Genomic DNA, 277,621 nt, shown 5'->3' on the forward strand with positions numbered 1-277,621 from the left:
GACAAGAAAAGGGTTCGAGGGGAAGGGGGCCCAAGGACCAGGGCAGCGGAGACGGGCTCGCGGGTGTGCCGGGGTCTGTGCCCTTGGGCCGGTCAGGGCTCAGCCTTGGCCTCCGGGACTGCAGAAGAAGATTCTGGGCTCAGGACAAGTGTGCCCACCCGCACCTTGGCCAGCGGGTGTCCAGCCGCCGGAGGTCCCTCCGCGGCCTCTGCCGGGGAGTCCCTGTGCGTGGACAGCGCCCCTGGTGGTGAGAGGCTGGAACTGCACCCCAGGCGCCCCTGGACGGCAAAGACCCTGAGCCCCGCTTGCAGAAACAGAAAAGCGTCGCAGCCCGGCTGAGTCGGTGGGACTCCGGCACACGGGCTTGCTTCCCAGACACCTGGATAAAGAGGCAAGGGGCAGTGAGACACACAGAGGGACATGAGGCCACTCAATGCCCCCTTCCTCTGCCTCATCCGGCCTCTGCGTCGCTCCCTCTCCGAAGCCGTGGAAACCGGCCCTTAGGGCTAGCTACTCTGTTGAGACCACCTGGAGCCCCTCTGGGCCTCCCAGCCCCCGCATCCTTCCCAGCCCCAGTTTCCAGAGCTGGGGAGTCAGAGCGTCCAGCCTACTGGCCATGCCTGTGGCTTGTGGACGTGAGTCTCGGGCTTGCAGACCGCGGCCTCGCAGGGCCAGCTTCTCCAGGACTCCTGCCCCACTGGCGCCCTGGGAGAGACCCCTTGGCCTCTGTGAGCTTCCATGCGGGTAAGAGGGCGGCAGTAGGGGCAAGGGGCCGGGCGCAGCGGGCCACCCAGCCCCACACAGGCCGGCCTCGCATCTCCAGCAAGGCTCAGGGCGTCCCCTGCCTGGACCCTTGGCCGGCCAGGCCTCAGGGGCTTTCTGATGAGCGCTGGCCCCCCCCGCAAGCCCAGCTCCACTTCCCTCTGCCGTTGACACGAACACCTGCCGGACGCAGACGGCCGTGCCACCTGCCCTCTGCCTCACACGCTCCGTGCCGACCACAGCAGTGTAAGTCACACAGTGCTCACCGCAGCCCCATGTCACGCATGAGGAGAGGGACACCCCAAAGCCCAGCCACCTGGCCCGGGACACTCAGCCCCTGGGAGGGATGCAGTCACACTCGCAGCACTGTGGTCAGTAATGGTGACATTTCCACGGATGGAGAGAGAGGAACGAGAATCCAGAGTTGGGGAGTTCAAGCGTCTGAGGTCCAGAGATCGTAACGGACCCGCTGGGTCTCCAACCACAGACTCCCAGGATGTGGCTGCCTCCCCAAGGTGACCCAGGGCCTTGGCTCCAGACAACACCAATGGAAAGAAACCACAGAAGAAAAGGCCAGATTTCCTGTAATGCTAGTCAGTGAGGCCTGGTCCAGTGTGGCCTCCCTGTGTCCCCAGAGTAGACGGCCAGGTGGTAGGCCTCCCCACTCACCCACCTGTCCCCAAGAGCCCCGGGGACAAGGGAGGCCCGGGAAGGTGGGGGAGGAGTCCCGCAGCCAGATGTGGGAATGAGACCCCCGTCCATACATTCTGTTACTACTGCCGTCCAGCAAGTAAGAGCACGTGTTCCTTGCTGAAAACTGACAGAGTGTAGGAACGCGTAGAAATGAGATTTCCAGCACCCAGTCATAGACAGGACTAACATTTTGATGTGTGTCCCTCCAGGCTTCTCCCCAGGCAAATCTGTTTGTGTTACTTCTCAGATTCGCCTCCAGCGGCTGAGTCCCGCCATGCCTGGTCAGACCCATCAGACCCGTCAGACCCGTCCGGCCCGAGGGCCTCACCTGCCCCGGCCACGGCTGGGACCCTAGTGCCTCCCACAGGCTCTGTGCGTACGTGCTGAGTGGTCGGGCAAACGAGTTCTGCTGCATAACTGGTTTCTTTCTTCTGTTATTAACAACAGCTCACGTGTTCTTCCGTGCCACAGACCGAATCTTTGTGCCTCCCTCCATGTGCTGAAACCCTAACCCCGACGCTCTGGAGGGAGGGGGTGGGCCTCTGGGAGGTGTTGGTGGGGGCTTATGAGCGGAATTCGCGCTCACAGAGTGCCCTTGCCCCTTCCACCCAAGGACGCGGCAAGAGGAGGCGGTGGAGTGTGCCGGCACCTTGACCCTGGGCTTCTGGCCTCCTGGACTGTGAGAGGTTAGCAGACCAGACAGACGGACACTGTCCCTCAGTACAAGCAGGCCCACGGCAGGGCCCCAGGGAGCTTCAGTCCCCCAGATCCCCCAGATCTGGCAGCCGCCTGCTTGGTAAATACAGTTTAATTGGAACACAGTCAGGCCTGTCGGTTCCCATATTTTCTGTGGTCGATGCTGCTCAGACGCTGTGACGAAGTCTGAAGTACTCACTCGCTGTTCCTTTAGGAAAAGGTTCACCAAGCCCTGGTCCAGCCACATCAGTGTGAGGTCACCCAGCTCCCAACTGCCTCTGCCGCTGGCTAACCCAGCCAGCCAGCCGTGGTCCCAGCTGATCGAAACAACCATTCCTAATGGGTTCGACTCACTCCCATTTGGCTCTTGTGATGCTTCCAAACTGTGAATTTTTAGAGCAACAAGGAAGCATCCTTGCTTTGGATGACCAACATTTCAAGCCCCAGTGGCCTCTTGCAGCTGATTCCCACAGCCCTCCCTGAGCTCCGGGCCCTCGCCCCCATAGCTCTGGCCTTGAGCACATTCCAGAACAGCTCAGCGCTTCTGTCCCCCAACCTGGGAAGTGGAGGCAAGAGCAGAGAGTCACCTCCCGGCGGTGTGTACGTGGGACCAGGAGGTGGGGAGAGGCGGCCTGCTGCACCCCTCCACCGTGGTCCAGCTCCTCGTGGGGCAAAGCCAGGAGGTTGTTTGGGAAGCCCTGTGGACTATGTGGAAACTGTAGGGGTGTGGTGGGGGAGCCAACAGGATTTTCAGAAAGGAAACGAGTTTCATGCCTGACTGGTGCTTCTTTCTATAAGCTGGTTGCAAACCTACCCTCTTCCTTTGTTTCTTTCCTCCCAAGAAATGCTATTTTATCTCAGAACATCTGCAACCTTCCCGACTGGATCGTTTTCCTACAGGATTTGCCATTTGCCTCACTTTAGAAGTCAGACCGTCACTCCCAGGGCCACCCTGGCTGGAAGGACCCATGCCTGTGGTCATGGCTGGGCCTCGGACCCGTGGCCACCTGTCATCACAGCGTCGGAGAGCTGGGACTGAGGCGGGGTGATGGGACTTTCCTCCCTCACTCCACAGACCTGCCTGCATCACACACAGGTCACACATGCACACACACACACACACGACATGGACGCACACACAGACCTCCCTGAACACAAACACGCTCAGACACGAGGGGTGCTGATAGGACCCCTTCTCACTCCAAGGGAACTGTGTCCCCTATCTTGGAGCCTTCTCACATTCGGTCTCTGGCTGCCATTCCCTCCAGCCCTTAGTTCCTACCAGGCAGGTGATGTCATCTGTTTTATCAATGATAAGACCATGGCTCAGAGAGAGGGATGCGTTGGCTGAGGTCACACAGCAGGGACAGAGCTAGAATTCAACTTGAACCCTTCGACTCTGCTCAGAACGCGGTACTCAAGCCTTCCTTGCCCATCCTGGCCCCCGAGTGTGTCTCAGTAGCTTTGCTGTTCCCCCATCCCTGAAAAGTCCCTGCCAGCTGTGAGGGCACGGAGCACTTGGCCACCTGAGCCCCTTTGCTATCAGCTGAGTCTGACAGAGCGGCCAGGACGTCTGCCTGAGGCCACCGTCCAGATGCCGTCCAGAACCAGCTGTCCCCCTCCTGGGCTTCCTAGACCCAGGAGACCTTCCGTGCTGCAGGCTGGCCCTGGGGACCCCAGCAGCCTGCTTCCTCAGGGCAGGTGATGGGGGGGCAGGAGGTTGGGAGGTTGGGAGAGAGAGAGAGCCCCCAAGGAGCTTCGTGTCTGTGTAACGTAACCTCAGCCTGGTGTTCACTTTTGTTCTCTTCAAGCAGAAGCCGCCGGGTCCGACGCACACCTGAGGGGCGGCATTAGACCAGGGCTTGGCCGTCAGCTGGCAGGGAACATGGGGCCGGAGCAGGAGCAGGAGCCCATGAAGACACAGCTGCCCACAGGGGCCCGGTGGGGATGACAGCCGTGTGCGTCAGGGCGGCAGGCAGGGTCCACAGGGCTGGCGTCTCCAGCAGATGGACGTCCTGGTTTTCTTCCCGCCTGACTCATTGGGGGCCTTTGATGATATTCTCGGAGCAAGGCGCCTGGATGGCGCTTTTACACTGTCGCCATATCCTGTCCCTTTCATCACTGACCCAGTTTTGCCTCCTTCTCCCCAGCAAGCATCCCCCTTTCTGGGGAGATTTTCAGAAGGGCAGGAGCTAACCAGGTGCATGGTTATGCTGCCTTCCATCTGGCCTCCCAGCATCTGGAATCGGGGGTCACTCTGCCACTGTGGAAACAGGTGTGAAAAGGAGGGGGCCCTGCAGCCGAGGGGCGGGAGCCAGGGCGAGCAACACACTTTCCCTGCCCCCCGCGCCCCCGCCCCCTCCCCCACCCAGCAACCGGGTGCCCCGGCCCTCGGCGTTCTGGGGAAGCAGCCCTGAGGAGTTGGACGCGCAAGTGGGGGACCCACTCGAGCCTTTCCCAGGAGCGGGGTCTGGAGAAGACTCTGGAAGGCCGGTCCTCTTCTCTTACGCCGATGGCCCTTCTCCAGACAGTCCTCCTGCAGCCCGGCCACAGCCGGCTGGTCCTCGCTGGCAGCCCCGGGGCCTGCTTCGGCTGCACTTCGGGTCAGCCCTTCCCCAAGCCCAGGCCTTCACCTCTGCCGTGTTCTGGCTTCTCGCTCAGCTGTGAGGAGGAGTCATTCGGCTCCACCCCGCGGGCAGCCCCAGGGCCTCGCATGCAGCGGGTGCTCAGTGTGTGGCCTGCACGCCGCCTACCCCGTCCCAGGACCGTGCGGAGAAGACACGAGGAGCTGCTGGCACCTGCCGGCAGGGGCTCTGAGCCTGCCCCTTTTCAGTTTAATTTGAGAGAGTGCAGAGGGACAGAGAGAAGCTGAGCGGGGAGCCCGATGTGGGCTCGATCCTGGGACCCTGGGAACAAACTGAGCCACCCAGGTGCCCCCTCATTTTCATTATTGTTGTCCCCTCCCAGCAATCCGTGAGGAGACATGTGCCCGGGACACTGCAGTGAGGGGAGTGGGGATCCGCCAGAGCCTGTGTCTGCAGACCCTCGAGACGGGAAACTCTGGGAAGGCAAGGGTGCGCACCATCGGTTCGGCTGTTTACAGCGGGCCCTGCAGCCTGGGACCGTGCCTGGCGCACAGCGCGTGCTGAAGAAATACTGAATTAATGTCCTCCCCTCATCTGTTGTCCTTACAGGACTCCTTCCACATCACTTTCTTCTTTTTTTTTTTTTTTAATGATTTTTATTTATTTATTTGACAGACAGAGATCACAAGTAGGCAGAGGCAGGCAGAGAGAGAGGGGGAAGCTGGCTAGAGAGCCTGATGCGGGGCTCGATCCCAGGACCCCGGGATCATGACCTGAACTGAAGGCAGAGGCTTAACCCACTGAACCACCCAGGGGCCCCAACACATCACTTTCTACTGTCCCTGGCCCACCCGCCCAGCACCTGCCCCGTCATCAGGCTCTGCTTGCTTTTTGTGGCCTGGGACCGTCCGCCTACTGTGGTTCCTAGTGCTTGCTTGGCACTCGGTGCTTGTTGAAGGGAAGTGCGCAGATGCCCAGCGCCCGGCAGGCCCAGAGCCAGACCGGGGTCAGTGAGGGCTGACTGTGGCCGAGGGAGCCACCAAGGACCAAACACTGGGAACTCCTACAATTGGGGGGGGTGACACCCCACACCCACGGTGAGGATGCTGAGGCTGCCTTACCAGGGATGGGACCCAGCTGGGGACAGGGGCCAGGCCCTGCGACGTGTGGAGCCTGGTCATGTGGCCAGGGTACTGCAGTGGGGCAGGCGGGGAGTAAGGCGCCCTCAGCTCCTACGAAAGACCAGAGTTCCACTTGCATAAGACTCAACAACGAAGTCCCAGGGGGCATTCTGATGCTGAAGGGCCAAACGAGAGTGAGCAGCATCCACTAGAGAGGCCAAGCTGTGGTCTTCCTACTACACCACACCGTCCCCTAAAAGACAGCACCCCAGGCCCTCAGGATATAAGCAAGACTCAGGGAGTCTCACTCGGTAGAGTATCTGACTCTTGATCGATCGCAAGGTCATGAGTTTGAGCCCCGGTGGGTGAACTGGATTAAAAAAAAAAAAAAAAGATACAAGCAAGACTCAAAAGTAAAAGAATAAACTGGAAAAAAATCTGTCCACATATGACAGAAGACAGATGACATATCTCCTTAATATGCAAAAAGCTGCTGCAATTCAAGAAAATGACAAATATTCACAATAGAGAAACGGAGGCGCCTGGGGGGCTCAGTCGGTTAAAGCTTCTGCCTTCGGCTCAGGTCATGATCCCGGGGTCCTAGGATCGAGCCCCGCATCGGGCTCTCTAGCCAGCTTCCCCCTCTCTCTCTGCCTGCCTCTCTGTCTGTCAAATAAATAAAAATCTTTAAAAAGAGGGACAAAAGATTTGACAGTTGAATCACAGAAAAAGATAATTTGCCAGCAAATGAGAAGAAAGGCTCAGCTTCACAAACAAACAAAAAATACAAGTTAATACAACAGCATTCCGGGGCACCTAAGTGGTTCATTCGGTGAAGCATCTGCCTTTGGCTCAGGACATGATCTCAGGATCCTGGACTGGAGCCCCGTGTCAGGCTCCCTGCTGGACGGCGGGCCTGCTTCTCCGTCTCTCTCTGCTCTCCCCATGCCACCCACCCTACCGCTCATGTGCTCTCTCAGATAAAACCCTTAAACACAAAAACAGCAGCATTCCAGGGTTCCCCAAATGTCACCCATCCCTTCCCGGGGTCCTCTGTAGACATGGTAGAGAAGTGAGAGAGGCTTGGGTGGACAGGCACAATGCGGTACAGCACAGAGCGGGATTCCGTGTGCTTTTGACTCACTATTTAAGTCATCTCTACACCCCATGTGGGGCTTGAACCCACGACACACGACGTACTCTTCTGAAGGAGCCATCCAGGTGCTCCCACATTTTTCATAAAAACAAAAGCCTCCTCCAAAAACAAAACAAAAGGCCCAGATGGTTTTCTTCTTTAAAGATTTATTTACTTATTTTAGAGAAGGAGCAAGAGCACAGGAGGGGCAGGACAGGGAGAGTCCCAAGCCTGACGTGGGACCTGATCTCATGACCCTGAGATCATGACGCGAGCTGAAAGGCCTCATCGACAGCACCACGCAGGCGTCCCAAGGCCCAGGTGCTCGCACGAGGACGTGACTTCACATAGACCACGCTGGGCAGGCGCGAGAGCCGTTCTAGGGGCTTGGAGGGCAGAGGTGGGAAAGGGATACTTTTCTGTGGACTCTTTTTTTCTTTTAAGCCAGGAGCACAACTTTTTTTTTGTAACTTAAAAAAAGACACCATCACAGAAAACATGGTGGGTACAACTACCTACAAGCGCAAACACAAGCATGTGGGACAGGAGACGAGACGAGCCCTCCGCGGGCGCCCCCTTCTACTCTCTGGGTCGCGGAGCTGAGTCAAGGCGGGGAAAGACTACAGAACCGAAAACAACGGAAGTTCTCCTCCTGAATTACAGCAGTTTCAAGCAAGTGGAAATTAGTGTTAATTTTAATCCTTCTTTTTAAAAATAGCACAACTGTAGATATTTAACAAAGCAACTATATGGTACAGATTCAAAAGCAACTCGTCCCGGGAAGGGGGCACCGTCCGTACACCTTCTGTCCAGAGTGAAGAGTGCATGGTAACTTTAAGATAATCAAAAAAGGAAAGACAGCTCGGGAAGATTACAGAAAAACCCTAATGTCACATGAAAAAGAAGAAAAATAAACAATAAACAAAAAATATCTGCAGTTGCTATCAGAGCAAGTCGGATCTGAAAACAAGCGAAAAGGTGAAGGGCCTTGTGGGCCACTTGTGGGAGGCTCCTGCCCGAGCACCCCTGCTGGCCACTGTGGGTATTGCTAGCAACCCCTCGGCACCCACTTTGGGAATCTGCCCCCCAAACACACCTGCAACCCCCAGACGACTGCCTGACCCCCGCCCACTTCTCCGAGGGGCAATGGCCACATACAGAGCCCAGCCTGCCGACAGGATTCCATCCAGGGGCAGAAAGGGATAAAGGAAATAGTGCCTGTCCCGGGGTTGGTTTTCCAATGAACCACACGCACAGGTGAAGGCCTGCCACAGCTGGGGTCCCCGCTCAGGGGCGTCTCAGCAGAGGCCTTGGTTGACGGACTCCAGTTCCTCACCTGGAGAGGACGGAGACCTCATTTTCTCGTTGCTCTGGGGCATCAGGGGCCGCTTCCTTGAGGCGGGGTCGGGAGCCCCGTCTCTTGGGAGTTCTGCCCACACTCGAGGAAAAAGTCCGAAAGCTGGGATTCCTGCTGCCCTGGGCCAGGGGATGGGCTGTGGATGAAGGTCCCCCTCACCCTGGCAGTGACAAGTGCTGCCTTGGAGCGGACAGACACACAGACACAGAGGGAGCAGTCCCCCAGCCCCTGTATAGCACCTGTGTGAGTTCACAGTCTCCCCAGTTCCAAGGTCTGGGTCACAACCCAGGGCTTCAGTGGGGCACCAGCGGGAATTCAGGGTCTGGACGGCGGTCAGCAGCACCTCACAGGGAGATTTCCTCACCTCAGGACAGGCTGGGCTGGCACTCTGCTTCCCAGGCTCAGAGGGGACGCCAGCTGAGCTCTCCATCCATGCTCCTGTCCCATAGCAGACTCACCTAAGGGACCTAGGCCAGCTCCGGTGGACACAGACACCTAGGAACTTGCCACTGAGAGTGCTGTGGACCACAGGCAGTCAGTCCTCAGAGCCTCAGGTCAGGGAGTAGGGTGAACCCAGCGGTTGGGCCCTGGCACCTTCCAAAGCCCCCTTGAACCTCCTGTCTGCTTATGGGCCCCATTTGCCCAAGGCTTACCTCCTGCCTGGCTTCACCAGATGGCATGTCTAGCTTACCAAACACGCACGACTCTGAGCGGAGTGATGGGGAGAAGGTACTCGGGGAAGCGGCTTTGTCAAGATGACCCACTGCCACACTGGACACACCCTCGTGTTGAGAACCCATCAACGGGGCCCTAGAGCACAGGCCCCCTCCCCACCCTCTCCCCGCACGCCCACCAGCAGGTGCCTGGCCTGCTCCAGGCCCTCCTTGCACCCAGAAAAGCCCTTCACGCTGGTGGCACAACGCTAGAAGGGGGACAGGGCATGTAGGTGACTGAAGGAAAAGTGGTATCTAAGGGTGCACGGATGCTTCTTCCCCTCACGCCCAAGGCTGGAGCACAGGGGCCCCCCAACCTGCGCTGATCTGGAGGCCTGGACTCCCTGACCCGTCAAGACCACACCCAGGGCCCGGCTACCCACCACTGCACGGTCTGAGTCCAGCTCCTCGGCACAAGCCACAGGGAACCGAGGCCAAGTCACCCAGAGGCAGCCCCACACCATTCCCTCTCTGTGGGACTGCCAGGGACGAAGCTCAGGCTCCTAGTCCCACCCTCCTAAACTGGATCTCATGCGTGCAAAGTGACTGGCCTTTCAGATCATCTGTTAGATGAAAACCCACTGGGATTTGGTTCCAGGTGCTGACACCAGTGGCACAGCTGTAGGCATTCATGGTTGTTGGAGACCCACACCCACGGAGCTGGAGGATCTGAACCCAACAGCTCCCAGAGCGGCTCTTCACAGCAGGCCCTGCTCGGGCCCCATCTCAGGACCTCACGTGGGCAGAAGCAAGCTGTGGTTTCAAAAGAACCTGGGTGCTGCGCCACCACAAGGGATCCAGGGGAAGTCCTGCTCGTCCAGCCCCCAGCCTTCCTCCGGTGTGGGCCTGGAAGCTACCCCAGCTCTGCCCAGCCGCCACGCAGGCACAGTAGCCTGAAGACGGGCTCGGGGCAGCCCAGCCCCAGGTGTGTGCACCGGGGCGTGGGTGCCGGGTGCAGACAGGCCCAGGAAGACCTGGCCCCCGATCCTGAAACGCTCCAGTAAGTGGGAACCGCTCTGTTTAAGTTACTGTCTGTGAGACGCGCACGAGAGAGGGGCGCGAGTTACCCAGGCGACAGTCCTAAAGCACAGAAAATACAATTCCGTCTTTCGGCTGCCCTGCAAAGGGGCTATCACCCCGGCCAGGTCCCAGCCGGGAAGGACACACATGACCCAGTTCTTGCCCCCAAGCCCTCACAGAAGACCGCCACCACACGCAGACTGCAGGTGCCACGAGTTGCGAATGACATTTTATTTCTTCTTTTCAACATCCTGTTCTGCAGCTTCCTTGGCCCTTTTCGCCCGGATGCCGAAGAGCCGGGCACTGGCACGGGCCATGCGAAGACTGGCGAACGCCTTGAAGTTCTTCTCCTCCTCCGTGACGACTCTGGCTTTCTCCTTCTTATAGACCTGGACGGGACACGGTGGGTGTCAGTGCGGCATCCGGCATCTCGTGTCAGCTGAAACCTTGGAGGGGCTGGGTCTGCCTGCCCACTGCTCAAAGGCCACACTGAAGCCACCAAGGAAGATTACAACGAGCCTCCCTGGGGTCACCCCAAACACACGGCAGAAGCGACCACCTCAGGTACGTGCAGTCCTGGGTCCATTTCTCCTGCCGGAGGAGCCTCAAGAGCCCCGTCATTGGCAGGATCACCATGTCCAGAGAGTGCCCTGTGGCCTGGCCTTTCCCAGCAGTGGGAAGGGGGTGTGTGTGTGTGTGTGTGTGTGTGTGTGTGCGCGCGCGCAGCAAGTCCCCCAAGGAGAGGGCAAGGCCCTCCCTCAAAGAGCCCACCTGCTAAGAATGCAGATGTGCCTCCCAGAGTTCAAGGGTCCTTTCCCAATATACCCACAGAACCACACGGGGCCCCTCTGGCCAGTCTACCGGCCCGGCCCGCAGACACCCCCCGCTTACATTCCGTATGGGCATGACCGGGCCTGTCAGCTGCGTTGCCAGTTTGAGTTCTTCAGCCTGTTTGTAAGGAAACGAGGGTCACGGGGGTTCAGCGAGGACGCCCAAGGGCCGCAAGCTCACAACCCCCTTCTTGCCCGGCCGCCCACGGCCGCGCCCCCGGGGTGGGCCCCCGGGTGACACCAGAACCAGCGCGGGAACCCAGGACGCAGGCAGAGCAGACGCGGCTGCGGGTGGGCTACGCAGCACCACCGCCCGGGAAGCCCGCGCGCGGGGCGCCTCGGCCTCGTGCGCGCACTTTCTAGGAACCCCGACTGCTCGCGAGGCACTTCCGAGAACAGCACTTTCGGGCCAAACCCTAAAAACGCAGCTTCTAGTCGGGCAGCCTTTGTCGTCTCCGCCCGACGGTCGGGGGGGGGGGGCTGCGGGGGCTTCTCCTCCCGCCCGCCGCCCGCGCGCCCGCCGCCCGCGCCCCCCGCGCCCGCACTCACCGAGCTGTCGCCCTTCCGCGGCGCCGCCGGCCGGCGCGGGAACAGCAGCAGCTTGGAGCGGTACTCCTTCAGCCGCTGCACGTTGGCCTGCAGCGACTCCGTCGACTTGTTCCGCCGCCGCGGGTCCACCGAGATGCCGATGGTGCGCGCCGCCCTCTTGTGGATGCCGGCGGCCTGCGGCGGGGACGCGCCTGAAGCCCCCGCGGCCGCCCGCGGCCCCCCGCCCCGCCGCCGCGCGCGCAGCCGTCAGACGAAAAGGGTTCGAGCGCGATTTCATCACGGAGCGCAGCGATTCCGGAGACGGTCATCACGGGCTGCGCGCCCCCGCCCCGCCCCGCCCCCGCCGCGCGCCCGCACTCACCCGCAGCTCCTCCAGGCTGAAGCCCCTGCCGGCGCGCACTCGGGTGTGGTACCGCACCGTGGGGCAGCGCACGATGGGCCGGATGGGCCCGGACGCGGGGCGCGGGGCGATGCGGCGGGCCTTGGCCTGGCGGGCCTTGCGTCTGCGCACACAGAGCGATCGGCTCGCCCCCCGCGGGAACGGGGAAGGCGCGGCCCCCACCCCCCGCCCCGGCCCCCGCCATCACCGCGCCCCCGCACCGGCCCCACCGCACCGGCCCCACCACCCCGCCCCGCGGCTCACCGGCGGATCTTCCGCGCCGGCTGGTTGAACCACGTGGCCACGCGCCGCTGCCAGTCCTTGTGGAAGTGGGGCTTCAGGATCATGCCATTCCGGCTGGGCGCCATGGCGGCTGCCTACGGGCCTGGGGGCGCGGGGAGCGAGTCAGGGCCCGCGCCACGGCCCTCTCCCGTCTGCCGCGCGGGCCCGGAGCCCCTCTGCGGCCGCGCCCGGAGCAGCCCCACACCGATGGCCGCGGATGGCCGCGGATGGGGCCCGATGCGGCCAACGGCGCCGCGAGCCCGCGCACTCACCTCCTCCGACGGAGAACAGCCGGCGGAAAAGAGCCGGCGCCGCAAAGCCCCCCGGGATGGTGCCGGGCTCAGCCAATCAGAAGCGCCGAGGCGTTCCGGCCAGTGAGAGCCGGGGATGGCGGAAGTGACGTGCGCCGAGCGCCGCGGGTCTGCGCGGCCCGGGAAGAGGAACGCCCGGCGGGGCGGGGCGCGGCGCTGCGGGGCCGAGTGCGGCCTGCGTGCGCACGTCGCGGGGCTCGGTTCGCGCCCTCACCCTCCAGCGCCGCCCCCGCGTCCCGGCCCCGGGGCCCGCCGCCCCGCCCGGACTCCCGAGGGGAGCGCGCGGGCCGGGCCGGGCGGAGCGAGGGGCCGGCTCCCCGCCGAGCAGGGGCCGACGCGGGGCGTCCCGAGGCCGTGGCCCGCGCGGAAGGCGGCCGCGCAGCCACGCCGGAGCCCCCCGGGCCGCGCCTCTCCTCGGGCCTGCGCTCCGGGGCGGGCGGCTGCGGCTGAGGGCGCCGGGCGGCCGCGCACCGCCGCCCGCGCGAGGGGAGGCCGGGGAGCCAGGCCGACCTCCGTGACCTGCGCCCGCGCGTCGGCTCCTGTCCGGGCGCGTGTGGGACCCGCGCGTCCCTCCCGGAGCCCTTCCTTCCCGCCCCGGCCCCCGGCCCCCCCCCGGTACGACCGTCCGCCGCAGACCCCCGGTGCGGAACGCGGCAGGTGCAGGCCTCCGCGCCGCGGAGACACGCCCGGGGGTCGGCGAGATCGGGCTGCGAGGCCCCGCGGGGCCGCAGGGCTGGGCGGGGACACGGCCTGTGTCCTGCGCGGGCCCTCGCGGTCAGTTCGGCGCCCCGGGCCTGCGTGGACCGGGGCGGGGCTGGCCCTGCCTCCGGAGGCCGCGCGCGCGGCGGGGACGGGGACGAGCTCAGCCCCGCTGTGGCGCAGGGGCCGGCGAATGCCGGGCCGGGGGGAGCCGCCCGCGGAGCGCAGGGGAGGTCGAAAGCCTGCGTCTGCCGCCGCCTCGGGCTCGGCTGGGCCAACGGGCGGCCAGTGACAAGTCAGGAAGAGGTGACAGGCCGGGGGAAGTGGCTGTGGAGGGGGCGTGGGTTCGAGGTCTGCACTGCTCTCCGAGGCGGGGCACCTTATTCGAACTTTCCTGCTCCGCGAGCTGGGAGGACTGACGGGCCCCAGGACCCGGCTCTGCTTCGGTGGGAGGCGCTAGGAACCCTGCCGGGGAGGAGGGGGACGGAGCGGGCGGTCGCTCAAACACCGTGAGAGGGCTTCTCCGCCGGCTCCCGTCACTTTCTTCGTGTGGCCCTGGACCTCGGACCCGCGCTCTGTGACGGCGTCGTAGCTGCGGCAGTGATGCTGGAGAAGACGCTCGTTGAAGGAACCCTTGCCTTGGCCCGTGCCGCGTTTCTTAGAATGTCATCTGCCCAGCGTCAGCCTGCACCTCCCATGTCTTTCTCAGACCCCTTGCAGCGGATCATTGCTCTTACTAATCTCGGACACATTCCTATCCCGACCCCCAGTTTCTCTTTCTGGACAGACCCCCACACTCATGCGGTTCCGTCTGCCTTGACCCACAGCTCCACCTGAGCACCGGCCACTCACAGTGAAGATGTGGCCCTGGGTCGCTGGCTGGGGGACAGAGGTCTGAAAATAGAAACACTGCTCAGATCAAGGTGGCAGTGAGAAAGTGAAGTTGTAGTGGAGGAGTCTCGGTGTGCATGCACACCATGCCCAGTGCAGACTCCAGTGTCCCATTCTTGAATGCTCCACACGCTTACTGCCTTTTAAAAGGATGCAGAATACTGAGCTGAAACTGCTTCTGATGTGAAATCTGTTGGGGACAGGCTCGGCGTTCTGCTTGGGAGACAGGAGAATGAACATTGTCAACCACGGAGCAGGAGTCCTTCTGATACAAAGACTTAGCTGGCTCAAGTGTTTTAAAAATCAGGAGCCTTGGGGGCACGTGGGTGGCTCAGTGGGTTAGGCCTCTGCCTTCAGCTCAGGTCATGATCTCGGGGTCCTGGGATCGAGCCCCGCACCAGGCTCTCTGCTCAGCAGGGAGCCTGCTTCCCCCTCTCTCTGCCCGCCTCTCTGTCTACTTGTGATCTCTCTCTCTCTGTCAAATAGATAAATAAAATATTAAAAAAAAAAAAAACACAAACCAGTAGCTGTTGAGACAGGCCATGTCCTGGGCACAGAAATCCACAGCCACAGGTCTGCTCCAGGCTTTTGTCCCAGACTTGGGCCTCCAAGGGCCACTGAAAGAGGCCCTCTCTTCCCCCAGGGAACTGCACTTAAGGTGGCCGGCGATTCCTGGATGGACACCCGCAAGGTGTGGGAGGTTGCTGTGCACAGCCTCCCAGAATTTCCCTGCGAGACTGAGTCCGTTCCTCATAGCACAGCCTCCTCACTCAGTACTTGTCCCTGACCAGTCCGCCGGCTGGTGCCGTGGGTGTTCCTTCAAGGAAATCCCAGCTACAACAGTCAACAGCAGTGTTGGGAGCCCTCTCAGACATACCGCCTCGATTTTTTAAATTAGTCTCATAGGGGCAAAGTGATTTTTTCATGTTTGGGGGGGGGTGCTAAAAGTTATATCCCCAAACACTTCGCAAAAATTAGCAGGCTTTGTCCTATAAATACGGGGTAATTGTTGAATTGGGAAAAGCAATAGCCCAATAACAGCTAGGCTAGGCTAACTTTTGCTGCTTCATCACAGAACTCGTAAACTACCCAGCATCTCAGCTTTCCAGAACCTTGGTCTACACGAAGATCAGCTGTAGGCTAATTCAAAGGTTCCTGTAACCTGAAGGAACACCTGATGTCCGTGAAAGGCGGTAGAAAGAATATTAGTGTTGTGATCATAAATGTTCTATTTAAAATAACTGCATGACAGCAGACGTTAACTGGGCTCACTATGATCATTTTGCAATAGGGATGAACGTTGGCGATGGTACACCTGAAACTAAGTATCCTTTACACCAAAACAAAACAGAACACACGTGTTTGTTGGTGTGTATTACAGTAGAGAACAGTCTGTATTATTTCAGAGCACACGTTAACTTCTCTCTATACAGTCTCCTGGAGATGATTACTTGAAACATCCCTGTTCATGCCTGGGTGCTCAGTTAAGTGTCTGCCTTCGGCCCAGATCACGATTCCAGGGTCCTGGGATCGAGCCCTGCATTAGGCTCCCTGCTCTGCGGGAAGCCTGCTTCTCCCTCTCATACTCTCCCTGCCTCTGCTTGTGTTCCTCTCTCCTTGTCTCTGTCAAATAAATAAATAAAATCTTAAAAAAAAACAACAAGCCTGTGTCTTTCTCAGGGCGTCCAGCTGGCCCAGTCAGAACATGTGACTTTTGACGTCCAGGTCGTGTGTTCAAGCCCCACGTTGCGTGTAGAGATTTCTACGAAACAAAAACGTGTCTTTCTCGGTGCGTTCCAGAAGCTGTAGTCAGGCCGCGTTACATCTGCTGTGCCGTGGGGAGGGCAGAGGGTCAGGGCTGCCCTCCAGTGTTGGGTCTCACTGCTCCAGGGACGCACGTGCGGCTGGAGAAGGCTCCTTACCGGAGGGGAGCGGCAGCCTGAGTCCGTGAGGAGGGAGTGGGGGAGGCCCGACTCTGCGCTCTTGGGCACCTGTGTCTGAGGGCCTGGCGGCGGCGTCCCTGAGGACCAGCTGGAAGTCGGCCAACAGCTGGCTTCTGGCTGTCAGCACAGGCAGGCTCCCTCACACCCGTGAGTGCTGGGGGTGCAGGCTGTGCCCGTCTCCACCAGGGTGCGGGGGCCGCTTTTCACGCTGTTCCGATTCCTAAGTGCCTTCCGGGGCACAGCTAATGGTTTGCCAAAGGCCACTTTAATGGTCAAGTGCAGGGGGACGTTAGGGTATGGAAGGTGCCACCTTGGGCCAAGGAGACCAGAGCCTTCCTAACCACATGCCCATCTGGAGAAGGAGTCTGGGCAGCTGGGGTCAAGGCCAGCGTGCCCGCTCAGAGCTGCCCTCCCTCAGGGATGACTCATACCTGCCCACATGCTGCTGGTGCCTCGGGGCCGGCGGCGGGGTGATTCTGACAGGAAGTGCCTACCACCCGCGGCTCCCAGCGCCACTTCGGGGAAGGCAGAAGCAATGATCGCAGCAGGTGCGAACATCTGAGTGCGCGCTCACTCTGCTGGGGACAAGGAACCAAGTGCACCCCACCTGCCGCACCCCCCACTTGTGAGGGGGTGTCCTAGGGCCTCTACCCTGGATTCCTACAAAAGGGGCTCAACAAGTTATCATGTGGCTGACATTATAAACTGAAACATACAACCCTTTGTCAGCTTATAGCTGGTCATGTGGTGCAAAGATGGTCTCTCCACCCACAGAACGTACTAGAAAGTACTGCAGCAGGTTGCAGGGCGTCCTTCCCCACACACCAGCACGCGCGGTGGCCAGACCAGCGAGGACAGCAGCAGGCGGCAGTGTTCTAAGGCAGCGGAGCCCAGTGCCCGACCCTGAAGCCGACCCTGTGTGTGCGTGAGCACAAGGATGGGGCCCGGTGAAGGAGGAGAGCAGCAGCCAGCTCCGAGGGGCTCTCACCGCAGACCCTGTTAGCATTCTGATGAAGTCAGAGCAGCTGAAGACACAGCCCCTGCACGAACCGCAGGCAGCAACGAGCTGCCAGGGGCCCGGATCTAACCAGCACCCAGAGAACGACAGCATCACAAACCTCGAGCTTGAGATCCACGTGCGCACCCGTCCCCAGCACCTCCCGTGGGGGAAATGACGGAGAAACAAAGCTGGGTCGTCTGCAGAGACGTTTACTAGTCACAGGGAGGGACGTCAATAAATAGATCGTGGAGACCGTTCCGTGAGCAGTGAGGGCCGTGTGCAGGCGTCATTCTCACTGGGTCCCAGGAAGGCGGGAAGGCCAGGTCCCCAGAGACACCGTCAAGGAGGTGGGGGCTGCTGAGGAGCCTCCTCCTCCCCTGGGTCTTGTTTCTCCGTCTCGGCCTCACTCCACCTCTGAGGCGCGATCATCTTCTTGGGCCCGTGAGGGGGTGGACCGATGAGGGCCTCGATATCCTCGTAGTTTATCACTTCCTTCTCCAGCAGGGCGTTCGCCAGCTAAGGGAACAAACAGGGCAGTGTGAGCCCCAGACGAGGACACACAAGGGCCTTTTGAGAGCAGAGCACCCCGGAGGGAGGGGGTGTCTGGGAGCAGGACACCCGGGCAGGCCACTTTCCCAGGGAAGCAGTGTAAGCAGGCAGCTCTGGCGAAGAATCCCTCCCTGTCTGCGCCCTGGAGATGGTGTCCCAGCTGCCAGCCTCATTAATTTTTCTGCTTCCCTTCCAAATTTGTTTTCTGGGGCAACTTCAACTTCCTTTACCAAACACGGTGTATCTGCACGTGGGGCAGCGAGTGGAGGCTGGACTGTGGGGGACGGTGCTGCTGTGGGCAGGCAGCCCCCACCTCTCCAGATGTGGTCGTGGAGAACACGCTGGAGGAGCCACTGTGCCCCGCACCCGCACCCTGTCGCTGACGGCTCCGTCGCGGCCGCGAGGAACGACGCCCAGGGCCCTCAGACAGGCACAGCCGCTTCCTCCGCCGGGCGGGTCTGGCGTGCTGCGCAGCCCTGGACTCCGCCCACGGGACAGAGGCAGGACATCCTGGGCCCCTGGGACCTTAGCAGCAGATTCGGGCTCAGTCCCTGCACTGCTCACCCCCCCGCCCGGAGGCAGGTGCTGCTGGCCTGGGAGCAGCCCTCCAAGGACAACAACATGCATGAGATCGTGACCTGAGCCGAAATCAAGAGTCAGATGCTTGACCGATGGAGCCACTGCCAGGAGAGCTCCGGATCTCAGGGCTGAGGGTTCGAGCCCCCCGTTTGGCAGAGATTACTTAGGAAATAAAAAAATTAAAAATTCCAGGAAGCACTTAAAAAGCTGGGAAAGAGTAAACGAGGCTAACCGATAACCTAACTAACTAACCTAACCGATAACCTAACTAACTAACCTAACTAACCGATAACCCTGAAACCTGACGTCTGCAGCACTGCGTCTTCTGCCTGCTGAGAAGGGACGGGCGTCACATGCTCACAGTGAGGGGCCAAGGAGGCGGCGCGAGAAATGGGGGAGTGCAGCTGGGCCGGGGCAGGTGCAGGGATCGGTCCTCTGCGGCCCTCTGTGCCGGGAGGGCTCCCGTGAGGAGCAGGGAGTGAGGACGCTGCCAGGACGAGCCCGGTGCCCCAAGTCTCACCGCCTGCAGCTTGTCCAGGTTTTCCCGCAGCACCTGCTCCGTGTGCCTGTAGGCTTTTGCCACCAGCAGCTTCGCTTCCTGCCAACGCAAGACGACAGCCCTGTAACGTGCAGGGTGGCCGACCTCAGTGCCGACGCCCCGTGCGGCCCATCCTGGCGCTGGAGTTCACGGAGGAGCCACAGGGACAGGAACACAGCTTTTCTCTCGCCGTGGCCAGGAGAGCGTGGCTGCCCCCCCATGCCCCCCCCCCGTGCCACCTCCCACGTGCACCGGGCCGCACGCTGCCCTGGCCCAGCCTCCCACAGAGCACGCAGTGTGTCCACTGGGGCGTCTTCGCTTTCCCAGTCTCGGATCACCGACAGTTTTCAGCAGAAGCCACCCAAGTCCTCACCCAAGAACACTCGGCGAGGGAGCGGTCCAGTACCTCTGGACCAGTACGCTCTGCCCGGTGTGGTGGAGGGCACAGCACCAGCCCCCGAGAGAGGCCCGCCCCCAACCCACTGCGGCGCGGCCCGACCGAAGCTGAGCTCGCCGTGCAGACTCACGTGGTCCATCATTTCCTGCAGGCCACGGCTGAATGGGCGCCGGCCGATGCCTGCGAGGCCCTCCTGCACCTCAGGGAAGGACACGGGCCCGATGCGCGGCGCCATCCCAAACTGCTTCACCATGGAGTAGGCGATGCGCGTGACCTTCCTCAGGTCGTCCTGAGCCCCTGCAGCAGAATGTCCAGACAGAGGTTCTCTCCGGGCACTGCCAAGTCAGGGCACACGGGGGCCCCGGCACAGGCTCAGGACCCAGGAGAAGCGCGTATCTCGTCTCGGCTCCTCGGAAGTCTTACACTTCTGAGTTCCTGGTGGGGTACCCATGTGGGTGCACCTCCCTGGCAGCTCTCCAGCCCACGTCCTGCTCTGCACTGGCCCGGCTGTCAACCCTGAGCCCGTGTCACGGCAACAAGCAAGGAACGGCTCTACCTCCTCTCTGGACGTCCCGGTGAAGCCCCAGCCTGCGAAGGCTGACTGAGCCTGTCCCACCATTCCAGTCCCTCCCCCAGATCCCCCCTCTCCCCGCCATGCGGAAGCGCAGCGGATGTGAAAGCACTTTGAGAACTCAGAACCCGCACGGGCCAGCTTCTCACCAGAAGTGACCTTGTTAAAGGAGATGTTCTCGGACGCGCGGCCGCCCAAGGCCATGCACATGCGCTCGAACAGCTGCTCCTTGGTGAAGAGGTGCTGGTCTCTCGGGAGCATCTGAGCGAAGCCCAGCGCTGCGTTAGTCCGTGGCGCGATGGAGACCTGCGGAACGTCACACAGCCCGAGTGAGCGGGCAGGATCCGGACTTTAAAGATGAAGGTGTGGAAACGTAGGACAGATCTTTAATGGGAGGGTTTCAAAGCAGTTGAAGCAAATCTGTACTGGCCCCATTTTTATAGCAAAGGAAGACGCTGTCCCTGAAGGAGGGCGGCTCGGCACGCGGCTGGGCTGTGTGTTGCGTGCACACCCGGACATGCACCCATCCTCGCAGGCACCTGCTTGGGAACGGACACCAGGGACGATGGAGACTCTCCCTGCCACTCTGACTCCCAGCAGCCCGACGGCAGGTGCACACACGGGGCGGGCTGGGGGATCTCCCAGGGCCCGGGGTGTCTGAGGAGGAAACTGAAACCGGACACTGAAGCAAATTACAGTGTGAACAGCTGTGAGGGACGGCCAGACCAGGAGCTGGACTTCATGACCTCCCCTGGCGGAGGAGCCAACCTCAGGAGGGGGTGTTTCTCACCGTGACAGACGTAGCTTTTAGACATCGCACAAAGTGAAAATTCTAACAAGGAATTTTAAATAATCTTACTTCATTCGGGATTTTTCTGCGTTAATTTTTATTTTTGTTTTTGAGATGCTGCACTCAGACACTTGCCCTGCACCCTACCTCCCTCACTTTCAGCCGGACCCAGGGCGCCTCAGCGATGGCAGCATCCCCCGTCTGTCACCAGACACGAGCTCCCACCCGCTGCTGAGTGTATAAGAGGAGCTGGGCTGGTCAACAGGGCGTCATCAGACACAACCAGACCATCCACGTGGCTGCCACAAACCCTTCCGAGAAGAAGCCCGGTAGCACTGATGTGCCGGGCTTGCGATGCCACGTCCCGCTGCCGTTGCTGGGGACCAGTGGTGCTGCGGCTGCCTCCTGGGACCAGAGTATGGGCCCAGCCCCCAACCGGGCTGCGTCCCACCTGTGTGGAGGGCGCCGCGCAGCCTGCACGCAGATTCTGGAGAAGCTGCTTCTGCCGGTAAATTTTCATCAAGTTCACAAAAGACCTCCAAGAGTGGTGTTTTTTTTAATGTGAACCAAACCCACTTATTTTTAAGGTGAGCAATCACTACGTCAACACTTCTGGTAAACGCGGCAATTCTTAATTCCAAGAGTAACTGTGTAGATGGCACAGCGAGACCCCAGCTGATCATGTGACTGCAACGGTCACTCCCCAGACCAGAGCCCACTTTGGATCTCTCGCCCTTTGCTTCTGGGGGTGAGGGTCCCACAACATCCATTCCTGCCCTGTGCCCACGTCCAGCTCACAGTGCACTTTCTCTTCAAGCCACAACACACAATGCTTCCAAAGTCAGCTTTGTTCAAGGGCCTGTTGGGCTCGCAGCCCCCAGCCCCGACGCAGACACCCTACCTTCATGACAGCCTCGGTGTGCTCGAGCAGCCAGCCGACCAGGGCGTGGCCCGACTCGTGGAATGCGACCACCTTCTGTTCTTCCTTTGACAGGATCTGGCTCTTTTTGGCAGTCCCTGAAAGAGTGCGGGATCCGAGTCTGGGCACAGGGTCCCGGGCAGGCGTGCCAGGCACCCCCGTTGCCCTCACAGAGCTCCACCCCCTGCCATCAAAGTAGCGTCGTCCCCGATGTTCACCTCCTGCACCTCCACCCCGGGCCAGCACCCAGACGTTGCTCATGGGATCGGGGGAGACGCCAGAGGTCCTGTTTTTTCTACTTCTGTGAATGCCGGGTTGACATGTGCCCACCCTCAGGGGCCCACAGGGCACTGGGCCGCTGTGATTAGCGGGGTCCCCACCGAGGTCCAGGCTTCGCAGCGGCTCTTCCCCTGGACCCGCTGGACGCTGCTGCCCCTTGCTAGCTGGCCGCCTCCCACCTGCCTTGTCTCTGTAGTCCAAGAACTCCACAGCCCGTCACCTGAAGCACCCCGGGTTCTTCACTCCCCGCATTCCCGATTTACACAGCCCGGATCAGCTCTGGGTCTGGCTGTGTGCTACTAGGGCCTTCCCCCTCCGTTTACAGCAAGGCTGGGTCTGAGCATCCGGACAGGAGGCACAGCCCCGAGGGTGGCCACTGGAACCCACGTGCTGCAGCTGGGGCAGGCCACACCTGTGTGGTCAGTGTGTCCTTCTGCCTCTCTTACTTTGACACTGTTAGTGTGAGATCCGTTTCCATGGAAAACTAAGTGTCTAATGTGAAGGTGAAGCCAGGTCTGTAATAAGCAGTGGCCACTTGCGTACCTCTGTCCACACAGGTTCCTTAGCTGCAGCCTGGACACCTGGTGGCATCTGTACCAGACTTCAGCTCAGCCAGAGTGACAGGGACAAGCCTGCTGTAGGGACGGCTCATGCCAGAGTGCTCCCCACCCATGTGCAAGGCCAGCGCTTCTCATACTTCTCAGAAATGGATCGTTTCCCTCTTTAAAAAACTTTCAGTGTCTTGAACTGAACCCTCTCAAGGACACGACACATGGGGCCGTGGATACTTCAGGAGACTCTCGGTTTCAGTCCCGCTCTCCTGACAGAAACCCGGGGACCCCACTTTGAGTCGCGACAGTTAAGGTCTCCCGGAAGGCCCCCCGCCCCACCCCGCTGCCAAGACCCCTCGTGTCGCTGCCCTGAGCAGAGACGGGCCAGGCAGCAGAGCACAGCTCTCGGGAGACCTGCAGCCCCGCAACACGGACGAGGCCCGTGAGGTCCACACCAAGGCACTGTCGACGGCAGAGGGGCTGAGTGCCACTCACACTTGGGTGTGTGAGACCCTGTGTCTCTGCTGGAAGAGCATTTCTGCTCTTTGGCGCACCCCTGGGTATTCCAAACGAGAGCACAACCCGACTTAGGAACACCCCATTGTCCTCTCGCCCAGCAGTTCTTCACTGACCCCTCCTGTCACGTGTCAGCCTGGCCTGTGCCGCACCCCTGCCCCCCCCGCCGTCCGGGTGCTTATCGGGACCCGGCCCCGCTGAGAACGTGCCTTCGTACCGGCAATGACCCGCTCCACAGCGCACTCGAAGTTAAGGGTGTGGACGGAGGCGTGCCCTTCCCGTGCGGCGTGCAACGCGGCCTCGTTACAGACGTTGGCGATGTCGGCACCTGTCCGCACAGCAGCGTGAGCAGAGGGCAGGGGAGGGGAGCATGGGCGGGAGGCGGACAGCAGGCAGGCGGTGCTTCCGTCCTATGCTGAAGCCACGCGCACCACTAGCAGACCAGGGCACCTCTGCCCTGTGCTGTCCCCTTTCTGCCACCTCCAGGCTCCTTCCTGCTCAAATCCCACCAGCGGCTTCGCACCACCTGCGGTTTCATTCTCCCTGGGAATTCACACCCCAGTACCCACGAGATTCTAGTTAAGGGCCTTAAAGGAAAATCCAAAAGGAAGAAATTATAATAAAAGGGATTTTGTTGCTATTCCCCTTTAAAACGAGAGCCATAGAGAAAATATCCTGATTTGTGATGCGTCTCTGCTCAGTGAGAACAGACGGTGAGGCGGGCCGTGGTGTGCTTGGGCAGCCACGAGGCCGTGAACGGCATCGCCTGGCGGGGAGCAGTGGGCACACACAGCCCGAGCGTGGAAAGGCCCCGAAGGGCCGGTGTGCAGAGGCCTGTGGGCGGAAGGGCCCAGAGCGGCCCACGTGTAGGCACCACCGGCACAGGAAAAGCCAAGTGCCGCGCGGCTCTCTTCTCAGCCGGCTCTCTGCGCACGACCTCACTCCCGCCCAGGCTGTGCTAACCGCAGGGCCCCGGGTAGGGGTGCGCACCCCCCGAACAGCAGGGAGCAGCGTCCATACCGCTGAAACCCGGCGTGAGCTCCGCCAGACGCTGCGAGTAGAAGCCGCTGGCCTGGGTCAGCTTCAGGCTCTTCAGGTGCTGCTCAAAAATCTCCCGCCTTTCCTGCAGAGAAAGGAGCCAGGCGTGGGCTCGCCCCTGCCCCGCAGACAGCAGCCACGGGCTGTCAGATCACCGCTCCGGCCTACAGGCCGGAGACCGGCCGACCGCAAGCAGCACTTCAAATGGAAGGGGGGGGGGGACAATGAAGCGCCTCACGCACGTGAGGGTCGTTCTGTAGAACATCTGGTTCCCACACACTCGGAACCTCCCAGGCCCCCAAGTCACAACAGTGGGGAGCTGTCCCCGGCACAGCATCAGGGGAGCCCTGCTCAGTCCGAGCGTCAGAGCCGGGACTGCCGGCTGCGGCACGGGAATGCGTACCGTTCCGCTCACACTCCGAACCCTCTCCCCACCCAGCACCGCTTGCTGGTTGCTGCTGCCCTGGGGCACCGAGGAGCTGGTGGGGCCCAGGACGAGGATTCGGAGGCTTCCCAAGGATTGTGCCGCAAAACTCAGCCGCAGCGTTGAGGGGTGAAGAGGAAAACCGGGGGTGAGCCGAACGAGCCGCAGAGCCACGGCAGAATTTAGGTAAGCTGAAGACAGTCGGACAGACAAGAGCCAGCCCCCGGCCGCACTGACCTGCAGTGTGGGAAGGTCAATGAAGATGTGTCGATCCAGCCGGCCAGGCCGCAGCAGAGCGTTGTCCAAAACATCAGCCCGGTTGGTAGATGCCAGGACAATGACATGGTCCGTGGTGCCCATTCCTGGAGGGACAGATAGCTGCTGGGGTAGAGCTCCCCTTCCGGGACACAGGGTGGGACAGACCTCCCACTGGGGCCCGTGAGAATGAGGAGATGTGGACCAACCCAGCATCAGGGTCCCCATGAGAGCAAGAATTTGCTTGTCTTCTCCAGGCTGCCAGCCCAGAGGCAGAGCCACAGATGGGGGCCTGCACAGCCGTCCAGATGGCATCCTGGGGGGTCGTGTTTCCCCTCGGTAACTGCCCAGCAGACCCGGGGAACAGAGGGCACCGTGTCCACGCTCCTCTGGTGCAAAGCCATGGGCCAAAGCAGACGTTTCTCAACACTGGTCTGTGGCCTGGGTTTGGAGGCTCCAGGTTTCTCAGAAGGTCTAAAAGCAAGGGCTGAGAGCACCACTGGTGGCCCAGGTCTTCGTGAGAACTGACATGGGCCCTTGTCTGAGCAAGGCCGCACCCGCAGAAACGCATCCAAGCCGAGGCTGGGTGATCTGGGCCTGAGCAGACATCCAAGGGTCCTACGTGTATGCTCAGCACACACGTTACAGTGCAACACTAGCCTCTCTGTTGTTGTAGATCATTATCTCCAAAGCACGTAAGACTGAGAGCATGTGAGATCCAGAACTTCGGACTGGCTTTAAAATCACCCACTGGGGAAGAGACTGCAGCAGGGGCGTGGATGGAAAGGGGCTGGCCTGTGGCGTGGAGGTTCCCTGCACAGCTCTCTCTGTGCTTCTGTATGTGTGACAAGGTCCACAATACAAAGTTTAAAAAATAAAGACTTCAGGGGCACCTGACTGGCACGGTTGATGGAATGTGAGACTCTTGATCTCAGGGTCTTGAGTTCAAAGCCCCACGTTGGGTGTAGAGCCCACTTAAACAAACAGACCTGCCATGATCTTTTGCTAATGAAAAAAGTCCATAATCATCAGACACACAAGTACAATCTGAAACTACCTGTGAAGCGCAGAGTGTAATTTAAAAGACGTTTTAGAGAACTAGCCCGGAGAGCATGAGGTACCACCACCTCCCGGCAGACGGCCGCTAACTCCACCCCAGGACCCCACGACGGCATGAGGGGCCTGGCTCAGCGCACAGGCCAGGGGCTGGCCACCTCACCAAGGATCTACACACGAGTCACCGAGAAGCACCGGGACACGCAAACCACAACCCACACGCTCGGAACGCTCCCGTGCGTGCGCATTCTTGCTAGAGTCCCCTAAGCTGGGACACCATGAGGGGTCCAGCCCGCTCTCGTGTTGCGCAGAGAGTAGAGTGGATAACCCCAACCTCCCACCACCCAGCAGCTCCACGGGCCTGCCCTGTGGTTCCAGGACGTCGCTGAGACGCAGGCAGCAGGAAGCTGACTGGACGGAGCGCCCCAGGACAGACATGGCTTCGTTTCTCGGACAAGGAGGGAAGCCAGAGCTCTCCTGTGGGGACTTGCTGGGACTCCCTGCTCCGACTTCCGAAATATTGTCCTTCCACAGGCCGAGACCGTGAACATGGAATTCTGAGTCACAGATGCGAAAACATGACTGGGAGAAGACCGCTGCGTGCTCGTCCCTGACGATCTCGCGTGAATGGCGCCATCCGGCAGGGAGCCGTGATCCCGAGGCCCATCCAGACAGTTGTGTATGGAGAGCTTCTGTCCTTCCCTTGCTTCACGGTAACGGTGACACCGAAACCCCGTGTTCCCAGACCGCTCGCACTGGCGGACGTGTGGGCCGCTCCAGTCTTCGGTGCCCGCAAGCGCGGCAAAGGTCTGCATGCGCGCTGCTCCGGGACCAGCACGCGGGAGCGCTCGTGCTGGGTCAGATGGGGGCCGCGGCCTCGTCTCCCAGAGAGGCTGCCACACGGGACACTCCCACGGGCAGTGTGTCTGCTCACGTCTCCCTGGCTGCTTTATTTAAATCAGGGTCACCAAATAAATAAATAAAATCTTTAAAAAATAAAAATAAAAAATAAATCAGGGTCACCGAGGTTCCTGCGGGGACCCGGGTCTGACCTCTCCCCGCCCTCCCCAGCATCTGGTGCTGCCGCCACGCTTCCCGAGTCTCCTGTGAGGCACATGTTCCTAGCAAAAACTCAGCAAGATCTTTCGGGAGATGGGGACAAGCTTGTTCTAGAAGTTCTAGGAGAGAGCAAAGCACAACCGCTCCCCCAGCTACAGCCGAGGGAACAGATGTCAGGAGCCGGCCCGCCTTCCTCCCAGACCGCTGCAGGGGGAGGCCGTGCGCCCACGGGAGGGGTGGACACATCGGCCAGCGCGGCAGACCCGCCCCACCACTGTCAGGTCCAGCCAAGCACTGGCAGAGGCACAAAGGCCATTCAGTGGAGGATGCAACAGCCTCTTCAACAAATGGAGAACCGGACCCCCCCGGGCAGAAAAAGGAGCCACAGCCAAACCCTCGCATCTACGCCAGCGTGACTTCAGACACATCGTGGATTAAGATGGAAAAGGCCAGGTGGATGGGAGCGAGGGCCTCCTGCTGACCCCGAGGGAGGCTGGAGCTCATGCCCCACAGGCTCTCGAGAACTCAGAGGCTCACGTGAGGGCACCCGTCGCAGAGCCCTCCTGCTGTTCAAGATGTAGCAAGGGGACTGTCCCCCTCTAAGGGACCTGGTGGGACCCCAGCACTCGGCACACGTGCCCTCGCCATGTGACCTGGCTGTCCCGTAGCGTAGCCTCGTCCTGACCCAGTGAGCTTTTCCCATGACGGGCACAGTGTCCACTCCGTGCCCCGCACGTCAATGAAGCGCTGCTGCCCTTCCCCGAGGACTAACAGAGACGCCTCAGACGCTGCTGAGGGGCTGAGAATGCCCGGCTGTGTCCGCACACAGAGGCACCTGTTCACTGCCAGTCTGGCCCGACAAGGGCCTTCAGTCAGTGGGTCGGGGTTCTGGGCGGAAGCGCCCCATTCATGGTGGCACAGAGAGCCTGGGCTCAGGGGAAGATGCCATTTAGTAAACGCTTCCTGCGGGGCTCAGTCTTCAAGTGCCAACAGCCCGAGTGAGCAGGAGATCTGCTCATCCAATGGGCTATGTGTTCAGGGCGGGGGCCTCCTTGAGTGCCTTCAGGTCGCCTGGACTGTAGTCACACACGCAGAGGTGCAGGCAAGGTCACGAGCCAGGATATCAAAGCTCCACAGCCTGGAGGAACAGGGGCCAGCGCGAACCCCACAGCACAACACCTCCCAGTCCGGAAGCGCGCCTGCATGCTCGTGCGGGGCTGCCGTCTGCAGGAGCCCAAGGGTACACGGGAGCTAGAGGAAGCGTGAAGACCCAACAGCCTGCTCTCGCCCGTCCCCTCGACAGTGCAGGCGCTAGCTGTGCTTTCAAAGAGACAATCAGATGCCATCGTTAAAATCTGGTACTTCTGGGGCGACTGGATGGCTCAGTCACTATGTGTCTGCCTTCAGGTCAGGTCATGATGCCAGGGTCCTGGGATCGAGCCCTGCATCGGGCTCTCTGCTCCTCGGAGGGCCTGCGTCCCCCCTCTCTCTCTGCCTGCCTCTGCCTACTTGTGATTTCTCTGTCAAATAAATAAATAAAATCTTAAAAAAAAAATCCGGTACTTCTGAGAGCACAGGCTCATCAAACCCACGGTCCTGGGTCTCAGCAGACAAGACAGACCTCAGGCTCGGGCGCCCGCAGGCCCAGGTGTGAGACCTTGGGACCAGAACCCGAGGGGATCTTCCAGATCCCGGCAGGACTCCAGGACCATGTCCAGAACCACACTGAGTGGAGGTGGCTCAGCATGAAGGGGTCGTGAAAACCCGCTCAAACGAAAAGCACCAAGTGTGGTCTCAGCTGTGGGAGACTCCAAGACCACGAGCAGCACACAGCCTGCCCCCGGAAGGCACTCTGGGAGGCCCCTCTGTGCTGGCATCCCGACAGCTGCATTCAGAGCCGGGACTTCACTCTGCTCACAGTCCCGAGGACCGGACTCCGTGGAAGCGTCCTTCCCCAGAAGCTGCTCTTGTGCACGGTCCCTGAGCAAACGGCGCCTGGCAGCTGGGTCTGAGGGGGGCTCCGATGCACCCCATCTCCGTCAGCCTCTCTGGCACACTGGCTACACAGGGCGCTTGGCTTTTCTGCCCGTGGAGCTTGCCGAGTTCCCAACACGCGTGAGAGTGTCGGCCAGCCCCTGAGCGTGTATGGAGAGGCCTCGCCCTGCCCCGGCCGGCCCGGCACAGCAGCACCAGGGACGGCGCCCGCAGCGCGGTCTGGGGCAGCTCTGCTGGGCCTTTCCTAAGTCCGTAAGTATTTCAGAGTGAGAGGCTCAAACAGAGTTTGTCTCGAGTTGCACACAGTCCAATGTCACGTCCGCACGCTGGCCAGCACACGTGCCGCCCCCCGGGTGGGAGCACTTCAAGAATGAAAACAAACACACCCATACTCGGTTCTCTTGGAGCCGGTGGTATGAGCACAGAGCGTCTCCCTCACCCGCAGTGCTGCAAACAGCGAGGGAATCCTGATGCTCTGGGACCTGAGGGGACACCCATGGGCCCACGGTCACAGCCGCGTTATTCCAAGAGCCGGAGCCGTCCATCAGCAAGGGACTGGCCACGTGGGGGACTATTACTCAGCCTTAAATGGAAGTCCCACCACATGCACCGCGTGGAAGACGTGACCCTGGGGGCTCACAGAGCTGCTGTGCCCGTGAGGGTCCTAGAAGACTCAGATCTGTGGAGACAGAGAGCAGGGCTGTGGCTGCCGGGGGCTGGGGAGTTAGTGTTTAATGGGGACAGAGTTCCAGTCGGTGAAGAGAAGGTTCGAGAGCCAGGCAGTGGTGGTAGATGCACAGTGAGAACGTACTTAACATCCCTGAAGGAAACCCTCATAAATGGTTAAAATGGTAAATGTTATTATATATGTCACCACAGCAAAAATAAAGTGGGGCACATGGCCAGTCCTGTCAGTGAAGCGTCTCACCCTTGCTCTCGGTTTTAAGTCTGAGCCCCATGTTGGGTGTAGACATTACTTAAAGATAAAATCTTTAAAAACAGATAGATAGGGGCACCTGGGTGGCTCAGTGGTTAAGTGTCCGCCTTCAGCTCAGGTCACAGTTCGGGGGTCCTGGGATCAAGCCCCGCACCAGGCTCTCTGCTCAGTGGGAAGCCTGCTTCCTCCTCTCCCTCTGCCTGCTGTTCTGCCTACTTGTGCTCTCTGTCAAATAAATATTTTAAAAAATAATAATAAAACAAATAAAATCTTAACAAGAACCCATTCCATGTCACTCGCAGCCCTGGGATCAGACGTTGCAGGCTCCCCGACTGCAGCAGCCAGGTGCCCCGTGTCCCCTTCACCACACTGAGCGGCACAGACACATGGCACAACCCCTGGGTTCATCCAAGAGTGGGAACAGGGTCAGGACCTGCCCTGCCCTTTGTGCTCCCAGGGTTTTCCCTTTCTTTTCTACTATCACCGTCAAAGCTGAGTTTCTGGAGTGGAGCCAGGTGACAAACACTCTGACCCCAGCCTCCTCTCATTACTACCTGCCCGAGAGTGCTAGGCGCGCTCACACCTGGGGCAGGTGTGTGGTGGGGAAACAGACCAGTCACTGCAGGCAAGTGAAATGCCCGTGAGCATGAGCGCAAGGTTCTGGAACAAGACACCAGCTGTGTGGTCCATCTAGAGAGGAGGTCTCAGGAAGAAACCCTTCCATGCCCAGGAGCAGGCTGGGTGAGGGCACCCACCGTCCATCTCCACCAGAAGCTGGTTGAGTGTCTGCTCTTCCTCCGTGTTGGAGAAACCGGACATGCTGGTAGAGCGTTTCTTGCCCACGGCGTCGATCTCATCAATGTAGACGATGCAGGGCGCTCGAGCCCGGGCTTCCTTGAAGAGGCTCCGTACGCGGGCAGCACCAAGGCCTGAGACGACACAGGGACCCAGAGTCAGACAGGTAATGGGAGATGAGCCCAACGCTCGTGCCAGTGGCCCGAGCTGCCCCCTGAGGATGACGGGGTCTCCCAGAGTCCCCCTGCTGGATGCTCACCCTCCTGGACTCCCCAGGCCACACACAGAAGCAGCTTCAAAGAACATCACTGCCAGTTCCCTCCATAAACGTGTCCAGTAACCCAGGTTTCAGTGTCCTTCCCTGTCCCCCGGGTCCCCATCTACCCGGCCGCCTGAGGAAGGGCGTGTGATAGCAGAGAGCTCGCTGCACAGATGGTCGGGCAAACCTGTCCACAGCCCTCCAGGCAACACGGACCTCCAATGACTTCCACGAACTCTGGGCCGGCCATCGCCAAAAAGGGCACCTGGGCCTCCGTCGCCACCGCCTTGGCCAGAAGGGTCTTCCCACAGCCAGGGGGCCCGAGCAACAGCGCACCTTTTGGGACTTTGGCGCCCAGCTGAAGGAAGCGCTCTGGGCTCTGGAAAAGCAGACCACAGCATGCCGGTCATAGGTGTTTGAGAATTTCCAAAACAGGACTCCCATGGAGCTCAGCTCCTGTATTGTCTGGAATCAGCCATGGTTCACGTCGGGGGCGGGGGGAGCAGAGTGCTCTGGGTGCGGCCAGGCATCCCAGGGGGCCTGGGGTGCGGTCAGCCAGGGGTTCCTGGTCACCCACAGGACCCTGGCCCTCCGATGGGCTCCCAGCTGTGCACCCGGCCTGTCTGGCTGGCTGAGCCCATGTGCCCGCACCCGCCCCTGCTCGGCGTGTGCCCCACCTTCAGGTAATCCACAAACTCTCTGACTTCTAGCTTGGCTTCGTGCATCCCAGCCACATCTTTGAAGCTGACGCCTTTCCCCATCTTGCCGTCCACAATCGTGAAACGAGCCATTTTAAGCTGATTCTGGGCAGAAAGAACAAAGGGCAGCATTCTGTGAAATGACAGGAGAGATGAGCCCCTCGGGCTGGGGCTGCCGGCACGAGGGGGCTGTGTGTCCCTGGGGCCCCAACTCCCCCAAGCCTGGCTCTCCTCACACCTTCTCCACTCAGACAGAAGGGAGGTAAAGCCGTCTTCTGGGCATCCAAGGGAAAATGTTTACTATGCGTTGTTAACAGTAAGAAAATTCTCTAGCATCTAGCAATTTGCCTTAAAAAAAATAAATAAATAAACCACCCCTGTTCCAAAGAAGGTAATTCAGTATCTGCTGCAGATCGCCTGTAGTTTTCTATGTGGTTTTCCCCACTATGGTGGAGCGCTCTGATTATAAGAGAATGTGGTAACACACAGCTCTGGGAAGGTTGGGTAGAAACGTTAGCAGGTTAATTTCTGGAGTGCAGTCCGGCAAGACAAGGTCTCAGCGAGGGATGCAAACCTGAGCTAGTAAGCCTCCCAGGTACGCCAGGTGGACCAGCAGGCCCTCCAAAGACACGTGTGCCCCAGCTCCATCACGGTACTAGCTAGACACAGCAAAGGCGATGAACAGCCCTAGGACGCCTGGGGGCTCAGTCCACAAAGCATCTGCCTTCAGCGCAGGTCTCGATCCCGCAGTCCTGGCGCCGAGCCTCTCATCGGGTTCCCCTCTCAGAGGGGAACCTGCTTCTCCCTCTGCCTCTGCCTGCCACCACTCCCCCTACCTGTGTTCGCTGTCAAACAATAAAATCTTTAAAAAGATTTTTTTTTATAAATAAATAAACAGCCCTGAGTATGTAAGCCTGGTGAACCTGGCTGAGTGAAACCCAACAGCCCCACAGCGAGACACCATTAACTACAGACAGGAACACGCGCCTGGTCCCAGTGGAAACCTGCCTCAGTTCCCAGGTCGGTGACTAGAGGGTACCCTCTGCAGACCTGCTCCAAGCAGGCCTCGGGTGCCTCCCAGCGCCTCTGCTGACGGGACTACCTGGCCAGATGAGACCTGCCAGGGAGGGACAGTGCATGTTACCACAAAGGCCACCACACAATAGGAGGGTTTTGTTGTTTTGTTTTTTTTTTAAGTAATCTTTGTATCCAACCTGGGGCCCGAACTCAACACCCTGAAATCAAGCTTCCCACGCTCTACCGACTGAGCCAGCCAGGTGCCCCAGGAGAATGCTTTTAAAGTGGACTGAGGTTTGGGGCACCTGGCTGGCTCAGTCGGTAGAGCGTGGGATGCTTGACCATGGGGTCTTGAGTTCGAGCCCCCCACTGGGTGTAGAGATTACTTAAAAAAAACAGAATCTTTAAAAAAAACAAAAGTAAAATAAGAACATAAAGATGACCTTTACCAATTTCTCAGTGTCTTAACTAGTAGGAAAAACCAAAAACGAAGTCATGCCCAGCCCCAGAAAAACTGCCAAACAAAGTGTCCAGCACACCCATGGGGCTCGGCTGCCCGGCAAGTCAGAGAGGGAGGGGCCTGGGCGGCTCCAGGTCGGCCCCTGTGGCTGTGAACATGCGCTCACGGGAGTGCGCCGGGACCCTGCCCCCCAGCCCAAGCACAGATCCTAGGCCACAGGCGCCATGAGATGGGATCTCCACCACTTACGAAAGCACTGAGTCCTCCTTCCCTTCCGGTCATTCCAGCCAGACGGAACACGTACCACAGGATGGCCAGGCCCACTGCAGTCATCCCCAGGGCGTAGAGGGCACTAGCGGGAGAGAGGGACGGTTACGGGCAGGCAGCGCTCAGACACGCTTCACATCGGGCCAGGGACACTTTGAAGAGGACGAGAGCAACCTATACTCGGAGACCAGTGTACGGAGCAAATGGCTGTGGAAACAGGTTTCCTTGTCCAATTCTCGTCCTTTGTGACCCGTCCCTCAGCTGTCCCAGGAACACATCACAGCCTGATACGGCGGCGCACCACGGCATGAAGCCGAAACATGGACACTGCGCTGACTCTGTCCGCCAGAGCCTCCTGATAATGCCTAAAAAAACAAACTTTTCACATGTGATGTACTTTTTTTTTTTTTTTTCACAGAGTGAGAGCGCAAGCAGGGAGAGGGAGAAGCAGGCTCTCCGTTGAACAGAGAGCCCGACAGAGGGCTTGGTCCCAGGACCCTGGGATCGTGACGTGAGGTGAAGGCAGACGCTTAACCGACTGAGCCACTCAGGTGCCCTGTATTTTGTTTTCAAAAGTGACCCATCCGGGCCACCTGGGTGGCTGAATCAGTCAAGCGTCCGCCTTCGGCTCAGGTCATGGTCCTGGGATTGAGCCCTGCATCAGGCTCCCTACTCAGCAGGGAGTCTACTTCTCCCTCTCCCACTCCCCCAGCTCACGTTCTCTCTCGAATAAATAAGTAAAATCTAAAACACAAAAGAAAATGTAGCCCACGAGTTTTGGCTGGTGAGGCAGAGTCCCAGAGCCGCGGAGGAAGGCCTGGGCGCCAGGCGTGCCCCGCCGCTCCCTACGGAACTGGCCGTGAAGGCCTGCGCCCTCAGCGGAGAACGGCCACGGCTCAGGGGTGTCCGACAGTCACTGGCACCCCACGTCTTCTCGGACTGTGGTCACGTGGCCACGAGCGACCCTCTCTGCAGATGAGGTCCAGCCACCGGTGGTCCCCGTGTGCCGTTAAATCCCCCGGGACTCTGGGAGCGAGTGTCCCCCCACCAAGGAGATGCAGGTTCTGCCGGCCCAACAGGGTCCCTGTTTCCACCTGCCGCCTGGACCCCCGCTTCTCCCCTTCCTGTTTCATCTTCCCGTTCGTACACAACGGCAACCCCGCCAGGCAGAAGCGACAACTAGAGCGGGTGCACGACGCTCCAACAGCCCCTGGGGCCCCTCCTCGGGCGGGCTCACGGCTCGCACGCCCACTGGCCCTCCCCCACGGTGGCTGGCCTGGGGCAGGCAGGGCCCGGGAGACGTGCTGGTCCGCCCTCGCGTTACAAAGCCAAGCCAGCTTTAGTTCAGGAGCCCAAATAATGGCCAACGTACTTTCCGAAGAATCCCGTCCGCTTGTAGGAAACCGGGATCCTGTCCTTGCCTTCGATATTCAGGGCGTCCTCAGCGGCCCGGAGCTTCTCCTCAAACCTGTCGATGTTTGCCACCTGCATGCGGTACATCAGGGCCAGCCGCTGCGGGCAGAGAGCAGAGGGGTGCGGTGACGCCCGGGCCGCGGCAAGCCGTGAGGCCCACACGCCGGAGGCTCCCGGAGCCGAGCTTCCATCTGCCGCCACAGACTCCGTCCACGTCACGGTCACAACGGGCTTTCGGTACGTGCGCTCGCTCTAATTTCACCAACGGGAACGTCTGAAGACAATGGAGGGTGTGCTCTGTGCTTTCCACTCACCACCCGGCCTCAGCTGTGCATGCAGAACACCGCGACACGCGGCAGCCACGAGCTGCCTGCCGGCACGCGGGCAACTTGCTCAGGCAAGAGACAGGGCTCTGGTGCTTGACCTCGGGCCGAACTGGACTCAGCTATGTGGCTCTCTCCCTTCTAAGGAAGCCCCTCCTGGGAGAGGAGCGGCTCAGGGAGACTGAGCAGGTGGCGTGCCCTCCGGGGTGGCGGCTTCCCTGAGAGAAGGCTCAGAGCAAGCCAGACGTCCACGCTGGGTCCCCAAATCCCTTCTCTGGGAGCTGACCTGAGCCACCCAGCAAGGGGCCATCACCATTCCCACATCATTCTTCTAAGGACCCAGTTCAGATACTTTCCAGAATGAACCTGTTCTAAGCGCAGCTTCTCCACACACCGTGGGATCTACACGGAGCAGCCCGTTCCTCCCCGGGCTCTGGAGAGCCTCCGAAGATTCCGTGTGGAATGAGCGGCTGCCCAGGGTGCGTGTCACGGGGTCAGCGCACCAGAGGGGAGAGGCAGACGGGGGCACCCACCAGCCACGACACGCTGATGCTCATCTGCGTTGGAATGCCCAGCGGCCTCAGGGCGGATACCTGCCCAGCCAGGTGAACAGAATAGAAACACCCGGCAATGACCTTCTTTCCGTGCCAGAAGCCAAGACCAAAATGGGATTCCAGAGGCCAATTCAACTCCCATGTCTCCGACTGCCTAGGCCTGGACCAACCACTCACATCTGCAAAGCCACCCAGGTCACGCAGCACGCGGGCCAGGGGGAGCCTGTCACCCCAACTAAATGACAAACTCTCATAAAATGACAAGCAGCTATAAACACCGTGGCAGGCCCTCAGCCCTCTCCAGACCCAACCAGGGGCTATGGATGCTGTCATAACGGGCACAGTACTGTGCCCAGGACTACCTGGCTCCCTGGCAGGTCCTTACCAGACACCTGTCCTCCAGCACCTTACCTGACCCACTGTCTCCACCACCCAAACTCCAACGACAAATGGAAAGGAGACTAAAGAAACAGGACAACTAAATACAATTCCTGGCTCCTGACAGGACCCAGGATTAAAAGTACTAATAAGGGGGAGCACCTGGGTGGCTCAGTGGGTTAAGCCCCTGCCTTCGGCTCAGGTCATGATCCCACGGTCCTGGGATCGAGCCCCGAATCGGGCTCTCTGCTCAGCAGGGAGCCTGCTCCCTCGTCTCTCTCTCTCTGCCTGCCTCTCTGCCTAGTTGTGATCTGTCAAATAAATAAATAAAATCTTAAAAAAAAAAAGTACTAATAAGGGGCACCTGGGGTTCCCACTCTTGGATCTCAGCTCAGGTCTTGATCTCAGGATTGTGAGTTCAGGCCCCGCGTTGGGCTCCGTGCTCATGGAGGCTACATAAAAACATCATAAGTAAACAGTAATAAAATAGCTCTTAATGTTGGTACGGAGACGATCAGAGAACAGGGTCAGGGAAAGTGCTCTGGAAAGTATTCTCGCCTCACCACGTCTCCTGTGCCTGCCGGTGGTATGGTTCTGGGGTGAGGGGACAGGGATTCCATCCACGACATGGAGCCAGCTCCTGGGGTGCCCTCCCCACCGATGACCAGGTCCCACCCTCCGCACCTGACGTGGGGAGGTGAGCAGGCCCTGGCCCGGCCCTGGCTCTCTGCCCCACTCACAGCACATGCCGATTCCTGCCACGGGCCCCCAGGGATCCCCCTCGACATCCGCAGCTGCCCCAGACCCATGGGGGGGACCCCAGGGCCGCAGCTGCAGCCCCTGCCCCCCGGTTCCAGCACGGCTCACTCACCGGCCGCCCGAACACCACGGCTCCGGGGTGCAGGTAGACCTCCACCACGTCGCTCTCGGGCACCACCTGCACACGCTGCACCTCGCCCTTGGCCAGCATCTCGTGCACAAAGTCATTCCAGGAGATGTTGCCGCCGCTGGTGCTGAGCGCGTTCAGCAGGCTCATGATCACAGCAATGACGAACAAGGTGCGCAGCCGCTCCCGGTACATCTGGTCCTCCCGCTCCTTGCGCCTCCTCTCCTCTGCAAGCAGGGTGACCAGGGACAGCGTCAGACACGGGACGGACACCAACCACACGCCATTCATGGCCAGCGACACAGCACTCACCGGGGTCCTGTCTACTCAGAGCACAAAGCCAGGTGTACAGTCAGAAGCTTCCTGGGCCCAGCACGGGCTGATCTCCGCACGGAGCCCTCTGCCGGGGGCACATTCGGCCCCCGACCTCTTATGATCACCCCGGATGCGTGCAGCACACGTGCAAGTTACTGCCACCTTCTACCACGTCTGCCCTCCCCTCCCCAACAGCCACCTATCCGGGACATGTAAGGCAACCACTTAATTCAACAAGACTTCCAGCGACCTACCCTTCATCCAAACCATCAGGTAAATAATCACATTAGGGTACATAGTGCATCGTGCCCAGTTCTTAGTGGAGGACAAAAAGACACAAAACTCAGCCCCTGGCCTTGGGGCACATGGACACCTGGGGAGGCTGATGCGGGAGGTGAGGAGCACACAGTGTAAGGAACCAGGAGAAGCAGCTCCCAGCACGGCCACCGCCGGCAGCTCTGGGAGGAAGAGTAAGCAGACTGGGAGAGCCGGGAGGACCGCAGAAGTCACCTCCCTCAGAGCACAGACAGAAGAGGGTCCTACGTACAGACACCCAAGGCAAGGCCACAGTCTTCCTCCCAGACCAGCCGGTCAGCTGAGCCCCTCCCCAGCTGGGGTGGAGGGCCGTCTCGGCACCTGGACGACGTTCTACATCTCCTCACGGGCCCACCTGCCAGTCCTCTGAAGTACCTGCACACCAAGGGCCCGAACTCTGGTGCGGCTCTCACCTCTGCCCCACGGCCCGTTCTCCCGACACCCCAACCAGACTCCACCGGGCCTGTCCCGGGTAGTCCTTGAGAAGTGCACGTGCTGTCCTGCAGCCGTCCTGCCCAGGACCGCCCTGACCTAGCTCAGCAACACCCTCACTTCTGCACGGACACAGCAGCCACTCGGCGTGGGGGGAGAGCAGCGAGGGCCCTGCACACACACGGGGCTCAGGCCATGCTGCCCGTGTGGTCATTTCTCCAGGGACAAGCCCACAGCTGGACCTCAGTGCCCACTCACTTCCCTCTGCCCTGCCTGCCGTGGCACTGTCCACAGACACACCACCCTCCTCCCGACCCGGCGGTTCAGAGGAAAGGAAAGGCATTTTAAATCAGCTGAGAAACAAAAAATGGGGGGCACCTGCGTGGCTCAGTGGGTTAAAGCCTCTGCTTTCAGCTCAGGTCATGATCCCGGGGTCCTGGGATCGAGCCCCACAACAGGCTCTCTGCTCAGCGTGGAGCCTGCTTCCCACTCCCCCGTGCCTGATGCTCTGCCTACTTGTGATCTCTGTCAATTAAGTAAATAAAATCTTTGAAAAAAAAATAAATAAAAGATTTTATTTATTTTATTTGACAGACAGAGATCACAAGTAGGCAGAGAGGCAGGCAGAGAGAGAGAGGAGGAAGCAGGCTCCCCGCTGAGCAGAGCGCCCGATGTGGGGTTCGATCCAGGACCCTGGGATCATGACCCGAGCCGAAGGCAGTGGCTTTAACCCACTGAGCCACCCAGTGGGTTATTAACTGTGCTCTTATTAACGCTGCTGACAGTCATCAAACTTGGCGAGCCGGGATACGCATCAGCAGAGGCTCTGTGACCGCCCTGGATCTTGATGCTGTGTGCACCCCGTGCTCCCGGCCGGTGGCTGTGGCATACAAGCTGCTGGCAGGACTTACAAACTTGGCCCAGGGCCTGTGGTGACACAGCCCTTCCTTACCGCTCTGCCTGCCACACGTCACACCCCTCCTGGAGAAGGGCTTGCAGCGACCGTACGGCTCACACACACCTGTTTGCAGAGTGTAGAACAGGTCTAGGATGCAAAAGGTAAGGCTTGGTTCCATTTATTTATTTATTTTTTAAAAGATTTCATTTCCTTTTTCACATCATCTCTACACACTCCGTGGGGCTCGAACCCACAACCCTGAGGGATCAAGAGTCACGTGTTCCAGCGACAGTCAGCCAGGCGCCCCAGATACGGCTTGGTTTTAAGTAACAGACAGCTTTGCACGTTTTCCCAAGAATTTCTAAACAATAAAAAGACAGCTTTGATTTAGGCTCCAATAAATACCTCTTCTTTCTTCACAAAAATCCAACCGTTTTCCAGTAAAAACCAGCCAGGTGTTCTGTCACACGTGGAACTGGCCCCGTCGGCCTGTTTCAGGGAGAAGGACGTCCTGGCCAGGCCTGGAGGCTGCAGACCCATTAGAGGACTCTGTAGGCTCAGGAGAGGGAGGTCCCAACCCAGAGTGGTCATTGCTCTGAAGGTCCAGAATGGTGCATGGAGGTCCGGCGAAAATCACCTGCCGTCTCAACAGAACTACCTGCTTCTGAGCCACAGTCACCCCGAGCCCTCCTCCCTGGGCAGGAGACAGGTGCGGCACGCCCCACCCAGACAGGACCCGTCCAGTGACAAGGGTCTGCAAACACGTGTTCTGTCCATTCACACCAACCCAGGCCCACGAGGTACAGTGAGCTGGCCAAACACACTGTCCAGGGGTACAAATGAGAAAGCCCTCATTTCTTGGCTAGGGGTCTCAAAAGACACAGAAAAACCGTTGTTTCTTAACTCACTAAATGTACTTCTGAAACGTAGCCCAAGGACACCCATGTAAAACACACATTGCCGGGACACCCCGCGGCTCAGGCCGTGGAGCACGCACCTCTGGATCCCACGCTTGCAGCGGCTACTAAAAATAAAATCTCTTGAAAACAAACAAGCAAAAAGTCCACGTATCTGCAGCACTGGTCAGGTAGGAAGTCCCGAGGGCGGTTGGAGAGGGGAAGGAGGAGAGCAGGGCAGGAAGATGTACGTGTGAGACAGAGCACTCGCTCCATGACAGTAAGTTGCGCGGGATCTGAGACATACTAACTGGACAATGGCCTTCATCACCGTGTCCCTCGAGGACCCCCTCGTCCGCTGCCCCCCACTGTGGCTGCATCCGACCGACTGCACCTGCGATGGCCGCACTCGGGCCCTGCGGCGCACACTGACTTCAGCTCCTGACACCAATGACAGGCTTGGAGAGAGCCGAGGGCCGAGCCCAGGAAACACTGCTGCCTCCTGGCCACCTGACGGTCCACCTGCTGGACAGAGCCCCTGGAGACTCTGGTGCCACGGTTCCTCTTCAGGGGGCCGTGTCCCTCACCGTCAGGGCGCCCTACGGCAGCCACCCGCCCCAGCCGCTGACTGCCACAGCTGAGTTTCAGGGCTGCCCCAGGCTTTCAGCCTGGAAACCCTTGTGGAAGAACTTACTCCCGCGTACCCTGCACGCGGGCACTGTGGTGAGGCGCTCGGGGGGGTCGCAGTGACAACCCGGTTCTTCCCAACACTCACCGGCGCCAGGCCCGCCCCAGACAGACACGGTGCCTCCAGAGAAGGCTCTCGGAGTCTCCGCACTTCTCAGGGACCAGCACCATTAACACCACAGCGGTCTGGAAATCCAGCAACTGCTTTTTTAGCTACACTTTGTATCACGTGACACCACAGGGTCATGGGTAATCACAGGTGGTTACACAAAAGCAAGCAAATCATGACCGTCTCGTGATAAACAACGGCACGAAGCAGGCAGAGGAGATGCGGTTGTGCTCCGGGCGCAGGCCGCTGCAGGGGGAGCGTGGGACACAGGTGGGAAGACGCCCACGCGACGCTGGCTTCTGTCTCTGGTGTCCCTCGTGCTGCAGCACTGGTTCCTGGCACTGTGACGTGGGCCACCTGTGGGGAGCTGCAGTCCCGCATCTACAGTCTGCCCAGCGGCCACAGCCATTCCTCGGGACATCACGGCTGTCCGCGGGACTGCACGTGTGCGGAGGACCTGGACCCCAGCGCTCCGCCCACGTCCTCCTCCTCCTCCTCGATCGTCACCGCTGCTTTTGTTCCAGGCCTTTCCCATTCTGAGACAGGAAATATTCCCCGTGCTTGTTCCTAACTCTCCTAGAACTTCGCTTTGTATATTTAATGACTTAATCCATGCCGAATTTATTTTGGTCCGTGTGATACAGTCTCTCTCTGAGGAACAGCAGCTGATCCAAATCACTTTGTACACGAGACTCCCTTCTGCTACTGCGTGAAATGCTACTGCAGTCACATACGAATTCTTAGATAGGCCAGACTCTGCCTCCGGATTCCCCCTCTGGTTCCCTCAAACTTCTATTACTATACCAACACATTCATTTTTGGGGAGAAAGAAATTCTAATATCTGCCACTATCAGCCCCACCCCGGTATTTGTTTTCCAAAACCCTGTAGATTTTCTGATGACCCAAACCCTCATCTTCCACCCCTAAAAACCTTTTAACTCAGAAGCTTCTGAGAAGAGCCAAGTACCCCAGGAGCTTGCAGCCAAAGAAAGGAGTGATTGCCAGAGGGGGCGCCCCACGAAGCCGGAAGCCAGGAATACCCACACTGAACCCAACCGACGGCCACAGGTTTCCGCGAGTTAAGGCTGTTCCTAAAGAGCTCAAAGTTGGGGGGCACCAGGACGGCTCAGCTGCTGGAGCGTGCAACTCGCAGGGTCATGAGTTCAAGCCCCACATCGGGCATACAGATTAGTTTAAAAATAATAATAAAAAATAGGGGCGCCTGGGTGGCTCAGTTAGTGAAGCATCTGCCTTGAGCTCAGGTCATGATCCCATGGTCCTGGGATGGAGCCCCACGTTGTCAGGCTGCCTGCTGGGTGGGGAGCCTGCTTCTCCCTCCAAACTCCCTGTCCCCTCACTCCGGCTCATGCTCTGTCTCTCTCTCTCTCAAATAAATAAATAAATAGTAAATAAATAAAAATGAAGTAGGCAGGGGCACCTGGGTGGCTCAGTCGGTTAAGCATCTGCCTTCAGCTCGGGTCATGTGAGATCGAGCACCACATCAGGCTCTCAGCTCAGTGGGGAGTCAGCGTCTCCCTCTCCCCCTGCTGAGCTCTCTCTCATTCACTCTCTCTGTCAAATAAATAAATAAAAATCTTAAAATAGAACAAGTACAGCAAACAAAAGTACGAAGTACGCACCTAAATACGAAGAAGTTCCTTGACAAGACAACCATTTCTCTCTCTGTGTGTCCTTTGGAGACTCCGCACAGAATAGGGGACAATAATGGGGTCATTATGAGGCGAGAAGTAATGGGGAAGACAAACGAGGCACTCAGTACAGTGCTGAGTGCACTCCAGCCGTCGCCACGGGCTAACCCTTTCCACTGTTGGGAGCGCCAAGCTGCCAGCTTTTACCTTAGAGCCCATTCAGTTTAAACTGATCTTTTATTCCCTCACCCCTTTGCCCAATCAGAGTCCTAATTCTACAGGGAAGGAGACTCAAGATTTGCAAGGTAGGCTGTTGTGAACTGGGGTACACAGTGGTCACTCACATGGTTCAGTGATGTGTCCCCCTACTTCCTCAAGGCCATGCACTGCACCAGCCTCTCTTCTGGGGGCTGCTTCTCAGGTCTTCCACGACATCTGGAATGTGTGTAGGGTCCAACCAAGGTGCCCCACTGCCTTCCTCCCCACCCCACAACACTTGAGTTCAAGGCAGATGGAGACCCACCCTTTCCGCACAGAGAACAGTAATTCTACCTGCCTTCTGACGTCTGGAAAGGACAGGGGACACAGGTGCTGAAACACCTCTAATGGACAAGCAGGAAAAGATCCAGTAACCACATTCAAGACCAGGGTTAGGTGTGCTCAGAGTCAGGGAGACACGGGGGCCTGGGTGCACCCTACATTTGTCATTAACTTTTCTTTTTTTTTAGACTTATTTTATTTGAGAGAGTGGGGACACAGAGGAAGAGAGCATCTCAAGCAGACTCCCCGCTGAGTGTGGGGTTTGATCTCACGACCCTAAGACCATGACCTGAGCTGCAACCAAGAGCTGGATGCTCAACCCACTTAGCCACCACCCACCCCTGGGCTCACCCTACTTTTAAGACAGGTTTCCTGTTGCTGAGACCAGAACACACATGGGATGACAGCCAAGGTAGCCATTATTTAAGAAAGTCAGACAGATGTACCTTCATCATCTTCAGGGGTCCTCCCCTTAGACCTATCCTTGTCCTTAGTCTTCTGCTGCGGCGTGGAGGTGTTAAAATAGCGAGTGGCACCTACAAGGGACAGGGGACATGTTTAACAAAGTCTCTGTCCCTACAGGGGGCACTCAGGAGAGCACCTTCATCAGGAACCAGAGCAGCGGCCACCTGAAGCCCATGGGCGTAAGACTCAGAAGCCAGGACCCTCCTTAGTACAGCAGCTGCTACTCGGAGAATAACAAATCACTCGAACTTACAGAGTGTCTCTGCAATTCAAATCAGCAATGCAAAGGGATAAAACTTCCTTATGAATGTATCCTCATGAATACATGAGGAATACAATGAAGCCTCATGAGTTTGTTGGAGACCAACCCTTCAATAATCACATTCACTCTAAACAAATTTAAATAAATGAGCAACACAGAGGCTCGACACAGGCGTCAACAGCAACCCAGTGGCCACCATCACCAAGACACAACACTCCTCCCACGAGAGGCTCGGTCTTACCCACTGTCTAACTGAACTAATGTTTAAAAGGAGAGGAAGGAGAGTCTCACCAACCGTGACAGCTGTACCTTTCCTCATGACGTTAAGAGAACCAGAAATGGGACTACTTTGATGGCCTCTTCTAGAGAGTGAGGTGTGTGCCTGGGCACATGCATACCCTTAAGTGGGGAAATACACATAGGAGGCAAGCATGTGGCTGACACATGTGGGTACCAAGCCATGGAACGTCCTTTAGGAGTTGGGGGATTTTTTCCCCATTCTAACTGGATATATGGGGGGAGGGGGTAAGATCAACCTCGTCAGCCCTGAAGGTCCTAAATCCTTGGAACTAAGATCTCTCGCGAAGATGTCATGGTGTCTCACTAAATGATAAAACTATTGTTAAAAATAAATTACTTGTGGGCTGTTTGTAGTTCCCTTCTGGGTATAAGACATACAGAGCCACTGTGAAGATCCTGCGGGGCGTTCTTGCAGCTGGAGAATATGGAAGACCTTGGAAGCCCAATTATTGCCATACAAGAGTGGGGGGACAACTCAGATAAGTACACACGGCCGTTCAGACCTTGGTCAGTCTGTCTGACTGTGAACTGCACTTCACAGCATCTCAGGGCTCCGGAGAAACGGAAGCCAAAGTCCCCTGTGTGATTTCCTTTCTCTGTCGGTGTCAAACCAGCTGCTCCACCGACTGATTTACAACTGTCACAGCATGTACCCGTCATCGGTGTTTCAGAAGGTACACACCTAAGAGTCTCCAGAGTCTGACTGGATTCTGGAGGAGATGCCGTTCCAACAAAAATTCACTGAACCCTCCGAAGGCTGGGGTTAGCCGGTGCAGCTGCAAAGTCTGAAAAGAAACAAAAAATCAGAGGATGGGCTGTAATCTACAGCAGAATTATAATTCAAACTGGTCCCCGAGTTATGGTAAAACAGAACAACAATGACAAATTATGACCTAAAATGTGAGTTGAGCTCCTAAGAGAGGACTGGAGGGAATCACCAGCCAAAATGGCAGCAGGACAGGGGGTCTTTGTTTTCTGCATGAACAGCTGACCTGAACAGAGCCCAGAGCGCACCGTCAGGAGAGTGCTCGGTTAACGCAGGTCTGTGACACCTGAAGCTGTGAGACGCAGGTCAGGTACACACACAGTGCTTTGCTCACACAAAACCGTCAGCCCCCTGGGACCAACAGCCAAGGACCACATGGAACTCCTCCTCATGAGGTCGGACCCACCTGAGCCACCTATGAAACAGTTCTCAGTGACACTCTCACTGAGCTCAGTTTTTAAAACTTTTTTGGGGGGAGCCCCTGGGTGGCTCAGCCAGTGAAGCATCTGCCTTGGGCTGGGGTCTTGATCCCGGGGTCCTGGGATGGAGCCCTGCCTCTGGCTCCCTGCTCGGCCACAGGTCGGCTTCTCCCTCTGCCTCTGCGATCTCGCTCGCTCTCAAGTATTATTAGAGAAGAGCACTAACGGGGAGCAGAGGGAGAGGGAGAAGCAGACTGCCCTCGGGTCGAGGGCCTCCGGGATCATGACCTGAGCCGAAGGCAGATGCTTCATGGACCGAGCCACCCAAGCGCCCCTTAAAATAAGTATTTTTTAAGATTTTATTTTCAAGTACTGTCTACAGCCCACGTGGGTGGGGCTCGAACTCACCACCCGAGGATCCAGTCGGAGTCTCCACCGACTGGGCCAGGCACCCCTGGATTCGATTTTCAGACGCCAGAACAACAAGCAACAGGCAGAAAATATCAATACACCAAAAGGGGCTGGGAAGATGCAGGCCGGGCCAGGGCGGAGTCTCTTCCGGGGCTGCGGGCGGCCTCCCCGCACCCGAAGGCGCCGCTCTCGTTCGGGGCCGGTCCCAGCTGGGGGCCGGGGGTCAGGGGAAGAATCGGGGCGGAATCGAGGGGGAATCGGGGCGGGGGGGCGGGGAGGAGGAGGAGGGGGGCCGGCCGGAGGTCAGGGGCTGGAATGCGGGAGCCCGGCCCGGCGTCGGCAGGTACCTGCTTGGCGTGGCCTCGGGCCCCCACGAGTCGGGTCGGAGGCCTGTGGACGAAGTGCCAGCACCTCCTTCCGGCCCCGGCGGCGAGGCCCAGGCTCCAGCGCGAGCAGCGGCCCCGCAGTGGCGCGGACCCCGCGGCCGGGCCCGGGCAGAGGGATCGCAGCAGCAGCAGCGCGGCCGCCATGTTGGCCCGGGAGCGGCGCCTGCGCGGTGGGCGAGCCCGGGAGCGGCGCCTGCGCGGTGGGCGGCCCGGGGGCGCCTGCGCGGTGGCGGCCGTTCGGGGAGGGTGCTCCGCGCCCAGCGGCGCCCCCGGCCGCCCCGGCGTTCCCTAGCGTGGCTTAGGTGCCGCCGGGTGCGGAGCGCCGCGAGTGCAGCCCGGGAGGGAGGGTGTCGGGACTCCGCGCCGGGCTCCGTGCCGCGGCCACGCCGTCCCCGGTCGCCGCTGCTGGGGGGGACCGCCGGGTCCCGGGGTTACGGGGCGAAGCGAGGGAGCCCGAGGGAACCGCGCCCAGAGAGCGGTCCTCGGACCCCGACCTCGGAGCCGGCCTCGAACCCCGACTCCCACCCGGGACCCGGACTCGGACCCCGACCCCGACCCCGACCCCCACCCGGGACCCGGACTCGGGCCGCGACCCCCACGCGGGACCCTGTCTCCGGGCTGTAGGGCCCTGCACTGGGTTCGCGGTTCGGCGGAGGGAGGCGGCCGGCGCCCTCGCGCACGCAGACCCTCGTCCTGCGGGTGTCTCCTTTCTGCCGGGGGCGCAGCGGCGTTGGGAGTCGTCCCAGCGCGGGTCATCGGATCAGGGCCCGGAGACGGCTCGTCCCTGCCCGCAGGCAGCCCCCTGCCCGGCCGCCTCTGCTCCCAGCGCCTGAGTGGTCAGCCTGGAGGCCGCTGACTGCTGGAGCTCTCCGTCTGGACACAAATGGAGGACTAGGTGGATGGCGTGTGGCTTATGGAAACGTCGCCTTCACGCCTTCCACACAGCCTACAGCGGATCTTTTTTTAAAGATTTTGTTCGTTTATTAGAGCACAAGCAGGTGAGGGCCAGAGGGGGAGGGAGAAGCGGGCTTCCTGCAGAGCAGGGAGGACGTCCTGGGACTGACCCCAGGACCCCAAGATCATGACCTGAGCCCCCCCAGGCACCCTTTCCCCCTCCCCCGCAAGAGGTGATGTTAACTGGTGCCTGGTCCATTCCAGACGCTCCCTTTGTGTTTCAAGATTTTATTTGGGGGGGGCGGGGAGGGAGAAGCAGACTCCGGTTGGGGCCGGGAGCCTAACAGGCTGGATCCCAGGACCCTGAGATCGGACCGGAGCCGAAGCCGAAGGAAGGCCCACCGTGAGCAGACTGAGCCCCCCCCCCCGTGCCCCCATACCAGACGCTCTTCCTTTTTTTTTTTTTTTTAAAGATTTTATTTATTTGACAGACAGAGATCACAAGTAGGCGGGGGGGGGGGGGGCGGAAGCAGGCTCCCCGCTGGGTAGAGAGCCCATGCAGAGCTCGATCCCAGGACCCAGGGATCATGACCTGAGCCAAAGGCAGAGGCTTAACCCACGGAGCCACCCAGGCGCCCCTAGACACTCTTCTATTCTCCACTCTGGTCCACTATTTTACAGATGAGGAAACAGAGTCAGAAATGAACCCGTCTGAGTTGGCTGCTGAGAAGTGACGCCACTGAGTCTCAGAGCTGGTCTGACTGGTTTCTGGGCCCGCACTCCCCACCATTACTCCTTAGGTGTGAGAACAGTAGTGTGGTTTGTGTAGGCTTCCCTCCCTCCCTGCTGCAACGAGGAGAGTGTGGGGACATCTGTCACCTTGAGTGTCCTGATGGTGGGTGCTCAGATCTCCAGCACCGGGTGCTTCTGCAGGGCTCTCTCTGAGAGCAGCCCCTGGGCCCAGGGCTGTGTGAGGGGCTGCCACGGTTCACACAGCTGAGCTCACCGCCCTTTGCCTCTCCCGTCCTCTCACCACCTTCTTTCACCACCAGGCCTTCCTCTCGGCGCCCCCCCCAGCTGCCCCACCCACTTACTGCCTCCGGGGTGCTGGCTCCGGCGCTCGCTCTGCCCGGACCAGTCCCGGACTGCAACTCCCCAGACAGCGCTTTCTCGTACCTTAACAAGGCTTGTGCAATGTGCCCTGATGGGAAGTGACTGAGCCCCACGCCCTCACCCCTGTTCCCTAATCACCCAGTCCAGAGGTTTTGTGACTCAAAGCCTCCAAGAAATTTGAAGGTGTTCGGGAGGAGAGTAAGGTACACTCCGACGGACACGGACGTGAAGTTGTTACTGTGGTCCCACTGCTTCGCCCGGCCACTCCGTGGGAAGCCATGCGGGGGGGACGGCAAGAGGCCAGCCTCCTGCAGAACAACAGTGGCTTCTGTTCTCAGCCTATGACCCTGAGCAAGTTGCTGCCTTCTCCAAGCCTCAATTTTCACATCATTAAAATGGGGATAATAATTATCTGCAAAGTGAAGCTAATAGCAGCCCTGGGTTTCCCACGGGGTTGTTGTAAGGATAAAATACAGTCGAAGTACAGGAAAGCAGCCCATGACCGGAAGTCCCTTACACCCAGGAGTGTGTTCCTGGGATGTGGAGGCGAAGGAGACTGGGGGAGAACGCAAACGTGTCGATTCAAACGCACGTCAACGGCTCCTCAGGCGGCTGGCTGTGTCCACGCCCCCGGGGGACTCTGCGCCCGCCGGGCTTCAGTCCTGCCCAGCACTGGGGCTCTCGTTTACGCCTTCAGGTGCCCATGCCCTGGACCCTGGAAAGATAAGGCCTCAGAAAGCTGGCTCCCTGGAGCTTCCTGGGCTCTCAGGCCCTCCCTCACAGGCCAGCTTGGTTCTGTCTGTACTTCCTAACGCCATCGACAAGTTTGTCCTGCCCCGGCTCTCTGAACGTGGCACGCACCCGGACGGCTCAGCGTGGCTCCCCTTAGACACCTGAGGCAACCCCCGTGTGAACTCCAGGTGTGAGTCTGGCACGTCCTAGGTCTGTCTGCATTCACACCCTGACAGCAGGTGTGTGTGGGCTGTGGGAAGGAGGGGAGCAGAGAGGACAGCTGCCCACTCCCACCGCGGGATCTCCTCCCTGTTCCTTGGCTCCTGGGGGTCCTGGGCGCTCGAGTTCCTGGTGTAGGCGCGCTGCTCCTGATAAGTTCTCCTTGTCTGTGGATTGGAGACAGGAGTTGACCTTTTGGGCCGCCTTTGGTTTCCATATTTAGGCTTCCTACTAACGTAATTAATCATTACTTGCTTCTTCCCAAGGGAGCAGGTTGGCAGCAACTGAACTTTCCAACTCTGTTTCTTTCTCGGAGCGCGGCTGCTTCCACACTTAGCCTGGCCTCGGAGGCCCTTGGGTGGTTGGTCACCGTAACTGCTGCTCAGCTCGTCCAGAGGCGAAGGCACAGAGCCTGGAATGGCTTGTTCCGCGACGTCGTATGGCTGATGTGAGGGTGTCTTCTGTAAGAGACTCCCCCTTGTAGAACGTCTGAATAAACTCATTTCTTTGAGTTTTGGTAAATTTTGTTTCTGAACTAGAGACCTCGCTCTAGCAATGGTTTCTTCTCCGCAATTAGCTGGGCTTTAGTCATATGTATGGGATTTGGTAGTCATAGATTTTGCTCTTGAAAGGATAAAAAGTCCATTTCTACTTGCAAATGACCTGTAGAAATGTGTGTGTGTGACTCTCTGGAACCTCCCTGTTTCTCAAGACGGCTGGGTGTGAGATTTTGGACCAACGTCCGGGGGGCACCCCACAAGTGCGGGGGTTGTTTCCTCTCCACCTTAACTCTCCTCCATTAACTCCCAGAGCTCCGGAGAGCACACACCAGGTTATTCATCTACTCTGTTCTGTTGACCGTATCCACTACCAGTTGATACGGCACAAAGACCCTAACACTCGGCAAGTTAAAACAACGTTCCTTGTGTCACGCAGTTTTCTGAGGATCGGGAAGCTGGCTGTGGCTGACCAGGTGGCTCAGGCTCCGTCCGCCACAAGGGTGCAATCCGGTCGACGGCCAGGGCGGCAGCCGTCTCAAGCTCCCCTGGTGCTAGAGCTGCTAGAGGCTGGGTTTCCAAGCTAATGCCTTGGCCTGGCTGCTGGCAGGAGGCCTCAGCTCCTCACCGCGGGGCATCTCCGGGGGGCTGCTCACATGACGTGGCCCCATTTGGCAGGGAGAGCCCGAGAGTGTGGGCGCACTCTCCCGGGGGCAGGGGGCATCCAGGGTCTCCTTGGGAGGCTGCCGACCACAGTTGGGCCAAGCTGGGGTTTGCCTGTCCAGGTTCAGTAGCTAGCGGGGAATCGTCACTGGCCAGAGCTCTGCGGTCCCTCCTTAACCCCTCAGTGTGGGTCCAGAAGCCTTGCCTGGGTTCAGTTACCAGAAAAGAGGGACCATGTCTGGATGTCACAGTTTATAGCCTATTCCTGGAAGTTACTAGCTTGCTATCTCCCTGGCCTCAGGGGTTACTCGTTAGGTGAATGATAAGATATGGGAAGGTAGAAGGCGTTCACTTTTTGTGTATGGTCCACCGGACAACTTTCAGCTGAACGGGCATTAGAGCCCACAGGATCCGCTGCTTGCTCACCTCTGGGATCTGGACAGTGATTAGACCCACCATCTCTGCTCTGTATCTCCGCTCTGTAACCCACAGGCGGCCATCGTCAGCAGAGCGGGTCCATTTCTTGGGGTTGGATGGGACACGCTGTCTCCATGAAGTCCTCTGTGCCCTTTGGTGAAGGCACTGAGTATTCTGGGCCTAGATCCTAGAGGTCTATGGCTATTACAGGCTTTCAGCGAATCAATGGTGGAGGCACCTCTGGAGAAACTGTGTGAACCACGTTGAATTTGGACAGCCGTAGCGGAATAGGAATGAGACACAGCGGCAAGCGACATTCCCAGTCATCTCTGCGTTTCCGTTTCCTGCCAGCCTGCTAAAGAAGTTCTTTCACTCAGAACTTCAGCTCCCCGTTCTGAGAGACTGCTAGCTCATTCCTGGGTGTTTTGTAATGCAGAACAAAGAGAGAAAGGACAAAGAGAGGTCAAAAGAAAGGAGGAGAGATTCAGAAGGGTGGGAAAGACCCCCAGAGCTGTTACTGGTCCCAAAGTAAAGATGATGCAAAGAGGGGAGGAGAGGTAAAAAGAGCAGTTTTTTGCCGGGGGCGGGGGGGGGGGAGGGCCTGGGTGGCTCAGAGGGTTAAAGCCTCTGCCTTCGGCTCAGGTCATGATCTCGGGGTCCTGGGATGGAGCCCCGCGTCAGGCTCTCTGCTCAGCAGGGAGTCTGCTTCCCCCTCTCTCTCTGCCTGCCTGTGATCTCTGTCTGTCAAAAAAATAAATAAAATCTTTAAAAAAAAAAAAAAGGAACAGGTGGGGATAGTTTCTGAGGGTGTTTTCGGGGGGATTGGTGAAAGGCCCTCAAACAGTTGCAGAAAATGAAAGAACTGGAGAAGAAGGTAGATTTTTATGGGATAAAACGGCACTTTCCTTAACAGACACTTACTCTGTGGCCGTGCCCTAGGTGCTGGGGACACAGCAGTGAGCAGACACCTGTCCTCAACGAGCTTCCATTCCAATGAGAAACAAGAGAACCAAAGCAGCAGAGCACATGGTGTGGTATGTGAGGGCCTCGAACTGGCTACGGAGGCAAGGGGAGCCCAGGCTGGGGTGGGGGGGGCAAGAGTGTGCGGGCTGGATCCCACCCCATGCCTTCATCCTCCAGGTGGAGGATCCTGCGGAGGATTTTGAGCTCAAGACTGATTGGTCTGTGTTCTAAGCATCCTTTCTGCTAGAGGCGGGGCTCGGGAGGGCGGGGGCAGGGCGGGGGCAGGGCGGGGGCAGGGCGGGGGAGGGCGGGCCCTGCAAGAGCCGGAGCAGGACGGTGAGCTTGGCTTGGTGGGACGGGCTGAGGGAGCTGGTTACCCAGAGGCACGGGGCAGCCAGGGGTGGCTTCAGGTTTACCTTGGTGGCCGGCTGATCCCAGGATGGGCAACACATGACTGCCCTCGGTCAGATGAGGGCTGAGACCGGGACAGGCCCTGCCAGGAGCAGGTGTGGGAGGAGCAGTTTCGGGAGCTGGTCCTTCTCACTGTAATTGACAGGTTGATTTGACAGAGGACAAGGTGACCGCTTCTACAAAGGGTTTGAACCAGAGCTCCCTTAAGCACCCCCTCCCCCGCGACAGTGCACTGGATACACAGACACTAACCAGCAGGTTGAGGCCAGGCGCCAGGACCTCCCTGGGGTGCACTTAGCCGTTTCCGGGAGGGTCCTGTGTTGCTGGAAGTCACGGCCAGTCCTGGCTGGAGGAGGCGTCTGAGCTGATCAGCCAAGTGGGAGATTACCTGGAGAGAGAAGGGGGCTTCGGCCTTATACTGGCCTGGAATCCAAGCATGCAGTTTGGGTTTGACCACATCTCTGCCCTGCTGTTTTATGTTTATTTTGTTTGACAGTTTATTTGTGACTTGGGCCCTAAGGCACTCCGACGTGAGGTTACAGTTTCATAAACAGAATAAACAAAATGAAACAGAGCCCATAGACGATGTTTACAATCCATCTCTGGGCAGAGGAGAGGGACTGAAGTGTTAGTCTGGGAGGTCTGGGGGACGTAGGCATGGGAAGCCAGCCTCTCTGGACCATGTGGGTGCTGCGCCCAAGGTCACTGGAAGGTGACTTGCAACATTCAGCATGAAACCCAGGAGCAGCCCCATAGCATTCCTTTATTTAACTCAGATGACATCTATCCTTTTGTTTTCTGAATACCTTTTAAAGTTGGAAAGCTAAGCAATTTACTAATTCCTATAAGACTGAACATCTCTGTTCTGTCCCCAGTACTCCGTAACCATGTTCTGAAAGGTTTGTGTGCCCATAAAACACGGTTTCTGCCCGGAGGTGGTGAGGCAGGGAGCCGGAGCACACATACATTCCCAGCCTGCCCACTCCAGGAAAGTGCTGAGTCACTGACATCGGGGATCCTGGGGTTCTTGCTGCCTGGACCTGGGCCAGGGCATCCCTCACAGCAAACCCATCTCCAGAGGTCTCTGCTTTGCCACCAGGCAGGTGCGTAAATGGCCTGCTCCGGCGGCCATCCGTGAGCTCCCACGCTGCTCAGGCCTAGTGCATGAGTGTCTCAGGCCACTGCTTCCACCATTTCCCCACACTCTGTGCAGTCCTACAAAAATGGGACCACTTCTCTCTCCCTTGTTAACTGGTTGAACACCTTCCAACCAGTCTAGGGACATCTAACTCAACCTTCCAGCCCCCAGGGCCCTATATCACTCTCTTGAGAACAGTTACTTTTTTTTTTTTTTAAAGATTTTATTTTATTTGACAGAGAGAGATCACAAGTAGGCAGAGAGAGAGGAGGAAGCAGGCTTCCTGCTGAGCAGAGAGCCCGATGCGGGGCTCGATCCCAGGACCCTGGGATCATGACCTGAGCCGAAGGCAGAGGCTTTAACCCACTGAGCCACCCAGGTGCCCCACATTCCCTCTCTTTTTGAAATAAATAAATCAATCTTAAAAAAGAAAAAAGCTATGTGAGTTCTATTAATTTAAAAAGGGAGCATAAGGGCACCTGGCTGGCTCATGTGGAAGAGTGTGTGATTCTTGATGTTGGGGTTGTAAGTTCGAGCCCCACCGTGGTGTAGAAATTACTTAAACAAACAAAACAACCACTACCAAAAAACCCCACACTTAAAAAAAATGGGAATTAAGGGGCGCCTGGGTGGCTTAGTGGGTTAAAAAGCCTCTGCCTTCGGCTCAGGTCATGATCTCAGGGTCCTGGGATCGAGCCCGGCATCCAGCTCTCTGCTCAGCGGGGAGCCTGCTTCCCCCTCTCTCTCTGCCTCCTTGTGATCTCTCTCTCTGTCAAATAAATAAATAAAATCTTAAAAAAAAAAAAAACGGGAATTCAGATTAGATTCGAGATTATTCCTTGTGAGCTTCTCTTTGGCTTGATGTCTTGCAGTCTGGGGGCGCCTGGGTGGCTCAGGCGTTAAGTGTCTGCTTCAGCTCAGGTCATGGTCTCAGGGTCCTGGGATTGAGCCCCGCATCAGGCTCCCTGCTCAGCGGGAAGCCTGCTTCCCCCTCTCCCACTTCCCCTGTTTGTGTTCCCTTTCTCCCACCCCCCCCCCCCCGCTTGTGTCTCTCTCTGTCAAATAAGTAAATAAATAAAATCTAAAAAAAAAAAAAAAAAAGACATCTTGAAGTCTCTGGGGACAATTTGGGGAACTCGTTATTCAGTCTTCACAGGATTCAGCATTCGATAGGTTCTGAATCGACCGTTCTGGGTAATAAGCACTTGTGGGTATTCCCAGGGCCAGCCCGGGCCAGAAGCCTGCTGTCCCAGGAGAGCTCGGCTGTATTCACAGTGGCTCCTTGACAGGGAATGCAAAGGGCAGAGCCTCTGTGGTGGTAAATCTGTGACTCCTTCCCAAACCCAGGGGAGGGACTGCAGATGGGTGTCTCACGGTCAGACCATGGCCACCCACCGAAGCTTCTAGAATGTCATGCGTGCTACACAACTGCCTGGTCTGGGCCAGGAGTATGTGCGAGAGTCGTGTTGTGCCCCTGCTGTGACGCCGTCCGGAACCCAGCAGGCACCCCAGCATCTGTTAAGAACACAGTCCTTCTCCCAGCTGAGTAAGCTCCTTGCTTTCCGCAAGCTGACATTCATTACATAAAACATATTATGCAATATTATGACACCCTCACTAGGGAAGAAGTCCTCGGAAGACTTATTTTTTTACTCTCAACCCTCCTAGCTGGATTTGTGAGAAATTGATTGAAGAAAAGTATAGTTCATATATTTAGATTTTAAAATTACACAGAACTGATAGGCTAGGGGTGCCTGGGTGGCTCAGCTGGGTGAGCGAGGGGCTCCTGGTTTCTGCTCAGGTCATGAACTCATGGGTGGTGGGATCTGCCCAGGTGGGCTCTGCACTCCGCGGGGAGTCCTCCTGGGGATTCTCTCCCCCTGCCCCTCCCCCCACCCGCATAATTTATTAAAAAAATAGATAAAATTTTTAGGAAACAAAATGAACCTGGTAGGCTACAGAAAAAGTACTGGGTACAGAGTTTAAAAATTATGGGGTGGTTTCGGTGGTCCTGGGGAGGGGTCCTAGGAACATCTGCGTCATCTGCTTTACACCAGTCCCGCCTCCCCTTGAGGGTTAGAAGGGCAAAGCCTCACAGAGCTCTGGTTACCGGACAGCCACGCGTGTAATAATCTATTGTGAAGCCAGCTTGGGTTCCAAATTCTAATGCGAAGGATGCTGGGGACCTGGGGTTGACCACAGGGCCGAGGGAGGGCTGGCTTGGCCCAAACCCGGATGGCGGTTCTTACCCCATGGTCATGGGGAAACAGACAGAAGGGAGGTGTCTGAATGTGGCCTGCTCTGGCCACCTGTAGAGAAAAGGAAGTAGAAGGCAAGTGAGGTGGCTGAGCCACCTCCCTTTCAGCAGTGACCTCCCACCCATGTCCCACCACTCTCTCATGCCACAACAGCGGGCGGGGGGGGGTGGTCCAGGGGAGCATGGAGAGTCCCTCTGAGGACCTTGGCTTAGGAGCAAAACAAAGTAGCACACATCGAGTGTCTGGGAGGGCACTCAGCAGCAGCTGGGACTGGAGTTTTCTGCAGCCACAAACAGCTTGTTTAATCAACAATTAGCTCCTTTTGGTTCTGGGGGAACAGACATACTGCAACATAACTGCTTTTGGCAGGAACTTGGTTTCCTGAATCAGAAACTCCCAGTGGGTCTAGGTAACTGCGTTAAGGAAAACAGGCTTCCCTGGAAAGCCCTGGAGAACTACCATGTGGGGATCAGGATGAGGCACTGGTAGACCTGAGCTGTTTTCTTCGGCCATGTGTTTGCCATATTGCTTCTCTTGGAACGTCCCATAAAAATTTCTAGTTTCCTGTAAGGTGTGGCACCGTGAGCTGTCTGGCACCCTCCTTCAGGCCCCCCAGGTTCCTAGATCTGTTTGCCGCCTGCCCCTGCTCTCCCATTCTGCCGTCTTCACCACCACCCCTGCCTTCTTCCTGTCTCTCTTTCCTCTGCAACTACTGCAGTCGCTCTCCGCCAGGCCTTTCATCATGGGCTCACCCTCATGCTGTTTCAAAACATAATTCTGGGGGCACCTGGGGGTCTCCATCGGTGGGGCATCTGCCTTTGGCTCAGGTCATGATCAGGGTCCTAGGATCAAGCCCCGTGTAGGACCCCCTGCTCAGCGGAGAACCTGCTCCACACCCCCCTCCTGTGCTCTCTCACTCACTCCGTCTCTCAAATAAACACATAAAGTCTTCTATTACTTTTATTTTTTAATTCTTTTTTTTTTTTTTAATTTTATTTATTTATTTGTCAGAGAGAGAGAGAGAGAGAGAGAGAGCGAGCACAGGCAGACACAGTGGCAGAGGGAGAAGCAGGCTCCCTGCGGAGCAAGGAGCCCGATGCGGGACTCGATCCCAGGACTCTGGGATCATGACCTGAGCCGAAGGCAGCCGCCCAACCAACTGAGCCACCCAGGCGTCCCTTATTTTTTAATTCTTTAAAGGATTTTATTCATTCATTTGACAGACAGACATCACAAGTGGGCAGAGACAGAGGAGGAAGCAGGCTCCCCACTGGGCAGAGAGCCCAATGCTGGGGCTCAATCCCAGGACCCCGGGATCATGACCAAAGCTGAAGGCAGAGGCTTTAACCCACTGAGCCACCCAGGCGCCCCTAAAATCTTCTATTAAAAGATAGAGAGAGGAAGCACAAGCAGGGGGCTCTACAGGCAGAGGGAGAAGCATTCAGGTGTCCCAGATACATACAATCTTAAAAACAAAACAAAACTCCGCTCCAGAGCCTGATTAAAGGCTTTTCCTGGCAGGTGCCGCTTGCAGGCTTAATTTATCACGTGCCTTCGGGGCCTCGCCTGCCCCTAGCTACCTCTTAGCTCTCTGTTGTTGTCCCGTCCCCCCCCCCCCCCCCCGTCTGCCTGTCATCCACATGGAGGCCCAAGGATCTAGCACTTAACTGTACAAAACTAAACTCCCAGCTTCTCAGCCCAAACCTCTACCTCTGCTAGAGTCCTCCAAGCCAGTGTTGACCTCATCCTGGACCTTTGTTTCTCTTACAGCCCACAGAATCTTGCCAATTCCATCTTCAAAACACAGCCCAGATCCAACGGTCTCACGAGTCTGCATGGCACTGCTACCCCACACCCCCTTCTCTGTGCTCTGGCCATCTCCAGAGAGATCCTAGAATGGTAGGTCAGGTCGTGCATGACTCGTGGCCCTGCAACCGTACAGAGGCTGACCTTTGCACTCAGGGTGAAATCCCGACTCCAATTCAGGACCCTTGGCCAGCCGCCTCCTTCATCTTCTTTGCTTGGACTTTGTTCTCTGCTTGTGGGGCACCTTCTGACCCCGTCTGGGGTACTCTTCCCCAAATCATGCCTTGCTTCTCTACTCTGTGGTTCTCCTCAAAGGTCATCATATCTGAGTTCTTCACCAACTAACTTGCATAAAACAGTACCCCTCTTCTGCCCCCATCACCCTGTACTTAGTACAGGTGTTCAGACGGTGCTGAAAACACAGTGGGCACTTAAGAGCCTTCAAGATGTACTGAATGCTGCTCTCTCTCCACCTTAAGCACATCAGTTAGGTCGCCCTTTGCCCGGGGCTGTCGAAGAGAACTGCAAAGCAGCCAGGGTGTCCTTTAAAATTTCCTAGTAGTGGGGGGTGCCTGGGTGGCTCAGGTCAGGATCTCAGGGTCCCGGGATCGAGCCCCGCACCGGGCTTCCCGCTCAGGGGGGAGCCTGCTTCTCCCTCCGCCTTCCCCACGTGTGCTCGCTCTTCCTCTCGGGTAGGTAAATAAATTCTGGAAAAAAAAAAATTCCTAGGAGCAATAGTTAGAAAACGAGATAAAACGAGTTCTCCCAGTGCATTTTACTCGACGCCGTTATCCCCAGCGCGGTCCCCGTGCGGTAAACGCGGACGCGGACGCGGGAGAGTCTACGCTTCCTTCCTCGCGCAGGCTCCGAACTCGGGTGCATCGCACGTTCACGGCACACGGGGCTCTGACTCGGGCCGTTTCCCGCACCACAGTCCTCCGTGGCTGGCGGCGACCGGGCGGCAGACCCAGCGTCCTGCCCGCACCCTCCGGCAGCGGCGCGCGGGGAACCCCCTGCGGAGAGCCGTCGCGAGCCGCTCGGCAGCCGGGCCCGGTCTTCACCGCGCGCGCCCGCCCCTGCGGCTCCCCGTGCGGCGGACGAACGCGCGCACCCGGCCCGGCGCCAGCTCCACGCCGCTCTGCCCGCTGAGCTCCCCGAGCTCGAGCCCAGGGTGCGGTCGCAGCGACGGCCGAACGCCCCCGCCTCCGCCCGCTCCCGGCCCGCGCCCCGCCCGCCGCGCGCCTCCGCCTGCACCGGGCCGGACGGCGTCCGAGGAACGTCCCCGCCCAGCTGCCGGCCCGGCCAGGGCCCGGGTCATCAAACGCCCGCGGGACGGCACCGTCAGGGACCCGGACCGGGAGCGCCGATTCCTCCCTCGCGCGCAGACACAGCGGGGCTCCCGGGTCCCTCGGGTCATCGCCGCGCGGGAGGGCTGCCCCGCCGCGTGCCCGGCCCACCTGGGGAGGGGCCCGGCCGAGGAGGGAAGAGCCGCGTCCGGCTGCCCGGGGGGGTGCGGGAGGCCGCCCGCTGCGGTCCAGGCCCCGCGCCCCGGGCAGCGCACGCCGCCCGCACTCCCCGCGTGCATCCGAGGGTGCGCGAGCGCGAAGACGCTCCGCCCGCCGAGGCCGCCTCCGGGCGGGACCGGGCTCCAGGCCCCCCGGCGCGGGGGACGCGGCCCTACCGCCGCCACCTCGCCCTCCAGCTCAGGGGACCCCAGACTCCGGCTCTCGATCGTCTCGCTCGTCGCTTCCGGGATCTGCAACGACCAATCGTCACGTCTGAGGGCGAAAGACCCGTCCCCTCCGCGACGCAAGCAGCCAATCCGGCTGCTCGTTACCCTCGCGTGCCGTGCGTCCGGACGCACGACCTTGGCCAATCCGTCCCGGGCCGTCCTTCTGGTCCCGCCCCAGGCCTGTAACCGCAGCTGTCCCTCTCGCCGCCGCCCCTTCGCCCCCGCCGGCGCACTTCCTCCCCGACGCCGTGACGTGCGCAGCCCTGTGCCCGGCCGCAGCGGGCCAATGGCGGAGGCGGATACAGCGGGCCAATGGGCGGCGGCGTCTCATGCGGCCGGCGCCCGCCGCAGCCGCCGCCGGGTCCCGGAGCCAGAGGCCGCCGAGCCGGAGCGCGATGGAGCGAGGGCCCCAGGCGGGGAGGCGCCGCCGCCGAGCGCGCGGCCCGACGTCCCCTCAGTGAGCGCCCGCGCCGCCGCGGCGCCGCCCGAGCCTGGCCGCGCCCGAGGGGCGGGCTCGCCTCCCGCCGGCCTTGCCGCTTCGCCGGCGCTCGGAGCCCGCCGCCACCGCCGCCTTCCCGCTCGGGCCGGGAGACGGGCCGGGGCTGCATGGCCTCGCCCGCGCGCCGCCGCTGAGCCCGCGGAGCCGTGCCGCCGGGAGCCGGTGAGAGCCGCCGCGGGCCGGGGCGGGGGGTCGGGCGGGCGCCGGGGCGTGGGGGCCGCCGTGCGGCCTGCAGGCCTCCCCTCCGGGCGGAGCGGCGCGACGGGCGCCGGTGGGCCCGGGCGCCTCAGGGGCCGACCGGGGGCTCCGGGGGGCCCAGGCAGCCGTGAGCGGCCGACGCGAGCTCCCGGGGGGCCGTGCGGGGGCTCCGGGGGGCCCGGGGGGGGCCCCGGGGCCGCCGCGAAGGGCTCTGGGGGGGCCTGGGGGGCCCGGGGCGGCCGCGCGGGGCTGCGGGTGGGGCTCCGGGTGGGTCTCGGGGCTCGGACAGCCGTGGAGGGACGGACTGGGGGCTCCGGGTGGGCGTCGGGGCCCGGACAGCCGTGAGGGGCTCGGGGGCTCCGGCTGGGCCTTCCTGCGCCCTCGGCATCGGCGAGGGGCCGGCGGGGGCTCCGGGAGGGCCTGGGGGGCCCGGGGCAGCCGCGAGGGGTTGAGGGTGGGCCCGGGGGAGTCGGGGGGCCCGGGGCAGCCGCGAGGGGTTGAGGGTGGGCCCGGGGGAGTCGGGGGGCCCGGGGCAGCCGCGAGGGCCGGGCGGGGGCCCCGGGCGGCTGGGGAGCGGGCGCGCCGACCTCTGACCCGAGGGAGGGGTGCCGCCGCGGTGTCGGTTGTAGTTGTTATTCCCGGCGTCCCTATTATTATCGCTGTTTGGAAACGGGGCAGGCGGCTGCCGGGCTGCGAGCCGGAGGGGGCGGGCGAAGCGGAGTCGTGGAGGCAGAGTGGGGGCGCCGGGGGCGCGCGTAGGCCCGCCGGGGGGCAGGAATGCGGGGCAGCGGCGCGGGGGTGTCGTCTCGCGGGGCGGGTAGGCGGGCCTGGGGGGCGGGTGGGAGGGGAGCGGCGGCGGCGGCGGCGGCGGCGGCAGTCCTTGGCCTCCAGGAACAATGTGAGACGTTGCCTGAAATGTTAATTTCCGTTCCTCATTTCATCATCCCCTGGCAGGGCGGTAGCTGCGAGTGAGTGTGTGAGCGCGTGTGTGCGTGTGTGTGTGCGCGCGCGTGTGGGGTTGGCCTTGCCGCATGGATTCAGTCCCCTCAAAGAGGGATTGTGCTGCTCGGGCTTGTGTCTTTGGGGCTTGGGGGTGGAGGCGGCTCGGTCCTTCTGGAGGTGGGCTCCTGTCCCGGGCCCCGGCGAGGTCCCCGCCTGCGGCTGCTCGGGAGAGCCCGGCTCGCGGCCCGGCGTCCAGGGATTTTCGGAAGAGGCTTTGGAAGGTTAAGCCGGCCCGAGGGGGCCTGTGTTTGAAAACCACTTTGTCTCCAGCAGTTAAGATGCAGCACGCGTCGGCCTCGCGATTTCTACAGGTTATGGGGAGTTCTGCGTGCCTTTGCGAGAACAGGATGGTTTTGCACATTTCCCAGTAGAAAATTCAAATTTCAGCCTTTTTTGTAAGGTGAGAGTTTCTAAAGTGATCTGAGCAGTATCCTTAACATTCCATTTCAACCGAGGAGTGAAAAGGGTGCACAGTTGTTGAATCGCAAAACTTAGAATATTTTGGTCGTGTGGGGGATTGATGAGAGGCATTCAGCAAAAACGATGTAACGTGATATTGCTGGTGGAAAAAGCGCCATTGACACGGTGGCTATTTTTGGTGTGTGCAGACCCAGTCAATGGCATAACTTGAATAGTTCTAAATCAGAGACCCTGAGACTGTTGATTTGATGCCTTTGGGACCTTGATTTCTCGTACTAAATGTTGCTGTCCTGGAAGGCTTGCTGTGTTTTGTGTCTTTTGAGACTGATTGCACAAGTACTGTGATATGACTTTGAAACTGGAGTTAAAAAAAGAAAAAGGAAAAACATCTTGCTCAACTCTGATTGTGATCCTTGAGCTGGATCCCTGTTTTGGTGCTTCCTCCCCCCACCCTCCAGTCAGCTGTTCTCTCTTGCTGTGGTTCTGTGCTGGGGAGCGGGATCTCATCCCATAGGCCCATAGGCCGGCCCTCCTGAATGGGGTGGGAGGAAACAAAGACCAAGTAACTATGACTTTTTTTTGTGTTTTGTGCCGGCCTCTTGAGTTAGTTAAAAAGCTGCCCCAAAGTATTGCTAAATTTGATCCAAATGTGAAACTTTCACAGGTTTTTAAATTCTAAGTATTTTTTTTTAACTGTGGGAAAAAAACGTAAAATTTACCAGAAGTTTGTGTTGAGAGGTGTCCCACAGCCTTGAGTTCCGCATTTGCAGTTCTCTGTGTCTGCTTGCTCACTTGCACGGCTCTGTGGGGTGTCCTCTGGCCCCGCTGTGGACCAGCCATGCTGATCACACTGCCCCGGCAGCGCCTTTCATCTCTCAAACCAGACGGGCTGCTTAGGACCAGTGACTGTCATGTTAGCTGTAATTACAGTGTTGATACGGTGACAAGTAGAGCTTTGCACAGAGTTAAACCACGCTATTTGTATTTGAGAAGATTTTTCAAGAAGCTTTGTGTGCCTTGGTTTTTAAGTACGCTTAATATAATATAGTAAGGTTATGTTTTATCTACTGTAACAAGAGAGTTATTTTGCATATGGGCAGTGAGCCCATTATCAATTAAATAACGTAATTAGACAGTGTCGGTAAATGCTGGTTCAGAGCATAATCTGCATTTGTTGCCAAAATAAGTGTTTTGATCTGTCCATTACCCTGTGCAAGTTCCTTCATCCCTCGCATGGTAAGCATAATGGATGCGCTTACTTTAATAGCAAGATACCTGCTTGTTAGTAGGTGAGAATGAGGATATGTTGCTAGCCCGACTGCACCCTGTGTCAGTCTGTTGCTGCCCTGTAGTCGATGCTCTGTGGGGGTTGAGCTTGGCCTGCTCCATAAACTTTTTTGTGCAGTTCGACTTCTCCAGTTCTACCTTAAAGCTGTATGAGAGAGGGTGTCAGCTCTCAGCTCCTGGAACTCCGGCAATTAGAGCTGATCAGCGTAGAAAGTCTAAAAGGCTTAGGAAATGACCCACTTTAACAACTACTCTGTTAATTCTGATGAAGACTTTTTTTTTTTTTTTTAAGATTTTATTTATTTATTTATTTGACAGAGAGAGAGAGAGAGATCGCAAGTAGGCAGAGAGGCAGGCGGAGAGAGAGGAGGAAGCAGGTTCCCTGCTGAGCAGAGAGCCCTATGCGGGACTTGATCCCAGGACCCCAGGATCATGACCTGAGCCGAAGGCAGAGGCTTAACCCACTGAGCCACCCAGGCGCCCCTGATGAAGACATTTTTATTAAGAAGTGGCTCTTCTTCTGTTTGATGGATCTTAGTCATGGTATCTCTTAAGCTAAGTCAGACTGATCTATGTGTTCCCATGTCTGTTTTTGTTATTCTGTGCTTAACTCTGCTCCTCCTACATGTTTAATATTGTGTTTAAGTAGTGTTTTATATATACAGTAGAACTACGATGTTATTTTTATGGTAAGGTCCCGAGGGATTATTAATAACTTAACCCTGATTGTATAACTCCCCCCCATCCCCGCCAAGTCCCCTCCGTGATCCCCTATCACTCTGGCCTTACCTCCTGATGCACGGGCTACGTTGGCCCTCCATTTCCTAGACTGGGACATGTGCCTTATTCTCTCATGGCCTCTACACATGCTGGTCCTCTGTCTGGGCCAGGGTCCTGCTGCTTGTCCATTATTGCCTCCCCTCCAGATCGACAAGGTAATTCCCTCTCAGCCTTTGGGTCTTAGTTAAATGCTTCCTCTTAGCCTTCTTAATCATCATTCCCAAGCAGTGAGCCACACAGAGCTTAACTGATCAAATGTGTAACAACTGGTTTTCATCTGTCCCTGTGAAAGAGGGCTGGATGCTTAATGACAGTAGGAATGGTCTCTTTGATCGCTCAGGGCCCGGTCTAGGGTATGGCATTAGTCATGGAATTGGTTCAAGAGATAGTTGTTGAATTGTTTAAAGACTTTATATGGAAGTGTTTGAGTAATTTTGGAGGGAGAAATTTGGGATCATGAACTTTCATTTATGTGACTGACTGGGAATGTTCTCATTGTAAGTTTTCCTTTACAGTTTAGGCAAAGGTGTGGGACATGGCTTTTCCATTTGGTGCAGGACAGGAGGTAAAGGAAAATCATTAATGGGAAAGTTGTCTTTGTGAAGGAAAAAGCCTCTGGAAGCCGTTTCAGTAGGACTGCTGCTTTTGGGGCCAAGGTGAAGGCTTCCTGAGTGTAGTTGCCGCTGCTGTATTTCATTTAGAACTTTGAGCACCTTCTGGCCCCTTGTAACATAAGCAGTGGTTTAGTATGATAGTGGATTACTGGGAAAGTTTGAGCATTTTATCTTTTTTCTTTTTAACCTTCCCAAGCTATTGTAATGAAAAAGTTCCTGAGCTTCGAGACCATAGCTTTAGTACAAATATAAATTCTCTGGAATAGGGGTGGCCCCTTACTATCCCTCTGACCCCAGTTTAAGCATTTTTATTTATTTTATTTTTTAGTTTTAGCATTTTTTAAAAAAGATTATTTATTTATTTGACAGACGGAGATCACAAGTAGGCAGAGAGGCAGGCAGAGAGAGAGGAAGGGAAGCAGGCTCCCTGCTGAGCAGAGAGCCCGATGCGGGGCTCGATCCCAGGACCCTGGGGTCATGACCTGAGCCGAAGGCAGAGGGTTTAACCCACTGAGCCACCCAGGCGCCCAGTTTTAGCATTTTTAAGAAGAGATTTTATTTGTTTTGAGAGAGAGAGACCCTGACCTCAAGCGTGGGGAGGGGCGGAGGGAAAGAATCTCAAGCGGACCTCTTGCTGGACAGGGAGCTGGAAGAGGGCTGGATCTCACCACCTGAGCAGGTATCAAGAGTTGACTGCTTAATCGGCTGAGCCACCCAGGTGCCCCTAGTTTTAGTATTTTAATGAAGAAAAAAGTAATCTCTTTGGAGGGAAATACACGCAAATGGAACTGTGTGTTACCCCCCCTTGTGTTCTGTAATGTTATGTAATTGACAAAAAGGTTGCCTTTGAAAAGAATAATTATGGGTATAATTTGGGTGATAGAGACTTGAGATTTTGGCTTGGATAACTGTGTTGGATGTATGGTTTTAACATTTTAAGGAGTAAGGGGTGAGGGCGGTTGGTTGTGGTTGAAAATATCTAGACACCATTCTAAAACTTAAGAAATCCCACAGTTTTGGGGTACCTGGGTGGCTCAGTGGGTTGAAGCCTCTGCCTTTGGCTCAGGTCACGATCCGAGGGTCCTGGGATCGAGCCCTGCATCAGGCTCTCTGCTCAGCGGGGAGCCTGCTTCCCCTTCTCTCTCTGCCTGCCTCTCTGCCTACTTGTAATCTCTTTCTGTCAAATAAATAAATAAAATCTTAAAAAAAAAAAAAAAAGAAATCCCACCATTTTGAAGCTGGTTCAGTGACTGAAGAGTTAAGTGCATTTTCTTTTTTAAAGATTTTATTTATTTATTTGACAGAGATCACAAGTAGGCAGAGAGGCAGGCAGAGAGAGAAGGGGAAGCAGGCTCCCCGCTGAGCAGAGAGCCTGATGCAGGGCTCGATCCCAGGACCCTCGGATCGTGACCTGAGCCGAAGGCAGAGGCTTAACCCACTGAGCCACCCAGGCACCCCGTTAAGTGCATTTTCAGTGTGAAAATAAAAGGAGTCTGTCCCATTACTCCAGCTGAGGTTTTCAGGGGCTGAAAGGACTGGAAATACTGTCAGCTGGGCCGAGGCTTGTGGAGCGCCCCACCCCCAGCCTGGGTTGAGGTGCTTGTGGGAGTTCCAGTGTCCTCACTGGCCGGCTGGGGGCAAGAGCCAGGTTGCCAGCTCTGCCCTCGGCATCTGGGCAGTGAATTATTGATTATCCTGAACATCTGTAGGCACTCTTTCCACTAGCAAAGAAACGAGTGTGCATTGGTTCACTTTATAAAAATGTTGGCCTCTTCTCACCATAAACATTTTTTGATCACTTAGATCAAAATTTTTTGTCAAGATTACATCAAATTCATGAAATCCCTTTGTCTTCCAATTAGTTGTTTAACGCTGTAAAATGGGACCTTTTAGACGGCTGGAATTGAAATTTAACTTGTAAATGCTTAATAACTTTGTGATATCAGAGGTTAGTTTTCATCTAAAATGTAGCAAATAGAGTTTTTTTTCTCAAGGCGTTAAGCGCCCCCACCTCCGGTTCTTCTGCCGGCTGGCGCCAGAGCGGGAGTGCTAATATCGGAGAAGAGTGACCATTTCTAAGTCATGAGAAGTTGCATAGGGTGCTTGATTCTTAAGGTTTTGGCCAGAGTTGTGATTGTTTTATTTTCCACTGCATTCGTAGGTAGCAGAATGAGAAGACTTTCACTTACCTCTGTGTGATGATGTCACCTTGAAATCATTATGGCTCTACTGTGTAAACTTAGCTAAAATAGAGAAGGTGAGAGAAGCCGTGAAGAACCCTAATACTCTTGAGAGGGGAAGCCTTGCTGGCATGTACCACGTTTCTAAATGTGGTTTTACATCCTGTAAAACAGGAAGTTAAAAATAAAAAACAACAACAACAAAAAAACCCCAAAGCAACACTCTTGATGGAATTTTCTTTTTTTATTACAAAAATGGCTGGCTAATTAGAACATGTGGAGAATGCCTTAAAAACAAACAAACAAACAAACAAACAAACTCACCTTTTGGGTGATAAAAAAGAAAGCCCAGCCTTACAAGGTCTGAAACTGCCAGGAGGCTGCAGTGTCCTGCGTGCTCTGCAGCCGCTCGGGTGGTTCTGGCTTCGAGGAGTGTGTAGACTTTGCATTTTTTCTTTGCTAGAGGGAGAGGATGTAGATTACCGTTGTAGGTATTTCCATTACTTTGAGAGTAGTTCATCTGAGATTTGAAGTTTTTGAGTGTAGAGATTAATATATTAAATATGCTAACACTCAGAAGTTTTTCTTGTAGGAAAAATTTTCTCAAACACATGAGAAAGGAAATCTTTGAATTGTGTCCTTTGTCTTCTAGTGGGGAAGCTTAGAGAAGTAATAGTCACTTTCACCGAGAGTTCGGTGGTCAGCAGATGCAACCTTAATGGGATTTCTGTGGAAACTTTGTTTCTCTTCAGTGAAGTGCTTCTGTCTGATTCTGCTACACTTGGCTTCTCACCTGATGGTTGACTTGTAAAAGATGACTGACTGTGCTGAAGCGGTTGGAATGTTTTGAAAAAGGACCTTGACGTAAAGACTAATGGCACAGTGAAGTGTTAGAAGGTTGGGGAGGACATCTTTGTCCTAGAATTTAACTTCTAGTCTCCCCTTTTCCTTTCCTTTTTTTTTTTTTAAAGATTTTATTTATTTATTTGACACAGATCACAAGTAGGAAGAGAGGCAGGCAGAGAGAGGAGGAAGCAGGCTCCCCGCTGAGCAGAGAGCCCGATGTGGGGCTCGATCCCAGGACCCTGAGATCATGACCCGAGCCGAAGGCAGAGGCTTTAACCCACTGAGCCACCCAGGTGCCCCTGCTTTTCCTTTTCTTGATAGTTTTCTTTGAAGCCCCCAACTGTGTTGTCTCCAGGGGGTGGGGGCCGAAGGCGCTGGAGGGTGTGCTGTGTTGGGGTGTGCCGTGTAGGAGAGGTGACAGGAGGCTGTGCAGGGTCTGATGACTCATGTGCTCAGAGTGGGGAGAAGCGCGTGTGTTCGTTGGTGCTGCCGCTCACTTTCTGTAGCTGTAACACATGACCACGGGCTTGGTGGTGTCAGACGTGCAGCGTGCTCATTTAACGGTTCTGTTGATGAGAAGACATGAACCTCCCTGGACGAAAGCCAGGGTGTCGGTAGGGTGGGTTCCTCCTGAGGGCTCCAGGGGGGAGACTCGGTTTCCTTGCCTCTTTTGTCTTTTAGGGGCTCTTCACATTCCTTGGCCTGTGTCCCCTTTCTCTATCCTGAAAGCCAGCGGTGTTGGATCCCTGGTCCTCCAGTGTGGCCTCCCCTTTCCGCCCTGTCTCCTGCCTCCCTCTTCCACTTCGGAGGAGCCTCGTGATTACTTGGGGCCCCCGGGTAACCCAGGCTCTGCTCCCTGTCTGCTGCTGAGACCTCAGCTCCGTCTGCAGCCTTAATTCCCCTCTGCCGTGTGACCTGAGATGCCCACAGGCCCAGGGATTAGACTAGGGAGCTGTGTTCGGCCGGCCACACTGGGTGTCCGTGGACGTGGTCACAGCGGGTGAGTGTGGGTCAGGTTGTTGTGCCGCTGGCTTTGGTGCTTTGCCTTGGTTCCCCAGAACCGACTTGTCCAGCCAGTGTAGTCTGGTGTCGATGGACAGTTAGTAAGTGTGGTAAGAATACACGTCCTGCACGAGGTTTTGCCTTTTTTTTTTTTTTTTTTTTTTTGAATAATGTTATCTCTACAGAAGTGGTAGAAGTAGCAGTGGGAGGTGTTGCCTTCTGTCCTTTCTCCAGGCTTCTGGATGGTGACGTCTCACATCCCACTGCGGAGGTGGTCAAAGCTAAGAAGTCCATGTTGGTACATTCCTGTGTTTGTTTCGAAGATTTTATTTACTTAATTTATTAGAGAGAATGGGGAGCGGCAGAGGGAGAAGCAGACTCCCCGCTGAGCAGGCAGCCCGATGACTCGAGGTCCAGTCCCAGGACCCTGAGACCGTGACCTGAGCTGAAGACAGACACCCAGCTGACGGAGCCACCCAGGCGCCCCTGGACGGTACTCTCAACCAAACCCCTGACTTCGTTTGGATTTCACCCGTTTTTGCTCTGAGGCCCAGGATCCCACATTATATAGTTAGGTCTGTTTAGTCGCTTCCTGTCTGTGATAGTTTCTCAGGTCTTTCTTTGTTTTTCACAACCTTGGCAGTTTTGAAAAGTGCAGTCTTTGTTTCTGTGTCTTTGTGACCATTTGCCCACTCGGCCCAGTTACACTGCAGCGCACAGCCGACGTCCGGTGGCTCAGACCGCTCGTCCGAGTGTGGACTCCTGGGTGGTAGAATAGTCTTGGCTCTTTGCGCAGCTGGAGCTAATTACCTGGTCTGTGGGGGGGTCCCCCAAGATTAGATGAACGTAGCTTTTCCCACAGTACTCCGGTTTAGTCACTGTTAGCCCTTGCCCGCCCTGCGCGGCTGTGGTGGGATGCACGAGGAGGCCCGAGACATGGCCTTGCCCGAGGTTGGGGAGGAAGAGAGGCACTCGGGACTGTGACACGAGATAGGAGTGCAGGGGGGTGAAGGCATGTCTGGGTCTGAGGGCCAGGAGATGTCCTGGAGGAAGTGTTTTTGAAGAATCGGTGAGATGCCAGTGTGCAGGAAGCAGGGTGAGGCCGTCACAGACTGTGGGAAGCAGTGGGAGAGAGGCTGTAATGTAGGAATGTCAGTAGACCTGTTGGAACACGTAGTCCTTGAAAAAGACCGTAGCAGATAAAGCTGGGAAAGCGGACAGGGCTCCAGTTGTGTAAGGCTGGGCTTGCTGAGAAGGAGGCGTCCCAGGACCTGTGGCAGGAGGTGGTGTGTCTGAGTGTGAAGGTGGTGGACGGCCCGATGGAGGTCACAGTGGCTCCGGGAGAGGGCTTTGTCATGCTCCTGGGGCTAAAGTCAGGCAGTCACGACACAAGGAAGGATGGTGTCCAGGAGTGGGCTGCAGCTCCCGGAGGCAGGTGAATGCCAGGTCACCCTGGTGTCTTCTCGTTTGTCCTTCACCCCACCGCCCTCTGCTTCTGGACATACAATCAGGTTTGAAAGAGTTCTCACCACAGCACTATTGTAGAGAGTAGGAACAGCATTTTCCAGGGAAGAATGTACAACAGCTAGTTAGAAGTGGATGGTGGGGTACACGATTTGTTGTAGGAGTAAAGCTTACATTGAAGCGAGTAGCAGAAATGCCCCTCCCAGAAAAGTCCCTGTGGAGTGGAGTGCAGGGAGCAGGGCCTGGGGGCAAGGCCTGTCAGTGGGGGGCAGCCTCCTAGGCAAGGCGGGGAGGCTCTGGCATCAGAGAGGGGTGGTGTGATCCAAGACACTCCTGCGAGGATCCAGAGAGCTCTGAAATGGGGTGGGGGCTCCTCCAGTGGGCTCTGCAAACCCCATGTGAAGACTTGGTGGTGGTGTTTGTACAGACAGGCTGGAAGATGAGAAGTGAGTTGATTCAGAGCGGGTGGCACGGGGGAGACAAATGACGGGCGGTCTTGTGACGGGATAGCAGAGGTGATGGAAGAGAGGCAGGAGCGGGGCTCAGACATGGTCTCAGGCCTGCGGCGTGCCGCCAGGGACGCCTGTGACAAACCCACAGCTCCTGTTCTCCTGGGACAGGCTGACGGGCAGAGGCCAGGAGCCTGCCCCTCTCATGTCCAAGACAGAGTCTGGTCAAGACTGTGTACACTGCAGGCCAAGGGTCGTAGTTGTGGGCTCACAGAGGAGGGGCTAGGGATTTAGGGGCTGGGAAGCAGCCTGCTGGTGCAGTGTGGAAGGGAGGTAGTTGCTGTCTTGTTACTTGCCCAGATACTTTGTTAGACTTTTCTTTTTAAGATTTTATTTTACTTTATTAAAAAAATTTTTTAAAGGTGGTTTTATTTGAGAGAAGAGAGCAGGAGCAGGGGGAGGAGGAGAAGGGGAAGCAGTTTCCATGCTGAGTGTGGAGCAGGGTGCGGGGCTCCGTGCCAGGACACTGAGATCACGACCTGAGCTGAAGTCAGGTGCTTAACCGACTGAGCCTCTCAGGCACCCCGATTTTCTTTTCTTTTTTCAGTGATCTCTGCACATGGTGTGCAGGGTTACAGCCCTGGACGTAACATGAATGGCGTTAGCGCCCCGAGATCAGGAGTCCCGTGCTCCCCCGGCGGAGCTGGCCAGGCGCCCCGCGCTCCGGTAGACTCGGGTTGGACTCGGGTCTGTTCGGGTCTTACCTGGACCAGCGCGTGTATCAGTAGGTGCCGGGTCAGTGTTTGGTGTTAGGGACTTAAAAAACAGGCTTATGGGGGCGCCTGGATGGCTCAGTGGGTTAAGCCTCTGCCTTTGGCTCAGGTCATGATCTCAGGGTCCTGGGATCGAGTCCCGCATCGGGCTCTCTGCTCAGCGGGGAGCCTGCTTCCCCCTCTCTCTCTGCCTTCTTGTGATCTGCCTGTCAAATAAATAAATAGAATCTTTAAAAAAAAAAAACAGGCTTATGGCCTGAGGAAAGCAGGACCACCTGTGAGGAAATCTGGTCGGTATGAGGAGCACGTGCTGTTTACACCTGTGCAAACGCAGTCCCCCGGGGGAAGTACCCCGAGTCCCTCCAGGCCGGCAGGATGCGGCTCCCGCGGCTCGAGCGCGGCGCCGTCCTCGTGTCTGCGGGCGGGGCAGGGCGGGCCTGTGCAGCCGGCTTCGGCGCACTTCCGTGGGCGGCTCTCTCTGCTGGCCTCCTCGGAGTGGTTCAGGGGTGGACGCAGGGAAAGAGGGAGGGCGGGAGTCAGTGTCCGGGACCGCACGGCCGGGGTGGGCGCTCTTAGGGGGAGTTGCCGCAGGGCCAAGGGTGGCCTGCCAGGGCGTGTGTGGTGGACTGACCCCGTTCTCTGCTCTCAAACTCTCCACAGTTCCGCTCAGTCCCCTGGTGACCGACGCCTCCTTAGCACGACTGCATCTTACCGCTTCGCTGGTGGACGGCTGCTGGTTCTCTGGTGGAGAGCAGTTATTTCTGTGTTCGTTAACACTGTCCCAGAGCTAACCCAGCCACTGGTTCTTTTTTCTCTTCCCTCTTCTCTTCGGTCTTTCTGTCAGTCTTTGCATTTAGAAGCTACAGAACACTGCGGTCTTGATTTATAAATTACTGGTGTCGCGACTCCAGTGTTTGATGACTGTGCCCCTCACAGCTGGGGTGGGGAAGGGAGGGAAGACTTCCGGAACGTCTGGGGGTCACGGCTGTGGCTCGCCCCAGCTGAAGCCGGCTTGTTCTCGTTCTTGTTTATTTGTCCAGGGATACTTTTGAGAGCTGTGATTTCAGGTGCATGGTGTAACTGAGTGATTTTAAGTTTTCATTCCTGTATGGGCCTACGTCTCAAATGTTACAGTCTAATTAAGCAATAAAAATTACTCCTTGCATTGTAAAGTGTAAGGGTCAAGTGCGTTCCAGATGTTAGTGAGTTATGTTAATGTGTTGTTGGCATCATGGTGTCACTTGTGTTCTCTCTTCTTGTCTCAGGGAGCTTTCTTTAATAAAGAAGTTCATGGGGGCGCCTGGGTGGCTCAGTCTCTTAATCGGCTGCCTTCGGCTCGGGTCATGATCCCGGGGTCCAGGGATCGAGCCCCGCATCGGACTCCCTGCTCAGTGGGGAGTCTGCTTCTCCCTCTGCCTACTGCTTTGCCTACTTGTACTCTCTATCTGTCAAATAAATAAATAAAATCTTAAAAAAAAATGAAGTTCATGCACTACAAAGGAAACCATCAACAAAACGAAAGGACAGCTTATGGAAAGGGAGAAAATATTCGCAAACTGTATATTTGATGAGGGGCTAATATCCAAAAAATATTAAGAACTCATACAACTGGATAACGAAAGAAAAAAAAGTCCCAAATAATGCAGTTTAGCAGTGGACGAAGAACCTGAGTAGACGTTTCCCCAGAGAAGGTCTGTGAAAGGCCACAGACGCGTGACAAGATGGTCAGCATCGCTAGACAGCACATCTGTTAAACTGGCCGTTAGGAAAAACACAGGCGATAACACATGTTGGCACGGATGGGGGAAAAGGGAACCCTTGTGCACTGCTGGTGGGAATGTTAACTGGTACAGCCATTATGGAAAACAGTATATGGAGGATCCTCAAAAAACAAAAATAGAATTACCATATGATCCAGCAAATTCCACTTCTAGGAATATATCCAAGGAACATGAAAATACTGACTTGAAAAGATATCTGCACACCACATGCACTGCAGCGTTACTTACCGTAGCTGAGATGGGCAGACCGTGTGAGTGTCCCATTGGCAGGCGAACGGATGAAGACGTGTGTATATTGTGTGTATATGGTGAAATACTACTCAGCCACAAAACAAGTGAAGAAATCTTCCATTTGTGGCAGCACGGATGGACCTTGAACACTGCTCTGTGAAGTCAGTCAGGCAGAGAAAGATAAATACTGTATGATCTCACTTAAATGTGGAGTCTAAAAACAACAAACTCAGAAAAAAGAGATCAGACTTGGGGTTACCAGAGGCAAAAAATAGAGGAGGGGAAGGTGGTCAAAAGGCACAAACCTGAAGTTAGAAGACAAAGAGCACTCGGGTTGTGATGTACAACACGGTGACCAGAGCCAGCACTGCTGTGTGATGGAGGCGACGGTCGTTCAGAGTAGGTCCTCAGAGTTCTCATCGCAAGGAGAAAAGTCTCTCTCTCTCCCCCCCAACTTTTTTTTTTTTTAAGATTTTTGTTTATTTGAGTGAGAGAAAGAAAGCAAGAGAGAAAGCACAGAGAGGGGGAGGGGCGGAGGGAGAAGCAGACTCCCCGCTGAGCAGGGAGCCTGATGGGGGGGCTCTGTCCCAGCACCCCAGGATTACGACCTGGGCTGAAGGCAGACGCTTAACTGACTGAGCCACCCCGGTACCCTGTGAGGTATTTTCTTCTTTCAGGTCACATTTGTGTATTCAGAAGGCAGACCCGCCTGGTAATACGGGTTCTTCTGTTGACACTACTCTGCCCTGAGGTCATTACCTGACACTTAGAAGTCAGAAGGACTCTGGGAGCCAGTCGATACATTGTCCATACAGTTGTTACAGGTGGGATGTTTTCCTGGTTTGGGCCATTTCACGTGAGGGCCCATGTATGTCTGTGCAGGACGGCTCAGTTCATGCATGTTTAGTTTTCTGTACTACCTCATTGCAGAAAAGTGGGAATGTTCAAGGTTTCCTTCTGTTGAGGTGTGGTTCTTTGATGTGAGGGTTATGGGAGTAAGGGTTTTCATTAGGCATGGAGGCTTGTTTATGAGAAGTCCTGCTGTGAAATTTCCTAGGAAGGAGCGGCCGGTTGTTGTTGATGGTGCCAGGTGTGTGCTGAGACCTGTTCTCTGCCAGCCGTGGGGTGTGAGGAGAGAGTGTAGGCCTGAGGGCGGAGCCTCCAGCAAGGGTAAGGGGGCAAGGGCAAGGATACGGGGACACCACTTGTGTGAGAAGGACCTCCAGGTTGCTCCTTGGAGATGGTCCATGAGGCCTGAGAGCTGGCCTCTTTGGGACACCGTGTGCTGACTTGGTGAGCCCAGGGAGAATGATCTCAGGTGGGGTGGGAACGTCAGGTTGGTTAATGGTATAGGGGTCTTTCTTCTCTTCCAACATGTTTGGAATAGGTCGTCTTATTTTGATATAGATTTGAGAGATTTCAGAAGAAAAATACACCCCAACACCTTGGCTTTACTCATGTTCGACTTTCTGTTTGCCCTGTTGGGGTGGTGGTTCGCAGGTGCACTCCTGTTTGTTGGACCCTGGCTCTCGACGCACAGCTTGAGTCATGGGGGTGTTTCTTGGCTGGTGCCTGTCAGCCCTGAGGGCCTGAGTGTGTGCTGTTCCCCACAGTCCAAGTCCAGGCTGGCTGAGCAGGTCACGGAGCTGCACCCACTGGTCCTTCGTGTCCTGGCAAAGACTAGTTAGGAACTGTTGCTGAGAAAGTAAAACTTGGAGTGCCTGGGTGGCTCGGTTAGTTGAGTGTCCGACTCCTGGTTTCGGCTCAGGTCATGATGTAATGGGTTGCGGGATCAAGCCCCCTGCCAGGCTCTGTGCTCAGCCAGGAGTCTGCTTGGAGAGTTTCTCCCTCTGCCCCTCCCCACTCTTTCAAGTAAATAAATCTTTTTTTTTTTTTTAATTTTTTTTTTTAAAGATTTTATTTATTTATTTGACAGAGATCACAAGTAGTCAGAGAGGCAGGCAGAGAGAGAGGAAGGGAAGCAGGCTCCCTGCTGAGCAGAGAGCCCGATGTGGGGCTTGATCCCAGGACCCTGGGATCATGACCTGAGCCGAAGGCAGAGGCTTTAACCCACTGAGCCACCCAGGCGCCCCTCAAGTAAATAAATCTTAAAAAAAAAAAAAAAAGTAAAACTCCAAATCAACTTACTAAAAACATTCCCCACATTAAATCTGTAAAAAAGTTTTGCTTTTCTTTTGAAGCTGTAATAAACTGGACACAGAAGAACACATACTAAGAAGCAAATGTGAGGTCTGATTTTTAACATTTAAAATGCATCCATCTTATTTAATAATTCTAAAACTATTTCACTATGCACTCTTTTCCATAAAGCACAGTTAGTCACATCCAGAGGTGTACAGTCGCCAGTGCGCTGAAAACTTGAAGAAAGAAAGAAAACATGCACACTCCTGGCTACGGTCTGTTAAGGAAGAAAGGTAACAGCCCTGACATAAGTGTTCTGGGTTCTTATTATCAAGATTTTGATATTTCTGGGGTGCCTGGGTGGCTCCGTGGGTTAAGCCTCTGCCTTCCGCTCGGGTCATGATCTCAGGGTCCTGGGATCGAGCCCCGCATCGGGCTCTCTGCTCAGTGGGGAGCCTGCTTCCCCCTCTCCCTCTGCCTGCCTCTCTGCCTGCTTGTGATCTCTGTCTGTTAAATAAATAAATAAAATCTTAAAAAAAAAAGATTTTGATATTTCTTCCTCATAGCTAAGCACTTGATAACAGGTGAGTCAGTTTAATGAAAGAGGTATCTTTATTTTTATTTTTTAAAAGATTTTATTTATTTATTTATTAGAGAGAGAGAGATCACAGGCAGGCAGAGAGGCAGACAGAGAGAGAGGGGGAAGCAGGCTCCCCACTGAGCAGAGAGCCCGACCCGGGGCTCTATCCCAGGACCCTGAGATCATGACCTGAGCCGAAGGCAGAGGCTTCAACCCACTGAGCCCCCCCAGGCGGCCAGGAAGAGGTATCTTTAGATGCGGTAGGAATAAACTAGTTAAGGGTGATCCTCATTTTTTTTTTTTTTTTAAAGACTATTTGAGAGCGAGCACAAGCAAGGGGAGGTGCAGAGAGAGCAGGATAAGCAGACTCTGTGCTGAGCAGGGAGCCAGACATGGGGCTGCATCCCAGGACCCCGGGATCATGACCTGAGCCGAAGGCAGACGCTTCACTGACTGAGCCATCCAGGTGCAGGGGTGGCCCTCATTTTAATACTGTAATTCTTAATCAGGTTTTTAGGGGATATTTTGGAACGTTCCCACATCATGGTGTTGATTTTTGCCTTCTGGAAGTCTCCCTCCTGTGCCACCGTAGAGCACTCCTGTGAAGCTTTTCCTGAGCTGCGCGGGTGTACCATGAGGCGGTAGTTACCATTCGTTTGTATGGAAAAAATTTTGAGCATTCCCAGACTCAGGAACCTCTGTGGGCTTTTCTGGTACCTCAGGACGCCTCTTGCTGTGCGGCTTGAGGCTGTGGAGACGTGCTGGGATTCCGAGTGTAGTTCCTGGGAAGGAGCCGGCCGGGGCCCGTCCTCTCTCGGGGTGCTGCCCCTGTCACGGCTGCAGAGCCAGTGCCGAATTCTCTTTTTGCTTTTTCTGCCCTCTTGTGAAATTGAAAATCCTCTTTGGATTTCTTTTGGTCGGTGAAAACTGGAACTGGTGGAAACGTCCGGTACCGGCCGGACGGCGGAGGCCGGCTGCGCCTGGCGCTTTCGGCTGGCGCTCTCTCCGGGTTCTGTTTGCTGCAGTGGGGGTTCTGACCTTGATCTGTGTGTTCATAAACTTTCCCCATCTTTTTTTGTATTTATTTACTGTGGTAAAATATAAATAACATAAAATTTACCGTTTTAACTGTTTTCCGGTGTCTAATTCTCTGGCATTAAGTACGTCCACGTTGTTGCGTGACCATCACCCCGTCTGTGTCCAGAACTATCTTCTCGCTTCACATGGAAGCCCTGTCCCCGTGGCCCCTTCCGCCGGCTCTCGGTAACCCCCGTCCTCCCGTGTGTGAACGTGAGGACTCAGGTACTTGATGTAAGTGGGATCCTTGGAGTGCATTTGTGTCTGGCCTACTTCACTCGGGATTCTGTTGTCAAGGTTCATCCGTGCTGCAGCAGAACTTCCTTCCTTTTTTAAGGCTGACGCGTATTCCGTTGTAGGTATGTACCAGTGTTGCGCAGTGGTCGGGGAGCCTGGGTTTCCGTGTCAGCCGTGGTGAAGAGTGCTGCTGTAGACTCGGGGTCTGATGCCTGTGCAGACCCCTGCTGCCGGTTCTCTCGGGGACAGACCCGGAAGTGGGATTGCTGCATCGTACGGTAATTCTGTGTTTAACGTTTTGAAGAACTGCAAAAGTGTTTCCCACAGCAGCTGTACCAGTAACACACTTTTTTTTTTTTTTTTTTTAAGATTTTTTATTTATTTATTTGACAGATCACAAGTAGGCAGAGAGGCAGGCTGAAAGGGAGGGGGAAGCAGGCTCCCTGTTGAGCAGAGAGCCCGATACGGGGCTCGATCCCAGGACCCTGAGATCATGACCCGAGCTGAAGGCAGAGGCTTAACCCACTGAGCCACCCAGGTGCCCCAGTAACACACTTTTTTAAAGGAGCATTCGTTTTTGACTTTTTATTTTATTATAAAATACACAAAAGTAGACAGATTGGTAAAATGAGCATTCTATTTGTATCATTTAGATTTAACAATTATCTTTTTGCTATATTTGCTTTGTTATTTTGTTGAAGTATTTTTTTAATTTTTAAAAGATTTTATTTATTTATTTGAGAGAGAGACAGTGAGAGCATGAGTGAGGAGAAGGTCAGAGGGAGAAGCAGACTCCCCGTGGAGCTGGGAGCCCGATGGAGGGCTCGATCCCAGGACTCCGGGATCATGACCTGAGCCGAAGGCAGTCGTCCAACCAACTGAGCCACCCAGGTGTTCCTTGTTGAAGTATTTTTTAAAAGATTTTAAAATTTATTAGAGAAAGAGAGACACACCACTGTGCGGGGAAGGGCAGAGGGAGAAGCAGGCTCCTTGCTGAGCAGGGAGCCCGACGCCCGACTCAGTCCCAAGATCCTGGGATCACCACCTGAGCCGAAGGCAGGGGCTTAATCAACTGAGGCACCCAGGTGTCCCTTTGAAATAGTTTTTAAAAGTGTATTTATTTATTTAATTTTTTTATATTTAAAGATTTTTATTTATTTATTTGACAGACAGAGATCACAAGTCGGCAGAGAGGCAGGCAGAGAGAGAGGGGGAAGCAGGCTCCCCGCTGAGCAGAGAGCCCGATGCGGGGCTCGATCCCAGGACCCTAGGATCATGACCGGAGCCGAAGGCAGAGGCTTTAACCCACTGAGCCTCCCAGGCGCCCCCTTTTGAAATATTTTAAAGCAAACTACAGATTTGCAAAAACTTCATGTAGGCCACTTTCTTATATAATCACGTGACCTTTGTCACACTTAAACAATAATTTTCTTTCATCTAATACCTAGTTTATGGAATACTTTTATTTATTTATTTATTTATTTATTTAAGATTTTATTTATTTGACAGAGACCCAGTGAGAGAGAGAGAGAGAGGGAACACACAAGCAGGGGGAGTGGGAGAGGGAGAAGCAGGCTTCCCGCCAAGCAAGGAGCCCGATGCTCAGGAGCCCGGGATCGTGACCTGAGCTGAAGGCAGATGCATAAGGACTGAGCCGCACAGGCGCTCCTGGATTACTTTTATTAATTGATTTTGTAAGTACTGTTAGTTCAGTAAACTTGAGCAACAAGTCAGTGTTTTCTCCGCTGCCCCCAGCCATTTAGCATGAGACATTTCAGAAATACGGAGAAGCAGTGAGAGTGCAGTGATAACCCGTGAACTACCATTTGCCATGTTTGCTTTGCCTACCCATGTGTCATGTTGTCTGACACTTGAAAGTAAGATGTCAGCCTCATGACACAGCACCCTCACAGACCTGTTGGTACAGGGACCGCCTCCCGCATACCGCAGCACCGCAGCACACCCAAGAAGTCATTTGATCCCGCACACTCCACTAGGTCCCTGATCCTAGTTAACCTGCGTGTGTGTGCTTGTCATTCACGTGCTCGTCTTTAGAGTCAGGTAACCCTCCTTGCTTGGCTTTTCTTCATGAGTCCAGACAAGTCATCTGTAGACAGGAGGGCATTCTTGAGTTCTCTGGGTTTTTCCTGCTTCTGTCGTTTTGTTTCTTGTCTTGTGTTCCTTGTAAACTAGAAGTTTGGTTGAAACATTTTACCTACATAGGTAAAATTTTTGGTTCAGAGTAGTCATATAGTGAGAAAGGGTCACCCTGTAGATTACTTCTTGGTTGCAGAGGGCCATGTGTTTCTTTGTAAGTGGGAAGACCTGGTGGTGCCTCATTGACCAGGCGATCCGACTCAGGATCACTGATGCTGATTGACGGCATCATATAGGAGATATTCTTACCAAATGTTTAACCTGAGTCTGTAGTAATGACCATATGCAATGAGAAAACCTTGCTTGGATCCTGGTTTGGAGGGAAGGAACAAAATGACTTTAAAAAAATGTTTTGGGTTATATGTCATTTATATCTCAGTGAAAAAATGGGGTACTTGTACATTTAAACATGAACTAGATATGAGATGATATTAGTAATTGTTAAGTTGCTTATGTATGATGATTCTGTGGTTTTGTGGGAGAGAACTTTGCTCCACTGGTAAGTAGATGGAAGAGGAGAGGGGGTGTGAGCCCCTGAGTCTGTGTGGGGGCTAGCATGCGCACACTGGGCTAGCTCCCCACCTTCCCTGTTGCACCCGTCCGTGTAAACACTGGGGGAGAAGCACTTGGCAGGTGATGCTTCTGTGCTTCGTGTCACGTCCACTTGCTCAGATGTGTCCGTGTGCTGCCCCAGCGTCCTTCTAGTGGTAGATGAGACCTAGCCAGACTAGAGAACTTTTTTCTCACTTTGTTTCTTAAGCTCCTTATTTTCGTTAATAGATGCTCATGAAGTGGATTTCCACCTGTTTTTCCTATTTTACCCTTAACGAGCTCCATGCATTACAAATTGCCAGCTGGATCTTGTCTGCTAGTCTGTGCACATACGGAAGATGGGTCTGCCAGGAGATCTGAAGTCAGGACCGTGTCTGGTCTGTACCCCAGATCTTCTCATGTCCCTGAGGGTGCCATATTCCTCAGAAAGTACCGAAAGGACATGTTGTGGAGAGGAGGGAGAGGAGACGGTGTACTCGGATGTCTGCTTTTCAGTGAGACAGCAAACACTGGATTGTGGTTCCAGATGAGGAATTCAGGACACTGACAGATGTGTATGTTAGGTGACTTAGACCTGGCCCCCTTTTATTATAGAGAATATGTAAGTAACTTGAGTTGTAAAAATCCTAAGTGGATAGAGGTTGGCTAGAATTTTCAGGACAAATAGAAAACAGAAGTCTCTGTACTTAGAGCTGTTAAGACTACATGGTGAGAAATGGATTGATTCTGTTGTGAGAACTAAAATTGTACATTTTCTTATCTTCGCACAGTTTAATTTTGTTTTGTTTTTGTCTTTATGTTTGCTTTTCCCCTTGAAAATAGTGATTTTCTTTGTGTTGGCCGGCATGGGGGAGTTTTGGCTCCAGGGCCTCAACCTTCCAGTGCTGCCCTGGCGGCAGCCGCTTCCGCACGCCTCGAGTGTCCTTGCAGGGCGGCCCTTGTGAGTGGGGATCGGGTGGTTTGTGCAGGTGGTGCAGGTGCGCTCTCGGGGGCCTAACTCTGGGGTCTGTTGTCTGAATGCACACGGAGCTGCTTCGTGTTGTCGGTCATGGGGATATGAATGTGCCACAGCTTCCTTCACGTGCCGGTGCTGATGGCGGGTCCTGTTTGCAGTCTCACCGGGACGGGATGATGTCCTTGTGGATGTGCGCAGGTACTGTCCTAGGTGCTGGGTCAGGGTCATTGGTCATTATAGTCATGAATTTGCCAGATCGCTTTCAGTTGAGGTTGTGCTGGCTCATGCTCACCAGTGATGTCTGAGTGCTTTCAGTTTGTTTTCAGAGACCATTTACTGCTCCGTGTTCTGTGTTTCAAAATGACCTTGGCTCACAAGCAGTAAAATTCTGACCTTTGAGAGAATTGTCACACTGGCCATCCTTTCTGTGTGGGTTGAAAGGGTTCGTTCATGAGGGACTCGTGTTTGATGGGTATTTACGGAGATTTCTCTATTTCTGTCTAGGAAAGGCTGAAAAAATTAATGTTTAAACAGTTAATGTTATTAAAATTTGTCATGAGGGGCGCCTGGGTGGCTCAGTAGTTGGGCGTCTGCCTTCGGCTCAGGTCATGATCCCAGGGTCCTGGGCTCGAGCCCCACATTGGGCTCTCTGCTCAGCAGGGAGCCTGCTTCTCCCTCTCCCACACCCCCCGCCTGTGTTCCCTCTCTCACCGTGTCTCTGTCAAATAAATAAAATCTTAAAAAAAATTTTTTTTTGTCATGATAGTAGTTTCTAAATGCACGGTAGTCTTTTTTTTTTTAATTTAAAAAAATTTTTTTTTAAAAATTTATTTATTTGTTAGAGAGAGAGCGAGCGAGCACAGGCAGACAGAGTGGCAGGCAGAGGCAGAGGGAGAAGCAGGCTCCCCGCCGAGCAAGGAGCCCGATGTGGGACTCGATCCCAGGACACTGGGATCATGACCTGAGCCGAAGGCAGCCGCCCGACCAACTGAGCCACCCAGGCGTCCCTACATGCACGGTAGTCTTTACATGTCCAAATAGGATGGTGGAAGCCCTTTTGCACCACAAGGAGCATGGAATGATGTGAGTGCTGGGAGGTCAGTCATCTGCAAAGCCCATGAGTAGTTGGATGGTTCTCAGAGGAGGGTCATTTGTGGATTGAAGGGGGTGGTATCTCTTGTACTGTCTTCTCTGAAGTTAGAGGAGTTTCTGGAAGCACAAGTGGATTTGGGAAGGAATCCCAAGTCAAGGAGGAGGGTGGTGGTGGGCCTTGTGTTTGGGGAACGGAGGGGCTGATGGTGACTCTGGTCCCCTCTTCTGCCAGTGCGTGGAGTGGCCAGGGTCATAGTGGCAAGGGCAGGAACAGGGTACTAGAGCCTCTTTCTGGAAGAACCAGTTACCCACCGTCGGGCGTGAGAACAGGGATAAGAGTCTCTGGGCAGCCCAGTCCTTGCAGCTGGAAGTCTCAGCGTCTGTGGCTGCTGTTCCGAGAGCCACGCCCTGCTGAGTCAGGATCGTCAGGATCGGCCTGCTTGCCTGGTCTGGTCAGAGACAGGTGTGGGCCCTCAAGGTCCAGACACCTCTCTGGGTTTGGCCAGGTTTGGTCTGTATTTCTTCCTCATGCTGACGTGTAAATAGTCATTTCATCATTACAAAGCAGGTCACTTTACTGTTCTGTAAACAAGCTAAGAAGTGAGAATAACATGAGATACTAAATTTGGATTCTACCTGGTGGGTGTTTGTGGCTGGGTTGTTAAAGGTTGAGACAAGCAAGAATTAGCTCTAGCGATGTTGAAGACAAAGTATTTTGAAAAAAAAAAAATTATTTTTAAAGATTTTATTTATTTATTTGACAGAGATCACAAGTAGGCAGAGAGGCAGGCAGAGAGAGAGGAGGAACCAGGCTCCCTGCTGAGCAGAGAGCCCGATGCGGGGCTCGATCCCAGGACCCTGGGACCATGACCTGAGCCAAAGGCAGAGGCTTTAACCCACTGAGCCACCCAGGCGCCCTTGAATTTTTTTTTTTAAGATTTTATTTTTTTAAAAAGAGTTTTTGAGGGGCGCCTGGGTGGCTCAGTGGGTTAAAGCCTCTGCTTTTGGCTCAGGTCATGATCCTGGGGTCCTGGGATCGAGTCCCGCATCGGGTTCTCTGCTTAGCAGGGAGCCTGCTTCCCTCTTCTCTCTCTCTGCCTCTCTGCCTACTTGTGATCCCTGTCTGTCACATAAATAAATAAATAAATAAAATCTTCAAAAAAAAAAAAAAAGAATTTTTGAGAGGGAGAGTGTGAGTACGCAGGGGTGGGGGGACAGAGACAGAATTTCTAGCAGACTCTGCGCTCAGTGTGGGGCCCAGTGTGGGCCTCGATCTCATGACCCCACATCATGACCTGAGCTGAAACCAAGAGTTGGATGCTTAACCCACTGAGCCACACAGGCACCCCTTGATTGGAATTTTTTTTTTTTTTAAGATTTTATTTATTTATCAGATAGAGAGGCAGGCAGAGAGTGGGGGGAAGCAGTCTCCCTGCTGAGCAGAGAGCCTGATGCGGGGCTCGATCCCAGGACACTGGGATCATGACCTGAGCCGAAGGCAGAGGCTTTAACCCACTGAGCCACCCAGGCACCCCTTGATTGGATTTTTTGACAGAGGATAGGTCGACAGGACCTGAGTTGGGTTTGTGTTTATGGTTTGCTGTGACAAGGTTTTGGCTAAAATTGTTTTTTTTTTTTTCCTCAGAATTTGTGTATTCTGCCATTTCTTCAATTCCCTCAGCTGTCAAACCCTAACCCTTACCTCTTTTCAGACTTCAGAGGGCATTTTTCTTGCTTGATGTAGCTACTAGACCAAAGATCAGAGCTTTGATTTGGTTGTAATTGCTTTTGTGATAGCTTTTGCCTGTTCCCTGATTTTAAAGTGGAGGACCTGATGCACGTTATTGGTAGTAATTTTAGTACTCATAAAATAGCTTTCAGACTTCTGGTGTGAACAATATAAAATTATTTTAGAATAGAAGGAAAAATGATTGTTTGTGGGGGTGGTGATTAATTAGCATTATTGTCAGTGTCCTGTCTAACTAGTTCTTTATCAAAATGTTTTTCCTGACTGTCACATTTCATTGTGATGGAGAATGATTTTATGTAAAGCTGCTTGCTTTATAGTTTCTCTCTGGTTGCTATGGAAACACTCCAGTGTGGTAGCCAGCGCTCATCAAGTGCTGGGTTTGCCTTTCTCCTCCCCAGCTACAGCCCTCTGAGGCTCCCCAGCCCTCCCCAGTGTTCCCAGCTCTTCGCAGGTGCCGCTGGGCTTGGAGGGGAGGGCTCACACTGTCGTCTTGGCTCATCCTGTCATGTCACAGGAGTGTCAGGATCTGGATGATTAGAGTAGTGTGATTTCCTTGAGGTTAATGCTGGGGGCTTTTGTTGTTTGGCCGAGTGGTCATGGGTTTTCTTCATACCCGTGCTGCTTGTCTGTACAGCCCCACCGGCTCTTGAAGACCCCTTGAACCTCTCTGCTTGTCCTGTAAGTCCTATTCCAGGGAGCAGTCGGGAGGCCTTGTGGAAAATCACGGCTTAAGTAAGACCTGCTTAAGTTTGTCGTGCGTTGTGACCGTCCCCACTGCCAGCCCCTTGTTGAGGTCCTCCTCTCCCTGCAGATGCCGGGCCAGAACCCAGGCCAGGGAGGCCCCGCACACTGCTGAGGGAGGAGGATGGCACGGGCCACAGAACAAACCCAGTCCCTTCCTGCTGGACCAGCAGCATCTTTGGATTTGAAGATTTAAGTTAGATTTTAAATTAGATTTTTTGGTGAACCATACATTCACAGGGCTTGTCACACCCCTGGTGGGATGCCTCATGAATCACGTCAGTAATTTTGGTCCGTTACCCGTTGTTGTTGGGTTAGGGTTGGTGGCAGACTTCGGCCTGGAGGGCAGCGCTCGGTGGAATTCTGGAGAAAACCTTGCTGTGTCGCGGTTGCTGGGAGCCCCAAGGTCTGTTAGCTTGGTTGGCGTAATCTCAGTCCTGGGTTGTAAAGAACACTTAAGGGTTCCGATGGTCTTCTCTTGAACTTTGTGTCTGGGGGGCCTGCGCTCTGTTACTGGCTGTGCGTGGAGGCCGGTGGTGTGGAGTCACGCGCCTGGGCTGTGTGTGTGCTGGTGCACAACACGTGGCCACAGATGGGGCGCCTCAAGCCCCGCTCGTCCGCTGCCTCACGGTCTGTGTGGGTGAGGAGTCCGGGGGTACCTTCGCTGGGTCCTCTGCTCCTGGGGTCACTTGGTCACGGTGCCTGTGTCACATGGAGGCTAGAGTGGGGAGTGCTCTGCCTCCATGCTCTCCCAGCTTGCTGGAAGAATTTATTTCCTGGGGAAGTCCCCGTTTCTGTGCTGTCACCTGGAGACCGCTCTCGGTCCCTGGAGGCCCCTAGAGCCCTCTCTGAAGCCTGCAGTGAGTCTCGTGCTCCTGTCTGCTAAGACAGAGTCCCACAAGGCAGGATATCGCCATGGGGGTGCCTGCACACTAGCTCTGCCGCACGTGCAGCCTAGTGACGATCCCACCCTGTGGGTTAGAAGCAAGCACAGGTCCCACCTAGTCCATTCCGGTGAAGCAGGCTACGGGGAGGAAGGGTGCTCAGAGGTGTGGTCACTGGGATCGCCTTACAGTCTGTCTGCCATGTGGGCTGTCACTGGAATGGGGGGCTTCTTAGAACTGTCAGTCCCTAGATGATGGCGTGCCGGTCCTGGGGTGGCATCCCTCTCGCCACCCTCTCACGGCACTGCCCGGGCCAGTCACCGTGCTGTCGGGCCCCCTGGTGTGAGTGAGAACGGAAGCGAGGCTGAGGACCCTGGCTCGGGTGGCGTGGAATGCTTGCCCTGCTGCCCGATGGTGTTTCCCTCGTGCCTCCTGGTCTCACCTGTCTGGCCGCGTTCAGGTGGGGAAGGTGAGACAGAGGGTGTGGTCAGCGGGCCGGGAGGCGGGGCTTGTGGGAGGCTATTCCCGAGCCGGGAGGACTAAACTGCTGCTTCGCCCTTCTCCACACGGAGTGCGTGCGGGGTTCTCAGTCTGCATTGGCCTCTCGGATGACCTGATCCTCCGGCCTGGGCTCTGCGGAGTGGGTGGGACCTTTGGTGGGGAGCATTGTCTGAGGCCTTTTGGACACCACTGGCCACTCCTCACTCTCACTCTTAAATGTTTTCCAGTGTGTGCACTTAGGTCTGTCCCCTTTGTCACTCCCCTCCTGCTGGCCCTGCTTCTTTCCTTTTTGTAACTGCAGCAGCCCTGACTTGTCCCTCAGCGGGGGGCCTGCTTCCCTTTCTCTCTGCCTGCTTCTCTGCCTACTTGTGGTCTCTGTCAAATAAATAAATAAAATCTTAAAAAAATAAAAATAAAAACAAAGATCTGCTTCTCTTACTGTTACTCTCTTCCTTGGAGAGAGAACGGCCGTCTTCCAGGTTTTAAAAGGTGTGGTTTCTGCCTGGAACTCCCTTCTGCCCCCTTCTCCCCGGCGATGCGCACTCGCCCTTCAGGCCTCGGCTTCCAAGTCAGCCTTCTCCACCTCCTGGCTTTGCTTCTTTGTTGTGACTTGTGCCCCCATTTGGTGACATTCTCTTTGTCCTGTGGTGCCTTCTGCTCCCCTGTCTGGTGACAGCGTGCGGTCCTGTGTTACAGCTGTCCTTGGGTGTCTTCCCACGGAACGCAGCTTGTATCTGCAAGCGGACGCGGGGCTTGCCACACGCCTCGTGGGATGCCGCATGAAAGAGTGTCACTGCCTAATGCCACGGGGTGGGGGAAGGAGTCTGTTTGTGACCCCTGGGTCTCTGGCTGTCTTGACTCACCTTGCTTTTCATTTACTTGGAGTGTTAGTAAGTCTGCCTGCTTCTGCCTGCCGGGTTTGCTGTGCGAGTCTGAGATTGTTTCCTGGAGTAACTGTCCAGATCTCCCAGATGTTGCACCTAACTTAAGAGATGCTGGTATCCTCTCCCGTTTTTGTGCAAAAATAAAAGTGTAGGTGGTGCCTGTGTCTGGACGAAGGGCCTGAAGCCCACGCCCTCGCTCGTCTCCTGGCTTCTTCCTGTGGCCGTTGCTTGCGCCTCGGGATGGTTTGCGTGGCAGGTCTGGCTGTCACGGCTGCAGCGGCTTCAGGCCCAGGGAGAGGTCAAGGTCCCCTCGGATTCAGAACCCTGAAGTGGTGCCATTTGATGTTTCTGTCCCTGATCTTGATGCACTCCTGCTCCATTGGGGGCACCTTTACAAGAGGTCACCTGGCTGTCGGAGCTGGAGGAGGCCTTCTGTGGGGCCCTGGGGCCTCTCCTTGACAGCGGTTTGCGTGGCGGCTGACTTAAGTGATGATCGGAGCCTGCTCATTACATGAATGTGATTACTCAGGTACCCTTTGGCAGAAAGTGAATACAGTTTTTAAAAAATCAGGATAGGGACTCCTGGGTGGCTTAGTCGGGGGAGTGACTTTAGCTTAGGCCATGACCTCGGGGTGCTGGGATGGAGCTCTGGGGCCTCCTCCGCGGCCTGAACCTCTTGACAGCACGGCTCACAGCTCCGATGGAGAACGCCCTGCTGTGGGGCGCCTCGGGGCTGCCCGGCTGCGGCAGGCGCTTGCTGCTGTCTTGCAGAGCCGAACTCACGGTTTTCTGTGACCTGCTTTAATCCCCTGCTGCACGTGTGTGTTCCTGGGGCACGAGGTCACGGTGCAGGGGTTCAGGTGCACGACCGTGTCAGGGTTGTGTTCAGCTGCTCTGAGGCTGTGAGGAAACTCTCAGAATTTCCAAATAGTACCTGTTGGGGGTTGAGTCGTGCTGCTTGAATACAGAAGGAAAGGAAGTGGTTCCTCTGCTTTCCTGAGATTTCTCGGACGGGGATATTCCCTTTTTCTTAGTTTTTCCGAGTACCCAGTCTGCCCACGGCATTTAGTCTGGGCGCACCACCTCCATGGCTGTGTGCCCTCGGGCTGGCCCCTCCGGCCCGCACCTCAGACTCGGCGCCACTGACCTTGGCTTTGATGGATGTTCCTCTTCTCACTTTGCTGTGTGGGCAGCATGGGCACATCCCATCTCAGCCCCTCTCCTGAGGGCGGGAGTCGCAGGGTCATAAGCTTTCACCCGTGACTGTGGGCGGATTCCTTACGGTCTTCTTGTCTTTTTTTTTTTTTTAAAGACTTCATTTATTTATTTGACAGACAGAGATCACAAGTAGGCAGAGAGGCAGGCGGTGGGGGGGGGTGCAGGCTCCCTGCTGAGCAGAGAGCCCGATGCGGGGCTCCATCCCAGGACCCCGGGATCATGACCTGAGCCGAAGGCAGAGGCTTCAACCCACTGAGCCACGCAGGCGCCCCTAACGGTCTTCTTTTTTTGTGTTCATCTTTCCAGTCACCGTGGGGCTCCCACTCAGGAGTCCGAGGTACAGAGTCCAGTGGTCTGCTGGCTAAGCCAGTCAGGTGCCCCTCTTTGCTTTTATTCTAAGAATTGGGATTGCATCTGCCTCTCCAGGCTTCTCCCTGCCCTGAATAAGTGTGCTAACAATTGTTAAAGCAGCTAGCACAGTGACTAGCACATAAGCCCTAAATAATTAATGATTCTATTATTTTCCTCCTGTTTTGCTTTGCCAAGGGTGACACTTGAGGCTTCCTAACTGCTTTTTTCTAAGAAAGATTTTATTTATTTACTTGACAGAGAGATCACAAGCAGGCAGAGAGAGAGGGGGAAGCAGGCTCCCTGCTGAGCAGAGAGCCCGTTGCGGGGCTCCATCCCAGGACCCTGAGATCATGACCCGAGCCGAAGGCAGTGGCCCAACCCGCTGAGCCACCCAAGCGCCCCTGCTTTTTTTTTTTTTTTTAAACTAGCTTTATTCAAGTACTGTCATATAGTAAACCACTTACTAAAGTGTAAACTCGGCAAATTTTGGCATATGTTTACACCACAGTGGAGATAATGAATAATATTTCTATCACCCTAGAAAGTTTCCTGGGACCTCTGCATGATTCCTCCCTCCCAGCCTGCCTTACCTCACCCCCAGTCTATTTCCTGTAACTGTACAATGCTTTATACTTTCTAGAATTTCTTTATAAGATTTATAACGTTTCTAGAATATTTTAGAATTCATATAAATGTGGGTGCCTGGATGGCTGAGTCGGTTGGGCATCTGCCTTCGGCTCAGGTCATGGTCCCAGGGTCCTGGAATCCAGCCCCACATTGGGCTACCTGCTTGGCAGGGAGCCTGCTTCTCCCTCTGCCTGCCACTCCCCCTGCTTGGGCTCGCTGTCTCTCTTGCGTGCACTCTCCCTTTCTGACAAATAAATAAAACAAACTCTATAAAAAAATAAGTTGTGGGGCGCCTGGGTGGCTCAGTGGGTTGAGCCTCTCCCTTCGCCTCAGGTCATGATCTCAGGGTCTTGGGACCGAGCCCCACGTCGGGCTCTCTGCTCAGCGGGGAGCCTGCTTCCGCCCCCTCTCTCTCTGCCTTCCTCTGTGATTTCTCTGTCCAATAAATAAATAAAATCTTAAAAAATAAAAAAATCAGTTGTGCATATGTGGGTGGGTCTGTTTCTGGACAGTCTGTTATGTCCCATTGATCTCTGTGTGTCCTTGCTCCTGGCACACTGTCACCATGATTGTAACTTTGTAATAAGGCTTGAAGTCTGGGGGTATTAGTCCCTCAGGCTTGTTTTTTCTGTTTTCAAAGTTGTTTTGGTTATTTTAGGTCTTCCAGATTTCCATATGAAAATTAGAATCCGTATGTCAAAATGCACAAAAAAGCCTGCTGGGATTTTTCTTGTTTTAATTAAAGTATAGTTGACACATAGAGTTACATTAGTGTCCCGTGCACAGCCTACTGATTGGACACACTGTGCAGGTAAGCCTGCTGGGAGCACGCATCAGGGTAGCACTGACTGACTGAGCTGTAGGGAGCAGCTCTGTGGGGTGGTTGAGTCCCTACCCAGGAATACAGCACGTCTTCCCCCTGATGTGGGTGGACTGCGGTCTCCCTGAACAGTGCTTCGGTTTCCAGTGTTGGGGTCTTGCCTGTCTTTTGTGACAGCACGGGCCTTGAACTCACAACGCTGAGTTGAGACCTGAGCTGAGATCGAGTCGGATGTTCAACTGACTGAGCCACCCAGGCGCCCCTTGTCAAGCATTTCATATTATGATGCTGTTATAAATGGTATTTAAACTTTTTCTGATCATTTTTTTTTTAAAGATTTTATTTATTTATTTGACAGACAGAGATCACAAGTAGGCGGAGAGGCAGGCAGAGAGAGAGGAGGAAGCAGGCTCCCCGCCGAGCAGGGAGCCCGATGCGGGGCTCGATCCCAGGACCCTGAGATCATGACCTGAGCCGAAGGCAGAGGCTTAACCCACTGAGCCACCCAGGCGCCCTTTCTGATCATTTTTGTACTATTTTATACTAGTATAGGTGTCCATTAAAAAAGATTTATTGGGGCGCCTGGGTGGCTCAGTTGTTAAGCGTCTGTCTTTGGCTCAGGTCATGATCCCAGCGTCCTGGGATCGAGGCCCGGATCAGGCTCCCTGCTCGGCGGGGAGCCTGCTTCTCCCTCATACTCCCCCTGCTTGTGTTCCCTCTCTCGCTCTCTGTCAAATAAATAAAATCTTTAAAAAAAAGATTTATTTATTTTAGAAAGAGGGAGAGTGTGTCTGAGTCAGTGAGTAGGGGGAGGGGAAGAGGAAGAGGGAGAATCTGCAGCAGGTTTCCTGCCGGGGCTGGAGCCTGTCCTGAGCTCATGACCTGAGCTGAAACCAAGAGCCCCATGCTCTACCCTGCTTAGTTACCCGGGTGCCCCTAGGTGTCCGTTTCTAAAAGTTGGTCTTCGGGCACCTGGGGGGCTCATTTGGTGAAGCAGCTGCCTTCGGCTTAGGTCATGGTCCCGGAGTTCCAGGATTGAGTCCCACATTGGGTTCCCTGCTCAGTGGGGGGTCTGCTTCTCGTTCTGACCTCTCCCTTCTCAATGTGCGCTTGTGCTCGCTCTCATTCTCTCTCTCTCTCTCTCAGATAAATAATAAGCAAATCTTTTTAAAAAATATTTTATTTATTTATTTAACACACAGATCACATGTAGGCAGAGAGGCCAGCAGAGAGAGAGGGGGATGCAGGCTCCCCGCGGAGCAGAGAGACTGATGCGGGGGCTCGATCCCAGGACCCTGAGACCATGACCTGAGCTGAAGGCAGAGGCTTAACCCACTGAGCCACCCAGACGCCCCAATAATAAATAAATCTTTAAAAAATAAATAAAAATAAAAAAGTAAAAATTGGTCTTATATCCAACAACCATAGTAAACTCACTTACTAGTTCTAGTGGCTTTTTAATAGATTTTGTTGGTTTTTCTATATAGATGTATTATGGTCCACAAATGAAGTCTGTTTTTCTTCTTCCTTTCTATTTTCTTTTGATCTGATTGCCCTGACTGGAATCTCCAGCATTGTTGGAAAGAAGTGAGAGTAGACATGTGTCTGAGGCTTACTTCTGTTTTTCTTCCCTCCCCCCATTACCTGAATGTCTGTCAGTTGGAGGATATTCGTAGATGTGCGTTATTAGGTTGAGGAAGTTCCCTTTTAAGCCAGGTTTGCTGATTTTTTCTCAGGAATGGATGTTGGATTTTATCCAGCACTTTTTGTGCCTGGTGAGTTGATTGTATGGTTTTGCTTTTTTGGTTTGTAAATACTGTGAATAACATGGATTGTTTTTCAAATGTAAAACCGATCTTGTATGTCAGTTAAAACCCACGTGGTTGTCTTGACCACTGGCTGGGTGATGGGTGATGGGGCCATATGCCTGCCAACATCCGCGGAGCGGCCTGGGTTCCCCATGCCCTGGCGGCTGCTTTGTTCCTCCGAAGAGTGGGCCGGCGAGACCAGGAGCCATGTGACCTCCTTCTGCCTCAGCGGCCTGGGCCAGCCCGGACGGGGGGATGGGCGCCGGGTCCCGCCCCTCAGCCCCTCACCTGCAGGTGGGCGGGACCGCAGAGTCGCCCCGCAGGCGGGCGGAAGGGCAGGAACCGGTGCCTGGCCTGTGGCCTGTGGCCCGCAGCTGCCTTCCCGGCTCACACTCACATGCTCTCATTCCTGCTGTGACTCTCCTAACAAATGTTTAGTTCTCTGCTTCGGTTTTCCTTTTCAGGTTAACACTCACTGAATTAGCAGATCCTTGCTAGGTTTCCTGATAGCAGTGCTGTAAAGTATTTTGTGTGTGTGTGTGTGTTAGTCACCATAATATACATCATCAGTTTTTGCTGCAGCTCCAAGGTTCCTTGATCATGCACCACACCCAGTGCTGCATGCAGTCCGTGCCCTCCTTAGCACCCACTGCCCGGCTCCCCCTCCCCCCACCCCTTCCCCTCTAAAACCCTCAGTTTCTCAGAGTCCACAGTCTCCTGTGGTTCATCTCCGCCCCTGATTTGCCCTAATTCACTTTTCCTTTCCCTCCCCTAATGTGCTCCGTGCTGTCCTTATGTTTCACAAGTGAGTGAAACCACATGATAATTGTCTCTCTCTGCTTGACTTATTTCACTCAGCATGATCTCCTCCGGTCCTGTCCATGCTGATACAAAAGTCGGGTGTTCATCCTTTCTGACGGCTGCGTAATACTCCATCGTGTATATGGACCCCATCTTCATCCATTCGTCTGTTGAAGGGCATCTCGGCTCTTTCCACAGTTTGGCTATCGTGGACATTGCTGCTATGAACACTGGGGTACAGATGGCCCTTCTTTTCACTACGTCTGTATTTTTGGGGTGAATATCCACTAGTGCAATTGCCAGGTTATAGGGAAGCTCTATTTTTAATTTCTTAAGGAATCTCCACACTGTTCTCCAAAGCGGCTGCACCAACTTGCATTCCCACCAACAGTGTAAGAGGGTTCCCCTTTCTCCACATCCTCTCCAACACATGTTGTTTATTGTCTTGTTAATTTTGGCCATTCTCACTGGTGTAAGGTGGTATCTCAGTGTGGTTTTGATTTGAATCTCCTTGTATGGTCAGTGATGATGAATACTTTTTCATGTGTCTGTTAGCCACTTGTATGTCTTATTTGGAGAAGTGTCTGTTCATGTCTTCTGCCCATTTTTTGATATGATTATCTGTGTTTTGGGTATTGAGTTTGAGAAGTTCTTTATAGATCTTGGATATCAGCCCTTTGTAGTGTCATTTGCGAATATCTTCTCCCATTCTATGGGTTGCCTCTTTGTTTTGTTGACCGTTTCCTTTGCTGTGCAGAAGCTTTTGATCTTGATGAAGTCCCAAAAGTTCAATTTTGCTTTTGTTTCCTTTGCCTTTGGAGACATGTCTTGAAAGAAGTTGCTGTGGCCGATGTCGAAGAGGTTGCTGCCTATGTTCTCCTCTAGGATTCTGATAGATTCCTGCCTCACATTGAGGTCTTTTATCCATTTTGAGTTTATCTTTGTGTATGGTGTAAGAGGATGGTTGAGTTTCATTCTTCAACACATAGCTGTCCAATTTTCCCAGCACACATTGATTGAAGAGACTGTCTTTTTTCCACTGGATATTTTTTCCTGCTTTGTTGAAGATTATTTGAGCATAGAGTTGTGGGTCCATATCTGGGCTCTCTACTCTGTTCCATTGGTCTGTGTGTCTGTTTGTGTGCCAGTAGCAGTGTTGTAAAGTGTTAAAGAACATGGATAGCAGGTAGCATCGTTGTTCATCTGATGTTGATAAACACGCACTGTGACCCTGATGCTGTGATCGATCACGTACCTCCGTGTGCACACATCTGCGTGTGAGGCCGGGCTCCGTGCGTCAGGTGGGTGCCAACAGGCACTGTCCATGGCGTTGTGGAGATGTGGGCACCGTGGCCTGTCATCTGCTCTCTGCCTCCTGATGCTGAATTGATTGGTGTCAGAGTGTTTACTGAGGACTTGGACTGACTTTGCTAAAAGCCTGTAAAGCAGGTCCCCCCCCCCCCACCACGTCAGTGTGATTTCCTTCCAAAGTTTATTTAGTTTTTAGCCAGCAGTAATGCTGATGTTTGCCAGGTGCCCTGCACCCCCTTGATGATCTGTCCTGGTCACCAGGGTGATGGCTATTTTATTGATGACCAAAGTGAAACTTAGAGGGGAGGGTAAGAAGTAGGGTTTTCAGGTTTTAGATAAATGAGAGAATAATTTCTCATTCAGAGAATTGAACTGTCAGCAGCATTGTGCGAGTTCGAGCAAGGAGCGTATGTTCTTCATATACTAATGTGATGGGACAGCCTTATGGCCAGTGGAGTGGGTTTTGGACGCATCTGTTTGTAGACACGGTATTTATTGAGTAGATGCTGATAAAACCTGATTCTTCGGGTCCCTCTTGTTGTCAGCATCCTGACATTTTTCAGAGTGTGATTGGTGACTCTGCAGCTGAGTAGGCTTCTTCGCTGTAGATGTGAAATCTTGGGAGTAAACAAGAATCATGTGGTTGTTGCCGGATTTCCCTTTGTGTTGCTGGGGAGTGGTGGAGGAGGAGTCACCAGCTGTTCTCCGTGCAGGCTTTCCACTGAGGTATGCGGGAAGCTCTTGGGACTCAGCAAAGGGACACAGCCACTCTCCTGCCCTTGACGTTCAAATTTTGCCGATCCGTGTTCTGTGACACATGGTATCCGATGTTGGGAGAAGTCTGAGGCCAATCTGATTCATAATCCTTTGTAGGTAATCTTTGAGGGCTTTATGGAAACTTACAAGATTTTCTGTATATCTGCAGGAGTCTGAAATTTCATAGCTGTTTGTTAGGGTTTGGATTGGACATTTTCTTTCTTTCTTTCCTTTTTTTTTTTTTTTAAAGATTTTATTTATTTATTTAACAGACAAGTCACAAGTAGGCAGAGAGGCAGGCAGAGAGAGGGGGAAGCAGGCTCCCCGCTGAGCAGAGAGCCCGATGCGGGGCTCGATCCCAGGACCCTGAGATCATGATCTGAGCTGGAGGCAAAGGCTTTAACCCACTGAGCCCCCCAGGCACCCCTGGATTGGACATTTTCTTACTGCTCAGTATTTAGTAGCGCTTTCAAGATGCAGACTTGTCTTTTTAAATTTGTCTTTCAAAAGTTTTCTTTAAGGAGTTAGACAGCAAATATTTTAGACTTTGTGGACTACCTCCTCAGCTCATGAGAGGACCATAGACAACACATAAACAAATGAGCCTGGCTGTGTTCCAATAACACTTTATTTATGGACACTGAAATTTGAACTTCATGTCATTTTCACTTGTCAAAAAAATAGTCCTTTTCAATCAGATAGGAATGTAAAACTGTAGATTGCCGACTGTATACAAAATGGCATTGGGCTGGATTTGGCCTTCTGCCCCTGTTTGCCGGCCCCTATCATGTGACGTGAATTTGGGACTGCTTGGATTCGGCGGTTTGGGCCCTGGAGGCTTCCTTCTAGCTTTGTGGCAGTTTGGACCCTGCGCCTTCCTTCTGCGTAGTCTGCTCTGCGGTTCCTGTAGGCCTGGGGTGCCCGTCCGTCCGAGTTGGCATATCGCTCTGTTCCCCGGGGCTGTTACGGCAGTGTTCTTGGCAAAATATTTCTCATGTCAGGAACTTGTAGATGAAAAGGGTATAGTCCAGCACTGTGGTCAGATAGCACTGGTCTTGTTCGAGCGTAACTGCATTCTGGATGGGACGCACCTTCCCCCACGCGGGCAGGGACTTGTGCAGAAGGAATGAGCGATCTCCACGCAGGGAGAAAGTTGTTGCTCCCTAGTAGCAGTCACAGGCCCTCACGGCAGCTGCAGGAATTAGTTTTGATTGAACCCATCGCTGTGCTCCGGAGTGACAGTGAGATCCGATGTCTGTGAGGGTTGACCTGGTGCTGACGAGGCTGCTTGTAGAGCGAAGCTTGGGACAGACGCAGGCACCAGCTACAAACCCCCTGAGCTGGGCACGGCGGACGCGGGAGGAGGGACGGCATGGTGGTGTGGCGCAGTAGAAACTTCGCGGGCTGACTTCAGAGTAAAACTGCTCTTTTCGAGAGAGGACTTCAGTTTGTATGATGTAGTATTGTAGTGAAAATGAGCACAGGAATTAGTGTTTGAGGAGGCACTTCACCTTACTTTCCTAGAAGGGGAGAAAAAGTTCAGAGAATTTAGCAACTGAAATAGGATGGTAAAGTAATGGTTCTATGAATTTTTCTGTTAGTAAAACTGCATTAAAACTGGATTATTGCAAACTTCAGTTTTCTTTTTATTGTGGTAAAACGTAAAACATACCATTTTAGCCATTTTTAAGTGTACAGTTCCGTGGCATTACAGTCAAGCGATTGTGCCGCCGTCACCTCCGTCTCCAGGGCGCGCTCATCTCCCTCCTTCCCCGAAACTGCCCCCAGCAGACGCTCACTCTGCGCTTTCCCTCCCCTCTGCTTCTGGCATCGGACGCCTCGGGGGTCTCCTGTAAGTCGAATCAGACGGTGCTCTGTCCTTGTCCACGTGTCCTTCTTCACCCAGCACAGCACCGTCAAGGGGCCCCCGTGCTGGAGCGGGCGTCGGGACTGCCTTCCTCTCTCAGGCTGAGTGATGTCGCAGGGGCTGTGTAGACCCCGTTTTGTTTGTTCGTTCATCCGTAGGACACCTGACACTGTGGACACATTTAAGTTGGGAACACGGGGGTGCAAGTAAATGTTCAAGTCCCTCCTTTTACTACTTTTGTGTATACAAAGAAGTAGGATTGCTGGACCAAGCGGTGGAATTCAGAGTTTAACTTTTTGCGGACCTGCCATGCAGTTTCCCACAGCAGCTGTACACTTTACATTCCGGCCAGTAGCGTGAAGGTGCGTTTTCTCCCCAGCCGGCCGGCGCTCGTTACCCATTGATTTGACTGAGTACGTGAGTGGTAGTGGTGGTAGTGGCCGTCCTAACGTGGGTGACCTGGTATCTCGTTGTGTGGATTTGCCTTTTCCTTATGACTTTTTTTTTTTTAAAGATTTTATTTATTTATTTGACAGACGGAGATCACAAGTAGGCAGAGAGGCAGGCAGAGAGAGGGGGGGAACCAGGCTCCCTGCTGCACAGAGAGCCTGATGTGGGGCTCGATCCCAGGACTCCGAGATCATGACCTGAGCTGAAGGCAGAGGCTTAACCCACTGAGCCACCCAGGCACCCCTGAACATGAGATTTTTAATTAAAAAGTGTTTTTAGCTGAGAAAAATACTACATAAACTAAAAACCTTTTTTAAATTGGTAGTTTTATAAATAGGTTGTAAGTTTCTCTTAAAGTTTTATATCTGTTTATATTTTTATCTATAGAGACACCTGGGTAGCTCAGTCCATTGAGTGTCTGGCTTCAGCTCAGGTCATGACCCCAGGGTCCTGGGATTGAGCCCCGCATTGGGCTCTCTGCTCAGCAGGAAGCCTGCTTCCCCCCCCCGCCCCCCTGCTTGTGTTCCCTCTTTCGCTGGGTCTCTCTCTGGCAAATAAAAAAGTAAAAGCTTAAAAAAAAGATCTGTATCTGTATATGTATGTCTGTATCTCTGTCTGTATCCATAGCGTGCAGAGCCTGCTCTCTTTAGTCATGTTTTCTATGTGTGGGGTTTGCTGAACTTTAGGGATCTGTGGGGTGTAGCTTTCATCACATTTGGAATGTTTTTGGCCATTATTTCTCAAAAATAATTTTTCTGTCCCTTTTCTGTTGTGGCGAGTCCACTTCCATTGATGTGAGATGTTTACAGTTGACACAGCACAATGATGATGTGTTTGTTTGTTCTTTTCTCTCTCTCTTTTTAAAGATTTTATTTACTTATTTGAGGCAGAGAGAGGACGAACAGGGCAGCAGAGACAGAGGGAGAAGCAGCCTCTCCATTGAGCAGCGAGGCCGATGAGGGACTCTGTCCCAGGACCCTGGGATAAAGCTGAAGGGAGACGCTTCACAGACCGAGCTCCCCCCAACCCAGGCGCCCCTTGTGCATTTTTTTTCTGTCTTTTTGGACAGTTTCTGCTGCCGTGTCTCTTCGCTGACTACTCTTTCCTTCTGTACTGTCCAACGTGTCAGCCATTTTTGTCTCAGAAGTTTTTACCTCATACGCTGTAGTTTTAATTTCCAGAAGCGTGACACCTGGGTCCTTTTTCGATCTTCCTGTATCTGTTCAGCTCGCCGAGTCAGCTTCTTGAGTGTGCAGGACGCTCTCGTGTCCTTGTCTGTTGGCTTTCACGTGTGTCGCTCTGGTCCGCGGACTTGTCTTTCCCCCTTACTGGTGCTCGCGTTGTCCTGCTGCTTGGCGTGCTGGTGATTTTTGGTGGCGGGCCAGACATTGTTAATTTTACCTTGTTGTCGCTGGATATTTTTGTATTGCTATAAATATCCTTGGGCTCTGTTTTTGTATGTGGTTGAGCCGCTTTGAAGCAGTTTGGTTCTTGTAGTTCTTTCCTTCATGCTCTGTTGGGCAGGCCGGGCCGCACTTCGTCGCGGCCGGTTTTACAGCTGTTTGCGTGGGTCTCCCCTTCCGTGCCCTCCCCGAGGAGCCGGGCGGGTCTGGCCTGCCTGGAATCCCAGCGTCCCCCTCTCAGGGCGGGGAGGCAGCCCTCTGGGGTCTTCTCCACCCGGGCGGGGACCGGGGCGGATGCTTCCTCCTGGCTCGCTTTCCTCGTCGCTTGCTGGCAGTGTCTTCAGAACCGCTGTTTCCTACTGTTTGTCCAGGGTTAAGGGGGATAGTGGATCCAGTCCTTTTCACTCCACCGTGGTCAAACTGGAAGGTGGGGTGGAAAGTTTCCAAAACTTTAATATTTTTGCTTGAAAGCTCAAATTTTATAATTGACAACAAATACCGTTGTTCACTTGAATAACTGTGGTTTGTCATTTGCTCAAGTACAGTTGGGTTTTCCACAACAAGTTGCAGTTCAGCACGAGTGCTTTGTTCCCAGGGCTGACGGGCTTTGCCCTTGAGCCGATGTGCTTCAGACCCTCCTCGGTTTTGTCACCGAGATTAAAGGGTTTGTACTCCTGTGTGGAACTAGTCTTACTAGTTTTTGCTGATTAGTCCCGAGCAGTCTTAAGGACACTGGCATTTTATTTGTTGTTGTTTTGGGGGGTGACAGGCTTTTGTTTATTTGTTAATTTTTAAAAAAGGTTTTATTTGGAGTGCCTTTGTGGCTCGGTGGGTTGGGGCCTCTGCCTTCGGCTCGGGTTGTGATCCCAGGGGTCCCGCATCCAGGGGTCCCGCATCGGGCGCTCTGCTCAGCGGGGAGTCTGATTCCTTCTCTCGGCCTGCCTGCCTCTCTGCCTACTTGTGGTCTTTGTCAAAAACATAAATAAAATATTTGGAAAAAAAAAGTTTTATTTATTTATATGGACAGAACACAGGGGGAGTGGCAGGCAGCTGGCAGAGGGAGAAGCACACTTCCGCCCAGCAGGGAGCCTGATGCAGGGCTCTATCCCAGGGTCCTGGGATCATGACCTGAGCTGGAGGCAGACGCTTCAGCTCAGACCCCCAGGCGCCCGCTGACACTGGGTGGTGATGGAGAACGTGGTGCCTGCTGTTCTGAGGCGGAGCTTCTGCCTTGATTTGTCTGGGGTGCCGGCACTTTCACCCTCCTCGCTAGTAAATGTTGACTCCAGGAGGAGAACAGTTTCTCTTAACCATAAAGATGATGGTTTTGGTCTCAAAGACCCTACTTCTGCTCACTGTTGGTTAGAGAAGGTCTGGAGACAGTGATTGGTGCAGTGGATCAGGGCTGGTGCTGCAGCCATGATATTGGACAGATTGGAAGTATTTTTTTTTTAAACTTTATTTATTTGACACAGAGAGCTCACTAGTAGGCAGAGAGGCAGGAAGTGGGGGAAGGGGGAAGCAGGCTCCCCACTGAGCAGGGAGCCTGAGAAACGGGGCTCGATCCCAGGGAGATGCGGGGCTCGATCCCAGCACCCTGAGATCATGACCTGAGCCGAAGGCAGAGGCTTCACCCACTGAGCCACCCAGGCGCCCCTAGATTGGAAGTATTTTTAGGACATAAAAGATACACTTATTTAAATAAGAAGATAGGCTTATTTCATTTTTGGGGAATTTAAATCAAGTTTCGTTACCTAAGGTAAAAAGAATTTGGATTTTGTTTAAAGAAATGCTGTTGAATGAAACACCTTCTTTGTAGCCAGCAGCTTTGGGGATGGTTGATGGAAGGTGTTTGAACATGCCAGGGTAGTATTTAGCCTTCCAGTGGAACTGTAAAGTAAATGAACGCACTGGAGAAAAGCTTGTTCATGTACAGTGTGCGCTCCTACGACATGACACTCACGTATCTAAATTACGTAAGACGTGTGCTAGAGTAATACAGGAGACAAGAAGACATTTGAAAAAGAGAATGAATTAAATTTTACTTTGATTAATCTTTGAAAATTAAATAATTTCAGAAAACATGTTTCTTATAGCGTCACTGTCTTTCTTTGGCCCCTTGTCAGCAGGGGTGTCACTCAGAGAGCCCCAGGCTGCCTGGAGCTCCTGGCTTTGCACGCACAGGCTCCTGGCAGCCCTGTTCAGGGTAGCTGTGGGCTCTTGTGCCGGGAGGCCCATGGCCCCTGTCCTTTGACTTGATCCCATGTTAACATCTATGTGTCATTTCTCGCAGTCCCCTAGCTCCCTGTGTGTTTTTTTCGATAATCACTAGTGTCCCTGTGTGTTGGTGATGTTTCTTCCGACGTACTTCCAGCAGTTACTGTTCCCATGCTAGAACTTGTGAGTGAATGAATTTGACAGCTGTATTAGTCCATGTAACTGACAGCAAGTTTTGGTACAGAACACTTCTGTTCCCCGGAAAGTCCCTTTGTAGCACTTAAACCCCCAGCCCCAGCTCCTGCCTGCCCAAAGCAACCACTGATGATTTTCTTTTAAGAAAGAGAGAGAGAGAGAGAGACCACAGGCAGGCAGAGAGGGAGGGGGAAGCAGGCTCCCCGCGGAGCAGAGAGCCCGACGCGGGGCTCCATCCCAGGACCCTGGGATCATGGCCGGAGCCGAAGGCAGACGCTTCACCGACGGAGCCACCCGGGCGCCCCTAATTCCTGTTTCTGTCCCAGCCCCAGCGTTCACTAGTCTACTTTCTGTCTCTATAGGTTTGTTATTTTAAAAAAATATTTAAATATTTATTTATTTTAGAGAGGGGAACTGGGATGAGGGAGAGAGAGTCTGAAGCTGACTCCACACGGAGAGCAGTGCCCCACGCAGGACTCGATCCTGAGATCACAACCTGAGCCGAAACTGAGAGTCGGACACCTAAGCGGCGGTGCCCCCTAGGTGCCCCTGTCGGTTTGTCTTTTATAATTAACTTTTAAAATAAAAACCTTTGAGCACATTTAAAAGCAACAGCAGGTCAACCGCTTATCCATTGTGTGCACACTTTATCTCTGGTTGAGTAAGACCTTGGGCGTGGATGTCGGCCGGGGGCTGGCAGACTTTCTCTGTAAAGGGCTGGGTGGTAAATGCTGTGTACCTAGTGTTGCCATCAGACCGTGAAAATACCATGGGTGGCTGGTGCCGTGTGAGTGGGAGCCTGTGGGACTCGGGTGTTTTCATCAGTCATGTTGATCTGGTGTTAAGCTTACTTACTTAATTTATGGGTGATATTTAATTAAGTAAAATGTAATGGTTTCTGGGAAGATACTCAGGAATTTATACTATCGTGATAGTTCAGAGACACTAGGAACTTAGGAGTACATATGTAAGTAGCAGGTTTTAGAGAGTCTGGGAATGGTAACCATGAGACGGGATTTGAATTTTTTTTTTTTTAAAGATTTTATTTATTTATTTGACAGAGACCACAAGTAGGCAGAGAGGCAGGCAGAGAGAGAGGGGAAGCAGGCTCCCCGCTGAGCAGAGAGCCTGATGCCGGGCTGGATGCCAGGACCCCGAGATCATGACCCGAGCCAAAGGCAGAGACTCAACCACTGAGCCACCCAGGCGCCGCAAGATGTGTGTGTTTAAGCTCGGGGATTGCCACACGCATCTGTCTGCACTGAAGCTGTATCCCTGCCGTCTCTGCTCGGGGTCACTCTGTCCTCACCCACAGATGAGCTCCCCATTGCCCTCACTCTCGCCTCGAGTCCCAGTGCTAGCCCCTGCATGCTGGGGTCTGAGAAGCTGGGGGGACAGCGTGTTAATGACTGCTGGAGGGACCTGGCTTAGAGGCAGGGCTTAATGACCAGGACTTGGACACTTGAGGCCATCCCCTAGCCCTTTCTTCTCCCACCCCCACTTGCCATCATCCCAGGGACACCCATCACGGAAGGTGACAGTGCTCACGTTCTCCCCTGTCGTGGGTGCTCTTTGCATCTGCTGACACATGTCTGCGAGGAAGCTTCAGATGAAGGGTGGAAGGGAAGTGAGGCCTAGGCTGTACCCCCCTGAACCTCTGGGGTTCTTCAGTCTCCAGGTCGTCACACCGCTGGCCCATGGGCTTTATTTTTCCTTCCCCTGGCATCTGCATCTCAAGGGGACGCTCAGAGTATTGTTAATAGTGGGGACCTTGCACATGTCAACTTCCAGTCTGTGACTAGAGCCATGTTTTACTTGCAGATTTATTTTTTTTTTGCTATGGAATGCGGTTTCGCCCTTTTGCGTTAATGCACTGTTGGGTTGGTCTTAAGGCAGTTGGTTGTATGCTGTAGAATTGAGACATGCTTTGGAATTTTCTTGGGCTTCTTTGGGTGCAGAATTTCATTCTGGGGTAATTCAGATGTTTTAACTTTTCCCTTCTGATGACTTATGTCTCTGAGATATAAAGGAACTTTAAGAGGAAGATTAAGTGATTAAATTGGTCACCTTCTATCTGTGCCAGATTTCTTTTTTTTTTTTAAATAAAATTCAAATTAAATATATATACATACACATAGACACACATACATATATATGTACGGTGGGGGGCGGAGAGAGGCAGAGGGTATACATACGTATGTACATCACGCACGCACGCACGCACGCACCCACACAAACACAGCGGAGAGAGGGAGAGCGAGAATCTGCAGCAGACACCATGCCCGGTGCAGAGCCCGACATGGGACTTGATCTCATAACCCTGAGATCATGACCCGAGCCGACATCACGAACCAGAGGCTCAACTGACTGAGCCACTCAGGTGCCCCAGTCTACACCAGATTTCTATGAAAATGCCTAAGTTGCCATTCTGGATGACTTGGCTGGTTGTCCGGTCCCCCAGAGTAGAGCTCTCGTGTGCACCATCTTGAGGTTGTTAGCATTGAACGGCGTCCTTTCCTGGAGCCCCTGCTGTTTCCTGGAAGGAAAGACGGAGCACAAGTTAGGGTGGTTTGTGACTCTTTCAGCGCAAGACGATGGTGCTCTCCTCCAGTCATCAGTGGATTAGAGGTAAATTATGTAGAACCAATAATGCAAAAAAAAAAAAAAAAGTGCTTGGTGGAGCTAAAAAATGGGTTTGACAAACACTGAGACCTGCTCGTGGCCCTGCTGGATTTATAATTAAGTTTGAAAAAGGGTTCTGTGGGCGCCTGGGTGGCTCTGTGGGTTAAAGCCTCTGCCTTTGGCTCAGGGTCCTGGGATCGAGCCCCGAATCGCATCGGGCTCTCTGCTCGGCAGGAAGCCTGCCTCCCCCTCTCTCTGTGTCTGCCTCCCTGCCTACTTGTGATTTCTGTCAAATAAATAAATCTTTAAAAAAAAGAAAAAGAGTTCTGTAACTCTGTGGTTTGGGGGAATCTCTTAGGTATTTTACTTTTAATGAATAAAAATAATTTATAGCATGTCCTTTAAGAAGAACCTGGCTTCTGGAATTTTTGGGGCATCTGACCTGAGCTGGGCTGGCTCAGTGCCCCATTGGGCTCTCAGTTAAGGGATCTGAGCTAATCCCATGATGGATGCTTTGGGTGTGGGGTAGAGAGGAAACCAGGGACGATGCCAGGATTGTTCCATTGTACTTCCCGCCATTTACTCTCCCTGTAACATGGAGGGAAGCATGACACATTTGACAAATGCATAAATGTTTACAAGTCTTGAAGCCAGACGTGCCACACAGAAATCATTAGACCTTCGTGAGAGCTTCAAGGGAAAGGAACCCCCTTTACTAGTCATGCACTGGAGACACGCTCCTGTGTTGAACAGCAGAAGGCCTGTTGGGGAGTGCACCTGTGGTGGGGGGTGCCCCGGCTGGGAGCCAGGAGGACTGTGCTCCTCATTTTGGCTCTGCCCTGTCTGTGTCACTCGGGACATGTCCTCTGTCCCTCCGCTTCACTTTGTGACTAACCTCACTCAGGAGACATGCGGTGCTTAAAAAGGTACACATGCCCTTTACAAGGTGTGTGCATATGTATCATTGTTTTAAAATCTGCAGCCTTGTTTACACCCTGTTGTATCTGCCTTCCCTCCATTACTGTGTTTCTGTTTTTGGATTCTCTCTTTCATTTGCTGATTTGAAATAGCAAAGAATGTAACAGCCTTGCTTAAGAGGGTTGATAGCTACTAAAAAGGTCTGAATAAAAAAGGTGGTGTGGGCAAATGCAGGTGAGCAGGTGGTGCCCAGGGGCATTAGGTCCGGGAGTGCAGTGGTGCTCCCACTCAGAGCACTGGGGGGACGGCAGGGACGAGGCCCCTCAGCGGGCTGCTGCTGCCCGGGGCGGCCCTGGTGTGGGTTTTCCAGGATGGCTGGGCCAGCACTGCCGAGCCTCTGTCTGTGCTTGTAAAGGTTAGATTGATTCCTTGAATATGTGTGGGTGACGACCTGCTTTTACTAAAGCACACATGAGTGTTAACTTGGAAGATATTTTTGTCCTTATATAAGGCTTCATTTTAATTTTGACTTACGGTTTCAGAGTTTTAGTGATGTGATAGTAAGATAATGGAAATTGTGTTCAGATGCCACAGGAGGTTTGTTTAGGCCAGGACTCTGAATGGCATGACAGGGTTTGGAGCCCATAGCGGGAGTCCTGACGGAGCACGGGGAGGAGTTCTGTGGGCGCTGGCGCTTGTGTTAATTCAACTCGTCCTTTCTATTCAGCTTGTAAAGGACGTATTTGACTTTATTGTTGGACCATGTATGTTAGTTTTGCGGTTGAGAATTTTTTTTTCTTTCCTTTTTCCTTTTTTTTTTCCCCAGAACGAGTGCGCACACACAGTGGGGGGGAGGGGCAGTGGGAAAGAAGGAGGAGAGAGACTCCCCAGAAGACTCCATACCCAGCTCAGCCCCACCACCCTGAGACCATGAACTGAATCAAAGTCAAGGGTTGGTTAGTTAACCATCTGAGCCACCCAGGCGCCCCTCTGGTTGAGAATTTCTTTATTTTCTTTTTAAAAAATATTTTATTTATTGATTTATTTGAAAGAGAGAGAGGATGAGCAGTGGGGAGGGGCGGAGGAAGAGGGAGACAGAGAGAAACAGACCCCCGCCGCTGAACAGGAGGCCTGATGCAGAGCTTGGTCACAGGACCCTGGAATCATGACCTGAGCTGGAGGCAGATGCACCACCGACGGAGCCCCCCAGGAGTCCCAAGGAGACTTTCGTCTTCGTATGTACTACCTCTGCGTAGTCTTAGCTCAGCTTAGTTCCTGTGCCTCCTGCTCGCCGGGGTGAATGTGATGGGGGCCTTCCGTCTGGCGGGCGGTGTCTGTACTGGTCAGGGAGTGGGCTTGTGCCACCGGCGGGTCTGGGGCTCCCTCGGCGGGGTGTCGTGCCCGCTCTATGTCTGACCCTGTGCTTCATTATTAGGGCCACCTCGAGGAAAGGTGTAGTTCCTGACCTGAAGGAGCCGGGTGCCTGTCTGTGGAGACAGACTTGACCCCAGCCAGCCAGAAGCTCACGGGAAGGATTAGGAAGAGACGCCCGGGGCTGTCAGAGGACTCCCGGGGCTGTCAGAGGACTCCCGGGCGGGGCTGGAGCTGAGTCTCCGGCACGGGGTGGTGCTGCTGATTGCCATGGGTTGGGCACACAGGTTTGTTGCTCTCCCAGTGCAGAGGTGTCTACTGAGACAATGCTCAGTCTCCATTCCTCTCTGCAGCTCTGGTATTTGCTGTGAGCTCTGTGGAGGTTGGGAGGGGGGCGGGGTCCAGAGGTTCACCTGGAGGGAATGTGGGGCTCACAGGGTTTGTTTCCAAGTAGGGCTGAAGCACAGGGCTCGGAGGGTGGGGCACATGGTGCGCTTCAGGGCCGGGTCTATGTATGGAAAGTTCTCGTTTTCATCATAGTGCTGTTAGGAAGGGAACTTTTATTTCCATTTAAACTCATAAAGAATATTACTGTAGGGGCACCTGGGTGGCTCAGTCAGTTGACCGTCTGCCTTTGGCTCAGGTCATGATCCTGGAGTCCTGGGATCATGTCCCTCGCTGAGCTCCCTGTTCAGCCAGGAGACTGCTTCTCCTTCTCCCTCTCCCGCTCTCCCTGCTTGTGCTCTCTCTCTCTCTGTCAAATAAACAACAACAAAAAATCTTTTAAAAAATGTCACTCTATGAAAGGAAATACTAGCTAAATGATGGTATGGGTGGTGAGTGCATGATTATGGCAAAAACTTAGGAATGTGGTGCCTAGATGTGTGAATTGGGCAGTCATTGGCTGGGTGGGCTAGTGGGGTGCACGGAAGAGTAGGTCTTGCCGGTTATTTTAATTTAAGGAGATAGAGTAGAGGACACTGGGGTGTCAAACATACCGAATGGAAATGCCATCTCCGAATATTTTTGATTTGCTTGGGTGTGGTATATCCTGGTCAGAGTGTAAATTGTGTTTCTCACCATAGATTGTGTTTAGAAAAGTATGAGGACCCCTGGCCCGAATGACCTTGAAGGGACTTTTCATCTCTTAAGATTCTATTTTGCTTTATTTTTTTTCAGCAAATATTTATTGAATCCCTAATTTGTGCCAGGCCTTAGGCCAGGGTGCTGGGTCTAGACACTCAAGCCCTGCCGTTCAGGATCCCTTTGGTTTATATGAGAAGATGATTTTTATAGAGCAGTGATTGCTGTCTTTCCCACTGATTCCAAGGGCTGTGATGTTTACGGCTCTGAATTGGGCGATCTGATGGACACAGGCCACAGCCTCAGTCGCTCAGAGCTGCTGGCCCTTGGGTGGACTGGTCATGGCTGTTCACACCGTTGTCTGTTTAGGTGAGTTGCGTATATTGTTGGTACTAGAAATCCTAAGTGCACGTGGTGTTAGAATGTCTTTTGGAAAATAACACCGAGATTCAGCCTTGGAGCGGAAAGCTCTTGTGTGCACAGCACCTGAGTCCTGTCAGTAAGGTGCGTGTTGGCACTGGCAGAAGAAAGGCGGGTCTGCATTTCTTGCAGAGCTGCAGCTGGGTGCTCGGGGGGCCTGTGCTTCGGAGCGGAGGAGTGCCCATCACAGGCCTGCCTGCCGCTGAAGGCGAGAGGAGACGGCCGCTTCCTTCAGGACAGATGAGAGAGGCGCAGGCGGGTGGGACTGTCACGGGGGAAGGGTAGCGTTTGGTCGGCAGCTTGATGGGACTGTAAGGTAGGCGAAGTGTGTTGTGTGATGTTAGAGATGTTGCAGAAGTGAGCAGAAGGCAGAGTGGTGGTCTCAGCCCGGGCGCCGTCCTCATGTGTTGAGAGGAAAGGGACTCCTGACCTGGGCTCTGTGGGGTGCCTTAGGAGTTGACCACACGGACAGACCCCATGGACAGAATGTTGCCTAAGTGTGCCGGAGAACCAAGGGTTGAGCCCTGTGGGGGAGAGGACAGTGTGGGTGACTGCTCCGGACGTGGTGGGTGCTGGCGAGAGTGTGGGGCTGGGGGCCTCAGTGGGGCGCTGAGGGTGGTGGAGAGGACCGCGGGGATTGCAGGGTAACCCTCGTAGTGTGTGTTGGTTGGTATGGAACAGGTTATTCTAGGTGTGAAAATGTACAGCTTGTTAGGCGGTACAAGACGTAGAAAGGAGGGCCTGGCAGAGAGGGCTGGAGAGGCCCCCGCAGTGGACGGGAGGTGACGGGCTTGGCTGGGAGGCTGGCCCTTGGGCAGGAGGAGCACAGTCAGCGCCGTCCCAGGAAGGTGCCGCCGTCCCAGGAAGGTGCCGCCGTCCCAGGAAGGTGCCGCCGTCCCAGGAAGGTGCGGGGCTAGCCAGGGCCCCCCCGGCCAAGGGCCTGCGTGCCGCGTGTTCAGGAGGAGGGGGAAGAGGGAGCCAGAGGGCCGGGAGAACATCCCGGGGAGCAGAGGCTGCGGAGCTCCTGGGGTCTGGGGCCCCGCTGTGCTCGCCCCGTGCCAGGGCTGCGGCTCAGAGGGAGGCTTCTCAGGCCCTTTTGGTGGCTTTGGGGAACCCCGGCTCAGCCAGCAGCCCGAGGGGGATCGCAGGGGCCCGGGCAGGGAGTCGTGGGCTTGTTGGTGAGGGGCCAGCTGCGGGCCTCTTGGCGACAGGCGGTGGGGGTTTCCGAAAGGTGTCGGGGGTGTTGGTTGGCAGTGGGTGGAGACGGTCCAGAGGCGGGGAGGTCGTGGGAGTTGAGCCCGGAGGTTTGTGTCTGGACAGCCGGACGTGCCCTTCCTGTGGAGATAGCGCAGGCCGAGCAGGGGGAGGAGGAGGCTGACGCTTGCGGTGTCCTCTGGGGTGGGCCTTGTGGGGCGCTCCCGTGCCTGGGTCCCCTGAAGCCTCAGCCGGGACCTGGTCCCCGTGGGGAGAGACCGCCTCCGCCGCCACAGGTTGCCCAGGAAGCGGTGTAGGGAGTGCTCTGTGCTGGGGGGCTGGCGGGGCTGCTCAGAGGAGCGCAGCGGCCCTGGGCAGCGGCCCCTCGATGCCGGGGGCGCGGGGAGTGTGTGGGGAGAGGAGGGGGGTGTAGGGTGCTCAGTGGTGCCGCCGGGTAGGGAACTGGGTGTCGCCAGCGGCTTTACCTGCACCACGTTCTGGGGGTTCTCCCGGGTGGATTCAGGGCTTCTGTCAGAAGAACTTCATGGGCCTGGCAGCCAGAGCCTCACCTCTGTCCCCACTGGAAGCTTCTTCCTTATTCTCAGCACTCAGGGTTTTGTCCCAAGCTTTAGGAGTCTGTGGAGAGCTTGTGCGTTAGACGTCTCCTAAAGCACAGCGTCAGCTGTCCTGGCTTCCGCGGGAGCCCCCAGGTGGAGAACAAGCCTGGGGTCCTCTGCCACTTCCCCGCCCCTCTCTGTCCTGTTCTCTGAAAACACACCTAACCGGGAGCTCATCATGGATTTCTTTTCTTCCCTCCCTCCTTCCCTCCCTCTCTCTTTCTTTAAGTTTTTTTTTTTTTTTTAAATTTATTATTTATTTGACAGAGAGAGACCCAGCGAGAGAGGGAACACAAACCGGGGAGTGGGAGAGGGAAATGCTTGATTCCAGGACCCTGGGATCATGCCCTGAGCCGAAGGCAGATGCCTAACGGCTGAGCCAGCCAGGAGCCCCCGGTCATGAGTTTCTTCCGTCCTGTGTGAAATGCACTTAGAGGGCCTTTTGCAGTTGCTGTAAAAGTGTACATGGTGCTGTTCTTAAGGCCGTGGATGTAAGCGGATCCTGTTCAAGAACCTAAACTTTGTGCTCTCTCCGCCCTTCACTTGTTATAGAACTTAGGCTCTAGGCTAGACTTCCTGAAATCTCTTTTATTTTAACCTTTTAAAAGATTTTATTTATTTATTTGAGAGCGAGAACACGTGACCAAGCATGAGTTGGCGGGGAGGGGAGGGCAGAGGCAGGGGTGGGAGTGGGGGTGGGGAGCAGGCTCCCCGCTGAGCAGGGAGCCCAAGGCGGGGCTCGATCCCAGGACCCTGAGATCATGACCTGAGCTGAAGGCAGAGGCTTAACCCACTGAGCCACTCAGGTGCCCTCATATCCTTCTTTAAAAAAATAAAATAGGGCACCTGGGTGGTTCAGTGGGTTAAGCGTCTGCCTTTGGCTCAGGTCATGATCCCCGGGTTCTGGGATCGAGCCTGGCAGCGGGGAGCCTGCTTCCGCCCCTCTCTCTGCCTGTCTCTCTGCCTGCTTGTGATCTCTGTCAAATAAATAAATAAAATATAAACATAAAGTAAAATAAAATAAACCTGTTTCCCGATTTCGGTCAGGAGGCTCCTGGGATATCACAGTAAGAGTTCAGATGAAGGCGGGGAGTCGCCGGCGTGTTTGTGAGGACTGTTCCTTTGGTGTCCGGCAGCTAGAACAGCCTGACGGTCGGGAGGAGGTCAGGGATTACGAGTTGGGGGCACTGGTCCCGGGCAGGGTTTGGGGGTCAAAGTCTGAGGCTGCTGGTGGTACGCGTGAAGGTGGGAGGTGGCGCTTCTAGGGGCAGCACCTAGGGCTCCGTGGAGGCGGTCCCCCAGCTTCCCCAGAGCCCAGAGGGGTGGCTTGGATCTGCTGTTTGTGGTAGGACTTGAGCTCCAGCCTCGCTCTCCTGGGGACCCTCCTCTGCTCTGCTGGCTGCTTCCCCTCGTGACACCACGTGCTGTCCTTCAGCCTTTCCTGGCCTGAGGAAGAGGACCTGTGTGGTACCTTTTCCTGCTTCTGGCCCACTTGGGTCATTGCATGGTCCTGTGTTCTCCCGAAGAGGTTCTCCCCGCTCTGGGTCAGGGGATGTGTTCTGGGAGGTGGTCGGCCTCCGTCTGCCGTTGGTCATGCTTCTGTAGACTTCACCGTCCTTCCTGTTGGGGGAAGCAGCAGTGAACCGGGCACTTGCAGCGCCTGGGCTCTGTGTCCAGGTCTCCTTATCTGCGGAGGGAGCGGGGCACCGCCGGCTGCAGCCTCCCACGTGGAGGCAGATCGTGGAAGCGCCGCCCCCGTGCCTAGCCCGGCGCTGGTGCTGTGTGTGTGAGACCAGCTCTGGTCCCCTCTGTGGCCTGTTACAGACTTGCCATCCAGAGAAGGTCTGGAGAGGAGTCCGCCTGGAGCACTTGCGGGCACTGAGCTGGGCCTGCCGTGGGCACGGATGGGGGGTTGGGAAGCCCATGCCTGTGCACCCGTGCCCGGGGCTGCCGCGTGGGGGCCCGTGAGTCTCAGTGCTTGTCGCGTGGCAGGTGGTGTGTGGGCCGGGCGGCTCAGGCTCCAGCAGGGTGGTGCCGCGTGTGTCTCTGGGAGCCTCACCCTCTGTGGGCTTCTTGCCTTGTGGAGTGTCTGCGAGGCCGGCTGGGCACTGGGGCACTTCATGGAGAGTCTCTGTGCCCAGAATCGAGTCTCTTGGTGGTTCTTCACAAGTGATTGCTATTTGTGAGAGTTGTACAAGGAGCCTCACTCACATCCTGATAAATCCCAGAGTGGCCCATAATACTTTCGTATCCACTGGCCTCATTTTATTTTTCCTGCTTTTGGGGAGGAGAGGCAGTGGCTAAAACTTGCGGATAACCAGCGGCTCTTCTGGTGCTCTTGGTCGAATCAGATTTTAGCTGTAGTGCAGGGATGGACAGGTCTTGGGGAAAGGTCTGGGCCTCGTTGTCAGAGGAGCTGCTCATTCTGACAGCAGGCCCGCCCGGCACCTCTCCCCAGAATAGGTCCTCTGAAGGAGAAAGGGTGTTTCCAGGGTCAGCTGCTTTGCTCAGCAAGTGTCTTCCATGCACAAGCCCAAGAAGTTTGGGGGGAGCAGCCGCTCTAGTTTTGAGTCTCTCCGGGGTCACAGTTCGGGGACACGATAAGTAAACGCATACTCTAGGTGTGACAACTAGACACATTCTTTTGCTCACTGCCTTTTTGATGTGGAGCCCTTCAGTACAGTGTGGTGTTTATTCTGCACAACAGTGTTTATCTGTTCTGAGTCTTGTCACTGCTGTACGTAGGAGCATAGAAATTATTGAACTACTTTGGTGAAATATCTATGTGTTGTTGTTATTATTTTTTTATTTAATACATTTTTAAAAAAGATTTTATTTATCTGACAGGCAGAGATCTCAAGTCGGCGGAGAGGCAGGCAGAGAGAGAGGAGGAAGCAGGCTCCCTGCTGAGCAGAGAGCCCGACGCGGGGCTCGATCCCAGGACCCTGAGATCATGACCTGAGCCGAAGGCAGAGGCTCTAACCCACTGAGCCACCCAGGCGCCCCTCTATGTGTTATTATTGATTAAAGATACTGATTGATTGATTCACTCACTTTTTTAGAGAAGGAGACTGGGAGGAGGACAGAGAGAAGTCTTAAGCAGGCTCTGTGCCCAGCATGGAGCCCCACACTGGGCTCACAACCGTGGGGTCATGACCTGAGCCAGAGTCAAGCGTTGGACGCCCATTAAATGAGCCACCTCCTCAGTAGGCTCCCTACTGCGCGAAGATTCACAGTGTCCTGGGCGCCTGGGGGGCTCCGTGAGTTAAGCCTCTGCCTTTGGCTGGGGTCATGGTCTTGGGTCATGGTCTCAGGGTCCTGGGATCGAGCCCCGCGTCAGGCTCTCTGCTCAGTGGGGAGCCTGCCCCCCGCCAGCCTCTCTGCCTGCCTGTGATCTCTCTCTCTCTCTGTCAAATAAATAAAAAATCTTAAAAAAAAAAAAAAAGATTCACAGTTTCCATCCCCTTTTGTCCCACCCCCGCTAGGTCGGAGCGCTCTCCTCAGACCCGTGCCCGACCCTCAGCTTCACCATCCTGTCCAGCACACAGCGCGCTGTCCTTGCACAGTTGTCTTACTCTGGTTACGTGTTTGCACAGTTCTCTTCACGCTTTCTTCGAGGGACAGACCTCTCTTCTCAAAGTGGGTTTACTCTGTGCCCGTTTGGGCTCTAGGTCCGACCCTCGGCATGTGTGCAGACGTGCTGCTTCACTTGTCTTGGTCTTTACATTTTGCCCTCCCTTAATTCATCCCAGTTGTGATTTTTTTTTTCTTAAGTTTCTTTAAAGATTGCTTTTTTAACTTATTTGACAGCACAAACAGAGGGGGAAGCAGGCTCCCCGTTGAGCAGGGAGCCTGATGCAGGGCTCAGTCCCAGGACCCCGGGATCATAACCCGAGCTGAAGGCAGATGCTTCATTGACTGAGCCATCCAGGCGTCCCATGCATCTTTTTTTTAAAAGATTTTTAAATTTCATTTGAGAGAGAGAGACAGAGCCAGGGCGTGAGCAGGAGGGGAGGGTCAGAGGGAGAGATAGAAGCAAACTTCCGAAAAGCAGGGAGCCGGACAAGGGATTTGATCCCAGGACCCTGGGACCATGACCTGAGCAGAAGGCAGATGTTTGACCGACTGAGCGCCCCCCCCCCCCCGTGCCCCGCCATTTGTGTATCTACATGTAAAAAGGGATGTTCCTCATAAGTACTCTCCGTGATAAATTTATTTCTCTTGCTTGCAAAACCTGGTTGAAAGGGCTTAACAGGCTTGGTAGCCTCTGGGTGGAGAGGGTGTTGCTCAAAGAATTTCCATGTGTGGTAGGCAGGGTAGGGCGCGTCGCTGGCGTCTTCCCACACGTGTGTGTGTGTGCGCGCGCACGCACGTGCCCGTAGTGCAGGGTAGTGTTGGGGGAGCGATGTTTGTGTCGGGAGCTGGAGCACTGGGTGTGCATCTCCCCTCCTCGCTGGCTGCAGAGGGCCTGATGCCCCGGAGCGCACGCACCTGGCTGGCTGTGCTGACGGAGAGCGAGTCCCATGCCGCACACTTCACGGTGGACACATTTCTTCCAGTCCTCCGTGACCTTCACTCCATGAAAGTCTTGAACTCAGCACAGATCTCATCTTTACATAGGACGGTGATTGTGCAAAGAATTAAAACTTTGTTTTAGTAAAATGTGATGAAGACACTGTTCTCCCCCACCCTGCCCCCAGCTCAAGGGTGGGAGACAGGATTGAGGGTAAGGGCAGGGCTGAGGCACAGTCTCTCACTGGCCCGTTCGTGCTTTCCAGTGAAAGAGGCAGAGAGGCTGGACTTCGTGCTGACGTGCTTCGGGGAGGGGTGCTGGTTACAGCTGGAGGCTGGCCGGGAGTGCGGAGACCGTGGGGGGGGGTGGGCTGCAGGTGGGAGCTGTGGGGGGCTGTGGGGAGGTCATGGGGCACTGCGGAGGGACTCTAGGGGGAGACTGGGGGGCTGGAGGGGGGAGCTAGGGCATGGGGCATGCAGGAGCCGCCAGAAGCAGTTCAGCAACGTCTTGCTGTGAGCATTCCTGGTTCGTGTTGGGGACCAACCTGGGTGTGCCCTTGGTGCACTTAGCCACGAGACCCTTGCATGCTTGTCTTGAAAGTGAGGCTTAGACATGTAAGACCATTCCTGAATGACACAAGCCAGCTAGCTTAGAACCTGGAGGAATTGAGAGAGAGACAGAGTGCAGAAAGACCAAAACAGTGTGTCTGGATAAGCCATTTTTGCAGAGATGGTGACAGAATTTTGAGCAAAACTCTGTGTAATGGAAGGATCTCACTCTCTTGGTGATAGGCGGCTTTCTGAGACAGCTTCCCAGGTGGGACCTGCATGGGTACTACTCCATCACACCCCAAAACATAGTTTTTAGTAACGTGTAAAACACTTGAGAAGACTTGAGCAGAATGTGGAGTGGAAGTCCTGGGTGAGGAGAGCATAGACGTCACCTGGTGTGTTTTCCAAGGTGCCGGCCCCTGTGGGCGTCCGCTCCTGCCTCTGCCGGGCTCTCCCCCTGCCCGTGTCTGTTAACGCGGGCTTGGCTCCTGTCCTGGGTGGGTCCTGGACCCTTTGTGCTCACCAAGGACACTTCAGGCTTGTCTGACTCTCCACATGGTGGTGACTTAATGCTTATTACTTTCAGAAAGTACGTTTCTAGGACCTTGGTCACAGTTGATCTTGATTTTGCTTCCAGCGCAAGGGTTCTTACCTTTTAGACTTTTAATTTGTATTTGTTTAACTGGAACACATTGCTTTGAAATCTGCCAACAGATACACTGTCAGGCTCAGATCTTGGATGACTTGAGGAAAGCTTTTACAAAGAAAACCCGGGAAAGCAGCTTTCCACGAGTGGCTGCAGTTGGCGGGCGCCGTGGGGTCACTGTGGCAACACGAGGTTGTGAAGATGCTGCTGAGGCCTGTGTTTCATTATACGGGGAGGGTTTTTCAATTCAGGTTTTACATCTTTGAAACCATTAAAAGTTTTTTTTATGATTGCATTTGTTATCGGATGGCAGAATATATTCTCACCTTGGGTTTGCAAGGTCTTAAAAAGTCTTTGTAACTTAGTCTGTTTTGAGAATTTCTTCAGTCTCCTCAGAATGAAAATTCATTTAAATGTTTTGGGACGTCCCCCCAGAGAGCTTTAGCACATGCATAGTGTAGGAAACTTATTTAAAAAAAAAAAAAAACTGTGCTCTAAAATAAACTCTCATTTGCTTCAGCGTACCCGGGCACAGCGAGACTCCTGTATTACACACAGTGCAGCACAGTCGCAAACACACCTATCACCGGGCGTGTGGGTTCCTCCTCTGCTCTGGCCAGACTGGCCGGGTGCCACTGTCTGCTCTCGGAGAGGGTGTCCCCGTGTCCTGGCCCCTGCTGGATGGGGCCAGGACAGCTTCTGTAGCCCTCTCGGGGGCTCCGCCCACAGAGCTGGGTTGGACTTTCTTTGGCCCTTAGTTTGTGTTTGGCATTGTCTGGTGGTTCTCTTGTCCTGGTTCTTTTGGAACGTGTGGGAACGTGGACATTTTATACGAATGCATTTGTAAGGTGTTCATTGTTCAGTAACAGCACACTGCATTCTTCGGAGGAAGCCTGTTGGTGTGAAATCCGTTCATCGTCCCCTCGAAGAGCAGAGATAGAAAGAGGCAGGGGGCATGGCGTGGGACCGGGTGCTGGAAGTGAGGGTGACTGTGTTTCAGACGTTGGTCGTGGCGTGCAGTCCTCCCACTGGCACCTCCTGCTCTGTCCGTGTCCTCGCGAGAGCTGAGGCACGGATGGCGGAGTGAGAACGCCGCGCTGTGGCTCAGCTCCCGCACCGAGGAGAAGCTCCGTGCCGCCGCCGCAGGTGCTGGGGTGCTCAGAAAGCTGTGTGCGCGGCGGCGTGGGCCTTCCCTTCCGGAGCTGGCCATCCCGTCTAGGCCCTGGGGGACTTCTGTTTGGTAGCTTATAGCTCACAGCCAGGTCCACCCGCAATAGTTTGGGATGGGAGCATTTTACAGGGGCCAGAGGGCTGCGGAGCTTTTCCTGGGGCACCTTCGGTGTTGCGTGTGTGCTGTGTCGGCGCAGGAGAGGACAAGCTCTTCTCTGTTGGTCGCGCGGTCATGGTCACAGTCCCGGTTGCTGAGGCTTGTTCTGTGTTTGTCACTTTGATCTTAAGTGTCACGTTGTATTTCAGATGGATGTTCTCATGCACGTGTCTCAATCCCTGTTTTACGTGGAGAACTTTGTCACTTGTCTTTTTTCCTTTGGTGCAGTGTTTAGGATATACCTGCTTTTATCCCCTTTGAAATAAGACTGTTAACTCAGTGTTGCTGGCTTTTAATGGTGTGTGTTTGCGCGCGCGTGCGCACAGGCACACTTGGTTGACTTGCGCTTGCAGAGACCGTCTGGTGGAAATGGTTTTGGCCACCCTGTGTGGAGCGGGTCTCCCAGGGCCGTTCTTCTAACAGCACTGGCCCACTCGGGTCCCTCCCTGTGTGCTGTGGGTAGCCCTCACGGTATTTCAGACTGTTTCAGGGTTTTTCCTCGTGGTGATCTGTGACCAGTGGTCTTTGACGTGGCTGCTTGACTGTTTTGGGGTGCCAGAAACCACCGCTGGGAGACCGTGAACGTCACTGAAACATGTACGTGTTCCGCAGCTCCAGCAGCAGCCTGTCCCGCATCTCGGTCGCTCTCCTCAGGCCTCCGTTTCCCGAGATAACGGCAGTGCTGAAGTTGGCCCAGTCACTGCCTGCAGCGGCCCCGCGGGTTCGGGTGAAAGCAGGAGTCTCCGCGCTGCCCCTCGGGGTCGAACGCTGGGAGGGACTGAGCCGAGTAAGAAAGGTGTGGCCGAGGCAAGCGGGCCTGTAATGGGGCCTCTCGCGCCAGCGGGCCGGGTGGTGAGCGCCACGCACAAGTCCCTGAAGGAAGCCAGAAGTGCCCCTGCGGTGAGCCCGCGGCCGAGAGGAAGCGGAGCAGCCTTGGTCTTGGACGGGTGTGGGTGGGAGCTCGCACCGGCCGCCGCGGTCCCGTAAGCCAGAGCCTCGGCCACAGCCGCGCCCGGACTCTTGGGTTCCGCGAAGGCCGAGGGAGGCGAGGACGCTGCGGCGGGAGGGCTTCGGGCCGCACGGGCTGGTTCAGGAGGTCTGAGGAGGGAGGCCGCCTCGGTCCCGTGAACCGCCCGTGGCGCAGCGGGACATGCACGCGCCGGTGGAGCCGCAGCTCCTGGTCCAGAAGGCCCGGCAGAGGCCACGGCCGAAGGCGGCTGCACCGAACAGAGGTTCAGCGCAGACGAGACAGGCTTCTGGGGACGAAGACGCCATCTAGGGCGGTCACAGAGAGGGGAGGTCAGGGCCTGGCCGACCCCCAGCTTCAAAGGACAGGCGGAGTCCTGCGCGGGGCGGAGGGGCGGCGGCAGCAGCAGAGGTCCCGGGGCCTTCGTGAGCTGCGCTCTGGACGGAGCAGTGACGCCCCGGTGACAGCTCGTCTGCCCGCGACAGGGTTTACGGACCGGCGTAAGCCCGCTGCTGAGATGACCGCGCAGAAAAAAGGATTCTTTCCAGAAATCCTGCTGTCCGTTGACAGCGTCCCCGGCCATCCGGGATCTCTGCCGGACACGGGCCGCGAGATACGCGTCTTCGCGGGTGACTGCGGGGGCTGACGACGTAGCGACAGGTGGGGGGAGGGAGAGAGCTGGAGTTAGCGGTGGGGCCCGAGGACAGGGCCCGCTGGCCGCCGTCTGCCGCCAGAGCCGGAGAGGGCGAGGGGCGAGCGGAGGAGACGCTCTCCTGAGGCGGACTGCGCCCCTGCCGCGGGCGCCGTGAAGACGCTGGTGCGGTGGCGCGGGGCTGGGGACGCCACGTAGACTGAGGGGGTAGGGCCGCAGGGCTCGGGAGAGATGCTCTGCGGTGGACGAACTGTCACCAGGCAGGGTGGCCTGCCGCAGAGGGATCGTGGAAGGAGGAGCGGTCGAGGGGTCACGAGGGGCGCTTGGCTGGCTCGCTCGGAAGAGTGTCCACTCTCCGTCTGGAGGTCGTGGGTTTGAGCCCCACATTGGGTGTAGAGTTTCCTTAAATAAGTAAATACTTAAAAAAATACATTCTGTTGTGATAGGTACCGTTGAGATGACTAGAAGGCACAGTTATTCTCCATGAGGGGGACATGAATCCTTTTGAAGGGATGTGCCAACTTCTGCAGGACTGTGTCTTCCAAACTGTGCGTCATGACCTGTTCTGTCTTGGTTAGGCGACTTCTCCCTCTCCCCAGGGTTAGGGATGCTTGCTGTGCCTTCTGAACACGGTGTGCCCGTCGGTCCCACGCTGGTTTTGGTGTACGGTGTGAGTACCTCGTGGGTACCAGTCGGCCAGACCTCATACACCGGCCTGCGGTGCTCCCTGTCCCGAACCAGGACCTCCTCGGGTTTCCTCAGCCCATCCTGGGGACTCTGTCCCCCTTCTTCGTTGGAGGCTGTCACGGACTGTCGCTGGCACCTAGAAATGCAGCTGAGTTGTGCCTGTTCATTCTGTGTTTCGTATCCGGGAACTTCTCTTTCTGCAGATGAGAAAACTCAGAATGTGTGCAGGTCGGTGGACACAGCGGCAACCTTAGGCTTTTGGCCGCGGCCGTGAGCCTCTGTGGCCTCTGGTCCTCGCTTGCCTCATGTCGACCTTCAGGAAAACAGGCCGCGGCATGGTGGCGCCTTGCGTGGGAGACCGTGCGCGGACGGTACAGCGGGCGCAGAGGAGGCGGGAACTTCCAGGGGGCGTGGCGGTGTGGCCAGGACGGGCGGTCAGGGAGGCCCGGCGCTGAGAGCGTGAGTTTGCTGCGCCAGCTGGGTACGTGCCCGTGAGGGGTGTCGGACGTGTGGGATCTCCGGAGAGATGCCACATTTGAGGGACAAGATTTGGGGGCTCTTTGCTCAGAGGCGACAGTGGTGGCGGGGGGTTAGTGGGCCACCAGGTGAGGGGCAGGGAGGGGTGAGGGGGGTGCGGGCGGCATGCACAGCCTAGAGTAGGGGCGCTGCAGGAGGCACGTGGCAGCCTCCGTGGCCCTGTTGGTCGTTGCATACGTCACAGGGAAGGGACCGGGCGTTCAGGGCAAACAGTTCCACTTTTTGGTGTATAAGTGAGAGATTTTTTGCCGCCTTTAGCTTTTGTTCTCTGGACATAAGCACTGTCTTCAGTTCGTGGAGTAAGAGTCGTGTCCTGTCCCCACAGTTGCAAGTTGACGCTTGTCCAGAGCAAACGTGGTGTGCTCTCTTTTTGGTTATGAGCCTCACCTTAAGGCATCTCAGGTAGTTTCTGTCACAGTTTTCGAAAACGGTAGCGTATGAGTTGAGTTAGGTTTGAGTGGGTGTTCTCAGTTTGTCCTGCTCCTCGCTTGTGTGTCACCTTACAGGAGAGTGACCGGTGCTCGGTTTGCCCACTGTTGCCGTCTTCTGAGCTTCCCCACTCTCCATACCTCTCCCCACGTCTCTTTTAAGATACGGTTGAGTAAATGTACGCTGAATTCAGAATTTTGTTCAGTTAGAGTTGGCAAGTCAGTCCACCTAAACATCGCTTTTTTTTTTTTAAGGAGTGCCATCGTTTGACCCTTATTGTAGGATGTCTCACTTGACGGTTGGCTCATTACTTAAGATAATTATCATCATTTTATTGAAACAAATATGTGGTCAAAATTTTCTTGTTTGCAAGCCTCCTACACTTAATAAATTTTAATTTCATTCTGAAGGACGTCCCCGTGTAGGAGTGCTCTGGTGGTGGATCCAGAGATGAGGCTTTGGTTGCCCCGACGCTCATGCATTTGGATCTGCATTTTAGTTCCTCCTCCTGAGCTGGACTTTCATAGTCCTGCTGAGCGACCGTCCTGCTCTGTGCTGCTCTCCGCACGCGCGGCAGCCGTGGTCTGAGGTTCCCGTTCGATACTTGCTGTTAGAAAGCTGTGTCTTGGGGTGCCTGGGTGGCTCAGTGGGTTAAAGCCGCTGCCTTCGGCTCAGGTCATGATCCCAGCGTCCTGGGATTGAGCCCCGCATCGGGCTTTCTGCTCAGCAGGGAGCCTGCTTCCTCCCTTCTCTCTCTGCCTGCCTCTGTGCCTACTTGTGATCTGTCAAATAAATAAATAAAATCTTAAAAAAAAAAAAAAAAGAAAGCTGTGTCTTTTCTGTGGGAACTTCTCGGGTTGATGAGGGTTACCTGCTAAGGACGAAACTCGAATTTTCATGTTTCGGTGGAAGACGGTGTTACTCCCCTTTCCAGACCGGAGACTCCCCTCCTGTGCTTTCAGTGGCCCGTCAGGTCGGCGGGAGGGCGTGTGGGGATGGGCCAGCGTCTCTCTGTCCGGCCCCAAGCACGTCCTCGCACGGCCCGCCGTGGTAGCACGCGCTCGTCCTTCTGGAACTCTGAGGCGCGTCCCTGGCGTGTTGACGGAAACACGGAAATTGCAGTGAGACAGACGCGTTACTCCTCGAACCGACGGCGCTGAGGGCAGCGTGGCTTGCCAGCTGGGGGCTGGACGCGGGCGCTGGGCCCCCGGCAGAGGTCCTGTCGTGCCCCCCTCCCCCCACAGCTCCCTAGCTCTCGCACATCGGCGCAGTGTTCAGGGTGGGTGTCCCCCCAAACCCAGGACCCTAGCAGGAGAGAACTCTCACACATCGGACCGCCAGGATCCAGAAGATGGTTGATTCTCCTCCTCACACACCACGAGTCTGACTTCGCCTTTAGTAAAGAAGGCTTTGATCCTGTCCTCGAGAGCAGACTCGGGCCCAGGAGACCTTTGTCGTGGGATGGGGCGGGCAGCCCGGTCCGTAGGCAGCGGCCCATTCCCCCGTGGGGTCCTGTTCCCCCGTGGGCGGCCTGCCACCTGCTGCCGGGGGCGCGGGTCCTGCTGCGGCCCTGCCTCTCCGGGCTCCTGGGCCTTTGTGGGATCTTGTCATTGCGACGGCCTCTTCCTCACACGAGGCCTTTCCAGCTTATTTCAAAGGGAGGGTGGCAAGAACTCTCAAGTTTGAGCAACACCGCTTTCTGCGGATTATTTCCATGCTTGCTTCACGGGGGTTTGGGTCGGACAGTGAGACTGGGTCTGTGATTATTTGTTAGAGTGGCTTGGGAAGCATTTCACAAAAGTACCAATTTTGTTGTCCTCACCCCCCCGAGACGGCAGACTGCCGCATTTCTGGGGGCGGGACACACGAGAGACAGAGCACGGGGATTGGGGTCTCTGAGGCCCCGCACACAGTCCCTGCGGCCCCATTCTGCTTGGGCCTGTTTGCAGTTTAGGCCCTTTGTTTCCATGTAGTGGGGGCGGGGGGGGTCCTAAAATCCCAGGAAGCTTCTGTGTTGGAGGCCAGCTCCTGTGTGGGTCCCAGGACACAGCTCCCTGCAGGCTCTGTGGTTGGAGAGAAGAGCCAGGGAGTGCGCCGCCCCGTCCTCCTCCTGTATGTGTACGTGGCTCTCCCCTGCGTCTGGCCCTTCTGTGCAGGCCTTGTGGGCACAGCCCCGGCCCTCCCCATTCGTCCCTGTCTCTCTTCCTCCCTGCTTCTCAGGTGGGCTCTGAACTTGGGAGCTTAATCTTGCATGAGTTGGGGCTAGTGACCTCTTTCCTTTCCATTTGGTGACAATCTATCTGGAAAGCTTAGTTGGGTGGTGGTAAGCTGGAGGAAAAAGTCATTTGTCACGTGGCACGCAGAGGTGTTTTTGTGCCGTTGAGAACCAGTAACTCCAGAAAGAGGCGAAGGGACGCTTGGGGGTGTGGACTGATCCGTAGGTGCTGCAGAGCGAGAGAGCTCTGGGGAGCCAGTGGAGGCAAGACGAGTGACCTGTGGTCAGGAGGTGGCCTGGCCTGGCCACTCACTTGGGGAGCCTGCAGTGGGTGGGGGGCTTCCTCCTTTTCGTATTCTTCATTTCTGAAGGACTTTGTCTGTAAACTACATGTATTTGAGGTGAGGCTTCATCTGCACCAGAGAATGTGTGTGAGCTGCCCGGAAAGGGCACAGGTGCTCAGAGGCAAAGTGGAGGCTCCCGGCGACCACACTCCCTGTGGCCTCGCGAGGTCGCCTTGCTTCCAGGCTCACCAGTGCTGTGGCGGGTGGTGCGTCCTTACCCCTCTGAGCGCAGGGTCTCCTCTACCCCAGGCCCTGGGCTGGAGTGTGTGCCGTGTGACCTGGGTCTGATGTTGGGCTCTGCGGGACTCGGGAGACAGGCTGAACGGTGGCGCTGCGGCATGGGTGGGAGGGGCAGTCGGGGACTGTTTCCCGGGGACAGCAGCCTGCCGTAAAAATGGGCACCAGTGCCTGTCCATGCGAGGAAGGCCGGAGAGTCCTGGCAGCGTGAGGAAGTCAGGACTAAGGCGTGATGCTGAAGGAATGTACAGGCACTTGCCCAGGCGCAGAGGAGAGGAGGGAGCCGCCTCTGAGTGCGGCAGTGTTTCCCCGAAACGGGAGGAAGTTTGGAACCGCTGAGGAGGTAGCCCAGGACAGCGTCATTCAGAGCCTGTGCCCCTGTGGCTTTCTGTTAGGGGTTTGCCACACGATGGGTCCTGAGGTCAGCTTGGTAGGGGGCACCCACTTTAAAAACCAGCCCACACCAGCAGCCAGCCTAGGAGGCACTCGAAAACCACGGGGGGCTTTGCACAGCAGAAGGGCTGTTCTGTAAAGCCTTCCCTTCGGTTGTGCATTGGTATGTATGTGTGTCTTGCATCGTGATGTGAAATGTTTCTTACCCTGGGTTTGAAATTTGAACACTAACATATTCCTACATATTCCTTGTTAGTCCAGCCCCCCCCCCCCATAGGCGTGAGAGAGGTGAATCAGACTTGCCAAGGTCAGGTTTCAGCCGTGTGGGGAATGGGTTGGTTGGTGTGTTCGGCTGGAGGAGGACACAGTGACGCTGTCGTGTGTGCAGGAGTGGAGAGGTCGTGGAGGCCGCTCGGTTAGGAGTCGGGGCGGTAGGGAGGTGGCTGTGTTTAGAAGAGAAGCTGGCGTTAATGGAACTTGTCAGGAGGCTTTCCATCACGAGGGGAGGCGCAGCGGGTTTCCGGCTTGGAGGGTTGTCTACACACTGGCACTCCAGCCGGGGCAGAACGTGCAGCAGTCCCAGTCGGCTCGAGGGCCCCTCTGTGCCCGGGACGTGTGCCTGCGCGCGCGTCTCTGACGTGGTTGGACTGTGCGCTCGCGGGGCACTGCGAGCTGGAGCACGGGGACTCGGGTGGCGGGTGAGGTTGCCCGGAGAGAGCAGGGCGGAGCAGGCGCAGGAGGGAGATGTCCTCGTGGCACGGAGTCGGCGGGAGAAGGAGCGCGGGGGAGGGGCGAGTGGGCGGGCAGCGCGGCAGCCGGCTCTGTGGATGGAGGGCCACGGAGGGCCACGGCGCCTGGCCTGGGGGTGTGAGGCGTGGGGCGCGTCCTCGGACGCACCAGCTTCGTGGCGGTATCTGCTGTTGTGGGGGGCTCCAGGAGCTGGGAGTGCACGGGGTGGGGGGTGCTGTGGGTGACCGCTCTAGAGCCGGAGTTTGACCCTAATTTGGAGGCATAGGATTCAACCTTTTAGAAGCCGGGTCTCTTCTCTGGAAAATGGAGGTGGTCCTGTACAGCGGGCTTAGGGCGAGGGTTAGTGAGGTGCTGGGAGGACACGGCCCGGGGTAGCGGCGGGGCCACCGTGCTGTGCCAGAGCCCTTGCAGACACGGGGACGCCTCAGAGCTCACGGACGGGACGAAAGTGCCGCTCTCCGGGCGGGCCGCCGGCGCTCGCGCCAGCCTGCTGGTCTTTGTCTTCCGCGCGTCACCTGTGCTGCAGGAGCTCTGTCGGCACTTCCTCATGTGGCAGCAGCCTCGGAGCGGGGGTCCTGGGGTCAGAGAGTGTGTTGAAGTCAACGCGGGGGACAGAGCTGGATGTGAGAGCTCTGCCGGCCCGAGGCTTTGCTGAGAGCTTGGGCGCAGCTTTGGAGGACGTGGTGGCCTGCGGCTTCTCGTTCCTCTTCCCTTCCCCACCTGCTCCCGGCAGGCGCGGGGGCCCCATGTGTGACCGCGGAGAAGGTGGCAGTGGAGGGGACCGTCAGCACAGACTGACATGCCTTCCAGACAGAGATCGGGAAAGGTACCAGACAAAGAGTAAATTCCTTTTGTTTGTCTTAGGAAAGCCTTTAATTGGTTCTGGTGATGTTCCTTTCATTCCGGGGGCTGGCAAAATACCGCTTCAGGCGAGTAGGCACCCCCACGGGGCTGGGTGCGCTAGGGCCGCCGCGCGGAGCCCCTGTCAGGAAGTCATTCATTGCCGGCAGCAGGACACACTCAGCAGAGAACCGGCTGCTTCCGCTTCCGGGTGGTCCGGGGTGCGCAGCGCCCCCCCCCCCCGCCCTTTACATTGTTCTTTGCATCTTAGAGGTTCAACTCTATAAAGTATTGCCTTGGGCTCCTATTCTCGGGAAAAGAGTACATTTAGGAAAAAGGGTGTATTATTTTTTAAGATTTTGTTATTAACTAACCTCTACACCAGCGTGGGGCTGGAGCTCAGAACTCCTAGAGCGAGAGCGGCGGCTCCACTGTGGTCCAGCTGGGCGCCCCAACACCCGCCTAGTCTTTGTTTTTTTTTTAAGGTTTTATTTATTTGATACAGAGATAGAGAGCACAAGTAGGGAGAGGGAGAAGCAGGCTCTCCACTGAGCAGGGAGCCCGATGTGGGGCTCGATGCTGTGACCCCGGGATCATGACCAGAGCCGAAGCCGCTTAACTGACAGAGCCACCCAGGCGCCCTGAAACTGGTGTATTCTTAAAGGAAACAACGTTATGTTGTGCACTGAGGAATCTTAAACTTTTAGAACTAAGTTGGTTTATGGAGTCTCAAGTCTTATTCCCCTTGTTGTTGTTGGTTTAAAGATTTTACTTACTCGTCAGAGAGCGCGAGCGAGCACACAGGCAGGGGGCGCGGCAGAGGGAGAAGCTTCCGGTCATCCAGGAGCCCGATGCGGGGCTCAGTCCCAGGGCCCCGGGATCATGACCTGAGTCGAAGGCAGACACTTAACCCACTGAGCCACCCAGGTGTCCCAGAAAACCACCCTTTTAAGAAAAAAAAACAACCCTGGAAAACTTTTATAGTTCTGTGAGTTGCACTAGATAGGATGTTGCCGAGTGCCGTGGGAACCACGTGAAGGCCGGCAGTCGCGCGCGGGGTTTTTACCACTTGCGTAGGTCGTCTTCAGTTCCTCTCAGCAGTGTGTTGTACTTTCCTGTGCGCAAGTCTCCCACCTCTTTGGTTAAATCTGTCCCTGAATATTTAATTATCTTTGATGCTGTTGTAAACGGTGTTGCTTTCTTAATTTCCTTGTTGGATTGTCCCTTGCTGGCGCGTGGAAATACGGCCGAGTCTGCCGGCCTTGTACCATGCGGCCTTGCCGCACCGTGTCATTTATTTGCTCTCACGGTGTTTTGTATATTTTTGGGTTTTATATTCCTTTTTCGAGGTGAGTTTTGTAGCTGAGCACGTCCTCCCCCGTTTAAAAGTTCAAGCCTTTTTTTTTTTTTTTTAAGATTTTATTTATTTATTTGACAGGCAGAGATCACAGGTAGGCAGAGAGGCAGACAGAGAGAGAGAGGGAAGCAGACTCCCCGCCGAGCAGAGAGCCCGATGCGGGACTCGATCCTAGGACCCCGAGATCATGACCTGAGCCGAAGGCAGCAGCTCAACCCACTGAGCCACCCAGGCGCCCCAAAGTTCAAGCTTTTAAAGTTCAAAGCAAAAGTTCAAGCTTTTGCTGTGTTTGGTGGAGGGTGGCTTTGGGTTTCCTGTCTGTGTCCCTGGCGTGATGGCTTCATCGCTTCTGTTAGGCTCTGTCACTGCAAGTCTTGCTGTCCTGGGATGGGACTAGAGAGCACTTGCATGGAGTGAAGGGAGCTCCGTCTGGTACTGAGTTCCTGTTCAACAGAAGGCGGTCTGGTTCCCAGTGTCCTGTAGTCTGTCCTCAGATTGTTGATGTTGTAGGAATCGAACAGGTAAGTGTTCTGAGAGAACCCAGCTATATAAGTGATCATTTTGTTGGAGCGTCACACCAACCAAGTAGAGCAGTTGCCGCCCTGGTTTCTGTTATTTTTGTATTTCCAGTGCCCGCGACCCCGTGGTGAAATGGAGAGGTCAGCAGTGCGCGGGCTGATAACAGCATATGCATGTGTCTTTTTAGTTTTCCCCTTTAGGGTGTGATGCTGCTTTGGAGTTCTATGAGTTTGCTAAGAGCAGGAGATATTGGTGCTGTTTCCTGACTTACATCCTCAGGAAAGTTGTTTTCTGTCCTTGTTAGTCATGATTTCAGTGTGTGTGTGCATTGCCCTGAGGGTGGGTAGGGGAGTCAGGGCGCCGGGGAGCCTGTGGACTTGCTGTGGAAATACTGTGTGGCACACTTGGTGAAGCGTCTGCCTTTGGCTGGGGTCGTAACCCCGGGGTCCTGGGATCGAGCCCCGCATCGGGCTCCCTGCTCAGTGGGGAGCCTGCTTCTCCTCCTCTCCCCCTCTCTGTGTATCTCTCCTCGCTCATTCGCTCTCTCTCAAATAAATAAAGCCTTACAAAAAGAGAAAGAGAGTCAGCACTGGGTGATGGTTGGTGGCGTCTGGATTGCTCCTGCCAGGGAAGAGACAGCTGGTTCGGCCCAGCCCCGTCCACTTCCTGCGGCTGTCAGAGCCTGTTCTCACAGTGTGCTCCTGGTCACTTTCTCCAGTTTGATTTCACGCTTTTATCCTCCTGATTTTCGAGAATTTCCCAGTTTCTGGTCTGCAGAGTTCCCCTTTTCTGAGTTTCTTTATGGCTATGCATCTGTTTATTTAAAAAACTCATTTCGGTCATCTCCTTGGCTTTGGCAGTGTGAGCGTGAGACCGTCCTCCCTGGACCTTGGGGAGTTGGGATGCCGTGTTGGCTCCTGCTGCCCGGGTGTCCGGAGGGGGGGCTTGTGTGCCAGACCACCTGTTCTCATCCTGCACTCACTCCTTTTGCACTTTCTTCTGGTAAGGGGTGTGAAGGGAATTGCCTTGGAGCATTGGTTTTCTGTTTCTGGCTGGCCTTGTTCTTCAGCGGAAGGGAAGCACCTGAATGGAGGACAGAAGCTGAGCGACGCATTCCTTTTCCTGGTGGTGTCTTGGCCAGGCCTACCTGTGTCTGCTGTCTGCTCAGCGCCTCCATTCGCTTGAGCGGGCTCTCTCTACCAGTCCATCCAAGAAAGCAGTGACAAAGAGCACCCGTCATAAAACAGAAAAAGCCCCCAGTAGTCCCCTGCTTGTGCCCTGGGAGGCCGTCAAGGCCAGGCTGTAGCCCCGACGTCAGATGGCAGGTGGCTGCTGGCCCCACAGTAGAGCGAGGCCTGGGACGCGTGCCGCGCTGGGCACCATCAGGGGAGTGATGCTGGTAGCTCGTGGCCAGGCAGAATTCTGTTTGTTCTGTCTGCCATGAAGGTGAACTTTAACGTTGGCGAGGCCAGGTCTGAGGGCTCACTGTCCCACTTGAGTTCTCTAAGGCTGCATTTTAAGAAAATTATTTTTGGTGAAGACTTTACCTATTTGAGAGGGAGAGAGCGGGCGAGCACGAGGAGGGGCAGACTTCCTGCTGAGCGCAGAGTCCGGTATGGGGACTCGATCCCGGGACCCCAAGATCATGACCTGAGTTGAAGTCAGCTGCTTAACCGACTGAGCCACCCAAGCACGACCACTCTAGGAAGGTCTTCCCGCCTGTGAGGAGAACTCCATGTGCCTTTCTGTTCACGCGTCCAGCTTCGTGGGACCGGCTGTGGGGCCAGCCGGCCTGGGTTGGAGAGCTGGCCCCCCCGCTTCACATGGGGCTCCTTGCAGGGGCTCAGACCTCTCATCTGTAGAGCGGGGATAAGAAGGACCCTTACCTTAGGGAGCTGTTGTGAACACTAAGTAAGTTAATACTAGGTCAGACTGCACGGAATTGCCAGTATTAGGCTCCTTAAAAAATTGAGATCATTGTGCATTCACACGCTGTAAGAAATAACATAGCGTTGCCTTGTCACTGCGCCCCGTTTCTTCACTGGTAACATTTTCTTCTCTTTTTAAAAAAGATTTTGTTTATTTGAGAGAGAATGAGAGAGGGAGAGCATGAGAGGGAGAGGGTCGGGGGAGAAGCAGACTCCCCATCAAGCAGGGAACCCGATGCGGGGCTCGATCCCAGGACTCCAGGATCATGACCTGAGCTGAAGGCAGTGGCTTAACCCACTGAGCCACCCAGGTTCCCTTCACTGGTAACATTTTCAAAACTAGAGTACAACATCACAGCCAGGATCTCGACAGGGACACGGCCCACAGGTCTGAGATGCCCTAGTGCCCTTGTGTGTGGGGCACATGGGCACAAGGGTCCGTCCTGCTCCCCCGGGGTAACCACACCTGCCACCTCCTGTCTCGTCTCTTCACCCTTGGTCCCAACCCTGCCAACCGCTGGTTGTCCCCCGGGGAATGTCCTGTACCTGGAGTCGTATGGACGTGACCTTCGGGCCGTGTCTCTCTGCTCTGCCGTCACCCAGTGGTCTACCCAGGCCGTTGTTGCATCCATGGCTCTTCTCCTTGCTGCACGCTGTTCTGTGGCGTCTGCGGGGTCTGCGGGCCACATGGTGGCCCTTCACCCGTGGAAGGACACCTGCGTGGAGTCCACAGTTTGGCAGTTAGGCATGAATGAAGCTGCCGTCAACAGTTGGCGGAGACACTTGTGGGCTATGTCTGACCCCCGGGGATGATGGTCCCAGACGGCTTGGTCTGGTCCCTGGAAGGCGCCGCCTGTCTGTACTCGGACACAGTCTCTTGCCGTGTCTGTGGGTGTGTTTGAGCCGACTTGGGAAGTGCTTACCAGGAAAGCCACAGCGCTGCCCGGTCCTCCTCTGCTCACAGCCCTTCACGGGTTGGGGGGCTGCGGAGCACTGCCGCTGACCTCTGCAAGCAGGCAGGGAAGAGACACAGGCCCCCCGCTCCCCTGCCCCAGTCCTGTAGCTCTCGGGGGCCGGGGGTGCCCAGCACCCAGGACTCTGCCCTGGTCTGAATGTGGACTCTCTCCCGATTTCTCCTGAGAGCTGCAGGCCTGCGCTGACCGGCTGACAGCGTTTCATCCTGCGGGCGGAGGCCTGTGCTGACGCCGGTCGCTGGGCGCTTAGGGTATTTGGAAGGCAGTAAAGGGAGGGGAAGAGCGGAGGCTTGGACAGTCTGCGGTGTTTTCAGTCCAGAGTGGAGACAGAGATCTGAAGGAAGGCAGTGCCATGACTGCTTTGTTTTGGTTGGATTTTATCAACATAGTTTAAAAGAAGATTGATCGTTTTAACACTGATCAGAAACTATGGTTAGCAACTATAGGTCTTTGATTAATAAAAATGGAAGGGAATTAAATACAGTTGTAGAAGTAACATCTTCCAAATCTTGGGGTTACTTTGGAGGAGAGAAAGATGACTCTCTCTGGTGAAAACATTATGTAATTTCGGACTCTTTTCCCCCAAAACGGTAATGAAGTCTGTCAGACTCCTTAGAGGTTAGGGCTCTGTGCTGGGGCCGGTGTGATACCGTCCGTGGGCCTTCGCAGAGGGCCTGCCTGCCTCTGCCTCCTGTGCCGTAGCAGGGAGTGGCGGGCGGGCTGGTGCGTCGCAGGAGCGAGAGGGGTGGAGTAATGCGAACATGGCCGTGTTTCGTGGTGGGGGTTTGCTGGGGGGGGTGTTAAATACTGTTTATTAATTTACATTTAAATTCCAGTGAACCCACCGTGTCCCGCTAGTGTCTGGCGTGGATCCAGCGAGAGCTGCGATGACGTCGTGTGACAGTGGTTCTCGCAGCCAGTGCGCGCCTTCACCCCCCACCCCCCTGCCGCGTGTCACCCATCCCCCCCCCCCACCTTCCCTCTGGTCACCAGCAGCGTGTTCTTTATAGCCTAGAATCTGACTCTTGGTTTGTCTCCCTCTCTGCTTTCTTCCTCCGCTGAATGTTTGTGTTGTTTCTTCACTTCCACGTGTATGTGTGAAGTTGGTGGTGTTGGTCGTTCTCTGACATATTCCACTAGCGTAAGACCCTCTAGTTCCGTCCACGTCGTTGCAAATGGCAAGACCTCATTTTTTATTGTTTTTGTGGAAGATTTTATTTATTCGAGAGAGTGAGACACAGGGGGTTGCATGAGCAGAGGAAGGGTCAGAGGGAGAAGCAGACGTCCTGCTCGGGTGCGGGGCTCGACCCCAGGACCCCAGGACCATGACCTGTGCCGACGGCAGACGCTTAACTGACCGAGCCGCCCAGGTGCTCTGTGAGATTTCATTCTTTTTTGGTAGCTTTCTAAAAAGCTTTTTCTCTACTCCTGGGGTAGTGCCCAGCTCCTTATAAGAATTAGTGAGATATGAAAGCGAGAAAAAAACTGAAGATCTTGCACCGTTACACTATTCAGAGATAACCACAACTAATGGTAAAAGTATTTCCTAATTTTTCTCAAAAAACCGTGTCCTTTTTCTTACACAGATTGTACAAATCAGACTCCTCAGCACTTGTGCTTCTCGTCGTGTCCGCACCGCCCGTACCGCCGGTCTCCCTGGTGGGAACCTCTGGCCGTTGCCCTGCCTGGATTCTTGGGGCGTCCGTGTGTTGGGCTGGCCTGGCCCTCTGACGTGGATGGGCAGGTGCCCTGTCTGTTGAATGTTTCCTGTGCTCTCTCCGCCCCCTCAGCTGTGTGGGACACTGGCTTATCCTGTCCCCACCGACCTCTTTACTTCTGGGCTGGGAACGTGCTCCTTGAACTACTGTAGCTGTGGTCCTGCCGTAGAAGGTGCGTCTGGCACGTCTCTCCACAAATGGAGCTTCGCTACTGTCTCGGTGGGAGTTGTGATGGGAACGTGGGTGCCACGTGAAGCCTTCTTCATGTGTTAGAGCGTTTCTTCACTGTGTATGCCCCAGAAAGGAGGTTACTCTGTCAAAAGGCGTAAATATTTCGGAGGCTCTTAATTCGTGTTGCCTTCCAGAAATAATGGGGTCAACTACTAAAATATTTTCCCTTAGAATGAAAAGACCTTTACGCCAGGATGTGGGAAACCTGGGCTCTCCTTCCAGTTTGCCTTTAACTCCTTGCTTGACCACAGACAACTCAGTCTGCTCTGGCTTCTGCATTTGTCAGATGGCCGTTGGATTGACAGCACTGGCCCTCTGCTCGGAGGATCGTGCCCTTCAGGGGACTCTGACGGTGTCTGGAGCCCTTCTGCTTGTCCCAGCCTGGGGGGAGGGTGCTGCCGGCATCGGGAAGGCCCCGCGCCCTCCTCCGGTGCCCGGGACACGGGATGAGCCGGCCCTGTGTCCGTGCTGCTGACTTTGAGAAGCCTCGCATTAAGAAAACCTCAGGTTTTCCTCAGAGTTACGGTGGTGGATATTACTGTTTGCTGGGTTCCTGGCGTAGACATTCATCACGCGTTCTGTATTGTTCTTTTTCCATCTTCGTAAGAAAATAGAAAAGCAGGAATGCCTGGGTGGCTCAGCCGGTGAAGTGTCTGCCTTCAGCTCGGGTCCTCGGGTCATGACCTCAGGGTCCTGGGATCGAGCCCCGCATCGGGCTCCCTGCTCCGTGGGGAGCCTGCGTCTCCCTCTGAGCCTCACCCTGCTTGTGCATGTGTGCTCTTTTTCTCTCTGACAGATAAATAAATAAAATCTTCAAAAAAAAAAAAAGAAATTGAAAAGCTTAAACGCATACTTGTTGCTTTTCAGTAAAACCAAATACTGCATATTAGAAGCTGCTTTTCTGTGTCGTGTTTTTTTTTGTTTTGTTTTGTTTTTTTGTTTTTTTTTTTTAATTTGACAGGCAGAGATCACAAGCAGGCAGAGAGGCAGGCAGAGAGAGAGAGGGGGAAGCAGGCTCCCCGCTGAGCAGAGAGCCCGATGCGGGGCTCGATCCCAGGACTCTGGGATCATGACCCGAGCCGAAGGCAGAGGCTTTAACCCACTGAGCCACCCAGGCGCCCCCTGTGTTGTGTTTAATAGCCCTTGAGCCCTGGCTCTGGAGAACCCTGTATAGGAGTATAGGGTCAGGAGGACCTTGCTCCGTCTTTGCAGACACCCACCCACCTGTAAGCGTAGGTCAGGAGACCGCATTAGCTGGTCGGCAGTCTGAGCACAGACCGGGGGAGTCCCGCTTTCTATGGACAGCGTGTCTGACAGCCTTTCCTTGCCTCCTGCCCACGGAGGTGACGGCCTTACTTACTCCATACTTGTGATGTGTTTGCGGATGGCAGAGAGTCTGATATTTTGATGGGGTTGTGGGAAAAGGGTTGTGAACAAATGGTATTTTTTTCTTGTTGTTCCTGGCTTGTTTTATTCTTGAAGATCTCTGAGCTTTCCTGGGAGTTTGCACAGTGTTAGTCCGTTTTCTTCCTGACACTGCACTGTAGTCTTCCCTTTCCCTCCTGGCCAGGCCACGGTGCTCACTTGATTTATTTGCTAAGGTGGGAGCCTCCAGCGGAGGCCGAGCATGGGTTGGGGGTTGGTGGGGGGCGGTGTGTGCTGCGAGAGGCCAGGAGAGGCCACTGGGGACAGCTTTACATTCCCTTTGCAGCGTGACGGGACATCCATAGAGGAGGCCATGTGAGAAGAAAAGTCTGTAAAGGACCCCCTCAAGGCCCTAGTCCTGAAGCCTCATCTCCAGGGAGACCAACAGGCCCCCCAAAGTGTCCTTTCCTTGACGGCCTTTCGGGTGCCGCTTTCCAGGGAAAGTCCTGAGAACAGAAATTCCCATTAGGATAATGCCCTAAAGCAGATCATCAGGTGTGAGCTCCCTTTCCAACCCACATCAGCTAAACACAGATCTTAAAAACTTTGTTGTGGTGTGGAGTTAAGTGAAGCAGAGCAAGCTGGTATGGAAGAAATGGTGGATCCGGACGGAGAGACTGCGGCTGGGCAGAGCAGCGAGGGAGCGCTGTGTGAGCTGCTTGTGCTCTCTCGTTTCAGAACGCGCGCAGCGCTGCTCTGGGACGCCCTTGCCGGATGCGGTAGCCGCTTCGCCAGCCTCGGCTTTCAGCTATGGGATCGGTAAGTACTGCACGGCGCTGCGGCCGGCCGTCACCCCGTTATTCTCACTGCTTTGTGCAGAGGGGCCAGAAGATAACGCTAGATCTCCACGTTGGCTTTCGTGGGCTTGATGGTGCTGGCCGAGTACCGTGGATGCTGTTCTGGGCATCCCTTGGCTGCGGTGCATGTGTCAGATCCGTGGTGGTGAGCCGTGGGCTGGGAAGGAGCTCCCCAGTGTCCCAGGCTGCGAAGGAAGTCTGTTTCTGTCCAGCCTCCTTATGTGATCGGCTCTGTCATCGAGGGGTCTGGAGACCACTGCAGCCCAGTATTGACCGCTTTGTCTTGTGCTGCGTGCACATGGAAAAGAGCTGCTCTCCTCCTCTGGGGGAAGCCGTGGCGGCCTGGCTGTGCTCTGGTCTGCTGTCCTGTGTGTCTGGGCAGCTCCTTGTGGGATTCCTAGGAGTTGGAGGCCAGCTCACGTGGCTGGTGGGTAAGGAATGGGATCTTTTGCTAGGCTGCCCTGACCATGTGCTTCCTCCTGGGAATTACTGGCAGATTTTTTGAGAGGAAGGGCAGCTGCTTCCTTAAGGACCCTGGTGTCCGATCGCAGCACGGGCATCTGTCGCTCTGCCACAGAGTCCCCTCCTTGGGAGATGTGTTGCACGGGCTGGCAGTTTATTTCCTCTGCTAAGTACATTGATGACGATAGAAAGACTCCTGATTTCAGTTTTTCATACTTGGCCAGGCGTGAGTGGTTTCAAAGCAGATTGTCCAAAGATGTATTACCCGCTCTATTTTGTTGTTCCTAGCAGATTGGAAAGAAGCCTTTCCTACCACTTCCTTGGTTGAGTATCCTTAACCTAACAGATCCTGTCCTTTATCTCCACCATCACAGAATCAGGCCACTTAGAACGTTCTTGGCAGTGTCTTTGACTTGACCTGAAGTACTTCCTTGGGAATGGCGATAAGGTTTGACAGAACAGGAATCTTAGGTGTCTCTGACAGTAGAGACTGCACTGTCTTCTCTTAATCTGCAGGGTGGTTAGCAGTTAGACAGAAGCCAGTGTGGCCAGGGCGGGTGTTGGTGGTCAGGTGGGGTAGTGGTGGACTTTGTAGCACCTGGTGTGCTCTCCAGGGTCGTTTTCCAGGGTGTTCGGGTGCATTCGACCTGGTTGTCATAGGCAGTGGGGCAGCCGTGGGGAGACTAGGCCCAGGAGAGAAGGACGTGGTGGGGTCAGAGGGAGAACCAAACCCATTTCCACCAGGAGGCCGAGCTCTGCGTTTGTGTGGAAAGTGTAATATTGGTCCTCACTTACAATGAGGAAAGAGAACATGCTGCCTAAATTAGTTAAGTATTTGGTGATTCAGAATAATGTATTTTCTGATTAAAAGCAAACAAGTTACTAGTGACTCTTTGCAGGCAAATTCTTGGGTTGGCCCAGTCGGTCTGGTGGATTGAGAGCAACAGGTGCGTCATCCTTAGAAGGGTTTCTAACGTAGGAAGCACTGTCCCAAGGTGTCTCATGCCGCATACCAGTTTTGTGAACTGTAAATACTCAGGCAGTATTGATTGTAATAGTCTTTTTAAAAATCGACAGTGTTTAGATTGAATAAAGATTGAGGTTCTCATGAATGTGAGGTCTCCTCTGGGGCCAGTGGCTCAAGTGTGTTAGCCGGAGCAGGGGGCATTACCACGGGCGGCTAGCTTGCTGAGGTCTGCCCTCCAGGCCTGCTCCTGGAGTCAAAAGGCAGATTTTTACTTTTATTTGTTTATTTTAAGGATTTTGTTTGTTTATTTGAGAGAGAGAGAGAGTGAGAGCATGAGTGGGGGGGCTGAGGCAGAGGGAGAAGCAGACTCCCCGTCAAGCAAGGAGCCCGATGTGGGGCTTGATTCCAGGACTCTGGGATCATGACCTGAGCTGAAGGCAGATGCTCAGCCGACTGAGCCACGCAGGGCGTCCCTGAATTATGTTTCTAAAAACAAGATAGCTTCTGAAAGTAGCATGTTGTAAGGATAGAGGTGGTGTTTATATGAGCAGAGGTGTAGGTTTTAATGGTTTATACTTTTAGTTGAACACCTCTATTTAAAGTAGACAAGTGATTGCCTTTTGACTTGATAAAAACATTGAACTGGCAGAGCCATCTTGGGGTCCCTGGATGTGAAGCTGAGCGGGGTGCCCTGCGCAGGTGGTGCTCTCTGTAGAGAGGGCTGCGTGGCTGGCCCTTGGCCCGCACCCCCAAGAGCACAGGGGCTGGAAGTCTTGCCAATAACAGAAGCCATTGTTGATGTGCTGGCGCACCTTGCGGCTCAGGTTGTGGGGTGCCCCCCGAGCCCTGAGAGTTTTGCCATCTGGTATTGAAGCAGAGAGACGGGCTCTCCTGAGCTCGTCTGGTAGTAGCTGCGGTTCTTCCTGACCCAGCCCCCAGCCCCGTCCTCACTGCCCGTGGGGAGCAGGTTATGGTCACAGCACACGTGGCTGCCAGCTGGGTTTTACCTGCTGCTGCCGCCGCCGCGACCTGTGGGCAGAGCCGGTGTGGATGTGCGGGCCCTAAGGCGCTTGTAGGTCCTGATGTTAATGCATTTGCCTTTTTAACAAAGAGGTCTTGTTAGGGTTTAAAAATAGGTAACAAAGCACACTTGGCTTCCTTACCAAAGAAATATGCTTAGCTAATTGTGCCAGTATCATCTACTGAATTTAAAAAAAAAATATCCTTACAGTCTGCATGTAGGCAAACAGCTTTTTGAATTCCTTTTTTTTTTTTTTTTTAAGATTTTTATGTATTTATTTGACAGAGAGATCGCAAGTAGGCAGAGAGGCAGGCAGAGAGAGAGCGGGAAGCAGGCTCCCTGCTGAACAGAGAGCCTGACTTGGAGCTCGATCCCAGGACCCTGGGATCATGATCTGAGCCGAAGGCAGAGGTTTAACCCACTGAGTCACCCAGGTGCCCCTCATTTACTGAATTTTTGAGGATAAGTTTTTATTGTATATTTAGAGTTCTAGGGACTATCCTTTGGCTAGCCTCCCTTAAACTACATTAAAAAGTGTAGAATATTAGATCTCATTAGAATGAGATTTCATTAAGTGCATGTCTTTTGATGAATGACAAAATAGATAGTGTGCTCAGACAGCTTTCCCCAGAAGCTCATGGTCTCCCCCACCACAGTGCTTGCTGATGGGTAGAACTGTGGTCCTCTTATCCCAGGGTACCTCGTATGCCCCGGGGCAGGGGGAGGGTTTGCAAAGTAGGCAGGTCAGAGCAGAAGGGGAAGGCCCGGGCCCACCCCCGCATCTGGGCCCCCAGCTGGGGCTTCCGGCTGTTGGGGCTGTTTCCCCCTGAGTGTTTCGAGCCGGAATGGGCCTCTGAGCTCTGTGACCCCAAGTCCACTGGGAAGGCAGGCGTGTAGAGACACCTTCTTGGGCCCCGGGAAGGCTTTGTGGGCGGCTCGTGACACCTTATTTATCGGTCGCTGTTACTCTCCTTCTCTTTTACTTGTGGGGATTCTCACGGGGCCAGTGTTTTTTTAATACCATCAAGTTTTAAAGCTGGCTAAAGGGTTCTCCTCTTCGTTTAGGATTTGAGGGTTTGAGAGATGTGCCAGGGTCAGCCGTAGAGTAGGTGCTCTGAGCTCTGTTAAAAGTGAGCTGAACCTTTTTCCGAACATCTGCCTTCCCTTCCTGCTTTGTCTTGCGGAATGGAGGGGCTCCTGTGACGCAGGGGTGAGGGCTCCGCGCGGCTTGCAGTGTCCGCTACAGGAAGTTCCGTGTGCACCTCGCTTGGGTCTTGGTGAGAGGAGGGAGGCGGGAGGGGCCATGTTGGGAGATACGCCGGCTTGGTGGGCCTGAGGGTCTGCTTCCACTCTGGAATAGGCGACTTGATGGTCACTGCCCTCGATCTCCCCTCTGGGGAGAAGGAATTTGGGATATCCTTTGTGTCAAATAAAGGGTAGTGGCGGGATTTGAAGTGTGCAGTATTCTGAGTTTGAGATTGTAGTGTTTGGTTCAGCTGAGTCAGTCTGTGCTCTCTTCTTTGTTGCCACTGGGGTCCCCCTGCAGCAGGAAGGATCCAAAGATGGAACAAAGTGCTGCCCAGACTGGCAGGTTTGAAAGGAAGGCAGAGCAGAACCCTGGTCCTGCCGCTGGGCCCACGATCGGACCAGTAAGTGCCTGCGGCGCGGGAGGGCAGGGTCTGGGCTGCATAGGCCTGGATGTGTGCAGAGCTGTGGCTGCCGTGCGGCGTGGAGTCCCCCATCCACGGCGTCTTGTACTCAGGAGACTGTGGAGAGCAGGACGTGTTGACTCTGGCGGCGGGCGCTGCCCGGACTTTGCTCTCGTGTGACCCAGTGTGTCGGGCTCTGCTTGCAAACACAGGTGACTGTGCACACAACGTGTGTTTGCTTTCCTGATGCCGGCCTCTCCGTCTTCTCCTTCCTAGCTCTGTGCCCCCTCCCCTAAGCTCTGAAGTCCCCGCCTTGGGCCTGGGTCCAAGCGCCTGCGGGCTCAGAGGGCGTTCTGCTTGGGAAGGAGCAGGAGAAGGGATACAGGAGGAAAGGAACTGAGCAAAGTGTTCTCGGAAGTGAAATGACGTTTTCCTTTTATAGCTTTTGACTTTGCTTACCATTTGTGAATGGATGGTTTGTTTTTTGGAAAAAAATAAACCCGGGGGTTCTTGTCCACCTCTGAGGGTGTCAGTGCGTGAGGGCGAGAGCAGCAGCGGTTTGGGCCCTGAGTATTTTTGGACGGTGAAGGGCAGAACCAGAGTAGCAAGTGGAGACCGTGCTCTCCTGCGGCTCTGGGCCTCCGTGGGGTGCGTGCTCTGCGGCAGCAGCACGAGTGGGGCCGGCCCCCTGCACCTGCCCCGCGGCCTGGCTTGGGCCGCTCCCGCCGATGCTTTCCCTGCGTCCTCCTCTCCGTCCACACTCTTTGTCTCCTGCGTACGGCCAGCCTCTTTACCACTTACTCCTGTCCACTTGTTGCTAGTGGGAACCAGAGTTCTGAACATGGCCTCCTCAGGGCTGACGGGATGCTGCCTGGACATCTGTGAGCCCACCGGAGTCTGGTTCCCTAGTGCATTAGTTCATGTCCACCTCAGCCCCGCAGCAGGACAGCAGAAGATGCTTAAGGTTCGATGGAAGTTGAGAATTGAGCTGCTATTTCGTTGTGACCAGATTTGATTAGAGAAACCTTCCAAAGCTCTAGGGTATTTTGGCCTGCTAATACCATATTTTAAACCTCAGTGTTATAATTAAAACTTCCATTAACATAAAAACCAATTTTTGTTCTTTCGAAAAGTTTTACTGTCTAGCTCGCCTCCCCCCACACTGTCCGTCCCCATGTTTTTTTGGCCTTTGTTTCGTGGGCCTCGTGACTTACAGGGGATCCGTGGGAATGCTGGCTGCAGCTCACGGAGAGGGAGTGGAGACAGGGTGGCCCCATACAGGGTTTGCAGGTGCGTCTCTCTGGGTGTGTTTGTGCCTGGGGGCCGCAGTCTGGCGGCCGACCAGCCTGATTGCAGAGCCGGTCTCTGGGCTGGAGTCCCGCAGAGACAGATGGGTGAGGGGGCGGGGCAGACAAAGGTTTGCACTTGAGCCTGGGGTGGTGTGGCCCGAGACTCTTTTCGGTGGTTTTTATACGAAAAACTATGGTCAGGCATATAGGCTCACAGAACCTCCTTGAACGGGAACCTCACCAAAAAAATCCCAAGAAACTGACAGCCGCGCTTGGGGCTCTCCAGCTTTCTTCACTTGGGTCCTCTGCTTCCCGGCTTGTGCTCAGAGTCTGTTCTTGGAAAGGCCTGACCGGAGGCTGGGGTGGGGCTTCTGTGTCCCCTCCCCTGACGACAGACCACGCTGCAGAGGGCCTGCCGCGCGCCTTCCAGTAACGCTTGAGGCTTGTGAGTGGCACATACGTTCACGGGATTCTCTATACCCCCTACAAAACCCAAGAAAACAGGTAGCATTTTCCACGTTTTTAGTCTAAGATTCTAGGTCCAAAGATGTGAAGTAGTAGAGTTTACAAGGTTCCCTCGCTGATGGGTGGCAGAGGGAGTGTTGGAGTCTCAGGGTCCTTACAAAAACACAAGAGGTAGTCGCGTTAGCCCTTGACTTTAGGGAGGATGGAAGGAGGCCAAGTGACGGGAGTAGGTGACGGAAGTAGGCTGTGGGAGCCTCTCTGAGACTCGTCCTACGATTTTGCCGCAGGCACGGCGGCTCATCTCTAAGGTCTGAGTGTGTGTGATAGAGGGTGAGGTCTTTATACCCCAGCGCCTGTTGCCCCCAAGGCTTTGCTCCTGGGCAGACGGGATGTGCTTACAATGGGCCGGGTCTAGAGCGAGGCCCTGGGAAAGGGTCAGCGAGACCTGGGTCCAGGGTGAGGCCCGTTTTTAAAGGCCACCTTCTCCCTGTCATCCTTGTCCTTCTATGTTGTCCAGGGAAGTAGCCGCGGGCTCTGGCTTCCTCGGCCTCGTCAGGGCACTTGCCGATGCCGACGTGGTGGGCACTTCCCACACCTTTCCCCTGTGTCTCTGTTTGTACGGCAGTCTGAGACAAGTGACCTCGGAAGGCTTGCTGTTGACAGAACGCAGTGACATCCTGAGGGCCGTGACCTCGTTCCTGGAGCCTGCTGCCGTGGAGAGCTGTCGCCGGCATGCGATTTCCCAGCTGGGAGCTCCGTCCCAGGTGACCTGCTGGCTGTCGGTGTGCACCCGGTGCTTTAGAAACAGAACCGCGCCCTTGTAGCCGTGCCAGCTGTGGCCGTGGCTCCTCACGTGGGTGTCGGGGTGGGCTTGGGGGAGCGGCACTGCCATGTTGTGTCTGTAGTTGCAAACTGACAGCCGTCATTTCCCCCCACACTGGCAATGATGGCCTGGTCCTGACCTAGTAGTTGATCCATCTGGCCTTTTTTTTTTTTTTTTCCCTAAGATTTTTATTTATTTATTTGACAGAGATCACAAGTAGGCAGGCAGGCAGAGAGAGAAGAGGAAGCAGGCTCCCCGCGAAGCAGAGAGCCCGACGCAGGGCTCGATCCCAGGACCCTGAGATCATGACCTGAGGCGAAGGCAGAGGCTTTAACCCACTGAGCCACCCAGGGCCCCCCTGCCTTTTTTTAAAGTTAAATGGAGGATGGAGTTTTGTTGTATGAACAAGGAAGTTAATATCTTTGCCGTTTTGTCTGTGCTGTTGGTGGTCCTGGCATTGGTGAGGTGAGGTGGGGTTGGGGCAGGGAGAGGCGCGTTGCAGTGGTCAGTCCTGCTGCGCTCAGACCGTCATCTCTGCTCTGGCCACCCCCCCACCCCCCCACCCCCACCAAGTCTCTCCGGGCTGCTGTTGTGGTGGCCTGGCCTGTCTGTCGCCCTCACGTCATGGTCCCTCACCTCTCCTCTTCGTGCCCTCTGCTGCTGCCTCTTGGGAGCATCTTTTTCTGGGCCGTGGGGCATCCTGGGGAGGGAGCACGGCTTGTTGGTTGTGCTTGGTGAGCTCAGGGGGGACACTGAGGCCTATCTGCTTGAAGGGAGTCTTTGTCCTAATTGTTTTTTTGTTTGTTTGTTTTGTGTAAAGATTTTATTTATTTATTTGACAGACAGAGATCACAAGCAGGCAGAGAGGCAGGCGGAGAGAGAGGGGCAAGCAGGCTTCCTGCTGAGCAGAGAGCCCCATGCAGGTCTCGATCCCAGGACCCTGAGATCATGACCTGAGCCGAAGGCAGAGGCTTAACCCACTGAACCACCCAGGCGCCCTGTCCTGATCGTTTGATGCAGGCACGTGTTGCATCTGGCCAACTCTGTGTCTGCTCTCCTGCCCTGAGGTCCCTTGTCCTCTCTGTCCCCTGAGGTCCTGAGCACCAGGGCGGTGTCTGTCTCTCTCACCACAGCTGTCCCTCTTCCATGGCTCATGTTGGTGTCTTCACCCCTCACACCCTTCTGTTTCTCCTCTAGGACTGCTTGGAAGTTCTTTGGGTGGTTTGGGATTGCTGGGGAGGTGGTCCCTGCCTTTCTGTGAGGCTGGGGACAGTTCTGTGCGCTGGTCAGAGTGTGGTGTAAAATGTGTCCGCCTGGAGGCCGTCCTGCGTGCGTTCTCGTGCAGAGTAACTGGGTCTTGAAGGGCCTCCGACTCAAAGCACTAACCCCTTGCTGTGTGTGTATAGTTAAGAAACAGAAAAAACAAAGTGCACACCTGGGTTTAGGACTGCGGTGATTTCCTGGTTGAAGGTTTGCTGGAGACGAGCTGAGACTCACTGTAATGCGTCCAGGACAGAGGGGAGAGCTGGAGGAAGCTGAGAGGGCTCCAGGCCCCTCGTGCCCCAGGGTCTGGGCGGGTTCTGAGGACACTTTGGAATTCCAGTAGCACATTTCCTGACCAGGAACCGGAAGTACGCACCTTGCGCCAACCGTTGTCACGCGTGCCCTCAGGAAGCGTGCCGGGCTGGTCCCTGCCGAGGTAGGCCCTGTAGCTGTTGTGCAGACGCGCACTATAGACAACTTCATTTTCTCTCCTCTTTATGACCTAACTAGGGCATCTATTATAAGCTAGTGAACATTATTTGAGGACATGGATTCGGGGGGAAAAGCTGTTCGGAGATTCATTTAGAAATAACCTTGGGGGCTGGTGCCTGGCTGGCTCAGTTGGTAGAGCGTGCAACTCACGCAACGCATGATCTTGGGGTTGTGAGTTGGAGCCCCATGTCAGGTGTACAGAGTACTTAAAATCTTTTTTAAAAAATAATTTATTATAGTGAATAGTGTGATTCTTTAAAAAAAATTTTTTTTTTCAGCGAGAGAGTGTGCCGATGCGTGGCTAGCTCGGGGAGGTGCAGAGGGTGAGGGGAGTCTCCGGCCGACCGCACGCTGAGCGAGGAGCCCAGCTTGTGCGCTCAGTCTTAGGGGACCTAAGCCAAAATCCGTCGTCAGACGCTTAAGTGACGGCACCACCCAGGCGCCCCTTAAAGTCTTGAAAGAAAGAGAGAGAGAGTTCCTTGAGGAAACTCTGAAGGAGAGAGGTTTTAAGTCATCCCTCCTGCTTTGGCCGGGTGTCACCAGGCTGTCGGGTGGGTGGCGTGCGGGGGAGCCTGTGGTCCTGGCCTTGGGCCTGCTCTTGACCACGACCTGGTGGCCTGTGCAGAGAAGAAAGCGTTCGATGCTCTTGGGAAGTGTGATTGCCGGCGTATTTCAGACACCCACCTCGCTCCTGGTGGCACTGCTTGCTGAGGAGCTCCGTGCCCACCGGAGCTCAGCAGGGTATTTACACGCACGAACAGGTTGAGCACGGGGTCTCCGTTGAGGCCCCCATGGCGCCGTGGGCGCTCGGAGCTACCCTGTGGGGTCGGGGGAGGGGAGCACAGCCTCCGCGGGAACAGCCCGCCTGCCGTGGGGTGTGGACCCGGTGACACGCAGCACATTGCCCGCTTGGGGTTCAGGGCAGCGACAGTGGCTGTGTCCTCTCTGGGGGGCAGAGCTGGCCCTGCCTCAGGACGGAGTGTGGCTTCCTGTTTGCCTCAGACCCTTGAAACAAATGCTTTGTGCCTGAGGGTTACTAGCGGCCGGAGCGGCTGTGGCTCTTCTGGTGGCCGGGGGACGGGTGGTGTCCCGCGCCCATACATCGGTCTCAGGGCAGGCGGCGTGCTCCTGCCTTGGATTCCTGCCTTGGGCTCCGCGCCTGCGGCCCCCTTCTGCGGGCCGCAGGTGTCTCCGCTGTGGGGGTGCGCAGAGGCGCAGAGGCGTTCGCCCCCAGGGTCGGCTGCAGTGCCCCCTGCCCACGGCAGTGTGCTGACCGCTGGCCCGCCAGAGGGTTTCTGTTCTCAGGGCCTCCGCACCCCCCCCACCCCCCTCCTGGAGCTGCTCCTTGCTTTGGATCCCGCGAGGCTGTGTCTCTGGAGCCGCGTCCTCACACAGCTGTGCTCCTTGGTGGCCCGCGGCCTGCGTCCCCACCCGCTTTGCAGGCTGTCATTGTCTGTGCGCCCGCCCTCGGCACTGCTGTTTGGGGAAGGAGTGTTTGTTTTCTGATCTACGAGATTTTATTAAACAATAGCTCGGCAGCTTTTACCATGTGATGTCATCAAGACAACAATAAGGAGATGAATTCATCTCTTAATAAGGACAGGAAATAATTTGGACAAACCACATCATTTTGATGGGGAAGTACTTTTTAAGCCACCACCAGCTAGCTGCTTAATCCTGCACACACATTTGTCACGTTGAGCCTCGGTGTGGTGTGAAACAGCGGGGTCTTGTCTTCTCCCGAGGTGTCTTCCCTTACAGCACAGACCTTCCAGCAAACAAGGCCACGGTCGACATGGTCTTAGACTGGCTGGGACAGACGACCCCGCGTTCCTGTGGGGTCAGCCTGACACCAGCGAGTGACAGGGCCACCCGGTGGTTGTTGGAGAGCATCTCTGGGACTGGTCTGAGTTGGCAGGTGCTGGGTCTTTCGCAGTGCTCCTAAAGCAGGAGAGCGGGGACCTCAGGCGCTGGGGACGCGGAGTCAGTGGGGGCTTTCGGGGCAGCGTCTCCCCAGGAACACGGAATCAGTGGGGGCTTTCGGGGCAGCGTCTCGCTGGGGACGCGGAGGAACACTTCATGTTGTGTAGCTCATGGTACTGCTGCATGTGCGGACGCAGACACGCTGCTCAGGTCACTCGCGGCCACGTCGTCTGCGTGCCCCAGGCAGTGCCCCATCAGAGACACTCAGCTCGGGGAGGTCGTGGGGTGCTGCTTACTTTACACCACCAGGCGGGAGCACGGGAGGATGCGGCTCTCTGCTCTGGGCCCCCCCAGGTGTCGCCGCGTGCACAGAGCCCAAGTCGTCTCCCTATGCGGGTGCTTGAGGCCTTCACATTTGCCAAATCTCTTTGCTCCGAAGCGGTGTGCATTTAAAACAAACGAAAAGCAACTTTGGGTTGTTTCTGGGGGCGTGGGAGTGGACAGCGACTGGGGCAGGGAAGGGATTTGGGGTGAGCAGGGGACGAGCTCTCTCCTGCCTCTGCATTCCGTGGCTCGTCCCTCTCAGGCGTCTGCCCAGTGGTTTTAGGAGGCGTCCACCTCAGGAAATTGTCCCTCTGATGCTGAAACCAGCCTGGGAGAAGGACAGCCCCAGGCTGTCGTCTGTTGGGGGCCTCCGAGGGTGCACTTCCTGGTCCAGAGACCTGTGTGGCCCTTGGCGGGGCCCCTTGGGAAGCACACTTGAGTGTGTCCAGCCAGTGTGTCTGAGGTCATGCCGCTCAGTGTTTGTCAGAGACTAGACTCATGACTCATGACTTTTTTTTTTTTAAAGACTTTATTTATTTATTTGACAGACGGAGATCACAAGCAGGCAGAGAGGCAGGTGGGGCGGGGTGGGAGGGAAGCAGGCTCCCCGCCGAGCAGAGAGCCCGATGCGGGGCTCGATCCCAGGACCCTGAGATCATGACTTGAGCCGAAGGCAGAGGCTTAACCCACTGAGCCCCCCAGGCGCCCCGAGACTCATGCTTCTTCACCTGGGTTTAGAGCGTTTAATGTTCACTGGGGTCTTCAGCCACTTCAGGATGTCACCAGGTTCTCAAAAACAATTTTATTTATTTCCTCAAAACATAGTGTATCCTGTGGTCCTTTCTCGTCATTTTTGAACATAAGCTCTATTGATTTAACAACAGGATTACTGCTCAGGCCCTCTGATGCTGAATCCTGCCTGGCAGAGTGTGTGTCCCAGGAAGAAGGACCGCGGGTGCTTGGGGTGACTCGGAACCGGCCAGTGCTGCAGGGACACCCCCTCCCCCGCCCCGGGTGCAGACCTTCGTTCCCTCATCTGTAAATTAGGGTACACCTGCATTGCATTATTCTAGATCCTTTCTTCTTGATATTTGGGGGGTGATACTGGGTTGGGGTTTATAAAAGGACACTGTAGAATTTAAAATAGTGTTTTATTCTTGCCACCCAAAAAGGACAAGGTCACACACATGCCTCAGCCAGAGGCAAATGGGTTTGTTGTGTCCCTGACTGTAGCCAACGTGGGGGGTGGTTCTGCCGGTCTCCACATGCATCAGCAGAGGGGACTCCATTTTCTGTTTCTGTAGAAGGAGCAAGGACTGCAGAAAGGTCCCCTCGTGGGGTTAGGCACAGTTCCGTGGTCCTGAGGCCCAGCATTGCCGTCCAGAGCCACCCCTAGGGGGGGTCAGGAAGCTGATGTTTCTCTGAGACACTTGGATTTCGTCTGCGTAGGCCTTTTCTGTCTTCGGATCCACTTGACGGTTCACAGTGGCACAGGCAGAGCAATGGTCTTGTCCTGCATGGGTGAGGTCGTGGTGGGGTGTGTGATTGACACGGGGCCTGGGGGGCCATGCACCCCTCACTCCCTTGGTTCCTGGACCCTGTCCTCATGCTGGTCATCTCAGAAATTCTTTATATTGTAAATGCAGAGTCCAGACAACTTGTGTCTGTAGAAGTATGTCTTGTCAGTAAAGCGTTTACTTACTAATGCTACTTAAACCCATTGTATAGGGGCGCCTGGGAGCCTCAGAGGGTTAAAGCCTCTGCCTTCGGCTCAGGTCATGATCTCAGGGTCCTGGGATCGAGCCCCGCATCAGGCTCTCTGCTCAGCAGGGAGCCTGCTTTCCCCCTTCTCTCTCTGCCTGCCTCTGCCTACTTGTGATCTCTGTCTGTCAAATAAATAAATAAAATCTTAAAAAAAAAAAACCCATTGTATAACACATTTTTACTAAAAACAACTGTATTTTCCAGAACAAAACGCTGGTGATTGTCATATTGCTTTGGTTAAAGTGAACAAAGATGTGTAGTTGGGGGTAGGGATGAGTACTTGAATAGTTTTTGTTTTGCTTTGTTTCTTAAAGATTTTATTTATTTATTTGACAGAGAGATAGAGAGCACAAGTAGGCAGAGTGACAGGCAGAGGAGAAGCAGACTCTGCTGAGCAGAGAGCCCGACACGGGACTTGATCCCAGGACCCTGGGATCATGACCTGAGCTGAAGGCAGACACGTCACTGACTGAGCCACCCAGGCTCAGTTTTTGACTTGACTTTGGAGATTTTCTTTACAGGACACCCACGCGGATGGTGAGGTTGGCAGCAGTGCGGAGCTCCCGTGGGATGGGAGGGCTCGTTCAGGTCCCCGGTCGTACTCTTGGTTTGGTTTCGTAGCGCGGTGCGTTGGTGATTTGGTGAGTTACTTAGCTCATGCACACGCAGTCTTCCTGCGTCTAGCTGTGTCTAAAGGCCACTCTCGTTTCTGCAGCCACCCCTCATCAGGGGAGTCCTAAAGCTCTCAGAAGCTCTCTGCTCGTGGTGGGGAGCTTGCCAGGATTCTGATACTTGACCCAAGTAAGAAGCTTTGCATTGGCAGTAAATTGGTTTCGGTGTCTCGCTGGTAACGGCAGTCTTGTTGTGTTATTTTCCAGAGATGCGCTGCAGGGTCCTCCACCAGAGTAGCGAGAGTCTGTGTGTCAGTCGCTGGCTCGCGTAGAAGTGATGTCCCCGCGGCAGTGCTTCTGCCCGAGACAGCTGTTTGGTGCCCAGAAGAGATGCTTCCTGCCCGTTTCTCATTTTGTGACATAGGATGTGACCAAGCCGAGCATGGAGTCTCGGCACGTAATGAAATTGATACTTACTGCTTTACCATGGAGGTTCTTCAGCAAAGGTAGACCATCCCTTTTGCACCACCAGTGCAGATACTGCCCCAGCTAGAGAGGCAGTGTTACAGTGGGAAAAATTTTGAGAGAGTTGCGGGGATCTCCAAGGCTTTGGACCCCATTTTGGAAACAGCGGTAGGAAGCTGTTCGGTCTGTGTGAAAAAATGTAGCCGGGCAAACCAAGTCAGCCCAAGCGTTTATCCACAACTAGAAATTTCACGGCTTCAGGGGAGTCTGATCGTGTCCGTCCTCTCCCCACAGTACACCCGGCAGTGCGCGTGCGCATTTTCAGGGGCTCCCGATTCAGCGGCTCCTGGGTCGCGAAGCTCTCCTGAAGCTCTCACGGAAATGCAAAGCTCTGTCCCCTCCAAATGAGATCGTGCGTCTGTCCTTGGGTCTGTGCTTGTGGGTTAAGCATGTACCCTCAGCTGTGTTTTCCTTTCCCGTGGCTCTGCCTTCTGTCGCGGAGCGGCCTGGGGGGTGAGCGCTGTGGTGACAGGCTGGGGCTCGCGCCGGCCCCTCACGTGGTGCTTCCTGCTTCAGAACGGACCCTGCGCCTCCTGTCGTACACGGACTCTCTCAGATTCTTTGAGTTGTGTTGCTTATTCTCTGTTCACTTTATGTAATCTTATCTTTTAGCCAGCCTGGTCGCTGGATTTAAAAATTTGTCTTTGTTTTTCGAAATCTTGTGGATCTTTAAAGATGTTATGAATTGCAGTGGCTTAAAATAGGTCATTGCATGTTTGCTAGTTAGGAGAACTTCTTGAAGTTATGAGGTTCCATATACTCAGCTTACAGTGGTCGCTCTAAGACTTGCTGTCTCTGCATTGGCTGCAGTGAGACGGTGAGACGGACTTCCAGCTGCGGCTGACTTGCTTTAATTGGGGATGTGGACCCCAGACCTTTCTCAGCACCTCAGCAACCTCCTGGTTTGTTGTGGGTTTTGTTTTTGTCGTTTAAGATTTATTTATTTGAGAGCAAGCGAGAGAGTGAGGGTGTGTACATACGAGACCAGTGGCGAAGGCAAGAGGGAGAGAGAAGCCCCAGCAGGCTCTGTGCTGAGTGTGGAGCCCGATGGTGGTCCTCGGTCTCACCCTCTGAGATCATGAGCCGAAACTGAGAGTCATATGCTTACTGACTGAGCCACCCTGGGGCCCCAGGCATCTCTCTCTCTTTTTTTTCTTTAAAGATTTTTAGATTTATTTATTTGAGAGAGAGAGCAAGCGAGCGAGCTGAGCCAGGAGGAGAGAGAGAAGCAGACTCCTCGCTGAGCAGGGAGCCGGATGCGACTGCGTCCAAGGCCTGAGCCGAAGGCAGACGCTTCACTGACTGAGCCACCCAGGCGCCCTGGCCCCAGCAACCTCTTGTTTTTAGTTCTTTAGGCCAGTAGTTAGGAACTATGCTGTAAAATCCTGTAGAGATTTTTAAAATACAATTCCCACACAGGAAATGATCTTTTTCAGGTTTTATTGAGATGAGGACGAAAAACACTCTTACCTGTCAGAAGCAGGTTTTTCGTGTGAGGATGACTGTTGGTTGTTGAGAGCAGCAGGGTGGGCTTGGTGGGGTCGAGGCCTTCTGTTTCCCGTGACCTGAAAGCCCAGTTGGGGTTGCAGTCCTGGCACAGGGCCACGTTGCGGGGCGCGCCAGCAGGGACCTTGAGCTGCTCTGCTCTGTGCTGGACTGTGCGCGAGGCTGCTGGGGCTCCGCCGCAGGGTGTCTCGGGAGGGGCCCGGGAGGAGCGTGGGGTCCGGGCGTGGCTGGGTGTGCATCATCAGGTCCCACCATCACGACCCAGTTCCGGTCTTGCGCTTTCCTCGTTTGCAGCCTCAGGATCCCATCAGTCCCTGTTAACTCCTTATGACTCTTTTTTTTGGCATCAGTTTTTTCCTACAGATGAAAGTGGCAGTTCTCCCTGTCTGACATACTTCTTCTGTTGAGTACGCGGTTAGCACCTGCTGGGCCTGGCCGGGCTTGCTGGCAGAGAGTGATGGCTTCCCTCGAGTGTTTGCTGGACGTCCGATCCCGGGCGTCCTGAGAGGTGGTGAACAGAGACATGTGCTAGAAGGGCATTGTGGGCCCGGAGTCCCAGGGAGGCAGGCACGAGGCGCTGTCTCCCTGGCAGCTCTGGGACTGGGGGCCTGAGGGAACGCCCCGCCTAATGTGGGCTTGGGAAGCCGAGCAGCCGGGTCCTGGAGGCAGGGTCAGTAGCAGGACAGTGGCGTCCCCACAGAGACAGGAGCCAGAAAGAAGGGGCTGCTTGGAGAAGCTGTGGTTTGAGCATGATGGATTTGAGGAGCCTGTTGGGAAAGGGACCACTGGAAGGGGTGTCAGGGTTTGGGAGGCCATTTAGGACAGGAAGTTGAGCCCGGAGTCCCCCACATGTGTGTATGTGTGTGCATGTGCTTGCGTGTGAGTGTGTGCGGACACACACATGCCTGGAGAAGAGGCAGGAAAAAGAAGGGAGATTTATTTATGAGCTGGACAGACCAGCAGAAGCCCCCGAACAGCACAGTCATCTCCAGCAGGCAGAGCTGATTTTTTTCCGAAAGGAATTAAAGGATGTATTGAAGTCATTTCTCCTGCCAAAGTAGATTCTTTGAGTGGATAATGCGTAGGTGTTCTAGGTCATTTTCCGGTTTTGGGAAATGAGATGCCGGAGTTCTAATCTCTACATTGTTACATATTTAAACCTCATAATAAGTGTAAGTCATGTAACCTTCATGTTATTTTTCCTGTGCAATTTTAGGCCTTTACAGTGGTCTCAAGAAGCAGTGACAGTGATGTTTTAGACTAAAGCCCACGTAGAAGAATGCTGGAAGTCAAGCTGAATTTCCAGATATTTGTGGTGAGGCTTTCGTCTGAAACCCTAGGTAGCACTTGCTTTTGTTTGTTCTCTGTCAGCCACGCGGCCCACCTCCTGTGAAGTGGCCTTCCTTCGTTCTGGGGGGCATACGGGACGCTGCCGCACCAGCAGAACCAGTGGGCACGAAGAGTGCAGGGCCTCTCTGGGCTCCCCTGGGCTGCTGGAGCAGAGCTGGGTGAACCGCTGCCCTGGGCACAGAGCTCTGTACCGGGCTGCTGCAGACCTCTGCGGACGTCCCTTTGCTAATTCAGCTGACACGTTTATGTGTCACCGTGAACGCTTTTAGTTTTTTCCAGGCCTGTATGGATGAAGCTACATTCTGACTCCTCTTTCCCCCAGTCCTGCTCCCCGGTGGACTTGCGTGTCGGTGGAGTGGACAAGGAGAGGGCCGGAGCTGGAGCAGGGGTAGGGTAGCTGGGGAGGTTCTCGTGGATATGGCTGCTTTGAAATTATCGTCCAGCAGTTATTACTGAAGCATCTTTCTTACCAGGTTTAAGCTTTATCAGTTCTGGGGTGGGGGAGGAAGGAGTAAATGGGCATCAAAGTGCCTTTGCAAAATGGCATGATGGACGGTCACTCATTTATTTCAGATGCTAGGAAAGGTCACCAGTGGTGACAGGGTCACTCTCGAGTGTTTTCTTGCTTAGATAATGGAATTGGTTAAAAGCTGTTTCTGGTAGATCCTCCCTTACCCCCCAAACTTAGTGTTCAGAGAAACGCAGCCTTCGAGGGGAGGGTTCTGGTCCAGAAGCATGGCGTTAGCCAGTGCAGGCCCCAGGCCCGAGGCTGTTGATGAGCTCGCTGGTGGTGCTGGGTCACCTCTGATAGCCTGTCCTCTAGGACTCAGATGCAGCGAGGGTCTACAGTCCGGTCCAGGTAGCCTGCAAGGCAGATGCTCAGGGAGAGTTCCTGGGCTAGGGGCCATGCTCTGCCCTGAGAACCTCAGCTTGGGCCTCACTGCTTTCCTTTTGTTTAGAAAACAACCAAGGGACCCATCCTGAAGTTTTCAGAAGAGAAGCAAATGTTTTTCTTCATTCCCTTTTCCACCTGTTGTATAAAATCAATAAAGCATGCAAAGGGGGGGGCGTCCAGTTTAAAGCCCCCCGTCCAGCTCATGAGTCTTACGCTCGTCCGAGGTGGGCAGCCGCGTCCCTTGCTGACTCTGCGCATTTGTCCTGGTGGTTCTTCAGAAAAGGGTCTTGGAGTCTCTGAGGATTGCGGTTTTCTGGATTCCGCCGTGCAGTTCTGTCATTGTTTACTTCGTTTATTTTGAAGCTCAGTTATTAGAGGCTGAATCTGTCTCTCCGTCATCATGAAACGCCCTTACCTCTGATGATGGTTGGGGCTCTGCAGGCTGGTTCGTCTGGGACTGGCACAGCTGCGCTCTCTTCCAGCGGCTGTTAGCACACATCCTCTCCCATCTTTTTAAGGTTAAACTGTTTGTGTTCATATTTAAGGAGGGTTTCCTACAGGCAGCCTTATAGGAGTTGGGTATTGCCTTTGAAAGAAATCCAGCTGGGGCCCCTGGGGGGCTCAGTAGGTTAAATGTCCGACTCTTGGTTTTGGCTCAGGTTGTGATCTCAGGGTCACGGGACTGAGCCGTGCGTTGGGGCTCTCCGCTCAGCAGGGGGTCCGCTTCTCTTCCTCTGCCCACCCCCCTCCCTTGTTCTAAAATAAATTAAAAAAAAAAAATAAATCCAATTGACAGTCTTTTCCTGGTTTTTTTTCCCCATTATTTAGACAGATTTCCCCCATGTATTTAATTTTAACTCCAGTACAGTGAACGTACAGTGTTACATTAGTGTCAGGTGTGGAGCATAGTGGGTCAGTTCTGTACATTACTCAGTGCCCATCACGACGAGTGCACGCCCGCATCTCCCCACCTCCCCTCTGGTCTCCATCAGGGGGTTCTCTGCAGTTGAGGGTCTGTTTCCTGGTTACCCGCTTTGTTCATTTGTTTTGTGTCTTAAATTCCACCTGTGAGTGAGACCACACGGCGTTTGTCTTTCTCCGACTGACTGCCACCGTGGCGCCACACCCTCTAGCTCCGTCCACCCGAGAGTCCAGGTACTCTTGGCCGCTGGTGGACTCGGTCGGCTTCGGGTTACCTACACTTTGTCTTTCACGCCGACACTCATGAGCGGAGTTGGCATAGCCCTGTCCAGCAAAGACATCGAAGGGAGATACAAAATTTCTAGATTGGTTTTGTTTCAACTGCTGACAGCCTCTGAACAACTTGAACACCTTGGCTAGATTTGCTACTTCTTTTTTGAACCTAACAAGTACCATCTTTTTTTTTTTTTTTTTCCTTTAAGGTTTTGTTTATTTATTTGTCAGAGAGAGTACACACAAGCAGGCAGAGGCAGCGAGAGAAGCAGGCTCCCTGCTGAGCAAGGAGCCCGACGTGGGAGTCGATGACCTGAGCCGAAGGCAGCGGCTTAACCAACTGAGCCACCCAGGCCTCCCAAGTACCATCTTTTTAAGCCAGATTTCACACGCCTTTCCTTCTTATTTTAAGAATTTTGAAAAAATGGGGGAGGGCATCTGAGGACTCATTTGGTTAAGCCTCTGCCTTCGGCTCAGGTCATGGTCCCAGGGTCCTGGGATCGAGTCCTGCATCAGGCTCCCTGCTCGGTGGGGAGCCTGCTTTTCCCTCTCGTTCTCCCTGTGTGCGCACACGCACGCTCTTGCTCTCTCTCTCTCATAAATAAATAATCTTAAAAAAAGAAAGTAAATGGAGGCTACTCCTGTCCTCCCCGCCCCCAATTTTTTTTTTCCCAAGATTTTAGTTAGTTATTTGAGAGAGAGAGGGAGAGCTTATGATCTGGGGGTGGGGGGTGGGGGCTGCAGGAGAAGCAGACTCCCTTCTGAGCAGGGAGGCCAATGTGGGGCTCCATCCCAGGATCCCAGGATCCCAGGATCATGAGCTGAGCCGAAAGTGGGTGCTTAACCAACTGAGCCACCCAGGTGCCCCACCATCCATGTATTTTAGAAAAAACTTTGATTTAAAAAATTTTCAGATGTAAAAACAGTTGGTAAGGAGTGTACCCAACTGATAATCTCTCTCTTTTAATGGGTGTTTAGATAACTTGTTGATGCCTAGTGTGATTATTGATGCGATTGGGCTCCAATGTACTCAGGTCCCACTTTCAGAGCATCAGAGCCGTAGCAGAGCCTTGGATGGCTTCCTCCCCTCGCTCCTGCCCCAGCCTTCATGCGGTTGCCGTACATTTTCCTGGTTGTTAGAACAGTAGACGGTCTTCAGAGAGAAAGTCCAGAGTATTTGCTGTGTCCTTGCCGTTTCCGGCCTCCGTCACTTGCGGTCAGGACTCCTGTTTGCGTCCAGAGTCGTCTCCCTCGGGTGGACAGACTTGCAGCGGCTCCTCCGTCTCCGCACGACTTGCCGTGGCTGTTGAGTGGGAGGACGAGGGACCTTTTTCTCGCGGTTCTTGACAGATGCTGCCTGGCCTGTGTTCGTGCGCAGCCGCCCGTCCCCCCTCTCTGCCGGTCCCCGCTCCTCTCTCCGGGGGGTCCGTGGTGTGGTGTCCTTCATGTTTCTTTCCTTGGGGTTCACTGAGGGCCTTGGCTCTCCGAGTTTGCAGTTCCGCCGTCAGAATGTGAACTCTTGGTGGCTCCTTGCTTTGGGTATCTCTGTGGCCTCAGCCCTGAGGGGCCAGCAGTGCTCGTGGCTGCCTGCTCGCTGGCCCGACCTCGCTCACTCTCCGTGTCCCCTCTGGTCTGTGCTCAGTGTCCCCAGTTGCCTCTGGTACGCACCTCGGCTGCCGGCAGTGCCTCCTGCTGTCTCTCCTCTCCCACGGGCTGCGGTCCTCACGAGAGGCTCCTGCCTAGCGTGTCTCGAGCGCCCATGTGCTGACCGACCGATGGCTGCGTCTGCTCGTGTCGCCGTCTGTGTCAACTCTGCGTTGGTTTCACTGGACTGCTTTTTCTTATTATGTGCTCTGTTTTCTTAATTGCATGCCTGGGGGTGTTTTTCTCCTGTATGTTTCTTATTTTGGAAAACTTTTCAAATTTTCAGAGAAGTTAGAAAGACAGAGGAGAGCTCCTGTACGCCTCTCTTCGGCTTCTCTCGGTGCTGACGTGTCCTGTTCCTGCGGCCCACGCCGTGGGGCGGCGGCCGGCGGCGGGGTCTCGGGGTCTCGCTGTTCACGCACCTGCGGGCCCACCCCGGCCGGCCTCTGTTCTCCCTCGCCGCCCTTCTCCGTCCCGGGACTGCGCCCAGCGGGACCGCGAGACTCTGCGAGTGCTCCGGCCCGGGTTCTGTAGGGCGTCCTCTTGGGGTTTGTGTGTTTTTTTTCTTCGTAGACTGGGTCGCTGGCTTTGGGGGAGACGTGACTCCAGAGAGGGTGTGTCTTCCCCTCACATCCGCTCTGGGGTGCGTGCTGTCACTGCGGCCTGTGGGGGCTGGCCTCGGCCGCCTGGTCGTGGGGGCGCCTGCACGGTGCCCTCACAGCCCCCCTCTTGTCCTTCAGAGCAGGCCCGGAGCCCGGCGCACGAGCAGGGGGAGGGCAGCGTCTCCTTGTGGGGAGGCTTGGTGTGTTCTGCCCACTCCGTTGTTTCTTCAGTCTTCTGTTGATGTCAGGGTGGACTCACGTGTGCTTAGTCTTTGCTCAGGCCGCTCCGGCTTCCCTGTCTGTGAGTGTCCGGATGCCAGACGCGGGGTTTGCCTCGGTGGGTGCTGCGTGATCTTGTACATCTGTAACCCTTCCTGGGCTTTGTTCTGGGGCCCGGTTAGTCTTGGAAACAAGGTGCTCCTCTCAGGTCCTGCTTTTAGGACTTGTGAGGCAGGCCAGGGCCTTGCCCAGTTTTGGGCTGGTGTCCCCCCTGCCCCTACCTGTGCCTGTGCTGCGCTCTGGCCTTAGAGCCCAGCCCTGCCTCTCATCTGTGCGTGCTTCCTGGCCTGCCCCTGGGTGGTTTTCTGCTCGCTGAAGAGCCAAGGGGACTTCTGCACGCCTCTGGATAATTTCCTTCAAACTGTGTCTTCTCTGGTCTAAATAACCCCGTTGAGAGAGAGAGAGAGACACACACACACATACACGTGGCATTCTGGGTTTTTGGTCCTCATGAGGTTTTTTGTTTGTTTTTAATAAATTCTGTGGGTGTTTGCCAGACCTGCGCGCAAAGCAGAAACTGCTTCCACTCTGTTTCATGTCATTTTTAATAGTATTGTTTCATTTTATATCCTTAAATGTAACAAGGAAGACACGGGAGCGTGGTCCTAGGTGCAGTTCTGGGCCTAGGCCAGAGCAGAATGGTCAGATCGGAGGCCGGCCAGCACAGTGCCTGTGGGTCTTCGGGGTTTGATCGCTTCACCGTGACGATGTCTGGTTTTACCATTAGGGGAAGCCGAGTGAAGGCTGTACAGGGCTCTGCACTTCTTTTTATCAGTGGAAATTACTTCAAAATAAAAAAATTGGGGAAAAAAACAACCCAGTAGGTGAGTATGGTCTTGTCTCCCCCAGGTGGATGTTCATGACCGTGGTCCATAAGCCCGGTGCAGTCTTACCGGAAGTGCCTCAGACTCACAAGCTGCGGCCTGAACACGAGTGCCCCGCCTGCCCCTCCTGCCTGTCCCCGTCCGTCCGCGCCCGCCTCCCCTTCTCCAGGCGGAGCCTCTGCCCCGTCTCCCTCCATGTTTACATTCCACCCGCGTTAGTCAGCCGACTTGCTGTGTTGTTTCTTTAACTTGGTGTCCTGTCCCAGAAATCTTGGGTGCCCTTCCTGCCCAGCGCAGTTCCTTGGTCAGGCGTCCCTGCCTCCCTTGCCCGTTGCTGGCCACCGTGGCCTGTCCCCCTGCTCCTCTGTCTCCCACGTTGTGCCTGCTGTGTGGGGGGCCCCAGGAGGCTTTGCAGACTCCGTGTTGACGCATGAAGCCCCTCCTGCCTCTTGACTGGGGATGTTCACGAGTGATTCCGGGTGTCGGGGCACGGTCGGGGCTCCGCGACTCGGTGTCTGCCCCCCTGCGGCGTGGCCGGCGATGGGCTGCGGTCCTTGGCTTTCTGGTCGATGAACACGCTATTGAAAAGAAGTCCTTGTTACTGCCTGAACATGGCGCTGTGGTTTTTGTCTTGGCTTGATGTCATCTGTGCTCCTGCCGGCCGTACTTTCTTAAATAACAGTGTTTGTAACTTGTGAAGGTATCTGCTCTTCGCACCTACAGGAGGGTGAGCAGTGACTGCGCACTAGGTCAGGACTCACGCCTCTGTCACTGCGTCCTGCGGGCTTCTTGGAGAAACACTGTTCCCTGGCAGGTGGGAGCAGAGCTGCGGCGATCCTTCTAGGGAACAGACGGCCGCCTCTGCCCCAGCGCGTGCTGGCTTCTCTGTTCTCGGCCATCAGAGCTGAGGACGCTGAGGCCCCGGCGAGTGGTCGTGTCGCCATTGGCTGTCGGCTCTGAGGGACGGGTGCTCGTCCGTAGGGCAGTGAGGGGGAGCGTGGGCAGGTTCCCCGGGACTGCGTCCTGGCTTTGAAGGCCTGGATGTGCTGCTGTGAGAGGAGAGAAAGGTGTGTGCCTTGTTGCTGTCGGTCACCTAACTTTGGAAAATGTGATTCTCTACATGAATTCATTTTTCCACTGTGGATTTTTTTGTTATTTTTTGGCTCACATTAAAAGATAAATTGTTGAACTAAAGTCCAGTATGTTTTAATCAGTACGTTACTTAAAACATGTAGATCTGAGGAGTAGCGAGGAAGGCCTGGCGCCCCTTCTGGCTTTGGTCAGTGTGACGAAGCCTGTGACTTCCACAGCTGGGCTGAGGTTGTGTTCCTTGCCTTTTTACAGCCAGTCGAGAGGGCTGAGATTTCCTTCTCTCCTTTAATGGGATTCGCCAAAATATTAAAGTTGGACCCTCCACAGTCTGTCGTAGAGGTTTTGGGATGCTGGGGTAGCTCACGGCCTGGGCAGCGATGAGAGTGACTGAGTGGCGCCCGTGTTGGAGACAGTCACTGTCCCCAGCTTCCCTGCCATGTGTCTGGGCGGTGGTCCTTCCTGCACAAGCCCCCTTTGGGGGCTTGGATGCAGAGAGGGTCTCCTGGAAGGCAGGTGGTGGCAGCCTCACATCCGTGTCTGGCTGAGGCGCCCGTCTCTTGCTCCCCTCGGGGCGCCTTGTCCCCATGTCACCCGGCAGCAGGTTCTCCACACGGTCATATCACTGCCAGCACCGGGCTTTCTGTCACCAGAATATGAGGAACAGTGCCGGGTGGGCTTGTTTTCTTTCAGAGGCCGTGGCTGATGGACTGGCGCGCAGTGAAGCTGTGTTTCCGGAGTCTTTGAAAACCTTTGCGTGAAGAAGGCAGACGGGTCCTTCGGCTGCGTTCGCTGGGACGGGGCCCCTGGCTTCTCCCGTCTCACGTGGTGGGACTGAGGAGGCCGCAAAGAGCCACTCTCGGCCCAGCCGCGGGGACTCGTGAGTCGTCTGGGTTCCTCTTGCGCCCCCCTATCCGCCCCCCCGCCCCCCCCCCCCCCCCCCGCGAAGGGGGGCCCGCGGCGGTGGCGGTTGACTTGCAGAAAGGGCTTTCCCCGGTTTTCTGGGTTGTGGGGGGGGGGGCAGGTTGGTCGGGCAGGTGGTCTCTTCGCAGCCAGAGGCCAGGATCTTCAAGGGTGTGACGGCCATCTGTTGGCCGTGCCCATGCGGCGGGTCGGAAACGTGGTCTGTCCTGGTCTGTGAGCAGGGTGTCCACTCGCGCGGTCTTTCTGTAAACCACTGGAGAGCTGTTCCTAGCCGTGGAGGTTTGGCACCTTCTCTTGAAGTCTGTTTGCAGAAAAGTTGCAGCAGAACAGTATCAGAAAGGGTTACTTTGTGAGGAGGCCTACAAAACATTTAGTCTGTTTTCTCAAAAAGCTCCATGGTGTGATTAGAGAATAATGAAGAGAATGTAAATTTATAAATACCATAAAACATCTGTTTTGTTTGTTTAATACTTGGGAATAAGTTGCATTTCCTTTTTTAAAGTTTTTTTAAAAAGATTTACGTATTTATTGATTTGAGAGAGTGAGCGTGTGCGAGGCAGGGGAGAGGCAGGGGAGAGGCAGAGAATCTCCAGCAGACCCCTGCTGGGCGAGGAACACATATGGGTCTGGATCTTGGACAGAGATCGCAGCCTGAGCCGAAACCAAGAGTCAGACGGTCGCCGACCGACCGGCCGACCGTGCCAGCTGGGCACCCCATGAATGGCGCGTCTGAAGGCAGAATTGTAAATCGCTTTGACACGTCGACTTGCCCTCTCTCTTTTCATTCGTGTCTTGCTGGTGGCCTGCAGGAACAGCCACCCTCCGTCCGACGTGCTGCGGGCGGGTGGGCGTTGTTATCATAGCCAGGGCTCTCGTGGGCACGTCCTTCCCTGAAGTTGAACACCTTTCCTGCCAGTTGAGGACGCAGGCAGGTGGGGGTTTTATTGTTTTGTGAAGACCTCAGGGAAAGACGATCTCGAGTTCCCTTTTTGACTGTTACTATGACCTGGAATCTCCCCCTTCTCTCACACAGACCCGAGTGTGAAAAGCCACCTCTTCCTGGGTTCCCACACACACCCACGTCCACACAGGCTGGTGAGCCCCTCGCTCACGGACGTCTGTACTTGTGGCTGCCGACTGGGAGGCATGGTTTCTGTAAGAGAGCGAGTGTGAGTCCGGAGGCCATCTGCTTGCAGCGAGAGGCGGCAAAACATGATTTCCTCTCCCTTTCCAGTTTTTTTTTTTTTTTTTAAAGATTTTATTTATTTATTTGACAGAGAGAGAGTCACAAGTAGGCAGAGAAGCAGGCAGAGAGAGAGGGGAGGAAGCAGGTTCCCCGCGGAGCAGAGAGCCCGATGTGGGGCTCGATCCCTGGACCCTGGGATCATGACCTGAGCCGAAGGCAGAGGCTTTTAACCCACTGAGCCACCCAGGCGCCCCTGCTTTTCCAGTTTTAAAGTTGATGGTGTTTCCCCCGGTTTTACCGAGATACAGTCACATACAACGCTGCGTACAGTTAGGGTGCATGGCACAGCGATTGGCTGTGTGTGTTGTGAAATGATGCCCCAGAGGGTTTACCGCGCACCCATGGTCTCAGGGAGTCACCGCTGATTTCTTGAGACGCTGCTAAGACCTATTCCGCCCCTTTCCCCAGTACGTCCTTTTGTCCTCCCGGACCGGATCTGTGCCCGTCCCTTGTATCTGATCTGGTCCGAGGCAGCCTTGTCCTTGTCCTGCTCCGATCTCTGGAGTTCGCATTTTGTCGTTGTGGTTCCCCTATTGGTGTGTGGAGCCAGGTGTTGTGTTCCGGGTTTCTGCTGTGTTTTGGTGCGTGGGCGACAGCCTCACACGTTTGTCTGCTGGTTCAGAACTGGTTCGGTGCAGGCGGCTGCCCGCACCAGAGGGCAGGGGGGTGTTCCCAGACAGGGTTAGCTTCCTCACCAACTGTGTGCTTGGACGAGTTCGTGTCTTTTTTGTTAAAGGATTTTATTTTATTTGGGGGGGGGGATGGGGGAGGGCAGAGCGCAGAGCTGATCTCTCACGACCCTGAGATCCTGATCTGACCCAAACCCGAAAGTGGGACGCTCAGCTGATGGAGCCCCCCCAGGCGCCCTGAGGTGTGCTTGGACTTCTGCCGCCGCTTGAACATCCGTCCATCCCGGAGCCCCGGAAGGCCGTGCACGGGCCGCTCCGTCCACCTCGCAGCCGGGTCTCTCTGGGCTTGGCTGGAGCAGTCCAGTCAGTCCCTTCCCTGTGTGCTCCAGGCCTCAGGGCTCGAGGGCGGGGTGTGAGACAAGCCTGCGGGCCGGACTCCCTGACTCCCTGACTCGGGGCGGCGAGGGAGCCGTGCGGACTCTTACCTTGCCAGTTGGTTTCACTGTTGCGCCTCCTTCAAGGGGCCCTGAGGTTGGCAGATACACACACAGGAAGTTCCTGGGTGTTGCCGGTGCCGGTGAAGTGCAGTCGTCTCTCTGCCTGGAGTGTGTGGACGCTGTGACAGGGACAGGAAGGTGGGGATGGAGTAGGACGGGGCCAGGCTCTCCAGGTCTGCGAGGTCTGTGCGATCCACACATACGCCCGTTCGGTGCCGTGGTAACCTGGCGCAGAGTCCTGGCTCTCGCCTGACTGTCCACCGGACATCCGTGGGGCCTCGACTTGACTCCGGCTGCCAGGCTCTGCTTGTTCCTGGTGCAGCCTTCTTCCAGGGCCCATTCCTTGCCACGTCATTGCACAGAGGCGTCTGTGTGTATGCAGGGGTCGTTGGTACCCCCCCAGGGGCTAAGTGCCCCCCCCCCCCCAGCCCCTGAGCTCGTCACAGCCAGGAGGAAGCTTTTGGATTTCCTTGGGAACTTTTGAGACATGTCACTCCTGGTAGATTTCTACTACCTTGCAACTTTTAACCACAGAATAATCATTTCCTTTTGTGGTTCCTCCCTGTTTATGTTCCAGATGACCCTGGTCTCCATACCCTACCTCTGACCTTAATCAGCACCACAGCACCTCTTGTGCCTTATGTCACAGGTACATATTTCCGGGTGGCAAGAGGCTGCTGGTCACAGTCTTTTAGCAGCTGCCTGGAGATAAGAAAACCAGAGCCACAGGGACTGGCCCGCGTTGGGAGAGGGCTTGTGATTTTCCTGTTGGTCCCACTAGGAGCTGTCCAGTGCGAAGTCCGTAACTGAATGCCGATGTCTGAGCCTTTTCCAAGGTCATAGGGCTCTGTGTTAACTGTGTGGGTCAGCCCACTGGAGAGCGAGTGACTGAGGGTAGCCTGTGCTCTGCTCTGCAAGGCGGGAGGTGGGCATTCTGTGGCCCTTTGGGACAGACAAAGCATTCCGTTCTGGCTGCTCTGTTCCCCCGAGTGGTGGAGCTCGGACCCCAGGACCGTGGGTCCTGGCCCATTGACACACCAGTGTGGAGCCCAGCATAGCAGATCTGGGCCGTGGGTTCCCATGTTGATGCAGAGAAAGTCTGCTCCTGCATAATGCTCGTAATCTTAAGTGGAGAGGTGGGGAGCCTTGGTTTAGAAACCCAAGCCCCTAAGCAGCGGGTTCAGTATGATGTCATTTTTGGCTAAAGAAATGCACACCAGGGAGCCTGGGTGGCTGGGTCTCGGTTAAGCGTCTGCCTCTTGATCTCGGCTCAGGTCTTGGTCTCAGGTCAGGGTGGTGTCGGGCTGCATGTCGGGCATGAGCCTTCTTAGAAACAAAGGAGAACAAAGCACAGCCGTGTCTCACTGGGAGACGTGGATGGTGGGGACTGCTCTTCAGTGCGCTCGAGTGTCCGTACCGTCTCCTTGTTGTGCAGGCACGCTGCTGTCCCCACATCACACAGTTGTGTACGAAGACAGACCATACTTCATTTCCTCTTCCTTTCTCCAGACCCATTGAGCCGAGCATCCGGACCGCCGTGCTAGGGGGCTGGGGAGGATGAGCCGGGCCCTGCTCAGCACTTCACATCAGATGCTCCCAGTAACTTCTAGTGACTGGCAGTGGTGTGAAAGTTGAAAATCCAGACAAGCAAGAGGTATGCCTGTGGCGTAGTTAGGACTAAATAAACGGCTTCGTTGCTTATGTGTCCTTCTTGGTTAGGCTGTAAGGGGGGGGACTTGAGGTGAAGCAGAGGCTGCAGTGACACATCTCCTTTAGTTCTGTTTGGGGCGTCCCCTGCCGTGGCCACTAGCCTTTAATGTTTCTGATGGCTTTGAGCACTCCAGGGGAAGGAGGGAGGAGGTGGTCACACACATGGTCACCTGTTCCAGGCCTCAGGGAGTGCCCCAAAGAATGTACCCTTGCAGTGACTGAGGTGCCCCAAGTGCCACAGCCAGGCCACGGCCCAGAGAGCCTGAATGGCTGCACTGTGGTCACCACGTGACACACGGCTCTCAGAGGTCTCCTCTGGCTTTCTCCTGCCCCTGTCACATCCGTTGGTGGGGCTGAGTACTCACTGAACACTTGATGATACAGTCAGTTTGGTGAACACCCCCACACGCCCCCACACCCCCACCCCACCCCCCTACACGCCCACACCCACCTGCCCACCCACACCCCCACACCCCCCCCCCGCCTATCCATGACACCCACACCCCCCCACACCCACGCACACATCCAGATTCCCTTCAGCCTGTATCGGAGTCGCTGAGGGGCCTCCGTGTCTTGAGATGAGAATGTGAGAGGTGGGTTCAGCGGACTGTGTCCCCTAGCAAGCCTGTCGGTGGGGCTTCTCTCTGACTTTGGACAGATGGCTGCGGCCGTGACAGAGCTGTGTGCACTGTCCTCAGGGCTGCTCGTGGGAGTGCTTCCAGATGGCTCCATGCTGGTTCACGGGACTCAGCGGTTCAAGGAAGTGAGTCTGGGTGCAGGGAGCTTTCTCCTCTACTTCTGAGGGTTTCTTCCAGAAGAACCCTGAGGCTCTGCTTCATGGGCCAGTCGAGGATGCATGTTCACCTGGAACCAGCCGCCGTGGGGAAGGCACTTGGAAATGGAGCTGACGTGGGGCTGTGCTGTCCCCCCAGCTGTCCCGTGCTTCTCCCCGTGTAGCAGTCCCCGTGGACAGCCTGCGTGGCCCCTGCATGCTGTCCCTCATTGGAGATGAAGGTGACACCCCGCCTGCAGGGAGGGAGGGTGCTGTGTGTGGCGGGTCCCACAGTCTCCCGGAACCTGCAGCTTCATGGTGACCATCTCTTTTCTTTTGACCTCTGTACAGGATTAAGTCCGTCTTCCCTTTTGGTGTCGGAAAGTGTGCCATGCCATGCGAGTCCCTTGTTCACATAACTAGAAAATCATGCAGCCTTGTGTAAACTAGAATTCTTGTAATACAGCTTTTTGTCGACGGTGTGAGGTTGGGGTGTTTACACTGGGAAGCTCTCGTTCCTTCAGACAGCGTGCCTGTGCTGACAGCTGGGGCTCCCTTCTCACTGGTCCCTCTCTGACGCCCGCCCCTGCAGTCCCTTCTTGGACGGATGATGACGAGTCTGCTCAGGGCTCGGGCGCTGGGCCCGGAAGCCCCTTGGCTGGTGTGTCTGTGCGGCGAGCTGTCCCCTGGAGCCCCTGCTGCGGAGCAGGCCTGTCCGTTCTCGTCACAGTCTTCAGTTGTCGCTGTGTCCCCGACCTCAGGAGTGACTTGCTGGGTGTGGGTCTCATCATTTCGAGGCCAGAATGGAGCCGTGCTGGTGCCTCTCACTTGGGTGAGAACGGATTTGCCTGTTTGCCACCAGCTCTCTCCAGCGCTTTCTTCCTCTTCCTCCTCCCCCCCATCCTGCCTCCCCCCTTAGGAAGGTGGGAAGGCCTGTGGCTGTCAGTTCAGCAGCTCAGTCAAGTGACCCCACACTTTTCTGTAGGCTTTCTGCAAATGAATCTATGTCCTGTTGATTTTTGTTTTTAAAGAAAAGCTTATTTGGCCTTACAGCAAAAATGTTCTCTCTTCACTGCCCAGGGTGCCTCCCTGGGTTGGGTGGTGTCCTCAGTGCGGGCCTGCAGGACACAGGTGTGGCCACCTGTGCTCCCAGAGGAGCTTGCCCCGCAGATGCCTGGACCTCCTGCTCGTCCACAGCCTAGGAGAAAAGGAGTCAGAAACACATCGTCACTTTGCAACCGGGATGCCAGAAATAGCATCTTTCACGGTGGCTTTCTTGGTAGAAAGGAGGCGTTCGATACAAACCCGCTTACGTTTGGGCCTGAATCAGGGCTTGAGCAGCTCAGAGACGCAGAAATAGAATGTTTGGTGAATAAGGATGAAGGTGTGTGTGTTTAAGAAGTGAGGACTGGAGACTGTGAAATGGGAAGGTGCTGCAGCAGGTTGGTTTCTAGTTTTGGGTTTTTTTTTTGTATTTTCAGAAATTTTAGATGAAAATTCTGTTTCTTAGGAAGTTTTCAGAAGTAGCTAGAGCATGCATGGTGGTGACGTGCCGTCTGCCCCTCCCTCCTCCAGCTCAGTGCCAGGCCTCTCCTGGCAAGCAGGCAGGCATCTGGCGTCTGCGGGGCTGGTGTCCACGAGAGCCGAGATGACGCAGGGGCGGCCCTCGGGAGCGTGCGGGCGCCCCGTGCGTGGCGGGAGTGGCTTCTGGACGTCCGGTCGAGGTCTGCGCGTGCGGGCCCTTCCTGCGGGCTGTGCCTCTGGGGCGCTTAGTGCGTCCAGGCTCCGGGGCGTGGTGAGAGCCTGGCGGTGTTTACGCTGCTGCTTTTCTTTTCTTTTTAAACGATCTTATAAATTTTTCATTCTACTTGGAAACTGGTAGTAGACAGTCTCTCAGAAATCGTTAGACTGTTAAAATGAGGAAAAAGCCCAAGTGTGCCTCGTTTGCCGAGGTGTGTGTCGGCCTCCCGTCTGCCCCTGCCGGCAGCGGACGGCTCCTCGGACTGCTTCGTGGCTGGTTTGAGGCAGGCGCGGGGCCGTCCGCACCGTCCAGGAACCAGTCCCAAAGGTTGTGCAGGCATGTCCCAGCTTCGCACATGTTAGGGCCAGCTTTTTAAAGAACGTTGGGGGGCCCGGGTGACTCTTGGTCGGCCCCTCTTGGGCAGTAGCAGAGCTGTCTGTCCAGACGCATGCCTGGACTTGGCTGTGGCCTGGATTCCGAGACCTCAGACTCCCCATGTGCCGTCCATACCCTGTGCAACGACAAGGGCCCAGAAGGACTTTCACCTTGACAAAATCCCTCCCCAGTCCCACACCTCCCGCAGAAACATGCCCACAAGAGAAGCACAGTGCCCAGGAGTGTCTTCTTAGTCCTCCAGACTCTGACTGGGTCTGCTCTGCTCTCCTGGGTGTGATTGTCACAGAAGTCCCTCCTGACCACAGCGGGGATGCCTGCAGGTCAGGGCCTGGCGGTCTTTCCACACGGAGACTCAGACCGCAGGCGGGGCCGGCACTCCCCGCTCTTGGTCTTCTAGCTGCCGCTGCATTCTGACTGTGTGTGTATCACCAGAGTCATCATCGGGCTTATGGACACATTTAGGTGTGTGTTTCTTGGGCTGTTAATATTCAAGATCTTTTTGTCTACTTGTGTCTTAAAGCCCTGAGAACATACCATGCTAGTTAATCATGCTTTATAACGCTATTACTGTTGTTTTCCGCCTGAATTATCTGTACCCTAATAACACATAAGTTTGGTTTACTGTCTTTTTAAACTCTACATTTTGTTATGTTCTGTGGAAATTGTCATGGTGATGAAGCTTCAGTGTCAGGATCAAGAAAGGGGACGAAGCATTGCTCCCTGGGACGGTACACCCCCGTGTCTGTCCAGTCATTGTTTATACATGCATACGGACAGAGTAATCCCACGGTTTTTGAACCTGGGTGTTTGGACGCTTGTCTTTTCCAAACCTGACCTGGACAGAGGTGCTGAAGTGCCTCCTTTAATCCAGGCTGTGCTGAGGGGCTCCTCTCACTGAACGGAAATGACCTGAGTGGCAGTTCCCCAGGAGAGGCTGCAGAGGCGGCAAGGCCCGGAAGGCCCAGGAGCGCAGGGAGGCACCTGCCCACAACACGTGCTGCCTCGGGCTGTCTCTCTGGCCTCCAAGGCACCTCGCTGGGGAAGGCAGCTCAGAGCAGGGCCGGCCAGTCAGCGTGCTAGGCCTGGCTAGCCAGGAGGGCGTGGAGGCAGGAGACCGTGGTTGTGTTCCAGGACCAGCGTATTTGCAGAGACAGATGGCCGGGAGTTGCCGAGCCCTGCCCTCTTGCAGGACTCTTTTGGTGAAGACAATAACTAGGATCAGTAAGCACAAGGTCTGGTTGATTTCTGTTAAAGTACACTTGGTGGGTGCCTGGGTGGCTCCATCGGTTAAGTGGCAGACTCTTGATTTTGGCTCAGGTCATGATCTTAGGGTCCTGGGATCCAGCCCCGAGTTGGGCTCCGCGCTGGACGTGGGTCTGCTGGAGATTCTCTCCCTCTCTTAAAAAACTACAAAAGACTATGCATTTGCAAGCCTGTAGCTAAGTTTTTAAAAAGTGCTTTTATGCATAAGGAACATATTTAAAGGGTAAGGGGGAGGGGAGAAGGTGAAGGAAATTACCAGGAAAATAATTATTTAAGAGTTTTGTCTTTTGCACCATTGAGGCTCTCCCCACCCCTCAGCTTTGTCCAGGCGGAGGCAGGCACAGTCACATATCAGTCTGAGTTTGTCCCGGAGCAACTAGGGATTGTCTTCCCTGCCTGGAGGCCGGGTTTTTCTTTTCTTGAGTACTTATTGGGTCTTAGTGCTGCGTTCATTGTCTGTAGATCTCAGGTTCTCCCAGGTCATCCCAGATCCCAGATGCCAGCAGCACAGGCGTCTGAACGAATAGTCTAGTAGCATCCCTGGCTCATCGGGGTGGAGAGGAGGTGAGGTTTGGGGAGGGAAGGCATGGGGCAGGGGCAGCATTCGGGAACTTTTCTGGATCAAAGCAAGACTTGAGGGGCGCCCGGGGGCTCTGTCGGTGAGCGTCTGCTTCCAGCTCAGGTCATGATCCCGCGGTCCTGGGATCGAGCCTCACATCGGGCTCCCTGCTCACCGGAGAGTCTGCTTCTCCCTCTCCCACTCCCCGTGCTTGTGTTCCCTCTCTCGCTGTATCTCTCTGTCAAATAGATAAATAAAATCTTTAAAAGGAAAAAAAAAAAGACTTGAACTGAGCTTGGATCTCGGGGCAAGAGCATGAGGGAGACTCAGCCAGGCACAGATCAGAGCTGGGGCGTCGGGTGTGTGTTGCTTTGGTGGGGGAAGCAAGAGGCACTGAGGCTCAGCAGGTGGTGAAGGGTGCCTGGGACCCCCGGCTCAGAGGTCGACCTGACTACCTCTCCACGGGACGGTCTGGTTTGGTTTGGCAGGGGGCCTCCTTCCGTGCTGTGGGGAGAGCTGCCCCTGTTTCTTAGAGAGTCCAGACGGCCCTAAGGCTCGCCTCCAGAAGCCAGCTGGTCTAGGTGGTCACTCGGACTGGGGCCCAGGACCCTGACCTGACCAGTGGGTCCCACCTGCTGAGACTTAAGCCTGTCAGTTCTGTGTCTGAGGGGCTTAGTTTTCTGAGACAAGTAGAATCAACAGTTCTAGCCATAAGTAATTATGCTGATCACACCCATCTCCTAAGTGTGGAAGGTACGAGGGTAGGTCAGAGCAAGTGTTTGCTCCACTTCAGACTGTGGTGGTGGAGCCCTCCAGAGGTCCTGGGTAAGTGTGTCAGTGAGAGGACAGTGTTGCCATTTGCTGGGTGGGGCCTCCCGGGACCTGAGCTTCGGATGTCGGTGTCAGTCACGTGCTGGTTATTTTCTTTGCGGAGTAGCTGGCTTCTGGGCGTTTTGGGAGCTGCATTTAGCATCTCATCTGTACAGGCGTACCTTCCAGAACAGCACTTCTCCCGTGGTTCAGGAAGTGATGAGGTTGGTCTCCTCTGCTCCCTGAAACGAAGTGTGTGGACTTTTCCGGTGCCTGCAGACTGTCTTCCTCCTGGTCACAAGGAAGGACTTACAGGGAGCCCTCCGCTGCCTTCCGCACCTTTGCCCTGGAGCCCCTGGGGCTGGGGCCCAAAATCAAGCACTGGGGGCCTGCAGGGGGGGCACAGTGTGGGGAGGAAGGGGAGCTGCTCCGGCCATGTTCATGGTGCTCGCTGGTAGGTACAAGGGTCCCTGATGTGCCTGCATCTCTAGGGACCAGAATGTGCTCCAGCAGATGCTTTCTGTCCCAACATGGTTGGCAGCCCTTAGCTGGGGGTGCCCCGAGGTCACGGTCCAGTATTGGTAGGGCAGATACTGCCTCTTACCCAGAGCTATACCATTGCCTTCGGTAGCATTTTGGAAATAGGGCTTTTTGGTTCAAGTTCAACCATTAGCTTAGTTTAGGATCTTGGGAGAGTGAGTTAGCTTTTGGGTTTGACTAGATGACTGTTGAAGACCTTTTCGTTACCCCGTTGCTCCCCCAGGGTCCCTGGCTCGCGGCTCTGTCTCCTTTCTGTCCAGTGATCTACAACAGTGGGAGAGCTCTTCGTGGTATAATAGTGGGGGAGGACCGGATGACGACGACCTGAGTGTTTGTGTTTTGTAATGGGGACACCGACTGTGGTTTGTCTGGCTTCCCTCCAGCACGTACGTGTGCACAGAGGCCCCCCAGGGACGGGTGCCGTGGAATGGGGTCGTGCGGGAGCACTTGGAGGGACCAGTGCATGGCGTATTGCTGGGGAATGACTTTCAGCGAACCACCGAGACCGGGCAGCTCTCTGACTTCACATCAAAGTTGAAGTTGTTGTGTTTCACTTTCCACTAAACCGTTCACAGAATCACAGAGAATAGTACCCACATGCCCGGTTTCAGCGGTCACTAACTAATTTTGCCAGTCCGGTTGTATCTGTTCCCTTCCCCTGCTTATTTGTGTCTTTGTTTCCTTTAAAAATGTTTACTTTTAATATTTTCAGGTAAATCTCAGGCATCACGTCATTGTACTTGCACACGCTCGGCAGTGTCTCTGAATCTTGGCCTGTGTTTTTCCAGGGGTACCTGGTTCAGGCAGCTGGTGCTCACGCCCGTCCCTGGGAGACCCCTTGCTCCTGGGCAGGGGCTCGGCCTCCGCGGGCCTGTTGCTGGGCTTCCTGCAGGTGGCTCCCCCCACCCTCCTGATGGAGGAAAGATGGGGGTGGTACTGTGTGGCTGTGGGTGGTTCCGTCACCCGCTCCACAGAGGACAGCGCTGTGTGGCTTTCTCCATAGGCCTGGAGCATCCTGTAGTACGTCTCGGTGTGTGCCTACCTCTTCTTTTCCTCCTGAGGTGTAAATTCCACTGGGAACGTTTCACAGGATCGACTGTTCACAATCTTTTATGTGAGAGTCAGGTCTCTGGCCATTGTGATGTTTTGCTTTGAAGCAGGAATCAGTGGGGAGGCCCTTGGGCTCGGTGCAGACCGTGGCTCCTGCGGCGTGTTCCGGAGTCCCTGCTGTCTGGCTCCAGCCTCGGTAGGATTTCCGCCTGGGTGGCTCAGTCGGTTGAGCTTCTGACTCTTGATTTCGGCTTGGGTTGTGATCTTGGGGTCGTGGGATCGAGCCCCACGTAGGTCTCTGCACTGGGTGTGGGGCCTGTCTGGGATCCTGCCTCTTCCTCCGCCCCCGCCCCGCCACATGTGTGCGCTCCCGCATGGGCTCTGTCTTGCTCGCTCTCTCAAGTCAGTGAACAGTGGTTCTCAGTGAACCAGCCTTTGGTGTTGTGTCACGGGCCTGAATGGAGGAGAGGGGCGTTCTGATGGCTTCACGTCCTGGCCGTTCCTGTGCTGCCTTCCCTGGCCGGCGCGCCTGCTGCTGGAGCTGGTTCTCTGGTTTCTGTGGGCGAGCCGGGTGTGTGAGGGTGAGGACACGCCGGCCGTGTGCCCCTGCAGCCCCGCCCTCCCCCTCCCACATGGTGGTTTGGGGGGTGCTCGTGTGGCGCTGGCCCTGTGTGTCGGCCTGTCCCCTTGTAGAGCCCCTTCTTGGGGTGGGGGCACGCGTGTCCCGCCTTCACTCCCCTCCCCTCCTGCCCCCAGAGGAGCTCTGCTGCCCGGGCTGGGAACACCAGTGTCCCGTGTCTGTTGCGAGGGTGGGCTGGGCCCGAGGAAAGCTCCTCCAGACGGTGACATTGACAGTGTTAGTGTGTTTCTTAGGACTGGCTCAGTCAGGTGTCCTGTTTCATGCTACCCTCTTTGTGAGGTGTTCCTTTTGTGAGTATTTGTGACAGAGTTTTGGGGAAACGGAAGCCACCTCTTGGTGGGAGCACAGGCGCGCGTGCTCTGTCCTTCTGTGGCACATTGTAATTCTCTGTAAGTCTTACTGGTCACAATCGGCGACCCATAGGGTCATTGCCAAATGTATTTTCTCCAGTAGGGAGACTGGAGCTGGGAGTCGGGCTGAGCAGCCGCAGGGCCTCGGGGCCAGTCGGCAGCACAGGGAGGGTCCTTACCTGGTCCTCCCAAGGGTGCGCGTGGGTCTGCCGGGAAAGCAGGACCGTGTGCGGGCGGGCTGTGCTCAGCGGGGCCTTTGACCAGAGTCATGGAACCCTGACTCAAGGTGGCAGATGCTCTTGGTTCAGCCTGTCTTCTCATTTGGATCTTGCAGGGGAAGGGGTGAGGTCCGGTGAGTGAGGGCCAGTGGGCCCCACAGCTGGGGGACCTGTGGGCATCGGCGGACTCGTTTTTCTTAGTAGGAGGCAGTGGGAGCTGTGCTCAGGGCAGATGCTGACCTTGGTGTGAGTTGAGGAGTTGGAATGTAGGAGCCTTTTACCATTTTGCCTGACGTGACTGTGGGAGGCTTCTGGGGGTCCCTGCGTACCCAGTCCATACAGGGCTGAGGATGTTGCGGGGCTCCAGGGTAACGACAAGGCTGGTCCTGGAGAGGTGCCAGTAGGCCACTGCTCCCTCGGTGGGGAGGACGCGGGAGCCACTGATTGTGGCCTGTAGCCACTTGCAGGAACTTCTCCCCGTGGGCCCCACACCTAGATCACACTTCCTCAGGGCTATGTGGCTGCCTCCGCACCCGGGGGCCCCTCAGCCCAAGGGTGTTGAGCCCTGCGTAGAAGAGCCGTGTCCGCCGTGGTGGACCCGGGGGGCCTTGCAAACCAGGAGAAGCCAGCTGTACTGAGGATGGCGCCCACCACCGAGCCCTGTCCACGCCCCTGACGGACGTGGCCCCGTCTTTCCCTGCTGCCTCTTCCTGCACTGGAATCTAGAAGAGGTTTGCGTTGTGGTCCTGCGGACGGGGCCCTGTCTGGGACAAGCGCTCACCTGGGGCTTGGGGTGGACTGGCCTAGCTCCCCTGCCTTTTGTTTTTTGGTCTCTTGGTTTTCTCGAGGTCATTGTAAAGTCACACACAGTTTGCCTCGCATTTCCAGTGGTGACATCTTGTAAAACGCCGAGCATTCCTACAGCCGGACGGGGTGTCTGGGTGGAAGTGGCCGTCCGATCGTAGCACCCATCGGCCCCGAGCGGGCTCTGCGGCTGCCTGTGCAGCCCACCGTGGGGCTGCCTGGCTTGAGCCCGGCTCCTCCCTGCCACGATCGCCCTGTGGTTCTGTGTGACCTGCAGCCACGAGCCTGCTGCCTGTGTCTGTGGCTCTGCCCCTCCCGGACGTTTCAGGAAGCGGAGCACACCGTGTGGGGCCTTCGTGTGTGCCGTCTTCCACCGAGCGTCATGTTTCCAAGGTTCATCCGTGTGGGGACGGGTGTTGGTACGTCCCTCCTTCCACGGCTGAGTCCTGCTGGGTTGCGTGGACGTGCCACGCGTCTGTCTCCATCCGCTGACGGACGTCTGGGTTGCTGGCTTCCCTTGGTGGTTGTGAACAGTGCCGGCTGCTTGTGCGTGGACACGTTTGCGCTTCTCTCCACCAGGAGTGGGATTGCTGCTCTGCTCTCTGTTGGGATTCTGGCCTCATGTGTCTTCTGGAAGAATCTCTTGTGGTCGGGGTGCTGCGCGTGTTCTAGAACCTGTTGCCAGGGTCCCTTGTAGCTTGTGGGGAGACGAATGGGCTCCCTCTTCCTCTCCGGTCTGGTGTCCACATCGGGACTGACATCCTGCCAGCAGACGGCTGTCCGCTCTCCTCAGGGAAGCAGGAGGGCCTCCTGCTCCTGTCCTTCCACTCCCCTGCTCTGTGATCTCTGCTTGTCCTGTATTTTCCTTGAGAGCAAGAAATTAATAATTAGAGAGCCAGAGAAGGTGCTGCGCAGAAAAGCCTCAAAAAGATGGGTTTGGACAAAGTGGTTGGAAGCCGGTTGGATTGAGAACTTACCGTGTGTGAACCAGCCAGAGACCGGATGAACAGAGGTGCAGTTTCTTACTGAGCAGACACTGACATCAGGAACCTACCGTTGGAGCCTGAGGGGGCATGGCGGGGAGACACACCCGGTCCGTCTGCTGGTTTCCGTCTTCCGTATTTAATGAAATGAAAAGGGTGTAAAAGGGACATTAAGCTTTGAGTTACTGTTTGTTTCTTTAGGGTCCATTTCAGAGTGCGTGTGCACGTGAGCACGAGCGGTCGGGACGGCAGAGGAAGGGAGAGAAGCAGGCTCCCCGCCGAGGGCGCAGCCAGAGGACCCAGGGCTCCGGATGAGGGACGCGGGGCCCGGTCTCAGGACCCCGTGACCTCGACCTGAGCTGAAACCAAGAGTCAGATGCCTCACCAACTGCACCACCCAGGGACCCCTTGAGTTACTGTTTTAATGTCGTTTTCCTCAAATGTAACTGGTTTTAACCCAAAATACAGCATGTATATCTAGGAGGCATTTCTAAGCACGAACCCCTTTCCCAAGCGCTTACCTCGGAGCTTCTGCAGGGGGCGCCTGCCCATGTCAGGACAGGGCCTGGCTGGGGCGGCTGCCGTGGGAGGGGGCAGCGTGCGCACGAGCCGTCCCCGGATGTAATGGGACGAGGGGCGTGGAGCCTGTTCCAGCGTCGTGAGCACACTGCAGCGTTTGCCTTCTGTGGCCCCTAGAAGCAGGGGGACTGGGGAGGGGCCGGGTCAGAGGAGGGGGGAGCTGAGGGGCGCCGTGGGCCTCTGCGCGTTTACTGGGATTGTTGGAAAGCTGAAGCCGCATCTGGGTCCCGTGGGTGGTTCTGGAGCGGTCTCAGGTTTGGCTGTGAGCAGCCCGGGCTGGCTCCGCAGGAGAGGGGGCATCCGGCGCTGCCTGGCCAGCGCGTCGGGCTGGTGGTGTCAGCAGGGAATAGAGCTGCTGCCCGTGAGGACGACTCCGCCCCATGAGAATATCAGGCCCACACGCCTGGGCATTCAGAGTTGGGTTAGGGGATGACAGCGATGTGTGAATCGCGACCTGCGTCGTTCCACGGTCCCTGCTCCTCCTCCTCCAGGCGGCACAGAGAGGCAGTGGGCTCCCAGGGAGTCTCAGGGTGGAGGGACTGGGAGAGGCAGAGGAGGGCCACGGGGAGGGGCAGGGCTGTGCCCTGGTAGGGCCGCCTGCCAGCTGCGGGCACGCTGCAGACTGTGTCTGTCTGACCAGAATGTTGGTGGGGCCCCGAGGGTTGTCAGGAGCTGTTCGTAGTAGCAGAACCTGCAGATGGCGTTGCTGTTCGGTTCTTTCCCGGGGCCTTCCTCTGGGGCCTGGACCCTATGTGCCCCACACAGCCAGCTCTGGGGAGCTGCTCTGTGAGACTGATGTCTTGGGTGCTGTCCGGGTCGGTGCACTGATACCCTGTGACCGGAGTGTGTTCCAGCAGCATGTGACACCTGTGTGGCGCTGGGAGGCTGTGGTCTCCGGCAGCAGGCAGGCTGAAGCCAGTTGTCGTGGAAGACGGCTTCTGTTGGGAATGGCCCTGAGCGCCACCCTTCCTCCAGCGAGCACACTTGCTTCTCTGCTGTTGGGTGCTCGTGGGTGTTGGGGTGGGTGGTGGTTGCCTGTGTGTGTGTGTGTGTTTTAAAGATTTTATGTATTGGGGGCGCCTGGGTGGCTTAGCTGTTAAGCATCTGCTTTTGGTTCAGGTCATGATCCCGGCGTCCTGGGATCGAGCCCCACATGGGACTCCCTGCTCAATGGGGAGTCTGCTTCTCCCTCTCCCACTCCCCCTACTTGTGTGCCCCCTCTCACTGTGTCTGTCTCTGTCAAATAAATAAATAAAATATATTTTAAAAGATTTTATGTATTTATTTGATAGAGACCCAGCGAGAGAGGGCACACAAGCAGGGGGAGTGGGAGAGGGAGAAGCAGACTCCCCACTGAGCAGGGAGCCCCATGTGGGGCCCGATCCCAGGGTGCCGGGGTCATGATCTGAGCCTAAGGCAGACACTCAGTGACTGAGCCCCCCAGGCGCCCGTTGGTTGCTTTTGAAAGCGAGTTTCAGAAAGCCCTGTAGCTGCTTCTGTATTGCACAGTGTCCCTAGCACAGCTTGAGAACTGCCCGTGAGGTTCAGCCCCCCATCCCCAGGGCCACTCCGGGATGTTCTCAGTCAGAGAGTGGTTGCATATCTTTGTTTTGCATTTTCTCTAAGTAATTTAGTTTTATGGCTCTGTCATCAGGATTCAACACAGGTCTTTGTTGAATCTACTAAATTTAAATGGAAATGTCATTAAGCAAGTGATACTGGAGAATATGTGTAGCACACGTGTATATTATATTATATGTGTTCGTATTTGATTATTTGGCACACTGGTCAGTATTTAAGCATACATTCACCAGACTCACAAGAATGCGTTATTACCAAACAGACTCTGAGGTTTCTGAAGTTCCATTTTTTTTTAAAGCTTTATGTATTTGAGAGAGAGAGAGAGAAAGAGAGAGGGAGGGGCAGAGAGAGAGAGAAAATCTCAAGCAGACTCCAGGCTCAGCAGAGACAGAGCCCGACATGGGGCTCGATTGCACGACCCTGAGATCGGGACCGAAGTCGAAACCAAGAGTCGGACTCAACCGACTGAGGCGCCCAGGCGCTCCGGAAGTTCCATCTACAGATCTTTTCTCCAGAAGTCAGTTGTCTGCTCTGGGAGTCCCCCTTCCCTGAGATCTTTCAGCTACTTCAAGAATTCAGTCCGCCAACAAAATTGTCAGCCCTGGTGGGGCTGTTAAAAAAATTGAATTAAATCATCTAGAAAGGACTGCAGTGTTGAGAATCGGGAAGAGCGGATAGTGGAAAGGAGACTCGTGTCACTTTAATTAAATCTCGATTATTTTGACTTCCAGACTTGTTGCTTATTGAAAGAGGTTTCCTGGGGCGCCTGGGTGGCTCGGTCAGCCAGGGGTCTGCCTTTGGCTCAGGTCATGATCAAGTCCCGCATGGGGCTCCGTGCTTCTCCCTCTCCCCCTGCAGCTCCCCCTGCTTGTGCTCTCTTTGTGCTCTCTCTGTCAAATAGATAAATGAAGTCTTCAAGAAAAGAAAAAAATGAAAGAGGTTTCCCAGCATCCTCCAGAAAGTTTGGGAATGAATCTTGGAATGTCATTTCTGTGCTAAAATTTGAAAACTAACATGGTATTTTCCACTTTGGTTCATACTAAAGGATTTCACAAGTGTTCAGCATTTGGTTCTTTCCTGGGGGCCATGCCCACGCCCAGCATTTTGAGTGCAGCAGAGAAGCAGTATGATGAGGCGGGGGCTGGGGCTCACTTCACGGAGGCTGGTTGGGCCTGTGCCGTGCGGGGACTCTACAGCCTCCCAGGGAACACGAGGCGCGTTAGGATCTGACTGTACTCAGGGCGGTTTTAGGGGCAAAACCGGGGGGGGGGGGGCGGAATATTTGGAAGAAACATAGGCCTAAAGGCAGTGCTGTGTTCAGGACTAAATGTGTGTTAGGTAGCATCCCCCAGTGTTCAAAACAGGCCGTGTCCTGAATGAGGTGTGTATCAGTTGTTAACTGCTGCACAACCATAGAGAACCTTGTGTCTTTTATTTTTTTTTTAAAGATTTTATTTATTTATTTGACACAGAGAGAGGCAGAGAGGCAGGTGGTGGTGGGGGGAAGCAGGCTCCCTGCTGAGCAGAGAGCCCGATGTGGGGCTCGGTCCCAGGACCCTGAGATCATGACCCGAGCCGAAGGCAGAGGCCCAACCCTCTGAGCCACCCAGGCGCCCCGAGAACCTTGTGTCTTAAAACTACAGTGATTCTGGGAACCTGGGTGGCTCGGTGGGTTAAGGCCTCTGCCTTCGGCTCAGGTCGTGGTCCCGGGGTCCTGGGATCGAGTCCCGCATCGGGCTCTCTGCTCGACGGGGAGCCTGCTTCCTCCTCTCTCTCTGCCTGCCTCTCTGCCTACTTGTGATCTCTGTCTGTCAAAAAAAAAAAAAAAAAAAATACAGTGATTCTGTGTTTCTCCCAGTGCTCCTGTTCCCTGGGTCTTTTCCTCTGGTCCCGTTGGGGTCATTCGTGAGGTGTCAGTCCGCTGGCAGGTTGGTCCAGGCTTCCCTGTGGGCACGGAGCCCTCACAGGGTGCCAGGGAGGGAGGCTCCCTCCGCGGTGGGAGAGCTGGGAGTCTCGTGGCTCGCTACCCAGTCTGCGCTGTGTGTGTGAGACGGATGTGTCCGGTGAGTGTGCCGTGTTAACGCCGTGTTAAGCGGTGAGCTGGTTTTGGTTCAGAGGTTGCATCTGAACTTAATAGAATGAGAAGAAAATTTGGGTTCATTTTCCTAAATTCTAGAGAGAGAATTGTGAACTAAGTTGCTAACTTCAGAGATTTTAAAACTGTGTGTGACCAAATCGTAATCCTTGCCTGGCATTTAAGCATAAATAGCAAATTTGTCTGTGTCATTCAGTCATAGGGTGAATTTAGAGAATGCTTTGGATTATAGAGTGAACTAAAAAAACTGGCATGAAAATTCTACATATTTCTGACCAGAATTTTTCAGCTTGGAAGTGTTGTGTGTTTTTAATAAATGCAGTGGGTGTGCTCTCCCGCTGGGATGTGACTCACCTCTCCAGAGTGTGCGCTGCGTCCCCCCCCCCCCCCCCCCCCCCCCGGCCTCAGTGTTGTTGCACTTGATTTTCTCACCGAGCGTTGCGGGTTGATTCTTAAGACGTTGTCCTCGGTGCTGATGGCTGAGCCTTCTTGTGGGTGTTTCCTGGCTGACACCGTGTGGACCGTTGCACAGTTTCCTCGAACCACAGACAGCCATGCGTGTTGGTGCTTTCAGGGTGCCCCTGTGCAGCACAGACAAGATGAGGAAAGCCCCGGTGTCAGAGTGGCATTAGGACAACGTGCTTGGTGGGGCTTGGTGGGGCTTGGTGGCTGGCTCACTGCCCTGAGGATTTTGCTGTGGCAAGGAGGGAAGTGTGGCTGGTGCTTCTGTGCTTTTCCCCGACCTCTCCCTGTGCCCCCGTGCCGGGGCCCACGTCCCCACCCCTCGCTATGGCCCCAGTGCCAGGGTCTGCATCCCCAGTCCTCGCTGTGGCCCCCATGCTGGGACCCACATCCCTGTGTCACCCTGTTCCCTGCTGCCTGGGTGGGCTTCCTGGATTTTGGGGGGTTCCTGTGGAGAGGGTTGAAGTAGTGACTTTTGGAATGCTGAGCGGCTTCCCACCTGTGTCAGGAGCAAGCTTGCAGACGTCGTGGAAGAAACCCAAGGCCCGAAGGGGCAGCTGAGGGTTGGGACGGAGGGGTGTTCCCAGGGACGCTGGAGGCTGAAGCAGGGCAGGCAGAGAGAGGACTTGGAGGCACCCCCTGCATGGGGGCGGGGTGCGAGGAGGCTGCCACCCGCGTGAGACGCGGCTTTGCGGGGAGGCCCCTCGGGTCGTGCCTCCTTTGCAGCTGAGCGCTCAGGCCCGGAGCGGCTGAGGTGTTCTACTGCGGAGGCCCTTCTCGTGGGCCGGAAGAGGAGGCTTTGGCGGGCGCCGGTCTCTGCCAGGTCTCTGCGCCACCCCCACCCCTGCGTGAGCACGAGGCCACTGAGTGTTGGTGGCCAGATTCTAGACTGTGCCGTTGGTTTCATCTTGAGTGGAGCGATTCTGAACGCACCGCACTCCCTGACGTTCGTGCCACGTTGCCAGTGTGTTCAGAGGGGACGGTGGTTCCTGAAGACAGCGTCCCTGGCTAACGCGGGTCTCAGAATAGATCTGCGGGCATTGAATTTTTAAAATATTTTAAAATGTGAGGTCCACAGTCCTTCACAATTCCACCACAGAGCACTGCCGCCCTTCCCAGATGCGCTCCCGCCTGGTCGGATACTGATGCTCATTCTGGCGTCTGTGACACGTGTTGTCTCCAGGTTCTGGGCTTTTACGTAGGAGTCCGGTGAGTGCTGTCCTCTCTCCCTTTCTGCATCAGTGGAGAGCAGCTTGGACATCTCACGCTGCTGCTAGGGAGAGGCCGAAGGTGCCTCTTAGCTCAGATCCCAGCGGCAGGGTCAGTGCGGAGAGGCGGAGAGGCGGAGAGGCGGTGGGGCGGGGGCGGCCAGAGCCGGTGCCGGGAGCAACGGCCGTGGCTGGCAGCCAAGGCTCAGTTCACAGGCCAGAGCGGCCGGGCTGGCCGGACGGCGGCCAAGCGGCAGGAGCGGCGCGAGCAGCTCGGGGGTCTTTGCTGGGGCCCGGGCATCCACCTCTCCCTCGGTGCTCCAGCGGACGGGGTGTGCAGAGAACGGCTTCCGTGGGACCCTTGCATGGTCTCCACTAAAAAGAAAAAGGGGTTCTTGGTACCGTGTGCACCTGGCACTTGTTCCGTGAGGGCCCCGGTGGAGTGTGGAGGGCCGGGGCAATTCTCTGGTCTTGCCGTTGTCACTTAGATGAGGACATTGGCAGTGACATGTGTTGGTCTTGGAGCTCTCAGTTCTGCAGCATGGGCCGGCTTTGCTCAGTAGGAACTGGTAACGTGGCCTCCATGTGACGGACTTGGGTCTTGTGGTTGTCGATGCCCTTTCTCCTCCGTGGGCCGATTGGTGACGGCTCCGATGGTGCTTGCACACAGAAGGGTGACGTCACTACCATCCGTGGGCCTCCCGTGGGCCAGGTGGGCAGGGCTGCAGCCACTAGTCTCCTGCGTCGTGCTTGGGCATCCTGTCACAAGATGGAGCGGATGGCGTCTGGATCTTCACCAAACTAGGCATCCTCACTAACAGACACTCACATGGCTCTGAGTACCGTTCCAGAATCTTCAGCCAGAAACCCGCACACGAAAGCTGCGACTGAATCTTGAAGTGAGCTGTGCGGAGCTCACTGGCGTGAGGAGAATGACGCCCCACGACTGGCTCCTGGCCTTCTCCTGTCTGCCACAGGCGCCATCTCGGCCCCAGGCAATATGCACACGGGCTCTCCTGAACCCTCTTTGTGGTGAGCTGCGGGAGGCAGCCCGGGTCAGAGCCATGAAGCCACGCTGCGGTGTGGGGGAGGACGCGTCGGTCCGTTGCCTGAGGTCTGCTCGCCCTTCCTTCTCTGGCTTGGACGCTAACGTCCGGGACACGCTTTTCGGGATGCGTGCTGGACGAGTGTGCAGAGTTGGCAGAGCTGCCTCCTGAGTCCCTGGGGCTGGCCTCCCAGCACGGAAACTTCTGGAACCTTCTGGTTCTTTGCTTTGGAGAATGTGTGTATAGATTTCCCGTTGGTCAGATGGCAGTCTTAGGAAGCTCACAAGTTTTGGTTTCGTGTGTGTTCTTTATTTTTCTGAGCCCATTAGAAACAGACCCTCCCAGTAAGGCCCGCATGACCGCGGAGGGGACGGAGGGGACGGAGGGGACGGTCCTGTGGAGGTGGCTGTGCCCCGCGGGTCCCAGGGACAAAGGCCCTTGTTGGCCTTGGTCTGTGCACTATTGCTCTGTGCGCGGGTCGGTAACGCGTGCACTCTGGTGTGTGCCTTGGAGATGCTGCTGGGGCTGCGCGCTTGGTGATGGGCTGCACAGGGCGGGGCGGGCACAGCCGCTCCCCGTCTGTGCTGCTGGGGGTGGGGGGCGCACACTGCCGCCCTGGTCTTGAGAGTGGTCGCGCCTTTGACCCATGACATCTGGTGCCTAAGTTTCTCCATTGTTAAAACCAGGGAGGGAGTCGGTGTTCCTGGGACCTCTGTCCGCATGGATGTTCCTGGCAGTGCTTGGGGAGGGCATGTGGAGCCTGGCGAGGTGTGGCAGGGAGATGCCAGAGGCCCCGTGGTTTTAAAGATGGGTTTCAGAAAGGGAGCGCAGGAGTTGCACCAGTTTGGTGTTTTGAGGGACTCAGTACGTTTCGTTCCTTTGACCCCAGTGTTGTTTACAAAAAGAAAGGAAAGGTGCCCCCGAATGGAGCCGCCTGCACTCGGGCCACCAGTGTCCCAGCCCCTACCCCCATCCGCCTCGATCTCTGCTGCACCCTCTGCCCTACTCGCCTGCTGCCCCCAGTGCAGACGCTGACCTCCCTGATCCCCACACCAGCCAACAGGTGCTCCCACGAGACCGCCACAGACAAGACCATCACACGCGGAAACAGCTCTGCCCCTTAGAGTTGCCTGGGGCCCTCCAGAGCCGCGTTCAGAGGGGCTGACTGCAGTGGCCAGGTGTGGCTCTCCTGGTTTGCTCTGAGCTGGGTACAGCCCCTTCCTGGCTTCCTGCCAGGGTCACCTTGTGAGAGCCGGGGCCACAGCGCCCTGGTGCAGAAGGCCTTCCTGTGCCCCTGTGGCTGCTTGGATACGGCTGAGAGGGGGCGGGGGGGAGGGTCTGTGTCAGGCGGCCTGTGGTCAGCCCATCTCTCCCGCGTCTCCGTGAGTCTGATTCCTCGAGGGGTCTCACAGGAGCGCAGTCACACACTGAGCGTGGTGTCCTTGAGTTATCTGAGCTGGGTGTCGGGATTTCCTTTCTTTCTAAGGCTGGGGAATACTTCCTTTTGTGTAAACGCCGCGTTTTCTGTGTGCATTTGTCTGCCCGTGCGTGGTTGGGTTTCTTCGTGTCCTGCTGTCGTGCGTGACACAGAGGTGAATGTGGCCATGCAGACATCTCTTTGGGGCCCTGCTTTCGTTCCTTTTGGGCATTGACCTGGACGTAGGCTTGCTGGACCCACTGGTGTCGCTCCAGATTGGTTTCCCAGGCCGCTGCGCTGTCGTGGGTTCCCGCCGATGCCACGCAGGGGCTCCATTTCTCCGCAGCCTCGCCGGCTCAGTCCCCCGGCGGTGCCAGGTGGTCGGGACACATGGTCAGCGGTTCCTCTCTCCCCTCGGAGCATGGGGCGTCCTCCAGCAGCCGGCCTCTCGACTGGGAGCCATCCTGGGTGGGCTTGCAGACAGTCACCCAGTCACCCACTGCTGCCCTTGGCAGGTTTGTCGGGGCTGCCCCTCCCGGCCCTTACTCCCTTGACAAAACAGGTCACGTCTGGACTGCTGAGAGTCAGTAATAGATAATTACTTTAAAACCCGGAACAGACTGCCCATTGTTTGCAACCTGTAAACATATTTGTAGGAGGGTAAGGAGCATGGCTTCGAGACTGAAACGCTGGCCTTTGTGGTGAGGCGTGCGGGCCGCCATGCCGACTGTCTGCTTGCTTTCTGCCGCGACACGAGGGTGACGAGAGGTGGCCGGGCCCATGCGTACGCCCCTCCTGGGCCAGGCTCCCCGCCGCCCGCGGTGCCCTGTGCGTGCGGCCTCTCCCGGCCCGGGTGCCGCTCCCCGGGGACCCCCGCCGCGGCTGCGGAGCCCTTGGTTTTCCTTGAGGGTCTGTGTCTCGTGCTTTTGGGAGGGAGTCACGTCCAGTCCTGAGCCCGGTGTCCCCAGCTGGCCGTGTTGCCTCTTCGCGGGGGTCACGGGCTGCCTTCTCGATTCCACGTCAGGTTCCACAGGAGGACTTCGTGTCCGGCTGAGGGGAGCACGAGCGCCCTGTAAACAGGCGACCGCCTTCCCTGCGCGTCTGCTTCCGCCGGGACTTAGTAAAGACGAAGCGTCTTTGGGGCGCGCGGTGGCTTAGTCCGGTGAGCGCCCGACTTTTGGTTTGGGCTCAGGTTATGGTCTTGGGTTGTGAGGTGGAGCCCGGGTCAGGCTCCGCGCTCAGCACGGGCTCGGCTTGTCCCTCCTTCTCTGCCCTTGAGCGCTCACTGTCTGCCTCTCAAATAAATAAAATGTTTTTTAAAAATACAAAGTAACGGGGCGCCTGGGAGCCTCAGAGGGTTAAAGCCTCTGCCTTCGGCTCGGGTCATGATCCCAGGGTCCTGGGATGGAGCCCCGCATCTGGCTCTCTGCTCCGCGGGGAGCCCTTCCCCCCCCCCCCCCCCCCCCCCCGTCTCTGCCTGCCTGTCTGCCTACTTGTGATCCCTTTCTCCCTGTCAAATTAAAAAAACAAACAAACAAAAAACAAAGTAACTTTATTTTCTATTTTGTTAGTTAATGCAACAAAACCTTTGTTTTTAAAAATACCTTGTTAGGACACTTGGGATTGGCAGGTGTGGTTCTGAGGTGGTTGGGTGCTCGTTGTCACAGCCCGGAAAGGCAGTTTTCAGAAAGCACTGCATAGATTTTGTACTGAGGTGAAGCTCGCCACAGGTGATAATTTGAGATTTTTTATGGAATTGTCGTCAACCTCGATTCAGTCTCTTAGGCACCACAGTCTGGCAGATGCGAAGTTCCTCCCATATGTGGTGGTGGCCGCCGTGGCGGCTCTCGTGTCTGTGGGCCTCCCCGAGGTTCTGCCTGCTGCTGGAGGGTCTGCCGCCCCCGCCCCTCCTCAGCCGTGGGGCGGGCCTGCAGCCGGCGTGGTCTGTGTGAGAAGACTGGGCAGCGTGGACACTGTGTTCTGCTGCTTTTCGGTGAAAACAAACCTCTCATTCCAGTAGTTTTTCCCTAGATTCTCCTGAGCGTTGAGTGCGTTCCTGTGTACCCCTCATGGGGCGTCGCGGGTCTGTCTCGCGTCCCCCAGCAGAGTGGTGCTTGCCACGTTGTCCTCGGCACGTCCTGCTGGTGGCGTGTCCACGGAGGAGCCCCCCCCAGGGAGGAGCTGTTGGCGGTGCAGCGCGTGGTGCAGGCGACCGGCCGGCGTTCCAGCAGGCTGCTCCGTCGGATCCCACAGGCGGACCGTTGCTTGTCTCAGAGCTTCCTTTTTGTAGCGAAGAGTGGGAATGGGGGGAGGAAAAGGAGGCTTTTCAGGTTCTGCGGTGAGATCTTGGGCTTCCCCAGGGATGGCTTGTTTCCTGGATGCGGCATTTGTCACGTGTGAACTTACTTCGTGAAGAAGCACGTTTCAGAGGACGTGACTGAGCCCGGGTGTGACATCACTGGGCGACATGGACAGCGGGGCAGGGGCAGAGCTGTGTGGACTCGGGGCTCCCTGTCCATCATTACAGACCCAGGGCACTTGGCCAGCGGAGGCCTTCCCTGCCCCACGGCATGCGGCCCTCCTGGCCTGCATGGCCCGTGCTCTGCTGCAGAGCCTGGGTTGTGTTGGGTGTTCTGTGCTGCTGGGTGTAGCATTGTGTCTGCACGTCTGGTTAGCAGCAGTGTGACATGACAGCAACATGCGACCGTGTTTCACTTGCCTGGGACAGGGTTCATTTGTGGTGACACTTGCCAACAGCTTTTCTTTGAGATGCTCCCTAGAGACAGGTAGAAGCTCCCTGTTCACTTTTCTGCTGTTGTAATCCTACATTAGTGTTACAGTGAATTAAATAGACTCTGTAGGTTTATATTCAGGTGTTTAAGATTTACCCCATACCCTTTCCCTCAATGTGCGACTTTATTATTTATTTATTTATTTATTTATTTATTTTTAAAAGATTTCATTTATTTATTTGACAGACAGAGATCACAAGTAGGCAGAGAGGCAGGCTCCCCGCTGAGCAGAGAGCCCGATGCGGGACTCGATCGACCTGAGCCGAAGGCAGAGGCTTAACCCACTGAGCCACCATGGCGCCCTCAAAGTGTGACTTTTTTTTTTTTTAAAGATTTTACTTATTTATTTGACAGAGATTACAAGTAGGCAGAGAGGCAGGCAGAGAGAGAGGGGGACGCAGGCTCCCCGAGGAGCAGAGAGCCCGATGTGGGGCTTGATCCCAGGACCCTGGGATTATGACCTGAGCCAAAGGCAGAGGCTTTAAACCACTGAGCCACCCAGGTGCCTTCAGTGTGTGACTTTAAAGTTAATGTTGGTGTAGCAGTCCCGTTTGCTCATACATGCCTCTGAGTGGAAGAAACGGTGAGTGCAGGAGGCCATGACAGAGGCCCCCATTGCCCATGGGAACAGTGGCATGCACAAGGCTGGGCTGCAGACACTCCCAGAAGCAGGCGGAAGCCGCATTGATAGGGCTTTTACTGTCATACTGGGTCAGTTGTGGACAAGGGCCAGCACCGGATGCTTCTTCGCTGCGGGCTGGGAGTGACTGATGGAGGGGCAGCCACTGGTTTGGTCTTTGATGGTGGCCCTGATAGCCATGCAGAACCTTCCTGGATGTGCCCATCTGGGCCCAAGAGGTGTCCTCCTGCTCACGGAACAGCACAGAAAGAGCAAGTCTGTCCGGGGCCACGCCGGGGGTGCTCCCTACCAGCAAGCAGTGGGAAAGGCCTTCTCTGGGCCTGGACACCTCACCAGGACCCTAGCCTTGACTCCAGCCTGGACACCTGGCCAGGACCCTGGCCTTGACCCTGCCTGGACCCTGGCAGGGACATCTGGCCTGGACCCTGGCCTTCACTCCAGCCTAGACACCTGGCCTTGACCCCAACCTGGACCCTGGCATGGACACCTGGCCTTGACCCCCAACCTGGACCCTGGCCTCAGGTGTGGCACGTGCTCCACCATTATGAGGCACAGTGCTTCTCTAGAACACCTTGTTTGAAGCTTTTTCCACAAGATAACGGCTCTCTTGAGGTGCCCTCTGCACACTACACAGTTCATTCTGTTTCAGTAGTCTTCCTTGTGTTCACGGAAACGTGTGGCCAGCACCACACTCCGTTTTAGGAGGCCTTCATCACCTCAGAAAGAAACATGGGCCCTGTGGTCATCACTGCTCCTCCTCTCCCCACCCTGGAGCAGACCACTGACCTCCTTTCTGTCCCTGTAGATTTGCCTGTTCTGGACCTTTCATATCCTGGATTCCTGGACCGTGTGGTACCCAGAGAAACCTGTGCGCATGTGCCTGTGGGATGGCAAAAACAAAGAACACACACGTCTGTGATTGAACGTGAAAACACATTAAAGAGATGATATCAGACGCTGCATTTGAAAGTAGGGTGTGATCCTGGTAAGGGGTGAGTCCTGGCTGTTCAGCTTGGGCCGTGCTGAGGGCTGGGCGGTGCTCTGCAGTGGTCAGCCTCCCGCCCACCCAGAGCAGCCAGGGGGCCTGTACTCGGGAGTCTTCTGGAGGAGCTGTGTGTGTCCTGGTGTGCCCGGCACCGGAGCTGCCCTTTGCCCATGCCTGCTGCAGCCGTTACCCTGGACGGGGCATCGGGCACCTCCATTCCCAGCTCCCTCGAGTCCTTGCTTCCAGGAGTTGTCCTCGTGTCCTCCAGACTTGCTTTGGGAGGGGTGGGGGTGAGGGACCCCGTCAGCATGCAGACTCGCCGCCCTATCCCGCCTTTAACGCCAGCTGCCACCCCATTTCTTTGCTCTCCTTTATAGCAGAAGTCCTCTCACAGAGACGGCCGTGCTCGTGGCCTCTCTAGCTTCCCCACTCTCTCTTTCTGAGAGTGTTACTGGGACATAATTTAAATAGTGAAATTCAGCAGTTCTAAGTGTGCAGTGTGGTAAGTTTTAACACAAGTGAATCATGTTTCCGTTGCCGCAGGTGTGACATAGGACATCTCCACTGTCCATCGTTTCCATTTCCTTGTATGTATTTCAGACTCAGGCCGTCCTTAGGACAAAAAAGAGTCTGCTGAGATCTTGATTGGGATTGTGTTGAATCTGCAGATCAGTAGGGAGAGAGCTGACATCTTTTTTTTTAAGTTGATTTATTTATTTGACAGAGCAGTAGAGCCAGAGAGCACAAGTGGGGAGTGGGGGGGTAAGGTCGAGGGAGAGGGAGAAGCAGGCTTCCCACAGGGCAGGGAGCCTTGTGTGGGGCTCGATCCCAGAACATTGGGACCGTGCCCTGAGCCAAAGGCGGACGCTTCACTGACTTGAGCCACCTGGGTGCCCCAAGATCTAACATCTTTTTTTTTTTTAAAGATTTTATTTATTTGGCAGAGAAAGAGCGAGAGCAGGAATACAAGCAGGGGGAGTGGGAGATAAAAAGCAGCCGGATGTGGGGCTGGATCCCAGGACCCTGGGACCATGACCTGAGCCAAAGGCAGACACTTAACGACCGAGCTGCCCAGGCACCCCAAGAACTAACATCTTAACAGTGTAGAATCTTATATTTATTTAGAGAGGTCGTGCATATATTTTATCCCTAAGTTATTGATTTGGGGGATGTCATTGTGACTTTATTACTTATTTTTTAAATTACAGTGTTATGTTTCCCGTGTACAATGTAGTGATTAAACGTATCTACGCAGTACTCTGTGCTGTTTCTTAAATTTTAGTGTCCTCTTGTTTCTTGGTAATGCATAGAAATGTGACTGATACTTTAACATAGGGACATGTCTCACATCTTTGCTAATAAACTCTCTGTACTTCAAAAAGAAAAAAAAAAACAGTTTTCATCGAATGCTCCTCATAGATGTTTATGCCAAATGTGCGTTAAGACACTCATCTTTTTCCATTCCGTGTCCCTCCGTTTCGTTCCTGGTGTCAGCGCTCCATCCAGGTCCCACGTTGCGGGCCGGAAGTGTGGAGAGTGGGTGTTCTCGCCTCTTTCAGTCTGACGGGAAGGTGTCTCACCTCCTGAGTTCCAGCAGCTCCCCTTTATTAGCTGGTAGAGTCTTGCTGTCTTAGTTTGCTCTGTTCTTTATGTGAACGAGAATAGAACGTCTTCTGCTTTCTTCATCTATCAGAATGATAGTTTCTAAAGAAGCAATAGAGAAAAACCAATGAACTCCAAAGTTGGTGCTTTGACAAGATAAATAAAACTGACAGGCCCTTAGCCAAACAAATGAGGGAGAGAAGACACAAGTTTTTCATTCTGGAGCACAGGAGAGAGAATGTCGCTATGAATTAACAGGGTAGAGGAAGTTTATTAATTTTATGTCAGTATGACAGTTTAGATGAGATGAATGAAATTTTTAAAAGACACAAATTACTTAAGCGTACTCACGAAGGAGTGGCTCACCTGAGTGGCCCTGTGTCTATTAAAGAAATTGAATATTCAGTTACAGTTCCTAACGCAAAAGAACCTTCAGGCCCACATGGCCCCACTGTTGACTGATACCATCCATTAAAGAATCAGTCAGGCCAGGAACACACAGGCTCCTCCGTGGGTGCACCCTCACCTCACCCCAGAACCAGAGGCAAGAGGAGGGAGGCGGCGTGGGGTCCCACACCCTCACCGTGGAGCTGTGAACACCTTACTCTATGGTCCTGGCGTTTACAATTGTGCAGGCATAGTCCTTTGTCACAAGCAAGTGGGTTGATCTCTGAATTCAGATTTGGTTTAACATTGCAGAGTCGACGTAGTATACTGTATTGACATGATAAAAGAGAATAACCATGAAATCATCTCAAAAGACCACCCCCCACCCCCCCACCCCGCCAACAGCACTTGACAAAATCTCATACCCATTCATGATAAAAATACTCTGCCCACAGGAGGGAGCTTGGGCTGGCTGAGACAGCTGTGTCTGACCGCACCGTCCTCGCCGGCGGGAGACTGAGCACTCTCTTCCCAGGTGGGCTTGCTCGTGGCCACCTGTCTTGTTCTCTCTTTCAATAACCTTTATTGCTAAAGCAGTCTTCCACATTTTGGAAAATTAGGAATAACACCACCAGTGATAAAACCTAACACATCGTGCTTTCATTGCCTATGGAAAGCTTTTTCTGGTGTTTTGACATGTGTGCACATACATGCATACATGTGCACATCTGTGTGAGATGGTTTGATAGGTCGCCTGGGTCAGGCTGCGGTGTCCGGTCCTTCACACGCTAGATGAGCTGTTGCTAGGAAGGCACGTGGTGCTGCGCTCCCTCCCAGCCCACCGCCCACTGATGGGAGTGAGGCGGATCAGCCTGAGGACTGCGGGCAGCTGGTTCCCTCGTCCTGCCTGCCCAGAGGCTGGGACGTGAGCCCTGTGCCCTCCGCCTTGGCAGCTCTGTGGGCCCGCCCTTACTAGATACCACCGATTTCATCATATATGTCTCTGGTAGAATCCTGGTTCATGCTAACGTGTAAGACATACTTAACTAATTTTATGAAATCCTGTCACTTTTCTTGTTCTGTGAATGTCACCTCTTTGTTTCAGTAAGCCGCCCTCACCTCTGACGGTCCGGCGCAGAGCGGAGTTCTGTGGTCTGGTCTTCGCCCCGTCAGGGTCTGGCTGGGGTGTGGCCCTGGTCACCTCCCGCAGGCGGCTTTAACCCAGCACACTCCGCTTTCCCTGCTACTGGTCAGAAAGCCTCCCTTTCCGGCTCACTGTGTGCTGTCCTGTCGCATCGTTGGGCTTGTCTGTGGGAGAGGTCATTAAATAGAAATCTGCCTCTACTTCGGTCAGCTTCTCTTACGAATTTGCCTTTTCTGGTGTTCCTTTGTTTTGTGTTCCTTGTCACATTTTCCGTCTTTGTTTTTGGGTATATTCTGATTTTTTTTTAAGACTTTTTTATTCATTTGGGAGAGAGGGTATACAGTTTGGGGGAGCGGCAGGCAGAGGCAGAGGGGGAAGCAGGCTCCCCACGGAGCAGGGAGCCGGAGGGGACTCTGGGATGGTGACCTGAGCCCAAGGCAGACGCTCAACTGACTGAGCCCCCCAGCACCCTGGGTATATGCTGATTCTTTACAACCTCTTTTTGGATGCCTCTGGAAGTAAGTGTGTTTACCCCTAAGAGCCACTTTACCTGGATTTCCCAGGTCACTGCAAAGCGTTGTACCCTTCCCCGATTTGAAGATTCTCAGTTGCCGCTCTGACTTTGACCTTGGCTCTTGTACTTGGAAGTATGGTTCTTAATGGTCGGATTTTGTAGATGTGCTCTGGAGGCCTGTGTGTGGTCCCTGCTCACGACCGTCTGTTGTGTCCTTGAAGGGAACGGGCGTTGTGTGCTGGTGGCTGGCACGTGCTGTGGGTGCCCGTCGGCGGGGCTTGCCGGCCTGCGGTTGTGCGCCGTCCTTCTGTGTTCTGACTGCGGGAGGGAGCGGTGTCCTCAAGTGCTGCTGCTGTTTCACAGTCGGCTCCCCTCATAGCGGCGTCTCCCTTTTTCCTGCTGTCGCTGTTCGCTCCTTACGGTGAGGCTGTGTTTCGAGTGGGTCCGTCTTGGGAACCACCTGCTGTGTTCAGTGAGTGACTTTGTCTGCTGAGTTGTGCTTGGACCTCAAGCCTGTATCCGGTGTTAAGGCAGCAACCTCCGCCCTTCTGCTCAGTTTACCCACTTTATCTTTCCTCTCCTCTTGGAATCTTTCCAGATTTTTTTATTAATTTATTTGTCACACACAGAGAGCGATCACAAGCAGGGGGAAAAGGGAGTGGGTGAAGCAGACCCCGACTGAGCAGGGAGCGCCCCAGGACCCTGCATCCCAGGAACCTGAGATCATGACCTGGGCCGGAGACAGACACTTCACCGACAGAGTCCCCGGGTGTCCCGGAATCTTTCCAGATGTTCATGTTGTAGATCCCCGCGCTCACCCTCCGCGCCCCATTGCAGTCAGACAGACTTTGTCTTCCAGCCCATCTCCGCGTTCTCACCTCCCCGCTCGGTGGGCAGCTGCATCGGGCTTCCCGCTCGTTTTCGCTGGTGTCTCCTCTCCTCTCCTTTCTGTTCATTTTGTTCTAATGCACATTTGGCAGTTCTGCACTTTCTTTTCACGGTCACCTTGGAAGTCAGTGTGTTCTGTGGCACCAGCTTCTCCTGTCCCCCGGTGGGCGCTCCCAGATGCTGACACTGTGTTCGCTTCAAGCCGGGCTTTAGGGGCGGTGTCGCCGGGAAGGACGCCCAGGCCGGCCTCTGTGCGCTCCTCACCCACTGGCTTTGATTATGCTGTGTGCGCGCTCATGGTGTCTTTCCCTGTGACTTCCGCTTGTCCCTGCTGTCACTTTTTAGTGGTATTGTCCATGAGAAACCTTGGGGTGGAGCTGGTGAAAATGCCGTTTGTTGTTTCCTTGACAATGACGACAGAAATTTTCAGTGGTTCATACTTCCACCTGTTTGTTTACTGTCCTTTTCATGTGTTACTGATGAGGGGCGGTGCTCCTCAAGTCATCTTCCCGGTCCTTATTTTTAATCCTGACACTTGGGAACTCTGTGTGTCCGTGGGGCTGCACCTGCGAACTCTCCTGGCCGTGCTTATTCTTAGGCCTCGTGGACCCTCCGTAGGCCTGTTCTCCAGGAAACATACGGGGTTTTCCTCAACACGGAGGCAGCTTTTACCCAGACTAGGTTCCTCGGTTGGTGGGTGATTGTGAAGCATGGACTTGTTCTTATCCCCAGGAGGATCAGATCCGTCAGTCCTGCACAAGGAGCTCGCCGACCCACAGCCCGGCCACAGCCTGTCGGGCCCTCCCGGTTGAGGGTGTGTCTCGGGTGAGCGCAGCTCCTGCCTTGTTTGTAAAGTGGAAATGACACCATCTGTCCAGCTGAAGCCACTCGGGGGCTCGGAAGGAAATAAGGGGGAAGGGAAAGTGCTGTGCAGATGTCATTTGAAATGGATCGTTAGATCCCAGACACTGACCGGAGGGTGGGACACTGTCCTTAATTACCAGCTGCGGGCCTGTCCCCAGCGCCGTCCTGTGCTCCCGGCCCCCAGGCCAGTGGCTCCTCCCAGCCCAGAGTCCAGGGCTTACTCGCGCCTCGGGCCAATGAGCAGGGCCTTGTTTGGTGCTTGCAGCCTCGGCCTCGAGCCGCCCCTGTGGCACCCGTCTGCCCCGTCCTGGAGCGTGGAACGCAGGCCCGTGTCGCCAGCCAGAGCACAGAGCACGCGGCACAGAGAACTCGCAGGGAAGGAGGCGGAGCAGCTGCGGGACGGTCATGCTTGACGCTCGGACACTTTCTCAGAACTCGGGGCACTGCCTTGACAGGAGGGGCGGTGACTCTCTGGGAACACAGATCTCCTGTCAGGTGCTCCTGCGAAGGTTCTCCTACGCAGCAGAAGGGGCTCCTCGCCCCGCAGCCGCCGGCCAGCTTCGCACTCCTGGCTGCGCCGTGTGCTCCCGCCGAGAGTCCTGAAGCTGTCCGTGCTCCGGCGGCGGGCCGCCCCGGCCAGGCTGCTGGGTCACCTGCGCCCCTCAGGGTCAGGCTCCCCCTTCACTCATCGCCCCTCCACACACAGCAGCGGTCCCCTAAAAAGACAGATCTGAGTTCTTTTTACTTGGAAAGAATTTGTTACAGGTGCAGTTTACGAGCCTGACCTGGAAAACACCGTGTCGGAGCTCACCCACGCAGGTTTCTTTCTGGGGGGGACGGGGATTTCGCCTCAGCAAAATGTGCTCAGAGCTGCCGGCACATGCGAGCACCTGATTTCACCCTGGGCGTGCACCCCGAGTTCAGGATTCTAAAGCACGTAAGTGGCACCTCTTTTGGGACGTGCGACAGAGGCCTGCTCTGCCGTCACTGCCGTCCTTCACCCCTGTGCCATTTGGGGGGTGAACCTCTGCAAAAAGACCGTTGTTTTCAGTTCTCAATCAATAAAAGTTTGACTAGTCTGTCAAAACTGTTCCTCAGAACATTTTAATGTCTTGTTTTTAACGCGTGGTTGTGTGTTCCCGTGGAATGTTGAGCGTCTAGTTTTGGCGGCGGCTGGGCTGAGAAGGGGTCTGTACAGCTCCCAGGGGCTTTTTGCAGCCTGAAATATCAAGTTTGTTTTTTTCTCTGAAAAATGTCAGTCTGTGCATAGGGATTTGTTTTCTAGTTTTCTGTCCAATGCTTTAAAAAACGCAGTAGAAAGGGAAGGAGGAGAAAGCATAGTATTCTTGAGCACGTCGCCAGGCAGAGAGGGACGGAAAGAGACGGGACGGGCGTCAGTGACCTGACTGAAGTGGACATGAAACTAAGCTGTTTTCTCTGTCCAGCCCTGGCTGGACACACACACTCACTCTGTGTGTGTCGTTCCTGGCGTTCCATCCGCAGGCCTGGTCCCGGGCACACCTGTTTACACTACGGGTTTATCCTAGACGGAATGGTTGAATTCCAAGGTCTTAAAATCTCCAGGAAATTCTGTGCTTGCTTCCTCCAAGATGAAATGGACTGTGTTTTCCAAACCGAGATGGAAATAGGCTCTGAACCCTAACCCAGGAGCCTTTCCCAGGCTGACTCCCCTCAGCCGTAGGCCTGCCACACCTTTCACCTGTTCTGCTGTGACTTCCTGGTTTGTCACAAGAACTTTGGGGGGCGGGTGGGCTGTGGGGAGGAGAGCCTGGAGGAGACCTGGGTTCAGCCAGGCCCAGAAATCCCTGCTGGGGCTGGGGCTGCTCTGGGCCCCGAGTCCTGGGCCACAGGACAGATAGCTGTCTTGTGGCCGCACTTCATGTCTGTGTGGTTTGCACAAAGGTCATTAATCAAAGGGCTTTACTTTCCCCTCTGTGGGTACATAATTATTCAGTGTTGCACATACTCGGGGATTAAAAGCACCTTGGCATGTGCGGAATTACAGTGTTATCCATGGGATTTAAGGTTTGGGAAGGGTAGAGAGGGCAGGGGTGGATGGTCCTTGCCTTAATTTGGAATTTTTATACCATTGTCCTCTATTTCCAGCTTTCAGAAATCATCTGGTGTCGGGAGCATATATGTTTGGAGCCGTTGCTAAGGTGACGCGCCTCAGTCGCACCCACACAGTCTTTCTGGAAGGTGGGGACACGTGGTGGGGTCCGTGCGCACAGGGGCCTTGTTGGTGTGCTTGGGGAGTCTGCCCGCTGCCCTGTCCAATTTATGTTGTCTGTCCCCTTCTGCTTCGATTGCCCCGTTGGTTACCTAATGACCTACACACACAGCCCTGAGATGGGTTCACTGTGGAGAGAAAGGACAACCTTGTTTTCAGGTCTTGCCTCTAATCTCTAATCTATCGGTGCAGCTGACCTTCAGGTCTGTGGTTGGTCTCCCCTCTTGTCCCCCCTTGAAACAGGACTGTGAACTTGGCTTTAGACATTTCTCAGGGGAAGTCACAAATTTAGAAATTTGTACAATATAGCATGTAAACAGCATTAGTCTTATGACTTGGATTAGGGTTTGTGACTTCTTTTGGGTTAAAGAAGTCTGAAGTTATTTGTAATATAAGTACGTTCCTCTGTGTATGTTGCTAAATTTTTAGTCATTTGGAAGTTGGATTTGGAAAGTAGAGTGTCCGTCTACCGCTTCGTTTGGCTGCTGATACCTGCCACGTTGCTGTGCGCTTTGAGGAAGAAAAACCCAACGGTCCGGGCCTTACAGGGTCGTGGACTCTCTAGGAGTTGGGCAGACGCTCTGGGTCCTTCTTGAGGAAGGAGCATGTGTCGCACTTTGCTCAAGTGACTTCCGGGGTTTCGGAGCTCTCCGGACTCTGCCGTCGCTGTGCTGTGTCTGAGATGCCTCCCCGGGGAGAGCCTGGCGTTACCAGTTGACTTGACAGTTTCTCTTTAAGCCAAGGTTGATTATTGACGACCTTGTTCCTCAAGAGTCTCCTCCACGCTGAGTCCCCTTTCCTCTTTCCCAACCCGGATTTCTTGATAATTTTACAAGCAAAAGAGGGTAGGTCTGTGAAGGACTCTGCCGTTTCCTCACACTTTGAAAAGCATTTTCCATCCCTTTCTTGCAGTTCCATTTCTGCTGTAAACATTCAAGGACATTCTTAGGTGTGTAAAGAAGTGTGCGGAGGAGTGTTCACGGCGGGGTGAGCGGAGCGGGCCGGTGTCTCTGGGAGGAGGCGGCCGCTCCGGTGGGAGTGGAGGTGCGTGTCTCGCCAGAGCGCACCGGATGGCCCAGGCGTAACCTGGCGGGGCCGGGGGCGGGAGGGTCCGCGCCGCGTTTGCTGTGGAAACGCGGTGTCCCGTGTGTGTCGGTTCGCGTGGAAGTGAGCAGAGGGACGTCTGTGCGAACGATGAGCATCCACGCCCGACTGGCTTCAGAATCCAGAGTCTGCGGGGAGGACGAGGAGTGAGGGCACCAGGGGCTACAGAAGGGGCTTCAAGTGTGTACGTGGTATTTTTGTATTAAAAAAATTCGAAGCCAACACGGCAAAATGAGCAGATGGTGGACACATGAGTGTTTGTTGCGTTATTTCTCATGCTTTTTGGATGCTTGAGACATTTCAGTGAAAATCGTAGCCCTTGTTACTTTACTGTAAAGTGATAAGGTTTGAAAATACTCTTAGGAGGAAATCCTAAAATATAATAACGTTTTTGAACAGATTTAGGGAATCTGAGTTCCTGGGATCATTTGAGAAAGAATTGTTTTGCCTTCTACACTCTACGCGTGCAGGTCACGCCCAGTGCTGGGGACTCGGGCTGCGGTCTGACCTGACTGTGCCCCATTCAGCGGCCCACCTGCTGCGCCGTGTTCTTGTTTTAAGTTTCCTCATGGGTTTTTTCTTTAATTGGTGGGCGTAAGCCTTAAAGCCCTCTCGGACACAATGTACTCTTTTGGTTGTGTCCAAGGCTTTTTTATCATGTGGTTTTTATCTGATAGTCTAATTAATATCTAATAGCAACACTTCCCCTTTTATTCTTGTGGACTGTGGGGCTCTGGCAGGTGGCTCTGGAGCGTGTCTGCGTGCTCTCGGTCTTGCCTCCGCTCCTTTCCCGCTGTGTGGGTTTCCTGCTTTTCATCTGTGGAAGAGATCCCCAGTGACAAGACTCAGAGGGCTTTGTCCAGATCACATAGGTGAAATGGTTAGTAAAATGTAAAATGATCCTCGAATAAGCTATTGTTAATGCACATTGAAATTCGGTCTGTCTTTTCCTGTAGTCAGATTCTAGACACAACAGGTGGGCAGGGGGAAAAGCAGGAAACACAGGGAACACTTTCTGGAGAATGTATCCCTACTACCTGCACGGCCAGCGTTAGTAGCTTCTGGGGTCTCGTCTCATGGAGAAGTTATCTTTTTCTTATTATTATTCCTTTTTTTTTTTAAAGGATTTTTATGTATTTATTTATTTGACAGGCAGAGATCACACGTAGGCAGAGAGGCAGGCAGAGAGAGGGGGAAGCAGGCTCCCCGCCGAGCAGGGAGCCAGATGCGGGGCTCGATCCCAGGACCCTGAGATCATGACCTGAGCCGAAGGCAGAGGCTTAACCCACTGAGCCCCCCAGGCGCCTGAGAAGTTATCTTCTGTATTATATTACATTTCTACCAGAACTGTGAGCGCACTACTTTGTAGCCTGTCTTCCCCATCAGCCTCTCTTCTTTGCCTCCCCGGAGCCTTTGAGCGCTTGTGCGGGGGCGGGTGTCTGTCCCGCACTCCGGGTGTCCTGGGAGGCGCCTTTGCCCGGCCCAGGGGCAGACCGTCTTTTCCTTCAGTGGCCAGGTTGTGAATTTTCCAGGCTTTGCTCCTTAAGAGGCAGTGTCACAGCTGTCCTCTAGGGACTTGTACAGCCCTTCACAGATGTCCCTGTCCCTAGCTCCTGGGCTGGCCCACTCCGCCAGGGAAGACCGTCTAGACCAGGAGTGTGAGTGTCATTGTGGGTGAGCCTGGCTGCACGAGCCCAGACCAGGTCCCCTCCTGGCTGGCCTTTTCCAGTGAGGGACAGCTAGTGCCCACCAGCCTCGTGCCTTGGACAAAACAGACAGTTTTCAGTCTGTTAACAGACAAGTTCTGCTTTCTGCGGTGAACGTTCCCAGGCACGGAGCAGTCACATTCAGAGTGCATGGACGTGGTTAAGTGAAGCGGCCCGTGACCCAGTCCTGAGGCCCCTCCACCAGGTGGAGGTAATCCTCGTGGTCCGAGGGGTCCCACTGAGCGGGACAGGAAACCTCATGCTGTCTCTGCTGGCCTGCGGTGTGAGCTGCGTGCCTCTGGGGCCAGAGGACACGGCAGGAGGGGGTGGGTGATGGGGAGGTGGGCGGTTTCTTGTGGCTTCAGGGAGCACACGGGCAGTCCTAGGAGCATCTGTGAGTTTCTCTGTCTCACGTCGATGTTGTGTTAATTCTCTAGGGTTGCTTAGACGGCAGACACTCATGCAGCTGCGGGGGCCGGTGTCTGGAAGGAGGTCCTGGAGGGGCCACACCCCCTGAAATCGGTCCAGGCGGAGCCCTCCCCGGCCTCCCCAGCACCTCTGTCTTCTCGTGGCCCCCTTTCCTAATTCCCTTCTCCCTTCTGTTCTGGGGACACTAGTTTCTGGGCTTAGGGTCTGCCCACACAATCCAGTAAGGCACGTCTTGAGATCCTTAATTTAGTTCCACATACATAGACCCTTTTTGCCCAAATAGGGCACATTATAGGTTGTGTGGACATGTTTTTTGGGGTGGGTGCTACAGTTCATCACCCTAGTGATGCTTTCTTGAGGTGAATGTCAATTTTTTTTTCTCCTTTTACATCTGGGCATGAATAAGAGGCACAGGTTTGAAGTGTACAGTTTGAGTGTGTGTGTGCACCTGTAAGGGTCAGACCAGGCCCAGTGCCCTGTGAGCCCCCTGAGCCCCTTTGCAGCCAGTGCCCCTCCGTGTGGCCCAGTGTCGCCTGTTCTGGGCCTTCATGTAAACAGGGTGACTCTGAAAGGAGCACATGGGTGTCCGTAGTGTGTGTCTGGGTTCCTTCCCTCCGCACATCTCTTCGCCGGTCATCCCCGTGGGCGTGTCCACCTTGCATCAAGTCGTCGCCCACTGACGGGGGGCGGACATTGGTGTTGTCCACAGGTGGGCTGTTCAGCATGTAGCTGCTTTGCTCCCATCTACAGAAAGTAGGACTTTTGGGTAAATGTGTTTTAAACATACCCTCTCAGCCGATGCTGTCCTTAAAAAACAAAACAAAAAACTTAACCTTTTCTGGGCACTTCACTATCTCACCCATAAATTTTTTTTAAATACTTATTTTTCAAGTAGGCTCTCTGCCCAACGTGGGGCCTGAACTTGTGACCCTGAGATCAAGAGTCAGGTGCTGTAGCCACTGAGCCAGCCTAGGGCCCCCCACCCTGAAGCTTTTTACTTGGTTTTGCGGAGGTCGGCAGTCCCAGGCTGGGGAGGAGCTGGGTCCCGGGCAGGCGGTCCGGGAGCCAGTGGGGTTTCTATTGGGTCAGCCTGGGCTGGGTGTGCCAGCGGCCTCCAGGGAAGGCCAGGAGAGCCCAGGAGCCTCCCTGCCGTGTTCCCGAGGGAGTGTGGGACGAAGCCGGCCTCGGCCACCCCAGCAGCCGCGCTGGCACACGGGAGGCAGCATCTGTGGCCCTCCAGCCTGCCCGTGTCTGTGCGCCCCAGTGTGGGGCCGTGTTCCTGCCCAGCCCTGTCCCAGGGAGCTGGCGCCGGGCACATCTGGAGGCGTCACAGCGTCCGCAGCTGCACCGCTGCGAGCCTGACCTCCTGTTTCCATGAAGGCAGACTGGGTCGCACCCTCTTCTCACCGTGAGAACTGGGTCGGAAGTACGGCAGGTCTGCAGACCGCGTTCCATGGACCCGTGCGCTTCTGGTGTTGGGAGACTGCCCCTGGAGCGTCCTCCTGGGCCGCACAGAGCTGAAATCCTGCGGCTGGCGGGCATTGCAGGGCCTCCTGGTTTTCACATCCCCGAGGCTGATGAGACAGACCGATGGGCTTGGAGGGGAAAGGAGGTGGCTTCACGGTTCCGGGTTTCTTTCTGGGAGATGTAGTCGTCATTAATTAGGCTTGTGCTGTATGCATCCCCTTGGCAGACCTTGTAGTTAAAGGAGGAAAATTGTTATTTAACCCGGCCAGTCATCTAATGTAGGAAAGCAAAGATGATTGGAGGGGGGTGGTAATGGTAGCCTTTTTTTTTTTTTTTTTTTTTTGCAAAAGGCATTCTGTTTTAGAAAACTGGAGTGCGTTGTGAGTACAGTGTTTCTCACAGACAGGTCCTCTTCGGACGGATGCTCTGGTTTGGCGGCAAGTCTGTTGCTGGTCTGTTCCCTTGGGGCAGGCAGCTCTCCTGGTTTGGGTGTGTCCTGGGGAACAGGAGAGAGGCACTGAGAGAGGGTCACACCACGTGGACAGGGTGAATAGCTTCTGTGGTGTTTGGCATGGACAGATGGACATGAAGGGCTCTGGGGAGCAGGTGTGCAGTGGGGGGTGTGGTCCACCCAGTGTGTCCTGTGGTGGACGTGGTAGAGTGAGGGGGGGCACCGCTGTGACCAGAGGTCACTCCGATGGCTGCATTTCATGTGTCTTCTGTGTAACAGCGAGCTTGGGTCGGCAGGACTGTCCTCTCCCCCGCTCTGCCAGCGCGGCTCTGAATGTGTTGCTCTCTTGAGGTGGTCCAGAGAGTGAAGGCACATGGGGTGGCGCAGAGTGGAGGGTTCCCGGGGGGCACAGGTGCTCAGATGGGAAGAGACATACACGATCAGGCAACCATGAGCACCAGCAAGGTGGTGTGCGCCCTGTAGGCTGGGGTTAACCATCTTTTCGTTGTTTGAGTAATTTTGGCACGGGCGGGGGTGGGCACCCCCGTGTGCTCCTGGTGAGGCCATGCATGTGGCACCCTTTCTGCAGACCCTCGGCGGTGTCCGTGGATGTGTAACCCGACTGCCTGTTCGTCTCTGCCACAGGGCTGGGGTAGGAACGTGGACACCACGTGGGATGGCGGTGCAGGGCTGGGAGGCAGGACGCTCGGACTCCCGGGGTTCTGGAAGGCCCCCTCGCTCAGAGCTGCCCGTGTGTGCACACCCAGCTGAGGCTAAACCAGGGAGGAGGCACACACGGCACCTCTGTTGCTGGACTTGTCTGCTCGCGCTCTGCGTGTGGTGGGGCGGGACGCTGTGTGGGTGCGTGTCTGCTCTGTGCCGTCCCCGGGACAGCAGTGCAGGCTGTCTTCCTCCCAGAGGCTCTGCTCTTTGCCTTTACTGCTGGTGGGAAGGGCCCCTTTCTCTCTGGAATGGCGCACGTCTGCAAAATTCGCTGTGTTCTCTCTGCTGGCGTGTCGTCCACGGAGCCACATTGTCCTGGCAGAGCCGGGGAAGTGCAGGGACCTGTCAGCCGTGCCCCCAGGAGGGCCTGCTCCGGCAGGTGGCTTCACTCCCCTTCCTCTGCAGGCACCTCTTGTCACCGTGGTGCCTTGTGTCTCCAGCACGTTCTGGGAGAGAACAGTGGCTATTGCCTGAACCTTCTGGGAAAGTACAAGGGAGTGTGGGCAGCGTTCGCATTTTGCACGCAGGCCTGGTGGTCCGGTCTTCAGCGGGGTGTGTGGTGTTGAGTCTGCTGTGATGTCAGCCGTCCTTTCTTAATGCAGGAATCTAATAAAAGACCGACCTTGAGGCGCTCAGTGGTTAAGCGTCAGCCTTCAGCTCGGGTTGTGATCCCGGGGTCTGAGCCCTGCGTGGGGCTGGCTCCCTGCTCGGCGGGAAGCCTGCTTCTCCCTCCCCCACTCCCCCTGCTTGTGTTTCCTTTCTCGCTGTCTCTGTCAAATAAATAAATAAAATCTTAAAAAAAAAATCCGGGCAGACTGAAGCCTGCCTCGCAGCTTTGTCCCAGCAGTACCTCTGCGTGTGCGCTGTCTTCACCTCCAGCCTCTGGAGCGAGGCCTGGGGAGACTCAGGAACGCCCTTCGCTGGCGCGAGAAAACATGCGTGCGAGAAGGGGGGACATGGGCCCGCGTGGAGGGCCAGGGGGCTCTCAGGCGGGGCTGCATCCCATGGCGGTGTCACCTGCTGTTCTGCCTCAGGGGGTGATGTGGCCGGTGGGGTACCGGGGGCCAGGACACTGGGTGCTGGGTGCAGGGCCTCGCTGGTGAGCCAGGCTCACCTGAACCGAGGGGGGCAGAGACCTCGCAGGCCAGCAGTGATGTGGGAGGCGGCACCACTTTCTGTGTGCACGAGGATGGGCCCCTTCCTACTTGCACCTGTATGACCACCCAAGTGAAGGCAGTTGTCCCCTACCAACTTGCAGGCTCCAGGGGCTTTATCCACATCTTGGCGCCACCATGGTCCATCCATTCTCTAGTGGGGAACATCTGGGCTCTTGGCAGGGTTTGCACAGGTTGTTGTGGGCGTGATGTGGCTTTGGAGGCCTGTGCACACTCATCATTGGGGTTGTGCCCACCACTCCATACTCCCAGGCCAGGTCCCGGCCACCTACCCTGGTCACGTCTCCGAGGACCCCACAGCCTGCTGAGCACCTGGCCAGGGGGGCCGTGGCATCAGCCTGCAGCACTTGTGGCTCCTGGCCCGCCTCCAAGCAGGTGGGACTTGACGCTTCGGGGCAGTGACACAAAGACCAGGGGAGAGACCAGGGGAGCATGTAGGATCAGAGGTGGGTGGAGCCCAGCTTCCCCAGCCTCCAAGGTTCTGCCCCTGGGAACACACCTCCTGGTGCCTCCAGCCTGATGACGGATGGTTAAGGAGCATCGATTAAGCCCCAGGCCCGACGCAGATGCTGCTCTAACCTCTTAATAGGAGAAGGTTTTGTTTCCTTACTTTATAGATGGAGAAGCTTCGACGTATCTGACCACAAACCCAGGGTTCTTAACCAGCTCGGCCAGTGTGTCTGAAATGTCCTGACAGCTTCCTTTCGAGAGAAAAACAGTCTGTGTCTCTGCCGTGCACACATGCCCTCTGCACACACCCCAGAGACATGTTTACCGAACCACTTCCTTCGTGAGATGGTGGGCGTTACGTCACTCTCTGAACAACGTGTGTTCCAGAAACGCCCTGCTGGGTGATCTCTGTCCGCACCTGCTGCGACCCCAGAGCCATGGTTCAGTGCTCCTGTCCTGTGGCCGTTCTCTGATTGGACTGTTGGATGTTTGCTGTTGGGACTGTGGTTTACTAATAAGGGAGCCTCTGTCTGATGGTTCGCAGGTATCTTCTCCCCTGGGACCTGGTCTTCTACAGGCAAAGGCTTTAATCTTGTGGCGATGCCCTTTATCACTTTCCGTATATCGCACGTGCTGCTAGGGTCCTGTCTAAAACTCTGTCCCTGGGGGTGCCTCTCTGGCTCGGTCAGTGGAGCTTGTGACTCCTGATCTTGACGTTGTAGGTTGGAGCCCCACAGTGGATGTAGCGATTACTTACAGAGAAATTCTTAAGGAAGTAAAAATAAAAACTTTTGCCTCGCCCTAAAGATTTTCTCCTATCTCTTATCTGCCCTAAAAATTTTCATAGGTTTTTATAGTTTTTCTGTTTTAGATTTATACCTGAGCTTTTCATTTTTATTTCGGGCTTTTGTAGACGGTATCATGTTTCCACGTAGTCATCGCCAGTTCATAGAAATGCAGTTGGCCTTTGAATGACGGGAGCGTGAGGTGCACCAGCCCCCACACATTGAAACTCTGGGTGTAACTTCGAGTCCTTCAGAAGTCTGCTGTCGGCCAGAAGCCGTGCCGGTAACACAAACATTTGATTAACACATAGGTTGAATGTTACACACATTTTGTGTATGTGCATGTGTGTGTGTGGTTTGTTTTGTTTTGTTTTGTTTTGTTAAGATTTGAGAGAGGGAGGGAGGGAGAGGAAGAGAGAGCACAAGCCAGGGGAGGGTCGGAGGGAGACGCAGGCTTCCCGTTGAGCAGGGAGCCCCACACAGAGCCAGACCCCAGGACCTGAGCTGAAGGCAGATGCTTAGCTGACCGGGCCACCCAGGCGCCCCTCACATATTCCATATTCTTACCGTAAGGTAAGCTGGAGAAAAGAAAATGTTACTAAGGAAATCATAAGGAAGAGAAAATACATTTGCAGGACTGCGCTGTTATTTATCCCAAAACTCTGCATGTAAATGGGCCTGTGCACTTCCGACCCGTGTTGCTGGAGGGTCCGCTGCATAGTGGACTTGTGTGTGTTGATCTGGAATCCTGCGGCCTTCCTGAACTCATTATTTCTAGGAGTTTTTAGAGATTCCTTGCTGTTTTCTAGATAGACAGTCATGTTATCACCAAAGAGAGTGTTTTATTTCTTCCTTTTCCAGTTTGTATGCTTTTTATTTTTCTTGCCTTACTGCGCAGGCCAGTGCTTACAGTGTGCTGTCCAGAAGCAGTGGAGGGAGGGACGTCCTTGCCTCGTTCCTCACGCTGGGGAGAAAGCGTTCAGTTTTCCTCAGTTAGGAACGGTGTTCGCCGTGGGCTCCTGTGGATGTGTGTGACCTCGTGCGGGCTGCTCCCCGTGCCGTGTTGTGCTGCACGTTTTCATCGGGAGCACTGAAGTTTGTAAAGTACTTTTTCTGTATCAGTTCGGGGATTTGTGATTCTCTCCTTTAGCCTGTTAACGAACCAGCCTTGGCGTGTTCTGTATTCATTACCACGAACACACCTGCACCTACAGCCGGCGTTACTGGGGAGCCCGGCCCAGAGCAATAGACCCCCCCGCCCCCCACTTTGTCCTGCTCCGTGAGCCCGGCTCAGGGTAATAGACCCCCCTGCCCCCCACTTTGTCCTGCTCTGTGGTGTAGATATGCCACATGCTCCAAGCAGCCCCGTGGCATGTAGGTTTGAGTCTCTGGGCGGTGCTGCATTTCAAGACAGCTCCAGCCATGGGGTGGCCGGCTTGTAGGGCGATACATGCTTGACTGCAAGGTGAGCCCAGTCCCATCCTCCAGGGCCACCCTCTTGTGCCTTCCCAGCAGGAATGCCCTAGAGTGTCCTGCCCTCTTTCTGATCTGTTTGCTGCTGTTTCTTCCCCCATTGGTCATCTCCGTGCAGATCAGCCCACACGATGCTCTGGACTCTCCCCTCCTCCAGTCTGCCGTTACTGTCCGTCGCATGGTTGTGCAGCCCACGTGGCTCTCCTCTTGTCACACCAGTCTGTGCCTTAGCTCGTTCTACAGAAGACAGTGTTCTTCCTGCTCTGTTTTTTCATCCCTCTTCACCTCTTACCTTAGAGCTGTGTGTTTGCCTTGAATTCAAGTCTTAGATTTCGCTTTCCGTTCTGTTCTGTCATTAGTATCTTGTGCTGTACTTTGTGCATAGGTTAGAGAAGCTTTGAGATGCTGCCCTATAATGTCCGTGTAACTACACTGTCCCTTCCTGGGGACCTGGGTCATGTGAAGGGAGACCGGTCTGGAATGCCATCAGGTGCCCAACCGATAATGCCTGACCCAGGGCATTATTCATACTATGTTTTAAACATACCGGCCTCTTGGACTTTATTTATTGTGAAATGTAACATGATGTGCACTGTCCACAAAGTAAAAACGTACAACTCACTTTTTTTAAACAAAGGTATTTATTTATTTATTTGAGAGAGAGCGAGCAAGCGATCATGTGCACCTGCGTGCCAGCCAGCATGAGTTGGGGGGTGGGGGCAGAGGGAGCAGCAGAGGGAGAGGCAGGCTCCCCCCGAGCAGGCAGCCTGATGCGGGGCTCCATCGCAGGACCCCGGGGTCATGACCTGAGCCCAAAGCAGACGCCCCACTGACGGAGCCCCCCAGGAGGCCCAGTACAATTCGCTTACCAAATAAAGCACAAACGTATGCGCTCGCTTCGCCCCTGAGGCCGGCCTTCCGGCCCCAGACTCCGTTGGCAACCACATGCTCGCTTCTGAGTGGTCCCGGTGCCCAGGAACGGCCGTCTGCCACTGGGGACAGAGAGTCGTTTTTCTCAACGTCGTTCAGGTCATGTCTGTGTTGTCACTAACGTGCGCTGCTCCGTGCCAGCGCGGCCTCGGACACGCGGCTGTGGGGCGCGTGTGCGTGCGTGGGACGTGTGCAGCCGTGCTGCGGCCGCGTGGCACACGCTCCCGTCAGAACGGACTCGTTCCCTCTGCTCTGCGTCTTCGTCGGTGCTTGATACTGTATTTTGATTTTTGTTTACAGTGTTTGGATTGCTAAAGCAGTTGGTAAGTTACCTACTTACTGACCTTTTACATTTTCTCTTTCGTGAGGTGCCTTAAGTCTTGTGTCTATTTTTTGTTTTGGATATTTTGTCTTTTTCTTAATGATTTGTAGGAGCTCTTTATATATTCTGGTTAAAAGCTTTTGTCTGTTACATGCATAGAAAATACCCTCTTTTCCTTGTGGGAAGGTGACCTTTAATAGACAAAACTTGGGATACCTGGGTGGCTCAGTCGGTTAAGTGTCATGATCTCAGGGTCCTAGGATCGAGCCCCGCGTCGGGCTCTTTGCTCATCGGGGAACCTGCTTCCTCCTCTCTCTCTGCCTGCCTCTCTGCCTACCTGTGATCTCTGTCAAATAAATAAATAAAGTCTTTAAAAAATAGACAAACTTGTTACTTTCAAAGTGTCAGAATTTTCGGACGTTACCTTTATGGTTAATGCTTCTGGTTAGAAGATCATTCTTTACACTGACGAAGGTGTGACGGTGTTTTTCTGTACTTTGGTCTAGTGGCTTCGTGGTTGGGCCTCTTGCGCTTGCAATCCGTTATCTGACCAGAATTGACTTCTGTGTAAGTTGGAAGTGGTCACATTTGTCCATACAGATGTCCAGTTGTCCCCTCACCACCGTGGGACTGAGCTGTCAGCCCTGCCCTGCCCCGTGGCTGCTCTGAGCTCCAGGTCCGTGCGCGCCGTGGGCGGGAGCTTGTTGTGGTCCGGCTCTGGTGGTCAGACACTGTTTCTTCAGCTCTTGGACCTTGACTTTATTTAATTTTGTTTATTAATATGTGTTTATGTAATCTGGTGTTCTTTCCTTTTAAGCTTATTTGCATGCGTTCTTTCTGTTCCTAGACACCTTTCCCCCTTCTTTTCCTTAGGACAGTTTGGCCTTCTGCTCAGACGCTCTTCTCTGGCTTCTCGTCAGTCCCCCCTGGTTTGGGTGTCCTTCCTCTGCAGTAGGTCCTCTCCCCGCAGGGTTCTCCGTGCCCTTGTGCTTCCGTGGGGCTCCTAAGCTGGCTGGGCCGACTCTCACAACACTGAAGGGTTAGTAAGGACCCCACACAGTTTCTGTTCTGTGGGCTGCAGCTCTCATGTTCGTATACTCACACCTTGTCTTTGAAGGTGGAACTGAGAAAATAGTTAGATATTTAATTCACTTAAGATGATAAAGTAGCGCAGGGTGCCTGGCGGGCTCCGTTGGAGCAAATGTGACTCTTGATCTTGGGGTTGTGAGTTCGAGCCCCACCGTCAGGTGTAGAGAGTACTTAAAAAAACTTCTAAAGAATAGTAAAGTAGTACATATTCATATAAATTTTTACTGGAAAGTAACTATTTTACAAAGGAAATCAAACGTAGTGAGAAGAGTGGCACTGTTTTCTCTGTTTGCAAGCTGGGTACCACTCCGTGTCTGCACTCCATCTGGCTTTCTGCTGCTGGTTTTTTGGTGTGTTTGTTTTTTGTTTTTAAGTGCAGAAGTAGTCCAGCCTCTCATAGGCATGTGGTGTGAAAAGAGACACTTTTGGGTACCTTCTCAGGGGATCTGGAAAGCCGCTACGGCATTGGTACTGCGGGTCCGTGGCTGTGTCCTGTCCCTTAGTGGGTCTTCCCTTGCGGGTGTCCTGGATTGGTCATTTGGAAAATGTTGATTCATGCAGATCCTCCTAATATTAACATGTTTCTATTAAAAATTTCTAATTTTGAGGGGCATGGGAGCTTCCTTCGGTTAAGCACCAGACTCTTGACCTCCGCTCACGGGTTGTGTAAGCCCCGCGGTGGAGCCCACTTGATGTACCTGCCTTTTAAAGTTACCACCAGTCCCGTTACAGTGTCTTCAGGTGCTGGGATGCTGTTGAGCTCGTGGACATGGACGCAGGTTTTCCTGAGCTCAGGTTGCACTTGGCAGCTCGAATTTTGTTACTGACCACAGCTGCTGTTGATTTTCCAGTTCGTGGATTTTTGAGAAGAGAACTGGATACCCAGTTCTCAGTAATAATAATAGTTTGTCTGTGAGTCTTTCATGTTAAACCTGTATTCTGTGAAAATGTAGCCGGGTCAGCCGGCCGGGACCAGAGGCTCTCCTGGGAGTTACCACTGCCTGCCACACACCCTTGAGTCTCGTCAGAGTACAGAAGGGCGGGGCCTCAAGGTTTGCAATTTACTAAGATTCCGAATTGTTGCTTCTGGCTCCAGGACAGTTGGCGGGTGCCGCAGGGTCATGTCACTGGGGTTGTGTGAGGGTCTCGCCTTCGCGTGGGTATCTCCCTCACCAGTCCCATGGGAAGGGCAGGTTGTCATGAAAACAGTGGTGGCCTCGCAAGCCCCCAGAAGGGGTTCGGGCTCCCTCGGAGCCTGTAGACAGCACAGCCACTGCACCGTGGTGGGGGGCCAGTAGCAAACACGTGGCCGCCGTCTGGTTAAACTTTATTTGTGGACATAGAGATTTTCATTCCATGCGACTTTCGTATGTCACAAATGCTAGTCTTGAATTGCTTTGTCCCCCGAAGGTATAAAATACGAGGCCCGGGGTGCCTGGCGGGCTCGGTCCACAGAGCAGCCAACTCCGAGTTGATCCTGTGAGTTCAAGCCCCACATTGGGTGTAGAAATTACTTAAAAATAAAATTTTTAAAAAACAATAAAACAAAATCGGAAACTCATTCTTCTCTCTCACTTGTTACCGAATCGGGGAGAGGGCTGGTTTTGGCTTTGGGCTGTATTTTGTGACTCCTGTAACCTCCCACCCTCCTCTGCGGAAGGAGGAGGTGGTAGCTCGGCTTTTCTGCGGGCTTGAGGCAGTCTTCGTCGTGCCCTTGCCCTGGCGGGCGTTGTGGCTGAATTCGGTGTTTGAGTCTCTCGACCTGCGCCCCAGTGCTGTCTGGCCCTCGAGTCCCGCCCACTCCTTTGCCGAGGACGGTGGCGCTGTCCTGGGCACTGCCCCACACTCCTGTCCCCGGCAGGTGCGCCTCTGGAGGTGTGGTGAAGGTAGGTCGCATGGGTGCTGGCGGTTTGCCGGCGGTCGCAGTCCTCCTGTGGGAAGAGTTGTGTCCCGGGCTGTTTGCGTCTCTTACCCCTTTGGTAGCGCCTTTGCCTTTGCAGGACGTGAGCTTTTCTTACCGGTTCTTCAGTTCGTCGCCTGTTCTCTCATTTTTAGAGTTTTGACTCTCTTATTCTCTCTCCGTGAATTTTTCTACGCTGCTAAGACCAGGATTGCTTCTAAGTCATTGTTTCTCTTTGTTTTGCGGTGTGTCTCTGAGATGGTTAAGGAGCGTTTTTTTTTTTTTTTTTAAGATTTTATTTATTTATTTGACAGAGACCCAGTGAGAGAGGGCACACAAGCAGGGGGAGTGGGAGAGGGAGAAGCAGGCTCCCTGCCGAGCAGAGAGCCCGATGCGGGGTTCGATCCCAGGCCCCTGGGATCATGACCTGAACCGAAGGCAGATGCTTAACGACTGAGCCACCCGGGAGCCCCAGGGAGGGGTTCTTGATGTGTTCGGAGCTCTCAGGACTCCCTCCCGTGTGCGAGTTTGGTCACTGGGTCACCTTCTCAGGCTTCCTCTCTCCTTCCTGGGCTTGTTGCTGAGTCGGACAGCGTCCTGGGGGCTGGTGGGCCTTCCGTGATTGCCGGTGTGTGTGGCCCATGTGGAGTGGCCTCAGCTGGTGACCCTGAGTTCAGGGCCACTGTGCCCTCGCCACAAAAACTGCTCTCGTGGCCTGACTGGGCCAAGCCCTCCTGGTGCTCTGGACATGGGCCCCCCAGGGCTTGTGTGAACTTGCACGGGCTGTGGCTTTGTCCACGCGGACTCCAGCTCTGACCCACGTGCAGCCACTACACATGCCTTCTGGTCTCCCACAGTTTCTTGCTGTTAGCTTAGCCCTTGAGGAGGGGGGATAAGGCTGAGTCCCGGGATTTTTGCTGGACTGTCGGTGTTATGACAGGATCCGTTCCCCTCTTGCATCAGGTTCGGTCCTGGAGGGAGCCTCTGTCTCCTACCCATGGCGAGACTTGCGGTATGATTCTGTGGCAGAGAAAAGACTGTGCGTGTGGTGTCTGGGGTCGGCTTAGGTAAAGCCGTGTGCTTGCAGACGTGTGGCCGGGGGCTGGCTCCCGTGGCTCTGCTCAGCATGAACGCTGCTCGAGGCGCCTTTGGGAGGAACACACCTGGTCATCGTCCTTGTTTGGAGAGGCAGCTCTTGTCGTGACTGTCCTGCCCGCCCCTCTGAACAGACTCTGTCGGCACCCACAGCACAGGGTCCCAGGGCGAGCAGGAGAGGAACCCTGCCCGTCAGACAGCACGTGGTGCTCCCGTGGGCACGGCCCCTGTGATACGGACAGGTGCAGAGCTGCATGACCTTTCCCAGCCGTGCGTGGCCCTGGGCAGGGAGCTGGCTGCTTCCTGTCCAGACCAGGAGGCCTAGCTCTGAACCGTGGCTGCCAGATCAGTGACAGACTCCCAGAGCCAGCCGTTGAGGCGTTGGACTTCGGTGTCAGGGCGCGGGCCGGGGGCTCTTGTCAGGGGACTCGCCCAACTCCACACGCTCTTGAGTGCTTTCCTGAGTGGTCTCTGTGCCTCCCGGCAGCTTGCGAACTTGGAGCTGCTGCCTTTCAGTTTGGAGGTGCGGGAAAGGGCCTGCATCCAGGAGCTCGTCCTGTGCAGGGAGTGGTCAGCGGTTGGAGCGGCCTTGGACCAGCCGCGCTCCCTTCATCCGAATTCACGTGGCCCTGCAGACGTCCCCCACGTCCTGCCGCTTTGGTGCCAAGGACCGGGTCTGCGTGTGTCCCGGAGTGTACTTGTTTTGGATGTGGACTAGAGCGTGTCTGTGTTTAGGGAGGGCGTCTTGTGACACCGGGAGTGAGGGGACTCAGATCACGGTGACGGTGTGCCTGAGCGGGGATGTCCAGCTTGCCTCTGGGGCCTGAGGCTTGGTTGTTTGGTCAGACAGCCCCAGAGCCCAGGTTGAGGTGGCCTTGGAACTTGTTAGAAGAGAGGACTCCCCCCCCCACCCCCCCGCCCTGCCACGGAGATGGTCTCCACCGTGATGCCTCTGTTGGGGGCGTCCCAGCGTCTTTGTGGGTTGAACAGTGAATGCCCAGCAGTGAGCAGGGAGCCTGTGGTACCCTGGCAGCCTGTGCCCTCCTAGAGGACCCCTGGAAGAAGGGGTGAGCCTGGCCCCTGACCCATAGTTCTGCCCAGCCTCGCGCCTGTCGTGGGTGGCAATGAGAGCTTCCGGGACTTTTCTCTGCGCCCGCGTCCTTCCCTTTGCCGGCATGACCATTTCTCTGAGCCGAGAGAGAGAGGCTGGCTGGATGCGGGGGGTGGGGGGATGCCGTGCAGCTCTAGACTGGACAGCCTGTGAGGGGTTGGGGAGACCAGGTAGATGGAGGATGAAGGTGCACTTGAGACCCGTCCGCAGCTAGTTTGTCATGGAGGACATCAGTCCCCTTGGCCCCACAGCTTGCCAGGCGGGTCTTGCGAAACACAGGACGGTTGACCCAACGCGTCCAGCTCGCCAGGAAAACGAATCGGAACACATCATTGGCGACTCTGAGCCATAGAGTGGAAAGCCTTCGTGAAGCCGTCTCCCTGACTGCTCCTGAAGAAATGAGTCTGGAGTGCTGGGTGGCCCAGGCCCTGAGGGAACCATGGCCATCGTGGTCGTCCTCGTGCTCCGGACCGGTTGGGAATACTGAAGTGTTGCAACCGAGGGGGCACTGAGGTGGCCTCGGTGGTCTCAGTTGTCATCGTGCATGTTGGGCTGAAGGAAAACGTCTTAGGGAAAAGGAAACGGAACATTTGGGATGATCCTAACCCGATCGCTAGCAGTGTCCCCAGCCCCTGGCAGAGGGATGGGATGGGGCCCTGAGGCTCCCTGGTGGGCACGGGGCATGGGACGTTGGGCCGGTGGCTGGCACAGAATGTCCCTTGAGCCACCGCAATGAGGCTTGGGGCCACCCTCGCCCTGCGACAGGTCGCATGGAATTAGCTGGTTGTTCACAGAATGAAATGTGAAAATTAATAAAGGCAAATCTGATTCACGGTGGTGCAGGGAGGCGGGGCGAGCCGGGGCAGCTCCTTGCCCAGCACTGGCTGTCAGTTGCAGATCTAAGAGGAAGAGACTGTTTTACTATCCCAGCGGGAGGAAAGAAGGTTTCCTCCAACCCCCTGGCAGTAGCCCAGCCACTGAGAAGCCACCATGCTTCCGGCTCCCACGTTCACCCCAGTGGACTTTTGGTTAACAGCAGCCCCCGCCTTCTGCTCCGAGAGCCTCCTCCGCTCCGCGCCCTGGAATTGACCGTGGTTCGGGGCCGGCCTGTCAGCCCTGGGTTGCCGTTCTCTGCTATTCAGAAGAAAGCCAGTTTTGCTGGCGAGACGACAGCGGTTTTATTTTGGACACGGACAGAACATGACAGGCAGGTGTCTGCTGGCGGAGGCGTGCGTCACGGCCCGGCTCGGAGGGACTTGGCGCGGAGACTGGCACCCAAGGTCTCGGTGGTTTGGCTTCAACGCTGACACTGAGAACCACTCACAGGCAGCACCGGCGTAGTACTTAATGGTTTGCAAGGTCCTTGCAGAGCTGGGTGCACCTGGAGGGCCGTCGTGGAAGGCCTTCAGGCGGCTCTCTGTGAGTCACCCTGACGTCCAGCCGTTCTCTCTGAGTGCTGAGCACGGGGCTTTCCCCGTAATGCTGGGCGTCTGCCCGGGCCCAGGGCGCCGTGGGCGTGGAAGATCGTGGGGGAGCAGGCTCAGAATTAACGTCACTCCTTCCTCGTGCCTTGTGCCGCCTCTGGCCGTTCGGAGAGAGAGTCTGACCGCGGCGGCTGGGGTCCTTGTTGCGGGGCTGGACTGTGTTCTCTGCGTCCCGCTCTGGAGCTCTGGCCCTTCCCGCGGAGGCAGGGGGAAGGAGGAGGAGGCCTTTCAGCTCGGGGTCTCAGAACTCTGCTTCGCGCGGAGAGACCACCTCCCGGAGCCGTTTCAGGGACACGTGGTGAAATCGCTCGTTGAAGGAACGCAGTGGCCGTCTCTGCCTGTCTCTTGGCGTAGCCACTACAGAGTGGGCTGGGAGGTTGGAGGGCGGCCGCGTGCCGGTCCGGGCGTTTCCCCTTCACGAGCGGGAGGGCTGGACGCGCCACGATGACTCTGTTCGATTTCCCACCGGGCGAGCGGGCGGCGGGGGCTTCTCCTGAATCATGGCCGAGGAGTCGCAGCCCGCGCCCCTGAGCCAGGCGGGCTGAGGTGTTCTGGACCGGGGAGTCGGCGGGGGAGGGCGCAGTCACCACGTGAGCAGAGCTGGGAAGTGTTTTCAGCTTCCGCCGCTGGAGCGTGGGGAACCTCCCTGTCCCCTCCTTTGTGTGCCGGGAGAGAAGTGTCCGGAAGTGGATCAAGTTGGTCAGCCTGGTCCCTCTTCCGGAAGTAAACTGAGGTGTCTTCTCAGGTCACTTAAGTATCAAGAGAGTACTTGGTGAGATTTTATCGGTTCATGTGGAAAAACAAGAGGATCTCTGGAAGACACGGGAAAGGGCAGGTCAGGGCGCACGCAGGAGCCGGCGAGACCGGGGAGAGCTCCGCGTTCCGAAGCCGCACCCCGTGCACGTGCGGGGCCGGCCGCTTCGGTGACTCAGTCCCAGAAGCTTCTTACCCAGACGGCGAAGCGCAGAGGTGTGTCACGGGGGATGTGGTGGGTTTGTGTACAACGTTTTCTGACCCTGAGGGTGGAAACTTAAAAGTAGGGGCACCTGGTGGCTCCGTGGGTGAAGCGTCAGCTCCCAGGTCCTGATCCCGGGGTCCGGGGAGCGAGCCCCACGTTGGGCTCCCTGCTCAGCTGCTCCCTCCGCCCTTCACATCGCTCGTGCTCTTTCTCTCTCTCAATAAGTAAATAAAATATTTTTAAAAGTACAAAAAGTATAAAAAGGGAAGACAGTGGCTTTGGGGAGACTGCGTAGAGCAAGCAGGAGGCCGCGCTTCTGGAAGGTCCTGGTGCCATGGTCAGGTCGGGTCGGCGTGGCCACGGGTGGAGATGGAGAGGTTGGCTCTCCTCTCAGGTCGCACGGGGAGCTCACCCAGGGCCACCAGGGAAGGCCCCAGGGTGGCCAGGAGGTCTTTGCTGGGGACTCTGCTGGGAGAGCAGGCAGGCAGGAGGGGTGGACAGCTCCGGACTGGCCGGTTGGAGTAGTGCTGTAGGTTCTCAGGGGCCTCTGGTTGCCTGGTGGCTGGCTTGTGTGTGTGCGGTGAAGAGCCTGGTGGTTTTGTGTAGGAAAGGTTTGCTGTCTCTAAGAAAGGGCTAGCTCTGGGAGGGGCAGTCTCTCCCCAGACAGCAGCGGGTTTGTGTTTTTGTTTTTAAACATGTCAGAACATCATAAAATACAGAAATAAGGCAGCATATGTCCTGGCATTTCCTGGGAAATACAGCGGCTGGGCCTCAGGTCCCTGTGTAAGGTCTGGCTCAGTGGGCACAGATCGGGGCACCCGAGTTGCCTGGACATCTGGGGGGACTGGGAGGACTCCCTTGGGGCATCTCATGGCTGCTTCCAGCTCATTGTATTTGGGAGAGGTTGGGGAATTGGGTCTGCATGGTTCTCATCCTGACCTTCTGTCTGGGGGCCGTGTGGGAAGGCAGCTGCTTTCCAGGGGCTGCAGGTGGTGAGTGTCGGGGTAAGGCCGTGGCTTAGAGGGTGGTGGTTGTGAGGTGTTGCCCCTGGGGTGTGACCCTGCCCGCGGAGCAGGCCGAGGGGGCCTGCAGGAGCAGAGCCAAGCTGTCCATCCTGGAGCGGGCTGTGGGGCGGGGTCCTGAGGACCCTTCCTGGCACCGTCCCAGTGGGAAGCACGGCCCCGTCAGAGCGGAGGGTGGCGCCCAGTCCGTTCTGGGGCGTGAATTTGAGGTTGCCTGGGCTTCGTGTGGATTGGTCCTGATTGACCCTGTGTGTCCTCTCTTTTGAAGCAGACGGTCGATGACGAAGCGATGGCCGTGTAAATGAAGATCAGGTGAGGGGAGAAGAAGGATGCCCAAGGGTGGGTGTTCTAGAACACCACAGCACGAAGACTTCCCCCTCAGCAACGACATGGTGGAGAAACAGACGGGGAAGAAGGTAATGCCCAGTCTGCCCTCCCCCTCACTGGCTCACCGCTGCTGGCCTCTGGCTGTCCCTGTCCTTGTCAACATCCCTCTGCAGCGACAAGGATCCAGGCAAGGTCGGGGCCAAAGACCTGCTCTTTCTTTTTTTTTTTTTTTTTTTAAAGATTTTATTTATTTATTTGTCAGAGAGAGAGAGAGAGAGAGAGAGAGCTAGCACAGGCAGACAGAGTGGCAGAGGGAGAAGCAGGCTCCCTGCGGAGCAAGGAGCCCGATGTGGGACTCAATCCCAGGATGCCGGGATCATGACCCGAGCCGAAGGCAGCCCCTCAACCAACTGAGCCACCCAGGCGTCCCAAGACCTGCTCTTTCTTAAGGACGTGCTCATTATTCGGGAGCCAAAGTGAAGCTTTCATTAGGTTTATGTGCAGGTTGCTGAGACAGTGTTGGTGTGGGCCCACGTTTCTGGTCTGGGGGCCGCAGGTGTCTGTCCTGGTTACAGTGAGGCTGTCTTTGCCTCGTCCTGACCAGAAGCGCTGCTGGGGCACCCTTGTGCGCTGTCTCTGGCCGTGCGCACGTCTGTGGTCGGAACAGGAGCGCCTCGTGCTCGTGGTGGGAGGTGAGCTGGCCGTGCCAGCTTGTGCGTGGGGTGGCACTGCCCTTCACCCTTGAGGTGTCCCTCTCCCCCGGGACGCCTGCATGGCAGGCCACCCATGCTGTGACCTGTGTGAACGGAAGCTCCTTGTCAGTGCACCTGCTTTCTCTGCTGACGCCCGGTTGGGGGGTAGGAGAGGACAAGTGAGTGGAGCCCTCCGTCGAGTTGAGGGGAGACGGGGGCAGGTCGTGAAGGTCGGCCTGTGTGGGTGCTCGTCACAATGAGTAGGCTGCAGAGGCTCTGGTGCGTGGGCATCTGTGGCCACGCATTCTGTCCCACTTGCCCTGTCCCCCAGCACCCCGTGCCATGTGCGGGAGCGGGTAGGAGCCCCCACATGGAGCTGTGAGCAGGCTGAGGCTGCAGTTTTGGTGTGGGCTTGGGTGGGAGTAGCGTGCGGGTCTGGGAGGCCTGGCGGAGGGGTCCCGGCTGCGGCTTGGGATGACCGTGTGCTGGTGTGCCCATGAGGCGCAGGAGCCGCGGGGGACAGATGTGCCCTGGGTCAGCGCAATAACTCTTACCTTGGGACGCTTTCACACAAAACGGCCGAGCGTCATTGGTCATCACAGTGCCCAGGTCCGAGTGTGGGTTTTCCTGGGGTTGGAGTCCCCACGTGTCCCTGTCCGCGCTGCCTTCTCCGCCTCCAGACCGGCTCCCCCGAGTGGGCAGGCAGCTGGGCCTCCAGACCGCCGTGCTCCCAGCTCAGTTCTCCGCCCACTCAAGCTGCGCGGAAAAGGCCCCCAGAGCCCAGCGCCTGCCTTGGAGGGGCCGCCTCTGACCCCGGGCCCGCGCCGGGCCGCGGGGAGTTGCGGACTCCTCTCTAAGCGCGGCCGTCACCGCACGGGACTGGCTGACGAGGGCAGCGCGGGCAGTGCGGGCACGTTTGCCGCGGGAGCCGTGTGTGTCTGCTCTGCTTTCTTCTCAAGCGAGGTAGCTCTCTACTCCCCTCGGCCCTGTGCCCCCCAGGAGGGACATCTTGGGGGCCTCTGTCCCAACCCGTTTTGCTAGCGAGCAGAGCTCAGCAGCTGCCTCGAGTGAACATCCTGCCCCAGCCCAGCCGCTCAGCAAGGTTCAGCCTGGGTCTGCCCCGAGCCCTGTCCGAGCTGCTGTGCCGCCCCGGGGGCTGCCCCGGCCCCCTCCTGGCTCTGTCGCAGGTGTGCGTTTTCCCTGCACAGCTGGTGCGTGAGGAGCTCAGACTCCAGGACTGTCAACTCTCAGTGAAATGGGTCTTATCTCGTAGTTCATGGTTTAACACCGGGGCAAACCCCACCCAGATCAGAGTTCGCAGAAGGACCGCCGCCTTGGAAGGCCTCCTTATGGCCCCTCCTGACGTCACCGCAGTGGGGCCGCCCTGCTGGGGTTCCAAAGGGGCTCCCTGTTGAACATCACCGTCCCCTTTGCAGGCTCTTCGTGTGGCAGCCGCCCCGCCGGTGCGCTCGTCTGCGGAGGGACGTTTGGGCAGCTCCCCCTGGGGGCGTGACACGCGCGCCCTGGTAGACGGGCCAGCAGTTTGTCCCCGAGAGTGTGGAGGCTGGCCTGTCACACAGACAGTGCGGCTGACCTCCGGCCCCTTGGGTGTGGTGGCGGCGTGCTGCTTGCGGGCTGGGCTCCTGTCAGTGTTTGCCCTTTACGGCTGGGTTCGTGTGTGTTTTCTTCCCCGTGGACGTTCACACGGTCCCTGTCACTTACTGAACAGGGCCCCCCCCCCCCCATGTCACCGCCGAGCCTTTGTCCCGAGGCAGGTGGGGCTGCAGCCTCTGCTCTTTGGTCTGGACCTGTGGCCCTCGGCCCAGGGCGGCCTCCAGCGACTGTGGCCATTTTCTGGTGCACGTGTCTGTGGCCCCTCCGCGTGGTCCTGCTCATTTTGGCCCTTTGCGCTTCCACGTAGGTTCTGAAGCGAGCTGGTTGGGTTCCACAGGAGGCCTGGGGCGTTTTGCTGGGACACTTGGGGCGTGAAGCGGAGTCTGCAGAGGCCGTCCTGTCGGCAGTCTGGTCGGGTCTGACCCACGGACGGGAGTGCTCCTCCTTTTCGTGTCTCCGTTTTCTCTCAGCAGCGTTTTGTCATCGTGTGGAGGCCGCAGATGGACGTCTCCTGTTAGATTCATTCCCGCGTGTTTGGTGTCTTTTGTGATACTTGAGCGTCATTTCCTGATTGTTTCTGGAAATCAGCTACTTTACTGTAACCAGCGACTTCTGATTCACTTACAAACCTGAATGGCTTATTTTTCACGTATATACCCCTAAGCTCTTAGGGTGAGTGCTGTGTTCCTGCTTGGGGAAAAGCGGGGAGAGGGGTCGAGCCCAATCTGGTTCCTGTGTGTCTCCCCGCGGCTGAGCGCGCCGGTCCTGTCTGCTCCTGGGGGAGGCTTGGCGAGCTGGTGTCCCGGCACCTTTCTGACCCTGTGCGTGGAACTTTCTGTTGGCGATGGGGCTGGACTTCGGGTGGGCAGTAGTGAGGGTTCTAGTTTATTCTCGGGAGCAGGAGTGCCGGTGGCAAGCTGCGCCCGTGTCAGAGCTCACACTTCTGCCTGCTCTGCGCCCTTCTTGTCCGCACTCGACGCCATCCGTCCCTCGTTTTAGCCGCTCTGGTGGGAGCGCTCGTCTCCCCTCCTGGGTTTAATTTGGACGATCTTTCTTGATGCAGAACGTCTTCCGCATGCAGTTGATGACATGGCTGTTTCCTTTGGGAAGGGCAGCTCATCTTCTGCTCACTTAAAAAACCCCGTTTGTTCTTCAGTAGCTGTGGGGACGCAGCTCTTTGGGGACCCCCGTCAGCTGTCAGCCACGGGGGGCTCTTGGTCCGCTGGAGGGGGCCTTGTGCTCCTGTGTGCCCAGAGCTCTTGTCAGGGTCAGTAGGGAATTTTATCACAGGTTTTAGGCAACTATTGGGTGATCGTACGATTTTCTTTCCTTTATTTTCCTCATGTGGTGGGTCACGTTGGTGTCCGAACACTGCGTTACTTCTCTCATAGAAGCCTGTAGCCAGGCGCCGGGAGTGTGCTCGGTGGGCAGGTGTTGATGGCCACTTGGGCTTGTGCTGCGGGGCTCTGTCCCTCTGTCAGGGCTGGAGTGGCCCGGTGCCGGTCCCAGCCGGTGGCCGTCCCTGGAGCCGGGGTGCTCCCAGCATCTGTGTGGCTCCCGTCTTCCAGCAGTGTTGCCGCGGTTCACGCCAGATGCCCTTGGAGCTGGCCGTGTGTTCTGGCGGAAATTTCCCTGGTCATTTGAGGGTGTCTCCGTTCACTCCCATGGCTGGCGGATGCCGTGGCTGGCGGATACCGTGGCTGGCTGTTGAAGCTGGGAGACCATTGGGACCATGGGGATGGGGATTGTGGCGGTGCTCAGTGAGTGCTGGCAGGTGCCTCCTCCTGGGAGCAGCCCGCCCCCGGCGGCGGGGCGGGGCTGGGGGGTGGGGGGGGTGGGATGTGTGGGGGCGGGGGCGGGAGGGGTGGCGGCAGCGGCTGTGACTGTTCCCTGTTCTTCGCTGACAGCTCTCCTGGGGGGGAGCGCAGACAGCAAGCCCCTGGCAGGGAGGCAGTCCCTTCTGCCCATGGGGCAGGCTGTGTGTGTTCTGCCCGTGGGGGGCTCATTGTGCGCCCCCCAGAGCCCCGTGCTATGCCGCGGGCACACAGGGAGGCTGGGAGCGCTGCTTGCAGTGCATGGAGCCGGGGGATGGTTAGACCTGGGCCGTCTCCACTGAGCAGCCCCCACCCAGGATGTGTTGTCAGCCAGGGCTGCGGGGTCCAGGGCGTGGAGCACACCAGGGGCTCCTGCCTCCGCTCAGCGCTGGGTCCTTCATCATTTGAGGCTGGGGCTGCCCCACCCTTGGCCTCCCGGGCTCTGTGCACGTCCATTCCCATAGGGGCCCTCCCTGCTTGTGTGGACAGCACTGGTCAGCGAGCGGCCTGTTGCTCACTGTGCCCTGAGCCCCTCCCTCATCCTGAGCAGGTGCCAGCTGTCATTCTGCACTTGGTGGCAGCGAGGCAGGCACAGGGCTGGGCGCACTTCGCCCTGGTCAGCATGCTGGTCAGGATGGGGCTGGGGTTTGGGCTTCTCGATCCTCCCCCTGTAGGAGGGACCAGCCCTGAGACAAGACTAGGAAGGGGGTGATGGCCCCACCCAGCCTCCTGCATCAGGGGTTTGGCCTGCAGGGTCTGTCCCCAGAACAGCCCCACAGTGTCACTGGCATATGGTGATGTCGTTTGGGGAAGGAGGAGGCCCCTTCCCAGAAGGGAGGGATCTCGGGGAGGCCCAGGCACTCGAGGGGCATTGGGCTCCTTCATTCATAGAGGAGGTCGCGGTGGAAAACAGACTGCCCCCTGCCGGCGCTCCCTTTTTAAGGCCAGCCCTTGTTTTCGTTATTTAGTCCTTCCCTGGGAAAGCCGTGTTGGAGACAACTTGCGTCTCTCCTCTCTTGATACTCATGGGAACACTCGGGTTTCGGGATGAGAAGGGGGGCTGTGTGTGGGCCGGAGAGAAGTGGAGGGAGTTGTGTGCTCGTGGGAGCCTGGTGGGCGGGAGGTGCTTCTCACTGCCCGAGTAAGAGATGGGCTCTTCCCGGCGCGTGGAACGAAACCACAGTAAGCGTGAGGGTTCCGAGAGCTCAGTCTGGGAACGATGTCTGAAAGCACCGTTTTCTTTTCTAGGATAAAGATAAAGTTTCTCTGACCAAGACCCCAAAGCTGGACCGCAGTGATGGAGGGAAGGAGGTGAGGGAGCGAGCAACCAAACGGAAGCTGCCCTTCACCGTGGGGGCCAATGGAGAGCAGAAGGACTCGGACACAGGTACAGGTGCCGCCCTCTCTCCCTGCTGACCACCCCAGGCCGTCGCCACCTGCCAGACTTCTCTCTTCCACAGAAAGTGTCCTTGACGGCCCCTCCCTCAGACGTCTCCTGACCCTGGACCCTGCCTGGGTGGTTCCCCCAGGACAGGTGCCCCACTCCTCAGCCTCTCTGCACCTGTCAGCTCTGCACCAGGACCCTTGGGAGAGTCCTGCTGGAGGCCTGGGCAGGTCCGGAGTGAGGTCTGAGAGCATCTTCTCTGTCGTTGGTATTCGGGGTGACCAGTGCTGATAGGAGAGGTTCACAGAGAGCTCCCCCGAGACTGCTGCACCCCCAGCACACGCAGCGGGGCTCCCGGTGTGTGCCCAGCTGTAGGCATGAGTGTGGGCTCCTCTCCCCCGGTTCCCAGGCCCCCTGTGCTCTGTTCAGTCCCCTGGACGTCTTGCGCTGCAGGATAAGCATGTTTTCCCTTAGGGCTGCAAAAGCACACAAGTTAAATCCAGGTGTTGGAAGTAAAAGCCGGTAAAAGCTCACTCACCGAGTGAGCGGGGGCCGGTGCTGTTCTCTGCCCGTGTGGTGAGGCTGGGGGTGCAGAGCAGGGCTGTGAGCATGCGCGTGTGTGCAGGGGGCTAGTGATGCTTGGCACGTGCACTTTCGAGTTGATGCCGTGTCGAGCGGCTCCTGGGGCTAGGCAGGAACCCGGCCTTTCTCCTATCAGCCCAGACTGTCACTCCTTCTTGAGCCTGGTGCTCAGGGCCCTTCCTGGCCGGCCGGTCCTCTGACCGCTCTGCAGGTGTGTCGTGGGCAGGGGCAAGAGGAGCACAGAACCTCCAGGGAGCCGCGGAACCTGGGGTGAACCCGCCTACAGTGCTCGCAGCCGTAGGACAAGGAGCAGAGGCCTCGCCAGGATGGGGGTGAGGGGGACTTCCTGCACACGAGGGTCCGTGTCAGGTAGCAGGATGTGACAGGGACTGACACTAGATAAGCGTGTGTGAAAGTCGGGAGAAATGGCTGAGGGAGCAGCCTGGAAACGTGTGCCGTGGCTTTTATTCCTGAGGCCGCAGGTCACTCCCCCAGCGCCCTCTGGGGGTGCTCCCTGCGCACACGTCTGGTTAGTTAAAAGCCAGAGAAGTGCGTTCGGTTCTGCCAGCTAGCATATGATGAAGGTGTCATGGCCCCCAGGGACCCTTCACAGGGGTGGGACAGAGGCCACGGCTGCTGTGGCTGCGCTGGCACAGTGGGGACAGGAAGGGGTGGGTGAGCGAGTAGGGGAGCCTGTGGGAACACGTGGACGCCGGGCTCTTGCCAGAACGGAGGGCCCCGCAGAGATTCTGGGAGTCGGGCTTTAGGTCCGCAGGAAATCAAGACTGTCCTGGACACCCTCCCTCCTGTTTTCGGTGCCTCTAGCCTTTCTGGTTGCAGAGGGCCTGGTACCGCTGCTTGGTCATTAGCTCTCTGGATGATGGGGGTCTGAGTTTGCTGCCCGGCCTCTGGGACATCCCTGCAAATTCCTCCGCAGCCTTGCTGTGAGTCCAGGAGACGGTGGTGGGGCTTCTCCTTCCAACGGAGCTCTCTCTGCTCCGGTTGGTTGGGATGGCTTAGTGATGCGCAGTCCATTGTCACGTTGCCTTCTTGGGTCCGTGTGTCTCCAGCAGGCCTTAGAGCGACCATCTCCTGATGGCCAGTGTTTCAGCCGGAGGCTGCCAGGTGGGCTCATCTGGACCACATGGTTCTCCGGGATGCCCTGGCCTGCAAGTCGTGGGTCTGGGTGAGCACAGGGAGGGAGTCTCGGTGGGGTAGGAAAAAGTGGAGATTCGTTTTGAACGTGAAGTCTCCGGGCAAGGACTGTGTTGCAAACGTCGGAACGTGTGTACGGTGCTTGGCCTGGTGCTGTTACCAGCCTTTGGGGGCGGAGCGTGCACCTCGCCGGTCTGCTTCCAGCACAGCTGCATGTTCTCCTGTGGGGGTGTCGCGCACGACTCGCGAGCCGCCGGCACTTGCCGCTCGGTGTGTCACGTGCGGCACCGGGAGGGGGGCTGCTGGGGCCCGTGGCTGGGCCTGCGGGGTCGGGGAGCAGGACACCTGTGCGGGCGCTGGCTCTGTGGCAGGCGCCTGAGCGCGGTGGACTCCAGGGTGCGCTGAGGGTTCCCCGCCGCCCCGCCCCTGCTCCTGCCGCGTCCCTCCGGCGCCCTCTGCTGGCAACATGCAGCCCTGTGCTCGCGGAGAGGGGAACACGGCAGAAGGCTCCAGAACTCCCGGGTTCTGTGTGGCCAATAGTGGCTTTCCTCAGCTGTGCCCCCCCAGTGGGAGGAGGCCGCTGCCTGAGACTGTTGTCCTGTGTCCTCGACCCCCAGGGGGCACCCTCTGTCCGCGGTGCTTAGTCAGGCCTGGCGGCGGCCTGCCAACAGCACGGCTGGTCTGTGGTGAGAGCTGGCCCTAGTCTGCATCCCGGCCAGGGAGGCCGGTCTCCCGCAGGCAGTTTGTCCCTTTGGCTGCCCGCGTAGCACCCTGGACAGCTCGTCCTTCCAGAAGCTCCCGCCCGTGCGCGGCCTGCTGCGGCCGGCGGGCAGCGTGTGCTCGCGGCGTCTGGTCAGTCTGGGAGAAACGAGCCCCGAGCCCCGAGCCCCAGGCAGGCTCTTCCCGTGGCTGCTGGGGGAGGCGGCTCCTGGGCAGGTGGCCTCAGGCCCCGCAGCCCCACGCCCGCTACGGGCGTCCCTGACAAGTGCCACACCGCCCACCCGCCGCCTTAGGAGGAGAGTCACGTGACGGCCACACTTCAGATTCTACTCTTTTACTTCTTTACGTTTAAATTTTCTCTCAACTCTTGAACAAGTCTGTAAGGCAACGTTTAGGTCGGTTTCCGCACGCACCTGCCCATGGCAGGCTCCTTCGTGAGCCTCCTGTTCGGGTCTCCGTCCCTTACTCTGGCGAGAGCCGTGCCACTCGCTGCCCGAGCCACCAGGGTGGCGCTGCCTGTCCCCAAGGCCACATGGGCTCCCGCTTCGGAGGGCTGCCCTGTCAGAGGCGTCAGGAGCTGGCAGCTGCCGGGTCTCACTACCTGAAGGTTTCTTTGGAGTCATGAAAAACTAGGTTTTTCTTATTTTGGTTTTATCTGAAGAGTAAGAGGCTGGCGTCCTGTATCTGAGTATTTACTAGCAGTGCGGACGTGTAAACCACTCGTCCACTCCGTCTTAGGGGTTCGGGGACGGTCATGTGCTCGCTGAAATCCCGGTCATCCTTGTTCTGTAAGACTGGAGGGGGCCGTCTCACGTTTGAGGACGGATTGTGGCTCCGCCGCCCGTGTCTGTGGGCCTCCAGGGAACTGGGACCCCCGTGCTGCTGCGCGCCCGAGGGACATGTGCCCGATGAGGAAGGGCTTCTCCACTCACTTGCTTGTTCAGGGGTCACTGCACGTGCCGCCGGGGAGCGCCGCTGCGGTGGGAGCCTCTGGCTGGAGAGGGCACACGCCACCCACAGTGACCCCGTTTCTCCATCATCGTCCTCCCTAAACTGGAGCAGTTTCTTCTTGTACATACAGAGGGGAGCGTGGACCGGCCATGGAAGTCTCTTTCTACCTGAAATTCCCAGTGTCCCCCACGTGCGGAGTAGGTGGGAATCTGCAGGGTTGTGGCTGTTCTCGGGGCCCCTGCTGTCCACACAGCATAGGTGACCTGGGCCCTCAGAACCACCCCGGGTTCTGTGACTCACAGGGAGGACTTCCCGGACCATGACTGATTATGGACAGGGTGCAGAGCAGACTCTACACGGGGAAGGGCGCACGGGGCCGCCTCCGGGGAAACTGGTTTCGAGAGCCCTCCCAGAGGAGCCTGGATGGCAGTGTGGCCACTCCACCTGCTCGTCTCCCAGGGTCAGAGGCAGGCGGCAAGGGGCGGTCAGAGGCTCGTGTAGACGGACCCAGGACTGGCAGGATTGATGGCATGTTCATACATCCGTTTAGGTTGGGATATGGTTTATTTCATTTTATTTATTTTTTTTAAGATTTTATTTATTTATTTGTCAGAGAGAGCGAGCACAGGCAGGCAGAGAGGCAGGCAGAGAGAGAGGAAGGGAAGCAGGCTCCCCACTGAGCAAGGAGCCCGATGTGGGACTCGATCCCAGGACGCTGGGACCATGACCTGAGCTGAAGGCAGCCGCTCAACCAACTGAGCTCCCCAGGCGTCCCTCATTTTATTTGTAAAAGTTCTCACTGTGCTTTGGTGCCACGAAAGGCCGGGGCAGTGGTTGGGCGGTGGGTCGTGTGGGCCTCACTTCCTCACACCCCGGCTCCCTCCTCGCGGCCACAACAGCCCTCACGGAACCCTGCAGCACCTGCTCCAGAGGAGAAGAAGCAGCGCAGCTGTAGAGCCACCCAGCTGCGGCCTGGGAGGAGAAGGCAGATGTCAGGGGGACCCCAGCCCCCGGCCTTCTTGGACAGAGGAGATGAAGACCAGAGAAGCCGGGGCTTGCTGAAGGTCCTCTGTCTTTACTGCGCGATCAGTCACGGTAACTTTCTGAAGGAGGAAGGAAGAGCCGGTCACAAGTGCAGCCCGAACGTCAGGAACAGTGGGCGTTGGGCCGCTGCAGGTCTCTCGGGGCCCCAGTGGACATGTCCACGAGGGCCACAGTTGGGACGCCTCGGGCAGGAAGAAGACCCCATCCCAGATCGGGCGAGGGGTTTTGAGAGGTGTCCCCAGAGACAAACCCCAGCCTCCCCTCTGCAGGGCTGGGACCACGTCGTGGGCCGCCCTGTGCTGCTGGGGACGCCTCTCCCTCCATCCAGTCCCAGGTCAGAGCAAAAGCCAGTCCTCTCTGGAGAGATGGGCTTCCATGGGGTTTCTGGGCCCCAGGGTTCAGACGAGCACGAGGGCTGGGTCAGAACCACAGAGCACGAGGAGGGGAGCCAGCCCCAGGGACCTCGCATGTGGCTGCTGCATAGAGAGCATGAACCAGCAGGTGCGGTAAAGGAGAAGCTGGAAGCCCTGGCAGGGAACGAGACGCTGCTGGAGGCTGCCACGTGGGTTTTTAAAATAGGTAAAATGGGATCAACGGAAACGAAAATTACCAACGAAAGCTTCAGTGGACAGGTTATGTCCTCATTACGTAGGCCATGAGGAAGAATTTGTGGGTTGGTAGTTAAAACCACGGAAATTGCCTGGACTGCAGAAGGGAAAGCGCAAAACACAGGACACAGGAAAGAGGCTCGGGGTGTCGAGAGAAGGCATCTGGATGGCTCTGGGAAGGCAGAGCCCTTGGCGTTTGTGCAAACCCTCGAGCGCAGAGGTGCAGTTTGTGGTGGGCAGAACACAGGCGGGTACACACATGCGTGCGTGGTGACGGGATGGTAGGGACAGAGCAGGTTCTGAGGTGGCCGTGGAGGCCGGAGGCCTGGCGGCATTCCTGCTTGGTTCCAGGGAGGAAAGCTGCCTGTCACCAGACATCCGAGAAGCGTGGTGGCAGGAAGTGGAGTCTGGAAACTGAGGTCCCTAAGAACCCCACCCTGGGGAAGGCCCCACTGCAGCTGTGGTGCTGTGTTCCAGGAGGCCCAGCTGGGAAAGGGGGTTACCGCTGGGACCGGCTGCGGAGGGTGGGGTCCCCTGCATTTGTCAGCTGGGGGGCTGTGCCCGAGAAGGGATGAGACGGCGCAGCAGCAGCAGCGTCACAGACCACCACGAGCTCACACCATAGAAATGCACAGCAGCGTCCTGTCCGCGTGGTGCCCTGACGATGGCACGGGGGGGGCTGTCCAGGCTTCTGTGAAACCATCACCCCTCCACCAGGCACAGTCTGAACACCAGCAACATGGCCGGGATGAGGGAGACGGACTGGACAGACCAGAAGAGAACGACTGCACTGGACAACGTGGCCCCGCTCCAGTCTTTGGGACGGTGGGCCCCGGGCTTCCCGAGTGGTATCTGGGCTGCCTTCTCTGGGCCTCTGCTGAGCCCTTGTGGCACCTAGAACCACGTCCGCGCTGTGGACCTCAGCCGACCAGTGTCTGCTCTACAGCTGGGAGACAGCCTTCATTCTCCTTGGCTTCCAGTTGGACATCAGAGACACAAACGAGCAATGCTGGAGGGTCTTGTTTGGAGAGGTCGCTGTGGATCATGGCTCCTCCTCTGTTCTGCAGGGGCGCCGCCCAGTGGGGGTGGGGGTGGGCACTGAGACAGGTTGTGCACCCCACGTCACAGGGACAGCAGCGCGGCAGCTGTCAAGAGAGGCAGGCAGGACTGGCCCCGTGTTGCTTGGCTCCTCTGGCCAGAGGTCTGCTTCCTCTGGGCACGGCTTCCCTGGGCTCCCTCAAGCAAAGCCACACAGGGCCTGGCTGGACTCCGGCTCTCTGGATGCTCGGGGCAGCAGGTGCTGCTGGAGAACCACGTGTCACCAGCAAGACACGGGCCTCTCGCAAGATGGGATTACATACGACGTCCCACTTCCGCTCTGGGAGAGTTGTGTGGGAAGGTGTGCTGTAAGGCCCCTCCCACCAGGAGGGGGTGTCATTGCCTTCCGGGTCCCTAAGCATTTTCCAGCGTTGTCTAGGGCTCCTGGCCATGGAGGCAGGGAGGCCCACTGGGGCACAGGTCCCCCCTGCACACTGTGTCTCCACGTGCTACACGTGACCTTGTGGGCCTGGTGCTGTCGTGTCCTGCTCTGCGGTGGGGGGCACGGTCTGTTACTGCAGAAAGCCCTTTGGGCAAAAGGCCGGTAGCTTTCAGCTGCCACTCGAGGGAAGTGCGTCTTCTCTTGCCTCTCCACTGGGAAGGGAGCTAAGCCTGTATCATCACGTGAATCTGCCAGACCCCGCCTTGCCCCTTCCTGGGCTCACTGCAGCAGAGAGCAGGGCCGGGTCTCTGGCTCTGTCCTCTGCCCCTGTGACCAGGAATCCTCAGCACCGCACGTGTGTCTCTGAGCTCTGCATTCCTTCTTCCTCCAGCCCATGGCTTTTTGTGTCCACTCCCCTGGGGGGAGGCAGCAGCGACCTGAACTGTGGATGCTCAGTGGGGGGCACCTTGGGCAGGGGCCTGAGAGGCTCTAGTGGTCCCGGGAGGCTGGGTGGAAACTGGGTCCAGACTGCAGAGTGTGGGAGCGTTCTAGCACCCAGAGCCCTGCGCTGGAGACCCTGCATCGGCAGGGCCGTCCTAGAACGCGTCCTGGAGCAGCCGGCTGGCGTGGACGTGCTGGGTTTAGGGTCCTGTTTCTGTCCATGTTTGTACACGGGAACGTGTCAAGGAGCTGCGCGTGGCAGAGAGAGAAGCAGAGAAGGTGGCAGAGAGGTGGGGTGCACCCAGAGGTGGTCCGCGGCGTGCTCAGCCGTGAGAGAGCTTTAAAACCAAGTGCCCTGACTTGGGCTCTGTGGCCCTGAGTCACTGCGGAAGTGTGGTGTAACTGCTTGGGAGCATAGGAGGGCCCGGGGCCGGGCTCCTACTGAGCAGGTGTTCGCCCCGTGTGGAGGCTCGCCCCGCCTCTGCCGGCGTGCAGGTGGGATGGGGCGGTGGGATGGGGCGTGAGTGGGGTCTGTGGTCACAAGGAGGAATGTTCTGGAATGTACTGCCTCTCTTGGACGACGGCTGGTGGGCGGGTTGGAAGGTGACTCGCTGGTGGTGGCCTGTGGTGCCCGGGGAGCCACGTTCCAGCACAGCACGGCTTTCTCAGGAAAGAGCAGCTCACGGAAGATGTACAGTGCCGCATCGGTGGGGCTGGGGGTGCCATCCTGGGGTGGGGCGGGCAAGCAGGCGGGAGTCTGTCTGGCCCGTCTCTCCCAAGGACAGACCCAGCCAGCCAGCCCACTCTCCGATGCGCTGAGTGGAAAGCAGGAGGAAACCCCTCTCCCCCCAAAGAGTGTTAGGGACCCGAGTCTCCCATGGTGGCCCTTCTTCCCTGGCTGCAGTTTGCACCCCGTGACCTAGAACGCCCCCTGACCACCCCAGTTCCCTGCACAAGGCTCCCCGCCCCCAGCACACGCAGGGCAGTGTGGGGAGGGTCGAGGCTTCTGGTGGATCCCTAATTCCCAGCAGGAGGGGCAGCGTTGGCTCCTGGCTCGTGGAGTTCGGGGGGGTGTGTGCTCTCCCACACCCCTGCCTCTTCTCGAAGCAGCAGCACCCCGTGCTCGTGCTCAGGGTTGGCAGGGTGCTTTGTCGCGGGTCAGACCGCCGAGGATGTGCGCGCCCCGAGGAGGCGGACACGGAACGGCCGAGCTGTTCCATCGTATCTGGTTAGTGCTCTGTGTTGATGCCTTTAGATGCCTCCAGCTCAGTCCATGTCGTGGTACTGCAAGGCTGGTTCGCTCCTCGAAGGGCCATGGCCTGAAATGGAGGTCCCTAGAAGCAAGAAGAAAGGTACAGTACTCACGAGTCGGCCTCGCTCTGTTTATGTATTTCTGAACTGTGTTTGCCGTTTATACCTGCACTGTGTGGAGGCGGGACGGGGAAGGAGGCATCGGAGTGTGCACACACGTAGTTAATGGACGGACACCTGTCCTGTGTGGACCGGGACACCGGTGAGGGGCCGTCCCACCGCCTGGCGCACGGCGGGCCGTGTGGGGAGGCACCTGAGCGCAGCGAACGGTCGGCGGGGGCCGAGGCGGAGAGGCTTCGGCGGCCGATCACGCGGTGTCGAAACGGTCTCTGTTCCCGCCGGAGGTGATGCCGGGCGGCACGGAGCTGCCCCCTCTGCTCTTGCCCGTTCCCTGTGAGCTGTGCGGTGGGAGGCAGGGGCTCCGTGGCGCCAGGGGAGGCTCGGGTTCTGAGGACGGGGCGGCATGAAATCTCCCCTGTCTCCACCGCCTCACAGAGAAGCAGGGTCCCGAGCGGAAGAGGATCAAGAAGGAGCCCGTCACCCGGAAGGCCGGACTGCTGTTTGGCATGGGGCTGTCCGGGATCCGAGCCGGCTACCCGCTCTCCGAGCGCCAGCAGGTGGCTCTCCTCATGCAGATGACTGCCGAGGAGTCCGCCAACAGCCCAGGTGAGCCCCAGGCTGGGGTCGTCCTGGGGACGGGCGCCTGTGCGGGGGCGTCCCCCTTCCCGCGAGGAGACCGCCCCGGTCCTAGAGGCTTCTGTGATCGGGCCGCCCCCAGCTGACGCCCCCGCTCGTCCTGTCCTTGGCCTGCAGTAGACACAACACCAAAGCACCCCTCCCAGTCGACAGTGTGTCAGAAGGGGACGCCTAACTCTGCCTCAAAAACCAAAGACAAAGTGAACAAGCGAAACGAGCGTGGAGAGACCCGCCTGCATCGCGCGGCCATCCGCGGGGACGCCCGGCGCATCAAGGAGCTCATCGGCGAGGGCGCGGACGTCAACGTCAAGGACTTCGCAGGTGAGCACTCGCAGGACGGGAGGCTGCGCCCCCGCCTCCAGGGAGCCCTCGGGCCAAGCATGAGACCTACAGGTCTCCGAGGGTGCAGCTTGGGCCTGGGGGTCAGCGGGGGCTGCGGATGTAGGTCCCACTCTCAGGCCAGTGTAATTGGCCATTTCTGAGAAGGAAGAACCCATACTTCAGGGAATATTTCAACATAAGATCATTTTCTTAGTTTTCGTGATCTTAATGAGAATCGGGGACCCACCAATTACCACCGTGCTGTGGGCGAGGGTTCTGCTTCTGGCAGAGGTGGGCAGAAGCTGCCCCTCCCTGAGCCTGCCCTGTCCCTGAGGACGGCCGTGCGGCCTCGCCCCCCCCAACCCCTGGCCGGAGACAGCTGCACTTGATTTCCCTGAAGGGCCTGTGCCTGCGTCCGGGTGGCCCCTGTGTGTGCGGGATCCTGGTGCCGCATGGCACTCCGCTGTGGTGGCCGCAGGTCCCAGCCCTGTTCGCTCTGCGTGCGGAGACGACATGGGTGAGCAGAGCAGTCTTCATGACACACCGTCTCGATTTTTCCCGCTGCCTTAGTGGATCGTGGTCTGACCCACCCTTAATTTAGCACCTTTCTAAAAAAACCAGTTTTCCTAGATCAGAATTTCCCGAAGTACTGCACTTTGTGTCCGTGTTTGCACAGTGACATTTGAGGCTGTGCTTCCTGGTGACCTTTGGAGGCTCCAGCCAGAGCGGCCGCCAGGGGAGAGCTTCCTGCGTGGCCCGAGCCGCGTGCTTCAGGGAGGGCGCGCTCGCAAGCCCACAGCTGTGGCAACAGGCTCCGTGTCCTCACCGGGCCTGCTCGGCCTCCCCTGGGTCGTCTTCGTGTGTTGCCAGCTGCGTCGGGCCGAGGCTGTGCTCACCGGCTCCCTGCCGCAGCTGACCCTGCAGGGGGGTCGTCTCCAGGACCGGCGGGCCCCTCATCACACTGCAGACAAGATGCCCCAGTAAAGGGTTTCCCGAGCCCTGCAGCCTCCCGGCAGGGCCCCTGCAGGGTGCGGCCGCGGCACGGGAGTGGTGTTCACGAGGATTAAATGACATAGGTCCTAAGTGTCTGTTTCCAGGCTGGACGGCGCTGCACGAGGCGTGTAACCGCGGCTACTACGACGTCGCCAAACAGCTGCTGGCCGCGGGGGCGGAGGTGAACACCAAGGGCCTGGATGACGACACGCCCCTGCACGATGCGGCCAACAACGGGCACTACAAGGTGGGCCCCTCCCTGTGCGCCCCCGTCCCGTGATCCCCGCCGTCCCGCACACCTCCCCCCTGCCCCCCAGCCCACTCTGCTGGTCCTGGGTCAGCACCTGGGTGGCCCCTGCCCCCCTTGCAGCCTGTGGACGGGGCCTTACTGAGGCCACACAGGTGTGGTTGGGCGTTAGCTCGTGAATGACCAGGCCCGCAGGGCGGGGCTTCCGGGCTGCTGCCTGCCCCGTCCTGGTCCCTGTCCCTGCCCCTGGGGTGTTTGCGGTGATGCAGCACTGAGGGACGTAGCCAGCGCATGGGCGGACCGTTGCAACCAGTCCGGGAGCGATGAGCACCCAGGTGCACAGTCTCCCCGAGAGGACTCGGCCCCCTTGGGGAGACAGCTGCCTCCAGGCCTGAAGCAGGAGATGCACAGAGATGGCGAGGCTCTTGCTGCGGTCACTGCCAGACCATCGTGAAGAGGCCCCGGCCCGAGACCGCCTGTGGGCCGTGGCGAGAACAGCGCCTGTAGACCAGAACGCACCTCTCCAGCCCCCTCGTAGCTGCCCTGCCCGGTCGCCTCTGGCATATGCCAGAGAACTAGCAGCGCCGAGCCTGTGACGAGCGGTTGGAAGGTGATAAGTCACCGCGGTGGGGGGAGGGACTCCGAATGAAAAGACACCCCCCGGCGACTTGGAGAAATCCAGACGTGGGTCATGTTCTTGACGGTAGGGATTATAGCTCACTTTTTAGGTGAGATAAAGGCATTGTGGGGTTTTTTCAAGGGTCCTATTAGAGGAATGTACTGAGAAAGCTTATGAAATGCTTGGGATCCACCCACAATAGCCAGGGCAGGGGCTTGGGGGCTGGGGTGAGGGTAGGGGTGACGTGAGGCTGCCGGTGAGCTGGTAGCCAACAGAGTGGGGAGGAGAGGGGGGCCCTGTGAGTCTCTGTTCCTCAGTAATTATTACTGTGAAACTCTCCCACGGAAATAGATAGGAAGTGTGGGGAGGGATACAGGGTCGTGGCCCCCAGACAGATCCCTGCCCAGGTCCTGGGACCTCACACAGGAAGGGGACTCCACAGGTCGGGGTGAGCAGAGGATCAGGAAGCGGTGGCCCGGGATTATCCTTGGGGGCGCCGTGGCCTACAGGTTCGGAGTAGCAGAAACCCTTTCCCACCCGGCTCAGAGTTACCAGCAGAGGCAGGAGGGAGGAGAGCATGAGGACAGCTTGCCCTGTGTTGTTGGTCTTAGCAGAAGGGGTCGAGGGATGCGGAGGCCTGCAGCCGTAGGGACAGCCCTCCGCAGGCAGACAGCGGGGTCACGGGGCCAGAGTCCCAGCACTGCCGGGGGCCCGATGCTCATGGAAAGGAAGAGGCCACCACCACGCGCCTGTAGGGTCAGCGAGGTCGGCTTCAGACTTGGAGGGCGTAGTCATTGCCACAGCAGGCTGCTGGCTCCCCGGCAGCGGAGGCCACAGCGTCCTAAGCGAGAACCGGTGTGGGAGCCGTAAGGCTGTCCTCGCTGAAGGTTCTTCCCATGCTCGTTCTCGGGCCAGAGCTGGGACTGGATTCAGGATTTGCACTTGAGTCCAGGGAACAGGCCGCCCGGACACGGGAGGCACAGCCGCTGGGTGTAGACCGTTGAGTCCCGTGTAGCTCTGTAGACAGCCGCCGCAGTATCACCCTCGTGTCTGCCGGCGCAAGGAGCACCCTGACCGTGTGAGACCGAGCACGGAGGAGGTGATCTTGCTTCCTAAAACAAATGGAAGTGCAAAATAAACCTGCTTACAGAAGCTTGCTCTTTGTTTCCTCTCTTCTGTCAACCCCCCACCCTCCCCATCCCCCAAACTTCTAGAACCCTTCCACGTCCACCGAACCCTGCCCGATGGCAGCTCATCCGTGGCGGGAGGGGAGTGTGCATGTGAGGCGATTGGGGGACGTGGGGACTCTGTGGAGAGGGAGGAGGCCGCCCGCGGGTGCTGGGACCTGTTCCCTGTGGCGGGGAGTTTGGAAGGGGGTGGGACGCCACTGGGCTCCTTCCTGCGGGAGAGGCTCGGATCCAGAGAGCCCACCAGGCCGTGCTGTGTGGCCCGGCTTCTGGTCCTCAGCGGGGTCGCGGTGGAGGGGCTGTCGGAATGGGCTACAGCTTGACCAAGACGGGCATGGTAGCGCCTCGAGTTCCTCGGGAAGCTCCCTCACGTGCCTGTCGCTGTTTTGTAGGTGGTGAAGCTGTTGTTACGGTATGGGGGGAACCCTCAGCAAAGCAACCGAAAAGGCGAGACGCCACTAAAGGTGGCCAACTCCCCGACCATGGTGAATCTCCTGTTGGGCAAGGGGACCTACACATCCAGCGAGGAGAGCTCGACCGGTCAGTGGCTGGGCGCCGCGCTGTGTGCCGGCTGGGGTGGGGGCACGGGGCGCGGGCCTCCCTGCGTGGCTGCGGCGGGCACGGCGGGCCTTACGCCTTAACGTGCCAGCCCGGCCTTCGCACAGACCTGTCTTTGGTTGCCTCCCGCCTGTGGCCGGCCGCCGACTGTACTCAGTCAGACGAGGGGCTGCTCCTCCCTTCCCCCCGCCAGGGGCAGCCCGGGCCTCATCCGCACCGCACCGTCCCCGCGCGTGTCCTGGGTGGTTGCTGCGAGTCTCCTTCTGACTCTCCCCCTGTTCCCAGCAGAGAGCTCGGAGGAGGAAGACGCCCCGTCGTTCGCACCCTCCAGCTCGGTTGACGGCAATAACACGGACTCTGAGTTTGAGAAGGGCCTGAAGCACAAGGCTAAGAATCCAGAGCCCCAGAAGACGGTGACCCCCGTCAAGGACGAGTACGAGTTCGACGAGGATGACGAGCAGGACAGAGTCCCTCCCGTGGATGATAAACATTTACTGAAAAAGGATTACAGAAAAGAAACTAAATCAAATAGTTTTATTTCTATACCCAAAATGGAAGTGAAAAGTTACACTAAAAATAACACAATTGCACCAAAGAAGGCGGCTCATCGTATCTTGTCAGACACATCGGACGAGGAGGACGTCGGTGTCCCTGTGGGGACAGGAGAGAAGCTGCGGCTCTCGGCGCACACGATACTGCCCAGTAACAAGACACGGGAACCCTCCAATTCCAAGCAGCAGAAGGAAAAAAATAAAGTGAAAAAGAAGCGAAAGAAAGAGACGAAAGGCAAAGAAGTGCGATTTGGGAAGAGGAATGACAAGTTCTGCTCGTCAGAGTCAGACAGCGAGTCCTCGGAGAGCGGCGAGGACGACGGGGACTCGGTGGGGAGCTCCGGCTGCCTCAAGGAGTCCCCGCTGGTGCTGAAGGACCCGGCCCTGTTCAGCTCTCTGTCCGCCTCCTCCACCTCGTCCCACGGGAGCTCCGCTGCCCAGAAGCATAACCCCAGCCACGCGGACCCCCACGCCAAGCACTGGCGGACGGACAATTGGAAAACCATCTCCTCGCCGGCCTGGTCCGAGGTCAGCTCTTTATCAGACTCCACAAGGACGAGACTGACAAGCGAGTCTGACTGCTCCTCGGAGGGCTCCAGCGTGGAGTCGCTGAAGCCCGTGCGCAAGAAGCAGGAGCACCGGAAGAGGGGCGGCCTGCAGGGCGCCCTGTCCGAGAAGAAGAACTCTTTCCACGCCAGCGTGGACGGCGCCATCCCCAAGCTGGACAAGGAGGGGAAGGTCGTCAAGAAACACAAAACGAAACACAAACACAAAAACAAAGAGAAAGGGCTGTGCTCGGTCAGTCAGGAACTCAAGCTGAAAAGCTTCACCTACGAGTATGAGGACTCCAAGCAGAGGTCCGAGAAGGCCATACTTCTGGACAACGACGTTTCCGGCGACAACAAGTTGAAAGCCTTGAAGCACGACAGGGAGCACTTCAAGAAGGAGGAGAGACTTGGCAAGATGAAGTCTGAGGAGAAGGAATGGCTCTTTAAAGAGGAGGTGGTCAAGGCTTCCAAGGATGAAAAGTCCCTGAAGAGAATCAAAGACATGAGCAGGTCTTTCCGAGAAGAAAAGGACCGTCTGAATAAAGCAGAAAAGGAGAAGCTGGTGAAGGAGAAGTCTCCCAAGGAGGAGAAGCTGAGGCTGTACAAGGAGGAAAGGAAGAAAAAGTCCAAAGACAGGCCCTCAAAGTTAGAGAAGAAGAATGATTTTAAAGAAGACAGACTTTCGAAGGAGAAAGAGAAGACTTTCAAAGAGGAGAAAGAAAAACTCAAAAAAGAAAAGGTTTATAAGGAAGACGCGTCCGCTTTCGACGAATACTGTAACAAAAGTCAGTTTCTGGAGAACGAAGACACCAAGTTCAGCCTTTCTGATGACCAGCAGGACAGGTGGTTTTCTGAGCTGTCCGACTCGTCCTTCGATTTCAAAGGGGACGACAGCTGGGATTCTCCGGTGACGGACTACAGGGACGTGAAGAGCGACCCCGTGGCCAGACTGATCCTGGAGACGGTGAAAGAGGACGGCAAGGACAAGAAGCGGGAAAGCAAGGGCCGCGAGAAGCGGGACTGTGGGGACAGGCGGGGCGACAGGGACGCTTTCTTCCGGAAGAAGGACAGGGACTGTCTGGACAAGAGCTGCGAGAGGAGGAAGGAGCCGGCGGAGAAGCACAAAGGCGTCCCCAGCTGCCTCCCTGACAAAAAGAGGAGGGAGTCCGCTGAGGGCGGACGGGACAGGAAGGACCTCCTCGAGAGCGCCAAGGAGCGGAAGGACGGCAGGGCCAAGCCCGAGGAGGCGCACCGGGACGAGCTGAAGGAGCTGGGCGGCGAGGCCGGCTTCAAGGACAGGCCCGACTGCGACTTCGGGAAGGGCCTGGAGCCCTGGGAGAGGCTCCACCCTGCCAGAGAGAAGGAGAAGAGGGACCGAGGGAAATCGGAGAAATACAGAGACAAGTCCGGTGACAAAGACAAAAGCGAAAAATCTACCCTTGAGAGGTGTCAGAAGGACAAGGAGTTCGATAAATGTTTTAAAGAGAAGAAAGAGACCAAGGAGAAGCATAAAGAGACACACGGCAAAGACAAGGAGAGGAAAGCGTCTCTGGACCAAGCGAGAGAGAAAAGGGAGAGGCCTTTCCCTGGGCTTCTCCCCGAGGACGCCCCCGAGAGGAGGGACGAGAGGAAGGGGAAGGAGAAGAGCTGGTACATCGCGGACATCTTCACCGACGAGAGCGAGGACGAGAAGGACGCGCGCGCGGCCGGCGGGCTCCGGCTCGGGGAGGCCGGGGATGCGCCGCGGGCCGACGGCGCCCCGGACGCTGACCGGCCCCGGAAGCACTCCGCCGAGCGGCAGCACTCGGAGAAGCAGAAGGACCGGGAGCTCCGAGAGAAGAGAAAGGAGAAGGGGGTCCCAGACGGCGGCAAAGACAAGAGGGAGAAGGTTCTCGAGAAGCACAAAGACAAGAAGGACAAGGACTCTGCCGAGAAGTACAGGGACAGGAAGGACCGGACGTCCGTCGAGTCCACTCAGGAAAAGAGAAACAAACAGAAGCCCCCGGAGAAGGTGGAGAGGAAGCCGCCTGCGGAGGACAAGGCCAAGAGCCGGCACCGGGAGAGGCCGGACAGGGAGCACTGCCGAGACCGGAAGGCGTCGAGGAGCGCGGAGGCCGAGAAGAGCCTGCTGGAAAAGCTGGAGGAGGAGGCCCTGCACGCCTACAGGGAGGACTCCAACGACAAGGCCAGCGAGGTGTCCTCGGACAGCTTCACGGACCGCGGGCAGGAGCCGGGCCTCAGCGCCCTCCTGGAGGTGTCCTTCACGGAGCCCCCAGAGGAGAAGGCCAAGGAGAAAGAGAGGCACAGACACTCCTCGTCCTCGTCCAAGAAAAGCCACGATCGAGAGAGAACCAAGAAAGACAAGTCCGAGAAGAGAGAAAAGAGCGATGATCACAAGGACGCCGGCGGCAGGAAGGACCCCGGCCAGTACGACAAGGACTTCTCAGACGCCGATGCTTACGGGATTCCTTACGGCTCGAAAGCCGACGCGGAGGACGGGTTAGATAAAGCCGTCGAGCTCTTCTCCATTGAGAAGAAAGAGAAGAACGATTCTGAAAGAGAAGCCTCCAAAAAGGCGGAGAAAGAGCTGAAGCCGTACGGGTCCAGCGCCGCCAGCGCCCTCAAGGAGAGGCGGAGGAGGGAGAAGCACCGGGAGAAGTGGAGGGACGACAGGGACAAGCACCGGGACAGGCACGGGGACGGGCTCCTGCGGCACCACAAGGACGAGCAGAAGCCTGTGGCCAGAGACAAGGACAGCGCCCCAAACCCGCTCAGAGACAAGTGCCGGGAGGAGGGCCTGAAACTCAGTGAGACCAAACTGAAGGAGAAGTTCCGGGAGGCCGCCGAGAGGGAGAGGGGTGACCCGGCAAAGGTCAGCGGTGGGACCGAGAAGCTGCCGGTGTCCAGAGACCCCGGCAAGAGAGACGCCCGGCCCAGAGAGAAGCTTCTGGGGGACGGTGACCTGATGATGACCAGCTTCGAGCGCATGCTGTCCCAGAAGGACCTGGAGGTCGAGGAGCGCCACAAGCGGCACAAGGAGCGGATGAAGCAGATGGAGAAGATGCGGCACCGGTCCGGGGACCCGAAGCTCAAGGAGAGGGCGAGGCCCGCGGAGGACACGCGCAAGAAGAGTCTGGACGCCCCGCCCAAGAAGCCGCTGGCACCGGACCCCGCCCTGAGGGACAGGAAGCCCAAGGACTCGGCTCCTGCCCCACCGGCCGCCGAGAACAAGCCCCACCCGGGACCAGCCGTGGACACAAGGGACTGGTTGGCGGGGCCGCACATGAAGGAGGTCCTGCCCGCTTCTCCCCGGCCTGACCAGGGCCGGCCCACCGGGGTGCCCACGCCCGCGTCCGTGGTGTCGTGCCCCAGCTACGAGGAGGCCATGCACACGCCCAGGACGCCGTCCTGCAGCGCCGACGACTACTCCGACCTCATCTTTGACTGCGCAGACCCCCAGCCCGTGTCCAGCACGTCCGCCAGCGCCTGCTCCCCTTCCTTCTTCGACAGGTTCTCCGTGGCCGCGAGTGGGATTTCGGAGGCTGCGAGCCAGACGCCTACGAGGCCGTCGTGCACAAGCCTTTATCGTTCAGTCTCCGTCGATATCAGGAGGACCCCCGAGGAAGAGTTCAGTGCTGGGGACAAGCTGTTCCGACAGCAGAGTGTCCCCACCGCGTCCACTTATGACTCACCAGGGCAGCACCTGGAGGACAAGGCTCCTGGGCCCCCAGGTCCTGCCGAGAAGTTCGCCTGCTTGTCTCCGGGGTATTATTCCCCGGACTACGGCATCCCCTCTCCCAAAGCGGACGCCCTGCACTGCCCGTCTGCGGCCGTGGTCACCGTCACCCCCTCCCCAGAGGGTGCCTTCTCCGGTTTACAAGCAAAGTCCCCCCCTGCACACCGAGATGAGCTGTTGGCCCCATCCATGGAGGGAGCCCTTCCCCCTGACTTGGGCGTCCCTCTGGACGCCACTGAGGCCCAGCAGGCCACTGCCGCCATCATCCCCCCGGAGCCCAGCTACCTGGAGCCGCTGGACGAGGGGCCCTTCAGCACGGTCATCACGGAGGAGCCCGTCGAGTGGGCGCACCCGGCAGCCTCGGAGCAGGGCCTCTCCTGCAGCCTGATGGGGGGCACCCCTGAGACCCCCGTCAGCTGGCCCGTGGGGCCGGACCTCCTGCTTAAGTCCCCCCAGCGACTCCCTGAGTCCCCGCAGCATTTCTGTCCCAGTGAGGCCGTCCACCCTGCTGCTGCGGGGCCCTTTGGGGCCACAGAACCCCCTTACCCGGGCTCCCCTGACTCGTACCCTCTGTCGGCCACCGAGCCTGGACTTGAGGCCACCACAGGTGACGCAGCAGAGGCGGTCCCGGCCGCCGTCTCTGCCCCAGAAGAGCCAGCGGCCTTTGCCCCCGCCTCCAGGCTGGAGCCTTTCTTCACCAGCTGCAAACCGCTGCCGGAAGCGCCCGCGGACACGGCCCCGGAGCCGGCGTGTTTGACCACCGTGACTCAGGTGGAGGCTCTGGGGCCCGTGGAAAATAACTTCCTGGAAAATGGGCATGATCTGTCGGCCCTGGGCCAGGTGGAGCCCGTGCCCTGGCCTGGCGGCTTCCCCAGCGCCGAGGACGAGCTCGATCTCGGGCCCTTCTCGCTGCCAGAGCTTACCCCTCTTCAAGCGAAAGACGTTTCCGATGTCGAAACAGAGCCGATGGAGGAGACGGCCCTCGTTCCCCCGGAAGAGACCCCCCCGGGGCTCCCTGGGGTCCCGAATGGCGGGGATGGCCCTGTGGCAGCTGCCGAGGACCAGCCCGTGCTGCCTCCTGACCAGGGGGCCCCCCGGCTCCCCACCGAGCCGGAGCTTGAGCCCTCCGAGGAGCCCAAGCCCGATGCCGCGGCGGAAGCCGCAGTGGAAGGGGGGGCCGCGTTGGAGGCGAGGGTCCCTGAGGACTCCGACTCCGGCCTGGGGCCCGCAGCGGCGCCCCCCGAGGAGCAGCCGCCGCCGGGGAGCGGCGAGGAGGAGGCCGAGGGCCAAGATCCGCCGGCCGCAGCCCATGGCGTGCCCGACGCCCCCGGGGACGGCTCGGCCCAGGCGCTGGCGGCGGACGGGGCCGGCCCCCTGGACGGTGCCAGCCTTGACGGACCTCTGGGCGGCGTCCAGCCTGACACGACGGAGCCGGAGCCCAAACCCGCGGCCGAAGCCCCGAAGGCCCCCAGAGTGGAGGAGATCCCTCAGCGCATGACCCGGAACCGGGCCCAGATGCTGGCCAACCAGAGCAAGCAGAGCTCGCCGCCCTCGGAGAAGGAGCCCGCGCCCGCGCCCCGCGCCAAGGGCCGCTGCTGCGAGGAGGACGACCCGCAGGCCCAGCACCCCCGCAAGCGGCGCTTCCAGCGCTCCGGGCAGCAGCTCCAGCAGCAGCTGCACACGTCCACGCGGCAGACGCGGGAGGTGATCCAGCAGACGCTGGCCGCCATCGTGGACGCCATCAAGCTGGACGCCATCGAGCCCTACCACAGCGACCGGTCCAACCCGTACTTCGAGTACCTGCAGATCAGGAAGAAGATCGAGGAGAAGCGCAAGATCCTGTGCTACATCAGCCCCCAGGCCCCGCAGTGCTACGCCGAGTACGTCACCTACACGGGCTCCTACCTGCTGGACGGCAAGCCGCTGAGCAAGCTGCACATCCCCGTGGTGAGTGCCGCCCTGCGGGGGCCGGCCGGCGGCGGGGCGGCGGGTGGGGGGGGGCGCACAGCCCCCCGCCGGGACAGCCGGCGCCCCGGGCTCTGGGAACGCCCTCGTCCTCCCCCGGCCCCCCCACCTCCCGCGCCAGGCGCACCCAGGCAGCCCACCGCTTCCTGCCGCCGGGGGCCCTCTCGTGGCCCCTCTCGTGGCCCCTCTCGTGGCCCCTCCTGACGCCTTCCGCGCTTTGGTCCTGCTTCCCAGTGGCCTCCCGTTGCGGACCTGAAGCCAGGCCTCCGTTCCCCTTAGCCTCTTGCCCGAGACCTCCTTCAGGCGCACCCCTTGTGGGGCTCGCGGGCTCCTCCACCCGCAGGGCCTGTCCCTAGGCCCCCAGCCCCACTTATGGGCTCTGCACCCAGAGCCTCTGGTCCCTTTCGTCTCCGTTCCCTCGACCACCCGATCGTTTCCCGTTGGCACCTAGTGACCCTGTGTCTGTTCAGACGTGACCTGTCCCAGCCCTGCCATGTACACCCCCTCCCAGATCCCTCGAGTCCACATCGGGGCCTTTGGGCACACATCTAGCTCCTCCCTGCTTCTCCTGGTGCACACCCTTCGCCTGGGTGGGCTTCTGCCTCCTGCTAGTGCAGCAGAGCCAGACCTCAGCCTTCCTTTGCTCACTCGCAGCCGGCCTGGCCTGCTCCCCAGGTGTAGCTTGTCTATACCACGTGCAGGTGACTTACTGCCCTTTTTGGGGGTGGGGTGGGGGGAACAATCGCACTTTGAAGAAAAGCCAGAACTTCTGTTTTATGCCATGAGGTCCTCCTAGGGAAGGCCCAGGCACACAGCCTACATCACCAGTCTCGGGGACCCCTCTCCCGTGGCGGGGGTGGGGGTCACGTTGGATGCGTGTGCTCTGAAAGTCGGTGTCTGAGCTGGCTGTCCCCCAGGACTGACCTCCGTCCGGTGTTTTCTGACGGAGGACTCTGGCTCTGAGCGTCCGCCTGCAGGGGCGAGGCAGTGAAGGCCCCGCGCCTGGGCCACCGCTCCCCAGCGTGGCCCAGGGCAGCCAGCTTTGAGCTCAGCAGGATGTCCCGGCCTGGCTCTCCCTGGTCTCCGGCTGTCCTGGGCAGGAGACCGAAGCTGCCTTGCCCTGTAGGTCCCGGGGTGGGGAGGATGAGCTGCTCTGTCTCGTCTGGGACGCTGGATCCTGAAAGAATCTGGCTTGAGATCTGTGTTCAGTGAGGCAGCTTCGTTGCCTTGTTGCTTAAGTTTTAGTTTTCAAACTAGAACGCCATGAACATCACGGCAAGTGTGGGGTCACGGGTTCGGGTGTAAGTTCTGCTCGCCTCCCGCTGGGTCTCGCACCTTCCTTTCCTAGAGACGGCCAGTTCCCTTCCCGTCGCCGCTCTGCGGGGGGGGGGGGGGGGCGTTCCCGGTGCGGCCTCGCAGCCCCACCAACCCCCGCCCCCCCGTGATTGCAGATCGCGCCCCCCCCTTCCCTGGCGGAGCCCCTGAAGGAGCTGTTCAAGCAGCAGGAGGCCGTGCGGGGGAAGCTGCGTCTGCAGCATAGCATCGAGCGGGTAAGAGGGGCTGTGGGCGCGGGGCCTCGGGCTGGGGCGCGCCCGGGCCCCCGGAGGCCTGCCTCACCCCGCTCCTCTCCTGCAGGAGAAGCTCATCGTCTCCTGCGAGCAGGAGATCCTGCGGGTTCACTGCCGGGCGGCGAGGACCATCGCAAACCAGGCGGTGCCGTTCAGCGCCTGCACCATGCTGCTGGACTCGGAGGTCTACAACATGCCGCTGGAGAGCCAGGTGCGTGCGCTCGGGCCCGCCGCCCGAGACGGGCCGGCCCGCGGCACAGGCGGCGGGTGGAAGCACGGACGGAGGCGGCCCCAGGCGGACGGAGGCGAGCAGATGGCGGCACGTTGTGTGCGGGTCCCTACGGGCCTCCGGTCCCCGGGCTGGGCATCCGTGAGTGTCGGTCACACGCGAATTGTCCTGGAAAACAAACGTAATCGGGATGGGTCGTGTCCCCCACCCCCCTCCCCTGCCAGCCGCTGCGGCCCGGGACTGGCCTAGGGCAGGCCCTGCCGGAAGCCGGGGCGCCACAGCTGAGGGCCGGGAGGGCTCAAGCGCGCGGCCACCCGCCATGGCTCTGCTTCCGTCACGGTGGCGCCCCGGCCCTGCTTTCCTCCCCGTGCTGTGGACATGGGACGCGCCCCCCCGCCCCCCACCCCCCCGGGATGTCTGGAGTGCCGGTGCCTTTCAGGGGCCTCAACTACTGGTACCTCCCACTGGTGGCCTGTCTGTGGACCCCGGTGCCCCCGCTCCGGGCCCTGCCGCACCCGGACCTGGGGCCAGACTCTGTCAGGGGTTTGCTCCGCAATCGATTCTCTTCCCTACCACCGGGACTTTCTGAAAACCACCCGGAGCGTGGGCCTGCTGCCCCCTGGGGACCCTCCTGTGCCCCGCAGGCCAGGGTGAGCTCACGAGCAGCATTCCAGGCTGGCTGTGCGGACAGAAGTGGTTCGGGGATTTCTTTTGATAAGGATTTCCTATGCACTTGCATACGATCTTTGGGAATCGCTCTTAAAAACTCGCCCCATCAGGGAAGCCTGGTTGTCAGTAGAGCAGCCCTTCCTGTCAGGGTCGTGAGTTTGAGCCCCACGTTAGGCATGAAGCCTACTTAAAATGGAAAAAAATTAAGTTTCCCCATTAACCTGGTGTCTGAAGCAATGCAGTGGTCTGTGAACCCTAAAACAAACGAGGGCTACCTCCGGAACCTTCTGCATCTAAAAAGCCAGCATCTGGTGACTTCCTGAGCTGCTGCTGAGCGGAGGGAAGGCCTCCCCCCGGGGGCCACACGTGGGGCCGAGGGGAGAGACTCGCACGAGTGACGGCCACGCAGGAGAGCCGGATCTCGGGGGCCTGTCAGAGCCCCCCCCCGGCTGCCCCTCCGGCCCAGGGCTTACCTGCTGTGGGCCCGTCCTTGGCCCCAGGTGCTGCTGTGCATGAGGATAGGGACCTTAAGCTGGTACTCCCTGCTGCGCGAAGCCACCTCCGGCCTCCCACGGTCCTTTTCACAGAAAGTTACAACAGAAGAAATGGAAACATAGGCCTCTTCTGGCTTGACCGTGCGCCTCCATGTGGTCCCCAAGGGCCATGGCGCCCCGCACGCACGGCCCGGCCCTTGCAGCCACCTCCTGGGGGTCGGGGGGAGGGGGGATGCACAGGGACGGTCTTGCTGGTCTGGTCCGGCCCGGAACACAGTTGCGCCTGGGGACTGCGGGCAGAGCTGCGGCTCTCACGCGAGGGAGGCGTCTGCCTGGCTCTGACCCCCGCGGTGTCCACATCTGCGCGCTCTCCTTTAGGGCGACGAGAACAAGTCCGTGCGTGACCGCTTCAACGCCCGCCAGTTCATCTCCTGGCTGCAGGACGTGGACGACAAGTATGACCGCATGAAGGTGAGGGCCCTGTGCCCCCCGAGCTGCACCTGGGCTGGGGGTCCCGGCAGGTGTCTGGGGCGGGGGGGCGGGGGGGGGTTGCTGCTGGGTCCCGTTTGGAAGCGGCAGTGCCAGACCCTCCGAGCCCAGCGGAAACTTCCAGGGAGCCAAGGTCTCCCCGCCCCCATGTTGCCTCCTTAGAGTGTCTTCCCTCCTGTCCAGGTGTGCGGGGAGCAGCTCCTGTCACCAGCTGGCGGTCAGACCTCTGTGGGACCCCACCTTGAGCCCTCCTCAAAGGTCACAGCACACACCCAGCACCACTGCTCTGGACGTGCCCAGTGCAGCAGGCAGAGGATGGGTGGGAGATAGAGAAAGATTAGCAAGTAAGAAGCACGTCCGCACCCACAGGCGCTAGGGTCGCCAGCCGGGCAGCCGCACGCCGGTTAGAGTTGCCTTTAGGGTCAGCGCCACCCCGGGGAGCTCCGGGAGGCAGGGCCCGGAGGGCCGTGCCCGCTCTTGTCACTAGAGCGCCGGGGCTGGGGGCGGGGGTGCGTGTGGCAGGAGGAAGACGGTGTTTTCCGGATGCCGGCCTTACCCGCGGCGCCCCGCCCCCCGCCCCCCGCCTCGGCCCTCGCGGGGGTGCGGCCGCGGTGCAGACAGAGCGCCCAGAGCAGAGAGGAGGGGCCCGCGCCGTGTCCCTGGCCCCAGGCCCGTCCCGGGGAAGCTCCACAGTCACGCCAGCCAGGCCGGGGACTGCGCAGGGCAGGCTTTCCTGTAACGAGACAGTCTTGACTACGTTACAGGGAGACGGTGCGCGTGAGCACGAGTCTCACGCCCGTAACGCACAGTGACCTTCCCAGACCAGTAAGAAAAGGGTGACTAGAGAGAGGACGGAGGCCCGCCTGGGGGGCTCCGTCGGTTTGCGCGTCTGACTCTTGGTTTCAGCTCAGGTCGTGGTCTCGGGGTCGTGGGACCGAGCCCCGCGTCGGGCTCCTGCCGCAGCAGGGAGTCACCTTGGGGGTCCCTCTGCCCTCCTGCCCCTCACTCCGCTCATGTGCCGTGTTCTCAGATACGGTCTTTTGAAAAGGAAGGAAGGAAGTACACCGGGTGTGCTTGGAGCCGTGGCCGCCACGCCGCAGCCCAGGGTGGTTTGCTTCCAGAAGACTCCAGATGGGGGAGGGTTTGCACCCAGATCCCCGCAGCACACTCGAAACAGCGTCATTTTAAGGCAGATCGGACACTGATGCCCACCCGCCGTGCTTCTGTGCACGTCTGCGGAACAAGTCGGGCCGCGAGGCGGCGGCACGCCCGTGCGCACATGCACCCTCTGCTCGCACACCGCCTGACTCCAGGTCCCTTCCTGCCACCTCCTGCTCTGTCCCCCCTCGGTGACCCCCTCAAAGTTGCCCTTCCAGCTCTCCCCTTCTACCTGCCGCACACAGCACACCGGGCACGGGACCGCCACCCTCATTTAGGGCCGAGTACTAGGGTGCCGCAATACGAAACGGCTCCGACCCTAGGTGTGATTTTTGGCGCTGGTCTGGCTCGGTGGGTAGAGCACGCAACTGCTGATCTCGGGGTCGTGAGTTCAAGCCCCACATTCGGCACGGAGCCTACTTGAGGTTTTTCCAAAAGGGCGTAATTTGCATCGCAGGTGAAACGGAGATCACCAGCCCTAAATGACTGTGAAATGAAAACAGCGAACAACAGCGGCCGTCGCTTTTAATTCAAAGCTGCCGTGCAGCCAGGGGTCGGGGCACCGCGGGGACGGGGACAGATAGATGCCCCTGCGGTCAGCAGTGCCGGCCAGCTGCACGGGCACCGGGGGCGCTCAGGTGACCCGCGGTGGGGACTAGGCCCCGGGAGCCGGCCTCGCTGGGGCGGCAGGTTGTGGGGGTTGTGGTGCCGGGGTCAGGCCTTCGCTCCCCTCACGTGCTGTGTCTCCCGCGCAGACGTGTCTCCTGATGCGGCAGCAGCACGAAGCCGCGGCCCTCAACGCCGTGCAGAGGATGGAGTGGCAGCTGAAGGTCCAAGAGCTGGACCCCGCCGGGCACAAGTCCCTGTGTGTGAACGAGGTGCCCTCCTTCTACGTGCCCATGGTCGACGTCAACGATGACTTCGTGCTTCTGCCAGCCTGACACACCGCGGGACGGCCGCAGAGGACACAGGCCACACGCATCTACCCGGCGCTGCTGCCACGTCCAGCCAGCGGAGGGAGACCTGGTCCCTCGGGTGGGGACGCCCGGGGAGAGACCCCGCACTTGGCCCCCCGGAGCGAGGCTCTTTTAAACCAGAGACCGCGGGAGGCCGAGGAGACCTCGGGGACGCAGACGTGGCCTCGGCGGCCCGGGGCTCTGCCCTCCCGCCGGCTGCACAGGCATTTCGGGTGGTGCAGAACCGAGTGTATTTTTTAAAATTTCTTGCTCCATTCTGATCAACTAAAAGAAAATGAAGGCGTCCACGCCTCAGACCCCGCGCCCTCCACGCCGGAGGGCAGGGAGAGCGCGGGCCGGCTGCTGTCCCGCCGCCGCGGGCCTCGGCCGGGCTGGGGCGCCGTGCAGGGGAAGGGCCCAGCCGCGCCGCCTGCCGGGACCGGACACGGACGCAGAGCCAGGACTCGGGTTGTGTTTTTAATGGGAGTCAAATCCACGTGGTTTGTATATTTTTTCCTTTAATCTTGGGCATTTTGTTTCTCTTTCTGAGAACATAACTTGAAACACTACAGAGCCAATAATCATATAAAAAGTGTACCCGGAAGCGCTGTACAGTTTTATACACACTCACAACGTACTTTGCTGCCTTCTAGATAATTTATTTTGCGACACATACTGCACAGTTGTAAATACCTCCTGTACTGTAACATCACTTCAGTTACGTGTAAAGAAATAAATAAATTAATTAAATGCTCTTTGTACACGACAGGACCCTCTCCAGGAGGGGCCGGCACACAGGACTGAGCCGAGGGGTCGCTCTGCGTCTGCAACTCCTCTCCTACCCAGTTAGCGGCTTTTGATTATGAAACACTGGTTTTCCCTCCTTTCCCGCACGCCCCACCAAGCGGCACAGCTCACCAGGGAGGGGGGAAGCTGGGTGACTCCCTGTGCACCCAGACCAGGGCAGGGGTACAGGAGGACAGAGGCCCGACAGGACACCTCTAGCTGGCTGCCCCCCAGGGCCTGGCAGCAGTAGGAAGGACACGAGGGTCACTCACGACTGGGGCAGTCAATCCTGGGCTGTGTGGCCTTGAAGAGACCCTGCCTGGCCCTCTACACCCAGAATGGGAGGGCCCCCCCCCCCACCACAAGTTTCCACGTGGGGCTGGCAGATCTCCCAGCGGCACCGCTGCTGATACGGGGTCCCAACCGGGAGAGCCCCTGTGCTAGCCAGCACCAGCTCGGAAGCCCAGAATGGGAGGTGGGAGCCCCACTTCGCAAAGCAGACAGAGCACAACCCCTGTGCTCCTCTCAGAGGAGGCCCTACGGGGATGGGACAGGGCTGGCCTGGGGCCGCCTTCTGAACAAAGTGACTCCTTCCCAGAGACTGCCCTCGCCTCATCCAATCCTGGCTCACACAGTCACCGCCCCCCCCCCCCCAAAACATGCTGAGCACCGGGGACAGGTGGGCACGGAGGCGGAGACCCAGGCATCCGGGCTTGGGGTTGACCGCCACCTCACTCACGTTCGGGAACCCCTCACCCTCCTCTGTGTCCTGTACCTCCCTGTACCATCCTGCACGATGATCCCCCGCAGAACGACCTGTGTCCTCGGGTGGGACTCCTCCAGGGTGGGGTACCGCAGGGAGCCGGGCCGGGCTCCCCAGTCCACACGGCACCCCCACCCCAGAGGAGTCCGGTCTCCCCTGCCCTCGGTGCACATTCCCTCCAGGCTGGTACCCGCTCGGGTGCTTGCAGGGGAGGGGCGGAGAGGGCAGCAAAGCTCCAGTGCTCTGGGCATAAATTATTTTTCAAATCACGGAGCTGTCATCTCGTAACCCACCTTGTGAAGGTTTTTGAGAGTGAGTAAGCCAGAGCAGAGGGGGAAGCAGGGAGCCCCACACAGGACTCGATCCCTGGACCCTGGGATCACGACGCGTGCTGAAGGCAGATGCTACACCAGCGGAGCCCCCCAGGCGCCCCTCAGTAACCCACCTCTTAAGCCCCGTGTCTTTTCTAAGCACCGAACACCCGCGCTGACTCGCACGCAAAGTCTTGGCGTCACCAGCTTCAGCCCCGGGGGCAGAGGTCCCGGACTCCCTGGACTCCCCGGCTGTGCACGTGCACCGGGGCTGGGGAGCTGCCTCCGTGGGCCAGGCGTGGCGGTTGGGGACGGCCGGGGCCCCGGGCCTCTCAACTGTGTGGTGCTGGCGGTGGCCCTGCAGGCTCGAGCCGCGGAAGCACAGAGCTCCCCCCGCTGCACCGCGATGCTCGAGCCTTGGGAGGGGGACCGCACCAGCGACCTCGCGGTGTCCGGTGCCATCGTAAGACGGCAGGACAGGCTGGCTGTGGAGAGTGCCCGGTGCCCAAATAGTGAGTGGACACCTGAGACTGTGTGACAGCTGGTGGCCTTGGCAGGAAAAGAGGGGTCCTTCACGTGCACCAAGCCGGCACGCGGGCATCCGGGCGGGCAGGCCCCGAGAGCCAGCGTCCCTCCTCCCCTGACAGAGGGCAGAGGCACGGGGAGCTGCCCCCGTGTTTCCTTTATGTGGGGGAGGAATGGGAATACGGAAATACTGCACCCAGGACAGTGGAAAGAAGGGGCTCAGGTTCCCATTTCTGGGAACCGGGATGGGAAGCTGAGGGTCAGCCCGGGAGCTCAGGGCGTGTGTGTCACACGCCACGGCTGGGGCTTGTGACGCACAAGTGAGCGGCTCGCACCCTACGGCCGCGCTTCCGGGCACAGAACCACGAGAACCCGTGCTTACGGGTACAACATCGCTTAGAAACATCAATGCACCTGAGTTATTTGTGATAAGAAAAAGGAAAAATAAAAGATAATTGCCATATGCGTCGCGGGGCTCCTCAACCTCGTACTCCTGTTTGGTCGGAGGAGTCTGCTGCATCCTTTTTCCCGAATGACAGGTGTTCAGCGGCACGTGTGGCCTCCACCTGCTGCGGCCGGCAGCACCCTCCAAGCTGTGACAGCCGCATCTCTGAGCATTGCCGGATGTTCCGGGGGCGGGGGGGGGGGGGCCGAACCACGCCCGTGGGGAGCTGCTTAGCTAGAACCACGAAGAGGAGCACAGTCCTGTCACATGCACGGTTTGTGTGGTACGCCCGGGTTTACGTAAAATTTTAAAAACTGCCATGTGAGCGGTCAGTCGCTTGGGGGAGCACATGAGCATTTCAGGGGTTTCTGGTGACACTCTATTTCCCGACCTTGGTATTGCCTATGTGGGTAGACTTTGTGATAACTTAATGGGTAGCAAATGTGTTTTTGGCACCTTTTTGTTACATTTCACAATCTAAAAACATCGAAAGAATTTTCTGCATTTCCCTGTGGAACCCAGGATGATATTCAAGGACATATTTTAGAAAATAGGATGCCAGATACCAAGTTAAAATGGCAATCTGAGCTATTTACCTCCCAATCAAAATCCCCCCAAAATCAGAACAGGCAGAAAACCACCAAGTCAAAGTAGTCCTGGTAAAGACAATGTTTCTATCACAGATGAGAACCTCAGAGAAATGGAGATTCATTTAATGGAAAATGCATAAATTCCAGAATAGCAAAGTAAAAACCTTCAAAAATCTCTGTATCAGCAATAAGAACATTGGCGGGGGTGGGGGGGGAGCTGTCAATGTCAAGATTATCCAGAACTTTGGAAATTAACCAGGTCTTGTTACAATCCAAGGAGCGATTATTCCAGAAAAAACAGCTGAGTCTCTGTAGTGAGTTGTGTGTCATTTTAACTTTACATATTTCCATTCCTCTCTCTCTCATGTTAGTCTTGAAGACCAGCAACCCAGCAGCCACCAGGGGGGTCAGCCTGAGTGAGGGTCTCCTCAGGTGTCCTCCCATCTCCAGGACACTCACCATTTGACTTGTCTGGCAGCTTTCCCAGAAAAGCCCCATTCCTGGGACTTACTTGACCTGACTTGGAGTTCATTCACTGGGAAAAGACCTTTACCCCAGAGGGTTTGTTGAAAACAATCAATGACAACTGTTTAACATCACAGCTGCCTGAGATGATTGAAACCCCTAAGAGCAAACAAGAGCCTGGCCACAAAATTGACTAGATCTGGGGAATGAGGTGTCCATGGGTACACACACAAAGGCTCTGATGTAGAGGCCTTTTGGAAACAGGAAGTGAAAGCTAATGCAGAGCTGTGACTGGCCAGAGCAGTGAAGAGCCTTTGGGGTGTGGAAGTCCTAGTGGATCAAAGCTTTTAAGGAAACCTGTCCAACCACTGGCCTAGCAGCAAGCTAACGGCACAAAGATGTCACTGCCCGCACACAACAGAGAACTGAGACTTTGCAGAATTGGTTCAGGAAAGTCACTAAATACAGCAGCAGCTGCAACCGACCGACCAACAAAAAAAAAATCTGGAGAATGGGGAACTGATTTCCAGAATCACCATTATATTATTTTAAAAGGCTACTTCTGGGGCGCCTGGGTGGCTCAGTGGATTAAAGCCTCTGCCTTCTGCTCAGGTCATGATCCCAGGTCATGATCGAGCCCCACATCGGGCTCTCTGCTCAGCAGGGAGCCTGCTTCCTCCTCTCTCTCTGCCTGCTTCTCTGCCTACTTGTGATCTCTGTCAAGTAAATAAATAAAATCTTAAAAAAAAAAAAAAAAACGCGGTGTGTCTGCGACCCTTCCGTCCGGCCGAGAGGACGACGGAGGCGGTGATTATAAACCGGCCGACGGGCTCCTGGGGCGTGGAGACCGGACAGTGTGTGGTCCGCAGCGCAGGGCAGGCGAACAGCGGAGCTCTGGTGTGTCGCCGCCGCCTCCCTCCTACTCACCCTAGCCGGGTGCTTGTACTTAGCACACGTGCTGTAATCCCCCACCGACCTGTTCTCTCCAATAGCTCCAAGATATGGTCAGATAAGCAGCACTTGAAATACAGGGCGCCTGGGGGGCTCCGTCGTTAAGCGTCTGCCTTCGGCTCCGGTCACGATCCCAGGGTCCTGGGATCGAGCCCCGCGTCGGGCTCCCTGCTTCTCCCTCTCCCACTCCCCCTGCTTGTGTCCCCTCTCTCGCTGGGTCTCTCTCTTGTCAAATGAATAAAATCTTTTAAATAAATAAATAAATGGGTACTAGAAAATACCTAAAACAAAAGAAGGCAGTACCACTGGAACTGAGAAGCAAAACAGATTTTTGGCCTAAAAACAGCAAAAATGTCAGGAGTTTAACTAATAATTGAAGTGTAAATTTAAGTGAAAATGCCAATTAGAAGGGAGAGACCAGCAGAATTTACTTTTTAAAATTCTGATTCAATGATATGCTGCCTGCATGAGACTTAGCAGAAACTGGCAGACCAGAAAGAACCGGACGGTTCCCAGTGGCACCTGGAGCCCTCAGCGTGCTCCCTCTGCAGACGGACGGAACAAGCAAGCAGGAGATGGACAAGGAAACTAAAGATGCAACACCGCATACCAGCTCGGCCTCCGGCCAGCGCTCAGTGCCGCGGCGAGCAGCACGTGCTTCTAAGTGACCACGGGGTAGCTTCCAGGAAAGACCGATGCGTGCGGCCACACGTCAAGGCTCGGTAAATGCAGAGAGACTGAGATAATGCAACCTATGTCCTCCAACCACGATGGGAGGAAATCAGAAATCAATACCGGGGAATCTAGAAAACTAAAAAATATGTGGAAATTAAGCACCACACTCTTCAATAGTCAAAGAAGAAATTACAAGGGAAATTAGAAAATACTTTGAGGGGCACACCTGGGTGGCTCAGTTGAAGCGTCTTGACTCTTGATTTCACCACAGGTCACGATGCCGGGGTCATGAGGTCGAGCCCCGTGCCTTTCTCCGTGCTCAGTGGGGCGTCTGCTTCTCCCTGTCCCTGCCCCCCTGCTCATGCTCTCTCTCTCTCAAATAAATAAACAATATATACATATATAAATTGAAATAATGCAATAGGGAAAAACTCAAGCTTAACAAGAGGGGTGTGTGGGAGGGGTGCCTTCTGAGACCAGCAGTGGCTTTCTCAGCAGAGCGCCTGCACACCCTGAGCTCGGCCACCCAGAGCAGGACCTGCACACACGCCTGGCACCCTGAACACAGCGAGGGGCTGCACCGCCGGCCCCCAGTCCACTCCGAATGGCACAGCTCACCGACACACACCACGGAGCTCACCCCTTCCAAGTGGTTACGATGAGACATTTTAGGTTATGTTAATTTTAACATAACATAAAAAGAAAAACTTACGTGAAATGAAAACATTTCTAGAATATAAAAGTGCAAACAGTTAATCTCCAACACACCCACACCACAAGACACATTGAAAGACGTCATGCTGGCTGGAGGACACTGGTATTCCACAGGGTTCTGCGTCTACGTAGAGAAACGATGTCTAGAACATAAACTACATGGTTAAGCAGATATTTATTTCATGATTTCCTTAAACACAGCTACCTGTTTAAAAATTTTTTCTAAGATTTTTACTTATTTATTTATTTGACAGGGGGATCACAAGTAGGCAGAGAGGCAGGCAGAGAGAGGAGGAAGCAGGCTCCCTGCTGAGCAGAGCGCCCGATGCGGGACTCGATCCCAGGACCCTGAGATCATGACTCGAGCCGAAGGCAGAGGCTTAACCCACCGAGCCACCCAGGCGCCCCTAGTTACCTGTTTAAAAAATAAAACTGCAGGAAGTGGATTATAGCACATATAAAATACAAAGGTATAACAGAGAGGCAAGCGTCCTGGAAGGAACGCCGTCCTGTCCCTTGGTAGGCTTTTAACATTTTCACATATTTGTTTTTCACATGCTTGTTTTTAAGCATATATTGAAAACCCTGAAGTAAAGAATAGAACAACAAAAATTACAGCTAACGTGACAATAATAGAAAGAAAATGAAATCATGAAAAGCATTGACGCCCAAAAGCAGAAGTAGAAGAGGGGAACAAAACAGAGACAGGACAAGCAGAAGGCAAGCGGACCCCAACCTAACTGTATAAACAAAAAATCACACGGACTGTGCTTGCTCCGAGCGTCCTCACTAAAAGCAGTGATGGCTGCAGACTCCAGACTCGACGATACGCTGCCCGTGAGAAAACGCTCTAAGTGTGCCAAAGCACGTTAAGAGTAAAAAGTAAAAAAGTTAAAAGATGGAAAAGCGTACCATGCTAACACTGTTCCCACGAAATCGAGAGGCGGTACCCATCTTTACAGATCCATTTCTGAAAGTCAAAGGAATAAAGCTCTAAGATTCAAAATTTCCTTCCAGGAGCCCAACTTACACATTTCTTTCTTATCTGTACAGCCCACAAAATAAGGAGGATTTGCAAAAAAAGGACGCAGGCAAGCCAGAAGGACTATTTCAGCTTCCTGAGGTTCTGTTTCTCACAGAGAAAGCGCACACGCCTGCGGGTGGGGGCAGACGGCGGGAGAGGCTCGAGCCGGGTCCCGGAGGGCCCGACACGGGGCCGGCTCTCGGCACCCTGAGAGCGCGACCTGAGCCAAAACCACGAGTCGGACGCTCAACAGACTGAGCCTCCCAGGCGCCCCTACAATGGCTCTTCGTATCAGTAGAGACACCATTACTAGGGAGAAGGGAAGTCACTTCATAATGAGACCATAAAAATCATCACATCTATGCACTTAGTGGCAATTTTTAAAAAATACATGAAGCAAAAACTGATAAAATTGCAAAGAGGAAGAGAGAAATCCATAATTTTAAAAATTTTAACACTTCTCTCGTCAATAGAATAAGTAGGTAGAAAATCAGCAAGGACATAGTCAATTCGAACAACACCGTCCACCAGACCGGCCTCGCTGACAGCACAGAGCGCCTCCCACGGCGGACGCTCCGGATGCGCCGTTCTCAAGCGCGGAGGGCACTGGCCACGGCACACGATGCGCATCCCCACCAGTTCAGAAGATGCGCGTCACACAAGATATGTTCTAATCTGCAATGGAATTGAATTACAAATCAGTAACAGAAAGATCTTTTAAAATCTCCGAATATTTGGGAACTAGACAATACCCTCCTTCAAAGGCCTTGGGTCAGGGAAGCAGTCAGATGGGAGCTCCAAAGCCTGGCCTTTGACGAGGGCGATGAAATGGATACATCTCACCAAAAACAAAACAAAAAACCTGAGAAATCTCTAGCCAGACAACTCAACTCTTTTCTTTTTTATTAAGATTTTATTTATTTGCCAGAGAGAGAGAGCACCACAGAGCACCAGCAGGCAGAGCAGCAGGGAGAGGGAGGGGGAAGCCGGCCCCCCGCGGAGCAGGGAGCCCGACCTGGGACTCGATCCCAGGACCCTGAGACCATGACCCGCGCCAAAAGTAGACACTTAACTGACTGAGGCACCCAGGCGCCCCTAGCCAGACTATTCAGGGAAAAAAAAAAAGGGGGTAAGGACACAAATTACCAGTATCAGGAATAAGAGAAGCGACATCACTAAAGATTTTCTGTATATTAAAAGAATAATGAAGAATTTTCAGTAAGAACTTTTATACCAATACATTCAGCAACTTAGGGGCGTCTGGGGGGCTCAGTGGGTTAAGCCTCTGCCTTCGGCTCAGGTCATGACCTCAGGGTCCTGGGATCGAGCCCCACGTCGGGCTCCCTGCTCAGTGGGGAGCCTGCTTCTCCCTCTCCCCACCCAAAACACAGCACCCATGAAAAACCTACCGCTAACATCATACTTGATGGTGAAGGCCAGTGTTTAGTCCCTCAGGCCAGGAGGAAGGTGAGGGGCCCCAGCCTCACCGCGTCCGTCCAGCAGCGGACTGGCCCACCCAGCCCGCACAGCACCGCAACCGCATTCCCGCGGACAAAGCGTGCGGGTCTGGGTCTCTAGGCACCATCTCTGCCCACGGAAACATCCGTGCGATCGTCACAAGCGCCACTGGACGTGAGACCGACGCAGAAACACCCAGTGCACCTTACGGCGCGCTCCCCTGCAGGAGCAACCCGGGGCGACGGGAAGCCGCCCCTTCCTCCTCCACGGCGGGCCTGGAGTCTGCCCCGACTGCGCCGGGAACGGACAAGCGTGTGCCGGCCGCGGCTCCGGCGCGCTTACGGGAGCGCGACCCGGACCAAGTGCCTGGAAAACGAGCTTCTGCAAACGACACCAATGCGACGCCACAAATACGCTGCAGTGAAAACCGCCGAGCCCAGCACTCCCTCCCGTAAGGCAATGAGTCAGCGAAGCCGACCAAAGCAGAACCACCTTCCGGAAGCCCCGGCTCTAAGCTGCAAACCTGTAACACACAGGAATCCTTCGCACAGAAACAAGCGACCGGAGTCTGGTACCAGCGCGGACGGAGGACACTGCAGAGACCTCGTAGAAGCGCCAGGAGCCCTTCCCCAGCCCCCGGCTAACCCCGCGCCCGGGAAGCGGCCCGGAGTAGCTGTTCCGGACCCCGCGGTCAAGACGCTCACTTGGCACAGACGAGGTCCCCGTCCGCCCCCCGCACGACAGCACCTGCCGCGTCCCCGGCTCCGGGCGGCGCCCTCTCCCCGCGGGGCTTGTGAGAGAACGGGGCGCACCGAGGACCCTGAGCTCCAGGCACAGGTCCTGTGTCCGACTGCTCACCGCCGTTTGGGGTCACATAAAGGCCAGAAAAAGCACAGTGGTCACAGTTTAACCCTCCACGGGCTGAGGGGGCTCTCGAGACGGAAGAGCTAGTGTCCGTTTTCTGTCTGTGCCGGTTTCCCGCTGCACACGCTGGGCCAGGTGGGGGTGACATGCGAGGGGGTCCCCGCCAGGTTGACTGCGGAGTCGCAGAAACTGCAGCCACTGCACAAAACAAGGACTATATCCGGGCGCCCGGGGCGCTCAGTCGGTGAAGCGTCCACCTTCGGCTCAGGTCATGATCCCGGGGTCCTGGGATCGAGCCCCACATTAGGCTCCTGCTCAGTGGGGTCTGCGTCTCCCTCTGCTGCTCCCCCTGCTTGTGCTCGCTCTCTTTCTCTCTCTCCAACAAATAACAAATAAAATCTTAAAACTAAAACAAAAAAACAAAAAACCAGGAACATACATTTAGCAGAAATCACTTGGCAAAGTCACAGATGCATAAACCCAGCCTTCAAGATTAGCAGCTCTTTAGGGCTCCCGCGGGCCTCAGTCAGGTCAATGTATGACTCTTGATGTTGGCTCAGGTCACGATCTCAGGGTCATGGGACTGAGCCCTGTGTCAGGCTCCACAATGAGCGTGGAACCTGCCTAATAGCCTCTCCCTCCTTCCCTCTCTGCCCCTCCTTCCCCTGCACGTGCTCTCAATCTCTCTCTCAAAAAAAAAAATTGAGCAATCCTTCAAAAATGAGTAAATATGATTTCCAGAGTTAACACAGCATAATACTCAAAAAAGCTACTTCTCAACAAATTATAAAACAGGGACGTCTGGGGGCTCAGTTGGTGAAGTGTCTGCCTTTCACTCAGGTCATGATCCCAGGATCCTGGGATCAAGCCCCACATTAGGCCCCTGATCAGTGGGGTCTGCTTCTCCCTCTGTGCCTCACCCTGCTTGTGCTCTCTCTCTCTCTCTCACTCACTCTTTCTGCCAAGTAAAATAAATAAAAATCTAAAAAAAATCATAAAAAAGCAAGAGACAGGAAAATACATCTCATTCATAAAGGGAAATTACTAATTATTTATTAATTTTTCAGAGATGGAGAGAGGGGTCAGGCAAAGGGAGAGCTAGATGATCCCAAGAAGGCTTCTCTGCCCAATGCAGGGCTCGATCCCACAACCCTGAGATCGTGACCTGAGCCAAAATCAAGGGTCTGACATGCTAGGGCGCCTGGGTGGCTCAGTCAATAAGTGTCTGCCTTTGGCTCAGGTCATGATCTCAGGGTCCTGGGATCGAGCCCCGCATCGGGCTCCCTGCTCGGCAGGAGGCCTGCTTCTCCCTCTCACACTCCCCCTGCTTGTGTTCCCTCTCTCACTGTATGTCTCTGTCAAATAAATAAATAAAATCTTTAAAAAAAAAAAAAGAAAGAGGCAGACACTCAACTGACTGAGCCACCCAGGTGCCCCACTCTGTGTGGTTTCAACTCCTCTTTTCCTATAGTACTTAACGGGCAAATGCACAAAATCATTACAAATGTATGTCCGGTGGTACAGAAGATGCAGACATAAACTGTACCGTAACAACGCAAGGGGACACAGACGCATGTGGGGTGACTGTTCAGATGCTTCTGGAAACAATGGGTATTGTTCATACTGGTGTGTTCCAAGTGCAGCCCGGACTGTCATAAGATGTTGACTGCAAGTCCCGAGGCAACCACTAACGAACAACTAAGAACTTACAGAAAGAGAAAGAAAAAGGGAATTAAGACAGTATGTTTTATTTATTTCTTTGAGGGAGAGAGCGAGCGAGAGCACACATGAGCAAGGGGGAGGGGTAGAGACAGAGGGAGAAGCAGGCTTCCCGCTGAGCAGGGGGCCCAACGTGGGGCTCTATCTCAGGAGGGACCGTGACCCGAGCTGAAGGCGGCCGCGTCACTGACGGAGCCCCCCAGGCGCCCCGAGATGGTACATTTTAAAAATCAACTAAATACAAAGACAGTAACGAAGGAGCTGAGGAACAACAACAAAAAACATCGAAGACTGAAAACAAGTAAGTGGTAGAAGTAAATCCAGAAGAGAACTGGGGTGGTTTTACAAGCATCGGACAAAATAGAATATAATTTAAAAATTGTCACAAGAATCTAAGGAAAACGTTTATATTAATCTTGGAAGTCCAGTCTGTCAAGGAAATGGAACAATTATAGCCACATAAACACTCAACAGCAGAACCCCCAAAACAGATGGCCCCAAACCCAACAGAACGGAAGAGAGACACAGACAGCCCCACAACAAAGGCTGCACGTGGGTTCCCCATTTCCATAACGGCCCGAGCAACCAGAAAGCAACGCGTGCAGGACGGCAAGGGCTGGTGCGCTGGAAGGAGGCGGCGCCAGCAGACGCCCACAGGACATCTCCCCCGACACCCGCCAAACCAACATCTTCTCAAGTGCACGTGGAACCTTCTCAGGGACAGACCCCTGGTCACACCGAACAGTAACCCCCATAAGCCTAAAAAGACTGGGATAATACAGATCTTCTCCACCTGCAACGGAAGGGAGCTAGAGATCCAGAACAGGAACCCAGTGGAAAGTTCCAAGCACCTGCAGCTTAAAGACCGCGCTCTGAAATAACCTAGGAGCCAAACAATAAGTCACGAGAGAAGTTTTAAAAATACTTGAAGACTAGAAAAACAGTTACAGGATGCAACAAAGGTGCTGTGGGTGAAATTTAGAACTATGAATGCCTACTGCATAGAACAGATCCGTAACCTAACGTCACACCTTCAGGAACAAGAAAAAAAGAGCAAACTAAACCCAAAGCCAGCAGAGGTGAGGAGAGGAGAGAGGCGCGGGGGTGAATGAGGGGCAGCGCACTGCCAGGGGCCGCGCTCACACCCAGCGCGGGTTCCCACCGGTGCCGGAGGAGACGCGGCCGCACGTGGCCACCGCTCCACCACCCGGGCGAGGAAAGGAGGCCGCCCCCTTCTCCAGCAACAGCTCAGCCAATGAGGGGCCCCTACACTTGAGCTCCCAGTTTACTCCCGACGGACTCGGAGCTCTGAACAGCCCCTCCAACCCCTCCTTTCATCCGTGGAAAGGCCTCCTCTGCTCTGTTCCCGGATCTGCCTTTGTTCCAGAATAAAGCCATTTTCGCTGGTAAAGTAACTGTTAGTTTTATTTTTAAGTTCAACACTGGAGATAAAATAAAAAATAGAATCAACAAAACAAGTTGGTTGGACGATTCTTTATATAGGCTGAGAAAAAAACAAGACTCATATTATCAAAATTGAAAGTGAATAAGAAAACATTACTGGATCTTACAGAAATACAAAAGGATAAGAAAATACAATGAAAAATTAAATGCAACCATATTAGAAATCCTATGAAATGGACACATTCCTAGAAACACACAAATTACTGAAACTGACCCAAGAAGCAACAGAAAATCCAAACATGCCCTATAATAAGAGACTAAATGAGTAATCAACAACATCCCACAAAAGGAAAGCCCAGGAGCAGATGGCTTTGTGGGTAAACCCCACCAAATGTTAAAGAATTCGCACCAACCCACCCCAGCCTCTCCCTACAACAGGAAGGGACACCCTAGGACTCATTCTGTGAGGCCACCACAACCCTGACAACAAAGTCAGACAAAGTCATCACCAGGGGAAAAATGATAAATCATTATCTTAAGAATACAGATGCAAATATTCTCAAGAAAATACCAGGGAATAGAATCCAGCAGCATATTAAAATAATTAGGGGCACCTGGGTGGCTCAGTGGGTTAAAGCCTCTGTCTTCCGCTCAGGTCATGATCCCAGGGTCCTGGGATCAGGTCCCGCATCGGGCTCCCTGCTCTGAGGGAAGCCTGCTTCTCCCTCTCCCACGCCCCCTGCTGTGTTCCCTCTCTTGCTGTCTCTCTGTCAAATAAATAAATAAATAAATAAATTCTTTTTTTTTTTTTTAAGATTTTATTTATTTATTTGACAGAGATCACAAGTAGGCAGAGAGACAGGCAAAGAGAGAGGAGGAAGCAGAATCTCCGAGGAGCAGAGAGCCCGATGCGGGGCTCGATCCCAGGACCCTGGGATCATGACCTGAGCCGAAGGCAGAGGCTTTAACCCACTGAGCCACCCAGGTGCCCATAAATAAATAAATTCTTTTTAAAAAATTAGACATCACGATCATGTGGGATTTATCCGAGGAATACAAGGATGGTTCAACATACAAAGATCAATTAATGTGATATACCATATTAATAGAAGGAAAGGAAAAATTCAAAATCATTTCATTTCATGATAAAAACACCGAAATTAGGAATGGGAAAAAAAAATCTCAAAATGATATTGGAAAAACCCAAAGCTAGTATCATCCTCGTGGTGTAAAACAGAAAGCTCTCCCTCTAAAATCAGGAACAAGACAAGGCTGCCCATTTTCACCACTTCCATTAAATCATAGTCCAAGTCCTAGCTGGAGCAATTGCGCAGAAAAAGAAATAAAAGTATCTGTGACTGTAGATAACATATGATATGTAGAAAATCCTTAAAAACTCCACAAACGCACACAACATCAGAGATACGAATGACATTCAAGAGCGCCTGGGTAGCTCAGTTAAACATCTGACTCTTGGTTTCGGCTCAGGTCTTGAACTCAGGTCACAAGTTCAGGCCCTGCGCTCCGCTCCACGCTGGCATGGAGCCTACTTAAGAAAAGAGAGAAGTTCAGCAAAACTGTAACATACAAGATCGGTATCCTAAAAATCGCTATTTCTACATGCTAGTACTGAACAATCTGAAAAGGAAACTTATAATTTCATACACAATAGCATCAAAAAGAATAAAATACCTTAGAAGTAAATGCACTCAGGGAAGTACAAGACGTGCGCACCCCCAAGCCAGAAAACACTCCGGGAGAAATCAACGATCTCAATCAACGCAGAGACCTTTGTGTCCAAGGTTGGGAGGCTTCACGTGGCCGGAGCGGCGGCGTGTCCACACATTCCCCCGGTGCGCTCAGGGTCAGCGCAGTCCCCACCAACGCCTCAGCGCCCTGTGGGCAAACCCAGAGGAAGCGGCCGTCGAGGCCCACGGAACTGCCGGTGACCCCAGGAGCGCGGCCCGTCGTGGTGACGACCAGAGCGCAAGGGCCGCTGCGGTCCTCGAGAGCCTGCGGCCCGGGGGCGCGGGGGCTCAGCCGGGGAGCGGCTGCCTTCGGCTCAGGCCCCGGGATCGTGGGATCGAGCCCCGCGGCGGGCTCCCTGCCGACTTGGTGTCCGTCTGTCCGATCAACAAGGAAGATCTCGGAGCGCGCGGTGCGGCCCGAGAGCAGGCGCGCAGGCCGGCGAGCCCCACGCGGACGCGGACGCCGCGCGACCGGAGTGACCGCAGGTGCAAGCACGACTCAGCGGGAGAGGACGCGGCTTTCAGCGCCTGGTCGCGACCGTGCGCCTGTCCCCGGGCGAAACCACCGGGCCGGACGCCTGCCGAGCGCCTCCCGCAACACCGAACTCGAACCGGACCAACCCCGAGGCCCGGCACCGACGCCCTGAAGCGCTCGGAGGAGGCCGGAGCGGACGTCCGCGGTTTCGGTCCCGGCTGGCGACAGGACGGCGCGATCGGGGCCGGGGACACCGCGCCCAGGACACCAGCGCTCGTTCGCGCCGACGGCCGCGCGCATCCGTGCCGGGCAGGCCGGGGCCCAGCGCGCAGAGCGGCCAGGACCGGCCGAGACGGCGCAGGGAGCGCGGCGGCGGCTCCTCCGCGGACCCGCCGGCCACTGGCTCGGAGACGGGCCGCGCCGGGAGCCGCCGGGAGCCGCCGTGGGCCGGACGCCGCTACCCCGCGGGCCTGGGACGGCGGCGACGCCACGGGCTCCCGGACGCCCCCGCGCGCACTCGGGGCGCGCCCCGCCGTGGGGACCGCGACGGCCGGGTCGCGACGGGCGGGGCCCAAGGCGCGGACGCGCGGGCGCAGCGGTCGGGCCGTCTCCGTCGCGGGGCCGGGAGCTTCGCCTCCCCGCGCACCGCCGTGAGGAGCGCTCGGCCCCGTCCGCTCGCGGAGCCCAGCGCGCCCCCGAGCCCCGAGGTCCCGCGAACGTCGTCGACGGCCCGCGCGTCCCCGGAGCCGCAGCCCCGCGCCCGCCGCCCGCGCCACTCACCTCAGGCCTGCGGAGGAAGACCCCGGCCGCGTTCCCTCGCCCGCCGCGCGCTCCTGAGCGCCCCGACGGCCCCGCCGGCCCCGCCTCCGCGCGAGGACGCCGCGCCCGCCACGCCCCGGGCCCGAGCGCTCCTCCTGCCGGCCACGCCCCCGGCCACGCCCCCGCAGAGCGCCCCGCCGGCCTCGCCCCTCGACCGCGCCCCCGAGCGAGGACGCCCCGCCGGCCACGCCCCGCCGACCAGGCCCCCGCGCGAGCGCCCCTCCTGCCGGCCACGCCCCGGCCACGCCCCCGCACGAGGACACCCCCCTCCCCCGCCGGCCACGACCCCCGCCCCCCCCGCCGGCCACGCCCCCGGCACGCCCCCGCTCGAGCGCCCCCGCCGGCCTCGCCCTTCGACCACGCCCCCGCACGAGGACGCCCTGCCGGCCACGCCCCATGGCCCCTCCCGCCTCCCCGCTCCCGGTCCCGCGCCCCGCCCCTGCCGCCCTAGGCCCAGGGGCCCCGCGCGGCCGAGCGCAGAGCGGCCGATGGAGGCGGAGGCGCGGGCTCTGCGCGCGGCCGGGGGCTTCGGCCGGGCCCGGCGCCTGCTGGCCGCTGCCTCGTGGCTGCCGTGCGTGGCGCTGGGGCTGGCGCTGGGCTCGGGGCCGCTGCTCACCGCGCTGCCGCCGCACCACTGCCGGCCGGACCCCGCGCTGCTGCCCCCCGCGCTGCGCGCCCTCCGCGGGCCCGCGCTGCTGGACGCCAGCGTGCCCCGCCTGGGCCCGACGCGCGCCCCGAGCCGCTGCCTGCTGCTGCGCTACCCCGAGCCCGCGGCCCGCGCCCGCCCCAACGGCACGCGGCCCTGCACGCGCGGCTGGCACTACGCGCTGCCCGCCGCCGGCCTGAAGCGCAGCCCGGTCACCGAGGTGCGCCCCCCGTCCGCGTCCCCCCTTCCAGCCCCGCCCCGCCCGCACCCCCTCCGTCCCCCGTCTCCTGCCCGTGGCCTGCGGGGCTGTTCGCGGGGCTCCTGGCTGGGGCAGACGGTGCCGCGGGGGCCCCGGGAGGCCCCCGCTGCCCGAAGCGTGCCGGCGTGGGCGGGCGGCCTGGAGGAAGAGGCGCTCGGTGGACGGGAGGAGCGCGGCGCCGGGGGTCCGCGGGGCGTGGCGCTGCGGGGCCAACGAGTGGAGCGAGCTGTGGCTTGGGGCCGTGTAGGCGTCGAAACTGAGTCCCCGAGACCGGAGGCTTTGGATCCCGGCGGCCCGCAGCGTAGCGAGCCTCCCGCCCCCGCCCCGGGGGCCAGCTGGACGGGTGGGGGGGGGGCTGGCCACTTCAGGGGTCTGCTGGGAGGAGAGGGGGAGGGGCGGCGGGAACCTCCAGGCCCCTCCCCCTCGGCTCCGTCCCTCGGGCTGGGACCTGCCCAGCTGGGCTTCCCTCCCGGCCTCTGTCCCACAGCCCTGACTCCGTCCCTGGGAGGATTGGCCCCAGTGTGGAAACTGGGACGGGGTTGCCACATCCCTGCCTGGAGTCCTGAAACCGCCCCGGCTTCTCCTCCTCCGCCCACTCTGCTCCCGTCGCACCTGCCCTTTAGTTGGGACACAGACCAGTCAGCACCCCACCAGCTTCCGTGAACGTTTGGTTTTTAAACTAGAAACTAAACTCGGATGTAGTGTGACTCAAAGCGGTATGTTAGGTCTGGGGACAAGGCGCGGACACCTGGAAGGAGAGGCGGGGAAGGGCGAGACTGAGGTCAAGGGCCCTTGCCAGGAAAAGCCGGGAGCCCAGCCCTCCAGCCTGTTCCCGGAGTCCCTCTTGAGATGAGCAGCTCAGGGGGGAAGTGAGGGCGAGGGCCTCCGCCCAGCGGTGGGAAGCTTAGACCCATGAAGAGTCACCTGTGGCTGCAGAGAGGTGAGTGGGACCCTGCCCCGAGAAAGACAGAACGGACGTGGGGCTCCAGGTGGGTGTCCTGAGGACCCCTGTCCTTGCCCTCTGGGGCGTCAGACCAGGAATTGTTCAGATCTCAGCGGAGGACTACCAGAGTCAGGAGGGTGTGCTGGGTGACCTTGAGCAAGTCGCGTGCCCGCTCTGTGCCTCAGTTTCCCCCATCTCCAGAGAGGAGTCGGAGCAAGACTGCTAGGGCCCTTGGCAGCCTGACCCTCCGGGAACTCCAGCACGGGGGAGGGTGGGCCTGGCCAGCCCACAGGTGACTGGTGTTCCCCGCAGTGGAACCTCGTGTGTGAGGACGGCTGGAAGGTGCTCCTGGAGCAGATGACCCACTGCCTGGGCTGGCTGCTGGGCTGTGTCCTCCTTGGCGCAGGCTCTGACCGGTGAGGAGTTGACCCTGTCCTCTCCCCTAGCTGTCCTCCCCTCATGCCCTTCAGGGTCTAGCTAGGTCCCCAAGCCGTCTGACTCTCAGCCACGCGTGTTCCCTGCCGCCCCCCAGGTTTGGACGTCGGGCTGTGTTTGTGGCCTCCCTGGTGCTGGCCACAGGCCTGGGGGCCAGTGAGGCCCTGGCCGCCAGCTTTTCTGCCCTGGTGGCTCTGAGGCTGCTTCATGGGGGGGCCTTGGCGGGCTTTGGCCTGGCCCTGTACGTGGCTCGTGAGTACCGTGGGGTGCTTCTGGGGGGCACCCCCACGGGCGAGGCCGGCCACTCAGCTGCAGGGCCAAGTCTGGGGGCTGGGGGGCCCCTCTGACACTCCCACTGAGGGCCCTTCTCGTGAAGGCGGGAGGGGCGCCGTCTGTTCTGTGAGCTCTGCTAGTGGTGGGAAGGGCTGGGGGCTGGAGGAGGCCGTGACTGGTGCCCCTCAGCCCCGGACAGAGCAGCTGTCCCAGGAGGCCTTGGTCTCAGGCGGTTTCCGCTCAGGTCTGGAGCTGTGCGACCCCCCTCACCGCCTGGCGTTCTCCGTGGCGGCTGGCCTCTTCTCGGTGCTGGGCGCCCTGCTGCTGCCCGTCCTGGCCCTGCTCGCACAGGACTGGCGCCTTCTGCAGGGGCTGAGCGCCCTGGTCACGGGGCTCTTGCTCCTCTTCTGGGGGTAAGTGTGGGGGTAGACGGTTCCAGAACAGTGATAAAGGCCACGTGTGTCGTATCCCTCCATGCATGTGGGAATGGGACAAGGACCGAGGAAGCCGTGGCATGTCCTCTCCCCCTGGGTCCCGGGCGAGGGCGTTGGCCTTGGCCAACCCTCCAGAGAGGACGCGTGGGCAACCTCACCCGACCCTGCAGGTTCCCGTCGCTGTTCCCGGAGTCTCCCCGCTGGCTGCTGGCCACGGGACAGCCAGCCCGAGCCAGGAAGATCCTGGGGCACTTTGCGGAAGCCGGGGGTGTGGACCCCGAGGACAGCTCGGAGGAGGAGAGCTCCCTGGCTACGGGTAACGCACCAGCCAGGAGAAGGGAGGTGCGGGTGCGGGAGAAGGGAGGAGAAGGGTCAGCCTCTCACGTGTGCCCCCTCCTGTCCCCTGAGGCGCAGAACTGGATATGCCGGGTGCAGGGGGCCCCCAGCCCCGGTACCACTCCGTCCTGGAACTCCGGCACACCTGCGTCGCCTGGAGGAACGGACTCATCCTGGGCTTCAGTTCGTGAGGAGGAGAGGGCGTGGGCGGGCCAGCAGTCCCGGAGCCTCCTCCCAGGCTGGGTCTCGGTCACCAGAGTCCCCAGGCCGGTAGCGCCCCGGCTCCACCCTTCCTTCGTCCCCCCCAGGCTGATCTGCGGGGGCATCCGAGCCAGCTTCCTGCGCAGCCTGACCCCGAGGGAGCCCACCTTCTACCAGCCCTACTTCCTGGGCGCTGGCCTGGAAGCAGGGGGCAGCGTGTTCCTGCTGCTGACAGGGGACCGCTGGGGACGCCGCCCAGTCCTCCTGCTGGGCACCCTGGTCATGGGCTTGGCGTCCCTGCTGCTCCTGGCCGGGACCCAGTGTGAGTGTGCAGAGTCCCCGTGGGCGGCTGAGGGTCTGACTGCCGTGGGGTGCTGGGATCGGAGAGGAGGGGTCCTGGGCCCACGAGAGAGGCACAGGTGTTGGGGTGACGCTGTGCCGTTCACTCCACTCACATCCCCGCCGTGTACCCAACGCAACACCCAAAGGATCCCATGAAGGGGCTCAGTGTGAGGGTCTGGTTCAAGGAGGGGCGGCCGGGAAGCCCTGACACCCGCCGCCTGGCACAGGGCACGCGTCACGGTGAAAGCTGGGAGGCCAGGCCCTGTGGGCAACGTGGGAGCCTTCTCCTCCTCCCCAGACCTGCCAGAATGGACCCTGCTGTCCCTCTCGGCCCTGGGCCTCCTGGCCTCCCAGGCTGTGTCCGCTCTCAGCGGTCTCCTCGCCGCAGAGGTCCTCCCCACGGTGATCAGGTGCGGCTGCTCCCCTCCCTTCCCAGACCAAGCCCGGCCCGGCCGCCCCGCCTGCCGCCCAGACTTCACACCGGCCCTTCCCCAGGGGCCCGGGGGACCCTGGTCACAGAAGGGCGTGGAGGTGGCGGGCAGACTTGAGGCAGCCCCCAGAGAGGACAGGATCGCAGGGGAACAGCCAGGTTCTCACTTCCCGAGGAGCAGAAACCTTGTTCCAGGATGGGGAGGAGACCCCTGGTCCACAAACACTTCTGAGTTTGGTTTTCCCGGGGCCCCCACACTGTGCCCCCTGCCCCATCCCCCGGGTACCCCCCCCAACGCCGCACACTCTCCCGCAGGGGGGCCGGGCTGGGCCTCGTGCTGGGGGCCGGCTTCCTGGGCCGGGCGGCCGCCCCCCTGGCCGACCTGCCGGGCCGGCGCGGCTTCTTCCTGCACGACGTGGTCTTCACCTCCTTCGCCGTCCTGGCGCTGCTGCTTGTGCCGCTGCTGCCCGAGAGCCGCGGCCGCGCGCTGCCCGTGTCGCTGCGGGACGCCGACCGCCTGTGCCGCGCCCCGCTCCGCGGCCGGGGCCCGGCCCGCCTGCCGCTGCTGCCGCCCGTCCCCTGCCCTGCGGGGCAGCTGGCCCAGGAGAGCTGAGCGCAGCCCCCTCGGGCGGCCGTGACCCAGGGCGGGTCCCCCCTCCCCGCCCTGGAGCGCCTGTTGCTCAGCATCCCTCCCCCCCCCCCCGTGTGAAGGATAAAGGCACCCCTGGAGCTTGGTGTCCTCGCTGCTTCTTCCCACTGCCCCGAGCCACCCGCTCCGCGCAGCTCACTCCTGCCAGCCCCACGCCCTGGGGGACAGCCGCGTGCGGCAGACGGTGGGGCTGGGGAGCTGGACTCTGTGGGTCACTGCATGGCCCCCGATGGAGAGAAGAGCACGTTTTTAATTCTGGGGAGGCTGGGCTGCTTTCTTTCACACAAGATGAGGTCCGCGTAAGTGGGGGGCGACTGAGAGCAGGGTCGTCTGGTTCTCCCCAGGGAGGGGTCCTCCTTTCCCATCTGATCCGGCACTCCAGGCGGTGGGGCCGTGGACCAGGGGCCTCCCCAGGAGAAGCAGGCTGCCCGAGGGCCTCAGGGACGGAAAGGGGTGCCCTCTGCCCGCCTCTGCAGCCACAATGCCAGGCCCCTGAGGTCAGGCTGCCCGTCCTGGGAAGGACATCTGCCCTCCCTGTCCAGGGGCTGTGCCCTCAGCAGAGCAGGCACAGGTCTGATCAGAAAGTGCCTTTCCCCAGCCCTCGGTCCAGCCCTCACGGGGGTCCGTACAAGTCAGCCAGCCGGGCGAAGCGGGGGCCCCAGGCCCGGAGGCAGCTGTAGTCTTGGTCCTCGTCCCCCAGGCTGGACAGGACGGAGCTCAGCGTCCCTGCCGTAGAACCATCACCCTCGTAGTCATAGATGAGAGCTGTGTCGTAGGGCGGGACACTGGGGTCGCTGTCTGCTGCCTCCAAGCCCTGTGGAGAGGCCCTGAGCGCTCAGGACACCTGCGCGTCCCCCGCACCCCCAGGGGACCCTCCAGGTCGGGCAGCACCACAGAGCGAACTCGCCCGAGGCTTGGATGCTGAGAAGGGAGGGTCCCTGGGGGGGGGCAGAGGAGGTCTGGGGGCACCACCAGGACCCCCCACGCAGGCTGAGAAGAGACACTTCCCTCTGCACGGCTCTCCTTCCTTGGGGCCGGGATCCCGAGACCCCTGACACCCCCCGCCCCCGTGGGACCACCTGCTTTTTCCTGTTCAAAGGTTCTGCAAACAGTTCTGTCTCCTCCATCTCCCCCCTGCCTCCCTCAGGCCACACCCCCTCCTGGGACCTGCCCCAGGGCTTGTCCTAAGCGCAGGCATCTGCCTGGGGGCCCCTCTGACCCGGGGTGCGGCACATGCCCTTGTGTCCTTGGCGTCCCCAGCCGGGTTCCCGTGTTCTGCACACCTCCTGCAGGAATACCCTGACACCGTGTCCACAGAAACTACTGGGGTGCCTGGATTCAGGGACACCTGTACCCCCAGCCCCAGGATGCACCAACATCTCTCTGCCAGGGCCCAGTGGGACGTGTCCCAGAGCAAGGCCCGGCCCACCCCCACCCGACCAGGTGCACCACGACCCAGGGCAGGGCTGGCCACTCCTCTTCCCACGGGGCTTCTGCGGCCGTGGTCCCCCCCATGTCCCAGCTTTGCGTGGCTCTCAGATCCTCCCACGCTCCCCCAACACTCAGCCGGTGTCCCCAGTGACGGATCTGCTCTCCACAGATGGCGCACGTACGGGGGGGCCCACAAGGGTCCACGGGGTACACACGTGTCTGGCGGTCCCCAGCGCACACACATCAGTGGGGATGTGCGTGGCCCTGTGGCCCCACTCCCGTCGCACACCTGCAAGGGCACCTACGTCATCGATGAAGTCGGCGATGTCGGCAGGGCTGGTGGGCAGCAGGCGCGGTGGCTGGGGGCGCGCGCGGCTGAACGGGGCGTCTCGGCGCAGCGGCGGCCGTCCCAGGGGGTCACGCAGGGCAGCCAGCTCTGCAGGGTGGCGCAGCTGGTTGATGTCGTAGGCGTCCTGGAGACCAAGTGGGTGGAATGCGTCCCCACAGGGTGGGCTTTCTGTCCCAGACACCTTGCTGGGGGGGAGGGGTGCTGGGGGCGAAGGCCTAGGAGGACCCGCTGGCCAGCTGGGGGGACCTCCTCCTGGGCCGTGTGGGTGCCCCCCCGCAGGCCCTCCAGGGACCCTTCCCACCACATCCCCCAACACCCTCCCTCACCTGGTCCTCTTCTCCACCTCCCTGTTCATCGTAGTTGAGAATGTTGTCCCGGAGGTCGTCCTGCAGCCCGTGCAGAAATCCCTTGTCCGCAGAGGGCTGCCGGGACCGTGTGACGAGGGCCACCGGCAGGGCAAGCACTGAGGGGGCGGGAGGGAGAGCGAACGGGAGATCGGACTGAGGCTGGACTGGGCGTCAGGGGTGGGCCGGGGGCAGCAGGCGTCAGCACGCAGGCACTCACAGAGGAGCAGGACGATGCTGGCCAACATGATGACCAGGGCGCCCAGGCTGACGCCCGCGCCCCCTGCGTGCCGGGCGGCGGCCCCTGGCAGGCAGACTCCGTCCTGGGCGCAGCGGCACACCGTCACATTCAGGGGCTGGTCTCGCTGCTGGGGCGGCTGCCCCGAGTCCCGGAGCAGCAGGCTGAGGCGGTGCAGCCCCTCCGGGATCTGGTGGCGCAGACGCAGGCGCGCGTGGCTCACTGTGGGGGGCACCCGAGGTCAGCAGGGGCCTCTGGGCCAAGCCAGTCCCCACCCCAGCCCCACCCTGTCCTTCCAGGGCCCCTCGGCACCCTCTGCTGCTGGGCGGGGATCCCGAGACCCGGGGCCTCCGTTTCTCCATCTGCCCACTGGGAGGGGGGGAGCCGGCAGGACCACGGTGTGCGGTCCCCCCAGGTCTCAGGTCCGGACCCTCGGGGTCGTGGTTGGGAGAGCTCACCATTAATCTGGATGAGGCTCCAGTTCCGGGTCAGCTCTGGGACCCGGGGACTCAGCTGAAAGTGGAAGGGGGCCCCGTGGGGGGGCAGGTCCTCATCCGTGGCCCCCAGGAGAAGGCCAGAGCCCTGCTCCGGCTTGCTGCACACGCTACCAGATGGTGGGGACAGCTCAGGGGCGTGGTCATTGACCTCCAGGATCTCAATGGACAGGGTCCCAGTGGCCGTGCAGGGTGGGGAGGCTGCAGGCAGGAGAGGCCTGGTGGGCTCCTCGCTCTGTCAGAGCCCACCGCCCACCCTCCAAGTCTGCTCCACGGAGGGCCAGCTCTGAGCCCCGGGGCAGGGGCAGGGATGCCCAGCCTGGGTCAGAGGGCCCGGGAGCCCAGGCACAGGCGCGGCCCTCACCATCGTCACGAGCCAGGATAATGGCTCTGTACCAGCCGTCCTTGAGGAAAGGGGACGCGGGGCTGAGCACTCGCTGGGTCTGGACCCAGCCTGTAGCTCCGTCCACTTCTAGCCAGTCCTCTGGGTCGTAGTCCTTGGAGTAGCTAGTGGCCGAGGAGGGGACAGAGTGCCCTGAGCTTACACAGGACCCCAGGGGTGTGGCTGCACTTCAACACACACCCGCACATGCAGCACACCCCCGCATGCACACACACACACGCCCCAAGCGTGTGCATCCCTCACACGCACACACACTGTAAGCACACATGAGCCCCTCCGAAGCCGCTCCTCCAATGGCCCTGAGCCCGTGCTGTCTGTCCCCATTGACAGACAAGGAAACTGAGGCCCGGGGCCACGGCCACTGGGGGCCACAGCCAGGCTCAACACCGGAGCACCACGGAGACAGATACGTAGGACCCCGCTGGGGGTGAAATCCGGACTCTGGGACACTGACTGGGAGGAGCACCAGCTGGCCGGAACGGACAGGGCTGGCACTCGGGCGGGCCGGAACAGCGTGGGCAGGTCGCAGCCCTGCCTCACGGGACAAGTTCACAGCAGCACGCACACACACAGGCCGTGAGGCCCCACGGACCCTCAGGAACGCGCACAGACAGACGAGCCCTCTGCCCTCTGCGCGGGGTCGGCCGTGCTCCTGGCCCTGGCTGGGCAGTGAACCAGGGGGCCCTGAGCTCCCTCTGCCTCGCCCCGGGGCCCCCACCTGAGCCTCTGCAGCTGCTGGGTGTCAGGGTCTTGGGCAGAGAAGGTGGCCACAGGGGTTCCCGGGAGCGCCCCCTCAGGCAGGCTGGTCCGCAACGGGTTCTCCTGGAACACGGGCGCCTCATTGACGTCCTGCACTTGCACGTGGATCCTGGCCTGGCCCCGCTGGGCCCTGGGGGCCGCTGCCTGCAGGGGGGCCTCGTTCTGCACTGCCACAGTGAGGTCGTACTGGTCACGGCGCTCGTAGTCCAGGGGCTGGGGTGGGGGGCGCAGAGCTGAAGTCGCTGATGACTCCGGGCCTCCCTCCCCCAGAGGCAGCTACGGGGCAGGGTGAGGCCCCCACAGGGGTCCTGCTGCCGCCCCCCCCCCCCCGTCTCTTCCCCACAGCCCCTTCCCTCCTCTTTAGCCCTGGGAAGTAAAAATGATTTGGGACCAAAAGGTGTGAAGAATGATGTGACAAAGAGTAAATACTCGTCACTCTGAATGAGTCTGCTCGCCTCCGCGTCATCCGCTGCCCGTGTCACGGGCTTGGGGTGCTCCCTGGGGACACAGGCAACATGCCTCAGGGGATCGTGGAGAAGGGGCTCTGGTGGCCGGGGTTAAGTTAACCTCCTCTATGGCTCAGAGCCGTCAGGAGCAGACCGAGATCTTCCGGAGGAGAAAGGAGCTCCCGGCCTGCGGGCCCGCGCCCACCAAGCCCGGCCTGCGGCGGCAGCCGAGCACACACACGTCTCTGTGTGCTGGGCCACGGCCGGTGGACCCAGGTGCGGTCTGTGCTTGTACGCATCTCCACACCTGAACAAGCACGGTTCCCTAAATCCAGAAACAGCACACAGGCGGGGGGGGGGGGGCGCCCCTCCTCCTGGTCCCCGTGCCCTGGGGTCAGCGTGGCCTGAGCCTAGAGCCCTAGCGTTCCTGGCGCCACAGCATTCTGCTCTCTCCAGAGAGTGCCCCAGACAGGGTCCCCACACTCAGGGCCAGCAGCAGACCCCAACTGGGAGAGCCACGCACCCCACTCACCTTCACCACGGACAGCACACCCTCATTGGTCTTGGGGTCTGTGCGGATAGTGAAGTGTCCATTGGGGTCGCCCTCCAGGATGGTGAATCTGGCCGCCCAGTTGGGGGAGCCCGGCAGGTCCCTGTCCTCCACCTCGAGCCTCCCCACGTCCACTCCGCTGACAGCCTCTGTGACCTCCATGAAGAACTGTGGGAGCCCAGCCCTCGTTACTGCCAGGGCTGTGCAGGGGCAGGGAGGTGCTCCCGCGCGGGGATGCTCTCCCCCAGTCCCTCCCAGCCAAGTCTGTGGCCCACCCAGCCCTTCAGGGGTCCCCAAGAGCCCAACTCTGGGCGCAGCTGCATGCCAGGCGCCCCGCGGGCTGCCATCCCCTGGAGGGCAGGGCTGACTGCTCCCTCCCGCACAGCAAGGCTGGAGGGAAGGTTCCTTCCTGCTCCCCAAGGGCTGCGTCTCCCCAGGGCCTCTCTCCCAGCTCCTTCGACCGCGCTCCCGTGCTCACGGGGAGCGTCTCTGGCTGGGGTTTCTGCCTCAGCCACACAGGGCTCCTTCTCCAAAGTCTCTAACCTCCCATCTCTCGAAGTCCCGTGTCCCCGCCAGGAGCCCAAGGAGGAAAGGGCGGTCCCTAGCAGGGGCGTGGACAGTGGCCCCACCTCGTCCCCGGTGAACCCAGGGGCATTGTCATTGATGTCCTCGAGGGTGATGATGGCTGAGGCCGTGGCAGTGAGGCCATCTCCAGACATGTCCGCCACCTGCAGGGTCAGATTGTACACGGCGACCACCTGGGGGCATAGGACATGCCGTCAGGGGCCTGGGGGGTGGGGCAAAGAGCCCTCCCAGGAGAGCCCTGTGGGCCCCTGGAGCTCCAAGTGGCCCCCAGCGCCCCCCCCTCCTCCCAAGCAAAACAAGCGAGCTGCTTTCCAGGTCTGACCACACCACTGCTGACCCCACACTCTGCCTCAGCCTGGGAGGGGGTGAGACACCAGTTACGAAGTTGGACAAGATCCACAGGGCACCTGCTGCCTGCTGGAGGCTGAAGGGCAGCAGCAAGCTGGGTCCCTGCCCTGGGGAGCCAAGTCCAGAGGCAGAGAGAGAGACAGACCCCTAAAATGACCTAAGGCTGTGAGGGACCAGACAGAACTGTGTGGGTGGCCATGGGGAAACCAAGGAGGGCTTCCCAGAGGTGTCAGAGCTGCACAGAAGGCCAGCAGCGAGGGGCCCCAGGGGTCCCCCCAGAGGAAGGCTATCCAAGAGTGGCTATGGCCCCAGAGCGTGACCGGTCACTGTGTGGCCCCTCGCAGGACTCTACCCAAGGCTGGGAAGCCTGAAGGCTTTGTCGGCAACAAGGCAGGAGAGGCTTCCGGCAGAACACAGCCCGAGGACTCGTCAGGGCTGGCATGGCTCGGACAGCCTTCCAGAGCCTCCCTGGAGCGGACCCTACAACCAGCCAGAGGCAGAGGTGTCCCAGCTGAGTGTGTGCTCCGAGCCCCTGGGAGTGTCTGCAGGCAAGGGGGGGATCCCCTCTGCGGCAGCAGGGGGCAGCTGGGGCAGGCAGGGCTGGGGCGGGGCCCCATTGCAAGTGAGCTGCCCTCGTCAGGCTCAGCCAGCCAACAAGGTGGGCAAAGACAGGTTGGGGGGCCCTGGCTGCCCTGGGCCCCGGCATCCGTGGAGGCACCCTGGGGTCTCACCTCACGGTCCAGACCCACTTGCACGGTGCGTATGTCCCCCGTGTGCTCATCGATGCTGAACACCTGGGGACCGCCCTGCTCCAGGATGGAGTAGCGCAGGGCTGCATTGTCGGTTTCCGGGTCGTCAGCATCTGTGGCCTCGGCCCTGGTCACATAGGTGCCTGGGAAGGACAGGGATGCACAGCGGCGATGCACACGGGCCAGCCCGGCCCCCGGGATGTGTCCCGACACTTGCCTGTGGCCCACCACGCCAGGTCCAGCCCCCCATTCGGCCTGCACAAACTTGAACACTCAAGCCTTGGAAGGAGGGCTGTGTGACCCACATGTTTAACCAAGAGCTGACACCCATGTCCCCCAGACATGGGCACAGCCCAGGACGGGGCAAGAGCCCCAGGTCAGATGGGGAGAGCCAGCTGGAAACCCTGAGGCTGGCCCCAAGGAGACAGAGGCCACGGGAACTCAAGACCAACGAAGGTAGAGAGACATGTATGTACAGGTGTGAGCAGCACACACAACACACACATGCACACACACGTGTGTACACAACACAAACGTGCGCACATCTGTGTACAAGGAAGCACCTCTCCCAGCTCTGCCTGCCAGAAGGGCCAACGGGAGCCACCTCTCGAGCCTCCTGCTGGCCAAACGTGGGACAATCTGGACATCAGAGTGATGTTTGTAACGAATCATAACCCACCAAATGAATCAGACTCCGAAAGTCCTGAGAAATAAAATAAATAAATAAAACACGTAACATACAAAGGCACATGCATATACAGGGGTGAAGTGCTCCCATAGACCAGAGAGCCCACTGACAAAGGGAGGAGAGACACCAGAGGAGGGAACCAGGGTCTCCCAGCCTGAGGACAAGAGCCACCAGCAGATGCGAACACTGCTGGGGGAAGTTTAAGGAGTAACAGGATACCTGCCCACTTTCAGAGTATCTTACAAAAGATACCTATTAATTACAAAGGGAAAAAAGATAAAAATCACAGTGGAGAAACCTGGCAGACACATTCTTACGAGGCAGATCAAAGTCAACATCTCCAGGAAGGGGACGTGTGTGCCTCCTGATACGACGCACCAAGGAGAAGGCAGCATCGCCCCAGTGCAAATCCCGAATCCAGCCACACAAACCCACACTCTGACAAAGCCACGGTCTTCAAAGAAATAGCGTAAGTGCTTTACAATGTCAGTGTCAGGACCAGGGAAACTACAAAATGCTGCGGAAAGAAATTGAATATGACACGAGGAAATGAAACACATCCCACGTTCATGCACTGGGAGACTTTAAATACATCTCTAAGTATATATGTGTGTATATGAGCCAAGTATGATACACTGTACGTATGTGCATGAGCCACGTATGATACACTACGTATGTGCATGAGCCACGTATAATACACTGTACGTATGTGCATGAGCCACGTATGATACACTGTACGTGTGTGCATATGAGCCACGTATGATACACTGTACGTGTGTGCATATGAGCCACGTATGATACGTTGTATGTAACATTTTTATATGTTTATATACATTCTTTTTTTTGGGAGGGAGGAGCAGAGGGAAAGAGTCTCAAGCAGGTGCCACACTCAGCGCGGAGCCGGACGCAGGGCTCCATCTCACGACCCTGTGATCGTGACCTGAGCTGAAGTCGAGAGCTGGATGCTTCCTTAACTGACAGCCACGCCGGCGCCCCGGGAGGCTTACTGTGGTGAAATGTCAGTACTACCCAAAGTGATCTACAGATTCGGCGTGATCTCTATCAAGATCCCGAGGACAATTTCTCTGCATAAGCAGAAAAACCATTCTAAAATTACAGAGACTCTCAAGGAAATCCAAATAACCAAAACAATCCTGAGAAAGAACAAAACCGGAAGACCCACACTTTGATTTCAAAACGACTCCAAAGGTACAGTGACCAAAACCGTGTGGTGTGGCCATGAAGGCAGACACCTAGACAATGGAACGGAGTCCAGGAGTAGCCCCACACACGTGGTCAAGTAATTTTTGGCCAGGGGCCGAGACCATTCAAGGGGGAGAAGAGCGGTCTTTCCAACAAGTGCTGCGGGAAAGCATGGCTGTCCCCCCGCGGAAGAACAAAGCCGGACCCTTGCCTCGTGCCATACACACAAATTAACTCCAAGGAGATCGAAGACCTAACCCTTAAGACCTAGAACGGTAATGCTCCTGGAAGAAAACAGATGGCAAACGTTTTGCGACACTGGATTCAGTAATCATTTCTGGATAGGACACCAAAGGCACAGGCCCCCAACACTAGACACACTGGGCTCGTGAACATTGTCATACGCTGTGCCACAAAGACAATCCCGACCCCATAAGAGGCAATCCACAGCATGCGAGAAAACATTTAGAAACCCTGTAGATATATCCGTAGATATCGAGGGATATGCAGGGTACACAGAGAACCCATAAATCTAAACAACGAAACCACGGCAAGATTCAGAACCGGGCAGACGACCTGAAGAGACGTTCCTCCCAATAAAATAGATGAACGGCCAATATGGACATGGAAAGAGGCTCCACATCGCTCATCGGGGAAACGCGAACCCAAGGGACAGTCAGACACCACCTCACGCCTGCTGGGGTGCCTACTGCTGAGACCGACGACCCGAAAAGAACCGCCGGCAAGGACGTGAGCGCGCGGGGCCCCCACGCGCTGCTGGCGGGGGCGAGCGGCACGGCTGTCACTCACGGTCCCCGCGTGGCCCGCTAGTCCCACTTCTGAAAGCGGAGCCTGGAGACCGGCTGGTACGTTCGCGTCCGCCACAGCAGAATCCACACGAGCTAAAACCGGAAAGCGGCCCGGGCGTCCGCCTACGAGTGAGCGGCTGAGGGCGGCGGGGTCCGTCCGCATAACCGAACAGCATTCAGCTCGGAGGAGGAGGGAGGTCCTGACACATGCTACGGGAAGGACCCGGAGGACAGTCGTGGTCTGCGAGACCAGCCAGTCACAGGAGGACAAGGACTGCAGGTCCGCTGGTACGGGCGCCTCAGACGGACTTGCGGAGGCCGGGAGTGGACGGGAGCAGCGGGGGCTGGGGAAGGGGCGGCGGGGCCGCCAGCCGAATGACTCTCGTACCCCTGAACTGTCCCCTCAACACCGGTCAGGACGGGGACGTTTGCGTGCATTTGAGCATGGCAAAATTTCATTGGAAAAAACGGTGAGTGTCCTAAAGAGCTGACGGCTAAGGAGCGCGGCGGACGGGCCGTGCAGTCCCCGCTCGCGCCGGGAGCCAGCGGACGCGGCGCAGAACCGCACTTATTCTGAGTCGGGCAGGTTGGCGAGGGCAGAGGTGAGCGGGCCAGCCGGCGCCCAGGGCGCACCCAGCCTCTCTGAGGACAGGCGTCCCCTCTGGTGGAGCAGGGCAGGCCGGCAGACACGGGAGCCGGATCCGAAGGCCCAAGGCAGACTGCGGACGACCGCGACGGCTCACAGTCCGGAGGGCCCACACTAGGGGGCCTGTGCCCACGGTCAGGCCTTTTCCGTCGGCCCCGCAGTGCTCACAAGAAACACGGGGGCAGGAGGAAGCCTGGGGCAGGGCCCCTGGGGCTCACGCAAGTCTGCCTGAGTCGGGGGCAAGGAGAACCGGACACCCACTGATGCTCCGGGCAAGGGCGGGGGCTGGGGGGGGAGGGGAAGACGCCGCCCTGAGCTGGAGGGACAGAACCCCAATAACCCTCCAGGCGGAAGGCTCGGGTGCACAGGGACCAGCCCCTGCCCCAACAAAGCCTCAGTGGCTGCCACGCAGCGCTAGTCACCCTGGCAGGGGGCAGGAGCCGGACAAGCGTCCTCTGGGCACGGACCCCGCGGGGCTCGCTGAAGCTGACAGTGTCAACACCAGAAGCCCCAGGCCGGGGAGACCATCTCCGCCCGCCACCCGGCTTCCCCAGGCCGAGCCATCCTGCGCTCGTAGACGTTTGCGACCTCCCTGCCTCGCTCCCAGGCTTCCACGCACAGAAGAGCGAGAGAAGAGGCCGTCCTCAGGGATCCAATAGCCAAGAGCAGCCGACCAAGGGCACGGCCGGTGTGCGGCCGCCATCCCGCAGAGCGTGGGAGCCGCTCCGGAGAAGGGGGACCGGGGATTCGGGAGACGGGGGGGACCCGACCCCTGCTGTAAAGGAATCCCGGGGCTGAAACCGTTAGTATGTGTCGGTATTAACTTCCTGACACTGAACGTTACACTGTGTCGAACTTATTAGGGGGAATTCTTTGAGGGTATCCGGTCTGCCCCCAGCTGCCCAGAAAAGACAGAGACAGGAAGGAAAAAAAGAAAAAAACAGTTTAAAGCAAACACGATAAACTTCACATCTCCACTGCTGTACTTTGCAACCATGGGGAAAGTAGGGAAGTAGGGAAGCCTGGGTGGCTCAGTTGGTGACGTGTCCGACACCTGGTGTCGGCTCAGATCACACTCTCAGGGTCCTGGGATCCAGCCTGCACGGGCTCCGCGCGGAGTCCACTTACGGCTGCGCCTCCCCCGCCCTGCGCTGGCACAGTCTCTCTCAAGTAAATGAATCTTCTTAAAAAGTAGAGGTCAAAGACTGTTACTTTATGTCTTCAAACACGGGAACTGAGATGAAGTAAAAGAAACACGAGTGGCCAAGGCGCCCACCTCCCACGCTCAGGTGCATGGCTTGCCCGCGCTTCGACCCGAAGCCCTGGGAGCAGGGCGGGAAGGAAGCAGGAAGGAGCCGCTCTTTGCAGTGAGGTCCGTCCTGCCCGGCACAGGTCAGGCAAGCGAGGCCATGAAGGACCGAAGGCTTGTTTGGGATCAACATGTAGGACTGGAAGCGAGGAGTGGGGTGACTGCTGGTGGGGGCAGGTTTCCTTCTGGGGGACGAAGCACTCTAGAACTGGCCGCAGGGACCCGTGCCTGTGCCACAGCCGCAGACTCCGTGCGGAGCGAGCGGCTGGGGCCACGAGAGCTCAGCCATCCCGGAGGCCTCTCCAGGGAGATGTGGGGGGTTGGGGATTTGTTTTGAAATGGGAAGTGACTCGAGGTGACTTGTGGAACGTCCCTACTCTGGAGGCTCTGAAGGATCACAGAAAGTGCAGCTGGAAGGACCCCCAGGCCTTCTGACAGGCCCAGAGCCCCTCCGCCCCAGCCCCCCTCACCTGGGACGGCCCCCTCCAGCACGCGGCCCATGAACGCCTCCTGCCGGAAGACGGGCCGGTTGTCGTTCTGGTCCACGACCACGATCTCCAGGTCCGTGGGCTCCTCCAGGGTGGCTCCTCCCAGGTCCAGAGCAAAGGCCCGCAGCTAGCCAAGGGGAGAGCAAGGGCTGCTGCCGTGCCCCCGACATGGGTGGCCCCCACCAGGCCGAGAGGAGGGACAGCAAGTGCGGACTCGGGGCTGGAAAATGCCCTCCAACAGGGAGAAATGGCACGGGGTGGGGTGTGCTCACGGCAGGGGCAACATCCCCGTCCCCCAAGGCCAGCCTGCTTGCCCATGGCTTCCCATCTTGCCTCGGCTGCTGGGAAGCTCCCGGCTGTGCCCCCTGCGAGGCCGAAGACGCACTCTCCCCAGCGCTCCCGCTCCCTCCCTTCTGCTAACTCGGTGAGGCCCCTCCTGGAGCTTAATGAATACATGAACACTTGAAATGAAACCACTTCCCACGCTCTTGGAGAGAGGGGGCAGTATCATTTCCAGGTGAAATCACGGTCCTGATAACTCCCAGGAGCCAAAAGCTTGTTCTTAAGATCTGAGCACAGGAAACGTCAAGTGGGCAGTCTCCTCCCCCAGGACGGATACCAGCATTTTTGGAGCAGATGACTCTGTAGCCTCCCTCTGCAGCCTCCTCCTGGCTTGGCTCTTATCTCCCTCCCTGCCAGCCCTTGTCTCAAACATCACCCCAAGGGGTCGGTCCTGTGCCACCTTGCCCTGAGAATCAAGGGACAGCTGTCGTTGCGGATTGCCCTACCGTGGGATTCCTCACAACACCCCATTCCCACCCGACGCAGCGGGGCTGGGGGCAGAGCTGCCGTGGGGGGTGAAACCACACCAGGGTCCAGTGGTGCTTTGCTGGGAGGCTCATAGCCTCCCTGGCAGGACCAAGCACCCCTCCCCGGGGCCTCAGTTTGCGCTCATCTGTTCAATGGGAATATAAACCCCAACACCTTTGGGCTGCAAGTCCTAGTCCCATATCCCTGTGCCTACCTCCTCATGAAGGACACATGGCCTAATGCCCCAACCCTGGCCAGGAGCCTGATGGAAGGAAGGCTCTGCTTCCCGCCAGCCCTCCCCACAGCGGGCCCCACCCGGAAGTGGTCTGTCTTCTCCCGATCGAGCATGGCGTTCAGGAACACCTTCCCCGTGAACTTGTCGATGGAGAACACGCCCTGGGGCTCCTCGTCCACACCAGGACCCTGGATGCTGTAGATGACGCTGCCCAGCGGCTGCTTGTCCGATTTGATCTGCCAGGGCAGAGTGCAGGCTGGGGAGATGCCGCGGAGGCAGGGTCCTGCCCCCTCCCAGCCTCCGCCCCTCCCCCAGCTGGGGGGGACAGCTCCGCCTACAGCCCCACAGGGCACCCGTCCCCAACCACACAGCTTCAGGGGCCCACGGGGGACAGCCCAGCCCCCGCTCTGCCCGGCACCCCCCTTGGCCCTTACCTGCACCAGGGGGTATGGGAGGCGCTTGTGGTTCTCAGACACACTGATGGGGGGGATGACCCAGGCTCTTCGTACGCGGCCCAGCGCGGGGGCCCGGTGCCAGGGGTAGAGGGTACTGGGTCTCCTCTGCCGAGGGACCCCCAAGGACAGGCCCAGGCTCTGCAACACAGAGGGAGACAGCGGTCAGTCACGCGGTGTGCAGGCCAGGCCTCCGAGAAGCCCACCGTCAGAGCCCCCGTGGCCCGGCATCCGTCTCCGGTCCTCGCCTGGGAGGTGCCGGGACCAGGAAGGCCCCGGGCCTCAGTGTTTGCCAACCGGCTGGGAGACATCGAGGCTGCTCTGCCCCACTCCTCCCCAACAGGCCCAAGGGAGGCTCCCAGGGCTTGGGGAGCACGGGGTGCTCAGGGGCAGAGGGAGGCAGAACGGGGAGCAAAGCAGCCGCTTGGAACAAGCTGGGGAGGGGGTGCTTCCAGGGACGTGTAGCGTGAGAAGACTGTGGTTAACAGGGCAGGGCCAGCAAGGGAGGCGGGTGCTGGGGGCCTCTCCCCTCGTCCAAGGCCGGATCGGCCAGAGGTGGGCTGCGAAGGCAACAAGCAGCCCCCCAGGGCCTCCGCGAGGCTTCAGCTCCCAAGGGGTGCCCCAGGCTGAGCAGGCCATCGCGCCTGGGTGAAGAGAGGGCGTGCGGCCCCACTCGGAACGCTTCCAGGAGGCGGGCCTTTGTGCTGGCTCTTTGGGGGTCCACAGGGGCTGCATGGAGACTCAGGCCCCGGTGTCCAGGACGTCAGCAGGGGTTGGAATCCCCGTGCACACGGACCCGGTGCTGGCAGGTACACAGGGCCCACGGGGCAGAGAGGACAGCAACACCAGGGGCTGCCCCCACACGGCTGCCCCCAGAGCAGGGAACAAGGTCACCCCAACACCTTGGTTCCTGGAACCCAGGGATGGTGCCTCCCTCCCTCTCCACACGCCCAGGGAACTGGGGTGCCTGGGGCCTGTGGGACTGCCAAGGGAGGGTGGGGGGCATATGGACACCCCCCAGGCCCTACCTCAGGCCAGGCGTTGGGCTCAGAACCGGGGCCATGAAGGAGCAGGGGAGGAGGGGGGCATCTGTGATGCCGAGAGTCTCTCCAGACCCGCCATCAGCTCTCGTGGTGACCGTAGATAGTCCCACCCTCCCAGTTCAGAAGGAAGATGTTGGCCCAGAAAAAGCACCTGTCCCGTGATTTACAGGCAGAGCCGGCAGCACCCCCAGAACACACCCTGAGTTTCACAACCCGTGACGGCCCTGGTTCAGCTCTGTGGTCTCTGCAGCAGGGTCCTGGACAGCATGAGCTCGGGCACTGTGGCCGCCTGGGCACCAGGGTATCCAGGGGTAGAGTCTGGCTGGACTCAGATCAGAGCTGTCAGCACCCGGGAAGGGGGCTGGGGGACCCAGGGGGAGGGGCTGGGTTTGGCTGCAGGAGAATGTCAGCAATGCACTGTCCATTGGTCACGCCCACCCACACGACACCACGTCTACAGCTGCCTCCTGCCCTTCCCCAAGCCCAAGGCAGGCCTGGCCAGCTGGGGGTCTGCAGAGGAACACCCCCGCCCAGACACGAGCCCTCGGTGCTCTGGGGATGTCCCTAGAAGCTCTCGGGCCCCACTGAGGGTCTCCAGGCCCCTGGGCCCTTCTGGAGGGCGCTCTCTCCTGCTCAGGTGGACAATTTTGGCTCCCAGGGCACCTCCAAGGGGGCGGGTGTGCTCCCCGGCTGCCCTTTGCCTCCTCAGCCCCTTGAGCTCACCCCACACCTGCCGCCTTGGGCCGCACAGTCCTCAGAGGGGCGAGCGTGGAATGGGCTGGCCTTGTGGCTCAGGAGGGGGCACTGGTGACGAGTGAGGGGTGCTTCGGGCTGGGACAGGACAGGGGTGGGAAGGAGGTGCCGGCTGCCTCCACGCTCGTCCCTGGCCTACCCTGCACCCAGGCAGGCTTTGTCTCTGTGCCCAGGGCTGGCACACCACGAGTTTGACACACTTTGTAGACAGAACAGCAGGAACGTTCAAGAGACCGCTGATCTCTCCTTGGGGCCCCAGGCCACCACATCAGTTCTGGAACCTTCCTACCTCCGCATCTGAAATCCCAGGGTCCCTTCCCCGCAGGGGCCTGGAATCCAGGGAGCAGCGAACATGAACACGAACACGGATTAGAGAAAGGACAGAGCTCTCGGCCAGGCCCCCCGGCTACCCGCAGCCTGACAGATGGCAGCACTGGTCCCAAGCCTGCCTGGGGCGGCGGGGGCTTCTGGCCAAACCCAAGGAGCACAGACCTCTTCTATGTCAGCGTGCCGTTCCCGCCCAGTGGGGACCTGCTGGCCTGTGTCATCACGCTAGCTAGTGGGGACAGGGTCTGCTTCCCGAGCGCCCCGAGGCCAGCACAGAGCATGGCATCCTCCCCGTCCTCCAAGCTCCCTTCCTGCCCCCTCCCCTGGCCCTCTCTCAGCCCTCACAGCCCCTGGGAATGGATGAGGACTGACTCATGTCCCAGTTCCCCAGAGCAGAGCTCAGAGGGCCTGAGCCATTGCTCGAGCCCACACAGCCGGAAAGCAACAGAGCTAGGGCACACAGGAAGCAGCCCAGCCTCCGCGTGATGGGGGGGGGGGTGTGGAGAGCCCTGGGGCGGCAGTGGGGTGGACAGTCCGCACACAGTCCTTGATCACAGGCTCTTGGAGGAACAGCAGGTAGGGGACACACTCTGCCCTGTCCAGCCACAGAGCCTCCGGCTGCCCCCTACCCCTGTCTCCACCAGTGGCCTGGGCTGATGCTCTGGGACGTCCACCAGTGTGGTGTGGGGCAAATGTGATCGTGGCACAGCCCAGGGGTCCTGGGTCCCAGGCTGTCCAGGGCCCAAGTCCAGGTCAGCAGAAGCCACAGAGCCTTGGCAGGGGCCCCTGCCCAGATCAGAGGCTGCGGTGGGTGGGGTGGCT

General features: G+C 56.9%; 4 protein-coding genes across 20 annotated transcripts in view; 1 reads left to right on the forward strand and 3 right to left on the reverse strand.

Annotated features, from left to right (window-relative positions):
- Nucleotides 1–10,283: 10,283 nt before the first annotated feature.
- Nucleotides 10,284–12,508, reverse strand: RPL13 (ribosomal protein L13). The gene is made up of 6 exons (XM_080829631.1): nt 12,395–12,508; nt 12,105–12,225; nt 11,823–11,964; nt 11,462–11,635; nt 10,974–11,030; nt 10,284–10,471 (listed from the first exon to the last, which is right to left on the reverse strand). Exons 2-6 carry the CDS (start codon nt 12,206–12,208, stop codon nt 10,313–10,315), a joined length of 636 nt encoding a protein of 211 aa, XP_080685757.1. The 5' UTR covers nt 12,209–12,225; nt 12,395–12,508; the 3' UTR covers nt 10,284–10,312.
- Nucleotides 12,509–13,296: 788 nt separating this feature from the next.
- On the reverse strand, nt 13,297–45,487 carry SPG7 (SPG7 matrix AAA peptidase subunit, paraplegin). 2 transcript variants are annotated; one of them, XM_080829630.1, is made up of 17 exons: nt 45,282–45,487; nt 44,021–44,123; nt 42,758–42,847; nt 36,455–36,696; nt 34,288–34,427; nt 32,898–33,000; nt 31,151–31,276; nt 30,690–30,852; nt 30,175–30,348; nt 24,355–24,479; nt 23,676–23,778; nt 22,873–22,983; nt 21,292–21,407; nt 19,750–19,906; nt 19,160–19,326; nt 18,615–18,714; nt 13,297–17,482 (listed from the first exon to the last, which is right to left on the reverse strand). In XM_080829630.1, the coding sequence occupies exons 1-17, from the start codon at nt 45,462–45,464 to the stop codon at nt 17,370–17,372; spliced, it is 2,316 nt and encodes a 771-aa protein (XP_080685756.1). In that variant the 5' UTR covers nt 45,465–45,487; the 3' UTR covers nt 13,297–17,369. The 2 variants fall into 2 exon arrangements, with proteins under 2 accessions (XP_080685756.1, XP_080685755.1); XM_080829629.1 differs by having other exon boundaries at nt 18,615–18,692; nt 45,282–45,478.
- Nucleotides 45,488–58,519: 13,032 nt separating this feature from the next.
- On the forward strand, nt 58,520–241,455 carry ANKRD11 (ankyrin repeat domain containing 11). Of its 15 annotated transcripts, none has more exons than XM_080829634.1 (14): nt 58,536–58,824; nt 131,209–131,289; nt 209,818–209,965; nt 215,245–215,383; nt 223,617–223,713; nt 224,168–224,338; nt 224,486–224,689; nt 225,787–225,929; nt 228,128–228,275; nt 228,582–235,075; nt 236,545–236,643; nt 236,729–236,872; nt 238,432–238,524; nt 240,456–241,455. In XM_080829634.1, the coding sequence occupies exons 4-14, from the start codon at nt 215,357–215,359 to the stop codon at nt 240,639–240,641; spliced, it is 7,806 nt and encodes a 2,601-aa protein (XP_080685760.1). In that variant the 5' UTR covers nt 58,536–58,824; nt 131,209–131,289; nt 209,818–209,965; nt 215,245–215,356; the 3' UTR covers nt 240,642–241,455. The 15 variants fall into 15 exon arrangements, with proteins under 15 accessions (XP_080685771.1, XP_080685760.1, XP_080685759.1 ...); XM_080829633.1 differs by having other exon boundaries at nt 58,546–58,824; nt 228,579–235,075; XM_080829645.1 differs by lacking the exon at nt 223,617–223,713 and having other exon boundaries at nt 58,520–58,824.
- A 20,106-nt stretch (nt 241,456–261,561) lies between these two features.
- The window catches only part of CDH15 (cadherin 15), a 19,589-nt gene continuing 3,529 nt past the window's right edge, over nt 261,562–277,621 (reverse strand). The window contains exons 2-14 of one of the 2 annotated variants that reach the window (XM_080829490.1): nt 274,659–274,817; nt 274,305–274,460; nt 273,162–273,306; nt 268,019–268,179; nt 266,984–267,112; nt 266,337–266,522; nt 265,318–265,571; nt 264,561–264,703; nt 264,161–264,397; nt 263,685–263,924; nt 263,447–263,583; nt 263,077–263,244; nt 261,562–262,154 (exon numbers count right to left, since the gene is read on the reverse strand). In XM_080829490.1, the coding sequence (XP_080685616.1) occupies nt 261,954–262,154; nt 263,077–263,244; nt 263,447–263,583; nt 263,685–263,924; nt 264,161–264,397; nt 264,561–264,703; nt 265,318–265,571; nt 266,337–266,522; nt 266,984–267,112; nt 268,019–268,179; nt 273,162–273,306; nt 274,305–274,460; nt 274,659–274,817 (2,316 nt within the window). In that variant the 3' untranslated portion in view covers nt 261,562–261,953. The remainder of the gene's footprint in view (nt 262,155–263,076; nt 263,245–263,446; nt 263,584–263,684; nt 263,925–264,160; nt 264,398–264,560; nt 264,704–265,317; nt 265,572–266,336; nt 266,523–266,983; nt 267,113–268,018; nt 268,180–273,161; nt 273,307–274,304; nt 274,461–274,658; nt 274,818–277,621) is intronic. The other variant, XM_080829491.1, reaches the window with a different exon arrangement.

The sequence above is a fragment of the Martes martes genome (genome assembly GCF_963455335.1).
Source record: "Martes martes genome assembly, chromosome: 17".
In the NCBI taxonomy this organism is placed as follows: domain Eukaryota; kingdom Metazoa; phylum Chordata; class Mammalia; order Carnivora; family Mustelidae; genus Martes; species Martes martes.

What these genes read in the sequence shown, in the direction of transcription:
- SPG7 (XM_080829629.1), bottom strand. Translation starts at nt 45,464, where the DNA reads ATGGCGGCCGCGCTGCTGCTGCTGCGATCCCTCTGCCCGGGCCCGGCC. An exon ending in GACCCCTGAAGATGATGAAG is followed by an intron (nt 36,697 to 42,757) that starts GTACATCTGTCT and finishes CCCTGCTTGCAG; the next exon opens with AGGAGAGGAGGCGCAAGGAG. An exon ending in ACACCGAGGCTGTCATGAAG is followed by an intron (nt 19,907 to 21,291) that starts GTAGGGTGTCTG and finishes GACGTTCCGCAG; the next exon opens with GTCTCCATCGCGCCACGGAC.
- ANKRD11 (XM_080829639.1), top strand. Translation starts at nt 209,879, where the DNA reads ATGCCCAAGGGTGGGTGTTCTAGAACACCACAGCACGAAGACTTCCCC. An exon ending in GCAGAAGGACTCGGACACAG is followed by an intron (nt 215,384 to 224,167) that starts GTACAGGTGCCG and finishes ACCGCCTCACAG; the next exon opens with AGAAGCAGGGTCCCGAGCGG. An exon ending in GGAGTCCGCCAACAGCCCAG is followed by an intron (nt 224,339 to 224,485) that starts GTGAGCCCCAGG and finishes CTTGGCCTGCAG; the next exon opens with TAGACACAACACCAAAGCAC.
- RPL13 (XM_080829631.1), bottom strand. Translation starts at nt 12,208, where the DNA reads ATGGCGCCCAGCCGGAATGGCATGATCCTGAAGCCCCACTTCCACAAG. An exon ending in CCGGCGCGGAAGATCCGCCG is followed by an intron (nt 11,965 to 12,104) that starts GTGAGCCGCGGG and finishes CTGTGTGCGCAG; the next exon opens with ACGCAAGGCCCGCCAGGCCA. An exon ending in CGCGGAAGGGCGACAGCTCG is followed by an intron (nt 11,031 to 11,461) that starts GTGAGTGCGGGC and finishes CCTTACAAACAG; the next exon opens with GCTGAAGAACTCAAACTGGC.